The 243793-nt window shown below is 39.4% G+C and overlaps 3 protein-coding genes and 1 long non-coding RNA gene across 5 annotated transcripts; 2 read left to right on the top strand and 2 right to left on the bottom strand.

Annotated features, from left to right (window-relative positions):
* Positions 1-1711: 1711 nt before the first annotated feature.
* PDE11A (phosphodiesterase 11A) lies at positions 1712-136509 on the top strand. Its single transcript, XM_068685803.1, has 20 exons — positions 1712-2851; positions 18832-18990; positions 58635-58724; positions 61441-61581; positions 63809-63873; positions 68609-68744; positions 70041-70116; positions 71586-71653; positions 72025-72117; positions 75466-75516; positions 95489-95635; positions 95741-95848; positions 101506-101615; positions 104210-104300; positions 107388-107488; positions 111856-111933; positions 113274-113337; positions 116354-116428; positions 118254-118337; positions 131387-136509. Exons 1-20 carry the CDS (start codon positions 2081-2083, stop codon positions 131546-131548), a joined length of 2670 nt encoding a protein of 889 aa, XP_068541904.1. The 5' UTR covers positions 1712-2080; the 3' UTR covers positions 131549-136509.
* On the bottom strand, positions 124199-141461 carry LOC137858304 (uncharacterized). The gene is made up of 3 exons (XR_011097636.1): positions 141348-141461; positions 126771-126950; positions 124199-126341 (listed from the first exon to the last, which is right to left on the bottom strand). It is a non-coding gene; the product is annotated as an uncharacterized lncRNA (long non-coding RNA).
* On the top strand, positions 137982-140630 carry LOC137858302 (intraflagellar transport protein 70B-like). Its single transcript, XM_068685804.1, has one exon. It carries the CDS (start codon positions 138025-138027, stop codon positions 140023-140025), a length of 2001 nt encoding a protein of 666 aa, XP_068541905.1. The 5' UTR covers positions 137982-138024; the 3' UTR covers positions 140026-140630.
* A 36771-nt stretch (positions 141462-178232) lies between the features above and the next one.
* On the bottom strand, positions 178233-229429 carry AGPS (alkylglycerone phosphate synthase). Of its 2 annotated transcripts, none has more exons than XM_068685774.1 (20): positions 229090-229429; positions 218448-218537; positions 214671-214761; positions 211088-211208; positions 210936-211010; positions 209302-209373; positions 207465-207544; positions 205111-205191; positions 202494-202619; positions 200493-200601; positions 199874-200001; positions 197185-197236; positions 194791-194867; positions 192767-192879; positions 190939-191008; positions 189859-189920; positions 187992-188081; positions 187420-187519; positions 186633-186690; positions 178233-178529 (listed from the first exon to the last, which is right to left on the bottom strand). In XM_068685774.1, exons 1-20 carry the CDS (start codon positions 229260-229262, stop codon positions 178408-178410), a joined length of 1890 nt encoding a protein of 629 aa, XP_068541875.1. In that variant the 5' UTR covers positions 229263-229429; the 3' UTR covers positions 178233-178407. The 2 variants fall into 2 exon arrangements, with proteins under 2 accessions (XP_068541875.1, XP_068541876.1); XM_068685775.1 differs by lacking the exon at positions 229090-229429 and adding an exon at positions 218783-218917.
* Positions 229430-243793: the final 14364 nt, after the last annotated feature.

Here is a 243793-nt window from a genome sequence, read left to right as displayed (position 1 = left end):
ATAATATTTGTCACATTTTGTCTTTAAAAGAGATGAGTATAATTTGCACACAAATTTGGGGTTGCAGAGTTCTATACAATTAAGGTATTACAGTAAATTGTTGTCTGTATTCTTCATTCATTATTTCCTGCAGTCTTGATTCTTTTTGAGAAATTGCCAACATGCAGATTTTTGCTTTAATCAAAGCACACAATAAAAAAATAAAAATAAATACAGAAGTAAACTAAAGACACCACAAGACTGTGTGAAGAATTAAGGCTTGTCTATCCCTAACCTCACAGAAACACTGAATTGATTCAAGTGTCTGCGTGCAGCACTGCTGCACAGTAACCATTTTGTACTAAAACCCTGGTGTGAGCGCTCAAGCCAAACCTCACTACACTGAGATGGTAAAAATTATTTACGCACAATTATTTCAACTGTACGTAGCTGCCAGAGGGCCTTGCTTGAGAGACGGAGGTGTGCCTGCCAGGCAGCTCGAGCTATTTCTTTGTGCGAGCGGCGCGTCTGTGCCAGCGCTGCCACAAAGCAAATGCCACAGGAAAGGCCAGGCAGGGGCCGGCGGTGCCCTGCGCGGGCGGCGTTTCCCCAAGCGGCGTCCCCGCTCTTTCTCCCCCAAAAAACAGCGGCGGGGGGTGCTCGGAGGGGGGCGCCCCCCAACCCGGCGCGCCTGCGCGCCCCCGCCTCGCCGCGGGCCGGTAGCGGGGCGGCGGCCGCCTGCTGCAGCCGCCCCTGCGCGGGGGGAGCCGGGCGCGGAGCGGGGCCGGGGGACGGCCGAAGCCGGCGAGCTGCAGCGGGAGGCGGCCGCCTTTGTCCGCCGCTCCCCGAGCAGCCTCCGAGCCGCGGTGCCTGCGCACGGAGCCCCCCGGCACGCGTGTGCCCCCCAGCCCCGCTGCTCCTGCCTCGGAGGGGCTGCAGCAGGGGCAAGGACCCCGGCAGCTCGGGATCCCCGCTGATCGCGGGTTTGCCCGTGCGTTTCCCCGGCCGCCCGAGCTCCCATTCATGAATTTCTGTGAAGCCGCCTTCATTCAGTCTGTGCTTAGCGCATGAAAGACATTTTTCACGTGTTAGGATCCATGACTCCGCGGTGTGTTGGTTGTGTTTTTTTTTCAATCGCCTGTGCGTAGGCATCGATTTAACACTGAAACGTGCTCCACGTGCGCATAAAAATAACCCCGCTCCGGCTGCTCGGTGCATGGGGCCGCTCTCCGTCTGGCAGCCGCTGCCGCAGAGCCCCCGGCCCCGACGGGGGGCGGCTTCCCCGCGGGACCCCGCTGCCGGCCCCCCGGCACCCAGCCCCGCACGGAGCGGGAATTCAGCCGGTCTCTCCCCAAGGGCTCCGCTCGTTCCGCCCGTCCTCTGAAGTGCTCAAGTGGCGCAAACGCTGCCATAAATTAACCCGCTGTAACGGGAGCACCCGCGCCGCCTCTCCCGCAACCCCGCGGGAGGCTGCCCCTTCCCCGCACACGCGTGGGCAGACAAAAGCTCCCCCCCGTTCCCCGCTCCCGAATTCCCGAACGAGCTGCGGAGCCTCCCCCCCCCCCCCCCCCCCCCACCTCGCTCCGTGTCCCCCCGGTGCAGCCCCGCCTCGCCCCGCGGTGCCTCCCTCGGCAGCCGGGCTCCGCGTCGCCCCCTCCGCCCGCCGCCCCCCCGCGTCCTCCCCCCGCCCTCCCCAGCCTCCCTCCCCGGCGCTCCGCCGGCTGGGTTACGCAGCAGCCGCCGCCAGCGCTGGCAGCACTTGGCAGGAGGGCTTCGCCCCGCCGCTCCCGGAGCATCTCCGGAGGCAGCGCCCGCCGGGGAGCCGGCCCCGGACGGAGGGGGCAGAAGCGGAGGAGGGCCGGGAGCCGGGCAGCAGCAGAAGCGCCCAGGCTGACACGCACGATACTACCACTAGTAAAGAGGGGGGCGAGGAGGAGGCGCGCCCCCGAGGAGGAGCCCTCGCCCCCGGGCAAGAGCCAGGGGCGGCGCTCGCCGGCAGCCTCCGTCCCTCCCTCCCTCCATCCCCCCTTCCCTTCCCTTCCCATCCCTGCGCCCGGGCGCCCGTCGGGGCATGGCCTGAGCCGCCCCCGCCGCCGGCACCATGGCGGCGGACGCCGGCCTCGACGTGGCGGCGGTGGAAAGTTTCCTCGACAGGCACCCGGAGCTGGTGGAGAAGTGGCTGAAGAGGAGAAACTCGGTGCCCAAGGCGCCCGCGGGCGGCCCGTCGGAGGAGCGGCAGGGAGGCGGCGGCGGCGGCGGCTGGGGCAGCGCGGGCGGCCCCGGCGGCGGGGGGCTGCAGCGGCGGGCGTCCCACAAGGAGCTGCGGAAGAGCTTCGCCCGCTCCAAGGCCATCCACGTCAACCTCACCTACGACGAGCATGTGCACGCCCGGGCGCAGGAGCCGCTGAGCAGCGTGCGGCGGCGGGCCCTGCTGCGGAAGGCCAGCTCCTTGCCCCCCACCACCGCGCACATCCTCAGCGCCCTGCTGGAGTCCCGCGTCAGCCTGCCCCAGTACCCCCCGCCCGCCCTGGACTACAAGCGCTACCTCAAGGAGCACAACGAGCGGCAGTTCTTCCTGGAGCTGGTCAAGGACATCTCCAACGACCTGGACCTCACCAGCCTCAGCTACAAGATCCTCATCTTCGTCTGCCTCATGGTGGACGCCGACCGGGGGTCCCTCTTCCTGGTGGAGGGGGCGGCCGCCGGCAAGAAGAGCCTGGTCTCCAAGTTCTTCGACGTGCACGCCGGCACCCCGCTGCTGCCCTGCGGCTCCACCGAGAACAGCAACGAGGTGCAGGTGCCCTGGGGCAAGGGCATCATCGGCTACGTGGCGGAGCACGGAGAGACCGTCAACATCCCCGACGCCTACCAGGTAGGAGCCGGGCGGGTCCCCGGCTCCCCGCGGCCCCTCCTGCCCCGTCGGGGCCCCTCGGGGTCCCTCCTGCCGCCCCACGGTCTCCTTCCCTCCCTCCTTGCCTGCCTCGGGGCGGCAGGGGTCGCGTTTAGCCGCCCGCTGGGTTCCCCGGGAGCGCTCGGCGGCTTCACGCCTTTTCAGAAAGTCCTCTGGGATCCGCCGGAGAAAAGTTTAAAAAGATGCTCGCGACACTGCCAATGTTTGTAGCCGTAAGGCTCGGTGTCGCCTACCGTTCCCTGCCTGCTCGCTGCCGAAGTCATCTCCACGGCTTCCTAAAGAGCGTATGTTTTCACCGGTGCATGTGCCCACTCAGACCGCATGGCGTGTATTTTCAAACCGCTTTCTTGGAGTGATAAAACCATCTCCGTTAATCCCATTGCGAGGAGTTCCCCCACCTTGTATTTTTACAGAGGCTTCAGCTTGAGTTGTGAAAATGCAGTCCTGGCTTCAGGGCAAAAATTCTGGCAGGGACAGAAGTGCCCTGTCCCGAGAGTGTTAATGCAAAACAGTGCATTCAGTTTACTAGCGTCAGATTTACCACCTTCTGTCTCAGTCCTAGGGATTGTTTCTGCTAGGTACTAGCGTGAGACACTACCAGCAATTTAAGATTCTGTAGAAAATTAAGAACCACAGAACCACCCATTTTATAAATGAGGATCTTGGAAAATCTTAGAAAGGTGGGAGATGCGTGTCCTTAATAATTCAGGTAAAAAACGTTCGATGTCTAACTTTGCTCTAGAATAATTCCAAACACAAACATTTAAAAAAATGGGATGATGCTTAATAACAAACCATACAAGGAAGAAACTTGAAAATAAGATTGGATACTTTTTGTTTGAAATACAGAAGAGCTGGGCTATTTTTTTTTTTGGCTGAATATTTATGTATTTATCAACCAGTGAAAAATACTAAGCTCATCACAGATATGGACTGAGAGGTTTCCAGCCCACAGAAAAAGGAAAGACTAGAGCTTGGCAAAAAGGCTGTAATAGTCAGCCTAAAATGACTGACTGTTGGATCACCTTTGAAAAAATCTAAGCTTGCTTTCTTAGTTTCTTTTTTCCTTTTTACCCATTATCCACTTTCTCTTACCATTTGATTTTTTTTTTTTTATAACTTTCTAAAACTGTACACTTCCCAAAATTTCTGCTCTTGGGGGGCAAGCAGAAGATATTCTCAATAGTCTCAGGTGAATAAACAGATTAAGGATATCTGAGTTTGGCTGGGAAAGAGCTCTGTGTCTCTTAACTCTGGATAGATCCAAACACCTTTTCTTTTGGAGGTGAGAAAGCCACTGGAAAGGCAGGGTGTTTTTCTAGTCCTAAGGGACTGTTACTTTCCTTAAGTGTGTGTTCATTTTGTATTCCCTTCCCTATGAAGAAGCCCAGCAGCTTGTCTATTTGGCTGGTTCGCAGAGAACAGTGGAAAACAATCCACGCAGTTGCCATTCCCAGTACTATTTATATTGTACTTTTGCCTGGCTTGTATTCTTTATAATCAATTATAATAAATAATACACTTTGTTGTATGTCTAAGCCCTATGTACATTAGTTACTGTAGAAGGGAAAGTTCTGAGCTAAGTTTCTCCTGTAATTATCAGTTGCAACTTCACCACTTCCCATGGAGTTACTTCTGAACAATTCCAGTACATCAGAAACTTCAGACCTTGTAACATTAATGAAAGTTTTTCTTGCTAATAAAATGAGGGATATGCTTTCTGTTATGTTCCCTAGTTAGTACAGTTTATCTTCTCTTACCTGGCATGTATATAACCATTGTGCATCATTAAAAGGAGACCTTTCTAATTTAATAGCATAAAGAGCCCTAAGGAAGGCTAGTTATGTGTACGCAAAGAAGCTGTTCCACCTCAGATCATTGTAGTGCTCACAATACAGCTCTTTAAAAATTAACAGATGTGATTATATGATTTTTGTCAGCATTGCCACTGATGATGGAAGTTTTTAATCAACCATCAGGTAAAAAAAAAAAAAGCACTACCAGGAAACTTTGTCAGGCTGACAGATGAAGTTGGAGAAAAAGAAGCAAGAGAGCAGCACCATTTTGTCCACTGAAGAGAATGTTTATGTTGATGATACTTATTTGGTAAGAAAAGGTCTTTTTTGTAATAGGTCAGACTAGCACCTCTAGAGTAAAGTCTCTTTGCTTGTTTTTTAAATAAAAAAAAAAAAGTAAAAATACTTCCATATCATTAATTACCTCATTTACAATATTGGGAAATTTGTCTTATTATTGTGTAGACATCTTTATTTTCTCAGAGTCCGATCAGATACTAGTTGAAGTGACTGGAAGTCCTATCAACTAGTATGGACTGGGTGGCCAGTTTGTGCACAGATTATTGCCAGCTACTACTGGCATTAATGAGACTTCATGGGAATAACATACACATTTAAATCCTGTCATTTCCTACAGTGTGCTTCATGCAGGCAGTTACCTGTACCCCCATACAGAGTTCAATAGGCTTAGGAAGTTTGTAAATGATTTGCAGTGTCATTTTCAAAGATAGCATAAGATTTTCAATTACACATATTTTTCAAAAAAGAAAACATATTTGAAATAATAGGCTGTGGCTTTTCTGTGATTATTACTGTCAGTGGGTCTGTCTTTACAACCCTGCTCACGTAAACTGAATTAATTGAATGTGCATAGCTAGATACAAGATTTGGAATCAATATTATGTATTGAGGACTGTATCACAGTTTGGATTTTTTTTAATAATATACAACTTTGGATGCCTCATGGTAATTTGATCTATGAAGTTTATGTGAAGTAATTGACCAAACGTTTTGGAGGTCCACAGCATCAGATAATTTGACAAATATTTAATTTATGGAAAAGTTTAGGTGAATGTTAAACACCTGGTTCAGAAATTGCCGGATTCATTCATGACTCAAAGTTTTATTGACCACAGTGCAAAGTCATGTGCTGAAGGTGAGGTTTTATAACTGTATAACAACTTGTAATATATTTTATTTAATCTGTAAGAGTTAGTACTACGGAATTTGTTGGAACAGGAATGGAGATACATACTCTCTTTGCATTTTGGAGGCAGTCTAAAACTTTTTATCCTGGAAGTAATCTAGTTGTAGATTGGACTCCTAGTAAATTTAAGCTTTAAAATATGGCCTTGGATCCTTCCCTTGTATTAATTTTGGGAAGCGTTACTGAGCCCTTACTCTTATGCAAATAATGCGGTATGTCTTGAGCATATGTGTTTGAAGAATCAAACACCATTATACTGTCAAGGAAATTAGGACCCAAGTGTCCTTTTGAGACTTCCTTTAACAGAGCATAGATACAGCTTTTGCACTTGAGTATGAAATGTATTAAATATATTGTAAGTATGTAGGCAGAGGCAATATTAAACCTTTATCTGCAGGTCTTATGCGTTGTTCAAAAATTTAACTTTTTTTTTTTTTCTAATTAAATCTGTGTATTTTTCATGTCATCCCTTCGTACAGATCTTCTGTGACATTCAGCTGAGGCTCCTGATCGCTTCTATTTTGTTCCATCTTTTAGAGTATCACATAAATAAAAAAATAAATCTTAAGGAATGTTTGGCTATTGTTATAACTTAATCTGTGTAAAAGTTTAGAGATAATAGCGTCCCACATCTTTCTAACTAGTGAAAAAATCCTACTCTTTAGTAAGATTAGTAAGCATACATCAGGAAGCATTGAAAAATGTTTGGCCATTTGCCAATGTCAGCTAAAAAAAGTTTTCAATATACCTTATGTTAAATTTAGAATTTAAAATATAGCTTTAAATAAAGATAAAATGGCTTACCAGATGGATGTCTTAATGAAGTGGGGAAAAAAAGAGAGAAGTATTAAAAGGATTTACACTAAGGCATGGGTTCTTGGAGGCTAGAGAAGGGTCAGTAAAAATAATCAGAAATGATTTTCAGAACAGCTCAAGTCTTTAACAAGAACAATAGCTAATTATTCTAAAACATTTAACTATAAAAACTAAAATAAAGCAAAACAGAAAACATTGATCTCACTGTTTTCTCTGTCAAGTTTAGGCCAAATGGCATGCAACTACTGCAAACACACTCTGTTAGAAGAAATCTTAAAAAATTCCTGATCACCTGGGCACAGGTGTTAAGATTGTGTCATTTTTCTAGGAACTTTGTAGGAGCTAGGAACCTAGGAACATTCATTTTCTTCTGCTTGTGTTGGATGGTATTACAGTTATACAGAGTTACTGCTTACAGGTGCAAACTCTTTAGCCTGGCTTTTCCCAAGTAAGAGGTGTTGGCATAGGTGGTGATGAGCAGATGGGAGCCACATCTTATCACACAGGTTAACTGCTTCTTACTATCAGAATTATCAGTGCATCTCTTTCCATTCTAAAGAGCATCTACGGAATTCCTGTGAGGGTTTGGTCCTGTGGGTCAGAAGCACTTAGGAGCTGCCTTGATCAGCAGTGCTGGAGCAGCTGGCGCTAGCCCTTGCTGCATGTATTTCCACACCAGCTCTCAGCAAGGACAGAGGTTGCCCCTCAGAGACCACAAAACATGGCAAGCAGACAATCTCCATGTAATACACAAAAAAATGAGTTAGAACAACTTCTACTGTGCATTAAACATTACTAGGAAGCACCACAGGGAACAGAAGAGATAATTACAACAGTAAAGAACTAAATTGCTCAAACATGCTCTCCAGGAAAGGGCACCTCAGTCCACCATGCAAAATTTAGGAAACATTAAAGTTATGAGTCTCTAGGAAGTGGCCTTGTGCCATCCACATCTGAGAGCCACAGCGGCAGCCGCAGAGGTAGGGAGGCATAGCTGCTGCCTATGTGAGGCTCTCTGAGGCCCCTGCACCTTATTTCATTTCCCATGGCCTGTGAGCCTTCTCAGGGAGCAGTTTCTGACTGAAATGTAAAACTTCCTGGGCCACACAACATGCTGTGTGCTGCTGGTGACAGGCTGCAGGTACCGTGGTGGAGCAAACCCACCTCTCACCTGTGTGGAGCAGGCCAAGTTACCTCACAGGCCAGGATGGCGGTTGCCTGTTCACCATGACAGGGCCAGCTGCTCCCACCTAGGCCATCACTTCATGGCTGCTCAGCACCTGGGCATGCATCCCTTGCTGGTTAGAGACAAAAATCAGGGGGTTGGCAGCAACTGGGTGCAAGGTGCCTAGGTGGAGCCTGTTTAATGCAAGTCCACACAGTCCTGAGGCAAAAGCTAGGACTGGAACCTGCTCCCCACTCATGTGTAAAGAGTTTTGCAATAATTTGCTGTTGCTGGGAAGTTACAAGCGGTGGTGTGGGTCTTATGCACTTAAAGTCAGTGCTGAAGCATGTTGTGCTGCCTGATTTTGGTGCTGGTATGAGGAGGTGCGAGGATGCAGGTGGTGAGGGGTGCAGGCTCCCAGGCAAGCCTACGTGTGGAAGACTTCAAGGAATCAGCATGCTGGTATTTTTTGTGCACTTTTTTTATCCTTTTCGTTTGTTATTAAATGTGTGGCCTGTTTTCTTACTGTCAGAGTAAGTACTTAGTGCCCTGATACCCTTGGTTACCAAAAGAAGTGTGGTAGTCATAACAGCCTTTTAGCTCTCCTTTCCAGGGAATGTCTGTGGGCTAGTTCTGTCTAGTTCTGTGAGGCTTTTTTTTTTCCTGTCAAACTTACATACTTCATTAGCATATCAGTTAGTTGGCTTATTTATCTGAAGACATAAACATTTTTAGGTTTATTTTCCTCAGCTCCTGGTAAAATTTCCTCACAGCATAAGCAGGAAACTGGTCCCTCCCTGGCCTGTGACTCCTCAGGAGTGCAGGCATGCCATGAGGTAAAGAGGCTGTGAGTTGTATGACGGTGTACTTTCAGGGCAAGAAGGGGTATGGTTTTGAATACAGGTCTGGAGCCTTTTGATCCGCTTGTATTACCTCACTATAAAAACCTCACAGATTTTAATAGTGGAAAAATAAGAATAGGGAGGCTCCAGGAAAAACCTCTGAATGCTCATCTGGCTTCACATCTTGCTAGAGTCTGTGGTGACTTAAAGGAGCAGAGACAGTTGCCTCTTGCTTTCCTTCTGTTCCAAGTAGCTTGCATTAGACACTTGGTACAGGCTTCATTACTTTTTAAGGAATATATTCTGGAAGCCAGCAGCTACAAAAAGGGTTACCTCAGGCTGTGGTTTCTGCATGACAAGTACAAGTTTTCTTGAGTGGTGCAGTAGAGATACTGGTATGATGCAGAGGGAATAGTAATCCAGATTACTCCTATCTGTGGCTTTTTGCGTCCTCTCCTGTGATGTTGCCTTCTCCTCAGGGAAGTTCACTGTCTCAGCTGTAGGTGAGTTCTGAATCCCTTCAGTGAGTGGTTCTTTTTCCTTGTGTGTTAAATCTGTTTTAATAGGGAGGAGGTAACACTTGTGTGGGGAGCACTTTTGGAATCCCTACTCCTGGAAGGGCTGACCTGGATTTGTCTCATTGCCATTCTGTATTCTGCTCTGCAAATTAACTGCAAGGTCTGCTTCTACCTGGCTGCAGCTGATACATCTTCTGGTGGTTCTCTCCTGGTTCTGCTTAAACTGTGGAAAAGGCAGGGCCTATGAAAGGGGGAAGGAGAATGTATCCCTCTGTTTCTGTTCTCCCTGGTGAAACTGATGGCACAGGTGAGGCTGTGCTTCTCATCACTTAATTTAGAGTTGCTGTCCTTTAATCAGTGTGGTGGTTTGGGATGCTTTTTTATAGATAGGCTGCAGGAAATTTAACTAAGTTTAAAACACTGAAACAGTAGAATATATGGAAATGCAGTCTAAGCAGTTAATAGCCTCAACTTTATGCTACGGTGTAATATATGATACAGTATACATATGATACTTAAAGACATTATAGATTTTTAATGTTTTTCCACTTTTCTGGTGTTGCTCTTAGTAACTTCATTACAGGTCTTCATATCTCATTTTAGAAGCAATGAGCAAGAACTCCAGCCAAAGGAAAAAGTAGACTTAATTTCTTTCCTGTTAATACAGCTCACTTATTAATTAAATGCTTCATTTTCTACACACACACAGACCACCCTGTAATTCTTACATTCTTGTGCTGTGGAGTTGTTTAAATATGTAAAACAAAAAATAAAAATAAAAATATGTATATGACTACATGTAAAAGGAGAAGATAACATTTCAGTAGAAGAGTTGGAGTAGAAAAAGAACTAAAAAGAATGAGTATATACATAAACTAAATGTTAAATGGCAATCACTTTTTTAAAATAAGTGAGAATAACTATGAAATGGGAGTTTAGAGGATAAGTCAGCACTGCTACACCACCAGTCAAGTACAGAAACAATTTAAGATTGTTGCTTAGAGCCTTGTGAGAATTCAAACACAGCTTCCTATTGCTGTCACTGATAAAACTAGCTGAAAGACAAATTTATGTCAATACTTTAGTCATTTAGCTGGCTTCACTACCCCCCCCCCTCCATTAGACAGATCTGACTTTAGTTGCACTCTTGCTTTATTGCTCATTTGTCTAGGTAAATTCTGTACTTATCTTATTTAGAAAAATGAGTATCTAATGTATATTTGGTGCATGGCTGTCTTCTGCATACACTGTTATTGTTTGTTACTTTGTTAATTTTATACATGTACCTAACTAGAAAGATGTTCTGAATGATGTGTGTGTGTGTCTCTAAGAACACTATTTGGGGAAAAAAAAAATCATAATCTCTCAGGACAGAGGAGAAATATTTTCCACCTATAGGGCATGCTGCATTGTGGCAGTGCAGCATAATACAGTTCAATTATCTATTTGATTACAGTACGTCAGTGATGGTGAAAATGAAGGGTCTGATTCTGCAGTTCTAATTTTAGCAGAAATCCCATTACAAGAACAAGACTGAATTAAGCCTTAGTTTTGCTTGGTAAAGGATTTTGCTATTCTATTCGATTGGTTTTCAGTTTTCCAAAACAAATGGATATTACTTTGAATTATTTACATTTGTATGTCATTGTGCTATTTTTCTATAGAATAGCAGAATTAAAACAAGCAAGCATACATACATTGTTACACAAGTTAACTTGTTTTACTTTTCTGCAACAGCCCTATTGACAAACTGAAATATAGACAGCTTGAGCTCATGGATCAGCAGAGTTGTGTTAGGAGGATAACAGCAACTGCGTACAATCTGTGTTTAATGTCTAATGTCCCTACAATACACCTTTAAAAATGAGTGTGGCTAAGGTTAATAAAACTACTGTTTTGTCACAATAACACTTTAAATTTATTATTCAAAGATCTTATTTTACTAGTTTAAATTTTAATATATATATATATCAATATAAAAATATAAAATAAAATATAAATAAATATAATATAATAAATATAAAATAAAATATAAAATTCAAAAAATCATCCTGTATGTTGGGGAGAATGGCACTAAATGGCTGACAGTGAGGCTGGCATGATGTGGGAACTTGTATGGTGGTGTGGCTGGTTCCCAGCAGGGCTTCAGCATGCCCATTACATACAAGAGCATGGAGAGCCACTGTGATAGAGCAAGCAGTAGTGAGTGTGATCTCTAAATATTTAAAATTAGAGGAAAAAAATATTCTCAAGTTTCTTCTTTGGTAAAAATGCAGACAGAGCAGGAATGCACAGCTGTTGTACAGGATCAGACTACAACTTAAGTTTCTGCAGTGCTATCAGCAATCTAATGTTGGTTTGTCTTGAAGGAAGAACAGAATTGTATTGGACCTGGGTAATGTTGTCCTGCAGAGGAATCTTTTCTTATTCCTGCTGTTGATCAGCTCAGACTAGGAAGCATAAAATGTGATTATGTTTATTAACTTGATATTCATGTCTACAAACTTGATAATGCTTATGAAGATAGTTTTTCCTTTCTCAGAAAAAAAAATTACATATACTATTTTCTCTGTTAATTTTGTGCCAGTGCTTGTATAAGTAGTCAATGTGTACTGTTACTTGTCTGTTGTCTAACTAGTAGATGAAACTGTGGTCAGGACAGGATGCAGATGGGGATGCAGATAATGCATCCCCACCAACCAAATTTAAAAAAAAAAAAAAAAAAAAGGCCCAAACTGATGCATTTAACAATAAAACATGAACTTTAACATTGCAAGTGAACTTCTTTTTTGCCCCCAAGAAAGTCAATAAGTCTTGTGTATTTTTCAGCTTAAATTATATATGGACTTAGTTTTATATCTGGAAGTTAAGAACCTTAAGGGCCAATGTTCGCTACTCTTTTGGGGAATTGTTTTGGGAGTGAAGAAATGGTTTGCTGAGCTGTTACGTGCTTTCTTATCTGTTTTACTCATTTTATCTTATAAGAAATATTGCTGTCATATAAATAGTAGATAACTGGACTATGTGCTTATTTACTTGGGAGAATTAGGTTTTAGGTGCTGGAGAATGACACTTCTGTTCTCCCGCTGCCTTTGTCTCTGGGGCCTTAGGGATTTGGGGGGAGATGGCTGGAATGGTTGCAGCAGTCCTTACAAGGAAGTCTCTTCAGAGATTGGTTTACTTAGTTTTTGCCCCCAAAAACAAGTAACTATTTTCAACAAGGTTTTGCCCATATCCACCGCAGTGTTTTATTGCTTGGTTTCTGTTCCTTATGTATTACAGACCTTGCACCTTTTGTGATTTTTATTTTTTTTACCTTAAAGAGAAGATTATCTAGAGCAGATGCCTTCATTTATTTACTTTTAATTTGTATTTTGACTTTGTTATGCTTTAAGTCTGGATAATATGCTGTCTTTTGGGTTGTTCTTTTCCTATTATGCTCATAGGAAACATGATCAAGAAATTGAATCAGTCTTTCAACTTCAGTTTTTCTACTTCTACAAGTGACAATGCTGCTGCAGCCTGGCTTCCTGTAAAGTCAAGGAATAAGGACATAAAGATTCATTTTCTTTTCCAAGTTCCAAGGGCTATGTTTAGAACTGTACTTCTGCTAATAATTTGTGAACCTCCTACTTAGACTGAAAATCAAACTGAAATCCAGTTCTTTAACCTTTGCTCAGAAATTAAAACATTCTTTATTGCTACCATAACTTATTCCATAGCTTTAAATCCCCCCCAACATTGGAGTTAGATTACGAACAAGAACACGGCAGTCAGTTTGATTCATGGGAGTTATGGAGGCTCCCAGTGGCCTTCAGTGGAAGGGTGCTGCTTGCTAGCTTTTTTGAAGAGTTTATTTTAAGTTGGGAATCATGAGAAAATGTCTAGATGCTTTTAGTGAGTGATAAAAAAAAAAAAAATGACTTGTTAATGAGATTTTCACCTCTTTGTGGTCAGCATTTAATTTTTATGTAGAGTTCCTCTAAGCATAGCAGTTCAGTTCTCATAATGATCAAAGACTGTTATTTGGCGATTACAGTTCCATGGCCAATTTGTCATTGCTCTCTAACTAAAGAGGATTGGGCCTTACTAGATTTCTTTGCACTTCCAATCCTATCAATGATACAGCTGATCAACTTTTTTCAGTCCTTGCCCAATATTTTTATAGCTCTCAGTCAGATTTACAAATTAACCTTATGAGAGTACAGAGGTCTGACCAAAGGACTCGAGATAGCTCATGGGGATGGGCAGTATTATGATTTTTCAGCTGGTATGATGAAGGGTAAGGGATCTAGAAAGGTGAATTTGAATGTCCTACATCACTAAGATGTCCTGCTGATCCAGGCCCTTGCATTTCTGATGCTTATGTTCTTGATCACTTTCAGGCTACCCTTTAATGTTACTCACACAGTTACAGGAACTAGAAACTTAATGTTTCTTAACAAATGTTGATAACACTTATGATTCGAGAATGTAACTGTCTGTACCCTAGTTTAGCCTTTTACAGAATAAAAACATGAGACTTTTCAGCTAGTGAGGAAAGAAACATCTTTAGTGTACAGAAGAACTGAGACTGCAGTATTACAGCTCCTACAGCTGAAACACAAGTGCTTGAACTGATGAATCAATCCTGCGCTCATCTTTCCTTGACTGACCATTGCATTTTACAGGGCAGTATTTCCCCACAGAAGAATGACAATCAATAAACAGCTTTAGACAAGGTGAGATTTATCCTCCAGAATAAACGTTCCTTTTTGGAATTTCCAAAATTCTAGTTCAAAGTGCCTCAGTCATTATGCTTTGAATGTGTCTAGCATCTAGAAATCTCATTATATAGAACAGATATTAAAAAAAAAAAAAGCCCGTGAATTTTAGCAGTTTTTTTTTTAATAGCCAGTGGAAAACTTGACTTTATAATTCTTGGGTGTTCTTGCATGAAAATACTGCCAGTACAATTATAGTTACAGCGAAGGCTTTTGAAAAATATGTATATTTTGTATCTGGTCTGCCCCTGATTTCTGAATAAGCCTTGATCATAAAAAAAACTTAAAAGCAAATGTTGCATTAGTATCATCAACATTAATATTCCTTAGCAGCCAGAAGCCCAGCACGGATGAAGACCTTGTTGTGCCATGGGCTGGTCTAACAAATGGGATAATAGTTTGTATCACAAAACGTTTGCAGCCTAACAGAGGGCTTCTCTCTGATTTAGCAGCTTTGTTATCAGCTGCTAAACAGGCCTCCTTGCTCAAGGTTACTACCCTGTAAGTAGGGGTGGATGTAAATTTTGTACAAGCTCCTCAGCCTTCACAGGTCACACTTGAGTTTTTATTGATGCTGTTAAATCCAGCTAAACCTCTCAGCTAGATCCTACCATGTACATCCTATTACAATATAATAAGCTATGGAAGAAAGCTGAGGGGGGAGCGTGGGGTGTAAAAGGAAGGTTTGGGACATAATGCAGGTCATCTAGTCATTCAGCTTTCTTATATGTGTATTGCTTACTTCAACAATATTAATGCTGGCAGAAGTAGTATTTTTGTTCATGTCTCCTTCCTCATTACTCTTTCCCAAAAGTCACTAAAATGAAATTCCTGGCTGCTCTTCCACAAAAGTTTAGGGACGAAGTTTCACCTGACATCTTGATTACTCCCATCTACTTACTACCAAGTTCTTGATGAGGCTTGTCTCAATCTCTTCCTTTTTCTAACTAAACGCATTAGCTTTTCTATAGCATGCTTACTGTACCTTTACTCTCTGTTCCAGAGATGTAATGTCCTTCTGCAAAAGGTAGTCCAGTTCTCTAGCATAAGTGAGCAATTTGATATCAATGAGAATATCACCAGAGCAGGTCACTGCATATCTGGGACTGAGGCTGTCTGCTCCAGGATCCCCGTGCCTCAATTCTTCATTGTAGGTGTCCCAGCAAAAGACAGAAACAGGAGGCTTCAAAAATCCACTTGAAAGAAAATGCAGTATAGGAGGAACAAAAAAGACCTTGCCTTGATTTGAGTCATTAAAAATAAACTTGCTATCCCAGGAGGCTTACCACAGCTGACAGACTTGTTCTGATTGTGATGGCGAGAGGACCAATGGGGATTTTTTACAGAGAAATTAGAATGTTGGTGTTTCTTGTTGTGTGCAGTGAAAAGTTTTCTCATACTATGCGGTACTGCTGAGGGAGACAACTTCTGTATTTAGGGTGACTGTTGTTGGGGAGAAGCCCATTATGTAGTGAAATGCTTTTAATGTGTGGGTTTGCCCCTTTTGTGAAAGTGCATCAAGTGCCTTACACTCACTGTATGTGCCTGAAAGGTGATTGCTAGTCTTCGTAAACGCAGAACTGAACCTAAATGCTTCCTTGTTTTACAGGACAAGGACCACAGGTGTGACAAACTTTGTGGACAAATGCAGCATCCAGAATAAGGATGGAATGTGACTTCCTACATACCTATGAAAAAGCATAACTTGTCACTCTAGTCTAGTTTTATTGTAAACATAAATTATTCTAGTTATAGAACTTGTAAGCAAGGGAGAAGCTTTTGACAGTGCCCTTTCCTGAGTAAATAACAGATTGTAAATTACAATTGGATTAAAATCCTCATTGTAGTGAACCTTGTTACTTAAACTTTTAGTTAAACATAAATTTGCTCAATTTTTAATCTGACCTCTTGTCTTACAGTATTTTTGTGTGCTCAGATAAAACAAATCCCAACTCACTCTTCGGTTTAACTCTTCCTTGAAGATTTCTTTTTTATAAGGCTTACAATTAATGCTATTACTAGCCAAGGCTGCTTTTCAGTTCAGTTGTTCTCTATGTGCTCTTCTGAGTTTGTAGAAAGTAAAACGGAGCAGGGTCTGTGTCTCTTCAGTAACACTAAGCATATCGATACTTCAGGCACAATAACTAATTCTAAATATTAGTTCAGACATTACCAAGAAGCAGTTGAAAAAAAGCTTAATTTATTCATTGGTGAAGCCTACTGTGTGATAATTGCACTGCAGTTCACTTCTGGTGTATAAGTAGCGTGCCTTTCTAGGCAGGTTTCTGTACAGTGCAGAACAGTTCAGCCCCTATTGAAGCTGATATCAAAGTGCACAAGCAGCATGCAGAAAGATCACAAGATCAGCCAGGTCTGGGCCCCTGATGTCGTTATTAAAAACCATTCATCATGGGGGTTCTGGTTCTCCTAAGGAAACTGTTAGGCACAAATAATTCAAGGGAATCTCATTGTCTTATCAAAGACTGCAGATTAGTAATCTGCTCTTCTTGGAAGCAAAGGCTGTTAATATGCTCTAGAGGCAGAAATAGGTCTAAGGAAGAACAACAGACCCTAATGAAATTATAGAATTAAAACAGGGAAAAAAGAATGGTATAATAAAACAGAATCAAGAGCTTGGTGTTCTGTGGCAAAAATGTTATATATGAATATCATGGTTGGTATTAATCCCTTACGCTTAAAGGGTCTGAAAATTTGCACAAAGGTATAAACTAAATGTGTATATTATGTTGAGTGAGTGCAGATTATAAGTTACTTCTAAATCATGTCACTTCTAAGGTGGCTAAAACAATGTTTCTATAGCATCTGCAAAGAACAGGTAGAAACAGATGTTTCTATAACATCAACAATCAGGGAAATAAAAGTAGGAATAAGATCGCCAGGAAAAGTCTGACAACTTTTAGTGTCAGTAAAGATATAATGAATTCTCTCCCTCATCTCAATCAAGTTTTATCTTAGATCAAGGACTATATGGATAGTTCTTTCACCAGTGGATGCAAATGTACATGAATATTTCGAAGACAATATTGCCTAAATCTTTGGAAACAAAGCTCTTGCTTCATGTGGAAGAGCTCAGTTTTCTCATGTTAGGGGAGCCAGAACTGTCTGCAATATGAATGCTAACTTCACCCAAGAGGAACGGAGCTGCTGCCTGGAAATGGCAGAAATTCCCTCCCTGGCTGATGGTTATTGAAGATGATCCCCTCCCATGTGGACTGGAGATGCTGTTAGCACTACCTCTTCTGAACTTCACAGGCTTCTTTGAGACACTGATTTGCAGTTTGAGTGGTACAGTTGCAGAGCAGAATGGATTTCTGTATACCACCATGTTTTTAAAGGAAGTTTAGTTCAGTTTCCCTTTGCTTTTGTCAATCTATAATGAAAGTCATTTTCTCTTAAGATTTGAGTCTTGCTCTGAGCCTTTTTTTTTTCTTACTTTAAACATTATTGTGGTTAAGAAAAACAGACTGTTTAATGGTCGAAAGTACTATAATTTCCCCTTACTCTTCTGGTAAGCATAGAAAGTTGTATGAAAAGATATTTAATACATCTTTTAAACACTTCTTTTTTTTTTTTGTTTACATGGTAATATTTCTCCAGTGGCAACTAGCTGCGTGGGTCCTGCAGAGGAAGCTTAAACTGTAAATCCAAGGAATATGCATAGCCATGTCTTCAGCTACGCAATACACTGAGAAATATACTGGCGTGAGGGGGCTTTTTAAAGTTGAATGTTCCTATACTTAGATTTCCAGAAAAAAAATGAGGTTTTTATTGCATTTCTGTGAAAAAGCATTTTTACCCAATTGTAATATTAGCCATCATAGCAAGCCTCGTCTGTTTTACTAAATTTAAAGTGCAGCAGGCAGAGAAGTAGGGCCACCAAGTGTCTCCATCTGCTTGATGGAGAAATCACAGGCATCTACAAAATACAGATGTGAAATGGCAGCGTGGACTAACATGTATGTGTATATACGATCACGTTACTAATTCTAGATACCAGTCTTGGCTGGATGTCATTCATCACAATAAGTGTTCCAAAAAGTAATGGCACTTCTTTGAAGTGATAAAATTTGTTCTAAAGATGTCATGTTGTTGCCCTACATGTATATTTTCCATTTCTAACTGGTTATAAAGATGGTAGTTTGTCATCCTTGTTTACAATTTACTACATTCTGAAATTCCTACAAGTATTAAAGCACCTGTTTGAGGCATGAGGCACTACTTCTAGTGTTTTAGGGTAAAACGACTTTTTTAAAATGTCAGTTGCTCCATATCAGTGTGTTAAACCTGAAGCAAGGACTATCTATGTGCAACTTATTTTTTTAATATATTTTTTTATGTATTAGACTTAGTCTTAATAGCAAGAACTACTACATCTAACCCCAAAGCCATTCAGATATTGTACAATATGTGCAACGCTCTGATCCCACATGATAGAGGAGTGGCAACAAAAAGTATGAAACAGTGCTAGTTTTGATAGATTTGATTGTGCTGAAATTTAATGTCTCATTTTAATGAGAGGCAAGCATTTATTTAATTCTTATTAAGGTAGAAATGTGAGACTACATAATTGCACTCACAATGCGTTGTACTGATCCTTTTAGAAAGAAGTGCTGATTCTTTTATATATTTATATATATATATATATATAGTATCTTAACTGAAGAAAAACAGCTAAAAGAGGATAAGGTAAAAACACAGATGCAACAGCATAACTTTACTATATAAGACATTGAGGAAAATAAAGTACTTTGCTATTTGAAGAAAACTCAGATGTATAATGTGCACATTAATACTTCCTTATTTTCTTTTGAAGGATCGACGCTTTAATGATGAAATTGACAAGCTCACTGGATACAAGACCAAATCACTCTTATGCATGCCCATAAGAAACAGTGATGGAGAAATTATTGGTGTTGCCCAAGCAATAAATAAGACTCCTGGAGGTGCCCCCTTTTCTGAAGATGATGAAAAAGTAAGACTGCCTTTTTTTGTTTCTATCTTTAATATTAATAGCTTGGCAGGGAGACTCTTCCAGAGGTACTTATTGCAGGTGTTAGGAGTATAACGAGTACATCTTCTAGACTTCGTAATTGGGTTGTAATTAGTTAATTTCTCAGCTATGATGTCACCACAGCATTTTATTGATGTACAATTTTTCTTTCTTTTTGTCCCTATTAAAGGGGAGGGAAGGGCTGATGTTAGTACTTATTCTCTATGTCCAGCTTGTGTCTTGATGTTTTTATCATTCCAGGTTACCTGTCTTTACTTAAACCTGCTACTGATCTGTTTTTAATGCTTTTTCAACTCTCAAAAAAAAAAAAAAAAAAAAAAAAAAAAAAAAAAAAAAAGTAGACCTAATGTCTTAAGATGTTATTGCAGCTGTAAAGCAGAAAAGCAGATTCTTGTTTCAGGAGACCTGAACTTGGTGTTGTACTATTATTGCTTTTTTTCCTGATCTCTTGTTTAAAAATAACGTTGGCTTCCATGTTAGCTGAATCACTTTAGTATGCACTGCTAACCTCAGATTAAGCTAGATCTGACACTGAAGAAGCACTTTGCATCCCTCTTAAATTAAATCTTAATCATTCCAAATATTAGCTTCCTTACGTGTCTTGGAGTTTGTTACTTATCTGTGTTTGAAAACACGTATTTGCATGGGTGTCTTTCTTTATCAGCCAGCCCTTCACTATGTACCCTGTTTCATATAGGTTAAGTTTTTGTAGATAGTATCTTGCTGTGTAGAAGCTAGAGTTTCGAAGACCTATCCTCTAGTATACTTAGAAGTTATTAATTAAGTTTAAGGGCTCAGGGAAAATATATGGTCATTCTGGGATAGTTCAGAAAACTAAGATTTTAAGTTATATTTAGAAGGAAAGACTAAGAACTTTAGTACAGAGGCATTCTATATAGATGTTAATGCATATACATCCCCTATAAGAATAATACATTGTATGCTTTCTGTCTTTAGTTTCACTTCATAAAGAAATGAAACATGAAGAGAGCAATTGACATAAGGAAGAACTTGTACCTCCAATAAATGAGATATTAGGTGCTGATTCATAATTAAATTGGTAGAAGTTCTTGCTTTAGGTTCAGATTACTTTTTTGTCATCCTATAACTATTTTATGAAGATCAGGTACACTGAGGAGTTGTAATAGATAGGGGGTAGTAGTCCTTGTGTTAAAGTGCTTAACATAAAAAGTACAGGTCTTAACATAAAATATGCATCTGTTCAATAAATGCAGGGGATCTTGCATCTGAAACTTCAGTTTACCATTTAATACGTTTCATGTGGACTTTCCATGAAGTAAGCTTTAATAGGAAAACTTCAGAATTGACTCTGAGTTCAGAGTTGTCAAGGAATTAATTTTTGTTTAAGCAATAGTTTCTCTTTTTATATAGGTACTCTTTCAATAGAGTATTTGGTGAAAAAAATTAGTAGAACAAATACAATTTTCTGTTTGTAAAGAAAACCACAGCATGTTTATCATCACTGAATATTTACTTTTCTTTTTTGTAAAACTACCTGTAAGAATGAGTTTATAGGGAAAACTATTATAAAGAAAATTCTAAGGTTGCTGACTTAAAATCATCACCTTCTCTTTGTGTTCTCCATGGGATAAATGCCTGTAGCATTTACTAAAACTTTAATGGAGATCATATGTTTACCCTGTTGTTATCACAGAACACAGAAGGCTTCCAAGTGCCTATGAAAGGATAAAGAGGACAGAAAAGGGAAAATAAGTGTTCATAAAGTTAGAACTGGCGAGTAAAGGGAGCTCAAGTATCAGAATAGAGGGAACAGCAAGGATGGAATTTAAAGGTAGGGAAAATAGGAAATGGTGCTGCTGAATGCAGAGAAGAGGGAGGAGAAAATGAGAACAAAGGGTTTTTTTTGTTTTGTTTTTAAGAAGACTACGGAAAAGGAAGGTAGGTCAGCAAGCTGTGGAGAAACAGAATAGCAATTCCATCAGACCAGGAAAGAGAAATAAATTACCTTTCAAGCTTGTAATGGGAAACCACACACTTCTGTTTATATTAACATTGTATTGAATCTTCTTTTTGTGGAAGTTTAGGTAGAGGCAGACTTGGCCCCGAAAGCTTCTTACGTTGATTCAAAAACAGTTAATACTTGATAGAGAGACCTTGTTGGTGTATTTTGTATGTGCTGACATTTCTGTGCTATGACGTGAAGAGGTGTTCTGTAATGCCTCTTGGAAAGGAAAATCCTACCTCACTGTTTCATCTAAGCAGATGATCCTTAGAATCAAGATTGTATGACATTAATGAAAAGCATTATAAAGCTAAACTAACAGTTTATGAAATTTTAAACAGCTTGCAAAATATTACACAAATCAAACTTGTCTTCCATAGAAAATGTTAATTATATTTTAAGTACTTCTTGAAGTTGCTATTACATCTCCATTTTTACCTGTTATATCTACAGTGATAAATTTAGGGTATAGTCCAGAGCCATTTAATTGTTGTTGGAAACAAAGGTTTGGTGAGAATAGTCATACAAAGATTCATATTCTTAATGTCGGTTAATAGCATCTGGTTTGTGTAGTGGGAATAATTCAAAATTGATTGTCTTTTTTGAAATTTCATTACATGAAGGAACTTTTTTGCAGTCCTGGTGGGAAAATCCTTGCCAAGTGAAGTATTAAGTGTGTACACTAAAGTTGAGAGAGTGGAGGACTAATGATTATTTTATACCTCCTATTACTTATCAGATTTCTTCCAATAGAAACAGTTATGAGCAAATTTCTTTATATTACTTAAATTATTTAACATAGCACATACCTGCTATCAAGTGGAGATCTTCAAGCAGTTGTTCTTAGCAATACCTACTTATGTGTGAAGAGCCAGCTTGCTTGCTGTGTATCCTCATATGCTTTTGGTGTCTTTCCTAAATCTTTCATTGTTATATTATGATCTGTTGTGTTCATGAGCTGTCTGTTAACTTCTTGTTAAGCTTCAGATTCTTGTTGACCTAGCCATTTGAATTGGAGGTAAAAGATTAGACTTGTAACTGATTTATCATGTTCTTATTTAAAGCACATTCAACAAATAGAAGGAGTGAAGTATAAGTTAGGCAAAGGGCAAGAATGCATGTGGTATGACAGACTAATAATTCAGACAACTCACTCCCCAATTACTCCGAGGTATTATATATAATCTTTAAAAAATATTTTGTTAAAGCCAAGTAACTGGGGTTACCATTGACACAAATATTAATATTTTAAAACTGAAAAATATGGGCAATATTAATTGCAGTATGTGTATTTGACATCCTCCTTTGGTTAATACTTTCTTCTAACTCTATGTATTGAGTAAACAAGGAAGAAATTCAGTTCTGTCTCTGGCAGTATCAACTATTGAGGTACCATATTAAAGGTAACTTCTCTTACAAGATTTTTCTTCTGTCAAGATAACTCTTCCTGTTTCTACGAAGTGTCTGTGTAATTGATGGTGCATCGTACAAATAACTTCACAATATAACTGTCAATTTTCAGTTGCTACTTCAGACATCTGAAAAGACCCGTACTTTTAAAATATTTGGTTTTGATTCTTGAAAATATTAATGTGGAATATTGATGTATTAACATACAAATCTGGCAGTGCATGCTACAATAACTAGTCAAATGCAAATTAAAGAAATGAGTCCCTCTCTAAATATACCCTTTATATAGGCATGAGGTATACTAATAAAGTGCAGAAAAAAAGTATCTTGTTCAAAGTGTTGCTTTTATCTTCTATACATATCATCTTTGATAATACATTTGATTATCATATATTCAACAAGCAAAACAATTGTAAAAGTGAGTTGTGTATTACATAAACATGTTTATGTAAATATTTGATGATAGTTCAGAGGTGGTGGTGTTTGCTTCCATTCACTGGCTACTGAGAATATGCAAAATCAGCAAGTTTTCCATACCTTGATTGCATCTTTATTCTTGACTAGTCACTTATACCATTGTTATAATTAGAAACCAGTGCATTAAAACTCTTCAAGAATATATTAAATGAGCTCTTACATGTAGAGTTTATGGAAAAATAAATGAGAATGTAAACACTATTGTGCCCTGTAACAGATTTCAGAGTTAATGAGGCTCAGCAGTCTGTGCTGTTCTTTTTAAACCTGTGCTTTTAAGCTTCTTCCCTCCCTGTTAAGAGGGAAGAACACATGCTAGAAATGCATGGTTTATCTCTGGGAAGCCAAAGGAAGCATTTCCAGGAGAATGCCTAGCAGAATGAGCACTCCAATTTAATGATAATATCAGCAAAGGTGGTTGTAAGGAAAGGGGACAAGTGAAAACTAGAAGGAAAAAAAAAAAAAGGAAATTCCTTCCAAAACAATGAAGGAAAAATCTGCCTGGGTGATGAGGTGGTTCATGCAAAAAAGTGTGATAACTTAGCTAGCAAATGAAAGAATCCCAGCTTTATATTGATATTATTTCTGACAAGTAGCATGCATCAGTTAGAAAATGAAAAAATAATAAACTGCCCTTACTCTCCCTACCCCCAAGCCATCTCAAACAAATCTCAATATTAAATAAGTATGTCTTCTGCTTGAAGTGTATTTCTATACTCAGTATTATGTGAAGCAATTAAAATAATTTGTTGTTTGTTTTTTACAAAGCTACAAGACTATTGTATAATGAAATGTCACTTGGGGGCACTAGTGTCTTGAGTCAATAGGAAACAAAGAATTATGTTTTCAATTAGAATTCAGTAGATACAAGCATCACTTTATGTATTCTTTTTAGTTATTTTCTGGAAGTTAAGAGCAAATAAAATATTTAAGGTTTGAGGAGATTTTAATGCTCCCAAGCTGTAACCAAGTTTGTATTTTGCAATATGTAGAATGGTAGAGTATTAGATTTCAAAGCTTTTGTAGTTTTGTTTTTCATGGCAAACTTTCAGGGTTTCTTATATCTTTGACCACAGTGTTAATAACATAGCACTACTAAGTTAATTTCCTGCATGTAATGATTGGTTTTCAATTGCCAAATAAACTCTTCTCCCTTTTGGTATAAGGGATACTCCAGCCATTTCCTTGTTTAAGAACAAAAGTAGACCTGACAGGCACTGGCATGAGAGAAACTGCTGTCTCACCATGAGTTTTGCCTCCCTAGTGTCAGTGGCTTGGTTAACCAGACTGATGTAGAGATTTCTGCTTTGAGACAGACAGTAATAGAATAGAAGCTATTTCCTTATTACATTATGTTACGCAACTAGTAACTCTTCAAAAAAAAAAATATATATATATATGTATATTTTACAAATGGGGACGCCTGATTCATCTGCATATAGGAAGATTGGGGGGAGAAAAAAAAAACAAAAAACAACTTGAAAAGAACTGTGCAGCCTGTATCTGTTCTCAGTGCTGTCCTGAAGAGTCATTAAGTATTTGTGCTGTTTGCTGGTGAGTCATACTTGTTCCAGGACTGGTGAGAAACTCGACCTAGCAAGATCTTGACAGTCTGTGGTTTAGATTATTGTATGCCCTTTAGAGCCCTCTGAGATGTGGTGCCAAAACAAATCTAATCCTCCATCAGAGGTTTAACAAGCAGCAGCTCCACCATCCCTTAAAACTGGTGTCCTTTTTCTCTCTGGCTCTGGCATCCTCATAGCCTGAAAGAAATGAATCAACTGCAGGGAAATTACACAGGGGCAGCCAGTCTGAATTAAATACTGCTTGACTTAATGAAAGGCAGTAGTTTGAATGCAGCAAGATCCTTCCTAGGAGGGAGAAGAACAACTAGATTGGCTGTCTGTGCTCTGTGGGTAGTTTTCGTAAGAGCTATATAACCAAACTCCAGGATTCAGCTAGTTAACTTTGTGGTTTGGGGGGCCTTGAAGATACTGTTCTTGCATGCTCTGACATTTTCAGTTCTTACATTCCTAATAACAGCCCAGTGAGTCTAAATTGCCCAATTTAATGTGCTGTTCTTGGTTAGTATTAGCTAAGGCCAAAATATATTCTATGCGGGGGTTACTATAATGATGAGTGACTTGCAGAAATTTTGCTCCACCTGCTAATTTGCCTTCTATGAATTTTTACATGATGGGCTTAAAGTCATGCTGGGAGGTAGTTATCTCTAAGTCAGTTAGGACTGCTTCTTTACCTTATGGAAGTAATCAACTGTAAATAAAAATGCCAGGAGAGGGAGTGATTCAGAGCATGCTGACATCTGACTTGTGAAAATGGTGCATCCAACTCTGAATATGAAGAATATTACTGAAAAATTATTTTGAATGCACTATAAAGGAATGTAAGAAACAAATTGGCTGAAGAATCTTTTTGCTTGTTTTGTACATTCAGTGTGTGATGATCTTGGCCTTGAGTGCTCCTGCTAACCTCTGCCTTGGTTCTCTGATAAATCTGCATGGCAGTGAGACTCCAGAGTCTATTACTTAAAATTGGCATAATTCTCAAAGGCATCACGTGGACTGTATCTCATTGTATGACATGAATTTGCTGAAAGAAGGCAGAAAATAACAAAGACATTTGAAGGATGAAGGTGCTGGAGCGCTACAACTATCTGGGAAAACTCTAATGGTCTATTAGGCACAGTTCTTGAAAGTACTTTCTACACAAATCTAAATTAAAATAAATCACAGTAACTGAATTCTCTTGCTGGGGGAGTTTAAAACAATTTGTCACTAGAATATTGATTTTTATCAGGGCAGCTTCACATCACTGGTTTGCAACCAACAGCACCAAGTGACTGCAGTCACTTTGAACGGACTTCTCTGTCTTGTGTACATTACCATACCTTCAGGTTAATGGAGAGTGCTTTTTTTTCTTTTTAATTATATATATATATATATATATATATATATATATATATATATATATAAAAAAAACCTCTAAATGTGCTTTAACTTATGTCTCAATGTCTTTGTTTTGAGACTGGCAGTTAATATTTGGACATCTTCATTTCTGAGGAAGGAAACATTTACTGATAATTTAGTGAAATTATTTAGTTACTGATAATTTAGTGAAATATTTAATTTTCAAATATAAATGTGTATCCCTAAGCTTGGGCTACTTTGCTGTATGTGTTTATGGTAAGTAGTACACTAAATCCTTAACACCTAAAGACCTTTAGATGCTGTCATCAAACAAATATGCTGTCAGATTTGGCTTCAGGAAGGATTTTTCTACAGAATAGCTCAGTGAATCTTGTCTTGCTCCATAGTGAGAGTGGGGAAGGTTTCTAGATTTTTTCCCTGCAATTGCCATCAGGAATTTGAACCTGTTGGCTTTTCCTGTATTTCCTGTATTTGTATCTTAATACAGAGACTTGGACAAGAGTCTGAAGATGCCTCTGAATTTAAAAGTATATATATCAGATTTAGAAATGGCTGTCACTCCTGGAAACTGAGCCACACAGAGAGCAGTAAGACAGAATGTTTTGACATTGACATGTGTTTCTTTCCACATCGGACCTCAGCTCTGCAAAAACCATGTCAAACATCAAGATAGTACAGGAACTGCTGATTTTCTTTGGAAGTTGTATGCGAGTTATGTTAAATCCATCCAGTGGACGTGTTGGTTCATCTTCAGATCTCTCCTAGAACAATTGTTTCAAGCTGATTAGAAAACTACCAAGGCAGCGTTGTACTGGTTATGTTAACAGCATTCACAACTGTGTAAGGACTGAAGATCAAGCATTTATCTTAAAATGCAGAGCCGTAGGGAGCCCTGAGTCACCTACAGGCTGGTGGTGGTAGTAGGCAGTGTATATGGCCTGGTCTAAGGTTCTTTTCCTTATTCTGTTTGGCAGGTTGTGGAAGCAGCCTAGCTGATTTCCTAGAAAATCCACACTTTTCTTCAGATGAGATTAAATATTTGAGTCTACCACCACATTTAATAATATAAACAGATCATTGCTTTCATTCATTCTTAGGCCAGTATAGGTCACTAGATCAAAAATAACACTTGGCAAAGATTTTGATTCACCATGTCCCTGTTTGGCAAAACTTCAGAGAATTTATGAGGATACAAGATCTATTAGAGACATTACATTTCTTCAGTTGTGAAATATTCAGTTGTATCTTGGTTCTAAATCATACTAAGACTTCCTGTAGATTTTGAAGCATAAAATTGCCCTGGAGCTTGTGCCATTTCCCCTTTCTTTGATACTTGCAGGGAATTGCAGCAGACATGGAGAAAGGGGTCCAGATTTCCTGTGAAGTCTGTTTACAAGTGGAAGACTAGTAACGTAACTAAATGCAGTGACTATAGACTCTTCTTCCTTACCTTTGTACATCTGTACTGCACTCTTCAAATGAGTGGCAGAATGACCTAACATTTTTAACAGCAAACCCCAAAGCCAAGAGTTGTGTGGTTCTGATGGTAACCTTCAGACACTTCAGTAACCAGGATTTGTAATGTTTTAGTTATTGTATTTACAGACTGTTACAGACCGTTGCCTTTCTTAACAAATAGTATACTAATAGAATTTTAACTGATAAAATGTCTTCAATGCCAAAGCAGCAATAATACAGGTTAGAATTTAGCCTGGTTCATCCCTCAGCCTGCCACCAAACAATGTGAGAGCTATGGTGTGTGTTACAGTGTAACTCCTAGATACTTCCTACTTAATGAATTCACTAGAAGCAGTTTCCTTCAGTCGTGTTCTTTCTGGCTGGCAAAACTCCCTTAAACCAGCTAAATTATTTTTGATCAAGCGACTCATTAGAAAAACCTTGTTTGCTTGAAGTTGAACTTGTGTTGGGACACAATTATGGAAGCGTGTCAAAGCGAACCTTTCTGGTCTGCAGCTGGTACATCCTTCATTTCTTACAATTACTTGAGATGTGCCCTGTGGGCCAAATGGGAGGACCTTGTCCCTGGTGAGGTGCTTTTTCTGAACTTCTGTCAGTCTATTCAGTTCCCCATAATAGCTTTTCTTCATGATAACTTTAAAGGTTGATATACTTCTAGAAAATAGCATTTCACATCTCCTGTGAATTGCTTATCTTTCCTGAAGCAGAATGAAATGTTCATACAGCACTTCCTGCCATCAAACGTATTTCCCCCTGGAATAGTGATGCTGGGCCTGTCTGTAGCTATAGATTACATGATGAGATATTGAAAACTGCTTAGCAAATCCTTTTGCTAAAAATTAAATCAACCTCTGACCTTCAGCATGTTCTGACAAGCTTCATAAGAAACTGTAATTATAACAGTGTTCTGTCATTCTGGCACTGACTCATGGTATGGCCTTGGGCAAATCACTTAGGCTCTCTTCTGAGACCTAATGCTAAAAATGGCATTAGGTGGTTCCATACTTAATATCTATCTTTTTTTTTTCTTTTTCCCTTTTTATGAAGAAAGAATACTTAAAATTAAATGATTTTCCCCTCTCATTAAACTTTGCCACAGCTTTTGAAGTCTTGCTGAATGCTTTTCTTATGCAAAGACACTAATCTGGATAGATCTGATCAGAAAACAAAAAAGCAAAAAGTAAGCACTTCAGCTGCTTAATAGTCTCAGCTTTACATACATGTATTCCCATCTCTGTGCAAATTGTGCAGCCCTATTGTCCATGACTTGTTTGTGAAAGTGTAACTAGCCTAAAGTTGGTGAACTCCTGATTGCATGTGAGAGGGTACTCTGTGCTCCTCCACTCTTTGTTATTGCTAGCCAGAAAAACTACTGCTTGCAGACCCAGCAGTTGGAGTATTTAAGCAACAACATGGAGTATACAGCAATGTGTTGTATCTATTTGGAAATTTGCTTTATTTCTGTCACTACAAGTGAATAAAACTTGTGTCCCCTTCCTTCATAGGAACATAAGGAAAGATTTGCCTCATGTGAAAGGACACTAACCCAGTGACCTTTCTGTCAGCTGTCCAAAGGAGATGCATTGGATGAGGCAAGCATGGGTGGTATTTCTCTGTTACTCCACTGGTTTCCTGTGATTTGCACCTCTTGGACAGGTGTGGTATCTTTTGTGTTTATTACTACCCAAGGCATTTTCCACTCAGGAGTATAGTTGGGTATTTCTTGAAGCAAGTTAAACTTTTAGCTTTCAGAACACCTTGCATATCATGTGAGGAACCCCTACCTGAGACTCATTAAGTTCACATTATTCCTTCTTGCTTTGCTTTAGTTAACACAGTGAAGAGTTGTTCCCTATTCATTTTCATGCCAATTGTTTTGCCCTAAGAATCTTCAGCCTTGAAAAGCTGTGAAGTTTCCACCTGGAGCAGCAGTTGTCCCTGCAGTGGGTTGTTTGCTTTGGCAGGAGCAGTATCTGCTCCTCCAAGGCCTTGGCAGTGCCTTCAGTCTGCTGTGACAGCACTTCCCCTGGCTGGAGAAGCAGGAAAGATTTAAACCACTTCTGTGCATGCTCTAGCCTGAAAAAAAAGTGCCATATTTTTCCATGATGTTCTGGGCATTCTTATCAGTCTTCAATGCATACTGGCATTTTGATGCCACTGCATCACAAACATAAAATATGGTTTTGTTCGTCATCCAGCCTGGTTGGTCTGCTTTGCTCTGACTGTTAATTTTGGCAAAAACTGTTGTTCTTCTTATGAAAGATTCCACAGCTCTCTGAATCGTGGTGGATGTTGGGAAGTATGTTATTAATAAAAGACCTTAGAACAAAGCATAATAAACGTGTCAGGTCACCAGTGAAAGTTAGTCAACAAGGATAACAATAATTATGCAGCAAGAGTATGTGTTGCAGAGTGGAGCTGACTAGAAATATGAAAGTTGAAGTAGTTTAACCAATTAATATAATGATTTCACTGCTCTTGCCTAGCTGCCAAAGGCTACAATGGAGTTAATATTACGATAACTTTTTCAGTCGGACCATTGTTGCACGTGTCACAGATAACTAAGCTGCATTGTTTGAAATCACGAGCGGTGGTCAGATCTCAGCAGGACAATTATGCAGTACAGTTGGGTAACCCCTAACAGAGTAAGCAAACTGTGTTTAGAACGGTATTTTCTGTGAACAGCACAGTGATACTGGCAGGGGCACTAGGGACACTCAATTTAACGCTGCTTTGTGGAAGTTGTGAGCAAGCACCTTGTCAAGTCAGCCTGTGGAGAAGCCTTTTACTTAAAGTATTTATCCCTCTACATTTTTAGCAAAGCAAAAAGTGTTGATCCTGGCAGCTCTCAAGCCTTACAGTCTTCGGGCTGAACTTGACATGAATTTAACCTCTGTTAATTTGCTGGCAATTTTCTGTCTGTGTGGTAGCACTGAATGAATAAAAACAAATCTTGTTTTTTCTTTCTTGTTGGGAGAAGAAAAGTCTTTTGCTGTGTAAAAATGGACTAGCAGAATTTTCAATGCTGGTGTCATGGTTACAAGACAAATTCGATGATAATAGCTTTCTGGCATGATAATAGCTCTCCAGTGTTGTGGCATGCATTCCCACCAAGAGATGAGTGGAAATACCCTGGAGCTGTGGCAGATAGGGCCCATATGTAGGGCAGTGAGGTGGGGACCAAATAGGAAGCAAGTGCAGAGCAGTGACACTTGCAGAGGTCTGAGACCTGAGGGTGTCCTAGCTGCCAATTCCTCAGTGTAATGGTTTCAATGAATTTGTGGTGGTGGTGGTGTAACGTGGTGAAGGGACAAAGGGCAGAGTGTAAGTTGTCCATCTTTATCAGTGTTGTGATGATATGTTACCTTTTTTATTCTTTTTGCTGATGTAAGCGAAGACTGATGAATGCATTTTCATTGGTGTATGAATGTATGATGAATGCATATTCCTTGGCGTCAGCAGGATGTCCTGCAGGACAGCAGGTCTGGGTGTTGCAGTCAGGGCTGGAGTAGCCCTACAGCTTATCCAACAGAGCAGAAGTGTTGTAGATATGATGCTTCCTTCCTCTAAGGGAAAGAGGCTTTGAAAGATGGAAGACTGCCAAGATATCACCATAAACACAATCTGAATTTTCATTTTCTATCACACACTAGAAAACATGTTTAGTGGTTAGTGGGGAGGTTATGTGTGTGCTTTCATGCCTGAATCACAAGGATTTATAATCTGCAATAGGCAGGGTTTGCAGGGCTTCTCCTTCAACTCAAGAAGTAAAGTTGTGAGCATTTGGTCCTGTATGTCCAGAAGTTCGCGTTCTCAGTAATGGCTGAGACTGTTGCTACTCAACTGGGTGGACACAGCAGCTGAAATGTAGCTGCAGTCTTGGTGCAGTCGCAAGCTGAGTGAACTCTGATCTCTCTGCTTGTAAGCAGCATTGAATAATGCTGTGAATCAGGGAGTTCTCAAAACTTGACAAAGCAGCAGGCGATGTAGATGGCTTGTAACAGCTGAAGTCTGCCTGCAGAAGTGTTAAACCAGCAGGCTGGCAAGAAGTTTCTCACTAACAAATTGAAGAACTGAATATTCTATCTAATTGAAGTTTTGGAACAATATGCAATGTGGAGACTAATTTTCCTTAAAAGCAGAAAGATGTTCTCTGTTTCTGTGTGATCCCATAAATATCTGACAAAACCCAACCGCTGAGTGGTAAACTCTATGAACTGCTTGGGCTGGCAGCAACTGTTTACAGTTGAAAGCATTTTATCTCTCTGAAGTGGGCTTTGGAAAATCACTGTAAGCAGGGAGCAGAGGCCATTCCAGTGAGATGTGAAAAGGTGTCCAGCATCATCACAGTTTCTAGAAGTGGGGGCTGGAGCTCATTCCACATGCTCAGTTGTTAGTGTTATGAGATTTTTGGAACAATGAAGAAAAGGTTTGTGTTTTTTGTTTCTTAAGCTATTACAGCTTCTCACGTTCTATAAAAATTAAGGTTTGTTTCTAGAGAAGACATAGTGGAAAAGAATATTAGGAAACTTATTTTATAAGCCTATATACTGTTTGTTTAGATAGGATTTGGTGTGTGTTAAAAGAAATTTTTCCACTTACAAATTACTTAGTAATTGTCTTAGTTGATGTAATACTGAATTAGTACATCCTGAACATAAAGAGAAAATATTTCAATTAGTGTTTCATCAGGTACTTAGAGTTTTTATTTTAATGATAACTGAACTAGAGATGAATAACTTGGACTGTTGATTCTAATTCAATTAGTTAATTTGCATGGCCTTCTGTTTTGCTTCTGCTGTCAGCTTTGTGGATTTTATGAGAATAGATATGTCAAGTCATACTAAGGTCTATTTTTGCTTATATAAAAAGATTAATTTAGATGTGAGATGCTTTAGTAGCATGTGATACTGAAGCTGGAAATATCTAACTGCTTAAAAATATCCATGAGATGCCGTTTTAAACACAACCTGCTTTTCTGGGATTGTTGCTGTAGTTCTGCAGTGAAGTTGATCAGTGCGATTTTTATGTGAGTGACTATTAAAGGCATGAAAGTCAGTACCAGGAGCAATAAACAGAATTGGGTATCCAGATGCATCTTCCACAGCAGCAAAGTTATAGCAGGAGGACTATTAGGTTGTGTTGTGTTTTGCTTTTAATGGAATTACTTTGCATAAACTTATCTCTTGACACTTTGAGTTTTGAATCAACACTTTGAATTTTTTTGAGTTGATCTGGTGTTCTGCTTCATCTGGATGACAGAGCCCTGTGCCTGCTGGGTGGCTGTTGCTGGGAGCGGCTGTTGCTGTGTCCAATGGATGGCACAGCTCTCTCATCCCCACTAGGCTGGCCCTGGGACTGCTGAGTTAGCACTTGCTTGGATTTACTCTTCTGATTAGTATTGTTGCATTAGAGCTGCAAATTGCTGGCAAGTCACTTTCACTTGCAGTTATTTCTATCATCAAGAGCACAAACAGCCCGACTGCAGAAGTGCAGATATGAAGAGCTCGTGCCTCTCCTTCCTGTGCCATCGTGACTGTGATACTGAGTAAAAGAAAAGGAACATGTAACTACACAGCCTTCCAAAGGTGTGCTGTGCTCTTTCCTTAGCTTGGTGTTTCTGGCATATTCAGCACTTCCCTAGCCCGCTCTCACTGCCACCACATGGCTGCCAGCCTCTGGGTGCTCCAGTGGTTTCTCCTTGCTGTTGGGTTGCACCGATGCCCTGGTAAACTTTGTAGTGCTGACATGCATGTCTAGTTTCGATGACAACTGCAGAGGGATCTCCTTTCCTCCCACAATACTGAAGAAGCAGAGGTAGTTCTCTAAAACCGTGCACTTCTCTGACACAGGAAGGCAAATGAGAATTTTTTACCCTTATGTGTGATTTACTGAGATGTCAGCTAATGTAGACCAAGATATTCAAAACATAAGGAACTGCCAGAACTGGGCACCTTTACCAGCTGCATTCAGAGCTTTCCACAGGCAGTGCTTGCTTAGAGCAATATTTTGCAGTTTGATCTCCTGTGATTTTGTTGCATTGCCTCAGACCTTATTTGCTTCCCACTTTTCAATCTTCCAAAGATAACAAGATGAGGATGTGATCAGATCCAAAAATGGACTCAGAGACCCCAAGCAGTAAGGCTTCTGTGTACTTCAGGCATCTTCATTGAAAATAACCTTATGGCTGTCTGATTCAAGAAATGATTTAAATTCAATAGCTACCTCACTGTTCATCTAGTTATCCAGTGTGTCTGCATGAGTGAGGCTCCAGTCTGGCAATGTTATCAATTTTAAAAAATTGAACAATTTTTCCCTTATTAGACACTAAAAATAACTAAACATTTTCCAACAAGATAATTGTTCAATTACTTATGCATCTAAAATATGATAAATCTGTAAGATGAAATTTTCCATGCTAGATTTTCTCCTTGGCCAGAAACTTTTGTATTCTGCCTCTTTTCTTTTAACCTAGATAAAGCACGTTTTTCTCTTTAAACTATTTTTAAAAGCCTATCCCTTGTCAAGCTCTTGCGCACCAAAGTTCTGGAACTTGATATTTGGCTGGGAGCTGGGGTGTGAATGGCTGCATATCTGTATGTCATAGCTACTGCAAGGAGCCCAGCACTGTCTGTGGGGTTTGGGAGGAGGGAGGAACTTTGCTATTCAGACCAGTGAAAACTACTACTGGGGGTTATTGTAAGCTAGCACTGTTTGTCATATAGTTCTGTATGTGACATGGTGTGTGTGTGTGTGTGTGTCCAATTTCTAGTATTACTGGAAATGCATATAAGGGTTTATATAGAATATACTATGCTCCTAATGCATTATTTGCAGATAGGAACAACTGCATTAATTTGATCTGTATTTGATTTATTGTATAAAATATACAATAAAGGGTTGCTAGGCATTCGAACGGGCTGCCCAGGGAGGTGGTGGAGTCACCATCCCTGGAAGTCTTTAAAAGACGTTTAGATGTAGAGCTTAGGGATATGGTTTAGTGGGGACTGTTAGGTCAGAGGTTGGACTCGATGATCTTGAGGTCTCTTCCAACCTAGAAATTCTGTGATAAATAGAATATACTGTTTCTTTTGAGCCTTTTTAAAGCATTTTAATCATTTTATTTTAGCATTGTTTATAATTTTCCTTTGTGTTGCTGTTGTATCTCTGCTTGAATTTGATTCTTATTCATGTAGTACTACTTTATTTTTAATTTAGCTCTACAGTACAAAGGGATCTTCCTACTCATTGTTTTTCTAGTTTCATTGATTGTAGTCATACTAAAACCCAAAAGAAGCAATGCAAATGGAAGGTATGGTACATTAAAAACAAAACAAAACAAAAAAACACTTTAGGCATAATATCTAATGAAATAAAGGAAAAACAAATAAAAAGAAAAATCAAGAGTATGTGGGAAGCATGGAAGTAGTGACTTTGTAAGACAGATCAGCAGAAGGACAGCTCACTTATTAAAAGCAGAAACCAGAGAAGAGGATCCACCAGACACCAAGAACAGAAATGGTCTTGATTATAGTAGCAGTTGTGCAAAGTGTATATGACAGCATCTGGGATACAGGTTGGCAGCACAGGACAGCAGTCTTCTGCTTGCTGGTCTAAATAATAGCATAGCTGAAGGGCTGGTCATATATTCTATAATGTGCAGGGGGAAGGAATGTAATGGGTAGCATCCAGAGAGCAACCATGATATGAGTTGACTCATATATAGGGAAATTTCAGTTAGAGAAAAACTGTCTTGAAATCACAGGCAAAGCCATAGGAGTTTTAGTAAGATATAATGTTTTGCTTTCACACATTTTAAGTACTAACATTAATCCACTTAAATCTTCTTGGAAACATTTAGAAGAAATATTTAGAAATGTGGTTAGGATCAAATGTAACTTAATCACTTTTTTCCTTGTTGTGTTGTGGTCAGGACTAATGCTTTCAGAAGATATTTGTTATGACACTGAGTGAGAAAATCCTTCAGGGTAGTTGATTTTTGAACTCAAGTATTAACAAACTTATTTCTAACACATTCTGGTATCTGACCTTTCATCACTCAGCACAAGTTATCTGTAACAGTTAATGTTCAGACAAGTGGCAAAAATGTCTCATGTAAGTTTATGAAATTCTGCAGGAAGTCACCTTTTCATTCTATCATTTTGTATGTGTTTGACAGCTTTGGTTACCAGAATGCTAATGCCTTCTCCAGGGCCCAAGTTTATTTTCTTTGTAGAGATGAGAACACTTCCTGTCCTAGGTTAAATTAGACTTAAAAACAAACAAACAAAAAAAAAAAAACAAACAAAAATACTTATGCGCATATGAGGAGAGGGAGATAAAGTAGTAGTCAAAGAGATGCTTAACTAGGTTGTCCATGTGTTCCTGTATGTTATATCATGTTTAAAGGAGCAAAATAAAAGGCTATAGTTCTGATATGGAAGCTAACATTTTTAAGACCCTTGAAGGTGTTTTTTTGTTGTTGTTTAAACAGGTAAAACTGTTTAGGAAATACTACTGATGGTATACTTGTTTTTCAGGCAGAAATGGGAAGACTGATGTTTATTTCTTAGAGTCCCCAGCTTATCTTGTGTTGCTTTTTAGCTTTGACCTATTGCTTTTAGTCCCACCAGATTTTCTCCTGCCAAAGATTGCTGCAAAGAGATCCTGAAGGTAATGCTGTGCTCAGACATAATCATTGTGTCCATACAGGATTCTTCACCTACACCTGAATGCCAGGAAGTGCTCCATGTTACTCCAGATATGCTCTAGACAAAATTCCCTAGTCAACCACAAATACAGAATCTAGGTTTTAAACCCTGGCATTAGTTTAACCATGGTGACACTTGAACTGGGTCTGGCATGGGGTGGTGAGGCTTCATTTCAGGGCATCACAGCTCCTCCTTGGGTACTCACTGTGTGTAAGTTCCAAGCCAAACCCATAAATAAAGATATGGTGTGCTTCGAGTTATCATTAATGTGCACTGCTCTCAAACAGTACTAAATGAAATTCGGGGAATGAAATTGAATGTTATGACTTCTCTTTAGGAAATCATATGCAATACACTGACTGAATTAAGTAAATATTTATCTTTACTTAAGAAGCTAACAGAAGTAGTGATCCTAATGAGAAAAAACTTCAAGTGTTGTGGGGATGAGAGCCTCAACATTTTTAGGCACACTAGTTTATCTTTTCTTTGAAGAGTATATCCTTTATTTCATGTCTGTATACTTTCACCTAGAAGCCCCACTGATGAGCACTGTAGGTGCTGTACAAGTGATGAGCAGAAGGCAGCTGCTTATGCAAAGAGAAAGTAGGAAGTATTACAAAAATGATAGATGCGATGTCATGAATAAGTGTCTGCTGACCTTTTAGTAGGCTTCAGAAGACCTTTTGGACACTTCGTGGGAATTTAATTTTTGTGCTGTATAAATTTTTCAGCTGAAAGGAGGCCACATAAATGTCAAGGGAAGAAGGAAAAAAATCATGTAATAGGAGTCATAACTGAGAAATTGTAGAGGTGTCAAGCTCTTCACCTCCAAGAACGAGACCAGGGTTTTGGATTGGGATGGCACAGGTAATTGCAGGATAGTACCATTAGGCCACAGGGTGGATCTAGTTTCACCAGGGACAGAATGACAAATAGGTCATTGAATTTGTCAAGAATGACAAATTTGCATTAATGCAGTTGTATATTAGTATATTAGTTTAAAATACAAAGAAGGGTCTGATGCAGTGTTTGAGATTCTTTCTCAGATCTATCCAAAGCATGCTATATGTTTTCCATATGTTTTAATGTGGCAAAAAAAATATATTTTTGGTGGATTTCCTGTATTAGACAGTTAATGTTTTCAAGACAGACTCTTTAAAAGTGGTTGTTTGGAATACTTTTTTTTTTTTGCTCCTGGAGCAGGTTCTGTTAACTTGTTCTCAGTTCATATTGTTGGATCAGCATACTATAATATTACTGCAATCTTGTTGCCATACCATATAGTTATTTGTGATCGGCATTTACGTATGCTGGAGTGTGGATGTAGGAAAAAGTTTTTCCTTTCTTTTGTGGAAGCACGGGGATTCTTTTGGCAGGAGTTTTTCTGAGACTCCAGAAAAAAATAACTGGTCTTTTGTAAAAAGAAAAAATGGCACTCTTGAGTAATATAACCTTGTTATCAGTATTATTAAAGTGTAATAATAATAATAATATATGCCTGTGCTGTACTGAGGAATAGAAATACAAACCCTACTGATGCTAATGAGAACTCGGGATTAAATCTATTTACACTGTGAATTAGACTTTACTATAATATCTCAGTATCATTTCTTATCCTTTCTTATAGTATGTGTTTTGAGTGAAAGATTTTAATGTTTTTAAATTAGTGAGGGGAATGAATAGGTCTTCCTCTATAAAGTTGTTAATAAAGCCATAATAAGTAATTAAAATTGTATTCAGGGTATCATGCAACCAAGAGTTATAAAATAACCAGATTTATGGTGGAGGGAGTACAAGTGGTTTTAGTGCTTGTAAACCTTATTAACAAATGGTCTATTTACTTGTAATTTCCACCAACTTCTGAGCATACCAACTATTGCATTTGGTTCAAATCTGTAGTCTTTAGCAGAGAATCAATTGTACCAGGCAAAATCCTTATACCTAGAGGTTGTTTTAAACTTTCAAGATTCTTTGGTAATCTGGAGGTCATCGTAATCTTTAGTAGACATTAGAACAGTCAAACTCAGAAAGTCTAACTTATTGCAGCTTCTCTGGGCTATCTCTGCAGTCTGGAACAACTCCAAATGCCACCTTACACTCTGTCCTACCTGCTTATATGCATACAGTTCTCACCCATGCATGTCTGCTTTCCACCTGCATGCGTCCTCTATGACTTATGGGGAAGAAGAGATGTGGTTCCCTGAGTTGGGACCAGAGGAGAAAAGGTCAGGATTTTCACTCTTTCACTAAAAATCCATCACTTTAATTTGCAGGGAGCACTCCATTACTGAGAAATACAATTTATTTTCCACATGAGATTTTAAGTCTGTGTCTTTAATGCTGTTGAATTTGGACCCCAACTGTATTTTGTATTATACAATATAAAAACAATAATTGGGTTCAATACCATTAGCCAGTTGTATTAGCAGCTGTCAGAATGGGCAGCAGCCCACATTCAAAGAGCTCTCAGACACTCAGATTATAGACTTTCACGCAGCTGGAAGTAAATGAATGTGTTGTTCTGCAGCGTAGCTGAAATCAAGGGACTTTTTATGCAAGATGACTCACACCATAAAACAATCACAACACTGTTTGTATCTAAAACAAGGAAAATGCTTTTCCTTTCATTGGTTAATGGAATAGTAAGTGCATTATAAATGTGCATATTGATATTGTCAAGTATTGGGCTGAGCCTTCTTAAAGTTAGTAGCTTTGATCACAAGACTTTTCATTTTTGATAGCCATTTGAAGCAATTAAGCTCCTTTATGGAACAGAAGAGACAATCAGCAGATGTACTCAAGCTGATGTGCACTTGTTGCAGTGCAAAACGTGAGTGCTCACGTGGAACATGCTCTGAGAAGCTCTCTGTGACTTACAGAAATAAGATTTGTGGGCACATGCTAGTGAGAAGAAATGTGGCCCTGAGTAAGACAAGAAGAAAGTTGTGTTTTTTGTCTGAAGGCTAACTCAGGGTTTGTACTTGGAGCAAAAAAGCACTTACTTATGCCTTAATTTAAAGTGATGAGACCTAACACATTGTTTATATAAAATATTGTTTTGAAGCAACTAGTTCTATTTTTAACTGAAACCACTTGCAGTCACAGTTCTGCTAAATGGGTGAAAAACATAATCAATGTTCAAAAATTCAAAATTCAGTGCTTCTGTCAAAAGAAACTTGTACCTTCTATCTCAGTGTTTAATTTTCTCCTGATGAGGAATACCTTCTCAATGAAACAAGTCCTCTCCAAGGTCCTGTGTTTGAAGAAAACTCCCCAAACACATGTTCCTAGAAGCTGCAGAAGTGTCTGTGGTAGCTGTTCATGTGTTAGCTGTAATAGCTGTTCGTGTCTTTTAGTTTCAGAAAGCCAAAAACATGAGATGACTGGCTGCTGCCCCTTCACATTTCTTCTGCACTTAGGGAACACATCAAATAAGCACAAAGTATCAGCTTGCTACTTGTATTATTAGCGTAATGCTGTTCCCATTTTCCGTCTTCATACAGTGTGTGGGAAGGGAAAGATATTTTTTTTTTTCCTGTAGCTAGGAATTACTTACAAATGTAAGCATAGCCTTTTTTTTTTTCCCAAGAATGTCAGTGCAGGCTGAACACATCAGTAGGAAATTGATTTTATATTCAAAATGAAGCTTCATGGGTAGTTATGTTTATTGCAGTTAGTCTCCTAGCTCTAGTGTAGCTGCTGGTAATATGTTAAGAGGATGTTTAGTTAAGGAAGGAAGTGTAAAACTTGTCATCTCAAACACATTAGTGCAGGAGGACTGTGAAATTCTGCTTTCGGTGCACATGTCCACATAATGGGCAAAGTTCTGTCACAGAAACTCATGGTTTCAGTTTTCTTTGAGTTTCTGGCACTTTAGCAGTTGTTATCATCTGAGCATAGCATGCTTCTCCCGATGCTCCTGATGAGACCTTAGAGCCATGCCACAGCTACTCAGAGTCCCAGAGAAGGGAAATGTTACTGTTCCTCATCTGCAAGTGGATAGGTCTAGCACTTCTAAGGCTGGAGGCTGTAATCCACAGTGGTAACTAACAGTGAAAACAGACAATAATTGTCCAGTGACTTGGCAGTTCCTCTGTATAGAACAACTGGAGGAGAAAAGAAATAGCTTACTGGGGCAATGGAGAAAAAAAAATGCATCATTCTTACTGATGGCTTTATCAATGTGGAAGTTTATAAGTTTGTCAGAGAGATGGGAACAGAGGCAAAATCTATTCTTCAATGAAGATTGTTTGGGAAATGAAAATGTTTTGTTCACTGTCCTCTTGTGGTGCTTTAACAGTACTTCAAAAATCTTGTAGTGACTTTCACTTAGATGCAGTGACTCCCAGTAACCTTCCAGGTCAGCGGTAGAGCCAAGAAAGAAACCACAACTCTGTTTACTTCTTTGTATCCTGACCACTGGAACTAATCCTCTCTCCTATTAATAAGAGTAATTGTATGATGTTCACAATGTGAACTGGTAACATGGACTCATAAGTACAGTTCATATGAATAAAAGTGAATTGTAGAATTCATTTAAAAGAAATGCACCAAACTGATTTTAATTCACTGAGGATCTGGGACAGGAGCTTTATGAGGTATAAATTTGCTCTTAGCTTTCTCAAAAAAAAAAAAAGTTAATTTAGCACGAGTGGTTGGTCTAGTTCAGCTTGTGATACTTGCATTTCATCTTCTGTGTGTGTGTATTTGAACAGCCAGACACCGAAATAAAAACTTTCGTTGAACCAGAAGGTAGCACCTTTTAAAGGCAGGAAAACAGTGGTTCTAGGAAAACAAATGAGTACAGTAGAACTTGAAAAAATTAGTTACTACTGGGAATGTGTGTCCATATTCCTTATGGAAGGAATAACGCTGAGTTTCTGCTGTTTGCTGCTGCCAAATTATTTGAGCCACCTAACACCCAAGCTAATGTCTTTTAACATGTTTTCTTGTGATACCATACAGCCAAGATGACTTTTTTTTTTTACTGCAGCCTACATAATGCTTTCTGCTGTTCAGGTGTGAATGCTGAAGGATTTAGAAGATGCAACAAAACTGTTTCAACACTTTTTTGATTTATCTTTGTATGCAGTGTAAAGTTTTACTTTAAAGCACATTTTTTCTTCATTCATATAATCATTATAAAATACGGGTGACAAAAATTTACCCATACCTGAAATAACACGTTTGAATGCAGCAGCCAGATATTCTTTCCAATGCTGTTGATGATCCTGTGATAAACGTGGAGGTGTCCATCAAATGATGCACTGTATTGCTCTTGCTCTCTCCTGCTTGAGAGGCTACAAAATCTCCTTGTTCTTGGTTCAACCTGTCTGGTTTTCTGAAACACAGTATTCCCATGAGGTGAGGATGCAGAATCTCTTTCCTATTCAGGTGTTTTATTAAAAAAAAATAAATAATAATAATAATAAAATCTACTATAAGCCACTGGAAACCTGTAACATCAGGCAGATCTCAAGAATAATGTACAAGGAAGATTTCTCAACACTGTGGAAGTGGAACTGTTGAATGACATAGAATAGCAAATGTTACATCCTTCTCATCTGTGAACTCTGTGAAATGCATAGATATACTGAAATTGAAAACTGTAAAAGTTAAAATTACTGTTTACTCCTGTTTTTCTTCTTTATTTTGATGTAATACTATTGAAATCATCGCTAATATATTTTTGCTGTGAGGTAGCTGTGAGGAACATAGTTACAATATGAAAATAGGTGTTATTTATTCACTTCATAATTATTTTGTTTAATTATGGCACCTGCTGTGTGCTAGTTGTCTCTGACACAACCACAGGTTTTCCTCAGTGAGCTGGGAGTGAGACTATTTAATCACAGTAACTGTAAATTTCAATGCTATCCTTTTTATTACTGATGAGCTGAAATAGCGTCTTAGGACTCAAAATTCATCCAGAGATGCTATTTGTGACATCAAAATACCTTTTATTTGAACTTTGCATAAAATTTTAACTAGAGGTCAGTGTAGAACTTGATGTATTTGAACTTGTTTATTGGGGAAACAACATGTATTGATCTTCATAATAATCAAAAACATATGTGCACTGAGGAGGAAGCACAGTGCATCAATATGTAATGTTTTGTGTGCATATTAATATCTGAAATCTAGTTTTCTTTTGGTGTTCTATTCTTAAAGTGCAGTGGTCTGGCTTATGAGGAGGCAGCTATGTTTGCTAGTATTAGCATATAACTTGAAGTGAGATCCTATTTTGAATTATTTCAAAACAAAACGTATCATATGTCTTGCAAAATGAGCTCTCTTAGCTAATGTGCTCATTGATAGCGTTTTTTGCTAGCAAGGTGAGAATAGGAGGGTTTAAAGATTTGTGTTATTATATAAAAGTACTTTTACATATTCCCCTGACTCTCTTTAGTATAAAACGGGCTTGGTAAAAATAAAAGCAAGAATATGGACTAGTGAAAGGGCCAAATTTAAGAGCTTCGTCTATTGCGTGCCAGCCATGTGAATGGCAGCAGGGAAAGCTGGAACCAGCCTTTCTCCTATTGGTGTGGGTGCAGTCTTTAACTTTCAGCAAGTCTGTGTGGGGGTAAATGATGGATAGATGGGAAGGAAAGTGTGGTGATGCCAGTAGTAAAATGGATAATGGTTTCCATGACAGGCCAGCAGCTCTTAGAAATGAGTTTGATGAAGTAGTTTTTTGTTTTCTTCTTTACTTCACAGTAGCTGAAGTTTGATTTGTAGTTGCTAATTAAAAATGAACTGTTTTCAGGTGCAAGAATCTCTCTGTACACACAAAAAAAAAAAAGGGGGGGGAGAAGTAGAAGTAAGCTCCTTATTTAAATGCCTCAGGCAATTTATATAAGGATATGGAGCTCTTTAGTCCTTTGGATTTGGTTGTACTGGCACCATCTATTGGTCTTTTTCGGTGAAATCAATTTATGCTTTGAATTTAGTTTCTCAAATATGAAGTCCACAATCATGTAGGTATCGGTAAAAATAAATAAACTTGTTGCTTCCAGTGGAAAAAAGTAATAAGAATAAATCTTATTTACCTGTCTGTATAGTTTTTCAGGACAGATGACAGATGAGGCTAGTGTGCAGAATTTGCTGCCCTTTCTTGGGTTTTTCCAGTTCCATAGATAAAGTCTGTCTTTTTTGCAGTAGCAAATCTTACCTTGTAAAAAAAAAAAAAAAAAAATAATAATAATAATCATGAAACCAGGAGAATTAAAACAAAGCAATATAAACTTTTTTTTTTTTTTCCTGAGAAGCAGTAGCTAAATGAAAATTGGTTGTTCCATAAGCAGAAAGGGAGTTGGAATTGAGAGTTTTGAGGAAAAGAGAAATAAATCAGTATTAGAGTACAGAAGACATAGGAAATGGGTGTAAGGGCTGCAACAAGATTGAATGCATGTTGAAAGCTAAACCGAGACTGATATTTTCCTAGGCAGATAAAGTTGAGATAAAATTCCTGGACACTGGGAAAATCATTAAAATTATATGGAAAAGGAATAAAACCAGAAGGAGAGCAATCTTGTACACATGTGCAGTGAGCTGTATTTAGATTTCTCTTCGTATGTCTGCAGTTCTGTTAAGCCATACAAAGCAAAGGTGTACAATGCAGGGCACATCCCTGATCGTTCAGGCTCTCCTTGGTTTGCACTCCTTGTTTAACAGCAGCTTTTATAGCCCAAAACCATGGCAGGGAGAGAGGGAATGAACAGTCCTATTCAAATTCTAATCAAATTAAAGACTGCTACTCTTTTTCTGTATTTTCTATCCTCTTGGATATTTAATTTAAATAGCCTGTACAATGGCAGGACAGGCTCTGTTTCTGTTATTTCTGTAGCTCAAAGACCAGACAATACTGGTTTGTATGGTGTTTCCTCCTTGGTACTGTGGACTACCAGGGCACATTCAGCCTTAGCTCAGCTACTTAAAGGTTGTAGCTGGAAGTGAAGTCTTGTTTTGCTGGGTGCTGTGTAAATGTTTAACGTAATTTGGCTCTAGATTGAACAGTAATGTAGGTACAAGTAAGCCCTTAACATCAGTAATTGCACACCAAAAATGACACTGGCATAATGACTTCTGAACACAATTCACCTGCCTGAATCAAATGCCCTCTGGTCTGCAGTTCAACAGCCACGTTAATATTAATTTTCTACTGTTTTTCTCGAGGCATGCAATGAGGTATATGTAAATATGTTTGCAAGAACCTTGTGTTGCTGGAAGCAAAATGCATGTCTGTATAAATAACTGTTACAGGCTTGCTTATACACCCAATTTTCTATATAAAGGCTTCCCACCTTCCCCTCTGTTTATCCAGAGCTTTTTTTAGATACACAGTCACCTTAATCTGAGATTCAAAACACCATATGATTTTTCAGCATTAAGGTGCAGGATGCTGGTTACTTACTAGGTGTAAGAATAACATCTTTCAGAGCTTAAACTGTAACAAATCATTGCTTTATTTCTCTGAGGATGTAACTCACTTGTATGGTTCATAATGCTGCTTTCACAGAGAGGTCGTCTAGTCAATTGGTTTGAACTGTTTCTTCTGTGCCCTTCACCAAATTACACCAAAGAAAGAAAGGAAGACAAATGGCATCTGCATTTTACTACATCATCTGAAGATGTAGTACATATAAAAACACTTTGTGGCCAGTTGCAGAGGAAGGAGAAAAAGATATGTAATTGCTACTGGAGGCTGATGCTTCTGCAGCCTTAACAAGGAGCAGTCTCTGAGCACTGGGGAAGAATTTCTGAAAGACTGTAGTGACAATGTTTGAATACTTCACTGGACCAGCAAGTGAGATGCTTTAGGCAAGACTGTAATCATGAACTTGGGGCAACAGTATTTTTGCTTGAATAAAACCTCTTTTTGAAAAATCTCTGTTTGAAATCTTTGTCTGCAGTGGCCTGCAACAGATAAGTCTCTGGGTATAAACAGCTTATATGACAAACAACTGCTGTACCTGCTGTGAGAGAAGATAGTGTGATATTTTCTGTGTCCAGTGGACCTCACAGATCTGTGATCATGTTTCTCATGCAGCAAGGTAGTACTTTACCACATCAGATTGGTAGCAGTCTGCAATATTGCGCTGTGAATTTTATCAGAAGAGAAAATGCACCCAGTTTTCCTGGCACCTGAAAAGAGTGAATTCAGTGTCACCAGCTTCCTCTACGCTGTACAGACAGGTGCTTTAGGTAAATCATGATCTGTATAATTACACCACCAGGATTTGGCCCCACAGTCCCAATTTATAAGTATCTTTGCCTGGAAATTGGATAGCATTTGCAGGTGTGAGTCATTAGTGCAGGAGACACAATGATGTGTGGAAAAAGCTTGGCTCATATCCAAACCAGCCCACATGCTTTCATCAGCACCTTGAAGTCTGCAGCACAGACAAAAATTGATTTTTTATTTTTTTTTTCAAGTAAGGCTGCTATAGCCTACCCAGTCCTAAAGCTCAAAGGTGCAGCAATGTGCAGTGCTTCTCCTGGTGCTCTGTCAATCAGTGGTGCTCAAAAGGCAGTTTTGGAAGATGCTAATTTACTGTCTGAGTTAATTACCACAATTTCAGCTGAATGGAATAATGTTCCCCCTCCCCCAAAATGTGTATTCTCAGTTAGCTTAAAAAAATAAAAATAAATAAAATCTATATTATATTTTTCAATAACAAAGGTGTTTGAAACTTCTTCAGCTTATCAGTGCCAGATAATACCTTTTGAATTAGTAACATGAAGAGGTTTACAGTGCAAACATATCATTTGGTGTCAGAGATGTTACCTCTCCTTACAAATCTTACTCATGCCATTCATTAGACCTTTCATGTTGTAGCATCTGGATTGTTGCTACAGTCTTTTTGTATTTGCAATATGTAGGTACTTATAACCAAAGGAAAGTATTTTAACTATAAAAAACACCTCAGTCTGATCAATGAGATGCATAACTTATTTTTCAGTATGTTAATTAAACAAATGTTATTAGTTTCTGAGAAATCTTTCACAGATTCTGACCTCAGCTGACTTTCAGGCATGTCTCTGCTGGTCATGTTGCAGCAGTGATCAGAAACCTTGGAACAGCTCACTTAGAGATGAGTTCTTCCATTGTGATAATGATCCAATGGAGGATCCAGAAAAGAATCTGAGATAGACTTGAATGAGTGGTAATGTGTCTGGAGCATTTTTCAAGACAAAAGAATCTGTCAAATGTCAAAGCTGTGTTCTGTAAATCAGTATTTTAGAACATGAATTTGGAAGTTCTAAAGAATTAGGGAAATACCCAAACTATTACTTTTGTTTTATTTTTAAAATTTCATGAGCTGAAACTGAAAGCAGTTAATGATATTGACCTCCCTGACTGCAGAGTTAATGGAGGCTGTAAGAAAGTAATCAGCAAGTACTAGTAACGGCACCTTATGACAAGTGCTGTTCTAAAGAGAATTTCAGATGTCCTTGGGTAGAAAAAAGGAGGTTTTAGTTCAGGAAAACAGCTGGCTTACCTCTTACTGCTCTGGCAGACTTTATTCTTCTAAGGCCTAACATCAACTGAAAGGGGATTCCTGACTCCAGAAGGTCATGGCTCTCATCCATCCAAACTCTGATTCTTTCTTACTGATGTCTTGTGAAGATTCTGGGCAAAACAGTAGAATTCAAAGTTATTTTTTTTAAGCAAAGATTAAAGACAGAAGTGTATTTGTATATACAAATTTACTTTCTCTAGCTGGTATGTTTTCAATATTACAGATTGAATCATTTTTTTTCTTTATAAATTGCACATTTTACTATGTGCTGCATAATCTTTTTTCCCCATATATGTTCTTTTCCTATTTTTGCAGTGAAGATAGAAAATCAAAGTACAGCTTTTACACTTTCTTTTACAATTTGTTCTTTTACAACTGTATCTCTAAATCTTACCAATATATAGCATATATTTTTCTTACTTGCGGTTACTGAAATCATGGTTAGGATTCCAAGTGCTGTGCAGAAATGCTTGCTTCCTTTCCTGTTTTTATTCAGATGTTCTTGTGCATGGACAAACCAGTAAGATGTGAGATTTAGGCACTCTTGTAGTTATAGAGCAGAGGAACGGAGAAAGCAGGAAATGTCAAACCAGTCAAGCTGTCTTGCAGATTACATGGCTTCACAGAAACTTTGTAAATATTTATGCTCAGCTTCTTCTGACTGGCATCTGTCTGGAAAGGGTAAAATACATTTTAATGTCAATCTGTCTTCTGTGAAATTGATACAACCAGAGCTGATGAAAATGTCCTTGAGGCATCAACCACCTTTCCAGACCTTTAAAGAAGACAAAGTTCTGTAAATTACAACCACGTAAATACAAATTAAAATGTCAGAGGTATTACTGAAAGCTCACGCTGACATAGATGAGGGTAGTATTTGGTTCATATCCTTTTCTTCTGTTGTTCCTTTAAATAAACTGTGTCCATAGTGAGGAAAATGAGAAAGGATAGAATATAATTGCTCAATGCTCTCTTCAAGTAGCTATAATAAGAAAACAGTTAAAGAATTTTTCTGTACTTTGTGATGGTCTTTCAGAAGTTCCCTTCATTTGAAACTGCATTTTTGTGTGTTCTTTTTTTTTTTTTTTTTAAATCTTGTTGTTTAAGAAATTGCTCCATTGTATTACTATTGTATTGGTACTGCATCAGTTTTCATCTGTCCCTAATTGGGTAGTTACTAACTTTAGACCACTAAGAATGGCACTGTCTAGATTTTATAGATGTGTCCCTCCAGGAAGTTCTCTGTCACTTCAGATAGAGGCAGTTCTGAAAATGCTATTATTGATATATACTTGTCTGTTCATATACAAGCTCAACGTGGGGGTTTGTGCTTTTAAAAAATAAAGGTTTGTAGGGTTTATTTCCCCCCCCCCCCCCCCATTCATGTGACAAGTAGAACACTCATAATATGGAAGGTAGAAATGAGAATGCATGTTATAAGCATTACAGAAATTCTTAATTGGGTCTGAAAAAGCTGTAATAGAAACTAATTCAGATTATCTAATTGGTATAGTTGGGTTGAAATTACAATATAGTCAATTCTGATAGTATAAAAAATACATACTTTATGACAAAATGCAGAAACATTACATTTAAAAAAAAAAGAAAAAATATATATACTGGAAATGCATTGTATTCTTTACAGAAATGAAAGGAGAACAGAAACAGCTTTCTCTGGATAAATATATGAAGAGCTGGCAGGAGAAACTCAACAAAATAACATAAGAATTTGTGTCAAAAATATGCTGTAATTATGTGGTAGTAGTGATGCTTCTGTGTATTATGAAAGAAATGGTCGATAAGGTAAATAGGTACAGGAGCATCAAAGTAGGAAAAGAGGCATAAAATAGTGTGACATAAGGAACAGTCCGTTATGCTCTATGTTGTCCTCTGTGGACTATTTCTATTCCATCAAAGGCTTTATCCATTTGGGCATAAAGTTTCTGTAGCCTATGAAATACTAAAAATGCTTTGACACGGAGTAACATAAGGGAATACAGACAGATGTAGTTGTTGTCATGAGTCTGGCTGTCTTTTAAACTATCACCCAGACTCTATCTCACTTGCATAAGAAAACTTGCTTCAGATTTTCTTCTGGGAGAACAGAGAAGCTAAATTTATTCCTACCTGCTAAAATTTAACTGAAGAAATCTGGTTGGTTTGTGCATTAGACTCAGGCTTTTGTATTCCCATTGAGGTTTCAGCTAGGAGAATGGGCTCTTAGCAAGAACACCTGCCTTGCTGGAGGACCTCAGCATGGCAAAGCATTGGGCCTCTGCAGTAAGCTCCTCCAGAAACAGTCTCTCTACATTTAAACAAATCCAATATGAAAAAATATATGAAAGAAGAACCTGAATAGAAACATAATAATATCACTGTGATCTCATCAAGGACTGTTATATACAGATGAGCTAAATTCTTTTTTGGTTAAACTGCACACAGTATTTATGCAATGGCAGGATTGTTTCATTCACAACTCGCAGTAACACATGTCTGTGCTCTGGCTTAAAAGACAATTTAATTTGTAAGAAAAGTGAAAGAAGACATCTTTATTCAGTAAAATGCAACATTTAGTAGAAGTGTTTTTTTGCTTTGCCTGTGTACTCTAATATTTTAAGATTGCAGCAAGAAGTATACAAATGTATCTTGTTCTCATTTTTGACAAGAGTTGGGAGTTCGTAACTGAATTGTAAGTAGAATTGTGTGGCTTAAACATTACTTTCTCAAAGGGTGCATGTGGAATTTATTCTTGTTTTCAGTACAATTTAGTTATCATGATAACAGGTATTGATATCATGATTGATATCATGATTACAAGTAGCACCCATAAAAGTAACACCACAGATGTGTGATGCAATCTGGCAGGGTAAAACAGAAATCTGCAATTGTGTTAATGGAAAAATCAACTTTAAAATGGTATTTGTTAATCTTTCTATGCAGGTCTAAAGTTCTGATCTGTAGTTCTGTTTTATCAGTAACAGTATCACTTTTTTTCTCCTCTTATTCTGCAGAACTAATACCAATATCTTAGTCTCACGCAACAGCAGTTATGAAACTTTTATAAGTGTCTTTGGGCAGGCTGGGTACAGCGTTTCAGGTGTGGTGGGAACCAGAAGCTTTTCCCTAATTTTGACAAAGTCTTTATCTGTGACCTTCTTCCTTCCCTGAGATAAATCATCTCATCTTTCTTTGGCTCAGTTTTCCTGTCTCCACAAGAAAATTACGACGTGATATTGCTGCTGTAAAACTTCACCCTGGTCTGCCAAAGTGCTTTGATATACTGAGATTTAAGGCACTGCAGAACTGCCTACCAGTGCACAATGGCTGTGGGCTCCTGTGCCTGGGGACAAGCCTCTAGTGGCTCATCTTCCAACAGGAGATAGCAGACAGGCAGTAACAGGCTCTCTTGTCTCTTTGGAAAATGTTATGCAGGTAAAATGTCCTCTGTGAACCCTGTCAACTTGACTTTTATTAAGGTGATGATATAATTTGACTGCGTCAAAGACTGAACAACGGTCATCTTTGAAGGACAGAAAGTTAATTGGTAAGTAGGAGCTGTGGTTCTGAGGACACTTGTCTGTCTCACGATGCTGCTCATTCATGTTATTTCAGATGAACTAATAAAAGCTGCCCAGCATTTTTCTGTCAGGTCTTGCCACAAAGGACAGCGCCCTGCCAGCTTTCAAAACCAATAGATGGAAACGCTAGACCTGACAAAGAAACAATGGTTGTGTTGATTGTAACTGAACTGTGTGTCATCACACAGACATGGTGCATACCTCCACAATCCAGACTTGGTGGAGACTCTGAAGCCCTTGTAGTGAGGCATCTCCGTGGCTTTCAACTTGCCCATAATATAGAAGTATACCAGCTTACTGGTTTGATCATATTAGGTTAGCTTCACAGTTCTCATTTGGTCTGCTTGCAGGATGACTTTTTTCCTTGCTTTCAAGCTTGATGTGCTTTGCTGAACCCTCAGGACTAAGTGCTACACGCCAGGCATAAGGCTTATAGGTGCTTATGCTGTGACTGATGCTCCTTGTGGCAATGCTTTTTTCTTTGCCATCCCCTACTCTTCCTCACTTCATTCATGTTTCATTTTAATCCTTCATATCTCATTTTAATAGAACCAATATTCTTCCTTGTCCAACTCTTCTCCTTCCCTTTTCCCTGCTTTTCCTGCTGCAAATCCTGATTGATTTCACATGTTAAATAACTGAGTGATAACCTGAAGTGTTTGCTGGGACAGGGCTTGTTATTGGGCATCACTCACAGAGTATGAGTCAAACAGGGAAAAGCTTCCAATGCAGATAGAAGGATCTCTGCATGTATGAGACCATAGGATTTGATCCTAGATTAGTAGCCATTTTACATATGTTTAAATTTGGAGGGGGGAAGGGTGGGAGGAAATTCTAGTCTAGAAGAAATGCTGTCATATTTCAGATTTATCTGGATTAAAACAGTATTTGAAATGAGCTACTCTAGAAATTTGCCCTACAATTTATTATCCTTTCCACTTTATACCAAATGCTAAATTCACTGCAATGTTAAAGTTAAGACAGAATAACTCAGTGTGGCTTGTTTAGATTTTTTGAACTTCATCTCCTGCTGGTGGTGGCAGGTATGAATAATGTTTAGCTGCAAAATGACTGGGGCAAGAAACCTCCAGATATCTGCCAGAAAAATGAAATAAGATTAGTAGGTGTGTATAGTTCTGACTGTATAAACAGCCTTACAAGGGTCTTACTGTAAATCAAATTAGATGTCTTCACTTCAAACATCTGTGGTGCATAGGGGGAGAGAGAGGAGATGGGGTTTGTGCTGTAGGGCCTCGATAATGGCTGGAAAGGGGCAGGGGCTGAGGCTGAACCTGTCCATGCTGCGCTTATGCCCTCTCCTGCCCCTTGGTCCTATGTGCAACACTCTCCCAGCACCATGGCTTGTGAGGACAGTGACCTACATAGGAGTCAGGTTTTTAAAACTGCAATAAGTCTGTTCCTGCAGGCGATGCGCGTTGTAATCTGTCTGGTGACGCAGTTATCTCGTTTGAATGTGTGCCAGTAATTATATGAGGCAGCCAAGCACAGAGTCAGGGCTGAAGAAATGCTCCCGTGCTCCTTTTCAGGCTGTTTACAGCAATCAAAAGCTTCCACAGTTAGCCAGCTTTATAGGACAGAGACACAGTCATCTGTTTGTGAATATTAGGACATTTTTATGGCACCATGTAAATAACCACAGGTAAAATTAAAAATAATAATAATAAAAAAATAATAGAAGCAATAGAAAATTGCTCCAGCCTCTGTTGGTTCACTGATGTGAGCAGGAGCTTACAGGCTGGGTTGAGTTGGTATGCCCCATAATTCATGGGATGTCTCTATCTAGGGGATGACTCTACTAAGCAATGGTTCTGTCCATGCTTGGAGTGGAAAAATAATTTTGGAAAACATTTCTGGGAACTGCAAATCTAGGTGATGATCAGATTTTATCAGAGGTATGGACAGCTGGCAGAAGGTGATGGAGTTTGGATGAGTGCTTGTGCTTAATGATTTTGCAATTTATTTTGGTTTCTCATTTTCTGATTTATTTAAAATATTTCATTTGCTGAACCTATTTTTAATACTTCAGGAAGTGTTTCAAGGGGCAGCTGGCTTCCCTGACTTGTTTTTAAGTATGTTCATAAAACACTTTAAGCTACTGTAAAAATATTTGCTTTATGAAGATATTTTTTTTTTCTCTTTCTAGGAAGCCTGTACTACCTCGCTTCCTGGACAGAATTACCAAGCAAACTGTATAAAAAGAAGTGATTGTTGCGGCCCCTAAAGACAACAGTTGAACCAGATAAGTGTTTGCTGAGGGTATATCCTGAAGTTTGTGCCAGATTAGGCACTCCAGTCTTCCTGAGAGGCATCTTACCTCCATCAGACATCCAAACTGTTGTCTTTTGTGACCACAGGCAAGGGGATGCTTGGAGCGTGTTGGAAGCCATGAGTTAGCCTATATCCCTCAGATAGTTGTGGCACTGAGTGCTCTCAGAGAATGCTTAGTGCGGGGAAAACCGCATGTGCAGGAGGCAGGGTAAATGTCACTGCACTTAGCTGAAGCTGAGTTCAGGGCTTCTTTCCAGCCAGCAGCATGAAGCTAGCATTTTACCTCTGCAGTGTGCTGCCATTGCAGCACTGGCTCTTTTTCACGATTAGCAAATAACTTTCTGCATTGCAGGTCTGCATGCGTGCAGCTAGCTTTGTTGTCTATACCATTAGATGTCATTTTAAAAAAAAAAAAAGGCAAAACACATGGAGATCTGCAGATACCAAAAACTGCATCCCTATATGGGGTAAGAAAAATAATTCCTGTTATTTCATACTGCTTTGTGGTTGATGTGGAGCTTGTATTATTTGAGAGAGGGAAACAACAGTGAGGTTAGGAAATTAAAGATCTTATATACCTTTTGTGAGGTGAAAATTGCAAAACTTCAGCTATTTCTCATGAGACACTCAATTCTAGAAAATAGGCTTTTTTTGAACTTTGGAAGTAAGAGCCAGCAGTGGGGTTTTCATGGGCAGCAGAAAGAGAAGGGTTTGCAAGTTCTGTGAAGCACCGTTGTCCCCAGGCTGTGTGATGAGGAGAATGTTGGTGTCACCTGTGGCCAGGCATTGTCAGAAAGAGCTTGATCAGAGGTCTGGTACTACCTGTTTCTCATGATAAAAAGGTTTATAGCATATATAAATTACTATGAGACTCAAGCCCAGATCACTAGAGAAACTCTTCTTTTTTAGCAGTTAAGAGGAACATTGTTAGGCAACTCTTATAACCCATGTTCTGACTATGTCCCAGTATCTATGAAAAGGCAAGTGAGTGCTATATCCCAAGATGCCGGGATGCTCTAGTATAGATGTCCCAACACTGCAGCCAGGTATAGAACTGTTGGTCTATAAAATTGTGCTTATGAACAGAGGAACCATATGGAAGGCTGCCCTCTGAAATTTTGAAGGACTGTTGTGCTTCATCTGGACTTCAGAATTGATGTCATACAAACCAATGAAACAAGGGCAGGTTTATTTGTAGCTTTCGTGTCCTAGCAGTTAATACAGTGGAATTTGGGAATGCTTAGTACTTCTAAATATGAAGCTACAGCTTCAGTGCTTATCTGCAGATTTAAAGGTCTAACTTTGCTTATAACAGTTGGAAAAATTTGGAGATGTGTGGAGGTGATAAAGCAATGAGAATCTATCCTTCTGCAGGAAGGAAAAAGTAACAGTGGGCAGGACAGCCATTTGATATCACTGCTTTAGTTTTGCAGAAAAGATGCATCATCATCAGACCTCAGCTGAAAATTAAGTGAGTGTATATTGCAGCTTCTAGTACTTATCCTGTTCATTCCTTTGGTATACGTGTTTTGGTACTCCTAATATAAAATGATCCCATAACAAAATAGAATTCAGAAATGAAGAAGATGAAATATTGAATTGGTCCCTATCACTTCACCGTTTTTCCATAGATGGTTTCCTCCCCTGATAAAATATGGAATACTTTGTATGTGAATACAGCTTTTTAGCTTTTGTATGCCATTCTGAATTTGAGGTGCCTGTAGTTGCTACCCGAGGATGCTGCACTTGTTGGACTGTTAGGTATGAGAAATGTGTCAGGTTACCTGGACCCTGTATGCTCAAGTAATTCACAATATAATCTTGTTAACCTGCAATTATCTGAATGCCTTATAGCTGGCACCAGAACAAATGGTTGTCTCTTCCAGCATCTTAGTAGGTTCATTAGATTAGCTTATTATTCAGACTGAACATTATTTTAATAAAATATACTATTACAAATTTACTGATTTGTTTGTTAATATGCCTCAAGGTACTGTGATGAATCATTGCAACTAATCTTATTTGCCAAAATAAATGAACAAAGTATATCTAGTAAAGCTATATTTTTGATGTTTTAGTATTCTGCCTATTCTCTTTCTTAGCAATTTGCTTTGTTTAATAAATCTGCAGGCTTTTTTCCCTGTCATTAGTTCAAATTAGATATGGAAGGAAATTTCCTTTCAGGAACACTCTGTTTTCCTTCAAAAATATTTTTAAAAATCTCCTTTAGGCAAGGGAAGATAATTTTATGCCTTTTGGAAGGGTACGTCAGCTGTTTTTCCATGAATTTCATGCACATATTGTGCATTGGTGTAATGAAAACATGCAGTGTACTCCAGCTTTGAACTGGGTGCCAGTGATCCCTTAAGTTCCAGCATCACGTAGGCTTCACCATGTAATAAAACAATTTGGTAGAACCTGTACAGACCTTGGCTGGTGGTAGAGGCAAGCCAGCCTGACTCGTCCAGTGCTGCAGGAAGAACAGCAGATGGGGAAGAAAACAGCTCCTTCTTGACAAGATCACCTCACTGAAACAAATGAAAACAAGCATGTGTTATCTGGGTCTGCTCCTGTGACGTGCTGAGTAACAGTGTATCTATGACCAGCCATAATCTCTGTCCTTTCTCTAAAATTTAGACTTCTGCCTAATTTATTTGCTATAATCAAAAATCAATATTATATTACCAAACCATATCTGTGCTGGAGATTTAAGACATTAAGATATGGACTGTGTTTTTATGCTTATTTTAAGTAAAATGCTTTTATTTAAGAAGCAATCGTAATAATCAGCAGGAATGGAAATAGAATTGCAGTGCATTACGATTCTGTATTGCAAAGTGTTGGAGCACCAGAGGATCTGTAATTATATACCTGTAACTTAAAGGGTTGTCTCCAGTTTATGGTGTTATATGCTATTTCCTCAACTCTTTCTTTGTGTTCCCCTCAGAGGAAAAATACTTGAAGGGAATCTGCACAACAATACCAGCTCATTATAATGTGTGGCTTGGTCAGAAATGAGCTGAGTATGTAACATCAGTAGGTTGGAGGTGCTTGTAAAGACATCTTTTCTCTTAAAACATGACAAAATAAACCAGAAAGCAGCATCAGGCACTGCAGACTTAATTTTGTAATTTGAAGTCAAAATGTGATAACTCCATTCAGTAATTTTTGATGAAAAAAATCTTATTTAAAATTCAGATACCATTAGCAATGTCTATTCTTTATTGGTACTATATTACAACTTGCCAAAGAACTGTTTTACGCAGCAGTTGCCCTTACAGCTCAGAAAGTACAGAAGAGGAAAGACAGTAGGGTTTTGCTCTTACGCTTGCTCTTCTGTAAACAGCGATAATTGATTTACATCTTATTACAGCTTACTATGGGATGGTTTCTCTCTAACTTATGGTTGATTTTATCTATTTTTTTCTTAATACTTGTCGACATTTATTAATTTTTTTCTACTGATTATATTAAACAGCTTGGTACTTGATGTCTGTTTTAGTTGCACTAAACCTTGCACAATTAGTTTGAGTGGTGGAAAAAAATGACGTAAGTCAGCTTTTTCTAGACCCTTGACATTTCATGAACCAGTGTTTAATTGATATTGCTTCTGTATAGAAATTGGAATTTGTATGCTGGAGAGTGGTGTTTTTCAGTATTGAAAAACTGTATTTTCTTCTTGCTAAATAGATGTTCTTGCTAGCTGCTTCTGTGATGGCTGAAGGTTGATAAACTGCTTTCCATTGCCATGGTGTCACGTCATATTTGGGAAAATAGGTTCCAGTGTGGGACCAGTGAATACTTATTTATATTAAGTAAAAATTGTATATAGCCTCACTATGATGTAAATAATTACTCCAATGTCAGATTTTTCTCAATTAAATTTTTCTGCTCTACATACATCTTACTTGTCTGTGGCATTTAATATTATTGCAAAGGAATAATTACAAGGGAATACAGATAGGTTTTTGCTTCATTTGGAAGTAAAATCTACAAATATGCAAAATTCTCTCAGAAGTTCTTAAACAATGATGAACCCCTCAGGGATTGTATTTCAGTCCTTGCTTTTCATTTCTTGTGCTCTTTCCTACAGGTCTGTTGTGATAGATGACCAGCTTAATTACTGCTGTTGTACAATGATAGGGTTTTGACAAGTCTGAAGTGCCTCACTTTCCTTTACAGGGAACCATGGTGGAAGTGAACTAAAGTAAAGTGTTTGCAAACTAGCAGTATAGATGTGTTTGTGTGGATTCATGACATCTGCAGTTACTCTGACAAAATGGCAGCTGCAAAGGTGCAAAATTCAGAGGATTTGAAGATCCTTTTAGAGGACTCATCTTTACTCCAACACAAATGAACTAGTTCTGTAGCCTATGGAGTGTTTAAGGAAGATGAAGCAGAACAGCAATTGCTGCTGAGTGTTCTGGTTCTTCTGAGAGATCACAACTCTTAATTTTTTTCTCAAATAGTCTTAATAGTCCACTTCCCTGGGTTAGCAGTAATTTTCTAATGAAATGGAGTTCCAAAGACAAATGCCAGTTTCTCTTTGCCAGAATTTCTCACAGGAGAGGATTGCTTGCAGTGCATCTCCCAGTTGACAAAGACTGGGGAGAAGAATGGTTAGTTGCTGTAGCATTACTTTTTTTTTTTTCTTTTTTTTTCAATTGGAAATGCTCTTTCACTTACAAATCACACTTTGTTACCAAAAAGGAGAATATCATATACCTACCATGTGAAATTAATGATGGTGCTACAGAAATGATTACGTATAATTAGTTTAAAAATCACAGTGATATGCTTCAGTGCACCTCACTGGAACTATTTTCAGGTTATACACTCTATTTTCAATATTCACTAGTTCAGGATGGGAAGCCCACATGTGACTTTTATGTCACTCCCTGTAGTGATGCTTCCTGCCAACCTGAGTTGTGCCCTGGTCCCTCCTCAGCCGTGCCTGGGTGTTTCACAAGTAGAGGTATCTTTCAGAATAGGTCCAATGGAGCAAAGCCAAGTAACCCTTCTGAATCAGGCTCCCTTCCCTTGTTGGTGAAGTTTATTTCAGTGCTCAGACCATTTTGTCCAAAGACATCAAGGTGGACTGAAGCTCTCTCTATCAACCTTTTCATATATTCCACCAACCATCAGGCGAACTTCTGTATCTCTTCAGGTACACAGAGGGGCTGACTCCGTAAAACATAGAATACTCCAATTCCTGCTGGCTTCACAAATGTTGAGACCATTCAGCACCTATAAAATCTACTTAGTATCTCAGACCCAAGTTTGGAACTGCTTTGCAATGACAGTGTGTTACAGACTTGTTATCAGTATGTGGCTTAAAAAAATGTTATTATTGGACTTTGTTCCACTGTCATCCTTGTGAAAGTGCAGGTCTTAGAGCTATTCAAATATTTGACCAGAATGGTTTACTCATGTCAAACAGAACTAGCCTAAAGTATGGTCAGCTTGTGCCTCAATATTTTCCCAGTCCTTCTTGTCTAGTCTCTCTTTCTTAATGGATGGTGATGTATTAAGCCCTAGCTTGCTCCCCTTAAAGGTTTAAATATGAAGGTTCTTGCAGGTCTAAGTCTTGTTATTTTTTTCATTTTTAAATTAACTTCCATATCCTTTCTCTTCCCTTGTGCTTTCTCAAGCATATCTGTAACCCTTTCCCCACCCCTTTTTCCCCCTCACTGAGAAGACAATCAGCTTTCTGACTAAGAGTTTTGGATGGATGTGTTATGTTCCACAGTGTTGGTATTCTGCAAAATCTGTGTCCTCTAGAAATCAGCAGGAATGTGACTCAAGCTGGCTGTTTTCAGTTTTTACCTACTTTAGATCTTAGAGCAAAAGCAGTCCAGAAAAAAAATAAAGAATACTTCTGCTGGGGAAGCTGCTGTGCCTACAGTATTTTAATATAGTCTTTGGCAAACAATTGCTAGACTTGAGAATCTGCAATTTTCTAGATAAGTCATAGAGGAAACTCACTGTTGGGACCTATGAAACCAAATACATTCATTCTTTACTTCCAATTGGTCTTTGTTCCATCCATTTTCTGTTCCTTGTCTATAATGATTTCACTTTTTTTTTTTTAGTGTTCTGCTGAAGAGTGAGCGGGTCAAGACCTTCCTGGGAAATGCAACCTAAGTTTAGGTCTCTTTGCTAATAACATGCGTCTAATTGCAGTTGTTTTTAATTTCTTCTGATCCTAGGTGATGCAGATGTATCTCCCATTCTGCGGAATTGCCATATCTAACGCCCAGCTGTTTGCAGCCTCAAGGAAAGAGTACGACAGAAGCAGGGTGGGTAACAAAAGACGTATTGGACCTTCTTTTGTTCCTTCAGATTCCAGTTACGCATATGCGTTTGCTAAATAGTTTTGACTATATTTTATTTCAAAAAATTGCATTTCCAACAGGTAGTGAACTTTACTGAGGCAGCAAACAGAGAACATGGGAGGGAAACACTCTTGTTGGTGGCTATTGTTTCCTGGTGTCAGTTTCTTGTTTTGTAGCACTGAGACAATTGTGCTGGTGACACAAGACAGTACAGTAGAAAGTTACCCTGGCAGCAATTCAAACTCTTGTAAAACTCCAGAAATAACCCTTTTGGTATGCTGGATTTGTAATATTCAGTTCATGTACAAATAATGTGGATGTATCCTTATAAAAGTAAGCAAGCAAGAAGACCTCTATGTGAAGGATTTTGACAGCATATGTTTGCATAGATATGTTACATTACTCATTGCTGATGCCATGCATGAGTTGGGGCAGGAGGCTCCAAAGAAGTGAAAATAGTACTGAGCTCACATGCCAGTTGCTTCTTGGAGAGGCCTTTATTTTTTAAGAAACAAAGTCCTCATTTGGAGTTTTTTTCCTAATTGTTGAATTTCTTTCACATCACCTTTCCTTCAATGACAGATAATACTTTTGTGATCGTGGATTGAACCTCATCAAAGCTTCAATAGAAATGCCATCTGTGGTGTTGAACTACTCTTGCTTCACAAATCTTGGGAAACTATAGTGGGGTGGGTCCTTATATCAAGTGCTAACATTTTCATATCCATGATTTTAGTACTTTCCACTACTCTGAAAACCAAAATTAGCCCTTTATAATAGTTTGTAGATTTAAGGGTCATTAAGTATTTGAGCTTGCCTTCTGTCTGGGTCCGACTACAGATTACTATATTTTGGGGTAGAGGCATGAAACAAACAGGAAAAAAAAGCCTGTCTGCCAAAGTTGTTTTTTTTTTTTTTTTTTTGCTTTGTTTGATGTTCAAACAAAATAATTTTTTGATTACTTGAAGACTTAAAATTAGCTACAGATTCCCAGCATGCAGGGAACAATGACAGACTTTTGAAGAATTGGCATTTGTTCTTCTAAGGGAGGCATTCAGCAGAAAAATATTATGGACATTCTCATTCTTCATAAGAAAGTGGTAAATTCTGGTGGGTGGACACATTAGGAAATTGGATTAGAGATGTGAATTTTTGTTTCTTGTTGCTTTAGCTATGGGAGGAATAGCAAGTATTTGTTGCCATTTGACAAGTACACAGTAGCCTGTACTTGTGTTTTTAACTTGTTGTTGGTCTTCAGCTTTGGCTAGTCTGTGGTTGAAAATAGTTGAGTAAAACATGATAGATAGGTCCATAATTTGCTCCCTTTTCACCCTCCTGCCCCCATTAACCTGCGTACTGGTGGTGGCAATTTCCAGTGACTGTGATCAGCATTTTGATGACCACTGCTCTTGGGAGAGCTAAGCCCACTAACATTGTTATGCTTACCTATATGGGTGTCCTTTAGTTTCAGTGGCCTAAATCAGAATAAAAGGAAAAGTTTTGGACTTTAGCTGTGATTTAGCTCTGGCAGGCAACTAAGTACTACATAGCTGCTTGTTCTCTCTCCCCAGGTGGGATGAGGGAGAGAACTGGAAAGATAAAAGTTCAAGAACTCATGGGGTTGAGATGAAGACAATTTGCTAGGTAAAGCAAAAGATACACACATATATAAGCAAAGCAAAACAAGGAATTCATTCACCACTTCCTATCGGCAGCCACATCCAGGGAAGCAGGACTCATCACATGTAACATTTGCTTGGGAAGATGACCACCATCACTCTGAATATGTCTCCCCTCCCATCCACGCCCCCGTCCCTCTTTGCCCCGGCTTTTTTTGTTGAGCATGTCACCATGTGGTATGGAATCTCTTTGGCCAGCCTGGATCAGCTGTCCTAGCCATATCCCCTCCCAAATTCTTACGTATCCCCAGCCTCCTCTCTGGCAAGGCAGCAAGAGAAGCAGGAAAATCCTTGGCTCTGTGTAAACACTGCTCTATAGCAAGTAAAAACATTGGTGTTTTGTCACCAATATTTTCATCAAAAGTCCAAAACACAGCATTATGTGAGCCTCTAAAAAGAAAATAAACTCTATCCCAGACAAAACTATGAAAACTTACTTTGGTCTCATAATAAGAAAGAACATAGCCTATTATTTTTATAGGTAATGAAATGAGAAGCTCTTCATTTTAAATCATCATATTTTACAGACAAAGTTGTTAGTGGTTAATTTGGGATCAGAGTGTTACTGGAATATAGAAGTCTCGATGTCATCTTTTCTCTCCCACTTTGAACATGCAGAATGGGAAATAAATGAACAAAATGAGTATAAATGCATCAGCAAATTCAATACAGCAAATCAAGTAACTCAATCCATACTGCGTACTTGGAGAGTTGCATTACAGCCATTGTTTCATTTTTGGATCAAAATGTTTGAAAGATTCTCACTGTTTGCTATGAGTGGTATTGTGCCCAGTGTTGAGCTTAGAAATGAATACTTGTTTTTCTCTTCAGATACCCCCATCCCTCCACACACTGATTCTGTTGAAATGATTAAGAACTTTATGTGAAGGTTTCGTTGTATTACTTGTATTAAAATGAAGACCAGAGATCGACTCCTTGTGATGCTCCATGTATCTATTTATTCTGCAACTAAAACAAAAGGTTTCTATCCTTATATATAGGCTTTGCTGGAAGTAGTGAATGACCTCTTCGAAGAACAGACTGACTTAGAGAAAATTGTCAAGAAAATTATGCATCGGGCCCAAACCCTACTAAAGTGTGAAAGATGCTCAGTATTACTTCTAGAAGATATTGAATCACCAGTAAGTATGTCTGCATGTTCTGAAGAAGGGTTAACATATGAGTAGTGTAGCAGCTTTTTTTTTCAGGGAAACTGAAAGGTACATTTATTTCTTTCAAGTTAACTAAAGAAATTTAATGGAATGCCTGTAAGTTTTTGGTGGATCCAACTGTGGTGTGATCCAGCAGATAACCTATGATTTGCAGTTTTCTATGTCATGGAATTTGTCTGTATTGCAGAGCAGCTAGGACAGCTTAACTGAGAACCAAGGCACTTCTCTGGTGTGCTTAAAAAATAAAAATGACCTGATTTGTTATCTCTTTTATTTTTATTTTTTATTCTTATTTTATCTTATTTTATTTTTTTTTTTTTGTAGTTGAAGAAAAGAGAAGCCTTGTCTGTAGATTCATTTACTTTTACCTGGAATTTATCATCTTGATGTTTTCAGGCTAAAGCCTCGTTAAATAGGTGGTATTTCCAAACAGTTTTAGAACTATACTTGTTCTTGTGATAGAAGGAAGATTTCACATTGAGCAGGTGAAGTGAAATCATGACTTTCAACATTACTGAAGTATTCTTTTTTTTTTTTTTTTTTTTTTTTCCAATTGCTCTTTCCAATTGATCAGGGAATAATTATTTTGTTGTACAGTTAAGTTGAACATATGGAGGTAAACTATATGAAAGTATATGTCAAGAGCTGGATTTCATGCATCACTTTGACACGGACTTTTGCTGGGACACTGTAGATACTGCTATTCGCAGGGTATGAGATCTTCTTTTAAGAATGTTTAACATTGCTATGATTATTGCAATCAGTAGTAAAATAAGTGGCTGCCTTTATATTGGTAGCTTCATTCCGTGTTTTGCAGCTATTCAGCACAATCTATCCTTCTTTCTGCTGATTTGAGAAGTAGCTGACAGATAAAAATGTTTGTAATAGCATTTTTTCTATCCAAATTTTTTCTTTGGATTCACTGACTCTGTAATTGATTTGTTGCAAGGCTATGACAAGTGTAAATGATTATCAGAGAATCACAAGACTGTATATATTAGCAGAAAACATTTGATTTCCTGGAGGAAAGATATGGTTCTCATTTCATTTAAACTAATAGAAATTAAGTACTTTCAATGGGGTATCCCTAAATTACACTAGCATTCATAAAAGCAAGATCAAGCTATGTATTTCATGTATATATTCTGTTACAGAATTTTAATGTTTCTAGTTTTTCTCTTTCTAGACCCCCCACACAGCTTTTATAATTACAAAATTATAAAAAATTACATTCCTATCTTTGCAAGTATAAAATGATTTTTATTTTTCATAGAGCAGTACACTGTGTTTGTAGCAAGTAGGCTGTGGGTGGCATTTCATTTTTTTTCTGCTCTTAGTACTATTTCTACCTTTGAACATAGAGGGTTTTTTCCAAACCATACACAATGAGTTCTTATTCCTCTGGAGCAAATCCTGAAACGTGGACAGACAAGGTATTCAGATAAGCCTAAAAAGGGTCAAGGCTTTCTTTTTCTAAATAATCATAAATCTTAGGTTAAGTTGGAATAGGAGAATAGCATCTTGCTGCACAACTGAGCATTTTTACAAGTGGCAAAACAGTTATCTTCCTGATTCTGCCTGTTTTGGGGTGGTTATATATATAAATATATATTTATATATATACACACACATATATATACACACACACACACATAGTAGTGTGTGTCTTTAAGGAGTAACTCAATGCGAAGCCATGTCTAAAATATCACATATATCACACGAAAGATGTTTACAATACAGAACTGAAGTAGAAGGTGGGTATTCATTAGCATCCAAAAATATTATCTGTGTCAAATCAGCTACTCTTAAAATGTTTCATTTGTGTGCTGTTGGCACATTATGTTCAAGGAAAATAGGTTACAATTAGTACTAATAAAAAACAAACCTCTGTTTATTTTCCTATATATAAAAAGCAATGAAGTTTGGGTAAACCTCTGTAATTCATGTTCCAAAGTTTTTTGAAGGGGACCATACTGTTGCAAAAATAACTTATGAAGGAATATCAAACTATTTTGTTTAGTTTTGTTTGTTTATGAGCAATGCATAGCGTGTTTGAACATGATTGGGAATATAGAGGTATTTTTTATTTTACAATCACCAGATTAAAATATTATTTAAATATAGGAACTTTATGTTAATGTTTTCTTGATATATCTATAATTTTAATAACAATTTTATTTCCTTTTTGATGTGACAGGTGGTGAAATTTACAAAATCCTTTGAGTTGTTATCTCCAAAATGCAGTGCTGATACTGAAAACAGGTTAGTACTCATTTCTTATATGGTTAATGGATTACTTCATTTTTCACAGTTTTGAATTTGCTTCATCTTAGTTTTATTTTACTACAGAGCTTTGGGTAGATTTGGTTGAGGAATGTGAGCTTACTGTTTTTACCAGGACAAGACTCCTGTACACTTCAAAGGAAAAATTGCTTGTGTCAATATTGTTATATACATACTAAAATTATCTGAACTATCTCAGAGGAGAAACCAGGAAATAACTAATGCTTTTTTATAGTTGAACTTGTGGAGAATACACAAATGTCATTTTGATTGGTTAATACTGAAGTAAAAATTACAAAATTGTTTTAAAATTGTTTGTTGATCTCTTACAAAATGCCTCCTTTCAGTTGCATTGAAAGACTTCCAGTAAGATTTGATTTTTGTTCTCGTCAAGTTGGAAAATCTAAAAACCACAGAGAACATGAATTTGCTAGAAATTGTGTTCCTGTTACCGAATCTGGTGTGGAACCCCAGTCAAAATAAATGTGTATGTTTTACTTGGCAGGAGCTGTATTTAAACATTGACAAAAAGCTAACTGTAAGAAATAATCGAGATTTTTGTGGGGTTATTGTATTAATTCCTACAAGATAATGAAAACCAGTAACAAAAGTTCACTTAAAAGCTCCTACATACCAAAGGAGTGGATGAAGATTCAGGGTTATTGTGAGAAGGTTTCTCCCATCTTTTAGAGCTCAAACTCAGTGATTATCTCATATGTGAAAAAAAATATATATGTAGAAAAATATGTACACAGAAAAATCATACTTATTTCCCATGCAGAATGATTGTCATAATGGGGTAAGCCTAACCTTCTGTCCATCCTGCTTTCTGTAACTTAGCAGGCTGGAAGATTACTTTGTGCTTTGCCATATGTAAGCCCTTTAAACAACATTCAAAACATATTTATGGATTTATTCTGCTTTTAGTGCTTTACTTCTTTACCTCCAGTGTGGTAAGAAGTTACCACTTACAAAGTGCACATTCACCTTAGCCAAGGACTCCAAATTGTGCCAGTTCCTAATTATTTATGTTTTTCATGGACTGATCTCAGCATTACAAAAATAGTAGCTTTATTTTATTGTTTTTATTTTAGTATATTGTCTGTATAGGCTGATGGCAGAGTCTGGGTCCACAAAGAAAGACAGTGGTAGAAACTAGATCTCTTCCATGCCCTATCCATCACTGAAGAGTGATGGATTGGTGAGGTAAAATTGGGAAAGAAAAGCAAGTGATTAAAAATATCACTTTAAGGTTAAATATGAATAAAAATTCTGAGAATCATAAGTTACTTCTTTTGACAAAAAGCTTCAGATTGTTCTTTTCCTTGGTCAATTAAAAGGGTGAAAATAAATCCCTTTTGTTAAGGGACAGGGGATGTGGTTGTTCTTGTTTTTCTCAAAATTGATCGGTAGCCAGATTAGTCAACACAATGTAGAGTAGTGTCAAGATAACCAAGCTGGCTCATTTCTTGTTACCATAGTTATGCTAGCATGTTACCAAAAAACAATTTGTAGTAGCCTGCTCTGCATGCAGTCAAGTAAAGATTATTTTAACTTTGGTCTGAGGCACACGAATAAACAAACTGGTAGTCAGTGTAATAAGACTTATAAAGGTGTATTTCTGTGCATCTTAATGTAAAGGCTTACTGGTTTTCTTTCGTTTTTCATCTAGTGGAGAGTGAAGTTGGTTTTACAAAGATCAAGTTTAGACTGACAGATATGATGTCACATTTGGATCTAGCACAGGCACAGCTTGAGTTGTTGGCACTATAGTGGGAAAATAAAGGTTATTTAGGGTACAGAACAATGCCAGGAGCCCTTGACATTTGAGCATTTCTTCTAGTGAGTTTTGCCCTTTCTATTCCACATTCTACATCCCTAACTGATGGTAACATCATGAGATATTTTATGAAGGGAAAAATGGCAAGGTGACTTTCTTCATCACTACTCTAGTGAAGATAAATACAATTTATATGAAATCTTAGTGGAAATCCAAAGATTATAGGCTGAGAATCATTCTAGTTATAAACTTTATCTGAAGGAGAGAAGGTCCAAGGACAATGTATCTTATGTGCTAACACATTTTCTTTGGTTTTAGAAGAAATTAGCTTTTCTTTTGCCTTTCTTATCTGTGCCTAATAACAGCTCACCTGTTTAGACCTTGAATATTATAATGAATACTCACATCTTATCTTATTTTCCATTGGTTGTAAAGAAATACCTTACAAGGCCACGCTTCAATTATTCTGTTCAATTCAGCAGATGCCAACACACACCAGGATTGAGTTCAATTCTTATTCATAAAATGCTCTCCTTTTTGTCAATTACATTGTTCTTGAAGCACAGTTTTGCCAAATCTCTTGTGTTTTTTTTTCTCTTTGGAAAAAAATATAAATAAAATAAAGCTACATGAATTGTAGAAGCCTTGAGGGTTCAGTTTGGTTGTACCAGTGAGAAGATGCTGTGGGCTATATCTTTCCTGCACAGAAGTCATTTTAGTGGCTGATGTAGCTGAGATTACTGTTCTGCAACCGAAGTATCAGAGGTAGAGGAAAGGTGAGCAGGCTGAGCCAGGGGGTGGGTTGCTTGCTGAGGAAAATATTTGTGCTCCCTCCCAGTTGGACAGGTACAAAGAAAGTTCTGAAATCCCTGCTACTGCTGTTTCACTGTCACCATCCCTGGGGATGACACTCACTTGTGTATTGTCTGATTCCTTGCAGTGTTTTTATGCTGTTTAAGACATCTGTTCCCTCTCTTAGTCCTAGGAGTTTGTGGGTTCACGAGAACTCCTTCACATGAAAGGGTTCATGTCACATTAGAGAGGATTGAAGGTACTCATGACTCTGGCAGTACAACCTCCCTGCTGTCCCATGTATGTTCTGTCATCCCTGTCAAGGAATATCACTTTGGGGAGAGTCCACGAGGATGCACCTGTGTGAGGGAAGCCTGCAGCACTGCTTGGTGCTTGAGCTGGGTTTTCTTTTCTGGCTGGCACATGGTGCTGCTACTTGTGTGTGGGCAAGACACGGGGGCAGTGGTGCGCAGCTGCCTGCATCAGTCCAGCAGCACTCACTCATGGCTTTCCACAGTATGGAGAAAATTGTTGCTTGTAATTTTTAGAGGAGCTTTTGATTGTTCTGAGTTGCTGAGGATGGAGAGGGAGCCAGCTGTCTGTGATTTGCATCAGAATTAAGCATTGATATTTCCTCCTGGTGAAAGTTGAGTGCCTCCCTCCAGAGAGCAGTTGTAAAGTACTTGCTAGAATTGGGGGAAACATAGTAGAACATGCTTCTAAAACTTCTTCCTGAAATATGTCATTTCTTTTACTTGAATTTATTTGCCATTTAAAATGTGTGACACTCATAATCCAGTCCTCATTTAAACTGTCTTACATTATAATGATAATATCATCCAGATTTTTAAGGTATGAATTGGGAGCTACGTGTTTGAAATTAGATTTTTATCTTTAAAGATTTTTCCTTCCTCTCAAGTATATTGATGTCCTGAAATAAATCTTAAATTATACAAATATAAAATTTATTACTTAGCTTAAAAACATTTTACTACAGTAAAGGTTCTTGTCAAAGTGTAACATTTATTATAGTCACTCAAAATCCTTATCCCAACTTAAAGCTGATACACTTAGATTTCTTTGTGTAAATCATTATTATTATCTTTATTTATAGCCTTTTAGGACTATTGAGTTTTCTTTCAAATAAATGAGTTGAATTAGTCTCCAGAAAATTAATGCGGCCAACAAAAATCAATCCTTTCACTTTGATTGAGTCTTCCACACATTCTACTGTGCATCCTTCATCCCTATCCATTATTTTGAGGTTTCAAGCCATAGCAGTCTTTTCCATAGCCACTCAGTGTCACTTTTTTTTCTAAGTAATGTTTCTCAGGTGCTGAAAATTCATCAGTTTTCTTCTCAAAGCTAAGATAATATGCATTTATTTATTCACACAGAAATAGGTACCCCTTGCCAATGTCAAAAACCTGTTTACAGTAAGTCAATGAGAATTTTCCTGTGGATTGGATGAGGACTTGAAAACTCTGTGTCTACAGAGATCTTAAGCATAAGCTGTGGTGGAGTCTGGTGTGTCAAGCCCCTAATTCTGGTGTCTTATGCTTGTTTACTGACATTCGTAGCTCGTATATCTACCAGAATCCACCTACTGTAACACACTTGCTTTATTGATTTCAAAACTTATTTCATAATCTTTTCATCAGCCACTCTGATCCAGCACTCCAGACTAAATAAAAAATAAACAAGGCCTTTCAGATGACAAAAAAAAAAAAAATGGAAGTATGGATTTTAAATAACTCAAGTTATTAGTCTAATTTGAAAAATTAAAGTCTGAAATTTTGCTTTCAGCTAGCTTTACAGAAAATATTTAGAACTGTTTTCTTTTGATGAGCAGAAATGTGGAACATAATCCTGCTATTGATTCATATATCAATTCATTTTATTATTAAATGTATTTATTTTACATAAGAGGTCAATGCTATTTTCAGTAGAAAGAATTGTGTAAAGGAAATAATATTTTGGTGTACTGTTCAAATAGATACCAAGTTATTGTTTCATAGGTAATGCTCAGTAACCATTAATAACTGAATAATTCTGCTGTTCCTATGAATATGCCTATAAGACATTCTCAACTTTCAAGCAATGTTGACCATTATTTTCTTCTCTTCCTATGCCTTTTGGTAGTTTCAAAGACAGTGTGGAGAAATCATCGTCTTACTCTGACTGGCTAATAAATAATAGCATTGCTGAACTAGTAGCTTCCACAGGTCTCCCAGTGAATATCAGCGACGCTTATCAGGATCCCCGCTTTGATGCTGAAGTAAGAGAGTTTTGGAAATGTAAATATACTTGGTATTTTTGGCATTGCTATTAATATAGTCAAGTTTTATAGTTATATCCAAGTGGCTGTAAAGTGTGCATATTGTTTTTGAATTATTTTTCCTTGCTGTATGTCCTCCTTCTAGTCTGCTGGTGTTGAAATGGCTCTATACAGTAAAAACAGGTCATAGAAGTAATGTATGAATATAGGCAGTTACTAGTCTGCTCGTGATTTTTTTTGTTTGTTTTTTTTTTAATTTAAGCAATGCTTTCCACTGCCAAAGTGCTTTGAGATTGAGGCAAACTGATTTTATATTGCTGAAAATTCTTCTGTTGTAGTTTGGTGTCAGCAATATCATCATTGTTAGCTGTTGGGGTGACTGGAACTATACACAGAGTATGAACAGAACCAGTATCTAAAGAGATAAATGTTGTTTGTGATCTAACTTAGGCAACTGCCCTTTTAATTTCATAATTTGCACAAACCAAATACACACAATGAACTTGTGAAAAGAATGAGATGAACTTGTGAAAAGAATGAGATGCTTATCACTCCGAATAAATGCTCCATGTGTATCCTAACGTGTTCCAGTCACAGTTTGGAAGGTACAGATGCAGATTAAAATGTGTGTGTACATGCCCCTAAGTAAATGTTAGAGGCATAGGGAAGGACAGTCGTCACTGCATTCTGCCCAGTGAAGCAGTATTACTGTGGGAGACTTGGCCAGCAGTTGGGCAGCTCATTAATCAATGGACAGTCTTGGTCAGCAAGCTTGCCACAGTAAGCGTGCTTGGAAGTGTTTCATGCAAGAGTTTCCTTGGCTCCAGTTTTATTGCGTATGTCATTATGGGTAATAGATCTCACACCAGCAGAATTTCTCAAAACAAAAAAATAAAAGGGGCTAGCTGTAAAAATGTATGGGAAAAAATGTGTTGATGTTAATTTATTCAGAATTTCAAAAAGTACAATTAATGCCTGGGGTCAATCTCTTGCCAGAGAGATATGCTGAAATAAAGCACATCGATCCTTGATATGTTTGTGGTTGTACTTTTAATGTTATGTCCTGAATAATTCACCCATCTCATATCTGTTTCACAGTCTGTTCAAAGTTAGAAGTGCTACCCAATTTGTATACAGAATATAATAACTTAATAAAAAGGGCAGCAATTTTTTCCTGTTAGAGAATTCATGTAAAAATTTTATTCTTAAACTCAGTTATTGCAATCAATTATTTCAACAGAAAGTCAAGTGTAGTAAAAGAGGAGCATAATGGAAGCTCTCATTTCTACATTTTAGGCTGACCAGATTTCTGGCTTTCACATAAGGTCTGTTCTGTGTGTTCCTATATGGAATAGCAACCACCAAATAATTGGTAAGGCCTTCTGAAGAGCTTCTCCAGTTTTTGTGCTAATGTGAATTTAATTCTGTCTTTTTAATTCTGTGTTCCTTTTTCTTCTTTTTCCCAGCTGAATATTGTTAAGAAGTTACGGTACCTAGGATGCATGCTAAGTATCCAAGAAGGGATGTTTTGACTTGGATACTGTATGGACTTTTTCAGCTTTCCCACTGTGTTATTGTTAAGTTATATATTGTATTGAAACTTGAATACAAAATGAGATGAAAATTGAAATGCTAACACTGTTACTGAAAAAAATGTTCCATAAGTTTTGATACTTTTTGACAGTCTGCCTTTTTTTTGTGTACAACTCAGGCAACTGTTTCTTCAGTCCAGCAAGGTGGTCATTTCCCTCTTTAATGATAAAATACATGGTCAGGGCCAACCTACTGGAGAGACTGTGGCAGCTGTCAGGGTTGCCTGTGGCGGTGGTGTGTGCTGGATCAGGACATGACAAGGTTTTATTGCTTGTTTGATAGGATGCTTCTCAGCTATGATGCACCTGCAATTGGCCCTGCATTATTTCTGGCTTTTGCCACAAAAAGGAGTGCCATTTATAAATAAGTGCCAGGTTTCCTCTATAACTTTCCACAGAAGAATTCAAGTCAAAACCATAGCAATTGAAATCTGCAAGAACAAGACCTGTGTGTTGTGGCTGTTGGTGAGAGCTGAAATCGGTAGTGCTTTGCTGGAGGTGCTCAGTGCCATGCAGGATCAGGATCTTTGAGCTTAATCAGCAGAGGTGACATGGGAAAAAATCCTTTTAAAAATATGGCTCATTGTGAAGTGCATATTACCTTAAAGAAGTAGAAAAACTCAACCCTCTATTACTGATAGCTTTTAGTGTTTTTCTAAGGGCATACTGTAGCTAAATGAAACAGAAATGGTCTGTTGCAGTATAACTCAGTTCAACTAGAGCCAAGAGCTTTGACCACTTTTTCAAGTGGTTTAAGGAATGACATTTTTCTCATTATTAAATAAATTCGTGGACGGGTCATGAAAAAATATTTTTTTTAAAAATGACCTATACCCAGGTGATGCCAAATTAGCTAGTATTTAGGAATGAAGATACTACTCTGGCAAATTATATAAGTAACTTCAAATTGCTAGAACAAGTTACCTGGTTCTGTTTGCCAAGTCCTTAAGTTCTTTCTCAAAGAGATATTTAACCTTTTGTGAAAGGCATCGTCAGTCACTTTCTTTAGATCTCCAGTATTATAGTTACAGGGCAAAGAGTAACAGTTGAAAATAATAAATTGAGTCCTGGTAACAGAAGTCAGACTTTCACATATCAATGTCTGCTTAATGTTTTTCGTAATAAATATTTTCAATTTTGCTTTTCAGTTTGAAAACAATGTGTTAGAAAATATGTTAGTAATGAATAGAATATTCTGCCTTATGAATTAATGAATAAAGATTGTAATTCATATTTATGCTTTCTAAAGGGGTAGCTCAAGTGCTGAACAGGCTTGATGGGAAACCCTTTGATGATGCTGACCAGCGACTGTTTGAGGTAAGAGACGTTCTGTTTTGTAGCAATAACAGTTCTTCAGCAGAATTTGGTATTTCTGGGTAGTGCTACTTCAACCTACTTTAGGGAGGTGGGAATAAGTTGTCTGTATTTGCGGTTTACCATCAGTTCTCAGAAGCTCTCAATAAGATTGCATCCTAATCAAAACATTTCTCGCATCTGATCGTTTTCATCTTCTTGAGAATAGTGACTTGCATGCATTCTCAAGGCAACCTGTCTAAACATAATTATTGTTAATATTTCCATGTAATTCCTTTTCAGTTGTTAAGTATTCCTCTTTGTGTTTGTATTATAACTGAATGTAAGTTGATTTCTTTTTCTCCCCTTTCCCTTCTCCCCTTCTCTCATTTTAGGCTTTTGTTATTTTTTGTGGCCTCGGCATCAACAATACAATTATGTATGACCAAGTGAAGAAATCCTGGGCAAAACAGTCTGTGGCTCTTGATGTACGTGTACATCTTACTGAAGCTTTTCATTCACAAGTGTCATATGTAAAGAAAGCTACTGCTTCTGAATTTCTTGTAGTTAGAAAAATTTTCTATATATCTACCTCTGCACCTGAGAGCATTTTCTTACAGTAATACTGAAGCAAAATTTCCTCAGAGTACACTTAGCTGGGAAACTCATGCAAAACTCTAAGTAATTTTGAACCTATCTATAACATTTGATTTCACACCCCTGCTTTTTGTATTTATTTATTTTTTTATTATTTGTTAATGTTAGGAGGGGATAGTGATAAGAAACTAATTTCTTACAGGTATAGATGTAGGAATGATTTTAGGTGTTACTTTTATTTTCCTGTTCTTCAGTAACTGAAAATTTCTTAAATTTGATATTTTACATAGCCTGCTGTCATTTTTTTTTTTTTTTACTTTTATAGTGCTGTAAAGTGTAAATGAATAGTACTGTGAACAGTGAAAAAAATTGATCATCAGGTTTTTCAAAAGCAGCACCTGCTGAACCCTTATCAGATATGCCTTGCTAGAATAAAATCAGAGCAGGATCTCTAGCAGCTCAGTAAGCTCTGCAGTGGGTCAAAGCAAATACATAATGCAAGGTACCTGGCATTCCAGCACACTTCCTGTCTATATAAAATGCATATAGAGTAGCAAAATGGATAAAAAGGTTTCTCTCTCTCTCTCTTTTTTTTTTTAATCCCCTATCTTTGTAGGAGTTACTTTCCCTGTGTTTATTCCCTATTCATAAAGAACAAACCCTACAAGCTCCAGTAAAACAAACTCTAAAATTTCAAAAAAATATGGCTATTTAAAGTCCTATAAGCTAATTCAACAATAAAGTATTATTCTCTATTATATTCTGAATATTTTATACATAAGTATATTGAAAATAATCTTGGTGAGAACAAAGCTTTGAACTTTGAGGATAGATTTGCAGATTTACATTATCCCTGCTAAATCAATAATGGAGGATGGATTGAATTAAATTTAAGATCTTTTCAAAGGCATTATGCAAGACTGATATTTTTTTAAAACATTCTTTTAATGAAATGGTAACATTGCTAAGATCTTAGTATTGTTATAAATTTCACATCTGATAACAGAAGAAAATGATCTAGATATCCCTCATGCATGCACACTAAACTGTAGAACTCCTTTGAATTTACACAGTACCCACCATTGTGATAAGAACCACTAAAACAGTGTTAGTCTGAATTACATACGAATTTCTCTCTATATTAAATCAAAAATCAAACCAAACTGGATTTCTATGAAGACAGCATAATATTTTTCCTCTCCTTTAGGGTTGAAGATGTTTGTCTATGTATTGGGAATCAATCCTGTAAAGCATATAGATGTGAATTATTTTTAAATCAATAGGACTACTCATGTTAGAAAACATTCTAATCATAAGTAGCACTTTGATTATTCCTATTTATTTATTCACCTTGGAGGAAAAATGAAAAACTTTCCTTTTTGGTCCTTCAGCAAGATTCCTTATTCTTTACATATCACAGTCTTGAATTACTGTAAGCCTTCATACGCTGCAGTTATTTGTGCAATATTATAGCTTAGACTGAATGTTCTCCCTGGTAAGAAAAACAAGCAATGCCAGCTTTCACACTTAGATACATAGGTATGAAAGTTAACATAGAAATGTATTTACTACTGAAACCAAGGATATTTAAATTTCTTGCTTTAGAATACAGCTTCTTTCTTAGATCTAAAAAAGGCTAATAGTCATATAGCTTGAATGTAGATTATACATTTGATAAATGGCCACTGTGCTTCAGTGAAGAGTAATTCTATCTATAAATGAGCAACGACTCACAATAATATTTGTGTAAAGTGATTGAAGACATAGCAGAGAAATACTGAACAAAGAATGGTATATGCTGAAGGGCTGTGAATCCATTTTTCAGTAATAGATTACTTTATTACTATTTATGTTCTTAGCTAGGCGGACAGAGTGGCATTTCAAGATGACATTGATATCAGACATAAAGTAAATCAATTTGATTTGTACTATGAAAATATTCTTATCCAAATATACAGATTAGAATTCTTGTAAGACTGACTAATAAGTAGAAAACCTAAACGTAAATAAATGATGGGTACAGGTTGACAGTAGGATGCCATATGGTTCTAAACAGGTTGCTGTCTTACACATTAAGGATTCAAACTTAAAAGTTAGAGTAATGAAAATTAGGAAGGACTATACAAATCTATAGTAATATGAGTGCAGATAAAGGAGAAGCTTGACAAGAATGTTGGTATTAAGTGCAATCTGTCATAGCAGAAAACAATTTTTACTTAACTTAGATTTCTGAAAAACTACAATAGGGTTGGATAGAAAACTAGACGCTTTTTGAGAAAAGATGATATATACATATTGAAAGTAAAATGTGGGACAGAAGTAAATTGGCATTTGTTATTTATTCTTCCATGGTGTGGGGGTGATTTCCAGTTGGTAAAAGAGAACACCTTTATAACTGATAGAGTAAATGCATCTTGGACTTATTGTTACAAGATATTGCAAGCCAAGGGCATTTGAAATAGAGTAGAATTTAAGATGAAAAAATGATGAAAAATATTTTAAATTTTGAAATTAATAACAAAGCTTTAGTACACAAGCAGACCACGTGCTGCTGTGGGGTGAGGAGGGCCTGTCCTTGCTAGGAATGCTCTGGGTGTGCAAGCCTGCTTGTGGACCAACACCTTGTCCCATGCAGTCAGACCTCTGTGGATCCAGCATATAGGATATAGCTTTTGCACCTTCTGGAATTATTGTTCAGTGCTAGTATCTTCATAAAAGGATATAATGTATTCAGCTTAAATGTATGCATACTTTTAGGTAATAACGCTAGGTGTGCATTACTTTGTGTGTTATATCTGATGTTTCTGTCTCCAGAACAGCAATGGAGAGAATGTCAGGCATAGCTTAGAGGTGCTAATTTGCATGTGCTGACATGCCACTAGCAGAGGCATTACAGCTCTACAGTATAGCAAAAGGTGTTATTTAAAGTCTATATACCTACTTTTTTTTTTGTTTTTTAAATTAAGTTCTTTCTCTTTTAATTGTAGAATTCCAGGAGAACAATGTAAGAGCAGTTATAATATTCAATTACTGGCTGTGGTTCCCTGTAAAACTACCTGCAACATAAGTACCAAACGATAACGTGTAACTAGTTATTATAAAGTGGCATTCAGAACTGAATTATCATGCATAAATATTAATTAAATTTGTTTTAAAAATCATTGATTAGACTGCAGTACAGAGACCTATTAATTCTACATGTCAGGTCTGAATTTTTTTTTTTTTTTCCCCTGGGACAGGTGTTATCTTATCATGCAACTTGTTCAAAGGCAGAAGTGGATAAATTTAAGGTAAGGATTTATGTTTTGGGTTATTTCTGAGAATATAACAGTAAATTAAATTGCATGTGGATTAAAGTTTTACTTTACAGTAAGTAGAAAATAATTAGCAATGTTTTATGGAGAGTGTACTACGTGTTAGGCTGTTACGCAAGGTAGGTAGAAAAAAAATCTTTGAAAAAGATGAAAACTGCAATGATGGGTTTGAAAGCAGCAAAATACTATGGCCCCATCACCAGCTGCTGGAACTGCATATCAGCATGGGTTTGGAGGCCTCCTCAGCAAGAACAACCATAGTGGAGTTGAGGAAGAGGCTAAAGAAAATGAGAAAAACTTGAGACTTTGTATGCTTATAGTGTAGAAGCTTGCGTTTACTAACAAAGCAGAACAGTCACAGTCAAGACTGTGCAGAGGCTCAGAAGGTTGGATGTTGAAGGCAAGAAATCCTCTTTCAACTTCTTGAAGCGCCCTGGGCAGAAATGTAAAGCAATGTATGCTGAGCATAGCACTGCTAAGGACCAATAATTACATTTTCATGCAAAATCCTGCCTTGCCATGGGGCAGAGGATAGGGGGAATGATGACCTTGCTCTTTCATTGTTGCCAATGAAAGAGCTGCTTTTGTGATAGATTTTGTCCTTTTCTTCTTGAGATAACACTAGGGAAATTCGGTCTTTCGTTGGCTGTGAGGAGTCTGTGTAGTAGAGGGCTTCTCAGAGCTGTATGAGAAGCTCCCATGGTCTCCCATACACAAAGTACACCAGAAGCTGTCGTGAGGTCTGGAAGGAGGTCTGGGTGTGGGTAGTTGTGAACCCACACCAATGGCCTCCCCACTGTCTGTCTGATAGGTGCTTGGTGATTGCTTTGAAACCTGTCTGGCTAGGTGCAACCTCTCAGCATTGTGAAGGTGGATGTGGTGAAAGGTCAAAGCTGTTGGTGACCTAGCAGAACCGGTACTGATGAGTTACATGGGCTGAAGAAGGGCAGCTATTGCTAGTTAATCAGCTTGTAGTTTATTGCCTAAACAATAGCTGTGCCTTAGAACCCTGCATTAATAATGGGTGAGAAGAGTATAATAATCTCTTCTCATAATATTCTAGCTTTTTGGATTCAGATACTAGTGTGAGGAGGGGCTATGCTACTTATTTTCCCAGGTGTCCTCATTAATAGATATGTCAGTCTCCAAGTAAAGAATGTCTTGTCGTTATCCATTTACCACAAAGACGTGCAACTACCTATTTAACTGTAAATGATAAGGTAAAAGGAAACAAAAAGCACTTATTCATTAGAAACCACAATAGATATACACTTTTATAAAGGATATAGATGAGAAAATGATGACTATAACCTAGCACTGCTTAAACTAAACTGAGATATTTTTTCAGAAGAATATTTATCTCCTATATCTAGGTGTCTTGCTTTCAGTTCCTGGCAAAATGAGTGTCAGGTAGTCTTTGTTCATGCTTTACACCAATGATTGCTTTTTTGTTATAAAAAAATAAAGATAAAATAAAAATAATAAATAATAATAATTAAAAAAAACAAACAGCTTGTCTTATGGGCCATCAACAGAGGGCTTATCCCCAGAGAGGGCAATCTATCAATGGGATGAAATTGCTCCCATCTTCCCCTTTGCAGGGCTCTGGCAGCTGATCTGCCTGCCAAGGTCTCCTGGGGCATCCTGCCCTGAAATCTCTGTTCTTTTTCACTGTTTATTGTATTGTTATATTTTGTGTAAGCTCTATGTTATATGAGGGTCATCTTGCAGACTTGACTGGCTAGTAAACAATTTTTCCCTTTGGAGGTGTTTGGGGCTAAAGTGTCCCCTTTTCTTTCAGTGATTTATTGTCACGTGCCGGTGGAAATGCCTGTTACAATTTACCTACGTTCTGGTTCAGTCAGAATAGGAATAAATACCCTTTATAGAAACATCTAAATGAGAGTAATGCCAGTAGTTTACTACTGGCTTAACTGACATGGGACCTAACAGTAATTAGTGACTTTGGAGTGACAATACATTTCAGATGACAGCGTTTCAACATTTTATCTCTAAGCATGCAGGAACTGCACACCAAGAGCTTAGAAATAATTACATATTATTCCTGCTAGTTCAAGCTGTTTATTTCTGTTTTTGCCATCTTATTTCATTATAGCTTTAATAAAGTGGCTTTCCATAATTTTTATTTGCCCAAAGTCTCGGGAATATTCCGATATGAAGCAAAAAATTGCAAGTATATTTGTACTTGCTCTATCTTTTAGCAACAAGTTAATTGTATTGAATTACAGAAAGCCTGTCAAGATTAAAGTTCCTTTTTACTTGAAATTTTGTCAATAACTTCCTACTCTTATTGGATGAATTCACAAATTCTTATTATATACCTGGTGTGCTTTTAAGAATTAAAGCTTATTACCATGAGCAAGTTCCATGAAGTAAATAAAATTTATTTCAGTTGCTACTAATCCTGCTTGAGAATTAATAGAACAACAACAAAAAGTAAGAAAACGGTAAGAAAATTTGCAGTAAAGCTTTTGGTAATCATTAACATTTACACTAGCAGGAGCACCTCTATCTGGAGGCCAGCGTGGGCAGGTGAAGCGCTGCTGGCCCAGAGGGGCCACCCACTGGGTCTGCTGCCAGCACCCAGGCAAGTGGGGATGGAAGGTGCACACTTCCAACACCCAGAGAGCTCGTTTTTGCAGTGAGGGAGAGGGCTTAGCCCTCCAGGCAGACACAAGCAGTATAGCAGAGATCTGGATTCAGAGCCTGAGCAAATCCCTTACTCTTTGCAGGTAATAGTCTGGCCCTAGGGAAGGTAAGGCCCTAGGGAGGTTTGCCATTGATTTTAGTAAGCCAGGGATGTCTGTGGCTTCATTTGGCATCTGTAAAATTGCATAGTGGTGTTCCCCATCACACCCTCTATCCATTTGCTCATGGTAGTCAGTCTTTTGCACTGTGTTTTGATAGAACGAGATCTCTTGGAAAAAAAATAAATAAATAAATAAAATTTAAGCTCCTGTCCTCTTTTTATGCCAGTTTAAAATGTATTTTAAGTTTGTATCAACTTTAAGTTGGTATGCAGTACAAAACAGGCCCTTTTTCCTGAAAAGTTCAGTTTTTAAAATGAGGAAAGACGTGTGGAAGCTTAATTGATGGAGTTTCAACAACAGGCAATTGAATCAGAATTATTAATCAGAACTAATTGTGGCATGCCACCATCATTCCTCTAATGGGGTTATGCACTGTACTTCCAGGTTATAAGAGGATGTTTTTTGGGATGTATGGAATTAAAATAAGAGTAATGAATAGATACAATTTATAGTATTCTATGTAGACTTTCCATTGCTAGATTATATTGCTACCAAATATTTTTCAACCTTGATTTTAAATTTAAATTATGATAGATTCCTTAAAAAAAAAAAAAATAAAAATAATATCAGATATGCTGCTATATTCTTCTAAACTGCATAATATTTTAATTTTTCTGGCATTTTGCTGCATTACTGTGATAGGTGGATTTCTGATACCATTGCTGTAGATCTGGGAAGATTTTTTTTTTTTTTGTGAACATTTGCAAGTAAAACAACAAAAAACAAAAATCTACGTTGAATGCAAACATTTATTATGTATCTGATAGTGACTGTCTGAAGTCTAAGCCTGATTTATCACTGTACTTCTTGCTTGCATCTACACAACTGCATTAAACTGGCACTGAATTTTGGCAGGATAAACCAAAGTAACGCACCAATGAATCATACCCACATCAATATTATTTTTTTGGAAAAGTTAGAAATATGTATGATTTTTAAAAACTGGCAACTCAGTCCTCTCTTGTATTTTAGACTTGGAAATGACAGAATATTTTATTATCTACTAGTGCTACTATTTAGCTATAAGCATTTCTAGTATTGGAATAGAAAGATCTATGACTAGTGAAGTCTGACTGATGCTATCCTATAGCATTGTCCTGCAGTGCCAGGTTTCTTCTCATTGAAATGCAGACTCTCCAAGCCTAAAAATAGTCATCCTTTAGGCAAATATAGAAAGCCAAGATACATGAGTAAAGAATGCAGAATTGTGTAGGACAGGATATTTATAGCAAGAGTTACTGGCTTCTGAGACAGTAATGAACAAGTCCTGTGACTTAAACAGCAAGCAGTCCCACAAACACGCATCACCTTTAAATTTAATGTAGTTTCCAAAGAGAATATGTAAACACTGTCCTATTATGGGTAATATACAAGAAGCTATTTTTAAAAACCTAACCTAATTGTGCAGCTGTGAATGGTATAAGCCAGATCAATATTTAATGACTATGATGCATTATTTATAGCCCTGTGAGAGATTCCCTTTTTTAGGTCAAACAGCACACAGGAGAGCTACACAACAGAAAATAATGTATCACCTGCTTTACAGAGGCTTCAATTCAAAAAGTATCATTAATAACAATCCCCATGTTTCTCAATTGCATCACCTGAGGTGTGGCTAGTTAAGGCTTACCTTCACATGGGGAGGCTTTTTTATGTCGCTCAAAAATACAGAGATTAACTGAGTAAAGATGAAGAGATGAACCGAAAAGAGAAACCACCTTGAAGACTGCTACTGTATATGACAATGTAAACAGTTGAATACATGAACAATGACAGATTTAAGTGAATTTGATACCAAGAGTGCACTACATGTATGAGATGTAAGTGAATCTGCATTTGTGTTGTACATTGTGTCACTACAAGTTTTACACCCACTGTTAAAAGTAGAACAGTGGCAGCACAATGAGAAATATAATTTTATGTATTAATTTTACCTCCAATCTCTGTAAGGAGGGGGAAAGCAGTCCTAGACTATATTATTCTCTGTTGTGTCATCATCTTTCAATTTAGAACTATTTTAGTTACTTTTATGTTGTGGTAATTAAATCATTTGTAGTGGTTTATAATAATTGCATTATAGTCTTACTTGGTAATTAAATTTCAGAAAGACAAGTTGCCCTCTGTTTTGGACCACTTATGAACTATTACCAGTGTTTAAAAATGTATCACTGGAAGATGAGATTTTTCGCACTTGGCTGTGTAGGTGACACTGTTTCGAACTGTTGGGCAGCACAGATTTAACGAGGACCGCAGACATGCAGTCGCACTGCAAAGTCAGTATGGCAAACTATGGTCCGAGCCATGCATATGGTGAAGCACATACAGTTCTTTGAGCCCCAAACCCCTCTGTAAGTGCATGAAGGTATTCACACATTTAAGTAGTTTTAAGGTTGTCCCTAAGACCAGTCACACAGACTCTTTCACTCCTCCTTGCTGTCACAGGAGGGACTGTGCTGACACCAAGCTGTTCATTAGTGCTATTCCAGCAGTTCAGGTTCCCCTAAGCATAGTGGTAATGGGAAAAATAAAGGGAAATCTAGAGAGCAAACAAGGCTGCAGTGTTAATATCAAGCTGTGTTCCCCTTCCCTTTTGAGAAACGCTCCTGCACAAGATGTAAAGCACAGCTTATATTTCTCTGCTTTTCCACATGCACTGCCTACGTAAGACAAGACCTAGAGCATCGTGTTGAGAGCTTCATAATTCATGAAACTGAGATCTTTATTGTATTACATGATTTCATACCCTTCTACATGTGCCTATGTCTTCAGTTGTCATGGAAACAAGAAGTCAGATATGCATTGCATACACTGAAAATGATTACACAAAAAATAATGATTAAAAATAAAATACTGCTATTTTATATTAGTTTCTGAAATGTGAGGCTCTCATCTGGTGACATCAGGCTCTCTAGTTCAAAGACACGTAAAACTGGAAAATTGTTTTAAATTTCACTGAAGAGAAGGAATGGCAAGGCATGGTGAAGAGGAAGAGTAAAAGACTGCTCAATCTTTTCTCATACAATGTATTTAGGTTTGTGAGCATCTAATGAAATTATATGGAGTACAGATTTTAATCTGACCAAAGACCTCCCTTCTGTAAATGTTTAGTTAAACTATGTGACCTATCACTGTAGATCTTAATGAGTTAAAAAGAAATACAAATAAAAAAATTAACAGAAGCAAAAGGCAAATGAGGACTGTTGCACAAAGACAGTTGCCTCTGGCTCAGGCAATCTCTGAGGTGCAGCTCACCAAAGCTGGGAGGAGTGCACCATGTCCATCATTCTCAGAGTTAAGGTACAGAGCTTAGGAAGGACCTTTGGTCTGACAGAATACAGCCATTTAACCAGTGTTATTAACCAGTGCCTTCCAACAGTGTTGTTTGGAGAGGAAAAAAAACAAAAAACAAAAAACACCTACATTCTTTGCATCACTTTGTCACCCAGAAAAGAGACTATGCCCTTTATGCTTAAGTTGCAGAAGAATGCTCTTTGACTTCTGTGTTACTGTCATAAATCTCAGAAATTGCAGATACGGAATCTGATGAAAACCCCTGAGTTTGCTGAATTGTTTGTTTTAATAAGAGCTGTTTCCCTTCCTTTCTCAACCACCTGCTTCTAGAAGTGTTTCCCAATCTCCCTACAAAGCTGTTCTTCAGCTCTTTTATGCAGTGCTGGGACCTGGGACTATCAGGTGCATTTCTTCCAATACAACAGCCCCTCTCCCAGCATGAAATCTGATCCAGTGTGACCACTTCCACTTCCCTGGGGAGCCTGTTCCAGTGTGCAACCACCCTCTCTGTGAAGAACCCCCTCCTGATGTCAAGACTAAATTTCCCCTGCCTCAGCTTAACCCCGTTCCCGCAGGTCCTGTCACTGGTGTTAATGGAGAAAAGGTCTCCTGCCTCTCGACACCCCCTTACGAGGAAGTTGTAGACTGCGATGAGGTCTCCCCTCAGCCTCCCCCTCCCCAGGCCGAACAGGCCCAGTGCCCTCAGCCGTTCCTCGTTCCTCGTACGTCTTCCCCTCCAGGCCTTTCACCATCTTTGCAGCCCTCCCCCGGACACCCCCCAACAGCCCCATGTCCCTTTTATACTGTGGTGCCCAGAACTGCACACAGTACTCGAGGTGAGGCCGCACCAGAGCAGATGTACCCTTGTGGCCAAGAAGGCTGGTGTGATAGGATTTACTGAGAATAAGGCATATGAAAGAACACTATGACAGTTTATTGAGGGAAACTAATCTATTTTTGCTTCAATTTGTTCCATGAGGGATTTTATCAGAAATAAGGAAAAGTGGGATGACTTCACTGTGTCAGAGGCTTGAGAGGCAACTGCTTGTGAACTATTGTTAGAGCAGTACTATCATACAGCAGCACCTACCCTAATGTTAGGGATGCTTGACAAGAAACAATGGAACTTCTGAAATTGCTTTCTGAATTTTAAACATTTGGCTTGATTGCATTTTTGGCATTTTAATTTTATAGTAGCATTGTAGATACACAAAAACACCCATTAGATATTTCACCATTTCTGCTTTATAATTACAAAGGACTGTGTTGTGTTTCTGTTATAAGCCTGCATAAAACCAGTTTATTTTGAAGAGCAGGAGATAAGTAAGTCCTGGTTTTGAAAAATTTTCTCTTGAGGAAAAATCATATTACGAGAGTTGAGGAGAAAGTGAGAAACCCGTGGCCTGGAAGCTAGATAAAGCCCACAGTTTGATCATATGCCTATGCCCAGACTTTTTTTTTTCCTGTTTGAGATAGCACAGGTCATTAAATAAACTTGGGAAGGAATGGTCTTCCTTCAACAAGGAAGAAGTTCCAGTCTACAGATTAAGTCAGGGTAAGGGAGTCATGTGGATGTTAATAAGAAACTTTCTGTGGTAATGTTTTACACAAGCAAAGGAACAATGTATTTATTTGTGTCTACCATACGGAATAATCTCTGCACATATTTGCACCACATGTTAAAAAAGGGGGGTTAAGGGGTTACGATTGAAAATGTGAAAAATCTATATTGATATTCTGACTGCAGAGTAAAGACATGGTAACTAGAAATATTAAGTAATGAGTACATCTAAGATCAATTTCTTCATAGTTATACTACAGCTTAATTACTCCTGCTAAACACCTTGACAAGTAATACATTTCTATTACTGAAAATAACAAAATTAAAATTACTTTCATGCTTAGAATGGGTTTTCATACTACTTTGTTAAAAAAGAAAAAGTCTTCTGAAAAGCTGAAATATATTTCAATTGGTTTAGATTATAATAGAATTCTAGGAATTTCTGCCATATTTCATTATTATTTAAGTGTACTAAAAAAGCATTTGAAGCATTTAAAATGACTGCCTTAGATAGTGGCTGCTTTTCAGTTTTTTAGTAATTACACATACTAGTACAGTAATAGTTCAACAACAGAAATTTTCATCAGAGGAGCGAGTAATAAACTTGGTTATTAATTTGCCTGTACTAAAAAAAAAAAAAAAAAAAAAAAAAAAAAAGTGTGCTACTACTTTGCTGCTCTCAACTAGTATATTTGTTATTGAAATGGGAAGTTTCTTATTTGTTGCATATGTTTTCCTATCCAAAACCATGGTTGGTCCAGGACTGGAGAATGCTTAGATAAGCAAATCAGAAACAGCAGCTGGGGACATAGCATTGTTCTAACTGAAGGTGAAATGATTCATTCTCCAACAGACCTGTTGTCTGTCCTTCAATCTGATCAGCCATCAAACCCTACAAGATTCTCTTGTCAAGTGGAAAACACTGAGGAATAAATACAGTTCAACATTGCTACAGCGTTTAGCCAACAACCATGCAAAAAGCGATAAGGCATAGAATACGTTTAAAATGTCATGCAAGGCTGAGGAATATCTGAAGAATGTTTTATAAAAAATCAACACTTGTGAAATGATAAAGTAGTAAGCTTTGGTCCATGACAGATGTGGGAATTTTTATTTGGAAAGGTTTTCAGTCAGGAAGAAAAATCTATCTAGCAAAGACTTGTGCACTTAAATAGCAACAGAATGATTAAAAACTGGGATACTTCATTGAAAGATACTACTTTAGGAGGTCTTCACGGTGGGTTTGTAATGGTTCTTTCATTGTCTACAAGGGGTGAGTTATTCCCACGCAGTTAATATATATCCCTGTGGAGGAAAGAATTCTTCAAAGAAATGAAGGGGAAAAAAAAGTATAAAATTTCAATAATATTTTTGAGTGATAATTTCATTTAACTGAGCTTAGATTCCTTTTGTAGCTTAGATTCCTTTTTGAAGTTATAGCTGGGAATTTTCTGATTAAAAAAACAAGTTGTTTTTCACCAAGCTTTATTTGGATAGAAATTTAATACTTTGCATTAATATTATAAAAATCGATTTTAAAATGAAACAAGTTCCCTAATAACAGTACTGATTTTTGAAACGAGGATGGAATCATTCATTTTCCCCCCAGCATGTACCCTACAAAAAGACAGAACACTTTTCTTTATTTCTGCCTGGATACTGTGTTCTGGCTGCAAACAGCTGTTTGTCATAAATGTTTGCTGGTATTGATTTTAAATTATTAATGGTAACATTTCTGTAGGCATTTTTAAAAAAATATTTTACAGAAGAAAAAATAAATGTCCTTTAAAAAAAGAAGACAGCACCCTTAAAAGGCCTTTTACATTGCCAACTGGTTCACATTTAGAGTTAGAACCCTTTTATAATTAAAGCCCTAGAAAGCGAGGGATGAGAGCTGAGAAACATTTTTCTGAGATGAGTCTGTTTGGCCACTGGGTGCCATCCTTGCTCCACTTTAAGTCTGAGCATTTAGTGTTTTTGTTGGGCTGTAAAATCCTGGAAAAGGTAATACCCATGCAATTTCACACCATCATAACGTTTGTGCGTGTGCATGTAGTGGAATATGTTAGCAGCACGGACAGCATGTCCTTCCTGAATGAGTCACGGAGAAAATTGGGAGAAATATCCTGACAGGTTCAGCCATGTTATGTCAATAGCAATATCCAACAATTTTATTTTTTTTTTCCATCCTCTTTCAGCTAGTATAGAGCAAGGCAGTGCTGGAAGACCTGATCCTGCACACAAGCATGTGAGCGGCTGTGTTCTGTGCAGTATTAATTTAGGCTCTGGGACTATTTGAAAAGAAAAAATGCATGGATGCACAGTTGTTTCCTAAATAGGTTCATATTTGGGGTGTGTGTGTCTGTGTCATCCAAGCAAAACTATATCTAGCATATATTATGTGTAAAAACAAACAAACAAAATTCTGTTCATTATTTATTCTATTGCTTCATTATCTCTGGGGGATTCCTGAATTGTTTTAGTCTCAAAAATCTCTTGTTTTAGTCTGAGAAAAATCCCAGGCAGTGTACATGTATTTTCTACCAGAGAAGTTAAGACAGTAGTTCTGCATTTTTATTTTTTAAAATTAAAAATATAAACACTTAAAATATGTGAGAAATAAGATCTAGCACTTCTTTTTTGCTCTAACTGTATGGAAAATGCACAGATTGTACCCCGGGCAAAAACAGAATCCTGAATATTTTATGAGGCCATTTCTGTGAAGTGTTCCGTCATCTTTTGCGTTACAACAAGCTATGCCCAGGGCTGAATGTGCACAAAAGAGCTGAGAACATCAGATATCAGTGTTTTCCAGCACCTTTGTGATCGCCCTGTACATATTGCTTTCTGTTTGGGGTACTTAAACTTATTATAACAAACCCTGCTTTCTGTGCTGCTGTGCCGTAGTGTGTTTTATCCTAGGGCATACACCAAAAAAAAAAAAAAAAAGGCTATTTCTATTTTAGAAATTATGCATATAGACTGATTGCAAATATCTGCTCATGTGTCTGCATTTTACCTGTGGTGGTGCTGGTAAGAGAAGGCTGTACGTGGCATAACTAACGCAGTATCATGGCAGGACCTAGTCTGTGGGTAACGCCTGTCCCAGGGATGCGTGGCACTTACCTGGAAGAGACCCTGGTGACTATCTCCCGGTGTGGCCCAGCAAAGCAGCCTTGGGTAGGGATCCACATCCAGCTCCTTCCCCAGTCCGTTTATCACTTGTCTACTCATTAACTGCATCTCTGAGTTGGTGGTGGCTCAGGTATTGGTGCAGCTCTGTACCAGGCATGGACAATCCAGTGTCCCTGAAAGAGTCATACAGACAGACCTTGTCACTGAGATTCACACCTCCACATCTCCGCACCTGATGATACGGCCTTTCCATAGCACCCTCTAAGTGTACAATGAGAGGATTTATTCAAAACATTTGACAGGCCCAAGGTATCTAGGAGAAAAGGAGCAATAATATCAGTCAGATATCATAGTATTGTGATAGGGGCCAGTTAATGTGTATGTGTAAGATCTTCATTAAGAACTCAATCAACAACACAAAATAAGTATTTAAGGCTGTGTTGCAGCCTTCTACCTCAAAATAGCAATAGATAAAGGGCAACTTTTGTTTAAAGAAAATTTATAAAGCTAGTAAGAGCTAGGTAGTAAGTAAGGACCTGAAAAAATACAAGATTTAAGTGCCTATTTATTTGTGTTGAAAGAGCAGGATTTGTACATTTTGTATTTTATCAGCAATGGTGTTGTGATGAGGCTGTGGGCTGTGTGTGAAGCAGAGCTTCCTGCTGCTCTGCAGGCTGGGGGCCTGGACTTGCTCTGCTGGTGGGCTCCATGGGGCCAAAGGATGCTGTGGAGAATGTACCTTGGTTCCAGAGAGGGAAATTGGGCTAATCCTCCTGGCTTGTTAAAGCTGTAGCAAGATGAAACTGATTTTTTTGTTGTTGTTGTTGTTGTCTGTTTTTGTTTGTTTGTTTGTTTTTGGAGGATGCTGTGTTAAGCACTCCTGAGGGTGCCTGGGGATTGGTAGAGTAGGAAAGGTGGATTTATTTATTTATTTTTTTAAACCTGATGAGAACTAAGGAGAAAAAGACAAAGATGAAACATTTTAAAGACAATTACTGCAAGGTTCTCTATAGCTTTTCTGTAAATGTATGTTGAAAGTTTGAAGGCATTTTCAGCATTATTTACTGTCTGCCTAGCACTAGTCTGTTACGGCTGTCACTCTAGCAGATCTGAAATAGGACTTTCTCTCCAGCTGAGTAGTAGCCCACTCACACTTACATGACTTTCCCCACCAGTCACCAATTCTGCCAGTCTGATTTGTCACAGGTGCTTAACAAGAAAACCTCAGTGGCCAGCAGGAATGCCATCCAGTGCCACTGCTGAGTGCTTTGGCAGCACTGCCATGGCCCCATTGTGGTGGCCCATGAGCAGCGCTCCTGTGGGTGGTGACAAAGTGCGGGTGTTTCATGCTGCCTGAGTAGGCTGGGACAGGAGAACTAGTGTAATACCAGTTCACACGCTATTGTGGCACTAGTGTTTTTGTTTGTTTTATTGTTTTGTTTTCTTGGGGTTTTTTACTCTCTTCTTGGCAATGCATTAACTTCTCTCTCGTGTCCTCATACTGCGCGTGTTCCGCTGGGAATTTCAGGGCATGAATTGGGCTGTTTGCCACCAAAAACCTGGCTCCTCCCTGCTTCTTCATGTCCTTTGTGAAGAGAACCCTGACCCTGTTCCTTCCACTCTTAGTCAGGCTTTTTCCTCTTCTGAGTCTTCAAGGAAACAACTAGAGCCTTCCTTCCTGTTCCTAGGTTGTCTTGTGGAGGAGAAGTCTGGCTTGTATCCCTCAGCACTTGCCCTCCCAAATTTATAGGCACAAGGAGATCGGTGCTCATTACCCATTCTGCTCTTCATGGAGTAACAAAGCTGAATCTGCCTACCAAAACCAAGTAGGGCTGTTGTGGGAAATGGCAGCCTTGCATGCCTGACACTTATTCTGTATCACAGAGAAATATTTGCCCTAGGTTTGGTGCTAGTGTTTGTTTAAAATTCTGGGACAGAGACTGAATAGACCCTTTTGTATGAGCTTCTCATCTGCACCAATGGTCATAAAAAGTCGACAGTTGCTAGCCTGTAGTATGTGACACACTGGCTATTTTCTAATCACCATACGCCAAAAGGACGTGAACACTCCCCTGCGCGCCTCGGGAGATCATTGTGTACAATGTGCATGCCCTGTAAAACTCCAGTCCTGGGCTGCTGTGGTTATGTACTTTGGCCTTAAGAATAATAGATACTCAGACCATTAATTGCTTTTATTTTATGTGTCTGTTCTTTTAAAACAGAATTTCTTGTTGCTTTTATAGGCTGTCATATATTTTGTTTCTATGTGCTAAGAAACAACTGTAATGCTGTGGATCAATTTTAGCAACATAAATAATGTGTTTTGTATATTTTCTATTATGGTTTATGAGAAAATTTTAAGTGTAATATTTTTATCTTCATCAAATTTATTATTCTTTTTGATGGGTCCCAATTTGAGAAAGTGGCATGTTCAGGATTGATTGATCAGAAATATGCTTTTCAGCTATAGTTCTGGGCTTACGTTTGGAAACTGCATATGAAATGCTGTGATGACATATCTTCCCTTCTCCTTTTAAAAATAAAAGTATAAAAATACATTCTTTTTTCAGGTACATGTAGCTTTATACCAAAAACATAAATAGCATATTTTTGTCCTGAGCTCACAGTGAAGTAGATATATTTGATTTGACCATTTGCCAAACATAACTTTTTGAAACAAGACTAAATGCAGCTTGCTTTCTCCTACAATTTTTCTAAATTGCATCCTGTGCTGCTGATTTGCTAGTTGAGGACGTGGCAGCACATAGCAGTATACACTGCATGCACATGCTTCATCTGCAGGTTTCAAAGCTGAATGCAAGAGCAGCATTATTCTCAGTTTACAGATGTGGAATTCTTGACATTGAACAATGACCTTTTCCAGTAAAGGGCTCAGACACCCACTGTGGGACTTGGGGCAGAGTTTGGTCATTTGCTTTTGCGATTGTAATCAGCCGCTTATCTGCAGGATTACTCTGGAAGAGCTCAACATTTATAAGCCCTATTCTAGGGACTGCTGCTATCTTCCACATCTGAACAGTTGTTGGATAAAACATTCCATAGTGTCCAACACAGAAACTGGGAGTTTGGTAGATCTGGTGGTGCAAAGCAAGTGTGTATGGGAGGGTCAGGTCTCCACATCTCATGCTTTCATCCAGCTGCCTTCAGAGGGGGCCAAAGCCCTGTTCCTGTTCCACTGCAGTTTCCAGTTCCGGTTATTTGAGTATCCCTTTGTACAGGGACCATGTTCAGGGAATCAAAATTTGGCAAAAGTTGTTGAAGGGCAAATAAAGTATTATTTTTTGGACCTTGTTTGAGCAGGGGGCTGGACTGGCTGGTGTCGAGGGGTCCTCTCCAACCTAATGGTTCTTTGACTTCGTGTGATCTCGCTCCAGAAGGCAGCAGCGATAGTCATGTTAAAAGCTCATTAGAATTGAAGTCCACAGAGGAGCACATACACACACACACTTTGAATCTGTTCCACAGCCACTTCTCTTTACTGTAAATATTACAAGCTTTCATTTAAATGCTGCTGTCCTGCTCCTGCTGGGGTTGGTCACTGGAACAGAGGTGCTGACTCAGCGCTCTCAAGGCAGAGAGGCGCCAGCCGCAGCCTGCAGTAACAGATGGAGGCCTTTAAAACCCGGGTTGCTCTGGGCATTAAAACATCCCTAAGCTGAAACATTTGATTCTTGCCCTTTGGAGAGAGTAAGAAACGTGTCAGACTGGAACATAACAGGCTTTGGTCTTCCATGGCCAGGAATATGTGTGGAATTTGTCCACTACTGCTATCAACTGACTATAAAAGATACGTTGTAAAAAATGTCTGCAGATATAAATCTAAGCAAGTATTTTTAGAGGCCTTTATACATGAAAAGAACCCTTTACAAATCAAAATCTATGCCATCAGAAGTTACTGTCTCCAGTATGGTTTGGTAGATGATAAAGATGAAGGCATCACATTTAAATATCTGCTTTGATGATTTCTTTGCAGTTTTTGATGATCAGTCTTTAAGATTTTTTCAGGTCCTGATCTTCTGAGAGCTACAGAAGTACTCAAAGAAGTACTTCTGAGAAGCTACAGAGGTACTTAAAAGGGCCTCAAGTCTGACTTCATCTCATTATTAAATATGGAATAGGTAAGATTGCTAAGAATATACTGTTGCAAGAATTAGTGCAAAATTATTTAGCCTTCCCTGCAAAATATAGTTTGTCCTGTGTTCTTAGTATCATATGGGATCAAAAGCCGTGTTTTCATATTTTATATGTAATGCTGAATGGAATTATTAAAACCAGCTCCTTCAGCTGTAGGTATCTTCTGCGTAAGAAACTTCTTAAGCTGACTATCAGTGTGTGATGACTGGTGGGAAATATGGATGGAATAAGAGGAATTTGGCAAGATTGGAGAAAATTTAATCACCACCAAATTGCCCTCTCTCCACTACTCAACCAGAATGGTCTCATAATCAAATCCTGCTACAGGAGATTGCTAATTGTCCAAATTGTTATTTCATATTAGTTCCTGGGATGATAAAATTGTCCCCCTACATAAAGAGCTATCTCTCTCTGAACATTTTTTGCACTGGCAACGTGGACTGGCCTGCTGGTCTCTGCTGAAGGTAAATCTGAGTAGCTTGAATGAGAAGAGTTTAGCTTGGGTATAGTTTTCGAATGCTGAAAACTAGACTTCCATCTCACGCAGAATATGTGTGGTTTGTAAAACCTTGTGGATCGTTAGGGAAACACGTAAGACTGGTAATGATTCCAGATCCTAAAATGGAAAGACACCTATCACAAGCTCATGGCAGCTATCAGGCTATTCAGGAACTTTGTCCCCTTTTCATTTACCCAATTCAAGGGATTGTTCTTGTACTATTTATAACTATACATTGATTTAAAGTTAGTTTGTTTTTCTCAGTGGCATTAATGAGTGTAAGAGGTCATTTAATGGTTTGTTTTGCATGCGCTTTCTTAATGGCAGTATTGGCCATTATGAAGGTGTTAGGGTAGTATATGGCAGAAATTGAAAGTAGGATTAAAAGGACAGCGATTTGTAGTATTGTTAATCAAGCTGAATGTAAAACCTATATCTATTCAGGAAATGTGCTCAAAACAGCAGCAGAAGTCTCTCCTTTTTCTTGTGTTGATTGATTGGTGTTTATCATGAGCGCCTCATTCAGCCCTTACAGCAAGAACCTTGTAAAATGCTCTGCATGCGTGTATTACACTGCGCTTTTCTGACGTGTATATACACATACACATACTGTCCACAAGAATGAAAGAGCATGAATGAATACTTTATTCTTGTCTAGTTCTATGCTACCGATATAAAGAAAACATTTTATACCACATTTTATATGTGCTTCTAAAACTGTGAAACGCTTGTTCTCAGCAGCACTAAGGTGTAAGCATCAAACAGTAGGTTTTATATGAAGTATTTCACTTCTTAGTGTTTCCATAAAAACTTTGACTCCTTGGTTTCCTAAAGTTCTCCTTTTTAAGTTCTACTCAACCACAGTAGCCCAGAGGCTTACTAACACAGAACCAGAACCACAAGTTTTCTATTCCATAGGCTCTCTTTGACAGTGGCCGGAATTTTGGGACTCAAAAGTTGATAGAGTTGCTCTATGCGTTTGGAAGTATGATGGTCATTAATGACATTCAGCTCTTTGGTGACCGCTGACGTAGGTTTGGTTAAGGTTCAACCAGTCACTTGTCTCCCAGCTGTTCACATGTGCCAAGCAGGCTGTGAAGCAATTGACATGATAGTGAAGAGCAACGAGGAAAGGAAAATCTGCCTCCAACTCTGAACTGATTACAAAGGCACTGTTCCCCCCTCCTGTACCCATCCCATCCCCAGCCCGTGCACACGTGAGTATTGGGCAGACACAGACCTCATCCCTGCGCACTCTTCCAGGGGCATGGCACCATTTCTCAAGTTCCTACAAGTGGTGAGAGTTTCCCAGCCTGGGAACTGCCAAGTTTGTACTTACTAGGCAAGACCAGATGCCTTCCATGAGTTAATCCCAACTTGTGTTCATGGCTCCTTTCAATATGTATTTTTTCTCTGATTCTAAGGAGTACTGGGATGTGACCAGAGGAGTCACATCCGGCTTTAATTTACTATAAGCTGATAGGAGAGTCATGTGAATCTTTCTCAAGGATGAAGAGCCTTGAAATTACTTGGTCCGCAGGGTAAAAAGACTTCAGTGTATAATGTTCTTAATTGTTTTTAGAAAGAGGAAATTGAACTTCAAAACATTCCAAAGGAAGCAAGCCTTTTAAGTGATCCTAAATCACTGGGGTGCTTTAGAAAATAATTTCACTGTAAGTTGAATTTTAATTGCCTGCCCCTTCCTCTTATTGTCGTGGTACTTTCATCCCCTCTGTTTTCCTGGAAGAGAATGTTATTATTGCTGTTTATTTTAAGAAATCCACTGGAATTTCTCCTGCAGTGCAGCAAAATGTCAGGGCTGTATATGTTTTAATATTCAGCATTATGAATATTTTTTATATCTTTGTAATTAAAAAAATGAAGTTTTAATGACTGCTCTCCTATAAACCCTGGACTGCTGCATTTCCAACATAAGAAGCACAGGACAGACAATGCCAGGTGCAGCCTGAATATTGCTTCAGCCCCACAACATATCATTTTTTTTAACATTATTCAAATTAGTCTCAACACTCATAATTCTGTTGTTTCCTTTATTGCTGTTGTAAAGCAAATGGTTCTTTTATACAAATGTTATCTCCTGGCTATTAATTCAGCAGTTATTTTGGATTATGGCACTCCTGTTAAATTTAGGAATGTAAAATCTCATAAATATTTAAAAGTTTCAGACTGACGTGGGAAGAAATTGTTTTTGACTTGCTTTGTTAAGCTCTTGTTCAGGTTGTAATAGATTTGGAATATGTTGTTAATTCTCTACTGTTTGAAAAAGGGAAAAACTGTTGTAGTTGAGCAACTGCTTTGCAACTGCTTCAGTTGTACTCCCTTGAATTGTAAAAGGTTGGTAAATGTGTTTGTTTTCATTGAAAAATAGCAAGGGAAATATCCGTTTTCTTTTAAGGAGGCAGAAAACATGTGAAAATGTTAATCAGAACCCACTTCAGAGTTCTGAGTTGATGAAAATGCAGCAGTATGCTTGTAAAGATAGTTTCAATTAATCAATTTCAAGCAGGTCTGCTTACAGTCAGATACTTCTGTTTCAGCATCTATGTTCTTTAAACTTCTTTCTACGAAACAAGTAAAATTAACAAAAGTTTTTCTTCCATCAAAGACTTTCTGTATAGAGTACATTTAAAATGCAGTGAGTGTATCCATAGAATAAATATTATAAATGACTGACAAAAAGCCACAATTTTTGTAAGACTGATGAAGGTCTAGGTGTCAGCATTTGGGCCAGCATTCCTGTTTCACATCTAACAGCATCTTCTTTTTCATTACCTCAGAAGTAAATGTGTAGTTTTGCAGCCAGATCTTAAGGAGTATTAAGGCATAAGTTGTGTTGGTGTCATTTAGAACTATTTCAAATGTTTCAACTATTATTCAAATAAGATTTAGAAAAAAATATTGAATTGATTCAACCTGAATCATTAGGCTAGTGGACAAAGTATGCATATGATTAACCAAGATTGCTTCTCTCCTGCATGCTCCTGAGGTTCTTCAGTGGTGTCCTGGAGTGTCACGTGATGGGTTGTTTTATTTCTCATGTCAATTAACCTCACTGGCATAACAACGTGACTTTTTGTGGTATTGGCATGCAGCACTGGGCACTGAAGTGAAAAGGCAGTTTTATTCTAGTTAGCAGATGGGTCTGTACCACAATGTTAATACTGTTCCATGACAGGTTTGCACTATCTGCTCGTACATGGTATGGCTGAACCAGCTTAATCTTTGTGTAAAGTAACTATTGAGGTGGTACTTTTCCTTTGCCTAGAAAAACTTTTTACTTGTCAGTAACTTGTCATAGTTACGGTGCAGTATTTTGAAATACAAGTTCTTAAAAAGGAAGCCATAAGGTCGCCATGTAGAAACCTGTAACTGTGAAGGTGAACTTAAAACTGCATGAATGGGTATTTTTATATGCCAGTGAGTACCTGGATGTGCCATGCCAGCTGAGTCCGCAAAAGTTTAACAAATTCATCATGGTCCAGCCTATGGGCCAGACCCAGCCCCTTTGTGAGATTTCTACCTGACCTGTCACCTTCTCGCTGCAGAAGAGTGAGAAGAGATGCTACTTCAGCAAGACAGGCTCCTCCACCTGCCCTCTCTGGGGAGATGAGTGGCAAGTCTGAAAGAGCATGAGGAAGGGCAAACAAGCCCTTGAGGGTTGACAGCTCCTCTGCCTGGCTCCTGCAGATGCTGCTGCTGGGCCACCCAGAACATGTCTATGTGCACAGCTGTATTCATCAGCCAGTCCTGCACAACCACTTCGTATGACTTTGTGTGCATGAAAAGCCCATTCCTCTATTACAAATGGAACATGAATCTGCTGTCATATGGGAGGAGAAAGATATAAGGCTTTTGCTATAGCTTATTAACTTACTGCATGATCAGAATGTTGAAAATTATTTTTATGTTCCTTTGGAAAGTATATCTTTCCAAACATTTCTTTTTATTACTGTTTTGGTTCTGTGAATGTGTAGTGAACAGTATAAAGTGAAGGGCACTTGTATGCTCATGAACATGAAGACATTTGGATGAAGAAATCCTGCAGAGCAGTATATTTACTTTGCATTTCTGAATGGTAGCGATTAAAATTCACAGCTGCTGGCTGTCCAGATGTTTCTTGCATTACACCATTGTAATTTGCATTGGAATATATTGTGTTACTGCAGTAGCTGTAAAGTGGACAGCTCCTCCAGTCTAAATGCTGTATGCAGGTTCCAGTTGGGATGGTGAGCGCATTTCCTGATTGTATCTGGTTCTTCTTCCCATTGTTCTCCTTCTCTGTTACCTTGCCCTGTTGGTATTTCTCACGTGAAGACTTGTATTGGTTGGCATTCCAATCAAGCAGGGTTGATTTGAATTGGCAGGTCAGAACTGCTGTATGGGTGGTTTCTTGTAAGAGTGACATGGAAAAAAGGATTTGAATCAGAAGTTTCCCTTTCCCCTTGGCATTTTCAGGCAGCAAACATCCCTCTGGTGTCAGAGCTTGGCATTGATGACATCCATTTTGATGACTTCTCACTTGATGTGGATGCTATGATTACTGCAGCCCTGCGGATGTTCATGGAACTTGGAATGGTTCAGAAATTTAAAATTGACTACGAGGTAACCATCTGCTCTGCGGAGATGTCTGCTGCTTCTGTCTTGGCACTGCTCTGTCCATTTGCACACGTTTAGTAGCCCTGGTAAAATTTGTACTTTTCATTTCAGACACTGTGTAGGTGGCTTTTGACGGTTAGGAAGAATTATCGAATGGTTTTGTACCACAACTGGAGGCACGCTTTCAACGTGTGCCAGCTAATGTTTGCCATGTTAACTGTAAGTATCCAGCTAAAGACACAATCCTCTAAAAGCTTTTATTGCCACATTGCTTTACCTGTTTAAACATTTTCTAACGTTTATTTTCTTTTCTAGTTATTATGATATTCATTCATCTGCAATGGATATGCATGCAGAATTAGGTTATTCAACTTAAGGCAGCACATATTTGGCAAAACCTTATAGTGTTTTAGTGACAGTGATACCATAGGCACATTAAGTGACTGAAAACAGATGGCAGTCTTGGAGTGAGCTTGTTATTATGGATCTTGATCTTACAATAATGTTTTCCTTTTGGAACACTTTGAGTTGACATTTATTTTAGACTCTTAAATTGGAATGTACTAAAATGTGGAAGATTAGAATCCTAAAAGAAGTATTTATTATGATGATATTAAATATTGTCTTCTCCAGCTTCATCTAGATTGTCGTGGATTGCCTTAAAACATTCTAAGATCATCTTCTAACTCAGTGAATGAACTGAACCTTGTACATTGGATGCTGTAACACTGCTGCGTTTTATTAACCTTTATCTCCATTGGTAGCCATAGCTTCTCTCAATATATAAGTTAATTCTTTGAAAGTACCCATGTTTCTACTCTCCATCCTCCTACCCCACAGCAACATCACCACATGAAATAATGCATATTTAACTTGTTAATTCTTGCAAAAGTAACAGTAAAAAGACTGGTGGTTCTGGATTTTTAAGAATCTGATTAATATAGCAAAAGAGAAGCAGCCTGACATTGTGTGATGCAGGACTTTCACTGTGCTTTCATTTTATTTTTATTTTTTGTCATATCTCCAGATACAAATATGAATTCAAATTAAATGAATTTTTAATGATATAGTAAATCTCTAATATTCATAAGATCCATTGTTAACCATCTTTTCTTATTGAAGATGGTTGACACATAAGCTTATGTTATATAATTAGAAGAGTATTTGTCCATTTAATCTTAGAATATTTTAATGAGGAACCAACAAACAGGCTGCACTTGCAAGTACAGGAATATTTTCTTTCCCAGGGACAAAGGAACATTTGACAGAACTAGAAATAAAATTCAAATCTTCTGACTTGTTAGCGTAGTCTCTGGTGAACAGTGCTAAACTGCTCACATCTTAAAAAAGGAGAAACAAGTTTTTCTGTAAATCTGGGAGATGACATTTTGTAGACAATAAAAATACCTCTGACCTACCACTATCACCTGGCTGGGGAGCTGTATTTTGAAGACATTCTAATCAGTAGGTGTTACAGAAATGCCTTTGCTGAGGCCAGGGATATGATGTGCTTGTTCCCTAATTTTTAATCACTGAATTTTTACACTCTTGTTGCTGACCAGCCTCTGCATTGAGGCTAGTGTTCATGTGCCATCAGTCAGTGCATTATCAGTGGAGACTGCACAGTCTGTGCTGTTCATATGGCAGTGCAGATCACCAGATCAGTCTGTTCCCTGCTGAAATGTTTCCGCTGTGTTAAATGGACATTGGGTGGGCCATGGCATGTTACCTGCATGTGGGGCACAGCTGTCTCTGGTGTGGATTCCAAACTATCCTCCTCAGTTTGGCACGGTCTCTGTGGCACAGCTGAATACCCTGGTCAAGAGAAAAAAAAAAAAAAAAGAAAAAAAAAGAGCATGAAGTCCCCTAGCAGGTAAATGTCATTGGTTTAGTGCTAGGTCTGTCTTGCTAGCTAAAGCTACAGGGGCTAATTTCTGTGAGCATTTACAAACATGTAACAAGTTGTTATACACCATGAGACAAAGCAAACAGAGTTCTTAAATTAGAGAGAAGAATTAAAGTTGTTTGTGTTTTCTAGCAGATGCTTTCTGTTGATTTTAAGCAAAATCTCACGGTGACGTGGGCATTGGAAGTTTTTGAAGGACTATAAACTTGACATGCTCTTTTTTTTTTTTTAAATTTATCTGAAGATGAAAAGCTTTTCATCTTTTCATTCCGAGCAATAAGTGGGAAGTCAGCGACGCAATTTGAATGGGAATTACATTAATTTCTGTTGAATACTCCCGTAGATGCGAGGAAGCTGCAGCTCCCATCTTCACAAACCTCCTCTGTGAGGAGAAGCGTCCTCTAGATGGAGCTCCGAGGCCAGGTTTGCGGCCGGTTGTTGTTTTGGGTGGGAAAAGCTCTTTCCTACCAGGCACCTCCATCTCAGCTGGGAGTGACTAAATCGGCAGCCAGCAGGGAGGAGGAAGATCTCAGTTTCTTGAGCAGCCAGCAGCAGGCCTGCGAGGCTGAAATCTGAATCTACTTTGTAGTTCTCAAAGCAGAATTGCAGGATGCTTTTAGCAATCAGCATGGAGACACAAATATCTGTGGGAGGTAATCTAGGATTTTCAGGCCAAACTCATTTCATTACCCACACTTCTGGTGAACTGAACAAGCGATTACAAGTGAGTAGTTGGGCACATACACTAGGCATTTGACTTTCCAAGTCTCACCCCACTTTGCTGCTCCTTTGATAGAGATCATAAGTCTCTCTAGTGTGGCACCCACCTTGGCTGCTCTTGCTTCCAGAGATAGGAAGACTGATCTTGTGAAAAAAGACATGAAAGTGATAGCCGAAAGACATAATAGCACAGGGCTGGCTCATACTGCATTTGTCTTGTTAGGCAACATCCTGGATAACATGCCTTGGTGTTTCATCTGCCAAAAAGGGAAAATTCTCTGCTTTGCAGAGGGGCTCTGGTGATCAGAAAGGTGCTAATTTGTGTAGGATACAATGTGGATGTGTATATGAATGTATGTCTACATGCAAGACTCTTTTCTACAGTTATTGTAGCCTATTCCGGATTTCTCTATGAAAGTCAGCAATATTAGCTGCGGCACGAGTATAAATAAACAGGTCTATTTTAGGGAGTTTTCAAGAACTCCTTACCGTAGCAGAGTAATTTCTAAACTGTCATGTGGTAGTCTGACCACACTCCCACTGAAAGCAGGAGCAAAATTCAGCTGGGCAGAACAAGCCAACCAACAGAAATTCAGCAAAGCTTAAACCAGTCGTTTCACTCCCGTGTCAGCCTTCGATGTGTCTACTGTATATTCCTGCATGTCTAAATGTATATGTTCTCTCTCTCCAGTCAGACACTGGAGAAATACAAGCCCAGTCCTACGAGTCATACTCTTGTACTTTAGACTCAGTCAAGCACTGAAACAAGGCTGCTCCTGTGAGGTAGGAACATCACACAAGAGTAAAACATAGGATCAAGCCCAGCCTTCATTATCACTCCCTTTGCCTAACCCAGTTCATAGTGATACTTAGTTTTTCATTTTTACTTTTTGAAGTAAGTAATACAAAATTAAAATCCCATCTGGTGTGCTAATAACAAAACATATAAATGTGGAGCAAGGTATAATGAATGCAATTCATTTCCTCACATGAAAGAATGACCTCCATAACTCACTGGAGGCTCTGCCACTCATGAGTTATGGGTCATTCCTTTTCTGGTGAAAATAAATTTTACTGCACCATCATCTATAGCTATGTATTTTTTCTCTCTGTGTAAATTCAAAAAATGGAGAAATGTAATCCTTTGCTGTGAATACAATGCAAGAAAACAGATATCCTCTTACCATAACATTGTTTTATTTTAAATATTCTTATTAAGTGAAATATTCTATATTTCTCCCATACATTCAATGACAAGATTTTTGATTGAATATTGAATTTATTTTTGAGGTATTGCTACTGTTAATAAATTCCTTAATCAGTTTTTCTGCATTTATAATGCAGGTTGAATCCTGGAGTTCAATCAAAGCTTCTGTTACGCTAAAGGCTATTTATTGCAGCATCAATTTTCTGTTATGAAACATCTATTTTAAGTTGCTTTAACTCAGCATTTGAACATTTTTTCTAGATTGAAACTTGACACACAGTATGTTGTCAGTTATAAGCTTATTTTTATTTTTCTAAATAAACCTTGCATATTCTTTGTTATATAAGAGCAGTATTTAAAAAGTAAAAAGAGAAAACACTATTTTAAAAATTATTTTCTCTGCCTGGATAGCTAAATTTTAAAAAGCAGTACTACTAGGAAGCAGGAGAAGCCCTTTCATAAATATTCAAGTTAATCTGAACACCAGTGGATACTGCATGAATGGAATCTTTTTTCCTCACTTTTGATCTTTTTGATATATAAACTGTGATGCACAGTTATAAAGCTTTTGTAGCAAATCCTGCACTTCTTCAGTTCACATTAAAATGTATTCCTGAGCACTCGGGGAAAGTTGGTTCTCTGTACTGCCTAAGAATTAACTGGAACTGCCTTTCAGACTATGAAAACAGAGAATATTGGGGTTTGAATAAGCATTTATTTAAGTAGAATTTATAGTCTTAAGGGTGAATAGCAGAGTTTTCACATGGTAGTGCAGCTATGACTGGCATCTAGGCAGTATGTTCCTACAGAAGTGTGAGGACATCAAATGCCACAGTTATTCATTGTCTTTGTATTGCTTAACACTCTTCTTGCCAGTGGGTGAGAATATGCCCCACTCGGAACTGGTGGAATTAAGGATTTCTTATGTGGTATTAGTGTTCAGCCTAGCTTTGATCTTCCAATATAAATGTATTTTATATTTCTGCATTTAATCTCCTCTCATGCTAACTAGAATATATGGCTAGTCAGAGAGTGTGGCTGGAGTGTGGCACTATGGTAAGACAAGTGTTAATGATTTCCCAGCTTAGTCAGTCCTTTTTACAGGCAATGTGCCCTTGTGCTTCTGAAGAGCTGAAGTTGTTTCTGCTGAGGGTGAGGTGCATGGCACCAGACAGGGGGTGTCCCACACAGCCTCCAGCACCTCCTCAGACAGGACCTGTTCAGGATGCCTGAGGTTAGCAACAGCAGCATTGTTTCTTCTCTGGCATGAGGCTGTTCAGGGAGAAAAACTGCTATAGCAGGTCTCCTCTATGAGTAGAGGTATAGTGGCAAAAAAAATGTTGGTAGGTCAGCTCTCCATTCACACAGGTGTATCTGCTCTGAGGTGGTGATGGGGAATTTTGGTACATAAATTTTAAAGATTTTTTCTCAAATTCAAGAGGGTACCTTCAGCAGAATTATGCGTTTTGAGATATTTCCCCTTTAAATCATGTAATTTCATTTCGTATGTCCCAGATAACAAATCACTTAATAGTTCATAATAGTTCCATCCATAGACTATATTTTAGCTGGTTTCTTTTATACTTCTTTTGATTTAACATCTTAGATATCTCTGACAGTAGGGATTAACTAAAATGATCACCTCAGGATTGAAGAAATCTGTGTTAAAGTACTTCTCTGAACAATAATTTCAAAACAAAATCAATTTTGTATTTCTATGGTATGAAATTTCAGTTGCTATCTTAGTGTGTAGTTATTGGTGGTTTTTTCCATCTCTTTTTGCCTTAAGTGCCTTCTGGGTCGTGGGGAAATGGCATGCTGGAAATGCAACAGAGAGATAATAACAGATCACTCCAAGAATGTTATCTATTCTGCTAACCATCTAACATACAGCAGGGAACATAATATGACAATAAAGCATTTATCTTCTCCTTACTGAAACGTTCATGATGTCAAAACAAAGTTGACTGTTGTTCAATGGACTATCATTACTTATCCTTTTTGTTACAGATAGTTACAGATGCTATTTTTTTCTGCTTTCAGACAGCAGGATTTCAGGAGATTTTGACTGAAATTGAAATTTTAGCTTTGATCGTGGGATGCTTATGTCACGACCTTGACCACAGGGGAACCAACAATGCCTTCCAAGCCAAGTAAGTTTTCTAATTCTTATTACTTTAATTTGTTTTTCTTCCACAGAGGAGCAAAAGGTGACCAGGATAAAGAATGTAGCATTAATTTCAGGCCTCATAGGCCAAGGCCAAGTATTCCTATTCCTGTATGTAGTAAGGGACTATCCATCTTTATAATTCTCTGTTCTTTGTGGTAACTGTTGGCTTGTCCTTTGTATCAGGCTGTTGATTGGGTTACTCCTTGGGAACAGACACCAAATATTGAAACAAGGTACCAAAACCTGATGTTCCTCTCAAGCTCAGGTATCTCACAGGCAGATTCTTACATCACCTATATGACATCTTGCTCTCTGGATCATTTGCAATTCTAAGAATGATTTTTATTCTATTCAAAATGCGTAGGACCCAATCCGGCAACCCTGACTCATACTTATTTATACTGTCCAGGCTGTTGCCCTCAGACATGTTACTGAAATAGCCACAGGTTAATGGAAAGTTTGTGGGTACTTCGGACTGGTGGTAAGGGAACTGTTGACCAAGGTCAGATTGTTTCCAAAATCTGTGTTTGAAAGACAGTAGGAAATGTCCCCTGACAACATCCTGGCCAAACTGTGAAATGAAGCAGTCAGACATAGAGATTCCTTCTCCAAATCCTTTGTGGTTTTCTTCACTCCCTGGGCCCTCTACAGTCAGAAAATGAGACCCTGAGGTTCTCTCGTCCTGCAGAACTCAGAATGTCTTTGCAGATTTGTCTGTTTTGCACTACTACTAATCATATGGTGTGACAAGAAGTGGTCAAATGGTTGTCCAAAGTATTTGAAAGACAGGGTGAAATTGTATTAGCCTATTGTCATACCCTTTTATGTGCAAAGATAGCCTGTTTGTTGCAGTGTGTATGTGCACTCGCTGCGGCATTCTGGGGGTGAGTAGCCTCAGTGAACATCACTCAAATTGATGTTTCTGATATTCGCTAAGCCACCATTTCCTGAGCTATTGCTGCTGCTGTACAGTCTCAATGAAACAATGACACTGTCTGGATCTTCAATCACCATAGCAAGAAAAATCAATTGCAGTGCTCAAGACAGAGCTCATGGTGCAAAGGTTACCAAGCACCGCCAGATGCATGTTTGCAGCTGAATCTTGAAGAGAATCAAAAAAGACGAGACAAATGGGAAGTTCAGCTGATTGATGTTTATGTTCCTAATTTACCAACGCAAGACCTAAGATTTACATCCAGACCATTTTAGGCTCTGATTAAGTTAACCACTTCTCTACTGTAATATTACCCAACCGTATCTCCTGTGCAGAGGGATGGCTGAGTTAAAGGTAAAGGTTTCAGTGTTAGACTGCTATCACTTATACTTCTTTGACAACTGAGTACAAAGAGGAGACTACCATTTTATTACTCCATAAAGAAATTGCTGAAGACGTTTAACAAAAGACAAACATTACTACACATATAAAATATCCCTGGAAATAGAAGCTGCAGTTTTCATACAGCAGCTATGATTTATTCCTCTAACTTGACTTACAAATTTAAGCATCACATTTTCCTATTTTATCTTCAGTGTTCAATGTTACTGTTCTGTGTGATGAAAGTTCAAGAGGCATACGATGAAGGCAATATCACAGCTGTCTGAAATGGCTCTGTTATATATCTCAACACTGTGTTCTCTAGGGATGATGTTTCCTGGACATCCTTCTCTCTAATATAGCTGCTTCTGATAATTAAATATCAGTATGGTGCAGTTTTATAGTATATGCTCCTAGGAGACTCTTTCTGTTTGTCTGTAGCATAATCTCTTATTCTCATTTCTTTGGAAAGAAAACCCATCTTGTCAGTCAAGGCTGGGTCCCAGGAGTGAAGTAATGGTGAACAGTAACTGTTCTGACAGTCCAGTCCAATTCTCTGCACCTCCCAACAGTTTTCAGTGCTACAATTGGTCATACAGTTTTCAATTGCATTGTCTAAGTTTTTGCTATTTAAACTTGAAAAATCCACCTGGTCTGGGCATTTTGAAGCTTAATTTTGTTTTAGACAGTAAACATGATCAGAAAATATTTTCTAAACAGAGGCTAAACTTTTATATTTACTCTCTCACTTCTGGTTTTATGTCTACCTTAATTTTTTAAGTGCATGGTTTCACATATAGACAGGACTTCACAGCATTTGCAGTTGTTTTGTTTGTTTTTAAAGCATTTGTAGCCACCCTTTGTAAGCTGTTGTTTTTACATATATTAAAAATTGAAAATAAAAGGTAATAATAGAAGAGCTAGTCCCTTGGCACCTGCTCAAGGATGTTACTGCCTGTTTTTACTGCACAGTGATACGTGCCTGTGCCAAAGCACCTCAAAGCATTGTTGAGGTGCTTTGGAAGTTGCATTCCAAAACTTCATGTAGTTCCTAGTCAGCTGATGGTCTTTAGCAAGGTCTGAAACATAAATGCCTTGTATTTGGCTTTAAGTGACTGTTTCGCTCTGGCCAGCTCTCTCAAGTATGTTTGCTGACGTGGAGAGGGCAAGCGTGGCTACATGCTTTCATTACTGAATTGTCTCTGAAACCTGCTTCGTAAGCAGGCGAACAGTATTTGTTGACTTCCTGTGTTCTGTTTCAGGAGTGGATCAGCCTTAGCTCAGCTCTATGGCACCTCTGCTACCTTGGAGCACCACCATTTCAATCATGCTGTCATGATTCTCCAAAGTGAGGTACAAAAGCATTACTATTAATCTCACTGTAAGCTGTTGGGCAGTTTCAGCCAGGGAAAGGAAATACCACACACAGTACCTTTTTAATGCCCTCTCCTTGAGGAATTATTTATTGGTTACCTCAAAGGTCACAACTAGCACAAAATTAAACTACAAATGCTGATCATAGATCCCAGAGATTATATCTGTCTCAATCAGCTAGGGGCAAGGAGAACATATCCTAATCATATTGTCAGTTTTTCTCAGTCTTCTAACATCCTGCTCAGTGCCATATAGATAGACAAAATGAGCTCTTCCCCATAGGTCTTGTGTTCGTTATATCTCAGTCATCCTTTACTGGACCAATTTAATTTCTTTGATTTCTTTATGTAATTGCTATTTTTGTGGTGGATTTGCATTATTTTCCTTAATGACTTTTTTATCCTTTTTTTAAATATCAGCAATATTGTGCTGTCCATGTACACTAGCTGTTTTGCAGATTCATATCAGGACACAGTTCCTGCCCCGAACACCTTACGCACAACAGTATGCAGCATATAGTACCCTAGAGATGTCATAAGTGGGAGAAGTGGAAAGATGCATAATCCTTATGAAACAATGGATGTATTTTGTTAATATACAGAGATAGCTTGTTACAAAATCCATTCAATATATACAAAAATGAAAGTGTTGTTCATACAGCACAATCAGAGACTGTATGCTGATCTGCAGTAACTTTTGAAGAGCATCTGGGGATGTCCCGTGATCACAGGCAAATGGGAACAGGGTGATGGCTTTATTCTGTGTGCAGTGTCACAGAAACCAGTCATGGGATGCTGACTGTGGTTTTAGTGTTCAGATGCTCAACCTTATATTTAAAATATAGATATGGGAAAGGAGAACCCCACCATGAGATTTAAACAACTCAATCTGCTCAGTTTAGCCTAGCTTGTCTAAATGGTGATACCCAACTAAGTGGCTCCTTATATTAGCAGAGGAAGGCCTAACAAAAAGCAGCATTTAAAGGTTAAACAGACTAGTTCAGAAAGGGAAAAAGGAAGATTTGTTTTAAAACAATGAGGCTGTTCGACTGCTGGAACAAGCTTTCCCACTTCTTAGTTAGCATGACTGAGTGTCCTTCCAGATAGGCTTAATACATGGATGACTTTATGCGAGTTTGTAGCTCATGTCAGACTACATGCTTTAAAAGAAAATACAGTTTAGAAATAATAGTGAAAAAAAAAATAATAATAATGTTTTGTCTTGGAATCTACTTCTTTTCTGGATTCTTTGTGGAATCTATCTGCTTTTGTAGATGTAAAATATTACTTGAACCAAAAGTCTGCTTTGGTCATTCAAGCAGCTTCTTCTCTAGGTCCTTGTTTGTGGACCAGAGAATTAATCACAGAGAATTTTTATCCAGTAGATACTGTCTGTTAATGGGAACACAACACCACTTTGTTTGGAATAAATACACGTTTGGATCCTCCAAAGCTCTTACATACATGTAGATGCACCAACTTTCACCAGCTGTGCAGTCGATCTCTTCCCTCAAATAAGTTGAAACTAGATTATATCCTGTGCACTAATGCTGACATTCTAGTCTGTCTTTACTAGCTAGAATGAAACACAGAATATTGCATTATTTCTTTAGATTCTTATCATGGTGGACAAAAGAGGTACTTATCCTTTTCTCTTGACATACTAGCCTCAGTATAAGTGATATTGAGATTTGTAGTGGTATGGTTTTATACATGATGAAACAGGTCAGCAAGGCAAACAATGTTATAGATTAACAGACAATTTAGTAAATCACTCCCGTTGTAACAGCTGCTGTTTTCCTGATACATTTTTTTGATTACTCTTGTTATAAGCTTGATTTTCATAAATAAAATTCAGATTTTCAAATTTTTCTCATCGCTTAGTTAAAAATATTTTAAAAAATCACTGTCACAGATCATCTTTTATGTACAACATATTATTTTTTAGACCAACAAATAGCTGATTTATTTAAATTAATAAATTATTATCATCTCTACCTTCAGACCTTATCTTGTCTATGTCCCCACACCATCCTGGTTATAAAAATTCTGTTGCTGGAAATGTCCCACTTTTAAGTGCATTTTAATATTCCTAAGCAGTAGATGGCAGTGTATACCGAATTCATGCATTACAGTGCAAAATGTCACCAAAATAAGACTCTGTTTAGCAAGAATATTGTTGTTTCTATGGGTCATTAAAAAAAAAAAAAAGTATAGGACTTTTATTTATGTGAATTTAATCCTATGTGACTAGTGCCACAGAAACCACTTCTGTAAAACCACTGTTAGAATTTTTCATTAATTTTGTTTCTTTCAGCTTGTTTTCTCCAGGATTTCACAGAGAAATTGTAGGATCTCTATCCCTATTATTTTTTTTCAGAATTTGTTACAAAAGCACCTCTCTGTTCTTGAATAACAGTATTAAATAGTTCTCTTCCCTTCATTCTGGCTATGGAGCACCTTTCAAATTCTCAGCCCATGACCCATAGGAAGTAGCCTATTGGGCCTTTAAACCACATAAAGCTGCAGTTTTTCAGCCTGTGTAGGAAAAGCTTGTATATGCTGTAAGAATACAGTAATGGTCAGAGTGAGCAAACAGGCTGTTTTGAATGAAAAAAAAAAAAAAACTGATTTAGTGTCTTTGGCTGCTCTACCAGCACTTTGTGTGCCTGCAAGCTGCAGCACAGATAAATCTATTAGGAGCACAACTCAAAAGCTGCAAAGCACAGCTCCCAAAAACATTTAATAAGAGGGAAGATTGAGATGTATCCATAGTTTTTCGCCATAAACTGAGACTGTGCAGGGTCAGAGCAAAGAGTAAATCTTTTCTCAAGAGGCTATAATTTCAGTAGAATTTAGAAAAACATCCCAGACGCTTGATTACAATCGCCAACTCTTCCTCCCCAAAGTAATCTCCACAGTATTAACATTATTATTTTGTCATAGTTTTGCCATGAATCAGAACAAGCTTCTGTTAGGGAGAAACAGTAGGCTAAAGAGTTAGAAAACCTTTTAAAAACCTATATTGATTGCTAGTCCTTTACCTCCTTTATCTCTTTCATTATAGGGTCACAACATCTTTGCTAACTTGTCCTCTAAGGACTACAGTGACCTTATGCAGCTTCTAAAGCAATCGATATTGGCAACAGACCTCACTCTGTATTTTGAGTAAGTATTGGCATTTCTTGTATTTGACAAATGAAAATTCGAAGAACATACTCTAATGACCTATTAAATACCAATGAGGATATATAATATGAGAAATTAGTCTTTAGCTGTGGTTGAAGAGATTTAGTCTAATACTTAGTATATTTTAGGCTAATAGAAATATCTCATGTGTCCAAGTATGTTTTGATTTAATGTGTAACATCTATATCAACAAAAAGCAAACGAAGTCCCAGGCTTATACTTCAAAGCGAACCCAGGAATCGGCTACAGTTTGGTCCCATAATTCACTCATCCCTTCTGTGATCGTTTTTTCAGGCATGTAGAAAATCAATGACATTTTAGAATTATTTTCCACCATTTCAGACTTTCTAACCACCTCTACTAAAATTACTGTATTTAATAAAAGAGCTGGATGCTGAGGTAATGAAAGCATACATGTTACTTATTGAAGACAAATTATGCCAATTTGCATCAGATGGGAAATAAGATTGACTGTAGAGAAGTGTAATAGGATCTCTTTCATCCAGTTTTCTCTCTCTTTTTTTTTTTTTTTTCTCATCTGGATATCAAATCTCTAAGTAGACTCTCTAAGTTGTTGGTTCTATTTTATGTTTTTCAAACAGTGCTAATTATTACCAAGTTATATTTGCAGTGAGACTGTGGGAGTGTGCGTGTCATGGTGTCACCAGCACTTAATGCTTCTGGATTCCCCCCCTCTGGCACATGTCTGTGGCTGGCTTACAGGGAGAGTGTTGGCAGGTGTGCAGCTTTACATGCTGCCTTCTCAGCCTTGACAATGCTCCATCCTTAGGGATTCTTGTTTAGCATCCTATCTCATACAACTCTGGGTAGCATTTGGTAATGTTTTTCTCAACATTCAGAGGAGGGATTATACATGTATTCCCCTCTTTGTGTGTGCTGATGGTTGATACCAAACCAGCTTTCTAGATAACTTCAGGCATCTATTCAATTCTCTATATCAACAACGTATCTTTAACTGTTAATTGCAAATATACTAAAATACTAATTGGGATGCTGTGATGTTTGTCCTGTCTTTTTTTTTTTCCTTCTTCTCCTCCCAGTATTGTGTTACTATGTTAAGGGCTACTGCTGAACAATACTGGCAGTAAAGATGCATTTCTTTGTTTCCTGCAAGTCTGTTCTCAGAGCAGCTATGTTAAGAAAGGGCTTTTATGAATAGTTTTATTGTAAATAACTTGTGAAATTAGCCCATGAAGAGGTTTCTACTAAGAATCAGTCTGTGAAGAAATTTCTGTTGGTTGACATGAAGGTCCACAGGAAGACAAATAAACCCTTTAAAACACGTTATTTTTGAAGCTGTCTGTTAGGCTAGCTGGTGATCTGGAGGGCGGGTATGACAGTAGAATTTGCTGACAGCTTTAAGTGAGATACAAGGACCACAGGGATGTGACAGTAGAGGTTCTACTGCCTACCTGCAAATAACTTGGACTGCAGAATTGGTTTGTGCTGTAAAGAGAGGATGAGGGTTAGGGGGTTGAGAGGGCAGCTGTCCCAGCATGGCTCCATGTGCTCCCCCTGGCCCTGCAGCCCCTGAAAGAGCCAGAGGCTGTGCTCTGGAGAGCGCCTTAGGAGGCAACCCAGGCATGATGCCTGGCTTATGCTGAAAAACTCTTTTTCCTTCCTGCCTTATGCTGAAAAACTACACGGTCAAGTTGTCTTTCTACTTTTAATACAAAGAAATAATGTCCAAAGAGGGACATCAGATGAATTTCAAGATTATTCTTCCCCGCTTGCATAACTGATTTTTAGTTGCTATATGAATCAGAAAAGTTTTAGTAAATGAGACCTCTTTACTCAGTAGTCTGCAAATAAGTTATCTTGTCCTCTTATGTTGTTATGATTCATTAATCAGGTAGTGGTTATGCTACTCTACTTCTATGAGTGCCTGAAAATGATTCCCTGATATCACTGTTGGTTTACACTTCTAAAAGCCACCCAATGTGAACAGGTGTTTCCGCACAAGTACCTTGCTATTCTAACTTTTTTCAGTTTGCCATGTCTTCAATATTTTTGTAGGGAAGGAAATTATCATATCAGTATTCTTACAATGCCTAAATCTAATGAACAGAAAATTAGCAAAATAGCAACAAAATTTCAGGCAGATCAAGGCTTTATGACCCTCTCAAGGCACTGCTTTTCTACAAACAAACAAAAAGATGACTTTCAGCGAAAGATTAGATGGAAAATATACTTGATTTTAGCAGATAACTTTAAACGATGTTCACAGATAATACAGCAAGCAAAAGAAATGAAGGTTATGGAAATTAGCTGAAATGATGTCTTGAGCTACTGAACTGTAAAGCAACTGCATTTGCTATATGTAGCAAATTTAGCCTTTCAGGTTAAATACAAGAGTCAATGTTACTCAAAAACATTCCCAAATTGTTATCATTCTCTTTATTTCTTAAATCCTATCATGTTATGTTTGCTTAATAGCAACAAACCTCGTCCTGTTGGATACCATGCCTGAGCAACCAGTAGGAAACACTAAATTGTTTCCTTATACTTGGCTGCTTTCCTCAGGTTGACTCTTTGCTATACTAGAAATTCCCTGTGGAATTAGACTAATACATCTACATCTATTCCAATGGATATCAAAGCAAATTCCTAATTTAAAACTTTCATCTTAATGTATGGCCCTAAGACTCACAATGTTTTCAGTTACTGTTTATGAATCTCTGTACTTTAAATGAGAATGTTTGAGGTTTCTGAGATGTCATCTTCCTGACATCTTTCAGTCCCTTCAGCCTTAAAAACGGTTGCCCATTTTGTGTCCAGTAATGTATGAATTATGCAGAATAACCAATACTACAAAATTGAAAGAATTACCACATTTTATACTTACATTGGTGGGCACTGAAATACAGGATGCAAAAATCTACCACTCTCCCTCTTAACGAAGTACATAGTTATTGATGATCACCTCAGGATTTGGTTGATTTAAGGTTTAAGCGCCAAGTAGTCTTGGCCATTAAAATGTTCATTATTGTAATGTTTATTCCCAGTGGGGCCACAATGCTATGAATTTGTACATGAACTGAATTTTGTTTTCTGCATGTATGACTTTGCATTGTACTCACAAATATTCTAATGCAAAATTATTTTACATCTCATTTCAAGAAGCATAAGTGGTTAGATATCATCATGTAGCCCTCTCTCTCCCTGTTCTAGTTGCTGTTATCATACCCATTACAGAAGGGCCCTCAAGCAGGAGAGACTGGTCATTTAATGCATGACACCTGGGGACCAGAGCAACACAACTTGTTCCCTGTAAAATTCTGTTCATTTGTCAAAGGCAATGTTCCCAAAAGCCTGCATCTCCCTGTGTATAAAACCTGAACTCACTGCCATTGGATGGTGCTTTCAATAATTACTGTTCAAAATTTCAGTCCAGCTGACATAAATGTGGAAAATAAAAAACCTTTAAGCTTTCTCCAGTGAGGAATCTAGTAACGATGTTCCCACATGGCAAGAAGATAGCAGTCTCCCATGAGCTGGGGCACTGGACTGGCACCCAAAACATAAAGATTTTGTTTCCAGCTTTAGTGCTAATATGTTGTGTCACTCTAAGCAAGTTGTTCCATATTTTTGTACCTCAACTTCTGTTGCATCTGTGGCAGGATCTGCCTCACACTGCATGTGTAGTCACACTGTGTGCAGTAAGAGCCCATTGAAGTTTGAGTGTGAGTTGTGATAAAAATTACAGACTATGATGACTCCGAATTTTGGTACCTTAAAGGCACCAAGTGAGCATTAACATGTCCTGATTTGTGTTTTGTCCATCTTTGAGGAGATTGGCAAGTTCTTCCAGAAGACAAAGCATGGGGTAAAGCAGAGAGACCTAATTTAAAGTCAGTGAGGACTACTGACTCAGGACGTCCACAGCATCTTGATGTTTTGTGTGTTGGAAATAACTGTGATTACAAGGGTCTGAAAAATCCTTCAGGATCCAGAAGTAAAAAAACATTTTGCAAGGACAAGTGAAGTGAAGTGTGTGTATAATTCCAGAGTATTTCTATTGTCTGTCTGTCCACTGCTGTAGTCAAACATTTCATGCTTACATGGAAGACTGAACATTTTGGTATCATTTATTTCCTTATCTTCAGAGGCCATAAATACGGTATTGCTTTTACTAGGCAGCTCTGACATTGATAACAGACATTTATAGAACATGTTCAGAAATTAGTATGTTTCGCTTAAATGGACTGTCAGTGTAACATCTTTAACAATAATACATGAGGTTCAGTGGTTTCATATCACTCAGAGAACCATGTTTCTACTGCAGTGCTGTCCATTTGCCTCTCTGATAATCTGTTTTGTTGCAGGAGAAGGACTGAGTTTTTTGAACTTGTCAGTAAAGGTGGTTATGATTGGAATATAAAGAAACATCGAGAAATATTTCGGTGAGCACTAACATTTCTTGCTTTCTGGTTATTTCAAAGTGTAGACTTTGTTTAAGGAATTTCTTATGTTGTGGAAAGAAGACTACAGTAACAAGAGAAGGCAGCTTGGTTTAAAATTAAAAGATGATATATATGATATGATTTCTAAATATTACCAAACTTAGCAGGGATGTAACCTCACCTTCTCCATTCCTATTTCTGCCTCTGCCACATGTTTTTCCCCTTCTCCCAGCCTTACCAGTTACTGCTCAGCCCTTCTGATCTTTCTCCAGAAAGCATCAATATTGTGCCTCTGAACCCAAAGGCCTTTCTTTCCCATTTCCTGTTTCCTCCTCCTCCCAGCTCTTTTCTTTTGTGGGCTTTTGTGCTCCTGTAGTTTGTAACTGTGAATTTGCAGATACAGTACTCTTCTAGCCCTCAAGAATGCACCCTACAGACATTGTGGCTGGTTTGGGTACATGCCACTGTTGAGCCATGCGTGTGCGTATTTGCATATGCATATCTGATTATGTCTCAATTTATCTGAAATTTCATTAAAATTCTATTTCCTTTTGACTGTTTTTTTTTTTTTTTTTACTGAAAAAATGGCCATTTTCTATTTTCCATACCATTTCACTCATTCCTGATTTTAGATTCAAGCAATATATTTGATGCTTCATTTTCAGTGCCCTTGTTCTTCGTTTAAACTTTCTTAGACTTTTATCTGCATCATGTACTGTACATAAACGCTTTCTCCAGCTGAATGGTTTCTTTCTTCTAATGCATATAAAACATAGTTGTAGCTAGGTATTAAACTACAGTGGAACAGTACAGCTCATTGTAAATCTTAAATTTTTATTGTAGATAAGCAGTAGAAACTGCTTAAGCAGTGTCTGTGTTGCCTCCTGTCATTATAGGTTCTCTTGCTACAGCAGTCACTTACAAATAGGCATATAAATTAATCCAGTTTGCAGGTATTATTGTATAATAATACCTTTGCTCGTATCATGTGATGTACATGCTTTCGGGTATATTATATGTATTTATATAAGTGGTGTCAGGAGTACTGCAAAATTAGCAGTTACTCCTGTGCAATACCATTTCTTTTCTAGTGTTCAGTGCACAATACCAAAAATTCATTGTCTGATGACCTGCAATACATTAGCCTTCCTGGGCACAATTGTGATGTAAAAGCCATGCTGATGGCTGAGATTTCAAACATGTCATTCTTTTCTGGAGGAAAAGAAGGTGCCATGGCTGACATTTTATATACGTATTATTTATTTATGCACCGAGAGCAGAGTTGTTTAGAAATCCAACAAAGGTTGATTCAGCTTGTATTGTTCATTTCTGTTTTTCAGATCAATGCTAATGACAGCCTGTGACCTTGGAGCTGTGACCAAACCGTGGGAGATTTCAAGACAGGCAAGTCATGATTAATAGCAGGGCTGGGAGAAGGCGGGACTGGTGGGACAATATTCCCAGGGCCCTGGTTTACAAGGGACCAAAACTGGAATCAATTTACAGCAGTATTAATGCTATAAAAAATAGCAGGGGGGTTCTGCAAGAAATAGTTTATTGCTTAATCTTTCCATGTGTGCATGCTGGTGAACAGTATGTAGGTACCTGAGAGATCCAGCTTTACAACCTCTCCTCTTACTAACCTTTTAGATCTATATTAAAATAAATAAATAAACAAAAAAAGCATGAGCCACATGTAGTTGCACTTCCTTGGTTTGTCCCAAAGTTCTTTTTGGCAGAGACAGAATCTTTCCTAAATCAGCAGATGATCTGCAAACTTAGATTAACATCAGATTGTTCTGTTAGAAGTACGTTCGTTGATGGGAAAAAAATGCAGGTGTTTTGTAGAGCTTTGTTTAGCTTCCCGTACTTAGAAACAAAGAAAAACTCAGTCTTCTGCTGCTGAGAAGGCCTTTTAGAAGCATATACATAAAACTTGGATCCAAGCGTTGACTACAGGAAATAATTACAATGTGGGAAAGTAAGCATCTGGCTTACTGGATCAAGACTTGTCCCAAGAGTCTTGTCCTTTACCACACGATTTTCCCACTTCTAGGCATTTTTCCTTACTCAGCACCCATCATTAATACTTCCTGTTTCCCATGCTAGCAATTCTCTGTCCTTCACTGAGGTCCAGAACCACTTAGTAGAAGGCAGACTGCATAGGGAAATAGGGGTTTGGTGGAATATACACCATGAAGAAGCAAATAGGAAATACACTAGTACAGCTGAGTGTAGGTGAGCAGCTGAAGTGAGTTTGATTGGCTTAATGACAAAATGACAGTTAAGATGGGTCGAAGATAGATGACAGACAGGCTAGACGAGAGCTAGTGAGGTACGAGCAGCCAGAGTTCTTGGAGAAAGACAAGGAATGTGGCAGCTAAGAGACTTGCACTCTTTTGCAGCACAACTACATGCACGTTAACTCAGTAAAAACACAGTCATGTGCTCAGGGCTTCAGCTCCACTTGCAGTTTTGTCAGATGAACCTTTTTTGCTTTTATAAACAGACTAGAAAAATAGTCTATCCAAAGCTATTACTCGGCCTGAATGCAATCGCCTCACAGAAAAGAAATCAGGGAAGTTGCTCTTATCCTGCAGTGAGAAAATGAGTTTCAAGACTTTCCAGTGCCACCCAGCCATGGCTGAGGTCCAGGCCATCCCTCCTCATTTCTCCTCTTTAACCCAGTTAGCTTCTACATTTTCTTTGACAGCTAAATTGTCAGGTAGAGTCTGTTTTCCATGTTGTGGCTCTGTGTTACGGTGCTGAATTAGTGATGAAGTCTCTGGCAAACTGTTATTTATTCTTCCCATTTTTGAGGTCTGCAGGTGAAAATTCCCCTGCAGCCTAGTGTACAGGTTTACTTTATATTGAAAAATCCCATCTGGGATTGATTGAAACATTACCTGGTTGAGCAGAGAAGCTAAATGGTCCACAGAGGGAAAGTAGAGGCAATAGTTGGACATCAGCTGTGCCTAAAGAAAAGGAACATAAAAAGTGAGCTAAAAAAAAAGAAACCAAAACAAAAAAAAATATATGAATCAAAAGGAATAAAGATTAAAAATGAGAAGAAAAAATTCAGGACAAGAAGATAGATGAAAGAGTGAAAGGGACACAATTAGAACAGGATCAGAATAGCAGTGAGATGGGGTGAGCTTATATCTAGATTATTTTCATACAATACACTTGGCAAACAATTGCTGCTAAGTTGTTAAATTATTCCTCTATATGGAGTATTGATCCAGAATGTTATTAGTGCACTGGGATTACATTATAAAGTTCCAAACAGTGTGATAGCCAGGCTCAAGCTTTAAGAATACTTTATAACATCACTTCACCTATTTCTAATGTATTTTGATATTCCCTGCATCAATTTTAGTAAGTTTAGGATTTGTGAATGTTAGCTACTGTGCAGCTGCTAGACCAAGACATTTTGAGATTTTATGAAGTTTTTTTATGAAGTGCAGGTTCTCTCAGTTCACCCTCATGTCTTGGTGTTACAAAATCATTTCCTATCTTGAAAACACTTGAAAACAATAAGCAGGCATAACAGGAGCTTTAGGAACTAAATGCCATCTTCAGTAGGTAAGTTTCCTTTTTTTATATGTGAAGTGTCATGTGTGCCTGCCATCTAAGCCCTGCACTTCAGGAAAGCACAGTTCATAAGGCTACCATATCATGATTGCTTAGTTTGGTTTCTTAAAATTCCTGCTCTTTCCATAACTAATTTTGTTATTAAATCTCATATTCTTCTGAGGACCACAACCGTCTGCTGAGTAGAATAACATCTTCATTCACAAAAATCAGAAAGACATCTTCCAACCTACCAGTTCTTGCTTGTCATTAGATTAAATATGATAATAACAGTCTGAGTTTATATTTGATATTCAGGTCCTATAGGGATGACAGTCATGGGGAAAAAAATAAAGTCTAGTGGGGAAAAAACCTTTATGATTTCACATTAAATTAAGACAAGAGGTTACTGGTTAATTAAGTTTCTTTGACAAGTGAAGTTGTTTATACAAAGCAACAGCCTGTAAATACCCAGAGAGCTCTTGCACATTTTACAAAGCATTTTTATAAATGTAATTATGCATACCAACAAGTTACCATTTTCTATTCTGTTCTAAATACTTGAATAAATTGCATATAAGTGCTACCTGTACATTGCACTGTAATTCCCCAGTCAGTTTCCTACCAAAAGGTGATAAATTTGCCTATTGGTGATCATGGCTATTTATACCCACTTGTATGCCCAGCTCTGAAATGTATACAAATATGCCTTGACATCAGTCACATAACTGGGGCTATTAACTTCTTTACAGTTAAGCACAGGTTGAAGTCATGGTCTAAGCAAGAACTTAGTACCCGAAAAATTATGGTACAAGAACTCTAATCTTTATCACAACTTATGTTTTAGGCGGCTGAGCTGGTAACCAGTGAGTTCTTTGAACAAGGAGACAGAGAAAGATCTGAACTGAAACTCACCCCGTCAGTAAGTTTTTGTCACTTCTGAAATAGTTATCCACTTGAAAAGGATAAGAAAATATCATTGAGTTCATTCAGAAAAGATAACTGTTATAAAAAGAAGCATCTTGAAATAAATAAGAGTTCTGTTGAATAAGGAGATTCATTGAGAACCATATATTAAAAGCTCTCCAGTCAACTTGGTCACTTTTGCTTGGGCTAAATGGGATGAGCTCAATTTTCTTTACCTAACCCCAAGGTTATTCTGTCGTTTAATTTTCTAACAGATGGGTATTTGAATTCTGTGTATTAAAAATTAAAAAAACACCAGATACTTAGGGACATTTAAACTTTATGCTGCAGTTGTCTGATACCTATGTTATTTGATATATCAAATGCTGAAAAGCATTTCTGTAGATATGCAACTAAATACAACACTTTGAAAGGATAAATTGGCATTAACTGGAATATAGGCAGATGGGTATAAAGTTTCAAACACGAACTAAGAAAAAAATTCATAAAGATTTTCATAAAGACCATTCTAGTGGCTCAGATTTGTTCTAATTTGGTAACTGGCACATGAGCATACTACCTGTGGGGATGTAATGACGTCAAAAAATTTAAAAAGCTTGTAGAAAATGTTCAGATAGAGAGTTGCTAGTCAGCAAGATAATTTGATGATATCTTAACTTAGAACTCATGGAATTTTTTCTTGCATCATCCTTATGAAAATCTGAAAATTATTTTTGAAAAATACTGTCCTTTTAATAGGAAACACAGAAGTATCCTAACTGACATGCAAGAGTCGAGTCTCATTTAGGATTGAATCCTCGAATCTTAGCTCCATGTCTTATTTAGATAAACTGTGTGATAACTGTGTATGTCAGAGCAGGCCACAACTAGAAGACTTCAACCATGCATTTACTACAAGGTAGTTTGTATAGTTTGGAGTTTCTGGAATGTTGAGTTTCCTCGGGAGACGTCAGCTTAGAGGAAATGGGCCCATAGTAAAAACAGATTTTCCGCATAAGACAGGAAGGTTTAAAACTTAGCATATTCAGAGAATAAAAGAAGAAATTTAGTGATGGACCACTAGAAGGAGGATTAAGATCCCATAGAAAGAAAACTGATGGACCAAGTAATCTCAGGGAAGATATGGAGGAAACTTATGTTTGAACTCTTCAGAACTAAGTTTCTTCCATCTTCTTCCACAAGGCAGTAAAGCCAATAATTGAGCCTCTTAAACATCAACTTAGGTCTCTCTAATTTCCTCTTTAGAGAATGCAGCAGGCAGTGAAGTAGGCTGTATCCAGAAGAACAAACTGATAACTACTCCCCAGACTGCTCTGTTGTTTCCCCATGCTTTGGATTCACAGACATAGCTGGTTCTGCAAAAAGGGTCTGTAATTGGGAGGGAAGGAGGAAGGGAGTCAGGCCAGATCCATCACTGTTCATTTTGCTGAGCTGGAAGACCCTGTGCAAGGAAAAGAAAATTTCTCCTCAGAAGGTATCTACATTTCTACAGGAGTTTGGTTTTTTTGTTTGTTTGTTTTTGTTTTGTTTTGTTTTTGTTTTTTAAAAAACTCAACTCCAACTGCAGAGCATTTATTTTATATTACAGAATTATAAAATTTAAATACATTCAGCCTACAAATTTTGAAACAGAAATGAAAATAAACAGTTTATTTTTCATGCCAGACAAAGCAGTAGGAAGACTGCTGCAAAGATTGATTATGGTTTACAAAGTGTTCTGGTTTTGAGAATTTGATCATAGCTCCGAAGTGCTGGATGATGTATCTGTAAAATACTCCAGTGTAATAAAGCATGACAGTTTTGTTCCCTTCTCAATTCAGGCCATTTTTGATCGGAACAGGAAAGATGAACTACCCAGGTTGCAGCTCGAGTGGATTGATAGCATCTGCATGCCATTGTATGAGGTAATTTTTACTTACTGCTCCTTGTAGAGTCCAGAGAAGATTGTTCTTGCCTCTCTAGGGAAAGAGAGTTAGCTTACTGTGCAGCCTTGAAGGCCTTTGGAAGGAATGCTTTTATCTCTCTTTGACTTTACCAAAAGTCTGAATTCTATGCAGAAATCTTCAGTTTCCCTGAAGGCCAGTAATATCTGCAAATATAATTTCTCTCCAAGTTATAAAAGTTGTTTAGGCAACTATTTATTTTATGTTTGACACAAACCGATTCTCGTCATAGCAAGGTGTGGGGTGTGCTGTGGAGTGGTGCCGGTGAGCTGGATTCATTAGGTGCTGCTGTCAGACTTGTGCATGGGCACACATCCAAATACCTGTGAATCAGAAGGAGACCCAAAGGGAGACTTTGTGCTCCCTTCTGCTTCCTTTCCAAACTGTTAAGGGGCACTCTAGGCTACGCCTTTAAGGTCAGTGGCAAATGATTTGTGATATATGTTGTGTGCTGCTTAACTTGGAGTTTAGTCTTTTAACAATGCTTCTGCACAGGCTGCTTGGGTGTTTGGTGTAAGGTGTAAACTCTCAAGTACTACTTAACTAGGGCTTTGATTGACCAGAATAATGCTTCCCTCTTTTTGGATTAGACCAGCTTCAGAATTTGATTCCTGCGTAACATGAACTTCAAATTTTAACTTTTATCTGTATAGGAAGCAGAGCTACACAGGCAGAATGATAAATGGAAAATAAGGCTAAAGCAACTTAACCATTGATAACAGTGTCTGCCAGTTTTCCTCCTATACACTGAAACCCCACATTCCACCTTATGTCACTAAAGACTGCCAGTTAGGTCATTGCTATCTGTAAAAACACAGGGCTGGCCATTTTGGGGAACCGCAAAAATATTCTCCCTGCACCCCAAACTGCCTCATATAGCAATAGCAAAAAAGGTAAGAAGGATGATCTGCTTACCCTGCCCTCCGTACCTCGTGGCATCTGAGGCTGCCACTGCTACTAGTGAAGGGGCTGCCCAGTAGCAAAGGCAACTCCTGTTGTGTTACAAGGAGAATACATGCTGGTGTAAACAGCAAGGTGGACTAATGCTTTGCTTTGCCTGTAGATCCTGTCCCTTCCTCAGGTCAGAATTTGTCATGATAAAATAAACTGTAAATCCATGGACTTCAAACAACGAAGACAAAGCAAGCACAGAAGATCCATAGAAACACACTTTTTATTTTAATAATAAGCTCATCTTGGATACCAACAGGGGAGAGGGAGAGAATGACACTGGAGGAAAACTCTTAAAAACAATGTTCCATTCAATATAATAGTTCATATTACATTATAATGCATATTATACCAGAATTCATGATTTGTAATCCAAAAAAGTACAATAAAGCAGGAAGAGCTGATCATCAGACCATCCTCTGCAGGAGAAGACTAGATCTGAGCACTAATGCTCTGGTTAGTTAGCTCCATCTTAGCAGGAGATCTCTGGGGAATATATTCACATCTGATTTCCCTGCTTTCTGCTGTCTTTGCATCATGCTGTGCAGCTATTAGCCTGCTGCTCAACAACTTAAAAAAGAGACACCATCAAACCTGGAAGTCATTGCAGCACCAGCCTTAGGGGTAAACAGAAAACTTGATGTCATAGTATCACGCTGTGGGAGATTCTCTCTTGAATGTGAAGCCAAGTTTTAATTTTCATATCCAGCTTAATCAAACCTCAATACACATATCACATCAGCAGTGTATTCAGGCATTGTAAATCCTCTGGTTAGGGCTGGCTGAACACACTACAACTATGGGCAAGTCTTAGATTTTTAATTATTTTTTTTTCATTCTAAATATATTCCTTAAAATTCTAGCCTTTATGATGTGTTGTAGGGACTGCATGTGGGGACAGAATGGGTTACATCATTACAAATACAACATAAAGAGGCAGAGTGGCAGCTGACAAATTAGTAAAATCTTAGCAGTGCTCATAGAGCTCACTAACATAGTGCTTATAAAAACCTTATATTTGACAAACAGTTGACGCTCATTTTGATACCAAAATTACAACATTAAGCCATAGAGAACAAACTCAAGGCTTTTGCATATAGTTATTTCCATGCAAGTGATTAGAAGTCCTGAATCTGTATGGGCAGATCCTGGCGTCCAGAGGCCTGAAGGGAACTCTGCAGGGGAACACTTGCTTCCATACCAACCCAGCTGCTGTGGCAGGACCCCAACGCTGTGCTCCATTTTACTTGACACCCAGACTGTAGAGATGGTCCCAGCAATCAGTGAATGCTGGCAACTACCATTACAGTGAGAGAGAAGTTTTGCTATAAAAAGACCAGCAGAGCCCCCCAAAGTTTTCTTTACCCAAAGTAGTCCTGAGGACAGGCTATCCTTGGCAGCTGCACATTTCTTAAGTAACAGCATGGAAGGAACTTCATAGTGCACACTTGCAGGAGTGATCTGACACCACCCTGGTGCCACTGACTATGCTGTAACAAACCCATACCTTCTCCAGAGTCCAGAGCTAAGTCATGTGTCAGAGTGCCCACAAGGAATATTTGATAATTAAAACACTTGGCATATAGACTTTGCAGAGCTTTCTAGAGAGTTCTGGCCTTCCTTGCCTTAAGCGGGTTTTTTTCCCCCACTTTTTTTTTTTTCTCCTTCATTTTGAAACATTCTTTGGGATTTAATCAGTCTTCTGGGGAGATTTGTCTCTACCTCCTCCATATGCATCTGCTCTCCTCAAGGTAGCTTATGACAACCCACCCTGAGATGTAGTTTTTGTCCCAAGTAAAGGATAACCTAAATCTCCTTTATTAGGCAGATGTGTATCATGGCAATGTGATAAAGCAAACACATGGCAGGAGATGTGTACCTCTGCTCATCTGGCTGGAACCATTTTCTGAGTGTGGCCCATTTCGGTTCCTGTAAGGAGGTTTACAAATGACTAGTAAATTCTCAAGATCCATGCACCTTCTGCTAGCCATCCTGTTTGACTGCTGTTTGGAATGCCAGTCCAACCCTGAAGGAGGTTACAGCTGTATAAAATGTGCTATATAAGCTAATGTGAAGCTGAATATAAATACATAATAACTGGGATAAAAAAAATAATAATAATTATACACAGATTTCCCATATCCAATTGACTAAATCAAAACCTTTTTGTTTTTACTCTGTAAGCCTGACTCTTGGCACAAGGTAAGTTGTGGCTCTGCTCCCTCGATCTGTCCCACATTTGCTGCTCGATGTGGGAATTAAGCCACCTCCAATTTCAAAATACTGTAGTAATCAAATCTATTTCCTTCACACCGTGTATCAAAGGATTGTGAAGATAAAAGCTTCCCTATTTTTTGTTCATTTCTTTTTATTACACTTGGGACATTATAATTTTATTGAATTTACTTTTTTGTTACCGTAGTGATCACTGATCAGAGTATTTTTATGTGACAGTGAAGTTTTTGCCTTGAGTAGCATAACAGCCACCCATTTACTCTGAAGTTCTGATTTTAGGGGCTTTAGTTACGCTTTACTGCATCACATTTGCTCTTTATTCAAAAATGCTAGCAAGAAAAGCATTCATCAGTAGACAGATGAGAAACAAGCTTATTAGAATAATCATTTATAAGGAAAAAATGCATTTTTTTTGATCTGTAGAGCATTTAAAATCTACTAATGTAGCTTCAGTACGGAGTAATCATCCCCTTTTTTTGGTACACTATGTAAAGGAGAATCACATGCAACTAAAGCAGAAAATCTGACATCCTGCTGAAAATAAAGCACTATGGCTACACTGGCAGCTGCGTTCACCATGCAGGGAAAGTATTATGTACTTAGTTGAACATAAATGTTCGTGTTGTATAACGGGAGCACCATTTCAATCATTAAGACAAATTACTGCTCTGAACCTCCTGTAAAGAGATGCTAGGAGTTTCAACACCAATAGATTCCCCTCCTGGACTCTGTGGTGTGTGCGTACCTAAAACAGGATCAGCCACAGATTTTTCCTAACTCAGATCAGATTTCTCTGTAGGGAGCAGACAGAGCAGGAGAGCGAAGATCTTATTCTTTTTAATCATTATTTTTCTCACAAACAACATCAAAGCGTTAGTGATTCACTTCAAACAAAAGATGCTAACAGAAGCCCAGCTCTGTTCACAGCATTGTTAGGCAGAGACAGTAACACTATGAATAGCAGGGCCAAAGGCCATGCACTCTGCTTCTGGGCAGATAAATACATAGTCAGGTAGTCAGTGAGAATGACAGCAGCTATTTAAATTTAAGGGAGATGTCTTTGTGGAAGATAAAGAAGCTCACGGCATATACAACTTATGCGTGCCTGAGATTGCCCTGCTCACCTCTACCTTGGTGCTCCATTGAACTGCTCTGTTTTAGTGCTATTCAAGATTTTCTTGGGAAGTAGGAGCTTTAAACGCAGAATGGTATACAGAGTGAAGCTGTATTATTCCTTCCAAGATTCTAGGGAGAATCTGGGAAGAGCAGAAACATTTATTTTTAATTCTAGCAAATACTTTAAACGTTTTAGACTTGAATGAAACATTGAAGGACAGAGCCCTTCTTTATAACAGTTTGACAGACTTAGAAAGAAATCTAATCACTCCAAGTGCTCTGATATGCCTGTCTTCCTACAGCCAATAACGTCCTGCCTTGTAATTAAATCCTCTTTAGAGTAATTCCTCTATGGTGATGTAGCTGCAGAAACATCTATCCTACTTGTTAGCAGATATTAAAGGAACAGGGTATAATAAGTGGCAGAGCTTCTACAAAGTGTAGGAAAAAAAAAAAAAAAAAAAGACAAAGTCTCCAGCTATTATGGCTACATCTTTGCTTTAATTTCTCCAGTTCAAGAATTGACTTAGACCCTGAATTAGAACTTCATATTCACACACACTGATTTTTTCCAAAAGTTTATACTCTAGCTACAATTATAAGGTGGGAGATTAACCTTTTAATAGTCCCTTGCAGAAAAGAAGAAAAGATATGCTTTAAGAATCATGCTTACACTGCCATGTCCTGATACAGCCCTTCTTCAAATACCAAATCTATCCTTTTCCCTCGATCCCTCAATGACAATTTTGCATAAGGAAATATCGCATAAGAAAGTCAGGGTTTAGACCACTCCTCTGGAAGTCCAGAATGGGCTGTATGGTATGGCTTAGTACTTATCCAGGCAAGAATCACTGGATGTAACCAAAACAATTTATTGGTTCAAAAGTCTCTGTCCTCGATATAGTAATAACTAAAATAATAATAATAATAATAATAATAAAAAATGATTTAAAGGACAAAGATCTTATCTGTATGTACATTTTGACAATGACTTGCTGTACCCAGTATTCACCCAAAACTGGGGTTGCTGGCACAAAATTCAGAGCGCTGCTGTTCTATTTTGTTTGCACTTAGGGGGCAGGGCTAGCACTATGTAGCGAGCTGTTCACTACGAACAATACACAGCCATTCACTGAAACATGTACGCACGTTCTTGAGAAGTATTTCAACAGAAAAAAAAAAAAAGTGGGTCGGTTTGGGGAATCAGGACTAAACTGGAAGAATGTGTTTACAGGGAGGAATTTCATCAGCTCTGTGTGATTCTCATTGAAATCAGCTTTTCCCTTATAGAATGCTGAGGGAAGAGAAGGATAGCTTTTGGTAGATCCTAACGAACACCAAAAAGATGTTAGCAAGGGTTACTTCTGATATATGGCTTGGACACAAAGAGTGAGAGAGAATGCATCTATGCTTCCTGGGACTGCCTGGCTGACAAGGATTAGTAAAGCAGATAGGTTTAGGATGCAGTTTGTGATACACCATGGACTGAGGCTGCACACACATTGGCAGATTAAATTAGTCTCACTTTCTGTTGAAATCCAGGGGGTAATATTATCCGAGGAAGAGCAGGTGCAGCATATTCTGCTGTGTTTGTAAGAAATCTGGTTCAGAGGAAATTTAATCAGGCAAATTATGCCACATGCCAGTGCTGGAGGGGAGTTGGTAGCTAAAGATTATGTTAGGGATGAGGGTTTGTCACAGAGAAAAGAGACTTTGCACTGCAGAAGGATCTCTCTGTAGCCTTGAAATAGCAATGTGGCTGGGTTCAGCACATTTGTTGCCCTTGCTGCTTGTCTACCAATGATGAACATAAGCGAGGCTACCTGGAATAAATGCTCTTGAACTCTCAGAAAACTCAGGTACTCTGACTGTATTACAGCTTACAGTAATGGGATAAATCATCAGCAGACTGTTTTTGTTACCTCTTTATTCTTAACCTAAGAGTCTATTTTTTGTGCTACTCATATACTAATGGAGAGAAAAGGTGAAGAGCTATACAATAAAAGAAAACCAGAAAAAGAAGAAGGAATGCTTTTACTTGTAATTTTGAAAGTCAGTCACTAAGTGTGATATGGAAAGGCACAATTTTGCTGGTTTTGGAACACGGATTTTTGTGCCAGTAAGTATCACAAACAGCTTTTTACAAGAGACACAAAGATCTTCATCCTCTTTTTCATTTCCTGAAAGCAGGCAGGGCTTCTTTTTGGCTTTGGAAATTATTTTTGTTAGGATTTTTGTAACTTGGTGAGATTACTGATGAAACATTGTATTAGTGTTGACAACTTCAGGAATGTACCAGTTTTCCCAAATTGGTTGAAAGAAGGGACAGAAGAAACATTTTTCCCTTCAGACAAGTGTACTTCTTCAAATTACTTCTCAGTTATCTAATGCCAGAAAGATCTCAACTGAAAGGGCAGGTCAACAACCGAGATATTTGAGAGAATACAGAATAATGAACATTTGCCATCAACTTCATTGAAGCTTGGCTTCAATGAGGCTTTCACCATGATCTGAGAGAAGTGAATAATTCATAATACTACAGTTTCTGTTGCTGTTTTATTTAGGATTATCTGCTCAATGTGTTGCGAAGGACATGCAGTCGCGTATGGAAATGCATATAAAGATCTGAGGAAGTAGATTGAAAAGTTGGCAGATAAGGTAGAAGAGACAGCCAATAGCGGGAACTCAAATTGTACAGCAAATCTGAAAGAAGATAAATGGATAATTTAACAGCCATTCAGTTTTCAAGAAAGACAAAGCACAAACTACATTGCATCAGAAAAGGACTAGAAATGATGATGAATGAAACACTTCAAGTGTTTAACACAACAGAATCACAGTTGCCTGCAGAATTCCCAGCTGAGGGCAAATTCGAAGAACTAAATAAGGATATGAGGCTGATACGGTTTGAAGAGTTTTTCAAAATCCATTTAATAGTATGGCAGAAGACATTGATCGGCTGCTTGGCGAAAATGTTGAAAGGAGAAGGGGTAGAAACATTTTATATTTCCACACTTCAGATGTAGAATCAAAACCATAAACAGTAGAGACAAATAAGTTGTTTATGAAACACTAACTCTTCTGAGCAAACCCTCAGTTTCATGAAATTATTATGAACGGATGAATCATTTACAACTCTAGCAAGACATCAGTTGAGCTACTTCAGTAGGTACCACTCCTATATTACTCTTTCCCTTTGACAGCAAAGCAACATTGATATTGGTCAGAACACACTTTGCTACCAGGAACTCTGTACACATTCCTTCCCCCCCAAAGTACTTGGCTACCAAGTACTTTGTCTTTACTACCAGAGAATCTTATAATCACCCTTCCATAGTAGGTACGTTTAGTTACAAAGTAGTGCAGCATTATTCTTGCTACTGTACCATCACCAGAAATATAACACTGATTCACAGCAGAAGAGCTGAACGCTCATATGTGTATTAGATCCCTTCCTGTTCACAAATAGCTCTCTTCCCCACCGCTAATGACTTCTATATGGAACATAAAGGAAACTCCCATTTTTTATCAGGAAAGTTAGTAGTGTATTCATTTCACCTAATTACAGTTTTAGGCATTAAAAGAAAAATCACTGGCAAAAATGCAAAAACAATGCACATCTGCACTGTGTATTTGACACCCTGGAAATGCCCTCAGCTAGCCCTAGAAAGAATAAAAAAAGTCTCCATCAACAATGAAATCCCAGTCTTTCCCCCACCCCCCCACCCCCCCATGAACTCAGCCATCTCCCAAATACAGTAATTTCTTCTGGAACCTAATGGTTACATATGACCATAAATCAGTAGGGCAAATAATTAAGTCACACGTGCACACAGTCAAAACTTCATATACATTAATCCCTGCATCTTCTCTATATCACTGTATTTTATGTATTCTACCTACAGAAGGTAAAATTTTATCTGTTTCTTTGGTTTTAGTACACAGGCATGCATGCAGAAATGCTTTTGTTTTTTCTTAACATCTTGCATCAAATATTTGTATTATGAGGTTCAAATCTGTGGATGACTGCAGTACAGATCCCTTTTATCTGAACTAATCTGAAGTTCAAGGATTTTCAGATAGATGGCTCACCTTTGGCCTATGTATTCTTACATGAAAGCCACTTCAGCAAAACTCAGGAGTCCAATTCAGCTTTGCTGTAACTGGTCACGACTCTCTTGACTTCAGCAATGCTTCATATGCTTACACCAGGTCTGAATTTATCCCCATGGCTTCTCGGTCACTAGTCCTCCCTTCCAACTCAGAAACTGCCTACATAATAAAAGTGATTCATTAAAAACCACTGGGTTCCAAAGCAGAGTGAACACTGCGACCTATAACTTTTTGATATGTGTTCAGTCATAAAACTGAATTTATATGGTCTTATTCCATAAACTCGCTTTACAAATATTAGACCCACAACCATACTTCCGTGAGCCATAATCTTGTCAAGGCGCGTAAGTTAAACAAGGTCACAACTGGGCAATATTTGGATGAGAACCTTTAAAAAAAAAAAAAAAAAAAAAAAAAAAAAAAAAAAGACACCCTCTGGAGGTCCTGCAGTGTTCATAAGCTAGGGCATGCAATGCGCCCCTTAAAATGATTTGGTGTTAAGTCTCAGAATACAACAAAATGTTGTCTTTGTTTTAGCAGTAGATTAGATTCTGGCCACATCTGTGCTGCACCTTGGCTGGTGCAGATAACATCCTTTCCCTGAGATAATGGTGATGTAGCAGCCACAGCCCTCTACCCCCCCACCACTGCTCTTCCACCCAGGAGGCAGATCTACCAACAAATGCCCCTTCTGTTATCCATCAATCCCACCCTGAAAGTTCTGTTTGGTGGTTGTTTGTTTGTTTTTGGTACTTCTACAATTTCTGCATTCTCTATGCTTTAGTTACAGTGTCAGTTGGGTGCTGTAGTGCTGAAGTGCCAGTAACCTTCTGTTGTAGTGGAGGAGCACATCCATAAGAAGAGCTTGCCTTGTGAAAGGATATCATGGGCAGAGCATGTCACAGTCACAAAAGAGACCTAAATCATTGAAGGTGACAGGAAAAATTCAGAGCTGTACAGTAACTTTCTGAGAAACAGCTTAGCCACGTACCTGAGGTAACACATGGATGCAGAAGAGAATTGCAAACCTATCTGGCCTTTCCTAATGTTGAGCACAAGCCACCAGCACAACCGCTCTCCCGGCATGCTTTATCGCTCTGTGAAGATGAGCAGCTATTACAGGAAAGGGGGTAAACCTGTGTCAGCTGTTGAACACCAAGCCTCTTCCTATTGAAGCAAAGAATAAATTGGCCCTTAAGAAGCTGGGTAGCAAATTAGACAGCAAAGCAGTTTGTACAAGGCATGTATCAAAAATAGTGGCATGGAGGAGCAGTACATCAAGGGGGCTTCATGCAGTAAAATGGAAAGTAAAAGTGCAGCCAGGAGGCAAAAAAGCCTGACTAGGCTACAGCCAAATAAACCTAAATAGCTTTAGGAATAAATTGGTGGTTTAATCCGAATCAGGAACAGGTGCTATGCATGTAATTCAGTAAATGGTAGAGAACCTGCCAGAAGGGAGAGAAATGTGTTGCTTTTGAGATAATTTCCCAGAAGCTTCATAAAAGAAAATTGATTACTGGAGTTTAATAATTAAAACAGAGCCAGAAATATAGTAATCAAATGAGTTTTTAATTACATCTCAAGCAGAAGTAAAATCCAATTTGTGTACTTTGTATCAGAAAAGTCCTACTTAAATGCTTTGGTAGCTGGAAAAAAAATAAAATAAAAGCTAATTTCCATAGGAATTATAGTAGTTGGTTTAATTAAAAGGCTAGATCAGAATGAAAGAGTCCCAAAGTGAAAGGATACTAAATACAGAAGCAGTGGTTTAAACATCAGATCAATGTCTGAATAAAGACATTTTATAGATTAAGTGCAAAATCTGCGCTGTCGAGATCCCTAATCTAAATTAATGTATAACAGAATAAAGTTTCTTAAAATTACACTATATATTTTGTCAGCTTTCCATAGAACTAATTGCTTGTGCTATGGTAAAACTGAATATCGAAGACACGGTTTATTCTTTCTTAAATATTCCCTTTAATTTATTTTCATTACAGTTAATGTTATTAGTTAATCATTCTTGTTATTTACCTACTGACCTCTGTTGTGTCTGGGCTCTCAGACTCCATAATATGCAGTTAGGGATACATTTCTGGGAAAGCTGTGTATTTCCTTTTGGATTTAATAACGTTTACAGTTCCTGAGATGTGGTGATTACAGGGTGTGGGTGCTTCCTGATTCTATTACTGATCAACTGGGGCTTCTGCTGTAGCCAACACAAAGGTAGTTGACCTCAGCAGCTCAAGCACCCACTGTCCTCCTGGCACCTTTGGACCCAGGTGAGATGCAGGATGCCTGTCAGAGGCAGGTCACCTACCGTAAGAGCATGGTACATGCCTAAGCGTGGAGGGACAGGCAGTTGGTCATGCCCTGATCCCTGTTTGCTCCCTGGCTCTAGGATTGAAAACGTGGTTTTGTGCTAAGTCTTGGCAACAAAATGGTACGGAAAGGATGCAGCCATAGCCTCGAGCGGAGCAGACACGCTGAGACAGAGCCTACTGTCCAGTGACCTCCTCCTCTATGCTGCTTGTAGGTAGATACAGGTTGTTGATATGTTTGTGATGGAAACAAACTGCACGGCATTTTGTGCTTGTAGATCCTGGGGCTGATGGGGTGTGAGTACAGAATGCCGTGTTTGTGCAGAGAGATGTTTGAAATATTTTCAAAGGCAGGATAAAAATCTTAAGCAGATACTGAAAAAATACTTCATGAGAACTTTTTGAAGATTCAAGAAATGCCATCAAGCTTAACTCTGGATGGATACTGGCTTCGTACAGAACGGATCTGCTAAGTTGCTGTCAAGATCTGAATGTCTGAAGTGCTACTTCCAGACACTTGGTTTGGCAGAGGCCATGCAGGTGCTAAGGACATCAGCAGTAAGCTTGTCAGACAGGTGCTTTTATTGCATTGCTGTCCCTGTTTTTTAGATTCCACCAAACTGGTTTGGAGAATACAAAATGGTATGAAATAAGGAGCTAAAACAGGGAGCTGTGAGGTATGGTGCCAGGAGTGTTACAACCCACAGCCACTCTAAAAACAGCACAAATGCCACCAGGGAGTAATACTGTCCATGGCAGAGATTGCAGTAAGCTACTCCTTACTCCAGTTACAAAGCTGCAAAATTATCTGCCCAGTTTGTGCCATATTCTCAGGAAATAATTTCAAACAGATTAACTTCAACTTCCACACAAATCAGCTACTTACTCATGGCATGATTTTTCAGAAGTGCTGAGCATTCATATTTGCTACTGAAGTCAACTGAAATTGCAAGTTTTCAGCACATCTTAAAATCAGGCCATTAACCCTTAATTATCATATAATAGCTCAATTAAAAATTTACCGAGACTTACTTCAGTAGCTAGCCAAGCTCCATGGCTTACAGGCTGGCTATAAAAAATCCAGTTCTTTAGTCGTGTTTGGGCTCTGGGGACCATTTAAAGTGGTTGCTGTTAGGCCTGCTATTTAAAGCGCGCACACACACACAAAAAGAAAAAAATAAAAAGAAAATAATCAACTGCAAAGGTACCTTCTTCCCTGCTCCTTTTCCGTTCTCCCTTCTTTTCATTATAATTTTCTACACTTTTAGAAGATAACCCTTTGCTGCCTTCTCCATTTTTTTCCTCACACCAATCCTTTATTTCAAATGGCAAGTATGTAGTTTCCATGCTATCAGAGAAAGTGCAATACCCAACTTTCATCAAAACCCATTTCTTCCCAATGAAAAAAACTGCAAAAGAAAAATATGTCTTCTGTCCTGAACCAGCACAGCACATGGCCACTTTGGGGGCAGCTGTTAACCCTCTCTTTGCATCATGTGCTGCTGTTGATGGGGTTCTGTCTCTCTTCAATGTAGGGACAAAGCCATGTGAAACACTTACTGTCTTTCTACAGAAACATTTGATATTAAAGTTGAAATAAACTTCTAGTAAAAGAGCACAGGGATTATATCATTTGGGGGGATAATTCAACTCCAGCTGAAAACAGATAAAAGACTCTTACTGACTTCTGTGGGCTTTGGACTGGGTATGTAGAAAAGAGGCAATTTCAGTGGATTTTAAAAAGAAACCTTTCTTTTTTTTTTCTTTGAGGACACAGAAAGGGATTTTTTTTGCCACCTTTGGAAAGCCTGGTATTGTTGTGGTTTACTCATCTATAGCAGGGAATAAGAAGGTAGCACGTGGGAGAATCTGAAGCTTATTTCAGCTTTGTCCAGCTAGCCATCCAACTAGTTCATAGCTACCAGTAATCAAGAAGCCCCAGTCACTTGAGGGATGCCTCAGAAGGACTATCTGTAAGGATTACAAGAAAGCTCTAGTAGTTGTGCGGCAATTCTGCCACCTTAGGCGCTTTTTTTGACGTTTTTGGTGGCTTACTTAAAGCCTCAAGTCAAATCATAAATGATAAAGAAATCTCAAAGGGAATGAAAAATTTTACCTACATGGGAATTTACAGCCAGGGGTGAGGAGGGTGAGGGGCATGGTGCAGTTCAGGCTCCTTTTACCATGTTACTCCCTAGTCTGTCCATCAGCAGACTGGAAATACCATCAATATTTTTCTCTCTCCCCTTCCCTTTTTTTTTTATTTTCTTCCAGTCTCTAGTGAAGCTGAATGCGAAACTGAAGCCTATGCTGGACTCTGTGGCAGTAAACAGAGGTAAATGGGAGGAGCTGCACCAAAAAAGACTTCCTTCTCAGGCAGCATCCTCGACCCCCTTTTCCTCTAGCTTTACTGTGTCTCTCAAAGACATAAATTAAGCCTGCAAATGTCAATGTCTATTTATGATAAAAGCTGTCTGAAAGGCTTCCGTAAGCTTTGGCACACCACTTTTTTTAAGAAATGCTTTCAGAGACATGCTTAATTGATCGGATATTATCTTGATGGCAGCCTAGTTTGTTTTTACTTGGAGGTTTAGTCAGTCTGAAGGGAAGGCCTGCGGTGAGATTGCGCTGTTTTCTGAAATGACATGGAAGACAGCACAAGAAGCATTCATTCAGCTCCGCTCCATTTCAACTGCTGCTGTAAAAATCTGTAAAGCTGACAACAGACTGAAATATAAGAACTTACAGCTTAATAAAATTAATAATACAGAGCAGAACTGGGATGCAAGCTGGTCAATTCACATGCAAGGAGCTGCAGGAAAACAGAATAGTATGTAATCACATTGTTGTTTTGCATCTCTTCAGTACATGTTATGAATCAATTATGCCTGCTTTTGTGATGTTCCTCTCTCACTCTTCCCTCCTCTTTTATGCCTGGATGTTCTGAAAAGCCTGCTTTGTATTCTAAAGAAGTATTTTTTTACAACAAAGCTTCTTAGTGATTGATCAGGGCCTTTAGAATTGCCTACCTTTGCTACATTTAACAACAAACTTTATTATCTTTAAAAATACCAATCTGTCCCTGCTTCCCTGAGAAATTCATATTAACAATGCAGTAAATTTCTCAGCAAGGGGAAGCTTGCATAAAAGCAAAATATTGCATGGTAATTTTAGAGGGTTGTTGTTTGTTTGTTTGTTTTTAAATACTCCTTTAACACATTTTTTTAAATTACAGTGTCCCCTAAGGAAAAAAATAATGGGCTTCAATGAAAATAGAATAAAAATAAAAAAGGAAATCTGCTGCCTTATGCTTCAGGTTTATATTATATTGAAAACTGGACCATGGATAAGCCTTTCTAGTATAATCTGCAGCTGAAATGAGTATTTTGAAATGACGGAGAGAAAGAATATCATTGGACTGACTACCTCTTCTCTTGCAGTTCTTTCAGGACAATTTAAGATGGTTATTATTACGGCTAGTGCAGTCCTAGAGTCACATGTAGACATCTGTGGTAGCGGGGTTCATTAAAGTTTAATCAAACACGATAGGTCACAAAACCAAACGTGTCCAGTTCTATGCGGTGATGCTGGTATTACACGAAAGTTGGTCTCCTTCCATTAGTACAGGGATCACTAGGGTAGCAAAACTGTGTTCTATGAACTGAGGGTGCTTTCTTTGCTGCATGATAGGGCACAAGAGGAGATGTGTTGCAGTGCTTACGAGTTCCCATTCATGGGAGAATAAAAGCCTTTGTACTCCATGAAAAATGCGATGCTAAATATACCATTGTCTGGCAGCAGAAATTAAAGCTGAATTCAGCTTAACTTTACACCTGTGACAAAGTCCACTTACTTCATGGAGGTACCTTGAACTGACACCAGCCTCATGAAAATCAGAACCTAGCCCAGCAAACCAGATGCTAGAAGGAGCCTGCCTGCTTTCCAAGGAAAGTGAGTCGTTAGCACCTTTGAAAAGCTGACTACGTGTGTCTGGCAATCAAACAGAAACACCAAATCTGCTGATCACGTTGTTCTGTGTGATACTTCCTTAAAAAAAAAAAAAAAAAAAAAAAAAAAAAAAAAAAAAGAAGAAAAAAAAAAGAAAACAGACCAACAACAAAACAAAACCCTCTGTGCAATTAATTATATGTATAGGGGAATAGCTGGAAATTTCAGTACCGTTGCAAGCCAATATGTCACCATGCAACTGAACCACATCATTTTCTCTATCAGAAAGAAGCAGGGAAGGAGCAGAGATCCAGATTGCACAGCAGTGAATACACGCACCAAATAGAAATGTTTCTGCTATTATTTTACCACTTCTTTCTTCCCTGAATAAAGATAGATGCAGGATAGTAAGCAGCAAGCCATATAAAACTTGTAACACATGCTTTATGGGAGAAACAGATACTAGGAATTGACATAGTACTGCTGGCAGGTACACATAGCTTTCCTGAATTTTGATATTGCATATTGCTAAGTGTAACATAATTTATAGCGCGTGCCCTCCGGCTCCCCCCAAGGTTGAGTTTCCCCTCATTTCCTCTCCTTTTTATTGGCTTCAGTGCGCTGTTGCCCATGGCAACACCCACCGGCAGTGATGGGAATTCAGCACCACCGCAACCTGACATACAGTTGAAGCTCTAACAATGTCAACCATCAATCAAGTGACTGTTTGTAATTGCCTCCATCTATTTCTCCTGTCTTTCGGTATCTTTGCTATTGTGGGTCAAAATTCAGAAAGTGCTGACTAATGTTATGGTTCCGTTCCTCCATCACAAGGAAGAAAATGAGAGCGCACAGTTAGATCTTTATCAAATTGTTCTCAGGAAAAACGAAGCAACCCTGCTGAAATCAGGGGGTCACAGTGGTGTATCGCAGAACAGAATTTGATGTCTGAAAGTGATACAGCTCAGTCTTAAAAAATATATCTTAAAACATGCAAAATGTTTTTTAACACAGTTTAGGCATCAACGAAAGACTCATGTATTTGAGAGAAAAAGAAAATCCTTTATGGAATTCTTTGTTGGGTAAAAAAGCAAGTTTCTCATATTTAAGATGCTGGGAAACATTTTTTTAACTAGTGCTTACTATCCCAAGACATACTCAGCACAGATGAGATGACTATGGGTTAGGAAATCAGAATTCTCCTTCTGTGGCTTGTTTCCCTGCTGACTGCACAAGCACAGATGAAAACCCATTGAAATCACATTAGTTCTGTGGCTGCGTACAAAACACAGGACCAGCAGAGGCAAGGACAAAGGACACAAGGCAAAGAGGATGGAGAACCCACTGTAACCCAGCACAGTGCTAGTAGGGTGCTTCCCACATGGCCTCGCCTTGGAGATGCCCACCACAGGCTCTTCTGGCTCAGCAACAGAAGAGTCCTCCCTTCCTTGCCCCTGCTGTTAGTGGAAATTTTGCCTTGAATGGGGACTCAAGTATTTGCAACTCCAGTGCTAAAATGCAGTGAGCATGAGCCACATCCATAGGGTCACAGGGCCTGTGTTCTCCACCTGAGGTTCTTTGAGCCAGTCCAGCTGCAATGCGGTCCTCAAAACTAGTTCTGGACAGGCAGCAATTCCACTCAGGATTCCTACCTGTGAGACCACTGACCAAAATCAACCCTTGCTCACCAAAGAAAACAGGTCTAAATGCTACAGCATCACTTAGGGCCATCAGGAGGGAGCCTGGTGTCCAAGCCCTGTTTGGTTTAGAGCAGGCTTCAAACTGCAGGTGTGCCTCTTTCCCCACCGGCCGGGAGAGAGCCACGAGGGCTTCCCATGGAAGTCCTTTACAGGCACCCACCAAGGAGACGGAAGGCCCACTGGGTGCTGCCACCATGTGCACCCTGCTCCTGGGGAGCTGCACGGAGCCGAAGGGCTTTGGTGGCACAGGAGGGGTCCTAGGTGCATCCTCCTGGGTTAAAGCACACCCCTACAACACAACACTGTGACCCCAGCAGGAAACCCAGCAGTGTTTGAGGCAAAGAGCACGTGGGCTGGAGGCTCTTCTACACATCGGGCAGAAGGAGGGTTTCTCACCTCCCACAAACAAGATGGACAAGAGGTAGGTGTCTTTGGCCATAGGACAACCAGACAATTTGCCCTGAAAGTGGACCATCACTTTGACTTTCTCCCAGCCTGAGACCTACAGGCAAAAGAGAACTTCGTAACTTGATCAAGACCTTGACATCTGCTTCTGGCAGGACACAGTTTAGTGCCACACACAAGGTTAGGCAGCAGAAGCTCACAAAAGTTTAATTTGGATGCCTAATGTGGCAGTTAGGCATGTAACTCCCCATGTAGCTCTGTCATAGCTCTTACTTCTTTGCCAGACCAGGGATCTTGCTGAGAAGGTATGTTTTGTGCCCTGCAGAAAATGCCTATAGAGTAGAGGAGCGCGTTTCTTTTTAGCTCAGGTATTCATTCAGATGGTGTCCTTGGTACAGCAGCTGCATTTTCCGGACTGTTGTCCTTGCTAATTGCTCCTTCTTATAGTGCACTGCAATTTCATAACGTGCCTGTAGTTATCAGCAAAGCCAATACTAGTACTCACAAACTGTTTTTGAAAACTGCAACCAGCAGTGCCTAAGATAATTTTTAATATTTAGACTAATTAATCCTAGTAGAAAATTTGAGTGTTTCAGCCTGCAGGCCAAATATTTATTTTCCCTCCATGTGATTAAACGAATTATAGACAGTTTATGCACTGAGTACAGATTAGAACAGGTTTATTTCAAGGCTAAGTAAAACATGTTAACAGACACTTCCAATGCTGAGAACATTCTGGGCAAGAAAATGAAGAGTGTAACATTTTTTTATTGGCTTTTCCAAGAAACTGGCGATTTTAATAATAAAATCATGTGAATGTTTTCTAAAAAAAAAAAAAACAAAAAACAAAAAAAAAAAAAAAAAAAACAAAAAACAATGAAATTTGAGGTATAAATCAGCTGAGAGTCTCCAGAGATTTTCATGACTTGAATGTGACAGTATTGGAATATATACAGTGTATCGCTTGTTACCTTTTCTTTCTTGGATCACCTTGTACTTAATTACCAGTTTATAAGCGTGTTGGACACTGCGTCTTACAGTTGTGTGGGGAATACCATTGTATGCTTTGAACCTTTGTGTATGGGAAACAACTGACATGCACAGAAATAGTGTGTGTATTTTCTAATGCAAGTGTACCCTACATACTTTCAAAAATGAATACTGAGAAAGACTTCTGCCTCCTTTTCCTTTTTGCATTTTAAGATAATTACCCTCATTGTTTTGCTTTAGTAGATCAACCAATGCTGATTCAGCTTTTTAAAGCATGTTTTTGAAATTAACAACTTGGTTTTACTGGTCTCTCTAAAAAAAAAAATAATAAATCAATTTAATGGTTTCCCGTGATTTATTTTTGTATTTATTTTTCATTGAAACTACCTTGTCAGAATGAATCAGAGCTGTATGTATTGATTTCTGAACTATGCAAATAGAAGAGCAGTGAAAACACATGTGACTGAGCAGCTCAAATACAATTTTTGAAGCATGACCTTGCAGCGCTCATTCCTGGGAGTAAACCTAACTCTACCAGCTGCACTTGGCATTATTCTGGAATGACCAGAAACCAAATCTGGCCTATGACTTCAACAGGACAATTTACTCCTATAAAAAAATGTACAGATGAGTACAAGTCTGTGATACTGGATATGTCATTATTCTGTAAAAACAGCATGTATCCCTGGGGAAAACACCACCACCACCACCACCACCAAGAAAAAAACACTAGTTCCGTCCAAGAAAAAAGGACACTGTTGAAATAAGCAATTTCAGAAAGGAGGAAAATACTTGATCTAAGCTTTTAAAGCAGTAGGAGAGCTGTCAGATTCTGTTAGGATACCAACATTGTTCCTTCCATCAGCCTTTACAAACTTAAGCTCTTGACACCTTGTAAAGCTTTCATATTCAAAAAGCACAAGACATCAATAAAATACTTATTGTCCTGTGTTCCAGGGCTACGCGTTTAGCTTAGGGCGTTCTCTTACAGTATCACTGCTTAGGAGTACTTAAAGTCAATTACTCAAGATTTAGAAATAAAGGATTTGAAAAACATCAGTAAATTTTAACTTTGTTCTTGTCATCTGCAGGAAATACTGAAATGAGAAAAATATTCAAGTCTAGGTAGCGTTTTAAGGAAACAATTTCTCTTTTAGCTGCTGTAGAACTGTTATTAAACTCTCCGGTTTACTACTTGGAAGATAAAAGCACAAAGGGGAACAGAAAATGATAGACGGATATAGAAAACGCAATTTGTTTCTAAGGCATTAGGTCTCATTTGCATCGTGGCTGCTAGAAAAACAAGGACTCAGCCACTGTAAACCCATCTTGTTCCAGCATTAGGCCCTTAGAGTGGCTTTTCCGATGTGGCAGAGCTGACGTGGGCACACGGCAGGCTTGGCCTGCTCAATTGCCCATCTCCAGCTGCGCTTCTCTACTGCTGGGCACGAGGCCTGTCGGGTTAGGGAGCCTGGTGGAGGCCAGCGAGGGCAGCAGATGCCAGGGCAGCGGGCGCGTTGCTGACGCACCCATTGCCCGGCTCTGGGTGGCAGCGGCACCTTCGGCCTTCTCGTGCAGGCAGACAGGGGAACTCATTTTCCCCAGTTTATACATTTTGGTGATTTGGGGTGACTTCGGGCAGCTGCTGGATTAAGCACAGAGAGCTGAGTTCGGCCACTGCCGCAGTGCCGAGCAGAGCACCCTGGCCGTGCCGTGCAGCGCCCCTTCCCTCCCGGGCCGTGCAGCAGCAGCAGAGCAGCAGCGGGGCCGGTCCCCGCCCCGGGTGGCGGCGCCTACAGCTCCCGGCACTCCCCGCTGCCGCCTGCCGGAGCCGTTCCGGGGCACGGGGCCGTCGCCGGGGCAGCGGCGATGGAGGCGGCGGTGCCGGAGGGGCAGTACACGGCGGCGGTGTACGGGCTGATCCGCGGCGGGCGCTGCGCAGAGGCGGCGGCGCTGCTGAGCCGCGAGCTGCAGAGGGGCGGCCGCTCGCGGGGCGGCCTCTCGCTGCTGGGCTACTGCTACTACCAGCTGCAGGACTTCGCGGCGGCGGCGGAGTGCTACGAGCAGCTCTCGGCGCTGCACCCCGAGCTCGACGCCTACCGCCTGTACCGGGCGCAGGCCCTGCACAAGGCCGGGCTGTACGGCGAGGCCCTGCGAGCCGCCGGGCCGCTGCTGGAGCTGCCGGCGTACCAGGGCCGTGTGCTGCGGCTGCAGGCTGCCGTCCGCTACGCGCAGGGCGACCTGGCCGCAGCCGAGAGCCTGGTGGAGGAGGCGCTGGCCGCCGCCACTGAGGGCGGTGGTCCCGGGGCGGCCCAGGACCCCTCGGAGCGGGCTGATGCCGAGGTGAACCTGGGCTGCCTGCTGTACCGGCAGGGCCGGCACGAGGAGGCCGGCGTGAAGTTTGCCGGTGCCATGCAGGTGCTGGGCTGCTGCCCCGAGCTGTCCTACAACGTGGCCCTGTGCTGCTACGCCGCCAAGCAGTACGCCCCCGCCCTCAAGCACATCTCCGACATAATAGAGCGCGGCATCCACCAGCACCCCGAGCTCAGCGTGGGCATGAGCACCGAGGGCATCGATGTCCGCAGCGTGGGCAACACGCTGCTCCTGCACCGCACGGCCCTGGTGGAGGCCTTCAACCTGAAGGCTGCCATCGAGTACCAGCTGCACAACCTGAAGGCCGCCCAGGAGGCGCTCACCGACATGCCGCCCCGGGCGGAGGAGGAGCTGGACCCGGTCACGCTGCACAACCAAGCGCTGATGAACATGGACAGCCAGCCCACCGAAGGGTTTGAAAAACTGCAGTTTCTCCTGCTGCAGAACCCCTTTCCGCCAGAAACTTTCGGAAACTTGCTGCTCCTCTACTGCAAGCATCAGTACTACGACCTGGCAGCCGATGTGTTGGCAGAGAATGCCCATTTGACCTACAAACTGCTCACGCCTTATTTGTACAATTTCCTAGATGCCATTATTACTTGTCAGACCGCCCCTGAGGAGGCTTTCCACAAACTAGATGACTCGGCAGGGATGCTGACCGAGCAGCTGAGAAAACTCACGAAGCAGGTGCAGGAAGCTAGGCAAAACTGGGATGATGAAGCTGTAAAAAAGGCCGTTAATGAGTATGATGAGACTCTGGATAAATATATACCTGTCTTGATGGCCCAGGCAAAGATTTACTGGGACATGAAGAACTACACGATGGTAGAAAAGATATTCCGCAAATCAGTTGAATTCTGTAATGAATACGAGGTATGGAAGCTCAATGTGGCTCACGTGCTCTTCATGCAAGAAAACAAGTATAAAGAGGCTATTAGCTTCTACGAGCCGATAGTTAAAAAGCACTATGACGACATTCTCCACGTTAGTGCCATTGTGTTGGCAAATCTCTGTGTTTCCTACATCCTCACAAGTCAGAATGAAGATGCTGAGGAGCTGATGAGGAAGATTGAGAAGGGGGAAGAACAGCTGTCCTATGGTGATCCTGAGAAAAACACCTACCATCTCTGCATTGTTAATCTAGTCATTGGTACCCTTTACTGCGTGAAAGGAAACTACGACTTCGGGATTTCAAGGGTCATTAAAAGCCTGGAGCCATATAACAAAAAACTAAGCACCGATACGTGGTACTATGCCAAAAGGTGTTTCCTGTCCCTGCTGGAGAACATGTCCAAGCACATGATCATGCTACGTGACAGCGTTATTCAAGAGTGCATTCAGTTTCTGAAGCAATGTGAACTGTATGGAAGAAACATCCCAGCTGTCATTGAGCAGCCACTCGAAGATAAGAGGATGCACAGTGGGAAAAATACGGTTACATACGAAGCCAGGCTTTTGAGGGCACTGATGTATAAGATCGTTGGATGGACTCCATAAATGACGTTCCTGTGCAGTAGAAATGCGAATCTTGTGTCTGATCTTTTCTTAGATTGTGGGGTGATGCTTACCCTGGTAGTACTTAGTGGTCTGTTTGGTGGTTGTTTTTTTTTGTTGTTGTTGTTTTTGTTTTTGTTTTTGTTTTGTTTTGTTTTGTTTTTGTTTTTGTTTTTTTGGTTGCTTGCATTTAAATATTTTGTCCTGTATTTTAACAACATTCAGTGGAAAATAAAATACTTGCTTGAAATTAACATGCACCAAATAACTAGGGGCATTCTCAGTCATGTCAGAAACACCTTAAGATGCACTGACCAAGCACTACAGAAATACCATAGAGTTATCACCTGTAAAATATTTTATCCCTGTGAAATTTTCGCCAAGTTTCTTTACATTGTTCACAGTTGAAAATAATTTGCTCTCCATTTCTCCTAGCACAGATATTGAAGAAACAGAGTTATTTCACTTCTCTTATTTGTTCCTGTGTGTGAAATACTTCTTTCTTTTGCTTCTTCCAAGCTATTTTTAATATATCACAGACTATGTTCATAGTATATTCAAACACTAAAAGTGGCTTTATAATAAAAAATCACTCCTACAAAAATTAACATTGTCTTTTGTTGTAAACTCAGTAATCATGCATGAGTATTCTGGCAAGTTGTAGACCTAATACAGAGACCAAAAATATATTCCAAGGAGAGTACCATGAGTGGGCATAAGGAGCTATAGAGACACTGCCTGGTGCTTCCCCTTCCCCTGCTGCGATCCCCAGCGTCCCCTTGCAAGCACCATCCACATAGCACCTGTTGCCTGCAGACCTGTGTGGCAGCACGGGCTTGCTATATGTGCAGTCTTTCATTTGTGGCCTGGCCTGCCCCTTTGCTTGAAGTACACCAGCATCTGGTACAAGACCTTGCAAACGTAAAATTACATTATTTTCCATATTGCTCAAAAAGCGTATAACTACTATTTGAAGTGGAACTTACCACTTCTGACCTTAGATGGAAGGAATCCACTTCTCAGTTTCCTCCTTGTATTACTTACTGTTCCTGCTTCACCAATAGCTTTCTGAAACCCTGTTTATTTACTTAATTCCTTTACATATCATTTCCATCACACTGGTATCAGACACTTTTTTCAGAGACTTCCCATACCTTTTCAGACATATTACACGTTCTACACAGAAGTGAAATCAAAATGCCCTTCGCTCTTTTTTGCAATCTCATTCTGTGCCTCTTTTTGTGTATTATTCCTTCTGAAGTAATGTGCAGCCTGAAGTTTTTTAAAAAGGATCAAGTATCTGCAGCTTTAGCTCCTTTGCTTACCTTTGACCCTGGCTCCCTGAAAAGCTGTCATGTGAATTTCAGAATCAGGCTGCATGTCTCTCAAAATCCAGTTTCTGTGCCACTGTTTACGTGGAAAGGAAGAGGACAGCATTTTTATTTTTTTTGAAAGTCATTCTACTATCAAGCAATGAAATACTTAATCCTTGCAGGGAATTGGTGCATCTGGAGACTATGCCTGTGACTATTTCAACACATAGGAAATTGACTCTGCTTTATCCCAAGAGAAACTCATCAAGGCTGCACATCTCCTCCATAGCTAAAGTAGATGGCTGTGGGTTAGGAATGTTACCGTTTACCCAAAAAAATCCTCTAACAGCAAAGTAAAATCACCTTCATCACAGTTGTCTTTAGTGTCAACAATGGGAGAATGTTCTACTGGAGGCAGACCAGCAGGTAGGCAGCAGTATGTCGCAAGGTGTCCTGGAACAGCCTCTGTAGCTCGTTACTAGTCCATAATTCATCCAGGGCCCCCCATTACGATGATATTGAAATATTTTCCACTACTGCTTCCACATGAGGAAGAGACCTGTGATTTCAAATCTTGTTCACCTTCATGAATCACAGCAGCAGGCTGGAAAGTGTGTTTCTAATTTACAGTGGAATTGTATTACATATTATGCAGCATAAACAGCATGACCTTTAAAAAAAAAGTTTTTAAAAGTCACACCACATAATGGAGTATGAAGTGCAGGCTGTGGGCAATGACTTAGGGAACATCAGAGATTTTTTTCATATTCACTGTGCGTAGTCTGTAAAAGTCAGTGGACATTTAAAAATAAAAAATAAAAAAAAAAAAATCCCTCTGCAGATTGGTGCTTGTGAGAATGTCCTATGCTCTTTGAGAAATTTTAAAGGGAACTGAGAGCAGGACAGAGACTTGTCCACAGCCAGCTCTGGCACACAGCTCCTGCTTCCATCAGCTGCTGGGGAAGGAGCAGGGTCCTCAGCCACAGTGTGGGGAGGGACAGCAGGGAGAGATTCTCCCTGCGCTGCGTGTCTGCCTTTCCTGTTCCCTCCCAGTGCAGGGGACAAATACCCCAACACCTGCAGCACTGCTGTCCACAAAGCAATGCCTCCTCTTCTGTAAGAGGGACACTGCTCTGGCAAGGGGTCTAACACACTCTGCCCACATCTAGTGACCACACAGCATTTGTGAAACGCTGGTGTACAGCATGGAAACAAATACATGCAGCAAGTAGAAGGCTGTGCCTACAGAAAGCTCTTCGGAGCCAACATCAGCTTTGGTGGATTTCCTGAAGAAAGTGGCTGAGCAGCCACCTTCCTAATTGGAGAAAACATCCCCATGGAAGGAAAAGGAGCTCCTCAGTTATGCAAGATGAGGCTGTTTCAGAAAGTTTGGCTAGAGGGCAGTCGGCATCTCTGGAATGTGCTTCATCCTGCTGCAACAAATCAGATGTACAAAAACCAAAACAAAACAAAAACTAACCATCAAAAAACCCCAAGGAAAACATCAATAGAAATACTTTCCCTGTTCTTCTCTTACATCACGTTTTTATCTTCTTTTCCTCTCAAAGTACACTGTGCAGCCAGGACTGGCCTAGACCTAACCCACAATTTCTTAGCAAGTTAGGTGGTGCTGAGTGTTACGACCCCAATGCCAAGTGGCCTCTGATGTGGAAAGGAGAGAGGAAAGAGGCAGGGCTGAGATGTGCCAGGAGGAGACCTGGGACATGCTTCCTCCTCTGCTGCTGTGTAAGGACTCCAAGTGATGCTTCTCATCTGGGTCTCCTCCCTTCCCAGCAGCATTTTCCACCCCAACCACCAAAGCCTGTTCCTCAGCAGCCTCTCCATGGCCAGGATGGACGCCACGGCCCCCATTTTTTCCTAGGTAGCTGCCCACCCTCTGGGTCCAGCCACTGTGGGTTTTTGCAGTGTATTGCTGCTTGCTGTGCAAAACTGCAAAACATGCAGTTATGGCATCTCCAACTGCAAAGCACTTTGGTCATGAAAAATATATAAATGTTACAACCACTTTTATTACTGTCTTTATACCGCATTTAATGTTTCACTATGTGACTTACACACAAAATACATTTTTAAAGGAAAACGCATACGGTTTTATGTGGGGGAAAGGGAGGACACAAAATAATGGTTTATGCTTCTTTGAAATACAGTAAAATCTGTCTAAATTAATGCCCTAAGCCAGTACAGCCCTTCTTTTGTTCGTAACCAAAAATCATTATTTTCATTTAAAAGAATGCAAACAAACCCCGCCACCTACGAGCAGCTGGCCCTATTCCTGGGGGGCTGCTGGGGGCAAACACCTGGAGCTGAGCAGCGCGGAGCAGAGGGAATGGATGCCGGGGCCGCTTGTGGTCAGCCCTGCAGTCAGAGCTGATCAAAAAATGTCAGTAATCAAGGGGTGGCTGACTTTACACTGAGACATACAAAAGCCGAGACAAAAGAGTCTTCTCATTGTGTAACTGGGGGCGGAGCGTGGCCACAGACTTCCTCAGGGAAGATGTGGGAATTTCTGCAGGGTAAGCAAGCCCCATTAGGAGGTGGAAGAGAAGAATGCTGTTTCTCTAAAAATGGTGACATTTACAAGAATAGCAGCTGAGCTGAGCATCCCGCTTCACAATATCTTACAGCATGCTATTTTAGATGCCTGAGTTCAGAACTGTATCCCCCAGCAATGGCAGCAGAGCCCAGCCCTGACGAATGGTTTGCAGATTTGGGGCACGGGTGTGATAACGCGGCTGTGTGGGCTGAAAGATAAGCACTGAAAGATCCATCTTCTCTCCCCCCACACTTCTCTTCCTTCATCTCCCTTTGGACTTCCAGCAAATAAAACCTCCAAATTTTGTGCCTCTGCTAAATCCTGCCTGTCTCTTCAAGTAAGGAGTGGCTGCTCCTGGGACAGTGTGCTCCTTCACATCGTGGTGAGTTGTTGATATAGAAAGAAAGACAAACAGACGAATACCATCTGGCTTACCAGGAACCAGGACACAAAAACAACTGCCTGCAAAAACACCTTTTAGCAAAAAGAGCTAAGCGAGGCTGGCAAAATACCACCTTTTTTTTTTTTTTACAACTAGAGAACTGTGAGGGGCAGCTCTAGGCTTGCCTTGCACACCCACGACATCTAAGCAGGCTCCAGCAAGGTGCCCCCTGCGCCTGTGGGTGCTGGTGCATGGCTCATGGGACGTGCACCTTTTCCTGTGACTGCACGAGGTGCTGCATTGACCTTCAGGAGCCACAGCCTGGCCATGCTCCGTAGGCATGCGTGGCTCGGTTGCTCTGTGCTGGTGCAGGGAACCCAGGAAGCATTGGAAATCTCCCAGCTTCAGTCAAGCTTTCACGAGTGAGTGAAGAAGGAGTGCCCAGTGGGCACACGTTAGGCTGCAGGGAAGTTTTCAGACTGAAGTGCTACAACAAACAGCTGGTTTTCAGGCCTCTGCACCTTGTTTGCCACCTAGCCTAAGCTCTCGAAGAAATAGGGTCTAAATGAAGTAAAGAGGCACTGGGTCCTGACAAACTTCTAGGGTTCACTTTCACCAAAACAACTCTTCTTTTTTTTGGCTGGCCCTTTTCCATTAAGTAGAAAAAATGAGACACTTGGACTCATTTTACAAAGAACCTCTTGATTAGCATCGTTTTCCTTAACCTCACCTGAATTTTAGCTAACAAAGCCCCATCACAGAGCAGACCCTGCCAAATCCAACAGCTTCAGTCCAGAATGTTTCTATTCTAGGGTTCTTAAAACTGAGTGGAGTTTATAGCCCAAACTGAAGCTCAGTGAAGCCAATAAAAAAGTTCCCTTTGACTTCAACAACCTTTAAATTGACACCTTAGAAAATATCCATTTTCATAGGCTGCTATTTGGGGCCATCCAGGAGCAGGGTCTTGTAGGTACTGACATGCTAGAACCCCAACCAAATCCAGTGAAAAAACAAAACATAACAGACCTTGTTTCCACCCACGTAAAACACTGCTCAGAGCGCCCCTTTCCCTGCGTTCCTCATGGTGCAGCCCCTGCACGTTAGGAAAACATCACTGCTGCTGCTGCAAAACACAAGGCATGGGGCTGCAGCGGGGAGCCAGGCGCCTCAGCTTGGGATTGCCCCAGCCACAACCAGTGCGTGAGCTCCGGATTCTCTCCTGCAACACAGGAATCATCAGGGGGCATTGTGAACTTTTAAACTTTCAGGAGTGAATTTACACACTTTCATTCTCTGTTGCACGTAATCATCCCCTTCTCCAAATTTCAGGCTTTTTTGCTGCTTACCTTCCCCTCTCCCCCCAGCTGCTATGCCTCTAGGACCCTTGCCATCCTGTGTCACAAGCGGGGAGCAGGTTGACTAACAGCTTTTTATGAGTCGGTTTTATTTTATAGCCCTCTTTCCCGTGGGAGAGGGCGAAAGGAGTTGGCTAACAGTCAGACCCTGTTGGGGTCTAACAGTTGCCTTCCGAATTAAAATTAACGTGGCTCGGATTCTTCTTAAACGTGTTTACCGGATGCCTCACAGGGCTCTTTGTGTCTGCGTTCACTGATTCACAGCTGCTCAAACAGCAAACAGAAATGCAGGAGCTCTGACATGGCATATCTGATTTTCTTGTGGTGCCAGCGGTATTTATCACTGCAGCTCCTGCGTGCGGCTGGAGGGCCTGCTCCTCCATCAGGGCTGAGGGACGGGGTTTGCAGAGCACACATAAATCCTCTGCGCTTCCACACACCTTCAGATGGCTGTCACCCAAGCGCCAGCTCTGCCATCCCGATAGCAAGGAGATAACAACCGTGCTACTGGAGCCACGCAGCACCCCGTGGGCAGGAGGCAGGCGTGGGGCAGCTCTGCTAGGAAAATGCCTGTGCGTGACCCCCAGGCACAAGGCAGCAGGAGGCCGAGCGAGCAAGTGACCCCCAGGGCAGACAGCTTGCTGGCAGAGGGACATGAGCAAGTGCTGGCAGCTATAGCAGTCGCTCCAGACACAGAAAGGAAACACGGCCTCTTTTATTGTTTTTTTTTGTTTTGTTTTCCTAGCCCACGCTAGAGTTCGCTACTCCTCCTGTTTGGAGAGGAGGGAGGAAAAAAGGGATGCCAAAATGCCTTCAGAGTCATGGACGGCAGTCCTCTCTGCCCCGAAGAGATGGCTGCTCCCCCAAGCCCAGATGTCCCTTTCTCTGGCTCCGCAGGAGCTCCCTGCTGCTGCTCTCCCCATACAATGGGGCCAGGCTACCTGTGGGCAGGCAGCGTGCTCCTTCTGCAGCTGCTGGGCACCGTTGCCAGCATGCTGGGGAAGCAGCCTCATCGTCCCCAGCAATGTAGGTGAGGCTGCACAGCCCCTGCATCCAACATCCCTCACAAGCCCCTGTCATGCTCCCACAGGAGCGGGCGCAGGCCTGAGCCAGACGTGTTTTAGGGGTCCCCAGCACAACACGGGCTTCATCAGAGCTTCTCCAGGAGCTCTTATTTGGGACACCCCCCAACAGCCTCTAATGAACCCTCCACACTCATGTGAGGGTGCAGAGGGGTGGGGAGCGGTCACAGCTCTACCCAGTGTATCGAGTGGCAGCTTCTTTTATGCCGCACTTAAAAGCCTCTTGGCCTGCTCCTGCCCAAGAATGAAATCACAACATGAAATGCCAGTAACGAGAGTTAATAGCAATGAAACAGTCAACAAAATATAAAGCTGTTAGAGAGGGGCTGGAGTCCCTGGGAACGGAGGTGCTGGAGCCCTGCCCTCAGCCTTTGTGCTCAGTCCAGAGCAGAAAATGCAGCGACGCCTCCCTGATCTTGTGAAATGCCCGCGAGTGAGCATGTGTAATGTACTGTGAAATTTTTGTCACTTGCTAGGTTATAAAGCTGGTTATAGAAGAATTTAATAAAAAAGGAAACCAGTTTATCTCTTTCTGATAATTTCTCTGTGGCCTCAGGGTCTCATTCTGGCTTCCTCCCCATGCCTGGAGAGGTGATCCTAATATTCAGTGTAAAACGTACCGATTCCCTAAAGGGAACTTTAGAGAAATTCTCTGCTTCAAATTCAAACCTGACAGTACATATCACATCAGGGGATCCCTTTTATCAGCAGGATATTCAGAAGGGATGAATGATTTACTCCCATAATCTCTTAAACCTTTCACTTGCAGAGTCTAAGATAGAATTTATAGCATTTTTATCATTTGGACCTAAAAAAAATAAAAATATAAAAATAAAATAAAATAAAATAAAACAGTAAAATTCCTCTATGAAATCCAAAACCCTACTCATTGATTTTCTAGCTGATGAAATTTCAAAGGAACGTGTTCTTCCGTGATGGGGGAACAACAAGCCTCTGCCTTGGCTCCAGTGGTTTCTCATGTCAGAAATCAGGTAATTCCTCCCTCGGGAGGCACCTTGAACAGATACCTCCTATCTCTGCATTTGAAAAGACTGAGGATTTGGATTAACCTCCCATAATTTAAGACTGTACCAAGTGCTGTGAAATTTATTTCTCTAAGTTCCATTTGCCAAACAGACATAAATTCGCACAAAAAAAAAAAAAAAAAAAAAAAAACACAAATGCCTTTCATTTTTAGTTTAGTTTTAACCTAAGAGATCAGCTTTGTGTTCAGGATAGTGGGCAAGGCAATCTACGTGACAACATATGCTTAATATTTCTGCCATGTAACTACTGCAGAAAAATAAACCACAAGTGGGCTCTGATGTGTTTTTTTTTCCCTTCATAAAATCCTTTTGCCCATCTAATATGTTCTCCCTTTATCTGGTGAAAATATAAGCTGGCCTAATTCTGGGTGTTGCTTAAGCTGTCATAATAATAGAGTGGTATCACATTTTTTATTCTTCTAAATTTTATCCTTGAATTAAACTGGGGAAAATGAACCCAGAATGAGAATGCAAAACAGATCCTCGCCTAATTTCCCATCACTGTCTTTTGTCTGCTGCTCCAACCTCGAACCATTGGGTGTTAATGGCAGGTGCTGCCTAGTACAAGGAAATAATAGCTGTAAAATAACCTTCTCTTCATTTGACCTTAAGGAGGTGTCAGATGCAGGAGGCAAACAAGCACGACTAGATTGGTAACAAACACATCAGAAATATTCAGAAGTACCAAGTGGAGCTAAGGAAAGTGAGATTCCTTTCTAGCCGTCAGTGTGCACGCGCTCAGCCCGTCAGAAAGCATCTGTGTGTGAATTATCCCGGCAGTGTCTGTAAACGGTGACAAGACGCAGGTTAGAACTTTGCCGTGCCAAACTGTCCCCTCAGAAAACATCTACAGCAAACCCCACGCTTGCTGAGGGGCAGAAAGCTAACTTTGTGGCTTGCAACTACTTTTTGTTTGTTTGTTTGTTTCACAGTGCTCCTGAGCAGACTCCACATAATCTATCCATTTGCTCAGCCAGGATCCCAGTGACCTCTCCTTTGCACGAGGCAGCGCTCCTCAACAGCTGCTAAATTATGCTTGCATTTGGTCCCTTCAAGCCCCAGTTCCTCCATACAATTCAGCAAAACACACTCTGATTTACACCAGCGTAGTGACGGCAGGATCTGGCCCTGTGGAGCAGGCTCTGTGAAGCTGGTAAAAGTTCCTGTGGCTCAGTTTGCATTTCTAGTGCCACATTTACTTCTTTCCATTTAGTATGTGGCCCAAGGTTATTTTAAGAAAATATTTCACTGTCATAATTATTCCCATGAAATGGGAATGCGCTTTGCATTTGGCAGCCAATGTCACTTCCCATGCCTTGAGAAGCTGACATTAGTTTCCTGATGCTGAACAGCCAAAATCCCTCACAGGTTTTCCTCGCTGCCATTTTCTTCTGCTCCTGCCTTTGAACCCTCACAACCTGAGCCAGTCCTGGAGGAGCCTTCCCAGGCACCACCACAGCACCAATAATACCCACATCTACTTTTGGAGATTAAGGAGCAGCCGCCCTCTGAAAAACTACAGACTTCCAGAAACAGGGAAGGCCAAACGTGACCCAGACCCAGATTTTGCATGAGTACCGGCTATACTGCACTCCCCTCCACTCCCTCGGCACTGCATGCAGGGACAGGAAGGGGGATCTGAGCCACGCAGGTGCTGAGACAAAGCCCTGGGTGCAGAAGTGGCACATAAAGATCTTTGTGCCCCGCTGCCATTTGCTTCTCTACCCTAAGGACACGGATGGGATAACCGTGGGTGAAGCGAGGGAGCAGCCCCCGGGCCCCTCCCGGCAGCAAAGTGTCACCTCCTGCTCAGGGCCTCAGAAACAGGACACTCGGCCAGCCACGCAGAGGGAAGGACCAGGGGAGATCAAGGCTTGCAAACCCGTGGGATGAAACCTGCAGGTTACAGCTGCTCCTGGCGGACACCAGAGCGCTGGGATTTCCCTCAGCTTCGGCAGTGGCTGTACAGCTTGCTGTGTCAGGAGAGGCCCCCACGCACACCTAGCCTCAGCAACTTTTGGAGGGCTTATCTCCTCAGCTGGGATAGCTGTCATCACGCACAAGTGTCTCCCACCTCAGGTTTTGTAAGGGTGTTAGAGCAGAGGCTGACAGGTATTGGGAAACCTGATGGTTTTAACAGAGTTCAGCAAGTTTCATATCCCAGCACAGGTTTTACGTATTCCATGCTCACTGGTAGTAAATAAATTTGTTTTTCCTTGCCCACCTCTTTCCTGCGCTGTTCCCTTTGAAGCTGCCCTGTACACATCCCTGGCAGGTGTGTGTCCCCAGGGAGGAAAGGCCCAGCTGGAGACCGGCCGTGACTTGCTTCAGATGGGAAACATGGGTGCGCAGAGCGCCTCGCACCTCTGCACCCACTGTCATCAGGAGTTAGAGAGGAGATCTATCGACACGTGAGCATTCAGGAGTTAAAACCACATTGTAGGGGCTGTCTGCTGATTTTACAGAGCTGCTGGCAGGAGCTGGGGCAAGGGGAATCCCACTGGTGATTTGTAGTTTGGAAACAGGAGGAGCGGAGTTGCTGAGCTGCCAGGAATTTGATTTCTGGCCGCAGCTGTTTCTTCCATCGTGGTCCTGCCCCTCCTCGCACCGCAGCCCACGCCTCCTGAAGAGGTGCACCGTGCACTGCTCATTTTTATCACATCCCAGAAATGCCTGATTTTGCTCGCTCTTTTTCCTTATGTTTAATGCCTGCCAATTCTCACACCTCAGACAGAAAACATTCAGACCATCCTCTGCTCAGCTTTTGCGTTTTATTTTTTTATTTTTTATTTTTTTTCCCTAGCAACAGGACGTGCCCTGAAGTATTCCTGATGAGAACAACTCTCATCTCAACAAAGGAGAAGACCTTGGCTCTGTATGATATATGCCCTAGTTAAAGTAAACACTAACATTCATATTTTCCTGTAGGCTGCACCAGAGCACTGGTCAACCATTCAGCAAGTAGCCCATATTTCTTATTTCAATTTACATCCTTGAGATGGACAGGAGCTAATGTAAATGTCCCAAGTGCTTGTGAGGGATGGTGCAGGGCACATAATGTCTTTGCAGTTACCTATGCTGAGCAGATACACAGTTCACTGATCTGTTAAGCACTTCTGAGATCATGCAGTGTGTAAAAAAATACTACGCACTTGTAAATGTCAAGAGGAGTTAGTGGTATTTATAGAAAAGAAACTGTTTTACTATTTCCAGTTCTGTGGAGCAAATACGCTGTATACTTTAGGGTTCAGCTCCAGCAGCTCGGTAGTTTCCATGGGATCAGATTTTTAAGGTCATAAATAGATGGAGATGACCCGGGCAATTCAGCACCGTGCCTGAGCCATTTAAAGCCCAAGGAAAGGCAAGTGACATTTAATGGTGGGAAGGAAAGCAAAGCCAAGCAAAGGCAACGAGCAGGTTTGTATGTGATGATAAAAGCAAGGCATGCACTTTTCACCAGCTGCGTTTCAGAAGGAGGTGGATCTTCCTCTCCTCTGCAAAATGTGCCAGGGCCTACGAATTCCTACGGTAGTCCTGAACACAGACACCTTGCTTACAGACCTGGCTAAACCCAGAACCAAGTCAAACAGGAAGATGAGGGATCCAGCCTGACAATAAGCACACATTCTGGTGATCATGACTCCCTGATTTAATGCGCCACATGGAAGGCTTTGCATTTTAATTTATCAGTTTCTTTTTAATTGACCAGATTAATTATTTCCACCTTGCCACTTGGCAGGTAGGTCACTGCTCCTTTTCACAGCATTAATGAACTAATTCCGTTTTTCCCCTTGTAATTAAAAGCATTGAGTTACAGAGATCACATTTATGAATTAGCCGGGTGCACAATAAAATGTACTCTTTGTGAAATTAAATATAACATCAGATATTTCTTGTACCAAAAGCGATTTCTTTTCTTTGCATTTCTCCACTGGCAAAAACATGATAAGAAAAGAAAAGAAAAAAAAAAAACCACCACCCTACACTTTTCAATCAATAAAAATGGGTAAAATAGAATTACCCACTGACTCCTGAACACCCCCGTATTTCCCTTGGGGATACCAAGCTCAACTACAAACGTGAAAGCAATCCACATCACTGATGTTTTATGCTCTAATCAAGGTCTCTGGTGATCAGGTCAAAAGGAAAGACTTGCAAGCATCCTGCCACGTTAGTTGAGAACGGCACACTGCAACCAGCCCATTAGCTTTATCTGCCTGCTTTAAGAGAGGCTGGAGGAACATCAGGGCTGCTGGCTGCCATCAACACAGCAGTCAGACTCACTGGGGTGGCTGGCTTGGGGTCTGCAGCACTTTGAAAAGCTTGTTTTAGTTCTTCAATTGGCCTCTCAAATCTGTGTGCTTAAACGCCAGCTTTTCCTGCCTTTTGATATTGTTGTCCAGTGAGCTCCATGTAGTGGCAGCTGATTCATGTGGAAGCTAGATCCCTTTTCTGCTGGTTGTACTGGACTGGCTGGAGATACTCCGTGTGCCAAACATGTTTCAGGAACGAGCAATAACATAAGTCTACTTGTGGATTCTTGTAGATGTAGAGCAAAAGCCGTCCTTTAAACAGGCTTTCTCACTGAATCCCTTGCACCTCTGCATGGGATCAGAGCAGCTCTCATGGGGCACAGGCAGGAGGTACAGAGTGAAGGCGAATTGCTAGGATGGCAGAGAAAAGAGAAGGGAAACAGAAGGGATATGAGAAGGTCAGGGGACGCTGGAGAGAGTTAAAAATGAGGGCACAAATGCAGGCCTGGGAAAGCAACTATCCCGGTCACCAGAATTACAGCTGCCTGAGCACAAATGTGGCTGACAGCCCTCTGCCCTTTCTGCTCCGTGTGTGCATCTGAAGCCCAGCTGTTTCAAAACATTGGTTTTGTCTCCATAGATTGCATTCTTTTTTCCCCACAAGGAAAGAATAGGCAAATAGTTAAACATATAAAACAGCCTTTGGACTAGTTCTCAGTCCATCTGTGAGACCGAGATGAATTCAACAAGGTTGTGAATAAAAATACAGTGACTGGTATTTCTAATTCCATTTCTCAGTGGAAAGCTTCTAGTAACAGCTAATAACTAAGTCATACTAATCAACTCAGTGACAGAACCTCTAAAGTATGTAATATAACATAGTTTCAGATTTTTTTTAATGGAACCTACATGTTGCAATCTCCTACTCTACAGTCATAAAACTTTATAGTGTTCTCTTTTGTCTACTGAGATTTCAGGTGTTTAACCACTGACTTCTACCCAAACAAAGTCTCCAGCAACACTAATGCTATCCATGTGCTCCAGTAAATGAGCGGTTCAGCTTGGCCAGCAGTTCTGGCTGTTACACACACACGCGGCCACAGCAGCCCACCTTCTGCTGCGAGCTGGTGTAACTTCACTGTGACCTTCACGGTTGTCAGCAGAATTACTTCTGATTTACTTCAGCATGACTGAGGGAAGAGTTTGGCCCCATTTGTGCCCCTTTATGGAGAGAAACCTGGAGGACAGTGTCTGTTCTCGTTGAAAGTGCAGCAGGAGTTGCAGTGTTGGTGAAGAAAAGCATACAAGCCACAGCCACAGCCAGCAGCAGTGTTGCTATGGCATGCCATCCTCAAGCTGTTCTTAAAAGCACTGCAAGTTTGGTACTTTGCCTGCTGCCCGTGGGACCAAGGCATGCTAATGTACTGATGTTAAGTGACTTTTCCATTTGACTTTGGCCCAGAGACACCTCTGGAGAGACAGTGGTGGAGGAGAGGAGGGACAGTGCGCGGAGATCTGAAACAATTGAAGCTGTTCTGTGCACTCCCAGCACACCTCTCCCCATACACTGCCTGGTATTACATTGAAGCCTGGAAAGTTTGGTAATAAAAACACAGCAGTTCAATTAAATAAACTCTCCAGGCATAGGAGTGTAACAGAACTAGGGAGTCACCTAAACTCGTTATCAGTCCTCACTGGCATTAGTTCTTCTGCAACAATAAAGAGTCATTACAAATACCTATAATTTATTTTCTGTGCCTTACCTTGTTAGAAAGGTCAAGGGACCCTTCTAGCAAGTGCAGTCCCATTGGCCACGGGGAAATCTTCACTTGGTGAAGTTCCCCTTTTTTCCTACAACCTGGATTTCCTTTGGGTAGGAAAAGAGAGCAGCCACAGCACTTGCTGTGCTGCTATGCCTTAGTGCTGCCCCTGCTAGCACAGCTCTGGTTAAAAGCCTAAGTACATTCAGTAAAATAACTTGCTTCAGGGTTTCGGAACTTGGTTATAAAGATTTGTTTGTGGCTGAAACTTTGTGCTCCAGTGCTATGTCACTAGAGAACGGCAAAAAATAAATTAATAACTAAAAATATAGCTTGACAGTTTCACAGTAACAATACAGAGAGAAGGAAACCAAAGCCAAGCTGGAATGGCACAACTCTTACTCAGTTCTGCAAAGTTCAGATTTTTGTTCCATTCATCCAGCCCTCAATAGGAAAGATTTAAACTCTAGAGAAGAACTGCCTTAAAGCCCGAAGAACTTGTATCCATTTTGATTTTATTACCACTCTCCCAAGTATCCCAAATCTCCTGGAGTTATGCCACAATTAGAGACTGGCTTCTCCTTTCTACAGAGAGTGGCTGAGTGCTTCAGGTAGGAGAGGCCAGCGTCCTCCTCCCACTGCACTGCAGTCACGTATTCCACCTCAGCACGCTGCTTCCTGATGTCCACTAAACACCAGCAACATGCAAAACAAAGGCATCCTAACCTGAAAGGAGCAGCCTAAAACTCCTCCACCTGGACACACCTTCTCCAAAGTGGCTTTTCACAGTCTGTTCATCCCTATTGACTTGGATGCTAGTGAGGACCAGCCAAAGTTTGCAGCACATCAGTAACTCAACAGACATAGGTGACCCCGCCTGATTTCTTACCTACCCACCTGCCTTCCTGGAGCATGGCTGAGCTAATCCGAGACAGCTACAAAAAACACCTGCTGCTTTCCCCAAAAAATGTATGGTCCCGACACTAGTCATGCGCTCCTCAGCTGCCACCACATTCATCCCATTGGTGCCAGACGGAGTCACCAAGCCTCATGACAGAACAGAAATGCCTGCTCCCGAGCACCAAGGCAGGTTTCCCTGTGTGCCCCAGGTATCAATGCCTGAGTCTTCATGCTGCTAGCTATACAACGGGAAACAGCTTGTGTTGGGTTGAGCTCCCACGTGGGAAGCAGGTGAAGGGAGATAGGACACTGCACGAGGCACCTGCTAGGACAAGCTGCATCTCTGGCTCTCAGCAACCCGGAGCCAGAGGCAGCAGTCCCACAAGCACGTGAGGTCACTGCAAGGCTGGTTTGGTGCTAGCAGGGCACACTTCTATGGTATCAGTGAACTCTATAAAAACAGGTTGCAGGAACTCATTAAACTGGTGCAAACTGCCTGGTACCAGCGTTATTTTGATTTAGAGGGAGTTTATTTCAGCTCAATGGGAGCATAACCCTGATCCAGATAAAAGAAAAAGAAAAAAAAGGCTAGGGTGTAATACTAATATGAAAGGAGATTTAAAATGCACACTTAGCTTTCCCCTGGAGGGTAATCACTTACAATATAGCACTAACTAAAATTAGACAACACTGATGGAAAAGAGAAATAAAAACAAAAAGCCAGCCCAAGCCACCAATTGCTGTTGTTTCCAGATCTTCTGATCCCAATTAGTCTGTCTGCAAATCTATAGAGAGCCCTTATGATTTTATTAGCCAGAGCTGTCCTCACAACTGGCTCGCCGTGCCCCCATAAAAGAGCAGTATGGTCTGGGCATATCTCTGGTAATTAGCAGCAGGATCCCTGAAGACAGGCATGAAGCCGCTTCTGCCAGCTTGCAGTTTTTCACACAATTTCCTATCAAAAGACCTTCTGGTTTTCTTCAAACCATCAGTCAGAGCATTGCTCTTAAAGAGGAATAAAGATTTGGGGTAAACAGGCTTCAGCCTGCTCCTAGGTACATCAGATGATCCCACGCCTTTCACATTTCTGCCAGGTCTGTGAACCCCCTGCCCGAGTGGGAGCTGGGGGGAGAGGTGACAGCAGTGCCTGGGGGGACCTGGCCCTTGGCATCCTGGGGACAAGCTCACCGCATCGAGGGGCAGCATGGAAAGGAAGCTTCATGTTTAAGCATGGTAGCTATTAGAAGGACTTTAAATTCAAAAGTAAGGAAATTAAAATCTTTAGACTCAGCATGGAAGCTATTTAAGAAGCTTTAACGTAATCATGGAAAGCACAAAAAAGAGGCGTGCAGGGGTGAGGGAGGCAGGAAAGTATGGGAGAAAGCAATAAAATGGTCAAATGGCAAGATATTGTTCTAGCCAAACAGGTGCCTTTCAAAAAAAAAAAAAGGAAAAAAAAGGAAAGGCAGCCCAACTGAAGTCAATCGAAAGGGAATATGAACTAGAACAAATAAAATGTCAGAGCAAGAGAGGTAGGAAGGCTGAGAGTGATTATGAACAGCCACTAATGATAGACATAAAAGTAAATAACTAGAAAGTCTTTCAGCAGATCAGCTGCTGATGCAGGGCTCAGAAGAAGCCTTTCATAGTAGGGACAGAGCAGAGGAGCTGCGCGATCCCTCAGCATCGGGCTTAATTTCAAAGGCACCTCCTGCAGCTACCTCTTACCCATTATTAAAGCTGAGAAACTGTCAGAAGAGTGGTTAATGAAACTGTCGGAAATGCTAAACCGGCCGGGCGCTGCGGAGAGACACATCCTCTGTAACACTACCGTCAGGCACAAAAGGCTGGCTTTCCCCCTGCGGTTGCTAGCGTTGCCATAGTAAGTATGAGCGTGTTTATTGGTGTGAACTGGAAATGTCGGAGTGATAACATCAGGGGAGATGACTCATATTAGCACTCTCTCAATAGCACTTCTCTCCAGGAAAGAATAATTGTCATCCAATATTGCTTTGGTGGTCCAGAAGCACACAAGTCTCCTTTCAAGAATGAACGCGGGGTCCTTCAGTGAGCCACCCACTGCATCCCCTAAAAAGTGTCCAGAATAGCATCGCAACTCATGTCTTAACACCACTCACCTTTCTTCTCACCTGCTATAAATAACAAATAAATACCTGATCTCAACATCCAGCCCAGAGAACAAACCTGGTTACACTTTAAATTTTGGCTTTTACTAACTGACTGCATACATCTGGCAACATTAGCTCACCGGTGAATTCACATCACAGCAAGCTCAGCCACTGCGTTTATTACAGGGTATAAGGCCTAATGCCTCTTCTGCATGCCCTGCATGCCCTAGAAATAAAGCTACCACTTATCAATATTGAAAAAGCAATATGAATTCATAGATGAACTAAATCCTGCCAGACATATGCAGACAGGCATGCTCTATATCCATTGTCACTCTGATTTCAAATAAGGTGAAATGAAGAAAAGGTGAAACAGACGCAGAACATTTGGTCCACATATTTGAAGAAAATAAGGGTTTCTGCATAATAACTTAAGGTCCTCATGCTTGCAGCATTTAGATTGAGTTGTGGTGGCCACAAGGTGTGATTCAATTTGTTTTTAAATTCTGTTTTGCCACACTGTAAATGCAGTCACTGCTACAGGTCTCCGTAAAATCAAAAGGTGGGGTGGGTAGGCAGGCATGTGGGTAAGATATTCCCCTGGGATCTATAAATGCAGGGACTGGATCCAAAAAGCACTAACCGAGAAAGCCATCAAAAAAAGAAATAGGGGGGAGGGGAGAGAGGGAGAAAAAACCTGCCCTTAAAAATAACAAATATTTAAGAGTAGGCAGCTTGTAACTTCCATCTAATTTCACAGAAATTGAAGGTCCAAAATCTGTGTAGGTGGAGAACATGGTCAGATCCACAGCATTTAACTCTGAGAAGGAGCTGATCAGGGTTCAGCTGTTTGTCCACAACTGAGCTCTCACACCCTTCTCTGTAGCTAAGCCAGCCAGTAAAAACAGCAATCACAAGGGTGATGTTTTTTTGTTTTTGTTTGTTTTTTAATAATAACATTAACTTCATTCATCTATTCAGGTGTTTCAATCTCCTGGGAATGGGCCAAGCAGAAAAGGGGTCATAATAAAGGTGCTGTGAATGGCAGCAACCCTCGCCAAGGGAGTGGAGAGGAAAGTACCAGGTAGAATTTTCCATTTTTGGATCATTTGTCTGGGAAGAGTCAGAAGAAAAATGAGTGGCTGTGCACTTAGAACTAACCCACACATTAAAGGATTTTACCTTGTGTTAAAGAATGATGAGATTATTGTTAGCAGGAATATTTTAAACTCAGTGGTTGAGGTCTCCCCTTAAACTTGTGTTAGCTATAAGTACCTCTTGGACAACTCAAAAGCATTGCCAAGAATGACCCCAAGCAGTTTTTGAAGCAGCAGTGTCCTCAGGAACTCAGTTTTTCTCTGTGATATGCATTCATCAGCTTACACAGAGTAAGTCAGACGTTTGCTGTGATTTAAAAATTCATTATATCTTGATATAAGGAGAGAACTGAATTTAATCACAGATCTGTCAAAACATAACCCTATTTTGAGACTGCTGCCAGTTTTCCATGCTGATCCTGTGGGAGAGGAAAGCACACCCATCCAGTAACAGGAACAGAAGCTTCAAGGGAGCAATCCACTGCAGAAAGACTAAGTCCAAACACAAAGCCTGTTCTGATGCAGTGTGTGTGCTTTATGGGTAGGGCACGCCCGAGAGGGCCCAGCACTCAGCACTCAGGCTGTAAATGGCCTTGAATGGATTGCCCAGGCCAGTCAAACTACAGGCTGGCACGGGACCAAAGGTGACACAAGTCCTCACCTTTATTGTCATACTGCGTGCAGGGTACAGCTTAGGAGCAAATGCTCTGCTCTAGGAAATCTTTCATAATGTGGTCGCATAAACTATATGAGAAAAATAGGCTTAGCTGTGCCAGTCGCTCATTCTGACATTTCATATGGTGCTTCAGAATCAAATGAAAAACAATCAGAGGAAAGTTACTCATTGAGCAGCCTTTGAGCCCAGATTATGTCTGGTTACTTAGAGAAATTAAGACAGAGCATTTGTTCAACACATATGGAAAATATGAAAACCCTGAGGCAGCCTGAAGGTATGCCTGAGGTTTTAGCATGTTACTACTTCTGAAATACCAATGCATCAAGGATTGAAGGCAAGTCACGCTAGCTGTTGAAGAACTGGTTGCAAACAGCATAAGTTGTTGTTCATGGAAGAGCAGTCCTTCTCATTTGCAAGATGCAGTTACCACCATGGGAGACAGGGCCAAAAGGGTGATAGAAAAATTATAGTTGATGGGTCACCCCAAACCACAGACCACTGTCATTGCTATGGTCACTATGAAGACAGTGACATTTCTGGAATATCCAACTCCACGCTGCTGTTCCCAGGCCCGGTGTTCTCAGCAGAAATTGCTGCTGCTAAAGCTAGACATGCTATAGAGGGGAAAAATAATGTTTTACATAGAGACTTCATGAATAACGTTAACTATGAGTCCTGCTGATTTGTTGAGCAATGCTGCGTTTCCATCAGCTAATCTAATTACGCAAAGCCTTCTGTATTAGAATCAGCCAAATCACAACAATCACATTTCAAATGCACACGATGTGTTTATAACTCTCATGAGACATGCTGTCCACTCCATTAAAAATAACAACCTTTGTAGTTATGCATGCTAAAGTATCAGTAATCAAATCTCATGCTTCATGGTGTAAGATGATCACTAGAAGTGTCAGGAAGAAATTATTCCCCTAAGAGATAGCACAGCAAAATATGTTTGTTGCCTTTGAATCATCCCATGTTGTCAGTAACAGCATACTTGCGTGTTAGATCATCAATCCAACAATTTGTTATAGCAAATTCTATAATCTGATGTTCTGCAAATCAATCAATTCAAGACAACCAAGATATAAATCTGCTTTCCTCACAAAGTAACCAGCCCTAAACTTTAAAGCAGTGAGGAATGCACATCTGGCTCCAGAACAGGTTTTGAAGGATGTACTTATAGCAATGGCTAAATCAAAACTCCTGATCTAAAATCTCTGCTAGTTTGTGGGCACCAAGATTTGGCTCTGAAATATGCTGCTTGCAGCTGATCTCTCTCCATGCAATCTAAGTTTTCTGTAACACTTTAAAGCTGCCCAAGATAAGCACAAAACCCTCCAGGGCAACTATATTGGAGCAATTTGAACTTGTATGGATGAATTAATTTGTGTCCACTGCTCTTGTGATGGTTTCTAGGGAAATTAAATGCAGCAGAACCAACCGGCCCCGTACAGCAGCTGGAACTGGTGAGGGGAAGGACTGCTGGCCCCGTGGCGTACTTCACACCTCACATTAGCCTCGTTTGCCACCGATGGGCTTTTGGTAACTGCAAGAGGGGAGAAGATGATCTGTAGTTGATGGGATCCTTCCCAACAGATGAAGACAGCAATAACAAAGATGCATGATTTTTGTCGCCCAAACACGGATGCTAGTTTCTGGTGCCATCTGTGCATTAATCCTACTGTAAGTCTGGTATCTTAAATTACTCAAAGAATATTTCTGGAAGAAGAGGTACAGAGCATTAGTTCTTTGGTAGATCCATCCCAGAGCTTTAGAAATTACCCTCACATAACTGTCAAATGTCTTAAAATTAAAATAAATTGCTTATTCCTGGAAATGCCTTCAGAAGCAGCATTTTATCATCAAACTGGCACTTCTTGCTCACGCTGGCTGCTGTTCAAAATTGCCTTGGCACCAGAGCCCTGGCCAGGCTGCAGTTTCAAATCACCTGGCACCAGCAACCTAGAAAGTGTCCTTTGAGATAAATGACCTCTGTGCAAAATAGTGGCATAAAACTGGACGATAAAATGTTTTCCCTTAGAGAAATAACTCTGATACTGTGAAGTGTCACAGTTTCTCCCCCTCCCCTCCTGCCGACTCCCCACAACCTGCCTGAGACCCCTCTCCTCACAGGAGAGACCTCTTGTGGGGCCGAAGGCTCCCTGCCCTCAGGACAAAGGTACCAAAGGTGCTGGCCCCCTGGTGCTGTCCTTCTCATGTGTGGCAGAGAAGCCCTGGGACTTGGCTCTCAGAAGATGGCAGAGGGGCTTCCTGCCCAGCACCGATGTCCCACCAGCCATCCAACAAAACGCACCCTGCACTTGGCTCTTGTCAACCCCCCCAGCCCTGCAGCAAGGGGAGATCCTCTCATCCCTTCTAGATTCCGGCTCTGGAGTGTGGGCTAACGTGCATTCTGCTGTCTTGCCTGCAGTTTTAAATTCTTTGGCTGCAACGAAGAGGAGAAAAATCACAGGTTTTGTATCCCAACCAAATGAGCAGATACCACCCGGATTATAAAGCATTAAGAAGCAGTTATGCAGGGGCCTGTCGCATTGGCTCATTTTCACTCTCTTTAAGATCTCACAAAGACTAAGCTTGTTCTCAGGAGCTCTTTGGAAACCCAGAAAAGCCAGCTAGGGCTGGAAACAAACGACAACAACAACAAAAAAGGACAGGTGCAGGAGGGTTTGTCTATTCTGAGACACCGGTGTCCTCAGTTCTGGCTGCTGGCACACGAACTGATGCTGCGGGCACTTGCAGGCTCTGCAGGGGCCGTGGAGCAGCCAGCACATTTTACACACAGCTCTCAGAGAAGCCTTGTACAATAGGTGACAATAAATAATATCATCCTTCAGGAGGAACAACCAACAAAAGCCAGGGCTTCCACATTCAATTCCCAAGTACAGGTACGGGTGCCAGACACGCAATTGCTCCCGGGAGCTGTGGGCATGCAGGGTTTCTGGAAGCACAGCCACTCGGGTCACTGCAGCATGGCTTCACACCCCCAGCCCAGAGCCCTGCTCTGCTGGCACCGCCACTGCCATCCCGGGGCTGGGCATGGCAGGGGGGACCGCAGAGCCTTCGTCAGCCCACCCATGCTGGCAAGAGCTAGCAGTTATGTTGTTGATACAAAATACCTTTTGATTAATGGTTAGAGAAAGGAAAACTGTAACATATGTTGTTCTCTGTATAAATTCCTGAGTGTGTCAGGTTTATGGTGCATCTGGCCAGGACAGGGGGTACAAAGATGTATTCCTTCTGCTATGCCCCGTCCCCTCCCCATTTCAGCCTGAGGCCCCCCAGTCATTCTGCCTATAACACTCATCAGACTCAGAAGACATCTAAGCCTGTTTTGCCCCTCAGACGCAGCCAGGACATCAGAAAGCCCTGCGACAAAGGCAGGCTCAGCAGACCAAGCAGTGCATCTATAGCAGAGCCAGGGGCTGCACGGCCAAGGCCCCGCAGGCAGCAGCGGGTGGGGATGTCAGAAGTTCTGGTTTCCCTCCTCCTCCGTTCCACTGGGGAGGGCTGGAAAAGGCCCACCCTGCACATGGGACTGGGCACACAAGTGATGCAAGGTGCTGCCACCCTCTGTTCTATGGGCACCTGTCCCAAGTGGATCTTGTGGGAAGACACAGGGAGACTGCCACATGTGGATGCAGGTGACCAGAGGTCTTCTCGTCCCTGGTTAAGACAGCTCAGACAACAGGGAGGGCTCAGCACCAGGAAGAGCTCAGCACCCAGAAGAGGAAGCTCAGCTCCTCACCAGTACTCATACTTTTCTCTCAGACATTTTCCAAAAGTCTTTTATTGTAACACCAACTCCCGTGGCATTCTCACAGAGGTACTTCTCCCTGGAAAGGGGCTTACAAACCAAAAAGCTTCTAATAAATCAGGGGGTCTAATAAAAGCTATTACCCCTCTCTGGAAATTTTATCTCCGTTATAAATAAGACATTGGGCCAGATTCTCAGCTGGTATAAATTTTGGGTTGCTGAAGCAAAGCCCAGTGGAGTTGCACCAATCTGGGCTATTGTCTGTAATGCAGATGAATAGAGGAACAGGACTCTGAACCACCTAGCTGTAGCCAAACCACAACTTCAGGCACTTCCTTGCCAGCTCCTTGTGCCTGGGGCCATAGATCACAAAGTCACAATACAGATCAGAAAAAAAAAGCCTGAATCTACAGACAGCCCACACATTTTAAGTTTTGAACAAATCCGTATAATAATGAACAGAAGCAGCCTGAGGAGGAACAAAGAACGAGCAATATCCATTAGCAGTGAAAAATTCAAATACACAAAAAAGTTAGGACCAGAAAGATCCTGCCCATTCCCTGGGGAAACAGCATTTATCAGCAAACTTCCAGAAATGGTGCTTCAGAGATCCACATGCCCTTATTTCTGTAAGGCAGAAGCCCTGTTAAACTGCTCAGCCTAAGAGAATAGAAACAAAAGCCAGTGAAAATGATGGGATAGAAGTAAAGCCAAACAGCAAACACACACATACTCAAACTACAGCCTAGAGAGAATAAAATAAAGGCCTGTATCAACCCCTAACATGTTCCACTACACGCGATTGCTCTGCCAGGGCCCATTAACAACTCATAACAGTAAGCCAGCACCCACAGAAAGAATTATATTTTCATATCAAACAACACAACCAACCCATAAGAGGAAGTCTCCTCTCTGGGGCTGCATGCCTTGTTGACCATGGGACTGCAGCAGGGGGTGAGACCAGAACAGACCTAGAAGCAACTACAGTGAAGCTCAAGGGCTCATTGAGAGAGGTAGCAGCCTCTACCAGCATGCTAATTCTGACCCAGCAGGCTAATTCTTCACTTAACTAAAGTTTTTTCCTGGGTGTTTTCTAGAACCATCCTTTCTGATGGTGCAGTTTAGCATCTTGTTCAGCATCTCTAGTTCTTGTCCAGAGGGGTCCTGAACTGCAGTATTTGTACAGAGGTTTGAATGCCTCCGAGTTTGGGATCCTTGCAGCAGATGCTCTCTCTTGAGGACTGAGCCAGGGTAAGATCTCTGTCAGAAGAGAAGCCAGTGAATTCATGTTTATAGTGAATTGCCCTGTGCAGGCTGAATTCACATGAGCTTGTCACAGACACTTCATTACTCATGGCTGGGCTAGGGGCCCACCAAACAGTTGAGGAGTTGCTGGCCTTTAGTAAGGCCGTTAAAAAGGAACAGCACTAATAAATTCTCCTGTTTTTATGCTTCGAGAGAGCCCAAAGGTTAAATGTACTGGGAATCTTCCTCCTTCTCTGACCAAGGGTCCTCCAGATCATGATGGACACTGGAAAAGAACTGATGGAAGGAGCCTGCCAACTAGGCGGTGCTGACAAAAGTAATGATCAATTTACTCAGCTTTTCTATGAAATGTTAAGATTGTTGTAGAGTATAAAAGCAATGGGACAATGAAGGCAGTGACTTTGAAAGGCATTTACTTAAAAAAATCTCGTTACTTCTAGAAAAAAATGGGTTTTATTCACACCACCTAAGCTCATTGCAAAAAAACAAGGCACTACCATCAGACTGATCTCTGGCTCAGTGGTGGAAGTAACAAACACATTTTAAGAAGAACAGGAAGTCCAGCAGCCCCAGACAAATGCTCTAGTATCCTGGCTACTTTCATTTGTTTAACATCATCTCAGCATTCAAACCTCCTCCATCTGGCTTTAAAGTGGGAGCTACCTGTGTAGTCACGAGGCCCTTGATCTAGAGGTAAATGAAAATTTGCTTTATTCTCAGACCACTTCTGGCCAGTGCTGCAGAAGATAGAGGTCTCCCCAGGCAGCACGGCTGGTAGGAGAGGGGCAGCTGTAATGGTCAGCAAGAGCTGAGCTCAAATGCTAAGAAGCAGGGTTACTCTGCCAGGGAGCACGTAGACAGCTTTTATTGTAGCACCAAATTATAAAAAGGTCAGTCTTCCTGAAAGTGGCTGGGGATGGAAGCAGGCCAGCCTGCAGACTTGTGCAGTAATGGGCATGCCTGGAAAAGGGCCAGAAACACCCACTGTGGCCACTCAAACCACGACACATGCATTAGAAGCACAGGGGACCAAGAGGTTCCCATGCTCCTCCGAATGCCGATCGTAGTGATTTATAAACTGGCCTCTGCTGTGGTGGTCACTGCTTACTGACTGCACTGATTCAACATCACAGAATGGCCTGTGTATCTTGTTGCATCTCAGTTTTTTTTCCTCCCCTTTCTTTCTTTCAAGGAAAGAGGTAAAAAAATAGAGATAAGACCACAGGCACTACTAGCCATTTCACCATAGATTTGTATCACCTAACAGAGCTCACATCTTTTATTCTCAGAGCTCTGATCTGCACTCCTCTCCGAAAGCAGTCATTTTGTGTAGCAGTTAATCTTTATCACACTCATTGCTGCTCATACATTTTAAAATCTGATTCAAAAAAAAAAAAAAAAAAAGCCAATTACAGATATCCCGTGGGCAAGAATACTCCAGACAATTTCTGCACATTGTTTTACAAGCTAGTCTGCAGGTCTACATTAAAATAAACAACCTGTGGAAAAAAATATCTTAGAAGTACATTGATTTATGAAAAACTCATCCCAGATATAAGCCAGATAGAGGGGTCTTTCTAATCTAGACCTAAGACAGAGAGAAGAGGTGTGGAGCTGAGATACACTTCTTCGCAAGCACACTGCTCAGAGGAGCCAAGCGCTTTCAAAGTTTGAGCTCAGCCCCAGATCAGTATGCCCTAAGTTTCTCAGTGGTACTGAGATCACAGCTCTCTCACCACGAATCCCACCCCACCTGCTGCAGTTTCCCAGACTCTTTCACAATGCCCAGGCCACATTCCCTCCCATTTTTGAACTTTGCACATCATTTACTGACTTTGTTGGGAGACCAAGTTCAAGGAAAAAAAGCAAACATCTTTAAATAGCCTCTTACTGTACATCAATTTGTTATTTAGGAAAAAAAAAAAAAAAGAGCTACCAGTCTGGACTGTGTTATTAGAGGATGGAAATCACAGCAGAAGTACAGCTCTGTGCCAGAAGTAATTCCTGTCTAAAAAATGCAAACACAACCAAAAGTAGCAATTTCTGGCAAGCAGCATGGACTTTGCAAATACTGTATGAGGCAGAGAATTTGCTCTAGGCAAATTTCTAGGCATTTACACATCCTGGGTATAGCACTTAGGAACACTTGACCACAAATGTGCCTATACTCACTGTAGCATTCAGCTTAATTCAGCTGGGTTCACACACTTGCTTTGCGAATGCCCTGTGTTTTGGTGCACAGAGCCTCGTTTTGACAGCTGCAGGTGTATCAGGTACATCAGATGCATCTTTAGAAATATAACTGCACCGACTGGAATAGCCTAATTTCAAGCTTAGTTGCATTCCTAAACTGCATATTTTGATCCAAAGTCTTACCCAATATACATTTGTACCGTTTTTCGTCAACTACCACTAAGGGCTTGCCAAGTCTATAGCAAAACCTGCTTAGTCTTAGAAGAGAAACAAGCACACATTGCAACAGACAGTGATGAGCTTAAATTGGATTTGGCGAGCTTAAATTTGAGATAATTGTATTTCCTTTTTTTTTTTTTCATATGCAAAGTGATCAGTATGGACGTTGGCATCTGTCTTCATTTTTAATCTGTTTAAAACTTTATTGGCACGTTCATATGAGGTAAGTAAATATTTTTTTCATGAGCCTATAAAACATCATTAGTTTATTTTTTCATCCTGTCAGCTTGGATAAGTATCTCATGGTGCCTGTACATCTTCATGAGGATTTTATTATTTATTTTGATTTAGACTAAACTAAAACGAAGACCTGTCCCAAAGCCCTGGGCTTCTCTGACAGTCTTTAAAATATACAGCAATAAAAGTGAATTAGCAGGCTCTCAGTGGCTTCCAGATGGCAACGCACTGGTAACAGCAGAGAAGTCACCAGAGCATTAGCCCGCCCCATTCTGCCCCGGCACTGCAGCAGACATCTTCTGCATCTCTCCCGCCCCAGCGCCGAAGGGCTGGAGGGCAGCGGGCATGGGGTGGCACAAATGGCACCCTGCTGTCAGCACAGTACCCTGCCCACACTCAAATGCCAGAAGGGAACATTGCCTTTGCAGACTACTGCTCAACTGTGCAATTTTTGAGAAACAATAGCTCCAGGACAGTTCATTTTGCATTTTAACCGCATAGAGGCGTTAGCACAGTAAGCTGGACAATGAATTAGCAACACAGTGATTGCCTTACTCTAGCTAAACTACATTAATTCTCCCCGTGGATTATGTTGATGTGAATTAAAACCACCAAGTACACAGCTTACCTCAGATTTGAGGAGAGAAGGGTCTGCACTAGGAGAATCAGGAAACACGAGCACATATCTGTCGTAGTTTCATTCTCCATTCTCCAGCTGATGAAGCACGAATGCTTCTACAGAGGACAGTCCTGGCTCGGGACGCTTCATTGTAAATCTCATCTTCCATACAACTGAAATAACCTAAACCATTTCCTTTCAGCTTTGTAAACTGGGCAAAAGGGATAAATTGTTTTCTTTGAATTAATCAAATGCCAGGAGAGCCAGTGATAGAGGAGAATGTTGTATGCATGAGAAAGTGACACAACTTTACCAGTGCGGACCCAATTAATGTCTCTGTCATCGAAAAAGAAATCTGCCAACAGGCACCCAGAAATTGTTTCTGCTGCTGTAACCTACATAAAAAACTCAGAATACAGTACTAGTTGCCACAGTATAAAAATAAGGCAATTTTCATTTGCAAACAGGTGAAACACTTATTTTTGTGCTTGAAAGCAACCATAGTGTCTATGACTGAGGTGACTAGCCTCGCTAGCCACATGTAGATGGCAGTGCTATGGATTAGAGCAGCATGATGCTGAGACGCAGGTTTGATCTATTACAATTCGTAGCTAAATAAGTTTTCTAAAGTCAGATTTCCACTCCACCCAGGTGATTTGTTCTTTTGCATCTATGGCAAACACATTATTCATCCCTTTTGGGTATAAGATTTACCTCACCTACTTAAACACTTCCCTGCCCTGCCATAGCCTTTATGTCCTTCCTCACGCAGCACACTGGAAAATGCTCCTTTACAGGAACTACTGCTCCCTCGTGCAAAGAAAAGTCATGCAGAAGAATCCAGAAAAGAAAAAAGGGTTCTCCCTCCTCACCCTAGGAGGTCCTGAAGTGAAAGGGAAGACACTCTATTTTACCTTCTGAGAAGTCAAGCAATATGCATCAATGAGATTAACAGGTAACGTAACTCAGTATAATCTAAAAGGTTCACTCCTGCTGCCATGTTACTGAAGCAGGGAGAAGTCTGCTCTGAATGTTAAGCCCGGCTAGTTAAATAGTTTTCCATGTTTGGTTTCCTTCCCTAAAGAATCTCACTTCTCAAGAAAAAGCATCTCCGCCTCCTTTTCTGCCCACAAAAGCAACTTGCTGATGTCCCAAATCCACTGCCCAGCCAGGCCCATTCCCCCAGCACCTGCACGCAGCACCCTCCCCTGCATTCATCCCCTCTCCCTGTGCCCCAGCTGCCTGCTGCTGATTGCAGCACATCACAGGTGTGAGTGCCCATATGGCTGCAGAGTGGGACACAAGGGGGTTGCTGCAGGGAAGGTTTCCATTTTGATGCATTGTGACCTGCAGCCCTCACCCTGGTGCTGTGTGCAGCGTGCCCCGAGGGACCAGCTCTCTGCCAACATCCATGCCCAGGACAGTGGTGGGGGGTCCCCACCTTGTGCAGCTGCCTCCCTGCCAGGGCTGGGGAGGCTCAGCAGCTGCAGGGGGACAGCCTCACACCAGGGCAGGGGCCTGAGGCTTCCTCCCCTGCAGTGGAGTAAGGAGACCTCTGGGCAGCCCTGTGTGGTGCTGGTGCCAGATGGTGGTGAAGCAGGGAGCTATAACAAGCTCTGCGGTTTCCTTTTACCACTCTATTCACCCTGATTTCTCCACAGCATCCTGGAATCTAAGAGCATCAAACGCGTAAACCACCACTGCAGTTTGGAAAAGCATAGGTATGCAACTTAAGTAAATATAACTCAGTTGTACCAATAAAATTGAAAACAGAGAAATGACATAAAAGAATGTACATTATTTTAAATTGCAATTTTTTATATGTTCACTTTTATTGCCTCAGCCTTTAAAATAAATCCAGGACCTGGTTTACTTTAATAAAAGTTTAATTTTGCATCTTGGTTTCAGTTCTGTACTCTTAATTTACTCTATGACCAGCCTTCCGACAGGAAAGGAGCTCGAGCAGCTGGGAAGTTTTACAGGCAGGTTCTACCCAAGTCACAGTAATACTGTGGTTAAGAGCAAATTCAATTGCAGCTTCCACTATATAGGAATTTTTGTTGGTGTTGTTTTTGGTTATTGTTTTGTATTTCCATACATATTGTTTTCAAAAAGCAGCAAAGGCTGAAATGGAGCAGTCTTTCAGATCCACGTGAGCATGTGCCACCAAAATTTCACAATCACACATTTCAAAGTCAACAGAAGTAGACTACCAAAGAGGTATATTAAAAACCAAAGCAGAAATACATCACACACAAACACCATAGCACGGCAGGAGCCTCCTGCTTTCAGTAGACCAGGCAAAATCTAGATTCTTTTATTAAAAAAAAAAAAAGAAAGAAAGAAAAAAGTAACTTCTTCCAAAAATCACCAAGCCATTTCAGAGCACAAGTAGTAATTTCTCCACAGCAGAGAAACTGCTTTCCTCAAGCTCATCACCAACCTAAAGGCAAGTGCCAGGAACACAACAGCAGCCCTCTTCCTCGTCCAGCAGCCTGTGGCTGGGCACTGCCACGCACCCTGCCTGGGCCCACAGCACCACCCCACCATCAGGCACCAGATTTGGGGCACCCTTGTGGTGCCAGGGGGACATTTTGGCAGGGACCCCCTGCCACGCTCAGTCCCCTCAGCCCTCTGCTGCATGGGAACAGGGATTTCATGCTTGTCTGGAGCCATGTGTGAAACAAGAGCCAGAGCTGGGAAACAACCACCAACGTGCAGATACACCACAGGGGAAGGCACCGGGCACCCACGCTTTCTGAATCCACATTTCCTCACACACTGCCGCTGCCCCAAGGGGACACCTGGCTCTGCTAAGCAGGGCAGGGACTCCCCAGCCTCCACAGGCCAGTCCCTGGGGAGCACAGCTCGTGTAGGGACCCGCTGTGCCTGCCCCCTGCCCCCAGCCCCCTCGCCCCAAGGCTCTCCTCAGGCCACCATGTTTGGCCATGGCAGCCATTACGCGTCTCTCCCTTCACGCCTCCCCTTCTCTGCAGCCCACACTGGGCACCCGCTCCAAGCCCTCACCTTTGTAACAGCAAACGTTTAAAAAACTTTTTTTTTTTTTTTTTTTTTTTTTTTTTTTAAAAAAAAAGACATTAAAATAACTTTTGTCGTCACGAGCGCAGCTTTCTTACCGTGAGGGAGCCCCTGCCCGCTCTGCTGTGCCATGCTGCTCTGGAGAGTGCCTCAGGACTGCAGCCCCTCCACAGCCCTCGCACCTGGGGTGGGGCTGTGATGGAGCAATGGGCGCAGGTGTGCAGGGCCCGGCCTGCAGCCCCCTCCCGCCCTGTGAGGAGGGCAGGTGAGGCTTGCTTGGGCAAGCCTGTGAGGGAAGCACCAAAATACGGCTAGACAGAGCAAAGAGGGTCCACTTGGAATAAAGCTGACAAACATTTTCAGCTGTAGGGAATGAAAGCAGCCCTCATGAGGTGTTTCACTAAGCTCTCTCTGTTAAATGTCCGCCACAGTCCAGCCTGTGTCCTATGTTTCAAAAACCCTGGGCTGTCTCTTCATGTTCTCTTCATGGGATGCCCTAGCCAGCCTCACAAGGCTACACAGTGCCATTTTGTTTCTGAGGAGTTTGTTTGCAAGGCCATAAGCAAAGCGTGTCCCTCACACTTGGGGCAGAAGTGTACCCCAGAAGATTGGTTCACCTCACACAGCACCCACACCATATACACAGCTCTCCTCACAGGGGTTGGTGGATGTAGGCGATGTTGTTTCTGGACAGTGTTTCCTGCTCTAGCTTGTTGTTAAGGAAATTTGCTTTTAATTTCAACAGTGAAAATTCAGGCTTTAGCTGAAGATCTTGTTGATTGCAAGTGTCTCTGCAATTGTGCTACTCATTCCCAATGCATTATTCATCACAAGGTTTGCTACCCCATCACTCACAGCTGTTTCAACTTTACTTTGGGCTGCCTGGCCTACAGCTGTAGCTTATCAGCATGTGTTTTTAAAACAAACAGAACAACAACAAAAATCTAAAGCAAAGCTTTTGCTCTTCTATTTTTTGGAGGAGTAGATAAAAATCAGTCTCTGTTCTGTGACAGGTATAAGGATAGATTTGGGCATAGCAAAGGAAAAATTGTGCTTAGAGATGAGTTGGAAGGACCCAAAGCACTGTAGGAGGCTGTCCTGCTCAGCTATGCAAGCACTGAGCTGTGAACACCTGAGTGCTGACTGCTCAAGCCCAGATACGTAGCAGTGTTTTACAAGAGCTACCAGAAAGAACAGGAAATAATGTCGTGTTTTATGCATGTCCACAGAGCAGCGCACAGTTCTATGAATGAAGAGATAGTGATTTCTTCTCATCAGGCTCAAAAAACTACTAAGTTGTAACTAAGTCAGCAGATTTGTTACCATCCTAAATTTATTGTTTCTCTATAGCAACCAGGTCCCTACTGCTTGGCTGTTGCTGCCAGATGTTCATTTCAAGGCAATTTAGCCATAGACACAAGACACTGGCTTTGCACTGCCTTCATTCTGTTTTCTCCGTTAGTAATTCTCTTGCTTCCTGGTCACTATTTCATGAGTAATAAGTCCTGCAACAGACAGGCAAAGCTGTACAAAGAAGTTTTTATTAAGCGTGCTGATGGACTGTGCTGCCTGCTGAAACTTTACAGATGGAAAGCCTTTATGCTCCAGGTTGCAATGCTAACCTTCATACCACACAAAAGCTCTTCTCGAAAACCTTTCTCCACCTCCTCTGGTGCAGCAGTCACTCATCTCCTCCACCTAAAACTGTAAACCCTGCTTCCTTAACCACATGCTGGGTAACAACATGGAAGATCTCCACACCTGTAAAGCTTGCATAACTTTTCATCATAATGGCTAGGAGTCTATTAACACACATACAGAATCAGCTTATTGCTGTCTTCTTCCAGTGTCTTTTCTCTCTCCCCACCCTCTTTTCACAGCTTGTTCTTGTCCCCTGTAGTCTTCGTTAATGCTATGCTAAAGGGATCTGCCCTCTGAAAGAGAAGACTTTCAACTAAGATCCTTCCAAAGCACTTCTGCACATTTAAACCAAGCTCTAATACAGCTTCAAGGAAACCAGTTAGCTTCCGCATTAGTCCTATGCAGAACTAAAATTGAGGACTTCGTCATAGTATAGTTACAAGCATAAACAAAGACAGGCAAAATGACTATTTATTGAAAATATCCTGGAACAAAAAAGCTAACTGGAAGAACAGTGCTATTCTGTACCTCCTGAAACAGCAGTAAAGAACAGATTGCACTGTGGCTGACTCACTCATTAAAGTATTTTAAGGGTTCAAGAAGAACCGCATAGCAGAGCACACTGACCTTCTGAAGGGATGTATAACAACTAACATTCATTTTTCTACCAGACAGATTTTCTTGTATTACCAAAGGCTGAGCTAACATTTCAGCTTTTATCTTGCCAGCACAAAATAAAAGTTGCTGTTTTTCACAAAAGCATCTAGGAACTTAATACATTGAGACTTCTACCCTATTCAAGTTTTGCTGAAGCCTTTCCTTTCACAAAGCTCAAAATCTTTGGTTGGGAACGAAAGTAGACAAAAGAGGAGTAAACTAAGCAGTAAAAAGATTGTATTTACTTTACTTTCTTAGGAAACTTGGCTAAACACAGATTTCTGTCATAAGCAAGTAAAGGAAAAAAAAGCTTTGAATATATTTAGGACTATGCTCTAGGTCTGTAACATGGTCAGTATCACACACAATTCTTGTCAACAAATGTCATTCTAAACCTGAGGTTTTCATGCAGCATTCAGCTCACCCATGTCTTCCTTACATTTGCTTCCTAACATTAGCCAGATTTACTCCCCTTAATGACTGGCTTTTATTGCCTCATCTCCACATGTATTTACCCAGCTGCTATGTATTTGCTAGGTGAGCATGTGTATCACTTCATGTTTCAGAAGGGCTTTTAACCCTTGCCTCTGGGCAGCCAGGATTTCCTGTTCAGCAGCAGTAATAGAGTGAAACAGGAAATACTCATGGCTGCTGCCACTGGGTGGAAGGAAAAAAGGTCAACTGCTGTATTTGTACCTTCTCATTACTCCCATATCCTCAGACCTGTGGCTATTCAGGATTGCTGTTCAACCATTTATCAATGCCACAATCAATAATCAATTTATGACTAATTAAATTAGTCCAATTGTCCTGCCTGTGCACAGATCTATCCAAGTCAACTTTTCATCTTTTCAATATTTGCAGAACTTCACTTGAGTACATTACATCAATGCCATTCATTGTCTTTAAACTGCTTTGAACATTTACTTTACTGAACAAGCACTGAGTGGTACGATAGCAACACCCAATGCCCACACACTCAGTGTCTGTGTTATCCATGGGAATAGAGCCAAGCCCTTACAGTAGCCTGAAATAGGAATACTTTTATCAAGACCTTGTCTTGAGTCTGTGTCCATTTTGTATTTTCCTCTGTAGTAGTAAGCCAAGTGATATTGAAATGAAGTGCAAAATTTGGAAAGTCATTTGTCATTCTTCATCATTAGAAAAATAAGGTATTTTAAATGATTTTTTAAAGGAATTTTAAACTTTTTTTTTTTCTAATTTGAAGTCCTAGAAGCAGCAGCAGCTTATATCTCACATGATAAGGTACATCCTGGGGTTTTGTCCATAATCTTCTTGCATACATGTAACTTCATTGCTGTGACCAGCACTTCCATTTTTATCCTTTAGAAGGCTACCAAGAGATATTTTACAGTACTACAATAAATACATTCATTTAAAAGCTGTTAAATCCCAACACTTTCACCATTAAAATAGAAATAGACGGGATGCTCCTCAAATAGGAATATCATACTGGAGTTTCTGAACTGTCAATTGAAATAAATTTTGCTTTATTCTGAATCAAAATTAAACATTTATAAAGCTTCCCATAAAAAAAGTTCAATACTTTTTTTTTTCACACACACCTCCAAACAACTCCATAAGTGAGACATTGCTCAGCATTTCAGTAAAGGTACCTCTTATTGCAACTTGCACTAGTAAATACAATACTTTAAATCTTACTTGCAGGTTTCATATATTTTTGAAACCAAGTTGTTAATTTCAAACTGACAGCACTGATATTTTTCAGAAACAGTATTGCAAATATTTTTAAATTATCTCTGACCACCATGTCAGACCTTAAAGCTGAATGTGAACAGAGCAAACATTTGACAATTCTGCTCTGCATGAAGAGCCTAAAAGTAATTGATGGCTTTCCCTAAAGGTAACGTGAACTGAGAATCAGTAGTGGGACTACAAAACCCCATAAACAGCAAGCCTTTAATATCTACACAGCTGCCAGTTCAGGTCCAACTTTTATAAAACTTAAATGAAGAGAACACCAATGGGATCTGAATGTCATCCTGAGACAAGTATATCAGCATCTAAGATCTCCTTCGTATTAAGTCTGTCTAGACCAAAATATCAAATGCTGCATTTTATGCTGCTAATAAGAGGAAAACATGTCATGAAAGCATTTAATTTTTATTTTTTTTTCCTTCCTGTGAGCAAGGACACTGGAAATTTCAGATAATATTGAGAAATTTTTATAGTTCTACAAACGTCTGTCATTAAGACTCCTGTCCCCTGCATACTATGTCTTACAGATTTTGAATAATGTGCATTGAATAAACTGCATTAACACAAAACAACTCAACTGATCTTTCAAGCAAGATGTAACTCCACCCATTTTAGCTCAAAGGGCATAAAAATTTTATAGCAACAATGCAGATAACTGAGAAATCTCTCTTCTGCATTTGTAGACACAGCACTTTCAAACAGATTCCAGGACCTTTACCAAGTAGTTTTTAAATCATTTGTGCACACAACAGAAGGAAACCTAATACCCTTTCAATAGTTTAACACAACAGGTAGGGTAAGATGAGGTATGCTCCCGTATTGTATTGACAGAGCATTGGAAGGTGGCTTTGTTGCTCAAACAAGAAAAAACAAGGAAGAGAAATTTCTGAACTGAGTAGGCTAAGGTGTTCAAGTGTTGTTTTACCCTTTCTTCGCTGAAATCTTCTCACATGCCTATTTTGGAACAAAAAAGTAGTGCTTCTATTAGCATATATTTAAAAATTTATCCTCCTTTCTCTCAAAAGGTGCCCAAACCTTCCTAATATTATTCCTTAGGAAATAGTTTACCACCAAATTAAAACAAACCAAACATGACAAGCTCAGTGAATATACTTGTTCAGCTTCAGCACAGAAACACATACTGGTTTAGGCCCATTTTCCTTTTATTAATAATATAAGGTTCTATAATCTCTTAACATTACAACTGAAAGTTTTACAGTTAATCTCACACTAAAGTGACAAACACTGTTTGGCTTTATTTGCAGAAAGTTGAATTACAACCTTGATAAACATACATTTCCAAGATTGAGAAATGACTTGTGTTTTCTGGATTTCAGTGCTCATGTATCCCTGCCTTTGAAGCTGGTTTCAGTTAATTAAAATTGATATGGAAGAACTATTTGGCCTGGCCTCTGTTCACAGCTGTAAGGCAAAGATGACATCTCTAATGCAACCACTATACTTTAAGTCAAGTCAAGAAGAGACAAGTTTTTCTTAGACTAAGATGTAGACCCTGTGGCAATTTTTAATGGATTTTCTTCTACGATACCCCCCTCAAAACTTTTAGAAAGCTCTCTCCAGTAAAAATACATTTCGTGGTCACACTATACTCACTCTGCACTTTCTTCCTTCCAAGGGAACAGACGCTGTGTAATAGAAAGTCATGATAATCTTAATTAAAACTGCTTGTAACTTACATATAGCCAAAATAGTCAACCAATCGAAGAAGTGTTATGCCAAGATACCCTTCTGATCTGCACAGATCAAGCTCCATCTCTGAACAGGCTGCAGCTAAGGGAAACTAAGTCTTTATAAACAAAGAGAGGATTAAGAAAGAAATAGTGGAAGACTACTAGTACTAGAAGAGGGAAGATTTCTTTTAAACGGGCTCTCGAACTTGCATTACACTTCCCTGTTTTCATTAGAAATTTAAATGTGAAAGAATTGAAGACCATCAGTAATACATGCATTTCAATCATGATTTCACTAAACTCAGACTAGTTTCTAAGATAGAAAAAAATATTTAGGAAGACAACTATCAGGTGGCCATTAGAAAAAAAAAAGTGTCTGTTACACTCATAGTTAATCTTTCCTCAGAGCTATGCAGTGACATAGCTTTGGGACCCTTATAACCTGTTATTTCACCTTCCCATAGGACAATTGATGTGCAGTAAAAATCTTTACTGCATTTTAAATCACTTCAGCAGCCAGTGGCTATTTAAGGATTGGAAATAGAAAGCATAAAGAGGTTTTGCCTGTGTAACTTCAATAAAACAAGGGATGGGGAAGCCATAGTCAAAGTTAAGAGTCAGGGAGGAAGTTGTAGAGCTGTGTAGTACTTCAAGTCAAAATCTAAAGACAGGTATTACTGCGCTATATGGACTTGTTCTAATTATATTTGTGCTGTCATTCTGCAAAAAGGCTTCACACACTTTCCTTCAAAATTGATTCTTCATAGTTAAACAAACACTTTCATTGAGGCACATAATAAAACACCCTTCATATTTACCAGCTCCTTGAAAGGTTTCTATTTGAGAGTGATACTAGTCATCTGCAAGAGTCCAGCTGTGGCCAAGTAGCCACCACTGTGCAGCACGTGAGATGAGGAATTCCCCTGCATAAACATGTACAGATTCACTTCGCTGAGACACTTTGAGTATGAAACAATTAAGGAACACTTAACCACAGTGCGAAAAGTCAGTTTTCTAAAACAGACTACACCCATTGTTTTGGTTGCTTCTGAAATATGAACTCTATGGGCCAAGAACAAAAATACAAAAGACTAGATCATGTTGAAATGTTGTGAAACAGCATTAGAAATAAAGCTAGCCGCATTACTAACATCACACTAACATCTCATTTTATGACCTGCAGATTATAAAAAAAAAGTTTCCTTTAGTATGTTGACAGCATACATTTTGAAGTGATGTTTTGCATATTCATCAGCTTTTGATCATTTTAACTACAGAATTGAAATTGATCTTCAAACAAGTCCAAAGTTTTTTCTGATATGCAGTACTTTGAGCATTTTATACTCTTTTTGGTGTATTACCAAGTTTGAGAGCTAATTAGACAGTATCTTGAAGTAGTTTAAAAATAAATGTGCAATTTCATCTTTTTCTTCTTGTTAAGGGCAGTACTAAAAAAAAGTGTCCAAACTGACACTACAGAGCTGTGAAGCAGTTGGCTAGAGAGACCTAGTGTCCTCAAAGGATAGTCCTTATTTTTTTCTATCCTATGCAGTCATATGCATTAATTATCAAAAAGTTTGATAACTTGCTTTAAGAAAAGAACCCACCTTAAAAATGGATCATGAGTATTGACAAATACTTTGTTTGTTTTACTGATTAAGACTCAAGTTTCAATGTAAAAATGCTTACATACCGTACTGAGCAAGAAAATATCTCATTTTCGTAGTTAAATGGACAATTATAGTTGTTGCTACTAGTGAAGTAGATATATGATTCATCAAGGCCATAGGAAATTGTACAAAACTAAAAAGGGAAACCTCACTTTTAGGATGACAGTATGTTGTCCACTTTAGTTTTATTAAACGGTTGAGACTGTTTCAAAAGACAGTGCTGGGCAGTTTCACTTGAATAGCCAAAATTATTATTATAATTTTTTTTACTGAAAAAGATATTTTGCATCTCTGCAAAACAAACAAAAACAGAAGCAAACCCATACACACTAGGACTGTAGTACAGATGAAAGCAAAGTTTTGTTACAAACCTGTTTTCAACATACAGTGAGAAATGTCCTTTGTACAAAACTTACAGTGACTACCCTACGATTAATTTAAGATTATCCCAGCAATGCAAATACAACTCAGAACAGCTCAATTGTTTATGATTTTCCCATAATATTAAGGTGGGAAACTACTGAGTTTTCAGAAGTGTTTTGACTTGCATTGGTTTTTTTTTGATCAAAATCTACATTTGTGCTTTAAGTTTTTGCTGGTTACAGGTCTGTTACATACCTAATCCTTCAGCACAGAGAAGTACTCCTTGGTGTAATCTCATCTGTCTCCTAGCAGCTTTCCTGTAGCAAGAGGCTGGGCTGAGCAGCTGCTTCTGTAGAAAACACTGTTGTCAGTCTTTGTTCTTGCAGGGGATGCTTTAGTAAGAAACAGCTGGCTGTATCCAGCATTGAAAATACCATCAGCTGTGTTGCCTAAACCAAACTTGGAAAACCAAATTTGCATTTCCTGGTTGGTAACATAATTTGTGCCCACCGGGTTGTTTAAGACCATTGTAAGTAAAAATCCATAAACATTAACAGTGATGTTTACACTTTATTGGGGGGAGGGGGTGGCAAAATCAGTGTAAGATACTAGTTTTAAAGTTTAGGCTATGTTATATTTGATTACTGGGATATCAGTACAATGAAAGTTGCGGAATTTCAACAGTAATTTTGAAGAAGTTTTAGTACATCATATTGTGCAGGGTTTTATAAAAGATTCTTGTTTCCAAAGATGTTATTGGGGTCCACATATTCTTTAACAGATCTCAGCATTCCCAGGCCAACATCAGAGATGCTCTCCTTCATCCAGCGCTTCCGCAATTTGCCTACTGGAAAAACAAAAACAAAGCGTTTCAATATATGGCAGGATTCTAGGAGCCAATCAATCTTGTGACCATGAATGAATAAACACTGTGTGATAAATGCTTTTATTCAAAAATGAGAAATGTTTTGCTTTATTTGATTTATTGAGCCCACCAGACTATCAAGCTCATTAAGCTCAGCATACTCCCAGAGGAAGACTGTGTTCCACACTGTCTACTTTCTTTAGAAACTATGAAATTTAGATGAAGCTTAGGCTGAAATTACATGTTCTATTAAAATAGCAACTTGGCAGTAAGTCTTGAAAAGCTACCAAACTAATCTTTTGAAGTAGAAAAACCAAAGATGAGATTGCTAAAAAGAAGAACCCCCATGCCTCTCAACTGCTTTAAAGAAAGAATGTTCTCAAAAATCAGGAACAACCTTAAAACAGCATTGGTTTAAATAATCAAAATTTATTTTCTGAAGAGAAGGCCTAAAGTCTAGTTTTCAGACAACAGAATATCTTATTTTATTCCAAAACTTCTACACGGGCTGGCACTCACACATGCTATCACACAAAAGCTTACTTTCCATGTTAAAAATGTATATTCACAACACACAGCAATTATAAAGCAAAGCTGAAGCACTAGCCATTTAAGAACTCATTTCACTAAATTCCCACAATAGTTCTGTTAAATGGCCAAGTGTTCATATACTAATTAACCAAGTCATCAACTCTGATTTAACAGATCATGCAAAATAAAGGCCATTCTTTCATTAAACACAGTATAGCATTTAGCTTGTCAGCCTAAACCACAATCCATTTGTCAGTATGATGTGATATAGTAAAGGTTTGAGAGGCAGATGCTTTAAGAATATCTGAAGCTAAATTCAAGCCATCTTTTGTGCCCTGTTCTCAGGGTAACCATCAAACTGTCATCAGAATAATAAATTACAGGGACACCTCTGGAGAGCAGAGTATATTTGTTTATACCTTAAGGGATGAGCTAGTTACAATGCCAACTGAAAAAGCAAATAACGTGAGAAAGAATGAAATTTGCAGTTTAGTAAGAAAACAACTATTACCAGCATACATGTCAAGAGCAAAGATCATAACTGAAGGACAAAAGCATTTTTCATGCAATAGGAACTGTGGCTGTATTTTGAAGCTTGGCTCAGAAAATATCCCCATCTGTAGAAAAAACATCTCTACAATTAGACTGACCAAGTTGATGCAGTTGCATTTTATCTGGGAATACTCTGATTCTAATACTACCAACACACACAAAAAAAACCACCACACCCATACATATACAAACAACCAGAGATAGATGGATGGGGTCTGACCATCACCTCAAGTCACTTACACTGGCTCGTACACAGGCAGCTGAAGAACAGTCATTACCATTCTCAACTGTTATCTGTAATATAGTTTCAGTGAATGTGTCCTGTGGTTATGGATGTAATTGTCCTGAAAAGACTGCAAACAACTGCTCCAACAAGATGGAGCACATTAGAATCACAGCAGGATGCCCAACAGCTAGCATGCCTGCCTCTTTTACACCTCCAGTAATAATGCAATTCCACAAGGAACTGAACTACTGTCTGAGCAGCACCAAACAGTCGTTGCATATTTAATGAAGTCGCTCACCAAGTGCTGGAAAACAGAAGGTGCTTGGAGTGCATCATTAGTTCTGTCAAAGTGATAATTTACACATCTATCTTGTCAAATTTTCTATGGTTTATACTTTTGCAATAATAAATCTAACATACATTTGATTAGTGAACTGGAAAGAAAAAAAAAGCTGTACTACAGTTACCAGTGGTCCTTCACAAACATGTTCAATGAGAAGAAGATTTTAACCCCTTGATAACAGCAGGTTGAGCCCCTGCTCCTAATATTCTTGCCACTAAGACATACGTAGATTTTTCAGCTACTCCAAGTTCTTGTACCAGAATTAAAAAATAAGCTGAAGCAATTTTGCTTTTCAAATTTTATGTAATTGGATGGACCTGCTTAGAAAAACAGACTGAATGAAAGAAAAGATTTGTGCAGATGACAGTAATACAAAGAAAAACAACATAGCTTGTTTCACTTCAGGTTCGTTCTGCCTTTTGAATATTCTTTTCCTCCTCCATTGAAGGATAGATACAGTTAAGTTCAAGGATGATAAAGGAAAAGAAAACACCCCAACAGTAAAAGATATCACCATGAATGTAAAGTAATTCTAAGAAGCAAAATCACTTAACTCCACTCTGAGACTTGCCAGAGAATGGCTTTGGGCTCAAGGAAGACACAACCTCTCCAATAATAAAAGGTCTCAGTTAAGCCTGATTTTTCCATGGACTAGATAAAACCTTTCAGTTTCTACCTACAGAGAGCAGACCATTTAGTTTTAAGGCCTGGACGATGCCATTTATCTAGAACTGACAGGAGACAAAATTCACATGATTTTATATGCTACATCACAACGGAATTAATAAAGTTCTCAAATCAGCATAACATTGTGCAGGCACTGTAAACTGAGCATACAAGTTACTCAGCTATATACACCATTATACACAAAATATTTGTCAAAGCAACTGGCAACATATAGTCTTACATACTTCCATCTTTTTCTTCTGAAGACACCTAATTTGGCATCTTAATTATCCAAAATGAATTATGACAAAGTTAGTTTTCAAGTTTTAAACCTATCAAGTACTCTATTCCTGAGGTGTGCTACACAGACAGCCACCCCATAAAACATTCATTGCTAGGAAGCCAGACAGTGTGTTAAGCAGGCAACAGGACTGAGACAAGCCAAATTCAATGTAAAGCCTAGCTTATATTACATAGAGTGCAAACACCCTAGCATGACAAAGAATCCACTTCAAACAAATCAAGTACCTCGGACCAGAAAGTCAACAAGTTTGTTCAGTAGAAGCTTGAAAAAGACAGTCCACGACCTATTTTTGCAGTTGATTTTCAGGTTTTATTATCGTTATGGTCCACGTATGAAACAAACATGTAATCTGAAAAAAATTAATTATTGTCCAGCCCATAGCTGGTTTTATTAGAGAAGTTGTTCGTGCTTTTAGGAAATAAAATGCCCCTTGGTGAAGCGAAGCCACATACTGCTCCCGTAGAAGCACTAACATTACATTCTCTGCCAAAAATGAGTTTCCTATGTGCGTGAGTTTTTAAAGAGAAGTGCATTAGATGGACAGCACATACCTGCTGGCCACAAAGGAAGCTAAAATGGGAGAAAAGCTCTACTGGCTCATAAAGGCTATGCTTGCTTGTCTTTGAAGATGCATCTGGATGGCTGCAAAAAATCTGGCTATGAGTGGAGCTAGCAAACAGCAGGCAGCAATCAGTTTTCTCACTTTAGGAAAATCAAGTACATGAACACACAAATGGTCTTCTAAGGGAAGTTTTAGTGTAGCTGATGGATCCCAGGAATAACTCTACCCCTCGTGCAGATGAAATTTATAGCAGTGTGTGGTCCCAGAGGAAATAGGCTCTAGGGCCATGTGCAGTGCCACTAGGCTTCCTCTGCTCCAGTCCTTCCAACTTAAAGAGGCTGTTAGTGGAGAACAATAGCTCCGCAGAAGGAGAAACAGTAACATAGGTCATAAGAAGGACGAGGCTCTTCCAGCTGTTGAATACTCTTCCTGAAGCTGGTTGTCTCTATGGGAAGCATCTTTCCTCTCCTAGAAGTTGCTTAACAGGTTATTACTCTTCCAGAGAGAGCTCTGGAAGAGAGCTGAGAAAGGTCAGTGCATTAATACTTCAGTAGAAATGGAGTACATTGCACCAGCATACTTGGATTATGCTACATAATTAACACTTCCCATCACTGTCCAACATCTGGCACACTTTCACATGATGCCTGAACAACTCAAGTTTTTTCAAGTTCTGTGCTGAAGAATCAGAAAGCCTTTGTGTTTATTTGGTGAAAAAGGAGCACTGAAAATAACAATACCATTTAGACTTTCTACAGACTACGGAAGAAAATACAACTGATTATACTATTTCATGATAGCGTTACTTCAGGTCTGACAACTGTCAAAATTTAAGCTTCTCATTCTAATTAACAAGTAAGCTCTTAATTTATAAAATGACGGTATGGTCAGTCTCCAGAGCTTAACTTAAAGCTAAGAGGATATTTTTCATGTGTAAAGAAAAGAAGGCTGTGTCCAATTCCACCCTCCTGCCCCCCAAGGAAATTTCATAATTGCAGATTTTGTAGTTTGTGTGGATTACTGTGCTATACGGCTTCAGCCATGGCCTCTTAATGATACCAAAGAATTGCAATGTCAAACATGCAACTGAAGGCACATCAGTTTTACCACTTTTTTTTCCGCCTAAATTTTTCTACATAAACTGCCAGGAAATTGATAGTATACCTAAACCTGTGGAGCCTGAGCTATATTAACCTCTATTCTAGTCAATCTGTCTAGAAAGTGGAAGAAAATTAGTTCTATTATGTTAAGTATCTAAATGGAGTCATTTTGCTCAAACCCACAAACTGATAATTGTTTCCTTAAGTAACCAGTTGTTAGTTAGAACATTCCCCTCAATGGAAACAATCTATTTTTATTTTTACAGAAGTGCTTAGATTGGTAATACAGAAGGAATCAAGCCCAAATCCAGACAGCTCCCTTCAGATGGCATACTCCAAAGCAAATACTATATATATATAAATATTATCTATATAGTATTTATAAACCAGTCCTACCTAGTTATTATTTCCTCAACATGTTATTTTATATGTACAAAAAAACATACATTTTATTAAAACAGGGATTCAAGAATGCAAGGAGTGACATCGTATGGGCAGTCTTAGGACTTGCCATTAGAAAAATTGTTTACCTAAACTTAAACTTGTATCTACATTAGGTTGTCATTTCTAATGCTGCATTGAAAATGCTGAGTTTTAGGTGCTAACTGACTCTAGCAACCTGTACATACAGGACTTTCAAGTCTAAGGACACTCATTGGCTAGAAAAATGAAAGGATTAAAGCTGTGTTCAATGATGTACATAATCACTTCCTAAAATGCATGGCATAGTAAAGGCAAGGTGAAAACCACAGTCAAGACTGTAAAAACTTATGTGGGAAAAGAAAATAAGAAATGCTACAACTTGTACATCTAATACCTTTCAAAAACGTTTTAGTTAATGGCATATTATGCCATAGCATTGGCTAAAAGAGACAAAGAAAGCATAAGAAACCACTTCAAAGTCACATTAAAAACTCCTTTAAAACCTGTAAAAAAAATTTCAGCAGTTTGTTCACAAAAAACTAGCAAGAAACAGACCTACAACATTTAGACAAGATTGCTGGGATCGTGAAAAATCTGGTATCCTGCTCTACAAGGGATCAATTCCTGATGCACTGGAGCATGGCTAAGTTCCCCCAGCATAAGAAATGCTTGCTTGGTCAGCTACTTATTTTTGGTGCATTTTTATAGCAACGCATGTGCCTTAGATTGTTCATAAATGCAAGTTCTGTACATTATATAATCCAGAAACACTAAGTGGAAAAAAACAATTCTGACATTTAGTGATTAGATGTAAATATTTGAAAGTCAAGAGTGAGGAAGTTAATCAAGTCATTGTTTCTTTTTTGAAAAGAAAAAGGTCATTTTTAAATTGCAGCATAATAGAAATAATATTCAGATATTATCCAGAAGTCTGGATTCTCCACCCCAAAATACAAGTTATTGTTATATTGAAAGGGCAAGTTCATTACACTAATGTGTATGTCTGGCTTCACTAGAGTGACTTGTGTCCATAAGATGCTTGCTTTAAGAGGCTAGTATGGATACACTTCTGTGATTTCTTTACAGGAATGTTCTCCCACTTACATATTGCGAAGTGTGATCTGAAGTGTAATCCATTAACAAATTGCAGTTATGCTTCTTTTAAGTTTTAAACCTCAAAAGGTGTCATGGAGGGGATCAGGAAATACTCTCACAGTATTGCTAACTGAGTCCTGCCTAGAAGTTAGGATATTTTTCATTAGCTTGGGGGAGGAGGGGAAGAGAAGAGCTATTGGGATTAATTTTCTGAAGTTAATCCTTATAAAATTAAGAGCATCACTATTTTAGTTTTCATTACACAACAGCTACCGTGGGTATCCTGCAGTTAGTACTTTTCCAGATGTAAAGTAATTTAGAGCTTTACACATCTCAAGCTGTCATATATGACCACTTCTTCACTCAGAGTGGATGAAGATTGACTTAAGCAGGCTTTGTATTTCCTATAGCCTCAAGTCCCAGACTACATCTGTTTTCTTTGATACACAAAACCAGAGTTAAAATAGCTCCATTTATCACAGCATGATTGTAGGCAGACAAACCAGCCTGTCTGTTTCCAGATAGTGAAAACAACTGTTATTAATCACAATTACAAGACAAATACTAAAAGAAATTGCACCACTATTTTCTTTTACCCCACACAATAGACTGGCCTTAGCAGTGCTAGGAATGACAAGGCCTGAAGGTCAGTAAATAAAATTGATACTATTAGGCTAATTTTCAGCAGCACATCTATTAAGAACAGGGTAAAAAATGGATCTTGTGTATCATACACAATCTCGCACTGCCAGACAAAAGACACTTAAAGCAGAAAATATTTATCAAGAATTAGGCAGTCATGTATCCAACACAAGTATGAGAAGTCTGATAGAAACCAAATTTTCTGAATCTGTGGAGCCAAAAAGTAAGTATGTAAGTGTGTGAAAATGCTACAGAATTTTTTTTTTTGTTGTTGTTCGACATGCTGTAAACAAGATTTCATATGGTGAGGGCAAATACATCCAATCGTGACAAGCTACAGCTGCTTCTGAGTTAATGGATGAAATGCTAGTCACAGTAAATCATGGCTGCCACAGCAGGAGAGAGCACACTAGTAGATCATGAGGGCAATTCCACACCCATGGAATTCCACACCCACCAGAATAACATTTAAAAAAAAAAAATCAGTGGACAATAAAAGCATATTAGAAAAAATATTGAAACCATTTCCACTCATGTTATCACTTATCTGCATGTTTTCCAATATCCTGATATTGCTGAAGCAGAGACAATTGCAATTTGTATCACAAAGATGTATGCCTGAACACAGACCTAGATTTAAGTTTCAAGCCCAGGAAATCAGCAACATGTTTTAAAACATTGCGTCTACAAAATTTTGATTTAAATTTTACACCATTAGAATTCTTCCCTCTGCTCTTATTTCTGTGGCCAGGCAATGCCGAGATAGTTGAGAGAAAATAAATGTATTTTAAGCTGAATAATTTGAAGAAGTTAGCTACACAAATCAAACCAAATTTAAAACAAATCTTCCTGACACTTGAGTTTATATCATTATATAGGGCACATGCAATCAAAATTATTAGGCTACCTGAATATGTGGAAGAAACCTATTTAAATTATCAGGGTAACACTTATATGTGGCATTGGTTCTTAACATTATTATTGGTTCTTAACGTTTAACTATTTAAAGTGCAAAAATAGTTCGCAAAGAGACTAACTTATGACAAATTGTTTCCAAACCACAAGAGAAGAAACTAAATAATCAGAAGTTAGCAGACAGGAAGACAGTACTGTCAATACTTGCATAACATCGATTATGCAACAGATAGTAACCTACAACATAGTCCAGTTAAAGTCTCTAACTCTTTTAGGCAGATACTTTCACTAAATGCTCTGGAAATAGGGCTACCAGTGTTCATCTAGCCACAGGGGACATTAATTTGCTTCTCTTAGAATTATGAAACTGGTATTCTAGTCTACACAAGTGAATGTGCCTTTGTTTGCACAAGGTTCAGTAGAAGCTTATGACTACCGTTTTAGGTTCTCAGACAGCCTGTAGACTTCATATCAAAGGTTGGCATTCATATATATACACCATACTGTGTGACTGGACATCAAGCAAACTGGGTCTCGTGACATTTCCCCTAAAAGTCTGTTAAAGGAATAGGAAGTTCCTTGAAAGACTTACAAAATATTTTTCCAGTAATTTCAATTCATATCTGTGACATATTTTTCAAAATTCTATTGAAAAGTATTTGATGTACTCGTGAATATTTACCAGTATAAAAAAAATTAACATTAGACTGAAAACAAGAACAATACCTCCATGGTGATGTGACAAACTTCCTCCATTGGCAAGTATTTCTTCTCTAGCAGCCCTCTAGATGTGAAAGACAAGGTATTCAACATTAAACACACAAGACATTTGGTTTTAGTGAAATGCTTGCTACGGTACTCATTTGAACAGGTATATGAAAAAAATCAGAAACAATTAGGGTACACACTAAAGGTGAACACTTTAGTTTAAGTCTGCATATATTAATATAAGTAGGGATTTTCAAAACAAATATTACTAAAACCAAGACATTTCAAAGCACATCTGTTAGAATAAAGCTATTTTTCCAGAATGGAATCACTTTCCCCTTGCCAAAATGAAAATAATCTAGTGGGCTGGGGAGCTCATCCAGAAGACAGGTATGTGCCTACTGAAAAGAAACCTAAAAAAGAGAAAAGTTTGAAAACAAAAATCCCCAGAGTGACTGAAGTTCTTTATTCAGGCTAGAGTTTAGACCAAGATTTTCAAGATTTTGAGTTCACAACTGACTACTCTTCTGCGTGTAAAGCTTTTGGCAGAAAGCAAAATTTAAATTTTTATGTTGATGAAGAAATATTCAAACACTTTCAAGCTAAAACACTCATCTTGCAGTCTTTCTACTACTTGGTGCACTGTTGAGGTGTACCTCTTTTCCTAACTAATGATCAAAGCTTTATTAACAGACTTTTGTGATCTTTCCCGCAAAATTCCGTTAACTTGGCCAAAGGGTCTGGCATATGCTAGAGAAGATAAGCTTCAACCCTCCCCCTTGACTGTTGTTCTTGTATACATTACCTCGATTTCTTCATAGACATGAATAGGATCACTAATTCCTCTGTAGTTAAAGGCAAAGTAGAAGTAGACACATGCACCCGCATCATAAGTCTGTGTGACCCTGTTGAAGAGAACTGTATTACAAACAGAACTTTATGGTATTAATCCAACCACTATGTCATTCTACACAATCCATATTGTTACTCATTTTATTTTAAAAGGTAGCTTTTTTTGTTTGTTTGTTTTACGATTTTTGTTTCCTTTTTGCTCCTACCTCACAGAAGCAAATCTGAATCAAGGCTATCACTTTCAAAGAGCTGAAGCTCTTAAATTAATCCTGGTTTGCTTGTAGGCACCAAAGAGTAAAGTGTGTCAAGACTAATAAAGTGCCACTATTCCCTTGAAATAAGTACTCTTATATGTAACCTACTTGCAGGTTAAAGAGAAAGGTCAGGATCAGTAGTGTTTCTACTATCACTAATAGATGCACTTTAAAATATCTACTAAGTAGCAAGTTTAACAACTTCTTCTGTAGTTCTGTTACTAATAAAAGATCCAGAAAAAGTGAATATTTAGGTTGTTGAATAGCTTACCTGCAGGTGGAAAAGGGAGCAAACTGAACACCCTTCTCTTTGCATTCTCTTACTATCCTTTCCTTTACATTCCTACAGAGGTCTAAAACTCTGCAAAAGAAAACACATTAAAATATAAAATCTTAATACATGATTTTATACCACTTTCTAAAGAAAAATGTAACTTCAACATTGGTAAACCTTATACCTTTAAAAAAATCTAACAAAAAGAAAACTGCCACATTCTAAACTAGTTTTAACCACTTCATATTTTATTCTAAGAATAAAACAGTCCTCCATCAAGACTTCACCAGCATACCCCTCCTGAATAGCAAATCTGCTCTGAAGTACAGCAAGGAATGAAGGCTCTTTTCCATAAGGAATAGAAGGCAAAAAGAATTCAGCAGGAAATACAGTTTGCCCATTTCTGTCTTTATTTTCTCAGCAAAATAGCCTCAAATGTAGCTCACAAACACAACAATCCATAGGAGAAAGCTTGCAAAGTGTAAGACCTTGTATACTTTGCTAACACCATAGCTTTAAAATGTTGCAAGGCAAGAACTAGAGACTCCAGCTATACTCTGCCAGCTTGAAACATTATAGTCTTAATATGGTAGTGAGACATTAAAGCTTGTCATAAGCCATATTTATTTTGCTTTTAGTGATTTGTCTTTCCGTCCCCACCTCAGCAGACCTGCCAGGTACATTCAAAGCACTAGAACAATTTGAAGAAAGCATTTTTCAAATTGCTATTTCTTTAGTATTGTATTCTCCCACAAAGGTCTGCAACACTATCCATCCTGTGCAGTTCAGATTTTTAAACATTTATTGCAGATTTAAAGCTACTTTTCCAGCTGACAGGAATAATATATATGAGAAATTTACCCATTTAGTGGATGAGCAAGTCAAGCTAAATATTTTATTCAAGTATCTTCAACCAGTCAGGCAGAGTAACTGACTGATTTGTGGAAAACTGCATAGCTCTTATGAGTCAAAGTAGAAAAAAGTTTTGAAAGCAGTTGCTTTGGTAAGCACAATTTAAGAAAAGTATTTGAAATTTTTACATAAAAACTCATTCTCTCAGGTAAAACCAAAATAAACTGGTAACTAACCAGTTAACATACTTCAAGATCTATAAAGCTAAACCAAAATAAACAGCAATTTTGCTTTAAAAATCACCCTCTTCAAATCTCTCCCACCTACTGGCTTACCAGCTTACATCACGCTTTCCATAAATTCTACTTTGCATCAAAAAATGTCAAGTTTAACTTAAAATCAGTTCAGATCCTGATTTAAGAGGTTTCTGGTTTACCAAATGGACAGAAGCAACCAAAATCATTTTGTATGTTAAATTTTGCTATGGTCAAGAGTTTCTCAGCTACATGTAACAGATAAAGTAACTTTTGCTCAGGATTAAGATATTTATACCAAGCTTATCTTTTCTGTTCTTTCATTTCTGTGCATTACTGGGTTGAAAAACAACTTTTAAACATATCTAAATATTCTTGTGAGCTTCATTATAAACTTTTCTGCTTGAAATACACTGCTGATCCCATACATGCGGCTGCTTACCCCACAATACTGCTATTGAAACCATTACCCGACTTAGAAAGCTGGGCAATTTCAAGTCCTGGATTTGTTACAGTAAGTTAACCTAAACAAAAATATTACTGAATGCTTTCCTACATTGCATTTAGAAAACTGAGACATAATTTACCAGCAGCTTTAGCAAAAGCACAGCTGCAAGATTTGAGGCACATCAGGGAGCCTCCAATACACATAAGGCCTAAATTAAATTAAGTTTCCTCATGAGCAAGCATGAGTTAGGAATAATTTGAATGAAATCAGGTACAAGGTTTTAAGCAACTCTGAAGAATAGTCAGTTTACCTATCCCAAGGAACAGATGTCTCAAATGATTCTCCTATTACATAGTAATCCAGGCCCAGGTCCTAATAAATACAGAAAGGAAATTATCAGTAACATTCAGCACCAACATCTGGGATTCCAGTGTAGGCTACACAGCTAGCAGTTGAGCAACTTGAGATAGAATTGAATGAGAACAACACAGAAAGACGATTTAGCAAAAACAGCCATCTGTCCTAGTGACATTAGTTTACAGTTATGGATGTAGAGCAGATCTTCCAAGACACAGACAACAAACATTTTGATGTCATGGCTATAAGAAGACAGCTTGCCATAGTGTCAGTACACTTGCACTAATCAAATATTTGCACCACTAGCATCAATCCAAGGGCTGCACTGTTCTAACCAGCAACATAACTAAATTTCAAATAAATATTTTCTATTAAGTTCTAGGTATGAAGAAAAAAGACAAGAAATAGTCTGCCCATTTTACCTATACCCTGCTGAAATAAAAAGAAATTAAGTGATTTGTCCCAAACTATACAAGCCAAGTAAAAAGTAGCACTCAGGATATATATAGCATTCTGAAAAAAATCTCTTAAATCCACTAAGACTGAAGTTCATAAAAACAGCTGCAGCAGCTCAGACTAAGATCCATTTGTCCTGGAATTCTGATTCAAACCATGGCCATAAGTGGATGTCCAAAGAGAAAAAACTGAGAGTATGTGCATATTTTGAGTATTCTCCCAGGCTCAGATTACTTTCAACCTGTAGATTTTTAAGTCTGATCTGGTTTATTTAGCAGCTGCCAGTAGATCCTCCTTCAAACTCATTTTTTTTCTAACCTGTATTGGTAACTATTTTCTTAAGTGTTCAAATTAATGTTTTTAAGGTATTTTGCCAACAAAATTCTATGACATGGAAAAGATACAATCCTCTGGTGACAAATTTAAGAGATCATTCAAGGCAACCTAACTACAGAATTCAGAGAGGATCTTCAAAAAGACATGATTGGGTGTGTTTTTGTTTGTTTTGTGTTTGTTGTTTTTTTTTTTTTTTAATTAATTAATATAAGTTTCAGCAGGAAGGCAAGAGGTGACCTACCCGAATGTAAGCGATGACAAATGTCAGCATATATCCTCTCTGTCCATTATCTTCTCCAGCTGCCAAGCCACTGCAATTAAAGAATTTAATTAAACTTTCCAGCAGAGTATACACAGGTTTCCAAAAATAATTAGAAAAACCTATACTTTGATTATAAAAAATATGTGCAAGTTTAGCTGTTTCTAAGTTGTGTTACAATAGCCAATAGTCATAGCATCTCTGTAAATAAAACCATGTTTTCCACACTTTGAGATGTTCATAAAGAAGAAAGTTGGGCAGAACAAGAAACAAATCAGTGAAAAAAGTCAATTCTCATAGGAATAACTTCGTAGTTTAGTCATTCATTAGGCAACATCCTCCAGACTGTTTCTTTCTACCAGCTCAGCTAAGATGTCAAAACTAAGCTGAGGCCTTCAAACATCACAAAAAAAAACCACAAAGGAAACAGAATTAGACATAGTACATCCCAGATGTTCCTGTAAATGAACATTTGTTCAAACTGTTTCTAAGTGCATGTTGAATTTGTGCACCTGTGTTCTTACAGGTCATAATAGCAAGACTACTGGCTTAAGATCCCAAAAGTTTCTGTGATGGGTGGATGAAAAGGATTGAGCCCTAAAAAGAAACAGGAAGCCCTATTTTCACTAACCTACCAAATTAAAAGCATTATGAAAGTCTTTTTCGTTTGCTTTTAAGTACTGGCTTTTTAGAACAAGAAAGGGCAGTCTATCTAAACTGTCTTCCTAGAAGTTCCTATAAATCTGACGTGTAGGGACAACCAGACAACTTTAAGGAAGACAAAACATATGCCTTTTAGACACAAAACTGGAAAGTTAAACCATTAAACAACTAATAGCCTGAAATAGTGTAGCACAGACACCACCCTCTAACAAGCCTTTAACAGCCAAATTTCCATCCCTTACCAGTACTTTGTCTTGAATTACCCAAATACAAGAGAACTTGTAGTTGAAGCCTCTTCTTGCACACATTGAAATTGAAGTGCCCTTTAAGATGAAGGGCAATGTTTTGTCACTGAAAGGTGACAAAACAGGCTCACATTTCATGTGAGCAAGCAAGCTGCTCACATGAAATCCCATTTTTTTTTAAAGTGGAAAATTCAAAGCACAAATTTCAGAAGTTATAGCCTTGAAATGGATTTGACATATTTTTGAGTAGCTGAGACTAATACAAGCAATAACTTTCTTAAAAAGAAAATAGTGCATTTTTGATATATCACCTTTAATGACAGTTTTCGTCACTGTTGTAATCAAAGCAGATAAGCAGAAACTCAGCCTACTGCTACAGCGAAGTATTTTCTGTTCCTTTGTAAGAACAGAAAACAGCCTGTAGGACACAGAAAATCAGCACATTCCTGTAACTACTGTGCCTCTTTTAAACAAGCTTTGTGTATTCATTTGCTCACATCAGCCATGCAAAGACTTAAGTCCTAATACCCTTATGATTTTGTCTTTCCATCCTCCATTTAAAAATGTATAATCTAGTTGTGCAAAGCATATAGCCTCCAGGCCCGTAAGCAATTACAAGGGGTAGTTTCCATTCTAGTTACATCAATTCTGTACTTAGTCAAATACTCATTTTGATGTAGTATATAGACAGCTGAAGTTTTTCTTTAAAGCTACCTATTAAGAATTAACACAAGACTTATTTATCAAAGTGAACACTCAGTACCTCATCAATTATTCCCACTTCAAACTAGTAAATTGAGAACAGATCTACACAGTAATTGCAACAAAAATGGTAACCTTGTTTTCTCCTGGACAGTTAACTCTCAGTTTCATATAAAAAAAAAAATCTTTGAAAAGCGTACCCAAACTTGGTGGCAATGTCATAGACTTGTTTTTCATGCTGAAGAACCTTCTCTCTGTCACCCTCGAAGAGCAAGGTAGCTACACACAGTATGTTGGGATCAAATCCTTTAAACTGCAAAGAAAAAATCATTGCATTATGTCATAGCTTATGTGGTAGAATGCAATCAACAAGTTTTTGCTTTTCAAATACACAGTGTACCCTCTGGTTAGTAGGTGCAACTAAGAGGAAAGATTAGGGAAAAACATCTTTCAAAAAATCACCCTAAAAGCAAGTAAGTTTTTTCTTTACAGGACAAATATTTACAAGCCCACTGAAGTAATCGATCACATTTTTTTCCTCCTGTCAAAAAAAAAAAAAAAAAAAAAAAGGCAAGATAGACAACAGCTGTCTATCTACTCCTGAAGAAAGAACAGCTCATAAATGATTTCAGCAATAAGGAGACATTTATATTCTATCAACTATTCCTTTATTAAAGCATGCGGATGACCATGACAACAATGTCACTGCTCTCAAAACAGTTGTATTAGCAGTGTACCACAGAAAATCTCTAAGCTTGGGCAAGTGCTACGGAGTGAAAATAGCTTTTAAACTCACGGCAGGGAGCATAGCCCAGTGGAAATTAGAAAACAAAAGTTGTAACAGTAATGTAGTCACGATGCCTGTTTAGCTTTCTTTCAGTAAAAAGTTGAAAAAGCAAGAGCCAAACCTGGAGGTGACACTAGTTAAAAGCATCCAAGTTAGAATTTCTAAAAATGATCCTACCACCCCAGGAAAATACCATGAACACGAATATGAAACTACACATCTTCCTAGGCAAAGAATCTGTCTCATTCATTAGTCCTACAAAGCCAGCATAGCTAACATAATTAGAAAGAAATACTGCTACTACAGTGATAAACTCAAATCCCCGGAACAGAAGTCTATTCAAATGCCATTCACTGTCCCTTCTCATTCTAGAACTATTTGTATTTCATCTAGAGTGAATCCTTCCTTCTGTTCTACTGTCTTGACTTTAATGCTCAGGAAGCACCTTACAGTTCTCTCGAAGAGGCACCAGAGGAACTAGCTACAGCATGATCTAGTAAACACAAACAATACCTAAAGCATTTGTTTATCAGTGAGGAGTTGCCAGCAATATGAAGGAATAAACTGGAAAGACTCTGTCCCTATTCTTGTACGTGGTATCTGTTAAACAACTCTTCCATTCAATAAAAAGAATAGTGTTAGTTTAATGCGTTCTGTATTCTGATGTTTACTTTTCTTTAAGCTTAACTTAAAGTACTAGAGCCAAGGTAATCAATGGTATATTCAAGCAAGAAACCAAGACACATGACAGAATCTTCATGTGGCAAGAGATCTCAGAGGTTGCCACTATCCATGAATCACAACGTGAATTAGGAGGAGCAATTCATAGATGAAGTGTATACGTGAAAATTTGAGTACCTTGGTCCCAGTACACCTGCCATATCAATCTCACAGTCACTAAAAATGCTTTCTCTACTCCCAGCTGGGAGTATCACTGTGCTGTATAGTACTATATAATACTGTACCCAACTGGGAGAATCTCTGAAGTGCAAGCTGCTTACACACATCAGGAGACTGAGCCCTAGCATAAGAGCTCCAGATGTGTCACCAGCTTGGAGCCTCTGTCAGTATTACATAGCATTTCTCTCATTTCTTGAAATGTTCTTTTCTATTTGCAGAGCTGGAAGGACTGGAATTGCAGTGGACTGCAAGCTGGGTAAATTGGTTCCAGTCTCGCTCTGTCACTGCCTTACTGTTAAGGCAAGACACACTAACCTCATCTACAGATGTGAAAGGTGAAAACATCTGTGAGAATCTCTCTCAGGGAGTAACTCCTCAAACAGAATATTATTTTGGATTAAACCACCCTGAGATTCTCTAACTAATCCTACAATCTGTTAGACAAACTCAGAGCTGCATGAGACAAAATACCCACAGTCTTGAATTCTAAGGATAGCATACAAAGTTCCAAGCAGTATTAAACCCTAAAACAGTTACCTTTGTGATGTAGAATTTTTTCAGTCCATCCAAAAATGATGTAAAAATGGAAGCAACTTGTGGTTTAAGAGCATGACCTTTGGCAAGAAGTAGAAAAAAATGTGTTAAGATTATCAGTGCTCTTAAAATCCTAACTTCAAGGAACCAAAAAAATAGCTTGACAAATAAAATTGCAAGAATTATTTGGAGCACTATCATAATCAAAGGGACCTTTCTCTTTAGAAGATTTGGGAAAAGGTTTTTTTATTAATTTTTGAGAGGCATACATACAACTGCACACAAATATTCCATTTGACACTTTAATTAAGGCTGTCGTAGTTTAGATCTTCACAAGTATATTGCACATGGAAAATTTTGAAAGAACACTTCATTAGTTTTATACTATAAAACTAAGCAAAACCACTGACCTTTTTAAAGTTATGCCAAAACCACTGAAACCAATAGCCAAAAAATGGTGCAAGTTAAAGAGTTAAGCAGTTTTTTCCTTAATGGTTATGTCACTTGCACAAAATTTTCTACATAAAGCTAGTAATTGCTTCCTTAATCACATACGGAGAACTAAAATTACCAGGATATATAAATGGTGTCTTGGAGTCTGTTAAATTAACATCTCTGCCTCAGGACTGGATTTAATTGAGATGAAAGCCTTTTACTGTTTGTTCCATTGTTTTCAGTCACAAGCAACTTCTGAACTCCCATTACTGCTTCATTTTTACAGTCTTGCATCTGGCCTACACGCTGTGAGCCCAATTCATAAAAAAAGTTATGCACCATTTACACGATACTTCCTTCTAAAATACTTCACGAAGTATTTCCTCCTGAATAAAGCATGAACTTCAGTAATTCATTTGCCTCCTTCCCTCTTCCGTAAAGAGGTACTCTCCTTGCAGATATGAGAAAATGCCAAGGAATAGGCCTCCAAGTACACTTAAGTGAGGATACAAAAGCAGCAGATAACACAAGGATATTAATTTATTAAACCACAATCTGTAAAAACTAGTGGAGTTAAGCCTACTTAAGAAAACCACAAGAAAAACTCCTCTTTTTCACCTTTTGCAGATGATTGTATAAGCTGCAACATCAGATCAAAGACAAAGAAAAGATCTACTTATCTGGAGTTGGACTTAAAGCTTATAATTGGTCAAGCTTTCTCCCAAATAAAAATAAAGAACTGCATCTGCCTTCTGTTGTACACGTTTGTGAAAGAGTACAACACAGTGATGACCAAAGCAAGATGCAATGCTTGCTGGGCTCTCAGGTGTTACAGATACTAACTTAGTTCAAAAAACAAAGCCCAGCTTTCTCATCTCCAGATTAATGCCATTTAAAGTCAAGATTCATTACTGAGGCTTTTCTTCAAACCAGGTATCAGAGTCTGACTTGTTCTCGTAGTATTAACATATAGGTTTTCAAGGTCAATCACAATTCATTTTTTCATCTTCTGTGAATAATCAAAATCGCATGGTCTTAGCAAGTGCTTCAAGTCCTATGAAGTACTAGTTGTGTGTTGTGGAACTTTAGGTTCTCTTGAAGAGTGCCCTGAGCCAGAACACATCTCTTGCCAAAGTTTCTACTCTTAAAATGACAGCTTTCCATAAGAAGGGTTCAAAAATGATTGATTTTCATGTCTGACGTTGTCCTATTTATGTAATGTCTAGGTTTAGTAATACTCCAGTAGCTTTACTGACTTTCTATACTTTCTATATTTAAAAAGTAAAAAAAGCCAACAGCTTAATTCTGTTTGCATACAGTTACGGTATTTACCACATCTGAACTTTTTTAAAAACAAAAGCCAGACAGCTCATTTTTGACGTGTCATTGCCTCGCCCCCACCCAAAACAATCACTACCACATTAGAATATTTTCAAAATAAACTGCTGCTTCTCAGGAATCTGTACACAGACTGTGATGCTCTTAGGAAATTTACATCAACCAATTTACCTTCAAAGTAAGATGCCTGCATTCTGAATCTCCCCTGCACTCTGATACCTGACTACTTGTTAATATTCTTCACAAATGTTTCAAGAAGTATATTTACAAAACTATCGTTTCCACACCTTCAATAGCAAAAGAGAAGCAGTGCCTCCAGTTTTTCAAAATTCCCAGAAGACTACATGCTGTTAAATGGAAAGGTTGCAAAAAATCTTACACATCTATATACAGAGCAAAGCTCTTTACTGACTATTGTAGTTGACAGCGTTTTTCCAGAGGCAAAGACAGATTTCTGTTTCTGAAAGTACATATTACAGTACTACCTGGAATTTGAACGTAGGGATCATTGCCTTTGTTGTCTGGTTTTGAGCAAAAGAATTCCCAGATGATACAAATTTCAAATACTAAGATAATCAAAGCTCTTGGGAACAGGTATCCATCTGAGAAAATCTACCTACTTACCAAACTGGAACTGTGCATTGTCAACAAGGCGAATTGATGCAGGAGCACATCTCTTGGAGGCAGAGTTAGGGGAGTGAGAGGAAGGAAGAATAAAAGATTTATGAACAGGTATGCCAAAAATCATGACAGTGACATTTTCATTTAAAAAGAGCATAGAAGAAGCAAACTTAACATCAGAGACCTATGGCCATTATCATCATTGAAAATTGGTGATGATAAACTTGTTTTCATTTGAGAAGCAACATCTATTAGGCATGTCTAAACATAACGCATAGGGAATTTTCAGTTTACACTCAAGGCAACACAGGCATAGTCCCATGATCTTTAACCTTCAAGTACTGAATGTTTTTCTATAAAGTAGCCATATTGCCATAATGCACTAAAGATACCATAATTGATAAGAGTATTGAGTTTAAAAATCCATTGAAAAGAGACTAACTGTTGTGCCTTAGCCCCAGTAGGCAGGTAAGCACTACACAGCTGCTCACTCACTTTCCTCCAGTGGGGTGGAGGAAGAGAACCAGAAAGGCAGAAGTGAGAAAACTTACAGGTTGAGATAAAGGCAGATGAACAGGTAAAAGGGAAAAAAATAAAAATGAAAACAAGTAATGCAAAAGCAATTGCTCACCACCAACCAACCGATGCCCAGCTAGTTCCCAAGCAATGGTAACTCCTGAGAAAATTCCCTCAGCTTTATTGCTGAGCTTGACATCATTTGGTATGGAATCTCTCTTTGGTTGATTTGGACCAACCATACCAGTTGCATTACGTACAAACTTTTTGCCCACCCCCTAACTACTAGGGGAACAGAGTAGTAAATGTAGAAAGCCTTGTCACTGCATAAACACTGTTCAGCAACAGCTAAAACCTTAGCATGTATCAACACTGTTTTGGTCACAAATCCAAACGGAGCATCATATGGGCTGCTATGACGAAAATAACCACCCAGACCTGGTACACTAACATTCTGTCATCAGGTCACAATTAAAATCCATGCCTGGGTCCAATCTAGGCTATGCACTACATAGAAGTCTGAAAAACAGTTAGTATAGCTGTCTTCTGCTAAGTACGCTTCTAGGTCATACATATGCTTATAACATGCCATCTGTGATGGCTGTGTCCAGTCATGTAGTGAAATATATAGCTAGAGGAATACAACAAAGCATGGATTTTAGGCTAGCCTCAACCTAATCACAAAGATATAGAAGTATTCCTCTATCACTTAAAATGATGCATGTTCACCCTCATCATCATTGATGATGTACATTTTGTCACACAACAGGAAAAGGGCAGAAGGAAAAAATAAAATAATATCTCACCAGGCAGGTTGACATAGAAAGGCTGAATGAGTGGTTTTAATGACACCAACCCAATCTACAACCTACAGGTAGCTTTTTCTTACATAAAAGTAGAGTAATAAATAAAAAAAATAGCTTTTCTGTTAGAGATCTTTGTAATTGCTAAAAAGATTGATGTAGGCAGCACCAAAAGAAAAGAATAAGTAGTTCAGGCTTTAGAAAACAGTGAAACAGAAGTAGCAACAGAAGCTTAGAAATGGAACAATGTAAGTGGCTAATATTGTGGGTTTTTTTCCTCTTCTAAACCCATAGCTAGGGAATAGACACTAGTTCCCTAATTGACTTAAAATGTTGATCAGCCATTCAATTAAGCATTCCCAAACAGTCTGCTTAGATACCTTTAATAGGAAGAACAAGCACTAGCAGTAGAAGCATGTGACAGAAGAACTGGCAAGTGCTGCTGACTAGCATATACATGTCATTCACATACCGGTTTGAACATCTGGCTTGGAACATTAAGTCATTAATTTAGACCCATCACTGGAAAAATGTAAAGCTGTATTTAGTTTGGCATTAATTAAAACATTTCTGAAATTACTTCCCCAATTCAGGATATATAGTCCTCCTTTCACAGAAGTGATTTGGTATGTTTTGCACAGTGCCAAGGAAAGTTAGCCTAGGATGATAAAGAAAGAAGCTAGCCAGTGTAAGATTTGCTTGGAAGCAGAGCCATCAGGAAAAACATTACAATTTGAATACCCGTGTCCAAGTTCTGTTACTTGAAATCCACTTCCCTGTTGTCTGATCATGTTACTCAGAAGGCTCTACTTAAATACTAAGACATAAGTACAATTCCACCTTAAAACATCCAGCTCACCCAAATACATTTCTGTGCTTCAGGTAGTGCTTTCTACCCCCTGCAAACACAGGTCACATCCTTCCACTGCATGACTTTTGTTCCTTTTCACTTTAGAACCATGAATTCAACTGTCCTTTACTTGTATGCTGCAGCTGAATTCCTCTAAATACTGGTCACTTTCTACATAGCCTTAAATGACTCTCAGGATAAAACTCTCCTTTGAAGGAGATAAAGAGCCAAAATCTCTGTGCTGAGATATGCTAACAACTCCCACTTTTTTAAAAGAAGTCATCAGAAGGCGTATCCACAATTTGGCTAAGAATGCCAAGCAAATGATGGTCACGATCAATCATCCATCACATCATTTCCAAAAGCCTCATTGGCCATATACATTTACGAGGTTCATATCCTCTTAACTCCTTTCCAGTAATTGATAATTAAGACTAGAGCATCAGCATACTCCTAGCCCTAGATCCTGGACTAGGTTAGAACCAGCATTCTTGCATGAATTCAGCATAAAGCTTCACCTTACCTGCTTTGCCACTTCCCTCAAGCAGGCCACCCCTCGTTCAAAGTTGGGGAAGACTACAGAGCCATACTTCTGGTATTCAGGGAGTGGGCGAATCTTTATTGTAACTTCAGTGACCACTCCCAACGTTCCTTCAGAAAAAAAGGAAAACTCAGTAGTAAAGTCCTGCAAGATGGAATTCTTGCAAATCACACAACTCAACTAGTGTTTACCATAGTGTTATAAAGTACCGTTAAGTCAGAAAAATTCAAAATTTCAGTATTCAAAAAATATTCAAGAAGTATTGAAAAATTCAAAATTAAAAAATTCAGTACTGCAGTAGTAAGCAATTTATTCCTGACAATTTACATGTACATGGTGAATTCTTACAAACCCCCTCTAACTCATGATGTGTACAGTAGATGTGTACAGTAACTCCACAGATCTGTTTTAAGCACTTTTCAGAGTTGCGTAACTTCAGTCCTAAAAAAAGTCTCAATGTATCATCCTAACACAAAAATTCATGCCTGCAGAATGCCACCCATAGACACACCAGAAGCGACAGCATTACATATATTCAAACCATCAAGCCATTACAGAAAATGAATTCAGATGCACTTATGTGAAGTTACTGAGCTTATACCTTCAGATCCCATAATGAAGTGATGGATATCAGGTCCTGTTGACATGCGAGGTACTTGACAGTTTTTTTCAACTATTCCTCTGGGAGTTACCATTTTTATATGAATCACCTGTTTAAACAATATACAATAACTATACATACTAGCATTAAGTACAGTATTTTCTGTATAATATTTATTTTCTATCAAGCATGACATGCATTTTATACAGTTCAGCTTTGCAGACTTCATACTTTCCGCAGGCAGCCCCAAAAGAACTTTCGGAATAACCTCAGGACTGTTACAAACAATTATCTCTAATGCAGCATGGTTTGCCCACACAACAGATTGCTCCAAGTTCTATGCCAAATCCAATCAATTGTTGGCCACAAGCAGACAGTACCAGTTAAGGCTGTTTTGTTTCTCAGTGTAGACAGTGCTCACCATGAATACTAGCGTTTAAATTCAGAACACGCACAATACTTCACAGAGGAAAAAAGAGATGGCTTGCAGCAGAAGAAATGTTATTTCTTGCTTAAGTTTTGCTTTAGAACTGTTGGTTGATAAAGCTAATTTAATTTAGTCATCAGCTGATACAGAAATACTTCTACTAGGAAGAAATAAAACAGTGAAATACTCTGTCAATATTAAGTCTTCAGTAAGACTGATACATATTTAAGATTTTGTTTTTATTCTGTACTAATTTATTTCAAAAAAAATCCTTCCTTGGTGCAGGTGAAGCTTTCAACTACAGTAAAATTACTGCATTTCAAACAGTGGCTCTAAAAATTTCAGGCACACGTACCTAAGTAATTTTCATCCTGTTCTGTTCAAGAATTTTGTTATATGCATTTTATGAACTGGTAATTCTGTAACAAGTGGATTTTAGGCAGCTTATATAACGCACTATTTCTAGATGTAAGATTTTCTCAGAAAGTAAACACCTCCCTAAAACTTCTCACTGTGACATCAGGAAACTCCTGAACGTTTCTGAATCAACTTTCAAACCTATTTCCTCCTAATGAAAATTTCAGAAGCTACATTTTAGTCTGAAGTTATGCTCTTGTGATAGAAAAGCCTTCTGCTTCACATCTCCCAGTCCAAGAAAAACAACACCAGACAGCAACACTTCAGGCAGTAGGGTACAGATGATACTTTACAAGTGCTAGCAGTTTTAGTTCAACAAGACCTACTGAATAAAAACTACTTATTTGCTGCCAAGCTCATTCGCTGATAGTCAAGTGTTTGTTCTGTGCACAGAACAGACGTGTTTGTGAACTACAAGATGATGAAAAAGCCTGAGGTGATAAAGATACAACTCAAAAAAGTGTGCTGCAGGAAAGGGAAGGGAGAAAGAGGTAAGAAAGGGCTGTTATGAGAAGAGCTAGAAGTTCAAAGCAAGGAGGCAGGATTTGACTTCGATATACTCACTAAAAAGTATGTTTTTAATTCAAAATGCTTTAGGAAATAATTTACCTGGGTTAATATGAAGATGAACCATTTTAATGCTTAAAACAGATTTAAGAGTAGAATACTGCCATTCCCAGTCCCTTGCTTCCTTCCTCATTGCCCCCATATACTGTGCAGTGGGATTACAATTCACTGTTGTGTGCACACAGGATCAATTAGATCAGTGTGCTGGTTTGAAGAAAAACAATCTACAAGCCTATGGAAGTGGGAAGGCAGATCGAACTAGCTTGCTGTCAACATGTAGTGATCCCACCAGACAACTTCAAGAAAGCAGAACAGGTAGGAGAGAGCATGCACCTTTTGAAACAACCCTACAAATTTAACAGAATTATTACACTGGATTAATAGAGAGCATCAAAAAAGTGGAAGAAGGCCGCAAGGACAGGATAAGACAACACAATTCCTGAAGCTAGTCAGTGAGTACCAAAATGAAAACCGTATCACTTGTTAACAGACTTGCAGTTTATTCTTCCTTCTCCCTCTCACTTCATGTCATTACATAAATTAAACCACCAAAAGAATAATTAATTAGAACAAGTATTAAAAATATTTACCAGATCTTCAATGTTTCCATAGATGTTTTTTTTCATGCCTGATGCTCGTGTTGCTACCCATCCTCCTAGTGAACTGAACTCCATGGAGTCTGGTTCATGGCCTGTACAGAAGCCACTTTCACCAAGCTAAAGAAAGTAAAAATACGTTCTACAGAGCTTGCATTAGCTTAATATTGAATATTTTAGGTTTATTTTATTTAAAAAAGCAAATATCCTGATAACACACACAATTATTCTGGCACAAATTTTGCATTTCATTTATATATCAAAGACAAATTGATTCTGCTTCTCCTGTGTATACGTTGTGCTATATATCAACCTATAATACTCCTCCCCCATATTTTAAAACTAAGACCTCTATTGTTTGTAAGAAGGTGAGAATTCAGATACATACAGAAAAAAATTATAACTAAGTAACTGCCAACTTTGCACAAATGCTGCCAATAAATAAGGCACTTAATCTCTTGTTCTTTCCATTCTAATGTGATATGCAGCAGGTCTGCAGAAAATGTGAGCAAATTGCCTGTACTTAATTCTCTCAAGGAGTGATGTGTTTTAATATACAGCCATCTGGTTGGGCTTCCTGTATGCAATGCTGTCAACTATTTGTGAGGCAGATCATGCATTCCTGTACATTAAGTAGTCACTTGTTTCTCATTTTTCTGTATTAGCTTGGCTTTGCCATCTGCACAGCACCTGAGGTTGATTGGATGCCCTTCGAATTGCAATACCAAAGCTGTTGGACAGAAAGAATTAAAGACCCAGCACTTTCACGTTAAGTGATAACTGTGTTAGTGTTTGAGATGATCAATTTGCAGTGGGCAACTGAAATACCCACATCCAACTAGATACCACATAATGTGGGTTATTAACTATGTTCTGTAGCACAATGTGATTCTAACTTTAGTGACTGTTTATGTCTATGTAATGGCTACGTGACTCATCTAGCTCATGCTCCTTTCTCTTACTGGAAGAGCTTGTGACTTTAAGTGCTTCCTGATGACATTAGGGAAGTGTTGAAGCCTTGTCATACCCGCAGAGGACAAGAAATTTTCTTCAGTCACAGCTTACAGATTTCTACAAGTTGTACAAACATAAGCACAGCAAGAGACCATGTTTTTGAATACTTGTAACTGACTGGGCATGCACAAAGCAGTAGATCCAAACACTGTGAATAGCGTTGTATAAAATAGGACATGCTACAGACAGAATAGAGCAGAGATTGTGTTATATACTTTTCAGATGGAAAAGATAGCCAGCATGGCCTGCTTATCCACAATTTGTATATACTAGCCTTTCCTATAGAATCACAATAGGATTCATAATACTCCTTAACAAAATAAATAAAAAGAATATATTGTTCTATCTTTATTATCCTTTTGTCACCTTTGATTCTTTCCTGTTGGCTATTAATCCACATCTATTATTCTGAGAAAAGCAAGCAATTCAAGGCTCCTCGATAGAGTCCACTACAATATCTGGAATTAATGAATCTATCTTCTCATCTCACATAAAATGGTGTCTTAATCACATGACTATCACATGTAATTTTAGCTAGTGTAATGATCGTTTATTTTGAATGCCCCATTCAAAAACAGCCTAATTTTTCATCAGGATCTGTTATTTGTTTAGAATCCAGCTCTTGATTTTAGTTAGTGTTGTAAGGTTCAAAATAACTGTTAGTGAGGAAGCCTACTAAGGAAGATCAGCACCCAAAAAAAAGGTGTGGTGGCTTTTAACCTGTATGATTTTCACAGCACAGTTTCTAGACAATGCCGGTAAATTCAGTTATGAAAACTGAAGTTGGATTTTTTTTTTTTTCCTTGTATGCTCACCATCATGTCAGTACTATCTCCTAGAAGACAAGGAGGAACAGAACTAATATGCTTTACTCCTGCTGCTAATACAGTCCAACCTTAAAGTAAAATTCATTTTACTCTTGCATTTACTGTTACTCCAGTAGGGACTCATGAGAATTACACATTCCACCTACCTGCCACCAGAACACAATTTCTTCCCTCCAAGCCTTGCCTGTTTCATATACCTGTACTTACCACATGTTCATAGTATTGACCTTTGAGGTTTTTTTGTTTGTTTGTTTTTTGTTGTCGTTTTGTGTTTTTTTTTTTACCCTACTCATCTCTATCTTGCTTATGCTGCCCTCATGTGAAAATCCCTCTGTACTCTAGTTAACACTAGCAAGATGCAAAATGGTCTTTCAAGCAGTTCCCTTTGCTGCACTGTCCAAATGCATATCTGCATTCTGTCTATATTTCAGTGGAAGTCTGCACTGGCATAATCACAGTACTCAAATTGTACTACACAAAACAAGCACAACGTGTCACGCCTGGCAACCACAAGAGTGTATCCAAGGTCTGAAGTAGAAAGCATAGTGACAATTCATAGGATGTAACAACTTAGTGTACATGTATTTTACAGCTATATCTAAAAGAAAAATTGTTATTTAAAAATATGTATCAAACAGCATCTGATGTGGTCCTTAACTATGCACATAATGTTCATAACCATGTATGTAATGCAGCAATTTAGACAAGATATGAGGAACAACAAAGAATGTTATGGAGAAATACTAAATGCTTGACAAGTTAAAAAATACCTGTTTTTCCAAATCTTGTCCAACAATGCCAGCTTCCACACACGCTGTTAAGTTTTTCTCATCTATCCAGAGAATCCGATTCTGTTGGAAAGCCAATCAAAAGTAAGAATATATTAACATGACAACATAGAAATGAAAATAATAGTATGCGTACTATGTACTATGTCTGTCTTCCTGAATAAAGCTAATATCACTCATTTTCAACAAGAATTACTATCTGAAGGACCACAAGAGTCACATGTTTACATTTATATATACTAAGTATATATATATATATACACACATTAAGTGTAGATACTTAGTGTATATATATACGTTGTGCTACTTAGTATATATATACTAAGTATATATATATAGTATATATATACTATATACTATATATACTATAATATATATACTATATACTATATATATATATATATATATATATATACACTTAGTATATATATACTTAGTATATATATACTAAGTGTAGATATTACACATTCACACAGTGACTTGGTAGGAAAACTGCTGGCGGTTTGGTTATTCAACTTCAGTATCTTTCAGAAGCCTTAATTATTATACAGAACTTAAGCCTTGACTTGTTGACAAAAAAATACATCAAGCTTCATTAGCCAAAACAACACTGTCCAACCTTCTTCAGATTTCTGGATACAGTTCTTCTACAGTCATTTATGCAGTTTCCATTTATTACAGCTAAAAATCACTATTTCTTAATGCTTATAGTATTTATGCTCTGAACTACATGCTGCGTGTTGCATTAGAACTGTCTACTACAGCAGAAGACTGATGATTCACCTTTTACTCAAAGACAGATTTTGTTTTTATATGTATGCCCAAATTGACGTCAGATGAGAAGTTTATTATTGAAATCAACAAATTTCATGACAATGAAAAGATACAGGGAGCTCCTGCAAGTGCTCCAAATCACTTCTACGGCACTTGTATAATTTTGCATTATTATATTGCATAGAAGGAGAACAGCTCTAGCTTCAGTTTGCCTTGCTTCCTGAAGTGGCAAATTTTGTAGTCCAGCTTAAACTATGAACAATTAACTTTAAAACAATTATTTCCCCTCAATAGCCAGCTGTTTTTACTCAGAAAACACTTTCAGTTTCAACATGGACTACTTAACTGATCTGAGATGCTATATAAATGAGTTTTTATGCAACACAGACCCTACATGTAATACAAAGATAACCATTAACTGCGTATTAAAACAGTAAAACTTGTCTGATCAACTTAATTGCCCTGGGAGTGCTTTCCACCCTAGTTTCTTTATTTTCACTCCACATCAATGACCACAAAAATTGCTTGGCAGCATTATTCAAGAAGCATTCAAAAAAGCAGTCTGTTTCCTGACCTGATATATATAATTACATGTCTAGCCAACACAAAAGGATGATAGCAGGAGTTTAGTGCATTCCTTTCCCACCCCCAAACCAGACATTAGTCAAAGCTGTGGGCGATGAGTCAGTAAGTTCAAACAAAGGCCTGAACCAATATTGTACTCTGGATTTCACCCCATAGGCGCATGAAGAGTTTCCTTCAATGCACAACTGCCTTGTAGAAGAAAAGTCACTTTGTAGCCAGAAACACTCAGAAGCTACTAACTTAACCCAACCATCATGGAATAAGCAGAGAAAAGGGAGGCAAAACCCAGGTACTACCTTCAAGGATAAAGGAGTTAATAAGCAATGCAGGTGCTAGGAAACAGTACAGAATTACATTAAAAGATACAGAGCTGCTTCTGAAGCATCTCATTACTATGTAACCACGAAATAACCACAAAATGGTCATTTTATAACTACAAAGGTTCTTTATAAAGGAAAGCTGAGTACTAGGACTAAATTTTACAAAACTTAATTTCTGGAATGCCATAAAACTTCATGTTCTCGCGATGCTATCTACACAAAACCCACATTTTTATTTTATTTCTTAAAAAAGTTAATACTGCAGTTTGACTTATAGATATTACACCATCTTATCAGCCTTCACTGTTGAAGTATATCTTTAGGTCTGTAAAAAACAGTATAATTTTCAAGAACAAACAGCTTCCTCCTAGACTTTCACTTAATTCAGACAATTCCAATATAGAAGAATAGCACCTTCTTCTGATTTTGATTTAAAGAAAGCTGCCGGAAGAAGCTTCAACAGCAGGATGGTTTTTTTTCTTACTCTAAGTACACGGGTCATATAAAGTACAGGGCTAGCTTAAACAAAGTATCACTGTAACTGAAGGAGCACTAATTTAATCATACATGGTACAAGTTAATACTTCCATCTCATATTTGTTCTTCAACAAAGAAAGAAATTTCAACTATTTTTTTCCCCCTAGAAAAGAGACATACCATTTGTGATGTATCCAGTGAGATAATTGTTCTTTTTTCTTCTTCAGGGCATTCAAGGGCACTAGAGACACTTGTTCCCCCTGAAAATATGCAAGGGATATTGCAATTGAAAAATTCACAGGTAACCTTTTCCCCACATACCCATCCTTCTCTCCCTCATTTGTAACATTGAGCTTAATAAAATAAGATCACTGAAATTACCCGTTTGAAGCTAATGATTAATATTCTAAAGCTATCCTGGTCAATTGAGAGTTTCACAAAATCAAGGCAACACTGTAGCAAACAGAAGGCTTTAACAGCACTTGATAACAAGCCATGAAATTGTGACCATCTCATCTGCTGCTCTAAAGCCTGGAGCAGAATTTACAAGCAGGGAGGGATAAGAAATGAAACCACCCAAGAAAGAGATAGCCGTTTCTATGTATTCTTCTGAGAGCACTACAAAGGGCACTACAGCCCACTTTCTAGGTGGAAGTGAAGAGGTCTACTTAATTTAGGAATGCAAGACTTACCTGAAAGCAAGAAACAAACTGGAAGAGTGTAACTATAAATATGGATGAATAAAAACAAATACCAAACTTTTCTGGCGGTTTCTAGTGCATCTTCATTGCATGTTGCAGAACAGCGTCCAAGAAGCCTTTGGCTTCTCAAAGACTCCAAAAGCCATAAGAAAAAAGAGACTACAGAGAAGAACAAGCAGTGGCAAGTACAGAGATGATGCCAGCTAATAAAACACCAGTACTCTTCAGGTGCAGCATCTTTGTTTCCAATAATAGGAAAGACGATATTTTAATACCAACCCCTACAATAGCTTCAGAAGTTGACCGTAGTTAAATATACCAGATTGGACAAAACCTGAAGATCTTCCTGTATCCCGGTCAGTGAACATGAGCTAGTCAATGTTGCTGCTCTCACCTATACTCATTTACTGGTACCAAAGATGATTTGTAGCAGTCATACAGCTCTCCAAGTGTATCTGGCAAGCGTTTTAGGGAGAAACAAGCATCATATCAAACTAATGGAGCTGAAATGACATGTTTATATTCTCAAATAGTAAACATCCTTCCTAAATGGGCCTGCAGCACAAGCACAAAGGCACGGACTTATCACACAGAATTCTTAACAAAACACTTTTAACAGAAATAAGCTTGTGAGAGCCAACATCCCATGTTACCTGCTGTCCAAATCAAAAACAGGTAACTCACACTACCTCTGCAGGTTTAGAGGAAAAACCATGCACAATTAATAAAGTGAACTTCCTCAGAAATTATTTAGACTGAGAAGGACCCAGATTATACAGGCTTTTGCTTATGTTCTACAAAACCCGGAACGTTTCCTGAAAACTCTTTACAAGACAGACATCTACTCTAACTTCCAAGTTGGTCAGTGTCTAAAAGGAAATTAGAATTATGGTTCACAATTTTGCAAAATCGCATCTGACAACTATCCTCCATGGACTTATGAGATTCAACAATACACTGCACTCTGATGAACAAACTAATTTACAGTTGTGGGAACAAAGCACAAGAAATGTATCCAAAAAATACCTTCAACATAAAAGACTTCCAAGCACAGAGGTAGATTTTAAGCTCTTATAATCTCTCCTCTTGCACCCCTAATATTCATGATTTTTACACTTCTACTAACTTTTGCTAAACTAAATAGATCAGCTTTTAATACTGCAAGATAAGAAAATTGACAGCACTCAATGTACTAATAGATCTAACTTCTGAACTATAGATACAATATATTACAAAAACCACAGATTTAATTGAACTGCAGTAGAATACTTTTGCACTGGTGATGTTAAACAGATCTGAGATTTAATAATACTTACCACCAAATGGTATTATGCAGAGATTATGTTTACATGCTAATTCCACAATTTTAACAACGTCTTCATGGCAAACTAAAAACAAATAAACAGTTAAAAAGAGGATTTGTGCTTCTTACTGTTGCTTAAAAATCAGAGTCTAGATACTTAGCAGCTCCTTTTCTGACACCAGAAAGGAAAACATTTCAAAGATTTAGACACTAAAGGGCTGGACCGAAAATTAGCAAAGCTCTACAGTAAATGTAGAATTGTTTCACATCTAAACTATAAAGAAATTACTATAGACTTGGTCACTGCTCACAGACTGAGACCTTCTGGCAATTCTCATGGCAAGACAGGCTACCACACAGTTAACAATTGAGGTATCTTGGAGAACAAGTTAAGTTCAAAGCTTTATTGAAAATAGGTTGTCCAATCTCTTTTAAGTGAAATTAATCTTTTTTGAGAGCTGAACAAATATTTTTTTTTCCTGGCTGACGTTCCATTTCAAAAGTAGACCTACTGGTCAAATTTACTTTTTCAGAATGTATTGTACATCAGGTCAAGGGTGGAAGCAGACACGCATGTGCACAGGGAAGGAGAAGGACCATCAAATAAAGATCAGCTGCTACATGCACCTGAATTTTTGCAAACAGCAGAGAATAAGCAGACCTGACTACATAGGCTTACAAACTCTGGCCATACAGATCAGCTATAAACCAATATAGTCATTTTACTTCATTTGCTTTCAGAGCTGCACAAAATAAAGTGGAGTGGTAATGAACACTGTTCATAGTCACCAATGCTGTCATGTCAGTAACTGTCCTCAAATATTCAGAAGCATCTTACAGTGTCTCTTTTTATCCTTCCCATGCAATTTTGTTTTCCTAAATAAAGTGATCTTGGGGTTTCTAATACAGTGCAGCTATTGAAATTTCAGAAAGTAATAAAAGGAAAAAAAAAAAAAAAGTTGGATTCATACAGCTTAGGTACTTAGACCTGATGCCTTTTTCATTAGCTACTGAAGAACAGCACATGGAAAGTAGGTCCCAGTGACCTGAGAAATATGACTTGCAAATAGAAAATTCACACAAGTGAGCACAAAGTTTTACCAGTTTAAATATTCGTCTTCTACTAGATAAAATCAAGCATTATTTTCTGCTACATGTTCTTACCTACAACAGCATTAGTGATTATTCTATTTAAAATGGGTCTAGCCCGTACTCAGATTGCACTGCCATTTCTTCGAGTCAATGCTCCTTTGTAAAGTGTTCTGATTGGAGTTACAGGTGTCATACTTTTTAAACTACTTCTGAAGAACTGCATGTCCTAAGACCAAATTCTTTACTACGAACATTTCACTACCTTCATATCATCACGTTCTCCTTTAAAAACAAGATTTAGGCTGTCATTTAGACAACTATTCTTGCTGCACATACAAGTTCTCAATATGCTGAGGTTACTCAAGTCAAAAATTCAGCCTTCATCTGAAACTTCAACTATATTTAATAACGAATTCAACTTCCTCATGAAGTGAATCCTTTAGGCTCTCTAAAGACGAGTGAAGTCAATGAACAAAAGATAGCTTCCCCATGACAAGAAAGCACAAGAATTCATAAACAGTTGAGAAGCAAGAAGAAAAAAATAGTTAAGCTTACCAGGCCATACAACTATATCAGGAATTCGCTTAAACATTCCTTCCCTGAGAACAAATATCTCATGGAGGCAGTGACCTGAAATACAAACAATAAGTTAACAAGTTGAAACAGGAAGCATCTAAAGTACACTTATATAAATGAAGTTCTCTTACCATGAGCTCTGAATACCCTATCTTCTGCATCCTGTGAGTATGAGATATTAGTGGCTCTAAGATCCTGAAGAAATTCTTCATTTACAATGGATGGAGGTACATCATTAACATTTAAGGATGCCTATGATACAAGAAAACATGTTCATTAAGGGTAGGCTCCCTATTATCACATTTCTGTACAAAATAAAAAAATTAAAACAGTTTGCCACTAACTGATACCAAAATGTAGCTATTTAAGATTAGAAATACAGAAGTTCTTTTCCTCGTCTTCAGCCATTGATCCCATTTGTCCTGCTTGGTATTCAGCTGACTAGATGCACACAAAGTTTTATTCCAGTAGTGCATTCTTACCCTTTTTCTTCCTAACAGATTTGGGGAAATGAACTAGCATATGAGGGCATTTTAGACAAAATACTTTGTTTTACAGAATTCAAGAAAAACAACTGCCTGAATAGGACTAAAGACTCTCCTGTTGAGAAAGGATAAGGTCAAAATTCCTTTTTGAACATAAATTCCTCCTACAATACAGAGAAATACATACTAAGGCCACCATATACTATTCAGATTCCAGCACTTCCAGTTCTGTTTCTACCAACCTACTTCCCCTCCTTTTGTCACACACCAGAAATTTAAGTGTGATTGATCTAATATAACAGGAATGCTTTAAGCAGACCTCACACATCAGCAGGACTTCATAAAATACTAGTGCAATCATTAACATGCAGGTGTTTTCAGAAAACCTCTAGATAGAGGTCCTGATCAGCTCCTTGGAAAAAAAAAGTTTTTCAGCCTTTCACATATAAAAATATATATTATTATTATATATAAATATATCCACACATCCAAGTTTCCTTTCCTGGAATAGGGAGTTTCACTCCTCTTTGTTCTGCATATAGCCTCCAGAAGTGCTCACACTTTTTGCCAACATGTAACTGGTGGTTTGCTAAAATAAAAGCTTAGAAGATAGCACCAGCTACCAAGCTAACAGTGAGAGGGGAAAAAAAAAGATTATAGTCTCACATCTGCCACTATAGCAGTCTGTTCTGAACGGGATGGGCCAGAGAGCAGTGAGATCTGAAGAAAAGACGATTTAACCTTCACAAGGAGAATTTTCAAGTAATGAGATGAATAGGTTGCCTACCAGGGTCCACCTCAGAAGAAAGTACATAAGGTTACACAGAAATTAAGAGTACTTATAGGGATCACTTAGGAAAGAATATTTGAATTAGTTAGGTTCATGTCTCATGAGGCTCATGAAGCCTCAGGGGCACAAAATGATAGCCAAGTCTTTGTTTTAACATTCTTCATACGGGGCACATGACCTAATGAAAACACAGTTTTAATAATGATTTACTTCTGGGAAAAGGGAGATATGCTGTTTTGAGCAGCTTTTTAAGGGTGATACTATACTTGAATTAAGGTGTCAGACATCTGAGGAAAGGGCTTTATCTGAGAAAAAGGCTTCTCCCTCCAACATATTCACGCTGTCACCTACAAATATAGAAGCTAGTGATTGTGCTGTTCAGGTGAGAGGCATGCTGCTCTTAAGAGATCGTGATTTTAGGGGCCAGTCAGAATAAACAGAGGGGAAGTCAGGTCTTGGATTGCTGCTCTTAGCTCCTGCTAGTCTGCTATTAATGCAGATTCACACAGCACTGCTTGCTAACCCAAGGAGCAGAACTCTTAACAAACTTGGAAAACATGAGAAACAAAGCAATATGAAATGAACAAAGACCTTTAAACCGCTTTGGTAAAGAAAATCCCTGCTAGCTCTGCTTACGTTCTCTAGTTTAAACTTGTTTCTTCATGGATTTTTGTAGACAGAACCATTTTGTTTCATTTCAAGTTGAACATCAAATGCTGGAATATCTCGGTTTTCAACAGGAGGAAGATGAACTACTTAAAGCTATTGCATTTCCCCATGGATAACTAGGTACCTTGATTTTTCTTTTTTTTGCAAGCATTCTAGTCCTCTAATTTTTCACCTTCAAGACCAAAAATTTAATATTCATATAAATCCTATGCAGAATGCCAGGCAAAAATAATTTTATTTATTCTTATGGGACTGAGATATTTTAAAGATTTATACACTTAACGGCTTGACAGGAAACCTACATGAACCAGGTCTAAACTGCTGTATGTAATAAGTCTAGACTGAAAAGGAAAAAATGTCATCTGGCCTTGAGCATCAGAAAAGCAACTACATTTACTACTGTTAATTACAACAGAAAGATTGCATGCAACAGGGAACCCTGCAGTCCTACTGCACAGAGGCAGGAAGAGTTGAGACAGAAGGACATATGGGCCAAGAGCTCCTTTATGCTCTGATGACAATAGATGGTGAGAACCAATACAGTATGACAACCTGAAATATAAACCAGGAGCTATCAGAAAGACATGAAAATGGGACCTGCAGTAGTACCTGAGCATAGCTATGAGAAGATAGATATGAGAAGTCCAGATACACACTGCTGGCAGATATCCTGTGAACTAGCTCTTCAGGATGTGTTGTAGAATCAAGATAATATTCAAGAATCTGCCCTAGTCCCCCAGTTCTGCTTATTCTGTACTTTCTATACATGTAGGAAGGGAACAACTGCCCTCAGGACCACTGGTCACAGTGAATTAAAGCAATTTTGCTCTGAGCACCTGCCAGTCAAGACCAACCTCAGTCAAGGAAAACAAACCCATCAAGACAAAGATTTCTGAAATACATTGTCACATGGGAAGACTTCAAGTCATAGCAGATGAAAGAATGGCTTGACTAGCAGAAGACTGAAGTGCTCAAGTTTTCAGGCCCAATGAGATGACCTGCTTCAGAGAAAACAAAATCTTGAACTCAAGTTACTCAAGTAATGGCTAAAAAACTGTTACCGAAGCAGTGTCACTGCAGTCACTGTGCAGTCATCATACAAGCATACAGCACAGCCTGCTTCCCATGCTGCTTAGGCAGTTACTGAGTCAGAAGCCTGCAGCCTCAAAGGAATTCTTCCTAAAATGACCTCACTCCAAGTTGAGTTATTCTTTTTGAAAAGCATAATATGTATACTTCAGAAAACCCAGAATATTCAGTTTTGGTTTTTTTAAACATTCAGTTCAATCTTAGGTATTCTGGTAGTCAGTCTTCAGCATCCAGGTGTGGAAAAATATTACTGTCAAATAAGAACTTGGATAACATCAAATACACTAAAAACACCGTACAATTGAATGTTACTGTATCTTCCACCTTTGTCATCACAAAGGGTGATTACAGTTGCATAAACAATAATTCCATCTAGGCTAACAGTTTCTACAATCTTAAAAAGCAGCCTACAAACAAGAACTAAAACCTCTCTGTGTAGGAGACATTTAGTCCAATTAAAGTACTACCAGTTGATGTAGAATGACAAGTCAAGCTAAATCACTGAAAGTTTCATGTAATATTTCTACACCAAACAGCAACTCTGAAGTGTTACAATACACTATTTAAATCAATTATATAGGAGGCAATCTTCAGGACAAACAGCTGAATCATCTTTAACAATCTGTTTTTGACAATCACCACGACTAACGTTCAAAGGAACTGGTTCAGCTATTTACTTACTCTAGAGGTAGTTTTGTGCTCCAGACTTGCTCCAAAGGTTTTTTCTATCCATTCCTTAAAAGTAGGTAATACCATACCACCTAATCTGTACCTGAAAAGTCAATATTACACAGGGTCATTTTCAATTAAAAGAATGTATGTCAGATACACTTCTTTTGATTCTACATAAGCACAAATACTAAGTTAGATGAAAAAATGGATTTAAAGAAGTCTGCAAAGCATGAAAACTAAATGAGCAGAAGCAACTGCGTATTTTTATTTATATCCTATACTTCACACAAAAATCAAAGAAAATGTCAACAACTTAGAAATTGTGTTCCTTTGTGATATTTGGGAATTGTAGCATGTGGCTTTTCAGACATTCCACCCCGCCCATCTTCATTTTTAAGAAAGATCTCCCAGTAATGTAGAAAGTGTCATAGTTTACAAGTCAGTTACAGACAGAGGGCATGTATGTACAGACACATTGCAATGTAAACCAAAGCAACCTCAGACACACAAACCCAGCTCAATATACCTTAGAATGGTTTCAAGAAAAACAGAGTCAAAGGTTTCTCTCTCATCCTCAAAATGCATCAAAACCCATCAAGTGCCACAAATGTGTCTGTCACAACCCCTTGGCAAGAGCTTAGCCATGTGACAGATGAAGAGTTAGTTACAAGACAAGGGACAGAGGAGCTGTTATACTCATGCATATCAAATGAAAGAACAAGTGAGGCTGGTCCCATACTCAAACCCTAGTGAGGTAGCAACTTAATTGCATACATCTGCACACCTTGCACATGTTTATGATATATGCACAAGCACTCTCTGAAAAAAGGAAAACAAAGCCCCTCCTTTTGTATGAAGAGTTTTCAGCAGTTGACTATCCTATAGTATATAACGTCACTGCATTAGGCCCCATGGATCTTTCCTCCAGGATTATTTAATTACCATGACTATCCAGTTATGACCTTGTCCTTCTCAGCTACAATTAAGTCATCAATTGTGCAAAGAGAACAATTCCTTTTATTTCCTCATCTTAACTACCTTCCGGCTCACCTCGTTGGGATAAACAAACAAACAAAAAAGTATCACTAGAGATGAAAGGCTACAACTATATCTTAATTCAGCTGGACTCTTCAGCTTGGAAGACTATTTTCTGTGATCCCTCCTGTGACTGCTGTTATGTATCATCATATCCATACAGAACAGGTAAGTGAATTCTGTAGACAGGAAAGCACAACAAGCAACAAATGTATACGACAAAAGTTTAATGTAAATTGTGAGTCTGCAGTGGTACAGAGCACCTTGTCTCAGCTTGGCATTTCTTCTCTAGACATAGTTTTTGGTGTTGCCTACCTATTGCTACAGCTAGCTTACAAAGGTAATCTTACCTTTAATTTGTCCTTGAATAAGTTCAAACAGAAATCTAACAACTAACTCAAGACAGACAAAAGTCCCAGGAGAGAGAGAGTTACTGAATTTACTGCACAAAACACAATTACAATTAGTTACTCAGGGGTAAGCTTTGTACATATGTTGATTGTGCAAGAAGTCCCTGAAAACACTAAACAAAAAAAACACCTTACTTTCCTCCCTGGAAAAACGGGTTTGCTCAGACAAGTATCTTCTACCTCTGCTGAGATAGTAGAGCCAGTAATAAAGATCATTTGACAGATAGATAAGCATGGTCTATTGGGACAGTCAGCACAACTTCCATAAAGAGAATTCCTGTTTCACTAACCCCTCGAGCTCTACGACCGTGTGAAAAGAAAGTGAATAATGGGGATGCAGTGAACACACCCCTCTGGATTTCCACAGGGGTTCTACCTCAATTGCTACTAAAGAAAATACATTGCTACAGTACTGAAGGAAAGGTTCTTCTTCAGGCTGAAAGGTCAGGGCTTATTGAGCCCTGAGTCCAAGAGAGACTCAGGAGTGCAACTGGCCACACACTGGTCACACACTGGTCCAGTTTACCTAATTCCTGCATCAGTGATCTGGAACAAACAGTGGACTCTCCAAACAGGTGAATGATACTAAGGTCTTTCAGGCAGACATAGCACACTGATAGTATTTTTAAGGTTCCAAGCTCCTTCCTAACTGAGCAGACAAATGAAGAATGATGAGCTGTGATGTAACCACAAGAACAAACAAATAAACAAATAAAGTGTTACATGCATATTTTGCTAAACTAGACTAGTAGTCAGTAGAGGAAAAAAAAAATCAAGGCATCTTCATTTATGCATCATCAAGGCAGGTATGAGAAACAAGACAGATTATTTTTTTACACTGATCTGCAGAACCCTGGTGCATCCCCATCTTGAGTGTTGTGCACATTTTTGGCTCTGCATTTCCAAAAATATGTCAAAGAGCTGGAGAGGTTTCAGAGAACAGCCGCTGTAAAGACCAAGGGGCCTTACAAGCACAGACTAGAAAGGGCCCAGGACTCCTCACAGCATGGAAGGAAAGTAGAGGAGGGGATACAACTGAGTCTTGTGCAAACAGCAAGAGTAGATGCTAAAAGGCATCTCCAACGTAATCTTCACAGATGCTACTGGATTAAAATCGCAAATGATCAACAGAAGCCAGGTTCCCATTCTTTCTTTAAACAGCCCCACCTTTCTTTCATCACTGAGAGGAACTACTCCATGCAAACTACACTGGTGGGGGCCAGCAAGGCCTTTCTAATACTTTCTCATACAGTTAGAGAAAATGCAGGTGAGGGGAAAAAACACCATTCTCCCCTATGCCTAGCCCTACACCTTTACCTCTTTCAAATTACCCTGCATAAATTCTTCCTGTGCAGCGTAACCTACCCCAGATAAACTAAAGATATCAGATGAAAGCATGACTGACAGAGTAACAAGGGCTAGAATCCTGGCAAAAGGAGAGATCGCCACGATCTCCCTGAATAGCATACAGTGAACTCATGCCTTAGTTAAGGCTTTGCATTTTAACCTGGGCCTGAAAATTAAGAGATTCAGCATTAGTATTCAACACCAGAGATAGATTTTTGCAGCAATTCAAACTAGCTAATGCTAGTTTACAGAAACTCAAAGAACAAGGAGGAACTTTTCTGAAGGACGGTACCCTAGCAAACTTATTGATCTTCCTTATCATTATCATCATTATTTTTACTCTTACTGAAAGCATATTTATTATTTTTTTAAACTAAAAAGACTGCAAGACTCCTTTCCTTTCAGGCAAAAGGGAACAATAAGATACCAGGTGACAGACTTAAAATACACTGGAATAAAGTAAAGAGATCTTGAAGTAGAATTAATGCTGTATTTACTGAAATGGATATTTCTCAGAAAAACAAACCTGCTCTATAAAGGGATGGCAGGCAATAGATCAAAAATGTATGCTGCCACCACAAAACACACAGCTGTAGAGGAATTTTTGTTTTTAAAACTAGGAGGATAGAGTAGCTCCATGCACAAAGTTTAAAAAACCTAAAACAAATCAAAAGTTAAGGAAAAGTAACTTGCTGACTTTCATGAGATTCTCAAAACTGGCACAACTCCACAGAACTGCTGCATGTTTTCCTAAATCTTTAGGTGGTGGTGCAGATTCTTGGTCTGATTCCACTCCTCCAGGGGAAGTTTCACTGCTGTGTGTAAAATTCAGTAAACCTGTTAAGTGCAGAACTAATGACCTATTCTATGAGATAGAGGAAGCTTTCTGTTGCTTTCAGCTTAACTGAACAGTGCAGTTTTTAACCTCTTTTCAAAAAAAAAATAATTTACTACATTAAATATTTTACTCCAGTGATATAAGTTTCCAGCTTACCTTTTCCCTGTAAATTCTGCTTGACCCTTCTTATTGAATATGAATTTTGAGTCATTATATCCCCATCCATTCCACTTCAGAAGTTCTTGCCTTAAAGGAGAAAAAATATTTATATAAATAAGAGTGTTAGCATACTGACAATGATCAGTGATGACTATTTCAAAAAACAAACAAACAAAAAAACCCCTGCAACTCAAAGAAACCTCTGCCTCAAGGCAGTTAATTCCAGCTTTACATGCAAGGTAACTGGGTGCTGATCAATTACCAAGGGCATTCATTACAGAGATAACACTAACGTGCTGCTGACATACTACAGGTGCTGTAATTAGACTTGCCTTAATCAAAGCCCATTTTCTTCAAACTGCCTGTACACATGACATTTAAGGAATCAAATGGAAGAAAACACGGACACTTAGTACAGCTGTTTGAAACCGACATTTCAACAAGCCTTTGACAAGCTTAGCACTTCTTAAGCAAGCTTTACAGGGAACTTCAAGTACTTGGTAACTGATACGTTTTTGTCAAACAGCCAGTGCACGTTGCTCCTACACGCTGAGGAATTGACTAAAATTGCAGCCAAATTAAACTGTTTGATGAAACAGTGTCTAGGACTGCAGTCTTTGTCAAGGCAAGATTTCTCCCTCTGGTGACTGAATGGAGTATTTCTATACACCCGATCTCTTTGGTTTATCAAATTACGTAAAATCAGAATAGACTTGATATTAATAAACCAAATTTGAGAAAGGCTTAAGCAACTTCCCCCTATTTTTGAAGGGTGGCTCCTTCAAGGCAGTGCTGCTAAGCTGCTAAGTGTGATACATGGAACAGGGCAGAGAAAGCAGCAACAAAGCTAAAGATGATCAGACAGATCAAGACACAAAGGACCAGGCTCTAAAGGAACTGCCGACATATGAAGCAAGTAAGTGCAGCTTTGAAACTACCACCAGTCCTCATGTATGTAGGGTCAGACACCTCTCCCCAAATTCAGGGGAGGCACTATTAGGGCCCTGAGCAGAGATCCACATAGGAGCTCTTTCTGCTAAGCTGACTTTGTTCCCTGTTCCTTGCCCTTCCTGCAGCCCTGCTTTCCTAGGTTGGTGTTAAAGCACCTGGTGCTTTCATCAGGTTTTAAAATACCAAACGGAGGTTAAGAAGTCAAATTTTATAAGTTTTCAGGATCAACTATTCCTGAATGAAAAAAGCATATAATGGTTTTCTCTGAAAGACAACACAACTCGTTAGTGGTGTGTTGAGAGTAATTACATAAAACTAAGACAACAGTTAACATGTTTGCAGAACAGCAGGTTCTGAAACATCTCAGCTACCTCCTACCACAAGGTCGGGCATTCTCCCCGGCATAATGGACAGCTTTGTACCACCTGACAGGTAAATACAATAGGAAGTTCATTGCAAACATCTAATTTTTACATTCAGTGCTATACCAAGCAATTCCGAGGTTTCCGTTTGGAGGCAGCAAGGGTTGTTTTGTACTGAGTCATCTGACATTTATTTCCTCCTTTGATCCATCACACCAGGGAGCACTGCCAATCTGGGAACCGCTATCTGATTTACGTACAGTGGTTCCTAGCACCTCACGCCTACGCTGCACGGAGTTAGAGGAAATACTGCATGTGGCTTCCTAAAGAAAAAGCCTACAAAACCAGAATATAAAAGGAAAGTGTCTGATTACTCAGCTCCAATTTATAAATGACAGGGCCTCTGGTAAGCAACATGGCCTCTCTCTAAAACAAGAATAATGACAAGTGTTAAACTCCGTGCTGCTAAGCTTTATATCGTGCCCAAGCTGTCTCATTTAAAGATGACAGCTTTCCTGTTCAGGTACACTGACTTCAACAAAAAGTCAAGCTCATTAACCCTACTTTTGTCTTTGACATATATGGACTATTTTAGCCAGAAGTGTTAGAAAGTGACCGGTTCTTCCTTGTCATCTAACTTTGAAATGCTTATTTCAGTACAGAAATGGATGAAGTGCTCAACACGTCAAAAGCAAGCTTTGGTTTACATTTCTGGTATTGTGTATACACACTTACATATACACACACATAATATATGTGTAAAATAAGTAATGATATTGCCTGAAAGGAAAAAACCTGAAAGAAAAAAGTTACCATGGAAACAGTGACAACAGGAGCAAGTGTTGCGGAAACAGTGTGCTTAGGTTAACTGAATTTAAACATTTCACTTTCATTACAATGGGCAGCATTGAAACACTAGTTTGACTCGATGTAATAAGAATTTATATATATTTACATTTTAACAGCAAAGTCTTTTCAACAAATAAAACATCTCTTCGCTTTTCTGAAGAAATGCCTATTGAATAGCCACAGAGACGCGAGGCAGGAAGCTGTGCAGACCACAGCACACACAATAAATAAAATAAAGGCGTTGAAAAATCGCACAGAAGCCCACGAGGTGGCAGCCTTCCCCCAGCCGGGGCAGGCTGAGTCCTCCAGACCCAAGCATTTGAACTAAAACATCTGCCAGCCCTCTCCAAATCTCATGTTTTAGTGACAGGCAGTATGACTGCTTGAAAATGTTTTCCTTTCCCTAGAAAGCTGAAGCAGCAGCACAGGGCCTCCAGCAGGTACAGAAGCTGAGCGTCCAAAAGTTTAATTCCCATGGAAATTACAACATTGATGAGATTTTTCAGTAGTTCCAAATTCATGTCATAACTATACACCAAATAACTACACACACAATACAGAGAACTGACAGTCGAGGAGTTTTTACTTTTAAAAGAAAAAATATCACCAACAGTTATTATAGCCTTTTATCTTCCAGGGTGGGTTTAAAACACATTGATAACATCAGAAGCAGGCATTTTTTCCACTTATGGTGAAGTTACAAAATTATGTTCAGTGAAATACTGGAACCAAGTTAAAGTAATCATTGAATTTTACTTCAGTAGCAGCAGGTGATTTAGTGAAGAATGCCAATGCCGAACTCCTTGCCTTATACAGATACACTGTCCAAGCACACAAACCTCAACAGAACTCCCTCGGCCTTCTACCAAAGAACTTGAAGATCTAGTGCTTTCTGTTTCAAACTGAAACAGACTACTTTGCTAAATGGACAATGATCATTTCTCTTACTTTCTTCAGTGCAGCCACCCTACAGCAGTATGGAAGACGGTGCCGTCCAACCCATCAATGCGACTCAGGGGGAGCAGAGCCAAAACGCCCACAGTGATTTCCCCACAATACCCACCAGGGTTTTCAACTCAATCATTAGGTGACGCCTTGCCTTTAAGCACCACACACACCACTCCTGTTGTGCTGCCCAAGAGCCAGCAGATCTTGGGAACGGGACTGAAGCGGCAGCCGGAAGGGCTCGCACGGGCTGCTTGCCTCATGTCGCCACACGAACGCACACGTCCTCCTGGCTGTGGCGCTCTTGCGAGGCCGGGAGCAGGTGTGTGGTGTTACAGTGCTGTGTAAGGAGTTGCAAGGCAGGACGTTACCCAAACAGCAACTCAAGGCTCACCTCAGCTGGACTTTTGGCTACCAACTCGGAACACCTACAGGAGAGGGTTCTGAACCTCCTGAGGTGACCGCATAAGGTTGCCCTCCCTCTGCTGTGGGGCACGGGCCTGTGTGGGTCACACAGGCACACCTCTCAACCACTACGCCAGCAAACCGCTCCAGAGAGCTTCCGGAGACAGCAGTAAATTAGGATTAGGTGTCTGGAAATTATGAAAGGGAACGTGGCCCAAGGAACCACTTCAAGAACTGCTTTGTGAAAGCATTATTTATCCGGAGAAGAATGACAGGCTGCAGGCAGGGAATATCTGCTGTGCTCGTCATACTTCTGCCCTCTCACCGAGCCTTCCCCTGCAGCAAACCAGAAGTAACCGCTCTCAAGTCAAATAAAATGCCTGTTTTTATAAATTGAGAAACACTGAGGTTCTGCAGCCTGCGCTCCAGATAAACCCCTGCACTTGCACATACACCTAATACAGCTGCTATTCTGTTTGCTAAATACCTGGCACAGCAACATGAACCTGGGTTCACATTTACAGTAGTTTACATCTACCATAAGCTGAAACTGTAGACAAAATTTTAGGCATAAAAGACTTGAAGGAACCAGGTACTCCAGAGTAGTGTTGTGTGGTTTTTTTTATTTGTTTAAAACTGTTCTGACCAAAAAAAAGGAGATACTAGCCTCAACTACTTCATTACTCCACATTTCACCATGTTTTAATTAGCAAAGCCCCAAGGAAAAAGGAAATTGGTGTTTCTCCACTGTTCTCTTGTAGAAAGCTTATGTCATTTAGTGAATTAAGTGAATTAAAGATTAAACACTATAATCAGTATGAAGAAAGTCAAGATATTATGTCTATACTACTCAGTACAAACTTAGCCAAATGATGATTCTTATGCAAGGGACTACCTTAAAGGAGCTATTTCTATTCCATATACATGTCAATTCAGTCAATAGCAGTTTCATTTTTATCTTTCAAGGGACTGCTCTACTGCAAAAAGACGTGCACATGGCTACTTCCAGGCAGTAAAGGAATAAGCACTTAAACACTTTTCAAACAAATGAACAGTATGCTGTTTATTTTTTCAAGTAAAACAAGCTCAGATCCTGGACAAGACTGTTTTACCCATCACATAGAGGATTTTTAGCATGCTCTATAGCAAATGCATCAGATAACCACTAAAGAATACTTTTTAGCCTATACAATCAACCCAGAAGGCTTGCATACAAGAACAACTTTTGGATGTAACAAGGCGATGGAGACATCCATCAAGCTTGTCCATCACATTGAACCGACAACTGATTTTTAATATTTCACATTATTTATTCTCTACTAAGATGTATAGCAACATTACAGTAAATTCCTGTTGACTGCAACTCTTACACACACGGCAGATGTCTTTAGTTTACTCCTGGTCAAAGTAGTTTCTAGGAAGTCAAAGTAATTATTGTTGTCTATTGTGTGAGCAAAGATTGTTCTATTCAACTTACGCAAATCTTAGGTTTAACTACATTACATTCAATTTCTTGTACAGGAGTTCAGACCTCAGTAGATATCAAGAAGTTGATCTACAAAATTCTGCTTTTCAGAAGTAGCTACTTATTTTCCCATAATAATCTATATATTGTACTTTAATACGTTGAGCATGTTTTACACTTTTATTTGCACATTTTTTCTAGTAAAATTTAACCAATTAATACATTCACTTTGGTTTACTTGATATAATAACTATTCTGTTAGATCTTTTGATTTTTAAATTAATTCAATTCTGACATTTCTTACATGCCATCTGCTCAAAGACATGACTACTTAGATAACAGCAGTTGAAGGCAAATGCAACTTCATATGCAACAGCAAATGACATCTTTAATCAGGCTAGTGTTTCCGTGAGAGAATCAGATTACCTTATCTGTTCCTATACTTCAAGCAATAACCTTAACAAGCAATTACCTGCTTTGATGTAATCACAAAAGCCTCCTGTGAACTGCCACACCTTCCTCGATGCAACAGGCTCGTGCACTTTGATTTAAGACTCTAGAGGGACCAGCCCTTTCCTTCTTTGCCTAAAGTTTCCACTACCTTAAGCTCAGAAGCCAGCTATGCTAGGATTTAGCTTAATGTCAAGTTTTGCTTAAAAAACACTGTTTCCTAAAAAGCTAGTGCCATTACGAACACTTAACAAGTCACATATGGAATCTAACCTTTCAAACAAAATTTTGATGCTGCTTAATGAACTTCAGATACCTACAGAAGAAAAGCTGAATCTATGAAACATTCCCTCGACTCCCCAGACTTCCTTCAACCTCTGTTGCTAACCTTACACTTTGGTGTTATCATCCTTCAGTCTCCAATCTAAACAGATCATGAATTTAGCTCAGAATAAAAACTGTTACACAAGAAGTCTTTAGAAGTTTTAAAGTACTCATAAGAGCATAGATGTGTATTCCTGTGAATACCAGGAATTCTTCTTTACCAACTGCAGTGAACTATCCTAAGGAATGCAGTAACCATGAAATCACAAATCAAGCCCTTCATTCAGGGTAGGTTTCATAGAACAGCACTTACAGATGAACTAGAATAATGCACGTTTACCTCATCAATTATAAACTAGCATTTGCACTAGACATCATTTAAATTTACATGACACAAAAAGGATACTGCAAAGGAGTGTCTCAGTATTGTTGATGATATGATCCCTCTTTGAAGTTACTTGTTAAGAAGCATCTTTATACATCGATTCACGTTCTGCTTGGCATTGTCATCATTGTTATCAGCAAGAATTGCAGAAGTCTAGATAAAGGCATGTTGATGTTAACAAGTTACCTTGAGCAGCCTGGGTTTTAACTTGCTAAAGGGCAGATGGCTGGCTGTACGTTCACCCCTTGGCTTATTCTAGTTAACAGTGTGCCTGTAACAACCATAAGAGAGCCACAAACCTCTCTTCATCCCACCGGAGAAAAGCTTCCCCACAAAGAGATGGGAAAGTCAGTGCTTTTTTTGCTCCATTTGCTAAATTTTTAGCGTAAGTCTCACCAGGAAAATGGACTTACCAGTCACCAAAAGTCACCAGTATAACGTAAAGTTTTGAAAAAACACTTAAGGAAGAATTCTTTTCCAATTCAAGATTTTAGTAAGTTTTTTAGCAGGCCCATCAACTTTTTAAAGCTTAGACACACAGCAATTTATAACTGTGACCCCCACTTTTCACTGCAGCATTGAATTAATAAAATTCAAACCTGGAATGGTACCAAGAAGTAACATCTCTCCACTCTTGTTGTGCATAAGGCTCTCCACTCATACAGCACACTTACAGTGCATCCTTCCTTCAAGAGGATGCTCCTCTAAGCATAATGTAGCTTATATTTTCTGATTTTTTTTCCTTTTGATAATAGTAATTTTATAAAATAAGAAGCGTGCTGTAATCTTTAAACACATCAACTTGCAAACATACTGGTTTGCCTTCACTGGCATTTTTATTTTGAAGCAGGGACAATTAGGTGAACACCCACAGAAACTCAGATACTCTCCTTCCTATCCTCACTGGTGATGAAAAATGGCTGGGTAAGGTCCTTACCAGCATCGTCTTCAGACTGTCAACAAGAAAGCAGTGTTTCTACAGGTCAGTGTCTAGTGACTACAGGATAAGTATTAGAACAGGTTTTTTTTAGTCATAGCAAGTCTTCTACTTTGCAGAAGAAATACAACACAAGGAGAGTGTTGTATATAGATCTGGTGTAAGCATCTGTCAAAAGCTTTGACTATTTCGAACACTACAGGAAAGATGCAACCGGCCTAAAGAATACCTAGGTACCTAGGCTGAAGCTTTGCTAGGAAAAATTAAACTGATAGCTCAAAATAGGTAGAAAAGCTGAAGCATCATAGACAGATTTAATAGGAGACCGCAGGAAGAAAGCATCTGGGTTTGGATTGTCGTAATATTGCTTAAAGACACACAGCATCACTGTACCATCTCCAGGTCAATTACGCTTACCAGATTTTTCAGTCGAGCTTTTCAGTAACTTATGAAAACATTGTCTCCAGGATATTCCTAACACAGGATGTCACATTAGTTTCTGAAATTCTCATTATTCTTCCCCTGAGAGGTAGGAAAAATAGCTGCCAAGTTCAATATTGTGTCTCTCTCAAGTTGCAATTATGCAAAGATACACACTTAAGCCCTATTAAACTGAATAGACTGCAAAAAAAATATATTAACTCGTTATCGATATAAAATTTGGTACATATTAACTTGTTTCAAGCCTAAAGGTAACTTATGACTTGGTGCAATAATTGCACACTTGGGAAGTATAAATATCTATACAGACCAAGTATTTTCCAGAAGCAGTTCACAAGTTTCAAGCTTTATTTTAAGCATTTTCAGGACCTTTTAACCTGCTTGAAGACCTAAAGACACAACTCTTACAAAGTTAAAGTACTTAGGTGTCTTCTGTTATTGAAAGATCAGCTTCACTGGGGTCTAGACACCTCTGAATTGAAATAAAGAAGCGTTTCCAGAGCAGATCAAGCACAGAACATGGCACAATCCCTTTTCAGTAAAATATAATTAACCAAAGAATCCAACCTCCTTAGACTTGGTTTTACACTTCAAAGACCTATTGTATTTAACTGGCTTATCTTCTGCATGCTCCATTGCTCAGTACTCACAGCCTGAAATGCAAGTTCAGCTATTAACCTTTCAGGTCTAACACATTTTCTACAGCTTGTATACACTCAAACAAGTGCTCTAGCACTCAAGTTTCTTTATGCCTGATCACCACCTCAAAACCCCCGCAGGAGCTCCAGGCCTAGCCTCTTACACCCGACACATGACCTCAGAGGTCAGGCTGTCTCCCTGCCTGATTCTCCAAGCTTTCATTTAAGAGGTGCTTTTTTGTGTTGTTATCAGTTTTGCTTAGGGACTTATATCAGTGTATATTCAAACAAGGACTGTTAATTATACTTTTGCCAAATATTTCTGTCCATACAAAGAACTCTGGGAAAACTTTCATTGCATCCATCATAGCCCCTAGCCTTATACAAGTGTCTTTGCACTACCCAAGTAAAACTACCACACAGGCAAAAGTGAGCTTAACTAAATGCTGAGAGAGTCCAGTACTAAACCTCTCACTGACTGAACAAAGCTAATAAGCTGATTTTTAAAAATTCCTTACTTTCAGCAAGCTTCAGATATTTGTTATAGTCAGTCTGTAGCATTCTTCAATTCCATCCCAGTAATTTCTTTACCTTCTCATTCAAGCAAGAGCACCTTTGTTAGAATTTAATGCTTTTAAGGTGAACAACTTCAGAAACCATGTTATTTTTTCAACATAGTTGAACTTCCATCTTGAAATCTTACCCTATCCCTCCCACGTCCTCTCAACTCCCGTATCAGCCTTCAATTTATAAGGCCTCACAGACCTTCCCACCTGTCCATGGATATTCCAGACCCCCTAGACCTTCTCCATCTTCACCAAGTAATCTCAGCCACCAAGACAGCCACTCAGACCCACCTATAACTGACAAGAATTCTGGCCCAGTACGTTCCCAATCTTCTGAATGGGTCAGCCAGCTCCGGATCAGCTGGAAGTCGCTGGAACAGGACTCTGGCATTCATCACTTACCACCTCCAAATCACTACAGGCAACAGAATCATCTCCACCCTATCCCTACCCTCCCATCACTCACTTCAAAACTCATTATCTTGAAATAAAAACTCTACCTAGATCCTCATACCCAAGCTAATATTTAAGTATCACAGACTTTTTAACACCTACCACCTGAAATACGTTTCAGCTAGATCTCACATTCAGAGTGAACACCTAAAAATAAGAGGTACAGATCCTGTAAGGTTCTATTTCCATACATACAAAAAATGCTGGGCTTTAGATACATCAAGACAGCTGCACCTATGATGGGCATCAAACTTTCTAGCAGCTCCTTTACACCCTCACAACAAAGCATCCTGCAGTTGTTTCACTTTGATCATAAATTCCTTGAAGCAACATAACATTATTAATCTAGAACAAGTTGTATGGTGCAGAAATATCAGTTCTTCACGTTCCTACAGCGAATAGCAGTATGGGAGGCCAATGTCCTTAACTTGTAGAAGAAGTACAGGCGTAAGGTCACCATGCCTGCGTTTCCACAAAAGAAGCTATCTTTAGGGTCATACGCATCTTCACAAAAGCATGTTTCTGCCGCTCTTCAAGGATGCAGGAACTGGCTGTAGAAATTACATGAGAAGTCATTTAAAGGAAATCCATTAGAACTAGCTAAACTGGTATTTTTCAGAAACAATGATTTCTTCCTAAGCTCAAACCAAAGAAAAACTCAACCTGGAATCCAACGATTTTGGAACAACCCATTTCTCTTGGTGAGCAGTGCTCTTGATGCATCTCCTGCAAGAACATCAAATCCCCTCAGCGGGAGGGGATATCAAAGGCTTTCAAACTTTGTCATAGGCATGAAGTCAAACGTTACATCCCAGTCCTCTCAAAGCAGCAAGCTCAGCTTGGGCCACTAATGATCTGTTAAAATAATTCAGACCATCCCTCGATCTTTCATCCCTTGCTTGAGAAAAGAGGTTCATAGCAAATCATGGGCTGAAGGGATTTTCCTCAAAGGAACATCAACTCTCTTACCCGCTGCTTGCCCTGCCTGCCTCCTGACCACCTCCAAAGGCTACCGGAGCAGACCAGTGCCTGTGCACAGCCTGATGGAGAGGAACAGGTTGGCTACAACCCAGACCGTAAGATGCTCCTGTGGGACTGCAAGCTAACGCGTGCATCGGAAATCCACATCTGAAAACGGGGAAATCGTGAAATAAACACGGGACCATCCTACCTGAGAGGCGAGCCTCACCATGGCAAGTTACACGCACCAGTACCACAACTTACCAGCGAAATGAACCCCAGAGCTGCCGCTCGCCCTGCCGTGAGCTGAGCTGCTGGGCTCCCAGGTGCCACCGGGCACGCAAGGCGCTCGCAGCCCAAACTTCAGGCAGGGCAGGGCAGGGCCGGCACACGCCGGGTGTCCAGCCGGGCTCACAGGGCCCCTTCACCGCCCGCCCCCCGCGGAGCCCCCCGCGCCCCCGCCCCGCCGCCCGCAGCGGGCAGCCCGCGGCTCGCCGCCCGCACCCACCGCTTCTTGGGGATGGAGCCGGCGGCCGGCCCGGCGGGGCCGCCCTGCGCCTTGCAGGGGCTGGGGGACAGCGCGGCGCGGCCCGAGCCCCGCAGGTGCCCGGAGATGATGCGCAGCCGCCGCCGGGCGGAGGACGGGGACCCGCCGCCGCTTCCCGCCGCCTCCGCCGCCATGGCGCTTCCGTGTTGTGCCGCCGAGCGCTGCCGGGTGAGGGGTCAGGCGGGCGGAAGGCGCCGAGCCCCGCTCCCCGCCGAGCCCGGGGGCCGGGGGCGGCCCGCGGGGTCCCCGCCAGGCTCCTCCCGGCAGGGCAGCCCCGTGCCGGGTGCCCGCTCCCCGCAGCGGGGATCGCCTCAGCTCGTTACGAAACGCTCCGTGGTGGCGTGGGCGTGGGTGGGGTGCTGAAGGCGCTGGTTAGTGGGGTGACAGAGTGCTCCCTCCTGCTTACTCCCCTCAGCTTACAGGTGCCTTGCTGACAGGGGCAGGGAGCCTGCGCCTCAGCACCTCTATCTGCACTGAGCACCAACAGCTAAAACTGCAAGATAGGGCTTCAGTATGTGTATGTGTCAGGCTGCTTTCCAATAGCGGTGAAAATGAAGAGCAGAATGAAGTCACCCCCACAGAATCACAGAATCACAGAATTTCTAGGTTGGAAGAGACCTCAAGATCATCGAGTCCAACCTCTGACCTAATGCTAACAGTCCCCACTAAACCATATCCCTAAGCTCTACATCTAAAGAAGTTCTTCCTAAGATCGAACCTAAAACTCCCCTGGCCCAACTTAAGCCCATTCCCCCTCGTCCTGTCACCAGGCACATGGGAGAACAGGCCAACCCCCACCTTGCTACAACCTCCTTTAATGTTCTTATCAAGAGCAATAAGGTCACCCCTCAGCCTCCTCTTCTGCAGGCTGAACAAGCCCAGCTCCCTCAGCCGCTCCTCGTAGGACTTGTTCTCCAGGCCCCTCACCAGCTTCGTTGCCCTTCTCTGGACCCACTCAAGCACCTCTATGTCCTTCTTGTAGCGAGGGGCCCAACAGACAACACACCTGCTACCAGAGACGGCACCAGTGTGACTGGATTTGCGCAGGGCAATGCAGTGGTGGGCTGGCGACCTGCTCAGAGTAACTCCAACTTCGTGAACTGCAATACCTTGCACAGTTGAGGCCTACTTTGTTATCACACACAACCTACTTTCGTGATTAGCTTTTGCAGGTTGATGGCACCAGTCAGCTTTATGGAAATCTTGAAGTGGAACACTGTTATCTGTGTGATTATTAATACTTTCATAATGATCTTTTGCCTATCACTGCTGGTTTATTTGCTCATTCCTTCCTCGTGCACCCCTATGCTTGTTCTGTCGTGTATATGAAATAAAATCACATGAAAATTCGTGAAACTCTTACCTTATCCTCTTTCAAATCCCTTTCAAGGACCTATTTCTCCCTTGATACTTCGGTGTGATACCTTTCCATTAGCTAAGTAACTAGCAGAAAGTTCTCTAGGGAGCAGCAACTAGCAGAAAGTTCTCTGGGGAGCAGTATGTAGTGCACAAGCAGAGAGACTTTGGTTCAGTTCCCTACTTCACATGCAATATCTGTGTCTCTTTGAGTCATAGCTCTCCATAAAGAAACCAGGAATAACAGTATCTCCCTGCAGAAATTGACCAGAAGATAAATGCACTAAGGTCTGTGTGACAATATAGGATCAACCACCCTAAGACCTTCTGATTGAAAGCTGTACATAAAAGCCAGGTATTGTTACTATTTGTTTTGCTTTTATTCTCACCATGGCTAATTCATCTCATGCCTTTTGTGTACTTTGACTGGAAAATGGCCTGTAATTTTCCTGGGGCAGGAATTGCACTAGTTGCAATGTGGTCTCAGCTTTAGGTTAGGTTTCTGGTATTACTGCGATATAAACAGCTGTTCCGGCAGTTTGATAGTTTGGTTATGGAGTTAAATTTCCCCCTGTGAGTAATTTGTATACTACTTTCTGAATTAACTCATGCATATCTGCATTTAACTATCTGCTGCTGTGGAGGCAGTCTTTAGGGAACAAACACGGATCTCTCGACTGAGTTTTCATTCACATTGTTTACTGAAGTGCTGGATATAGCTGGAGGGATTTTAAGTCACTGTTATCTAAACCGTTCCACATTGTGGAAGGCTGGCAGACAGATACTACGTTCATTGCAGTAGGCTTCAGATTTTGCTAGACTTTCTCTGCATTGCACTCAGTGGTAAGGAACAATCCTTTGTAACGGGCTCATTTATTTGATCCTAATCATAGGAGGTTGCAAGTCAAAAATAGAATCTAATATCTGATGAGAAACATTTATCACTACCTCAGAACCTGATTCTCCAAAAAGTTCCCTATTAGTTTTCAATGTGCGCACCTGGAGATTTAACTGAGGGCGGTAAGGGCATGATGCTGTGGTTCTTAAGCCAGAGACAATGCTTCCAGGGAATGGAGGTATAGCTAAAGGACACCTCAGTTCTGTGCAAGAGATGGGTCTTTTCTTACTGTGAGAATGGAGAGTTCCTGGCAGCACTGTGAGTGCATTCCTCAGCTCCCTTTTGGAGGGCGGCAATCTTCATGAAAAGGAGTAGGAACATAATGTGTTGGCAGATCATGAGCCTGCTCTTTCTCACCATTTGCCTGAAGTGAACCACTGACGTATTAAAAAAAAAAAAAAAAAGTCTAATTGGTTCGTATAAAGTCTAACTGATCAGTAGAAGTGCTAAAAAGAAAACTTAGCAAGCACAACAATGTTGAAAGTAATATAATTGAGACAACAAAGTGAAATACAATTTCAGTAAAAAATCCAGCAGATCTACAAGGTGGAAGTTTGAAGCATGCTAATTGTTGCCAAGCCAAAGCAGCAGGGTTTACTGTTCCGTCAGCTTTCTTTCCCACACACCTGAGTGAATCTAAAAGTGTGAGTGGGATGCAAACTGCATTGCAAAAGCAATGAGAAAAGCAAACTAAAGAATCCTCTGTTTTCTAGAAAACACGCTGAGCTTTAACTTTTAATTGCCAAGATTTCAGCAGGTGAAGAGCAAAAATCATGGAGCAGTTTACAAACAGATTACAAACAGTAACTTCTGTTTACAAACTTCAGTTTACAAACAGATAAACTTTAATTTAAAAGACTTGAATGACCAAGAAAAATGTTGACAATACCCAAGGAAAAGGCTATGAGAGTACAAGGGGTGCCACCAGGGGCCTGGTGGCACTAACAGACCTCACTGGCCCTAACCAGCCTCACTTTGCCTGTTTAGGAAAATCCCTAAAATGAAAATGATTAGATGATGGCAGAATATCAGGGGGAAATATCACACATGCTTTATCTGTTCTGATTCTTCCAGATGTCTGTTTGTGGCCTGCATCAGAGACACAATACTCTGCAGGATGGACTGTGGTCTGAAGCAGCACGGGGATTCTTCAGTCCTTATCCCTGACAGGTTTTTAAATGTTAGCTTAAATATTTAATTTAATGCCATCAGTAAAATGCCATCTTTCTCCTAGATACACTAACTGAAAAACACCATTTTGAATCAACTTCCAAAGGAACACCGCTACATTTTTCTGTACGTTGTTTGGAATGACTATACCTTAATTAAAACGGTCTTTCTCAGTTCTTTAGTGTACGGCAAAAGTAAGGGATCTCTTCATAACAGATAAGCAGGACATGAACAGAGCAAAAGAACTTTCTCTTTTTTTTATTTTCTTTTCAAGATTCTTCATTTTGTGGAGCTACTTGCAAAGTTAAAACAGAAAAAAACGCCTACTGGAATAAGGTGTGTTTTAGAGGTTTCTTTCTCCAGTCCAATTCAGATGTGATTGACACTAATGTATGAGGAACACCTTTTTGTTCTGTATTTCTACAACCTTGTACAATAAGCCAGCACCTACAGAAAAGGTGGGGTTTTGGCTGTCCTAGGAACAGGATGGGTGTGGAACATCCACAACTGAATCATGAGCTCAAAAGAGGCTTATGAGGCAAGAGATGGGGTAAAAGGGCATAAGCCTTTGAGCTCCCCTCTAGATTAGTCATTTTATTCACCAGAAATGAAGAAAGTTTACACCTGTTGATGAACATGTCATTCAACACCAAGTCATTCATGCCCTGGGAGGAGCATTGTTAATATTTTAATGAGCCCATAAGTTTTTCTGAAAGGAAACAATTTGTCCAAGATTTATTAGGTTTTGTGCCATTTTTACAGTCAACAGAGAGCCTGAGGGAAAGGCAAAGTATCCATCCACCCATCCATCCACCCATCCATCTACTACCAGCTTATGGCAAGAGGAGGCTCAGGCGGCTGAGCAGCCTAGAAACATGTCTGTATTTGAACAAGAGCTGATCATTGAGAAGCAAGTGCTAAGTCCTTATCAGTGATATATTAAAAAATGCATATTGTGAAACTGCTGCAACTTCACTAAGTCCTCCCTTATGACCCAGGGCAGAGTTAGAAACAGTATACTGTTGTTATACATATTTGAATAATATATCTGGATCTATTTTGTGTATATTGTATTTTGCACACAAGAAAAATCCTTGCTAAATAATTAAATATATGCATGGATGAGTTCATGCATCAATTGTTTCAAGGCAGGCCATTGCAAACTGAATAAGAGACATTTCTACTCTGTTAGCTTCTGGTAGTAAATCCAGCTAAACACCACTGGTAACAAAAGTGGCAGATAAGTTTGTAAGTTTACATGCGTTGGAAGTTCCCAATGAATTCTTATTTCACTTTCTTCATTCTACTGTAATGACAGTCCTGATAGCATCCAGATAACTGAAGGGAATAAGGGCAAACTTCCTAGAAAACTGTGTGGAGATGTGTATCCCTGCCCTATCTCAACCCTTCCACAATGCATGTCAAAAGCCTGTCAAAAGAAAATGCATTTGTATTTGTTTACTGAGGCAATTCAGTAAAACCAAACATAGTTACCATGTACGGCTTCCTGTGGCTTTGTTGGTAAAAGTAAGCATAATTTGACATTTACAGACGTTTAGCTTTCAAGGTGTACATCCCAAAGAAGCTCAAGTGTGGTTTCCACGCTCTTTTTTATTGCCCCAAGACTTTCTCTCCTTCTCCTTCCTTAACAGAGCTGTCAATTAAAGTGAAATGCAACTGCCCAGCATGACGAGGGAGCCTCTATGGAAACTATTTGCCTCCTCTATGCTTTCTTGGCTGTTGCAGCTCTCGTACACCTGCATTTTATCTTGGTGACTTCATTTAGTAACTATTCTCAGTTTCCTTTATTTGCTTCCAGAACATCCATTTTTCATTCCAGCTTTATGCCCTCTTTTGGAAGAGTCTGACAGGAAGTGTGAAAATCCATTTTTGAGAATGAGCATTTCATAGCTTATGAATTTCCCCTGAATAGAGTTGGCATTAATTCATAAAATGATGAGTCTCTCCTCATTCGAGTAGTTATGTGTGTTTGGAAAGGAAATACGCCTTCCTTCCTATGTTTTCCTAAAATGTATTGCTTTGTTAGCAGACAGTTGAGAAATGTTCCAGAGAAATGTAGAATTGATGCAGGAGAAACTGGACGTAGTGCACACTAACCATGTTCAACAACATGCCCTGACCATCCTGTATCCTGGCACTCTCCTGTCACCTACGTTTTGAAGAGTATGGGCTGTGAGATAACTCAGGATACAGCTGGGATCTCCACGTACATCACACCTTTATGGGAGACACTGGAAGCTAGGTTGCGTTATAGCACTTTGTTAAATAATCCACACTAAGTATGCAGTTGGATGCACTAAAATTCTCTCAATCTGCCACAATTTCTCAGAACTTCCAAAAAAGAGAAATTGCCTAATAATGGCACATACTTAATTCCGTATCTCCTTCGCTTATATCCCTAAGCATACTGTTTTTGCTAAAAAACGTTGTTTTACCTCCTCAGGCTATACAGCATACAAACTGTACTGTGGAAGGAAATGTTGTGTATGTTTTAAATAGAAAGTCAATTCTCATGTATCTTTTTGAGAAGTCTGTAGGTATGACAAAAGCTCTGCTATGCCTAGGTGAGAAATAACACCTCAGGAGGAGGAGAAATACAAGGGTATAGAAAGGGCTGATGGTGCTGGAATGCAATTTAAGTCTGTTGGATTTTTACTTGTTTAATTAAAATACAAAAAAAAGTGCTGATGGAAAGTCTAGTATATTTGTGCAGCTCTTGACTGAGTTTTAGCACAGAATTCGGTACTGTAGAAAATTAACATTTGCCAGATAACTGTAAAAATTTTTGACATATTTCAGTTAAAGATACAACACTTAACTGTTGTGGCTAACTCAAAAAAAAAAAAAAAAAGGCAATGAAAACACTTCCTAGATCAGATAGTAAGGGAGCTAAACAAACAAGTCAGCTACTGCAAATCCAAATTCAGAGTTTAATGAGAAGGAACAATTTCTTCTAGTGTCTATTACATTTTAAGACAATTACCTGAGTGTGCTCTAGGGAATACCAAGGTATACAACATCAGACACACAATTAAGCAGTGTAATTGCGTAAACACCATATTTGGGACAGGAGAAGTGTTTGAATACACCATGCAAAAACTACTCCCAAATGGAGGCTGACAAGTAATCATTTGAGTCTTTAAAATAAAATAAAATAAAATAAAATAAAATAAAATAAAATAAATGACGTTAGCTATATTTGAATTAAGTGTTTGATTCTGTCAGGGTTCCCTTCACGTAATTCACAAAAAGTTTTAGCCACTTTCCACTTTTTATGTGAGACAATTGATATTTTCTCCCTCTGCTTAAAATCCAAGTTTTTTCCATGATCTTTATGGAAAGAGATGTCAAAGGAGAATTAAGCATCTGCAGCTTAGAATAAGAGAAAACTGTTAACATCGTCTCAATATTATCTATATTCTTCTCATATGCTCCTGTATTTCTCTATAATTATCTCCCATGCAATAGTACAATTGTCCTATAAAGGTAGTTACTAATGGAAAGTTAAGCTTTTATAACTTATAAAAAATAATGTTATTAAACATGTGAATTTCACAGTGCACCTTGTGAAAATTGTAAGGACAGAATACAACTACCCTGAAGCCTCTGCATTTGTTCTTACAGATGTAAGCACCCATATCCTTTTATACTTCGGATCCATAGTCTTTCAACACACAGCTGGGAGCGAATATAATCCCTGCCATTAAGGTCTGCTGCAGTGCTAGGGGCATGGGTAAAGCTGTGTCCTAACATCCTACAGTAGATTTGCAGTTTATGCCGTGAGCTATGTGCACTCTTATCCATACAGCCACAATTATCCTAACCCACTGTAGCTGTACACATATATATACATATATATATACTGCAAAGTATCCTGCAATGTCATATCTTCCCTCAGTGTTCATGCAGTAATTTCCTGTTCAGCCTTCTTTCTAGATTAACCCAGTTTATTTTTGCATTGCTACATCAGAGATGTAGAACGCAAATTTCTCTTATTCTATTTTCCTGGCAAATCAAAGATGGTTTCCCAGCATGCACTAACTAGATATAGGGGAATAATACATTTTCCGTTCATTTTTAGAGACATACTTCAGGACTATAATTTTAAAAACATATTCCAGTATATATGCAAAGGATGATGAGAGTCAATCAGGAAAGTCAGGAAGAATGTCCATGGAAACAGGTGGTAGCATTGGGCATCTAATGGCCTCTTTATGTGCTGTTCCAAGAGTGGATCAAGAGGACCTGGAGGTACAAAGTGAACAAGGAACCTAACCACAGCTGGTGAGTGCAGTCCACAGCATGGTGTTGCATTTGTGGCAAACCACAGCAGAGTGAGGGAATTTCCTGGTTTACATCATTCAGATACATTATCTTTATACCAGAAGCGTACCATTTGACTTTTGCTTTGAGCAGAAATACACAGCATTCACACCTTATTTTCATCCTCCTTTTCCTGGACTTGTATCCAAGCTCTTCAGTTTTGCCCTATCTAAGGAACAAAAACAAGGAGGAGGAGACAAGCTGAAGTAGTAATAATGAGATCAAGAAGTAAATCAAGTTCCTCCTATGAAACAAAACAGATGTTGATTCAACCATAATTTAGGCTGGGGAGTGAAGGGCAGCTGAACAGAACATTTGTATGAGTGAAAGCAACATTGCTGCTCAGAGGCAAATCTGCTGCAGTTTTTAAAATACACTTTTAGCATCAGAGATGCTAGTGAAAAGAGATGATTTTCGGGATTTTGCAAATTACAGCACAGTATATTAAGAGGAATGAGTGGCAATTTATCTGAATATGCTAGGCTATAAACTGAAGCTGTTCAGCAGCTGCTCCACAGGCAGCGAAATTGTCTTTGTGATGACAGTGAGAGCCTCCTGGAGAAGGGCAGGGTGGACATTCATGGGTAGGAACCATTAAAAAGCATCATTACCTATAAGTAAGCAAGCGCTGCTAAAGCATACTGAACCATATGAGCCACTAAGGCAATCTGGAAGGCCATCTCCCTTTCACTTTAGGAATTATTGAGTATTTGTTGGTTTTAACTTAAAAATTTTTTATTTAGTTCCTTACTATAATGTGATTTTAATTCTTCTGCATATTGTAGAAGTTTAACTAAGTATATAAAATTAAAGCATAGCTTCAACTTGTACTGCTGAATGTGCACCAGCAGGACACCTTAAACGCTCTTACTGCTGCTGCTTTGCCAGACCTGAGGACTCCAGTCTCAGGCACTGTCAAGCCAATGCTGTTCACCAGTGCTTTGTTTCAACAGAGAAATGTGGTGCATACAAGGGATAACAAAGGCAGCTCCTTTTTTTGAAGAACACAAAATAGATTAAGCTGGTCTCAGCTGAAAAGGATGCCATCAATTTAGACAGCAGCCTGCTCTTTCAGCTGAAAACATGGGAAATGGAGCAGCACAAATGGGTGAACTGCTTGATTCTCCAAAATATTTGTGAGATAATTAATCTCTACTGCTTTCTCTGTGTGATAGGGGACCAGCTTACTGCTCCATTACATGCAATGATATCGTTGAAGAAGGTAGGCACTTTCAAATGAGTGAGAGAAAACAGAATTTATTTTCTCTGTAACACAACGCTCTTTGTATGTTGAGAAGTTGAAAAACAAACTGTCCTTGTGTGCATGGCTCCACAGCGCAGGAAGCTTAGGGGCAAAGGAACAACTGGAAAACAGAAAGTGGGGGTAAAGAAAGCAGTGCCAAACTTAGAGGGAGAAAGTACTACTGTAAATATACCTAATGACTAGGCATAAAAAGAAGTACTGAGTGACTCCTCGTGTTCTTGTGAGCTGGAAGCAGCTTGGTGAGAAACCTCAGGGCAATCATTCCCAAGCCTGCTGGAACAGGGCCTGTTAAGACTCCAGGATAATAGTGTTGGCTCCCCTACTGGAGCACTCCCTCCTGGCTAATGTATGGATTAGTTGGAAGAGGGCAGTTAAGGATAATGGTACAGCCCTGAGACTGAGGGAAGAATAAAATCGTGATAATAAATTCAGCCGAGGGAGAGTTAGAAAACTGAAACATTTATCAAGACGATTGTCGTGCTGTGACAATAGCAGGACTTGCCCTGGATATCATGACATGAAGCAGCTTGGGCAAGAGCATTAAAACTGCCCTAAAACATCAAATTTTAGCTAGAGTGGAGAGAGAGACTTCTGGTACACAGGACAGCAAGACACCACTGATATGCCTATTCTTGAGTCACTAATCTGAATTTTTCTTATGTGTTTACGGCTAGAGAACATTTCAGTCATTCCTCCAATAAGATGTTTAAATTTCCTCATGTACTGCTCAGTACGTCACTCAAACTCTCCAACAAAAGGATTCCTGCTGAAAGCACTGCTTTGTCATGCTGGATCTTTGATGCAGGCCTCGCTGATCTCAGAGCTGGAATGCACAGACATAGCATGTTTCTTCTGTAGAAAGCTTTTTAGCAATTGTTTGTTAATTAACTGAAGTGTGTGTTTGTTTATTAGTATTTTAAAACTTTGTAACTTTAAGCCATTTTTTTTTACTTTAAACTTTTGTTATAATGTCAAAATATATTTTAATGTAGCTTCTAACCAGTTTCTAAATGTTGTTAAAAAATTATAAAGGAAAAAACTAAAGGCCTCAGGATTGTTTTCCTGGTCATAATATGTATCCCATAATGTATCCTGCAATTCCTAAGCATCCCTGGACACAAACATCTCCCAGGCTTCTGGAGTGCTGAACTGATTTGAATCAACGTTCAATCAATGCTGTGAACTACTGATGCCCTCTCCTCAGCCCTGCAAATCCCTGCAGCAGGATCAGTGGTTCTGGCAGACTTTGCTGCCTTCAAATCCAGTACCAGAATGCCCTCTGAGGACTACAGATGCTTGCTTGCAGATGTGCCCACCTTGAGTAGCTGACGGATTCTGTCAGCCACGTGCACTAACAGCCAGCTTCTGGCTGCGGAAGACAAATGGTCCCAGCCCAGGACCTGGGACCCCCCGGTAGTGTGGGCATCCCTGCCTCATGCACCAGCATGCAGGGCCTGAAGCTGTACCCCAAAATCTCATCTTTTCATATCTCCAACTGCATCTAAGGGCAGCAATAATCTTACATAGGCAGCATCTCTATGGGAACAGCATTTCAAATGGCACAATACTGAATTCTGACCTAAGGAGATCTGGTAAACTCAGCAGGGTGTGTTTTTTTTTTTCTTTTTATCATTTATATGTCATAATCAGTAAGTCATTTTCTTATCAGAAAGAAATTACACGGCCCAAATGTATCATTTTCAAGGACTGTGCGGTATTTGTAACCTTTGCTTCCAAAAGCAACAAGGCACAGTTTCTTTTTACCCAGCAGATGGCCAACTGCTCTTGGTTAGAGAAAATAAAACCTAAGCAGAAGCTTTCTCACTAACATTTATAGCCCTGCAGATGGACACATTGCAGGAAAGGCAGCTTTGTTAATAAATCAAAAAAACTATAATAACTTTAAGTTCAAGGCCTAAACATTTTTTTTTCTTTTGACGACTTTTCTTGAGCAGTGAAATACATGCAAGGCCTCAGGGAGCTCAGGGCCTTGTTGTGTGCTCCAGGGATGTGTGGTATTTTACTGCCCTAAGGAGTATGAAAGGCTGAAGTAACAGAAATGATAGCCTTTGTACCACTGAAAAAAACTCAGAAATATAAACCTTAATTACAGGAGAAAATATAAGTAAATGCTTTGAAGTTTTGCTCAATACAACTCTATCCACCATGCCCTGATCTTGTTCCCTGAAAGTTCCCTTTATTCACCAGGGCATTGAAGATTTGGGTAGTCCCACCTGCATTTGGTGACTGCAGTTCTGTACAACGCCTGTGACTCTAGATGAAGTCAGAGGGTATTCCTAGAAAGGAACTTAGAAATCTAAACTTGATCTAGTATTTTCTCCAAAATTCACATTCTGGATTAACCCAGCAGTTCAGAGATGGTATTAGTATGTACGAACACTCATCCTTAGGTGACAAGCTCATCTTGCATACTGAGAGTTATCCCTAATGTTTAGTCTCTCACTATCAACTTTTAGGCAGTAGGTAGTTACCAGCATAGGCAGACTGGCAGGCACCTACCAGCGTCAGTAAAGGTCTCACAATGACAAAACAGACTAGTTAATGGAAGAACAAACTTTCATCCACACCCAGGACACCACACAGTCTAATCTAGCATAGCAACCACTAGCAGACACTCAAAACCCTGGGCACGGGATGCTCAAAAGGCTTAAACTGACCCCAGTCACAGCCCTTGTCCACCCACATCTCCAGGAACTGAGGACAGAGTAGATACCTGTTCTCTTCCCAAAGGAGTTGCTCTACTCGCAGTAGTTTTCCCCCTGCTTTTCCCTTGACCACAGAGCTGTTACAGTGATATTTGATCACCAGGGAGGTGTATGTATGCCCCATCAGAGATTACTGCACTAATCACTGTAGTGCAGAGATTACAGATAAATTTCCTGCTTTAGTAGATATAATTTTCAGCAAAATTTGAGTTACTGTTTTATTATTCTTATGTACAGCCAATTATTTTTTTCTGTCTAAGAGTCTTTCAGATGGTAACACAGCGAAGAATACAGAGTGAGACAGTATGACTGTATGTTAGGAAACTAAGAAAATTAGCAGGACTCGTACAGGCAGATAAAGTAAATAAAATAGCATTAACACTCTTAGCGAAGCATTACAGACTTTGAAATGACAAAGTCCTTTTCAACAAGCTTTGTATTACTTACACACCAATGCAACGTGTTGTGCAAACAGTTTTAACTCTAATCTTACTGAAACAGGAGATTAGGTAACCAGGCCACAATGCACACATGGCCTTTTGAAGGGAAGTGTAAAAGGCAGTAAAGTATTATGAAAGTGTTGTTACAGGAGTAAAAGCTCTTTAGAATCATTCAAACTCCTCCTTTCACAAGAGAAGGAGGTTGTTTAAACTCTGTGCTGTGGTATATTATGCATTTAAGCCATAAAAATAAACTTTGGGAGATAGATATTGCATGCACAAGTCATAAAGGGTGCCATAATCATTTGCCTTTCAGAGGTGGAAAATTATATTGGAAGTTACACAAAAGTATGTGCAAATGGGATAAGAAATGCCAAGCAGGAAGAATGAAAGGTTTCTGGAAAGCAACTAACCCGATGGGAACTTCTGCACAAGTAAGGTCAAGCGTGCTTCCCTACTCTGCCTCCTGCTAATGTTCTCTGCCATTCTGCCCTTCTACCATAGCATCTGTTACCATGATAGGATTTTACTGTTTCTTGCCCTGCCCCTCGTCTCTAAACTTAGTTATTGATTTTTGGCACCCTTTTTCCTTTCATGCTTATGTTTGTTTCAGGCAACAGCAGCTGCATGGAATAAATCCTTTGGGTTTTATAGAGCCATTGTTCAAAGCTGTTTTAAGAGTGTTACTACATGTTTGCAATAGTAAACAACAATATAAAGAAACTGGAATTAATAAAAAACATCATAAAAAAGCAGAGCTATATATTGCTATACAGTGAAAACAATTAGAAGTATGCATGTACAAATCTTATTCTTCGATTAGCATGTCATGAAGGAATCATCATTTTTAGAGGAAGCATGCAACACTTATTTCATCCACCAGGATGTGTCATTGCTTTTTAAGATTTGGAACCATTTTTGAATAAGCACCACAGGGCAGAGATGTTAGATTCTCTTTCTTCATTTTGTAAGTAAAAGTCACCTTAGGTCCTCTTTCAACCAATTAGCCAGTACTCTGTTGCATACTGGAACAACCACTGGGATGATCTAGCTATGTTCAGAAGACAATTGTTCTGAAGGGAGAGATATTCCAGCTAAGAATACAATCTACCCTCCTTTCTATTATATACCCTTCCTGCAGAAGAGAAGTGTTTGGCAGACAACTACTCGGGGATCACTATACCAGCTCAAAGGCTGCCTTACAACACAGTTATACCTGGAAGTCCATATTGAACCTCACTGCTGGAAAAGGAGAATGGCTTGGCTGTACCAGAATTTTCTCTGTGGTCTTTTCTTTTTTTTTTTCTTTTTTTTTTTTTTTTTTTTTGACTGGGTTAGCCAAAAATTACTAATTAAAAGAAATGTATGCTTAGAATTGATGAATTCAGAGTTATCAGTGAGATTTGCTATTTTAAGGACTGTTCACCATTTTACAAGAAAGAAAAGAAAATGACAATAAATATCTTTTGATAACCTTGCATATTCCACTAACATAGCCAATTCCTATTTTGAGAAAAGCTGCAGTATATAGTGTGCATTTTTGTATTAGCTAGAACTTCAGAACACAAGATGGCAGTGTACATTGCAGTGAATTCAGGCTTCTAGCTGCTCCTGTTACTCAAACAGAACATATAACATTTTATTCAGTCATATATTAATCTGATCGTGTAATTGCAGTATTAGAAATAAACCTAAAAGTATTTATCAACGGTAGAAACAAATGCAATTTGCCAATAAATGAATATTGCATGAACAAGTGTTAGGTAAAGCTTAATTCAAGCTTTTATCGTACATAACAATGCTCTGGAGACATTAAAGCCTCTTATGGAACTCCTCAATTGCAATAACAAGAGAGTATCCCTTTATGAAGGAATGGAAGCTGGCTCAGTCATAAGAGCTTCAGAGCAAAATTGGCTGCTGGGGAAAAGAACATAAGAGAGCTGGCAGTCTAAAATATGTAAAAAGCTCAGGGCTCTCTGAGGAGCACTGCAGACCACTGAAATGGAACAGACTGAACAGTATCTAAAATTGAACAGGTGCCTTTCCATGAAAAAAAAAAAAAAAAAAAGTGGACAACTGTTTGGCATGACAATTCAGAAAAAAAAAAATCCACTGAGAAGCACTGAATTAGAGGAATAAGTCTCTGTCTGAGGACAAAATTTCTTAAACAGATACAAGGAGTCAGACCTCTCTGTACACAACTTCAGTTATGCAAAGTCTCCCTGAGTACAAGTGGCCAAACAGAACTGCAAAAACAAACTTTCTCTGTAACTACTCACTACTCTCTCTTCTGAGGTTGAGTTGAATGTCAGAGTCAGCAGGTATAGCTTGAAAGTTGTCTTAGCTGTCTTTCTGAACTGAATTACTAGCATTTGGTTATACATGTCAATGTATTAGAAAGGCTTGCTACATAGTAAAAAAAGCCCTAAGGAAAAATAGCAGCATTTCAGAGTATAAAATCATCACA

Source organism: Anas acuta, chromosome 6 (genome assembly GCF_963932015.1).
Source record: "Anas acuta chromosome 6, bAnaAcu1.1, whole genome shotgun sequence".
NCBI lineage: Eukaryota > Metazoa > Chordata > Aves > Anseriformes > Anatidae > Anas > Anas acuta.
The sequence above is the reverse complement of the archived record's forward strand: the minus strand, read 5'-3'. Positions and strand labels throughout refer to the sequence as shown.

What these genes read in the sequence shown, in the direction of transcription:
- PDE11A (XM_068685803.1), top strand. Translation starts at nt 2,081, where the DNA reads ATGGCGGCGGACGCCGGCCTCGACGTGGCGGCGGTGGAAAGTTTCCTC. An exon ending in ACATCCCCGACGCCTACCAG is followed by an intron (nt 2,852 to 18,831) that starts GTAGGAGCCGGG and finishes TTTCTTTTGAAG; the next exon opens with GATCGACGCTTTAATGATGA. An exon ending in TTTCTGAAGATGATGAAAAA is followed by an intron (nt 18,991 to 58,634) that starts GTAAGACTGCCT and finishes TTCTGATCCTAG; the next exon opens with GTGATGCAGATGTATCTCCC.
- AGPS (XM_068685774.1), bottom strand. Translation starts at nt 229,262, where the DNA reads ATGGCGGCGGAGGCGGCGGGAAGCGGCGGCGGGTCCCCGTCCTCCGCC. An exon ending in GGCTCCATCCCCAAGAAGCG is followed by an intron (nt 218,538 to 229,089) that starts GTGGGTGCGGGC and finishes TTCTCCTTTAAG; the next exon opens with GCAAGAACTTCTGAAGTGGA. An exon ending in TAGGGTATTCAGAGCTCATG is followed by an intron (nt 211,011 to 211,087) that starts GTAAGAGAACTT and finishes TTTGTATTTCAG; the next exon opens with GTCACTGCCTCCATGAGATA.
- LOC137858302 (XM_068685804.1), top strand. Translation starts at nt 138,025, where the DNA reads ATGGAGGCGGCGGTGCCGGAGGGGCAGTACACGGCGGCGGTGTACGGG.